General features: G+C 38.8%; 5 protein-coding genes and 1 long non-coding RNA gene across 24 annotated transcripts; 4 read left to right on the top strand and 2 right to left on the bottom strand.

Annotated features, from left to right (window-relative positions):
- Positions 1 to 36,063: 36,063 nt before the first annotated feature.
- Positions 36,064 to 51,053, top strand: SCRN2 (secernin 2). Of its 3 annotated transcripts, none has more exons than XM_026669783.2 (9): positions 36,064 to 36,210; positions 37,653 to 37,831; positions 38,423 to 38,604; positions 42,222 to 42,421; positions 43,728 to 43,943; positions 44,584 to 44,749; positions 46,588 to 46,768; positions 47,790 to 47,968; positions 50,977 to 51,053. In XM_026669783.2, the coding sequence occupies exons 1-8, from the start codon at positions 36,156 to 36,158 to the stop codon at positions 47,946 to 47,948; spliced, it is 1,338 nt and encodes a 445-aa protein (XP_026525568.1). In that variant the 5' UTR covers positions 36,064 to 36,155; the 3' UTR covers positions 47,949 to 47,968; positions 50,977 to 51,053. The 3 variants fall into 3 exon arrangements, with proteins under 3 accessions (XP_026525568.1, XP_026525569.1, XP_087802304.1); XM_026669784.2 differs by having other exon boundaries at positions 36,159 to 36,739; XM_087946178.1 differs by having other exon boundaries at positions 36,204 to 36,318.
- LRRC46 (leucine rich repeat containing 46) lies at positions 49,558 to 58,764 on the bottom strand. 8 transcript variants are annotated; one of them, XM_087946182.1, is made up of 10 exons: positions 58,595 to 58,653; positions 58,009 to 58,117; positions 56,775 to 56,838; positions 55,552 to 55,651; positions 55,311 to 55,394; positions 54,333 to 54,379; positions 52,547 to 52,656; positions 51,651 to 51,720; positions 51,040 to 51,203; positions 49,558 to 49,988 (listed from the first exon to the last, which is right to left on the bottom strand). In XM_087946182.1, the coding sequence occupies exons 4-10, from the start codon at positions 55,621 to 55,623 to the stop codon at positions 49,618 to 49,620; spliced, it is 918 nt and encodes a 305-aa protein (XP_087802308.1). In that variant the 5' UTR covers positions 55,624 to 55,651; positions 56,775 to 56,838; positions 58,009 to 58,117; positions 58,595 to 58,653; the 3' UTR covers positions 49,558 to 49,617. The 8 variants fall into 8 exon arrangements, with proteins under 8 accessions (XP_087802308.1, XP_026525575.1, XP_026525576.1 ...); XM_026669790.2 differs by lacking the exon at positions 56,775 to 56,838 and having other exon boundaries at positions 55,311 to 55,419; positions 58,550 to 58,764; XM_026669791.2 differs by lacking the exon at positions 56,775 to 56,838 and having other exon boundaries at positions 55,311 to 55,419; positions 58,595 to 58,763.
- Positions 58,740 to 66,304, top strand: MRPL10 (mitochondrial ribosomal protein L10). Its single transcript, XM_026669793.2, has 5 exons — positions 58,740 to 58,869; positions 60,727 to 60,896; positions 62,283 to 62,447; positions 63,182 to 63,326; positions 65,557 to 66,304. Exons 1-5 carry the CDS (start codon positions 58,827 to 58,829, stop codon positions 65,784 to 65,786), a joined length of 753 nt encoding a protein of 250 aa, XP_026525578.2. The 5' UTR covers positions 58,740 to 58,826; the 3' UTR covers positions 65,787 to 66,304.
- Positions 66,305 to 73,077: 6,773 nt separating this feature from the next.
- On the top strand, positions 73,078 to 122,027 carry OSBPL7 (oxysterol binding protein like 7). 10 transcript variants are annotated; one of them, XM_087946872.1, is made up of 23 exons: positions 73,082 to 73,181; positions 88,992 to 89,196; positions 89,772 to 89,894; positions 94,197 to 94,250; positions 94,414 to 94,527; positions 95,716 to 95,835; positions 97,634 to 97,760; positions 98,237 to 98,340; positions 98,585 to 98,677; positions 99,027 to 99,156; positions 99,892 to 100,040; positions 101,039 to 101,146; positions 102,978 to 103,109; positions 105,606 to 105,699; positions 108,454 to 108,767; positions 109,041 to 109,178; positions 111,062 to 111,125; positions 111,575 to 111,653; positions 111,785 to 111,929; positions 112,572 to 112,716; positions 117,313 to 117,439; positions 117,721 to 117,843; positions 119,493 to 122,027. In XM_087946872.1, exons 2-23 carry the CDS (start codon positions 89,098 to 89,100, stop codon positions 119,599 to 119,601), a joined length of 2,691 nt encoding a protein of 896 aa, XP_087802998.1. In that variant the 5' UTR covers positions 73,082 to 73,181; positions 88,992 to 89,097; the 3' UTR covers positions 119,602 to 122,027. The 10 variants fall into 10 exon arrangements, with proteins under 10 accessions (XP_087803003.1, XP_087802998.1, XP_087802994.1 ...); XM_087946868.1 differs by having other exon boundaries at positions 99,024 to 99,156; XM_087946869.1 differs by lacking the exon at positions 73,082 to 73,181 and adding an exon at positions 73,281 to 73,389 and having other exon boundaries at positions 99,024 to 99,156.
- A 7,463-nt stretch (positions 122,028 to 129,490) lies between these two features.
- Positions 129,491 to 181,235, bottom strand: TBX21 (T-box transcription factor 21). Its single transcript, XM_026669804.2, has 6 exons — positions 180,482 to 181,235; positions 139,137 to 139,291; positions 135,436 to 135,557; positions 135,136 to 135,294; positions 130,794 to 130,855; positions 129,491 to 130,289 (listed from the first exon to the last, which is right to left on the bottom strand). The coding sequence occupies exons 1-6, from the start codon at positions 181,096 to 181,098 to the stop codon at positions 129,620 to 129,622; spliced, it is 1,785 nt and encodes a 594-aa protein (XP_026525589.1). The 5' UTR covers positions 181,099 to 181,235; the 3' UTR covers positions 129,491 to 129,619.
- LOC148129018 (uncharacterized) lies at positions 161,786 to 166,538 on the top strand. The gene is made up of 3 exons (XR_015745662.1): positions 161,786 to 162,166; positions 162,831 to 162,879; positions 165,713 to 166,538. It is a non-coding gene; the product is annotated as an uncharacterized LOC148129018 (long non-coding RNA).
- Positions 181,236 to 269,603: the final 88,368 nt, after the last annotated feature.

Below are 269,603 nucleotides of genomic sequence, written 5' to 3'. Positions count from 1 at the left end.
GGCAATTGCTTTTACCTAGACTCAGTAACACTGTATATTCTTGTCCACTCAAAATATTAAAATGATGGAAGAGTTTTGGAATTTCCACATTGCAATTTGTGGGTGCAAACTGGATGAAGACTACTACCCCCCTCTCCCAAATACCATATGTCAGAGTCCTAATTCAGATATCTCCACATCTACTCTGGGATGGTTTTGTTAGATAGTTTTTTCCTCCAATATTTCCCACCCAGCTTTGGGAGACTGCCCAAAGCAGAGATCATTCTCTTGATTGAGCTGGTTGATGGTGACTTCATCTCATGCAGTAAAAGGTATATTATCCAGGCTTAATGGAAAAAAACCTATTGAGAGTGACTGGAAATATGCATCATGCAGTTCTGCTTTAAACCTTTCTAGTTGGGTGGTAATGTATAATGTATCAATAAGCATTTAAAAAGTGGCAAAGGAACCCATAAGTAGGAACCAAAACCAAACAAGAGTATTCCAAGATTAAACTAAAAAAATTAAACCTGGAAAGGATGGAGGAGAACATTCTATGAGTTAAAATAATTTTCTAATATAAGCAGTGAGGGGGCTCTCCAAGGTAATGTCATCTTTTCACACTGTGACTTCACCACCTTCAGGCTCCAAAGCAATCTGAAATCCACCTCAATCTTTTCTTCTTCTACTGATCTCAGAATCTGAAGATCATGCAGGGACTACCATGTCATTTGATATTCCCTCCAGCAGACCAGTAGGAAAACTTCAGCATTCAGTCAAACCCCCCTATCTGGAGCCGCTGTAACTTCTCAGTTATAAAAATTCTGTCATTTGTAGCCCATTAACAAATGAATGCATGCTACCTTCTCTCTGTATACATTAGGAATGTATCAACTGTGAGTCTTCCCAAACGTGCTTTTTCAAAAAGCAACTGGCCTTTCTTTGTTTTTCCTTGAAGACATTTTGCCTCTCATCCAAGAAGCTTCTTCAGTTTTGACTGAATGGATGAGTGAGAATCTTCATAGACACTTACCTATTATGAGCATTTCTCTCAGAAAATCTGGGTGATTGCTGCTAAAAGAGTCGCCAAGCCATCTTTTCCTTTTAATTTTCAACACTCTGTGTTGTGATATTAAAAGAGCAACTTGTATTGCATCTTTGCAGCCAGGCCCTTTTGTCAGCAGGTATAACAATAGTTACATATGGTGGCGGGGGAGTATATTTTTAAAATGTCAATATGCAATTATTAGGAAACGTAAATTCTCTGCAGAGAGATGAGTAGAGTAGAGATGGGTGAGACAAGTGGAACAATTCACTGAGAACAAATTCTGAAGAGTTGCAACATTGCAAAGACAAGAATAGCTTCCTGAGAGCAACACTGTGCTTAGTGACATATACCATGGTGCTGCAATGCCAATTCCATCCTTAAGTTAGTCTAATAGGTTGTAAGAATCTTGAGGAACAAGAGGAACATAAGCAAGACAGTGATCAGATAAATGACACGTGTGTCAAAGCAGAAATGTAATCTGAAAATAACATCTCAGATATGATCCTAGTTTGCTTGTAGATAAAGATAGGGAGAGGGGAGTTTTCAGACTGTAACCCTGTAATAAAATAGTTTTAATATTCATAATTTTGGTTTCCTAAATTTGGTCTACCTCAAAGGGCCAAGTCTTAAATATGTATAAGCAACATTGTGATTGAAAGTATGAAAATGTAAAGCTTGTTTTCCAACTTTACATTATATGTTTCACCATCTGGGCATCTTTGTGGTTAAGAAAGGATGCCAATGCTTCAGTGACAAAGGAAAAGTCACTTTGCATGTCCTTAAAAAACACATTTTTCTTTTAACAATACTTCTGATATTTTAAACACAGAGTAAATATTGTATATAAACTGGCTAATATGACATTTAAAAGTCACCAAATAATTACATAAATATATATGCGAGGGTGGGTGGGTATATGTGTACAATCCTCAAAATATATTTAAAAACAAATACACATTCATCCATGAAGCCCCATAGACATAATATCAATTCTAAGCCAAACAATACTTCTTTAGCCACAATTATATTTTTTTATGCAAGTTCACATTGCTAAAAGATATTCATTTGTCATGATGTGTCCATAACTACAAAGATCAGAACAGTGCAAGCAAAGGTTTCCCCGTGGCAGTCTGTGGAAGCAAAAGTTGGACTCTGAAGACACAGGGTAGAAAGAGTACAGGTAGTCCTTGACTTATGACAACAATTGAACCCCAACTTTCTGTTGTTAACTGAGACATTAGTTAAGTGTGTTTTGCCCCCATTTTATGACCTTTTTGCCACAGTTGTTAGGTGAATCACTGCAGTTGATAAGTTAGTAGCATAGTTAAGTAAATCTGGCTCCCCCATTAACTTTGTTTGTCAAAAGGTCATCATATGACCTTGGTACACCATAACCATTATAAATAGGAATTAGTTGCCAAGCATCTGAATTTTGATCACATGACCATGGATATGCCACAAAGGTGGTCATGCCCCTGGTGGAGACTGACTCTGAGGGAGAGGAGGAACAGCCGACAGGGAGTGGAAGTGTGGCTCCGGAGGTTGTGGAGGAGGCTGGGGAAGGGCAGAGGCCGGCTGAGCAGTCAGAGGAGGACCCAGGCCCATCTCCTCTCCAACCTAGGGCACGCAGGGAGGAGAGGATCAGGGAGAGATGTGGTCTAATTGGGAGGAGAGGGCCTTGATCCTCTTCATGGGCTGCAGGTGTGAGAACTGCATAAGCAAACACTGGAAACAAAGCATGTTTTATTTTGGTCTGAAGTTATCTTGGTTGGCGTCCTTCCAACAAACTGTGCCGTGTTATCTCCTTGAATTTGGTAAATACTTTTCCTGTTCCATTGTGGAAATTTCATCATTGTAGTTTGTTTGGTTTTTTTATTTTACCTCTATTTGCTCATTAAATTTGGGCTGTATTACTTTCTTTTGAAGACTATTTTTGAGTACGTTTTATCTCCAACTGAGTATTATTGAACAGTGGGGCAAGTTGGAGGCATTAAAGGACATTTATTTACATTTTGGATTTTGTTACGTTTGTGGTACACTCTGGGTCATCACAAAAGGTGATAACTGTTAAAAATGGCAGTATCTTTTTTCAGTGCTGCTGTAACTTTGAACACTCACTAAATGAACTTCATAAGTCAAGGAACACCTGTATTCATTCAGTTAAATTTTGGAGGACATTCCTGAGGATACCATAGACAGCCAAGCAATCAAAGAAATTAATCTCAACCCGAGTTCTCACATGTGCCACAAATGATAGATCCAAATTAACATAATTCATATACATTGTATGAAGAACTGACTCCAGGAGAAGATTTTAATGCAGGGAAAGGTGGAAAGAAAAAGAAGAGGATGACCAAACAAGATGGATGAATGGTTACATGGCTGTGAGTGAACTGGAAAGAAAAAAGTCAGGGCTAGATAGCCAGGAAGAAAACCTGTTGATGTCGAATCAGGGGTGTCAAACTGGTGTCTTGTGAGCAGGATGCATTACAGGCAGGACACGCCCACCCCAACTTCACAAAGGGGGAAAATGTTACGTCATGTGATGGCAATTTGACGCCATGTGTTTGACATGTGATCTAAATGTGATCTAAATGTTGAAAGTTGATACTGCCATTATCAATTTATTGATATAAAATTGAGTTAATAGTAGAAGCTTTGCTTGGAATTCCATTTCTGTAAAATTTATTATATTGGCTACATTCATTCATAAACTAAGCCATTATATTTGTTTTCCCATATGCCAAACCAACAAATCCTATATAACTTGATTATTAATATTTGTTAAGAAATTACAGTGAATGGCCTTGTAATACAGGTAATCTTCACTTTACAACCATTTGTTTTGTGATTGTTCAAAGTTATAATGGCACTGAAAAAAGTGGCTTATGACTGTTTTTCACACTTATGGCCATAGCACATCTCCATAGTCATGTGATCCATATTCAGATGCTTGGCAAATTGGTTCATATTCATGATGGTGGCAGTATCCAGGGGTCATGTGGTCACCTCTTGCAAACACCTGACAAGGAAAGTCAATGAGGAAGCCGGATTCATTTAACAACCATGCAACTGCCCTCGGAAGTTGTGGGAGTGCCATCACTTGAGACTTTAAAGAAGAGATTGGACTGCCATTTGTCAGAAATGATGTAGGTTCTCCCATTTGTGTGTTGGACTAGATGACCTATAAGGTCCCTTCCAACTATGATTATCTGTTATCTGTTAATCAACTAACAACTGCAGTGATTCACTTAACAAGTGTGAAAAGGAAGGCTGTAAAGTGAGGCAAAATTCACTTAACAACTGTCTCACAAAAGAAATTTTGAGCTCAATTGTGGTTGTAACTTGGAGATTACCTGTAATCCACACAACACACTGAGCCAGGAACCAAAATTTATGCACTGTAGTTTTGGAACCCAATTACACTAAGCCAAAATCAAATAAACCTCATGATGGCTCACTGCAAAATATAAACTCAAGCCATTCATTTTCATGGGTTTCCTAGAATATTTGGGAACAAGGGAACAGTGTTTTGAATTAGCTTCTGTGGCACTAGAATGGCAGGGATTTGTCAACATTCTTGATGCTTTAGGAACCCTCAGATGCAAGCTTTGTTTCATGCCCACCATGCAAATCTCAGTATAGATATTTGTCATCCAACTTAAACCAACGGAGAGTGGTCAAACTGGTCTGGTGTCATACCATTATAGCAGAGCATTAAAAGACAGAAGTTCTGATGTATGGGATATGAAGATCAGGATCTTAATGACTTTAACATGCTAACTCATCCACACACACACAAAAAAGTCTTCATATTCAGGAGAAATGAATATTATTATTACCTTTATTGTCAGAGTACAACACGTGTATAATGAGATTGGCTGTGCCTCCCTTGATGCACCTCCACCAACACAACTCACAGTGAGGACAGAAGTCCCTAACCCAGTCCCAAGCTTATTACACTATGTGACCTTGTTGCACAACGCGCCAGCCCCGCAAGTCTGCTATTTTCCGTTCAGAAGTCTGACAGCCCATGGGTAGAAACTGTTCTTCAGCCTGTTGGTGTGGCTGGCTATGCTTCTATATCTCCTACCCAATGGTAGGAGAGTGAAGAAGTGCTGACTGGGATGTGAGTCCTCCCAGATAATTTCCCTCACTCTTCTAAGGCAGTGAGCTCTAGCGATGTCATTTAGTGGTATCAGGGAACAGCCCACAATGTTTTGTGCTGTGCTCACCACCCTCTGTAATGTCTTTCTGTCCGCGACTGTCAAGCCAACATACCACACCGTAATGCAATATGTGAGGAGCTTTCTATTGTGGATGGATAAAAGGAGGTCAACAGTCATTGTTCCACTTTATTCTTTTGCAAGACCCTAAGGAAATGGAGTCTCTGTTGGGCCTTTCTGGCCACCTGGGTTGTGATTTTCCAGGTAAGATCTTCACTGAGGTAGACTCCCAGGAATTTAAAGGAGGAAACTCTCTCCACACAGCCCCCCTCGATGTAAAGTGGGATGGGTTCCCCTCTCTTCTTCCGGAAGTCTAACACCATCTCCTTTGTCTTGCTGATATTTAGGTGCAGGTTGTTTTGTAGGCACCATGAGGATAATTTTTGAACCTCCCCCCTGTACGCTGTTTCACCTCTACTTGTAATGAGATCCAACATGATAGTATCATCTGCGAACTTAATGATCACAGTGGATGGTCAGATGATACACAGCCATGTGTGTACAGTGAGTACAGGTAGGGACTGAGCACACAGCCCTGCAGGGAGCCAGTGCTAAGCTTCAGGGAGATGGATGTGACAGACCCAGTCGTCACTGTGGTTGGTCCCTCAGAAAGTCTTTGATCCAGTCGCAGATGGAAGAGGGAAAATCCAAGTCAGTCAGCTTTTTGATAAGGATGCTCGGCAGGATACAATTAAAGGCCGAGCTGTAGTCAATGAAAAGCATCTTGACATAGTTTCTGGGTTTCTCCAGATGGCTCACTACAGAATGTAAGGCAGTAGCTATGGCGTCGTCTGTTGACCTGTTCCCCCTATAGGCAAACTGATGTTTGTCAAAGTCTGATGGGAGGCATGTCCTAAGGTGTTGGAGAACCAGTCTTTTGAAGCATTTCATTACTACTGACTTAACGCAATAAGTCTGTAGTCATTTAGAGAGTTAATTGCTGTTTTCTTGGGGACTGGGATAATGGTGGCTGTTTTCAAGCATGATGGAACACAGGCCGTTTGCAGGGAGATGCTTTAAACCAATTTTAATGCAGCAATCTAAAGCTATAAATGGTGCTAAAATGGGAGGTTGTGGGATATGCAATGGAAGAGCACTTTCTTTTAATTATAGAAGTGGGGTGGCCAGTTTTTTTGGTGAAGATGGCACCAAAATGCACTGTATATACACAAAATTACATTCCGTAATATATTTCTCCAAAGGAGGAAGGGATTTTTTTTTTTAGTTGAAAAATGCTAAAAAACATTTGCAAATCTTTTTGAAAATCCCTTCTATTATAAGACATTCTTGACTTTAGGACTTTTTGGAACACCCCATTATCCCATATGAACCTATGAAGTATGAGTTCACAAAATATGCTAGATCAAAATGTGATTACTTGTTTGAGATTTAGGATATCATGTAAACCGAGTCACTATTGATTATACATTATGGTTATAATATAGCCTGAAAGATCCTAGATGATTGTGGTTTAATCAGACCAATAATAGTTAGGCATTCAATAACTTGATATGATATATAAATACAACCAATGGATGTTTTTGCACAACCTAGCCCAGTGGTGGCTAACCTTTTTGGGCTCCCGTGCCGAAAATTGCATGCGCACTCACGCATGCTCATGTGCCAGCACCCAGAAGGCAATGTGACCCCTGCGCATGCATGCCCTGTGGATCTCTGTGCATGCATCTCCTGCGCCATCACCCCCGCACATGCATGCCAGATACCCGACAATCAGCAGGAGGGTGGGCGGGCGTCGCACGTGCAGTGGGGCTCTTCCGGACGACCTCTCGCATGCCGGCAGAAGTGGCTCTGTGTGCCACTTCTGGCATGTGTGCCATATGTTTGCCATCACGGACCTAGCCCATTGTTAACTGGTATCTATTAAACTAATTTGCTTGAATTCCCATGGAATATTACTAAAAACATGGGCACATTGGTTAGACTTGCTAATTATATTGATCAATGAACTAGTGAATGACATTTTAGCTGAGCATCTTGGGTGAATCCTGCCAATAAAATGCGCGTTGGTAGAAGTTACCATGAACGCCCTTTCTATCTATGCTGCGAGAGAGCCCAGGATAGGATGGGTTGACTCCTTCCTATGACGTCATAGCTGAGTCTGTACTAAGATATAAAAGCCAGCCCCCAGGAGAGACCCCAGCTTTGGTGAAGATACTTGACAGACTGAAAGGTGTCTCTGAAAGCCCAAAATAAATACAGAAATATGTCTTACCCTCTCCGGACGAATCAAGGGAGGGGCTGGGCTCTCTCACAGCATAGATAGAAAGGGCATTCACAATAACTTCTACCAACGCTCATTCTCCTCCATGCTGCATTGAGAGCCCAGGATGGGACATACCAAAGCTTGCATGTCCACGGGCGGGTCCTCGTCTGGCTCATCACACCGACTGTGGAACCACTCGTTGAAGCACCCGTCTGCCGAAGGCTGCAGTCGCGAGGCAAAAGCATCCAGACGGTAGTGTCTGATGAAAGGAGATGGGGATGTCCACGTGGCCGCACGACAAATCTCCTCCAAGGATGCTTGGTCGCCCAGGCAGCAGAAGTGGCCGCGTTTCTGGTAGAGTGTGCTGTCAGACCTCGGGGGAACCCCGGAAGGGCCACAGCTTTGTAGACCTGCTCAATGCAAGACATGACCCACCTGCTAATAGTAGGAGAAGAGGCCTTGTGCCCCAAGTGAGAAGGGAAAAGGAAACAAACATGACTTCCTGAAGGAGGAAGTGCACTTACTGTATATTCTAAGAGCAGGATGTGCCACTGCTGCTCTAAGTCATGGTGTGGAGAGGACAGAAGTCAGGCAAAACAATGTCCTGGGACCTGTGAAACCAGGTGTTAATCGCTCCTTAGGCTATACAGAGCCCACGAGCGAAGTCAGCAAGGGAAAAACACAGCAACCAGCTACACAAACAGCTGGCTGGAGCTCTTATCAGTTTGCTGATCGTGTTTCCGATCTCTCCAAACTGCAGGTGTGGAGGAGGTCTGCAGATTCTGCCCAGCTTGCCTGCACAGAGCTCTGTGACGCTGCTCTGCAACGTTGCAGGGCTCTCCTGAAAGAGAAGCTGCCCAGATCCCTGGGAGCTGCTTGAAGAGAGGAAAAAAGTACTGAAGATCGCTGGTGATTGCTGTCTAACAGAACGCTTTTTATTTATTTATTTATTTATTTTGATTTGTCAATTGTTTACAAGATAATAAGTACAAGTGTATACATAGTTGTGAATATATGAAATGGGTACATATAAGAAAAATAAAAGAATAAGAGAAACAATAGGACAGGGACGGTAGGCACGTTGGTGCGCTTATGCACGCCCCCTACAGACCTCTTAGGAAAGGGTGAGGTCAATAGTAGACAGTCTAAGGTTAAAGTTTTTGGGGTTTGGGGAAGAGACTACAGAGTCGGGTAGAGTATTCCAGACATTGACCACTCTATTGCTGAAGTCGTATTTCCTGCAATCAAGTTTGGTGCGGTTTACTTTGAGTTTGTATCTGTTGTGTGCTCTTGTGTTGTTATGGTTAAAGCTGAAGTATTCATTGACAGGTAGGACATTGCAATGTATGATTTTATATACCATGCTTAAGTCGGACCGAAGACGGCGTAATTCGAGGTTTTCTAGTTTTAGAATTTCGAGTCTGGTGGCGTAAGGTATTCTATAACGGGTAGAAGAGTGGAGAACTCTTCTTGTGAAATACTTCTGGACTTTCTCAATTGTGTTAATATCACATACGTGATAAGGATTCCAGACTGATGAACTGTATTCGAGTATTGGTCTAGCAAATGTTTTGTATGCTCTGGTTAGTAGTGAGATATTACCAGAGAAAAAGCAACGTAGGATTAGGTTAACAACTCTTAATGCCTTTTTGGCTATGTAGTTGCAGTGAGCTCTAGCACTTAGATCATTAGAGGTGAGTATTCCCAGGTCCTTTACAGAGCTTGGGTCATCAACAAGATCTTGACTATTCAGCTTGTATTTTATTTTCTGATTTTTTTACCAATATGTAAGACAGAGCATTTATTTGTTGAGATTTGGAGTTGCCATATGTTAGACCATTCAGATACATAGTCTAGATCTTTTTGAAGGGTAGTAGTATTGTCTGTGGTATTGAACAGCTTTACATCATCAGCGAAGAGAACGCAATTGCTCTTGATATGATCACAAAGGTCGTTTATGTAGATTATGAAGAGAGTTGGTCCTAGAACACTGCCTTGGGGAACACCACTATTGACAGGTACTGGATTTGATAGGGCGTTCCCAATTTTGACCATTTGTTGTCTGTTTGACAGGAATGCTTCTATCCAGTTATTCAGTTGTCCAGAGATACCATAAGATTTTATTTTTAGGAGTAGTTTGTCGTGTACCACTGAATCAAAGGCTTTGCAGAAGTCTATGTAGATTGCGTCTATTGCTTTGCCCTGGTCGAGTTGAGTAGTCCATATGTTTTTGCAGTGTAAGAGTTGCAGATTACAGGATAGTTTTTTTCTGAAACCAAATTGTTTATTGGAGAGTAGGTTGTTTGTCTCTAAATGGAGGATGATGGATTGGTTAATAATTGATTCCATGACTTTACAGGTGACGCAGCATAAGGAGATTGGTCTGTAATTTTCAACTAGGCTTGGGTCTCCCTTTTTGAAGATGGGAATGACTGTGGCTTGTAACCATAGGTTGGGCAAGGAGCTGGTTCTGAAAGATCTTTCAAAGATTATGCTTAGAGGTTTGGCTATGGCAGCGGATAGTTTTCTTAAGAAGTAGGCACATATTCCATCCGGTCCAATAGATAGAGATGGTTTTAGGTTGCGTAGTGCTTTTTCAACGTTGTCTACTGTAAAATCGATATGTATTAGATCATTATTGTTGTCTGTGGTACGGCTAGGAAACATTGGGCATGATCCATTACTGTTTACAAACACTGAGCCGAAGAATGTGTTAAAGATGTTGGCTTTAATGGTGTCGTCGCTGCAGTCTTTACCATCAGGTCCTATCAAGGGAGGGATGGACCTTGAGTCTTTTAGTTTGTTGTTTACAAAATTGTAAAAAGCACGGGTGGAATTGGTGCTTAGAAGGTTTTCCTCTTGTTTAATGTGGTAATTGGTGCATTCGGTCTTTATCTGGTGGCATAAATTTTTATATCGGTTTTTGAAATTAGCAACGTGACCAGATTTGTTTTTCATGAGTGATCTCTTTTTGGATTGAAGTTTCCTTATTGATATGGGTAATCTGCTTTTTGTTTTGTTTTTGGAGTTGTTGTTGGAACATATAGTTTGATGACTCTTTTGACTTCAAGTAAAAATATGTTGTAATGATCTTCAACAGTATTGCATCCAGTGAATAGAGATTGCCAATCGAGGGATGAGAGATCGTTATCTATAAGATCATAATTGCCTTTTTGAAGTTACAACTAGGGATGACATCGTTGTGGTGATTTTTGCGTGGGCGTATGTTGAGGCAAAAGTCAATCATATTGTGATCACTACTGGAAAAGGGTTCTTTGGTTTGTATTCGGTAAATTAAATTCAAACTATTGCAGAAGATGAGATCGAGGCAGTTGTTCAGTCTAGTGTTGTTGGTTACTAGTTGTTCAAGACCTAGATTTGTAATAGCATTGAAGAAGGTTGTGTGTATGATTTCAGTTGTACAATTATTTAGGGTCCAGTCAATATGAGGTAGATTGAAATCTCCAAGCAAGATAAAAGGGTATGGGCAGGATGTAGCCCATGTTAGTAGTGTATTTAGCTTGTTTATATGTTCGATGTCATAATCAGGTGCTCTGTAACATAGTAAGAATCGAATTGTGATATTTAAGGATAGTTCACAGATGATGGTTTCAGGAAGGGCAAGCTCCTGGGTAACTTGGATATTTTTTAGATGTAAGGATTTTTTTGTAGAATATAGCAACACCACCTCCTCGACGATTTTCACGATCTGATCGGTAAACATGATAGTCTCTTACTGTGGTAATGGAGTCAGGGAGAGATGCATTGAGCCATGTTTCACAGACAAATATAATGTCAAAGTTAGCCATATTTAAGAGGATGAGAAATTCAGGTATTTTATTCACGAGGCTTCTTGCATTGAGTAGTTTGCATTTAAGTCCGGCAGCAGTTGGGATTGAGGTAGTTGGGGGCGTGCGTGCCTAGTCTTGGGTGATGGTGGGTGGTGGGTAGTTTTGGGTGATGGTGGGTGGTGGTAGGTGGTTGAGGTAGGGTAGTGGTTGAGGGTAAAAGTTGGGTATTGGGTTGCGTGTCTTACTTTTGATGCAGTCAGCATGGTAGTCAATGTACAGGTCCTTCTCTCCATTGTCTAGACGGGTTTTGAGTTCGATGCGGAGTGCACGGGAGCGGGCACGTTGCTGTATGGTTAAGTCAGGGCGGCAACGGAGGTTTTTGTGGTTGGTGTTGGTTTTGGCGAGTGAGTTTATAGTGTAAATGAGTTTACGTTTGCTTGATTCATTTTTGCAAATGATCCTGCACAAGCGTGGGGCCACAGAGCCGTCTCTATTTTTAAGCTCTCGGTCAATGCGGAAATGTCAAGTATTTCATCGCCGGAGATGGTTGATGCTTGGTAATCTCTGATGATGTTTCGGACAGTTGTGATGTCATCATTGACAATGCTGTCTTCTAGTCCAAATAAGATGGCGTTTGGACGTTTCCGTTCACGCTCAACAGCTTCTCTGATGAGGATTGGGATATCAATATTTGTCTGGGTTGCGTTTATTTGTGGATTGGGTTTTGGATTGGATTGTGGTTGTTGGGTGGAGATGTGGTTTGTGGCTATTTGATGTTCAGGTTTTTGTGTTGTGTCTTTTTTTTCAAGGTTAGTTATTCTTTCTTTTACGGCGTCCAGGGATGCTAATATGGTGTTGAGGGATGTTTTAATGGTTTCATGGTTGAGGATGTTTCAATGGTTTCAATGTTTGGGGATGTTTTGATGGTTTCGGTATCATCTCTTTTAGACAGATCTAGTTTGGATAAGCATAATTTGCAGAAATATGGAAACTCATTGGATGATTCTAGGTATCGAATCATTTGCTCAGGTAATCCCAAGCAGTCATGGTGGGTGTATTTTTACACAGAGAACATTTGATGGAGTATTTATTATCTATTAGATTTTTGCAGCATTTAAGGCATGTGCAGGAGTCTTGAGGTTCATTGGTGCAGGAGTCTTGTAGTTCATTGGTGGGGATTGTCTTCTCATTGAGTTGTGGTTTGAGGTAGGATTTTCTTTTTGGCATGGTAATATTGGTAAAATAGTACGTTGATTGAATTAATTAAATGAACAATTTAGGGTAATCTATATAGTCAATATTACATCAAACAATATCAAACAATCTATTGTAGTAATCTCTCAAATCAGATAGTATTTCTAAGCAACAATCAGCCTGGTCAATTAATTACTCTAATCACTAGTCAATTATTTACATTAATCATTACTCACACTGTTCATTTAAATCCACTAAATCAAAGATTTTGCTATTCAATTAAATTGCATGGATTTTGGTCAGAGACACAGCTCCTGACTGAAAGGAGCTGAGTCAAAAGCTGGGGTCTCTCCCGGGGGCTGGCTTTTATATCTTAGTACAGACTCAGCTATGATGTCATAGGAAGGAGTCAACCCATCCTATCCTGGGCTCTCGATGTAGCATGGAGGAGAATGTCATCCAGACTTAATCAACCCACCAAAGGCATAAGTCACAAGTCACTTTGAACCCCTTGCTTTAATTAAGTCTACTCCAAAGATGACTAAGTCAAGATCAAATCAGAAAAGGATACTAGAAACCTATGGGATCCACTGGGACTACTTGGTGTAAAAGGAAATTGACTATGATGGGCAAATCATCTTTATCAACTTCCTTCCCCACTCCTCCGAAAAATCTATTAATTAATGGTTTTCTCATGCTTCTGAGGGAAAATACCTAAAAATACTTTGAAAATTTGCATAGGATGAATAGGACTATTATATTTGGACAACAAACATTTAGATGATGACTTAGGTGTAGCAAACAGCATTCTAGTGGGTTATGAGAGCTTTAATACCCAGATTTTATAGCCTTAGAGGGTCTTTGGATATAAGTTGTCCTTGTCTTATAATCACTTGTTCAGCAACAGTTTGAAGTTACATGGCACTGAAAAAGTGACTTATGACTGGTTCTCACACTTATTACTGTCACAGCATCCTTAGTTTCATTATCAAAGTTCAGATACTTGGCAATTAGCATGTATTTAGGAAAGTTACAATATCTCAGGGTTGTGAGATTACCAGTTTTGACTTTCCCAGCCAGTTTCCAATAAGCAAAGCCAACGAAGGAAGCCAGATCCACTTAACAACTGCAGCTAATTGCTAAACAACTGTGACAAAAAGTCATAAATTTGGGTATGACTCATTTAACAAGTTCCTTGCTTAAAAATGAATATTCAATCTTTACATCCATTTACTGTGGCTATTTCATACCTTTTCCCTCATCAAATGAACTTATATATCTATACAATAATCATAAGGATACCACACCAATCAATTATGTTCATAGCAGGCAAAATCTTTGGGGTCATGAGATTTTAACACTAGTAGACTGCAAAAAAAAAAAAAAAGGCAAAAGCGGAGTAGTGTCTCTGTGATCTTGAATCATCATCAGAGGGAATTTCAGCAGGTAAAGCTTGTCATTCAACTAAATGTGATTTTAATTTCTTGTCTGCAACTCTTAAATTTGGTAGAGCTTGTCCTTTCTTGAATCTGGCTATCCCAGTTAATCATCATATTTTCATTAAAAATCATGTAAATTTCTCACAAAAAGAAAAATGACATTGACAAAGATCTTAATAATCAATTATTGTGAACTTGTGGATGAGGTGATTGGTTCAGGGTGCTGAATTAAACTACTTTAGCATTTAGTGCCCATTTGCAGGCAGCCAGAAGCTTCTGGAGGCTAATATGTATATTCGAAACTCTGCAAACGGTACTTCAACCAAACCATAAATGTTAATATATTGGCTGTATTTCATACCTTTTAATCATCTCATTATCATATATTGTGCTACTGAACTCAAATTATATAAGGGAATGAGTTCCTTCAAGTTACCATAAAATTTATTACAAGCCAGCATGCAATATTGCACTGGTTCGCTGTATGCTAGGAAGTAAACCTACTGAATGCAATAGGACCTAGCAGACATAGTACTGTGCAGTCTCATAGGGAGCCTGAATTCTAATATGATGGAGAGAGATGGGTAACAGATAAGACAGCTGTATATACTTTGAGATATAAATAATTTTGAAGGGAACATCCCTATTTGAGCAAGACATTTGTTTGTTATTTTAAAAAGGGTATAGTGAAACAAAGATAGTGAAAGTGATGACCTGCCTCTCATTAGAGATTTCCTGGGAATTAGTCAATAGGTGCCTGCAACTTGTAGCTACATTCCATCTCATGATCACTGTCAAGTGAGGATAGGGTATGTGCAAATCACGTTTGTTCAAGAACGCAAAGAGAAAAATAATAATTTTTTCCAAAAGAAAATCCATTCACGGGATTTACCATACAAATCATGTTTAAAATTATCATTTGGAAAGTTTGTTCTGACCTTGGGAATCATCTGTTATCACACCCTTTTCCAAGATCTGTATAATTCCGTTGAAGAATAACTGGAGATACAATCTCCATTGCTCAATGTATGTGTGGAAGATCTTTTTTTCCCCCTCTAGCTTGTTATTTCAAAACAAATAGAGGGAGGAATCAGAGTAACTCCCTTGATCAGCCGGTTGGGCAGGACCAAATACTTCCGACCTAGAGCCTATGCTCACTGTTGGCCTGCATTCTTCTCCTAGGCTTTTTCGTAGCCTTAATGGAGGGGAAAAAACATTAATGTAGTGACTTGAAATCTTTTCTCTCCTCCCAAACATCTTAAGCTCACCCATTTCAAAATCAAACAAATCAGACTAACTGATACTACCTTGAACTTTAACTTGAATTAATAAGTCTGACTGATTGAGAACAATGTCTGTGTGCTTATTTTAATTCATTTAACAATATATTGGCATGTCCCAATGCTTGAATTACCTGAAGAAGGACTGGGTAACACGGAAATGTACTTCTCCCACCTTTACTTTAACTAAATCACCTTTCCCTGAAAAAAATGGCAAAAGCTATGATTAAAAAGCCCTTCAACCAAAAAGCTCTCCTTCCCATATGCCTTTAATCTGAGCACTGGCATATTCACAACCAACAACTAGTTTTAAATAGAAGGGGTTAAGAAATTTCCACAGTATAGATTTATGAGATAATAAAATCCTTCCTAGTGGTCACCTGATTACATTTCAAGCACTCAGTCTGACCTGCCTCTACAGCCACTTGCAGCATCCCGTGATCATTTGGCTACAATGTACACTTTTCCCAAAAAACAGTATTTATTCCAAGTTTGGGCAAAAACACCCCATATTAAATAATGGGTTTGCACAATGATTGAAGCGTTCACTTAACAACTGTTGCAGTTGCTTTATGCCCATGCTTAACAACTGCTGCAAATAAAAATTGTAAATTATGTCAGTCACATGACCCACTTTACGACAAAACGTACATCCCTAATGGGCAGGCTCCATTTTCTCTTACACATTCATTATACATTCTCTTATACCCCCAAATGCAGAATTTTATTTCTTCGGAAAAAATTAAATATTATACGTGGGACACAGGCAGGTATACGTAGGCCATTAAATCCATCAATCAATCAATCTTAACATGGATGCCATGTCATAAAAAGTTAAGCTGGCAGCTGCCATCATGTGACTGTTTTTGCTTGTATCATGCATGTGAACAACATAGAAAGAGGGCAAAACTTTTACCATCGTGGCTCTTTGACCCACCTTTGCAGGCACCCCTGACCCTCCAATTCAAAATATTGCAAAGAATCCAAGTGCCTTCTTTTCACTGTCCTCTTGTTCTTTTCTTTCCTATCTTAATAAGGAAAGCCTCTGTGCAGTTGGCTCATATTCTCTAATGTCACACAGCACCTAGAGAGCCAACTGGGGATTTAAATGGAAAAATCAATGTTTTATATTTAACGCCTTCATTTCTGTTAGTCTGTAAACTCTTTCTTTGAAAATATAAAAACAATATAAAAAGGCATAAATGTAAGTAAAAATAAACTCCAAAAAAAGAAGTCCAGAGTTGGTCTGGTATTATATCAAATACATAAATAAAACTAAAAATCCAGATAAAAGAACAGCTATGAAATAAAAAATAAAATATATTTAAGAGTAAAACAAGTTATCAAGATCAGGCAGAAGAAAATAATCTTATATAGAGTTTTAGCAGGTATACTGGAAGAATCTGAAGAGACTCTTCCATCAGATTGGTACCATATCTAAAAAGCTGTCCACTCTATTCCCTGCTGACGTTGGCTTGCTGCAAGGTCTGAAATGAAATACCCTACTTATTCAACTTTGGCTGTCCTGAAACTCATTCCTGAGTCACCTCCATCTCAGCCTTTAAACTTATTTTTATTCCAATTGCTTGAGGACTAGGAAGATTTGCCCATGTCCCAAATCTTCAAGGTTTGAAAGTTGCACAGTTAATGAATGTCCAAGATCTACCAAAAAAAATCCCCCTGGAATAAAAAAAAATGGGCAGAATTTTTTCAAAAGGTGAGGCTTCATCACTGAAGGTGGAGATTTCAAAGCATGGCCCAGAAAGCTAATGCTGGAGTGAGCTCCGTCCTGAACCAACCGGTTGCAAAGGAGGGAAACCTGTAGATGAAGCAACAGGGTGTAACACCATCCATATGCCTTGGGTACAATCAGAGGGAGGAGGCTACTGGAACGGGGGCGTGTTGCTTACTGTATCTTGCATCCTCCACCCTCTTCCATGGTGTATTTTTTAAAAAAATCAAGTGGACACTTTCTCTGCTGCCAAACAACTTGTTCAAACTTGATTCAAATGGGTGCAGTCCTCTGTCCAGTCTCCAAAGCAAAATCACAGCAACATCTGAAAGAGAATGTCAATTACAGGCCAGTTGAGAAATGGGTGTGTGTCAACCAGGAAAATCACTCGCACCCACCTGGCAGCACTCAGAGTGCATGAGCCAGGAGCTTGGAATTCAGACGCCCAGGAGCAAGGCAGAAGCCAAAGGCCTGTTACTCCATGGATCGCTCCACATGTTGCTTCTGGGATGAACCAACTTTGGCTCACTGATTCTCTATATGACATGATTTTGTTAACAAATATTGTTCTTACAAGGTTCCCCCCACCCATTTGTCCATCTGTTTTCAGCTGCAGGAAACTTGACTTTAGAGGAAAGAACAGCACAATTACTGGTTGCCTTAACACAAAGAGGAACAATTCATCCAGAGCTTCTTGAAACTCAATTTTTGCAGCACCTTCCTCATTTATTGTCAAAATACTGCCAAATTTTAGCAACAAACTGCAAATAAGTTGTTGGAAAGTGTTAACAACAGACCATATATATATATATATAAAAGACCTTGTATGGTTGCCATGCTGCCTTAAAATGTTTTTAATACATCCCCACTTCTTGCATACCTATGAAAATTACCCAAGGTTGTTTATGTATAAGCATTAGGAAGAACTTCATGTATAATTTGAAATTATTTAGGAATTGAATACTTCTTGCTAGCCTGCCTGCCTTCCTTCCTTCCTTCCTTCCTTCCTTCCTTTCCTTCCAGCCAGCCTGCCAGCCACATTTTCTGTTAGTTTGTCTAGTTACTTCAGTTTCAATTTCTCAAAGCAGTGTTCAATATTTTTTTAAAAAACACATAAAATAATACTATTAAAATCATGATTAAAATAATTAAAACAATTAATTAAAAATAAAAACACTTAGCAACAGAGATAGTGTTACTATCTTCTTATATCAGAGGTCTCAAAATTCGGCAACTTTAAGATTTGTGGACTTCAACTCCCAGAATTCTGGGAATTAAAGTCCACAGGTCTTAAAGTTGCCAAGTTTGGGGACCCCTGTCTTGTATCTTGGAGAGCAGAGGTTCTGGTGGTGCAGACACCTTTAGAATGGCATTTCCCACTGATGCAAGGAGGTGGGCAGATTCAGGGGTGGGATGCTACTGGTTCGGCCCGGTTCTTTAGAACCTGCAACTGCGAACAGCAGCTGACACCGAACCAGTTCTGTGTTTGGCCCACCCGCATGCCCGGGCTCTAGGCTGTCCTTTATTCCCTGCTATTCCCTACTCAGCTGCTTTGCGCTGCACAGCTGAGGCTGAAAAAGAAGGAAACAAAGATTTTCAAATGCTGCACACAGGAGCGAAGTGCTTGTCAGCTGTTCAGGCAACACAGCTGATGATTACTTGCAAATGCTGCACACACGATTTTCCCCAGTTCAGAGAACCGGCAAATCACTCCACTGGCTGGCCCCACTCACCCCGCCCACTCACTCCTTACTTGGCATGCGAGCTACCCAACTTGCCTGGTTTGGTAAGTTGCTATTTTCCTCCCCCCCCCACCATTAGCTGTTTTGCTCTGCCAGGAGATTTAGATTAGCTAGAAAGCAGGAAATGCTTGGCTTTCTTGCTTTCTAGCTAATCTAAAAGCAGAGCCAAACCTTCCTTAGGCCTGAAGCTTTTCAGTCCAGACTCAAGTAGCTGTTTGCAGATAGATAGATCTCTAACTTAATCTGTGATTCTGTGAGCAACTCAATCTGCCTGCCTGCTTTGGGGTAAAAGTTGCTCTTTTTTATAAAAAATTCAATATTTATATACATGGTGTGTTCTGAGTTAATTGTATGAGTTCGCTTGCTAGCAAATTTTATGAATTTGCTTGCAATCAAATTTTATGTGACAGACTTAGATAGCCGATTGCAGATAGATAGATCTCTAAGTGAATCTGTGATTCTGTGAGCAACTCAATCTGCCTGCCTGCTTTGCCTGCTTTTGGGTAAAAGTTGCTCTTTTTTATTAAAAAAATCAATACATAAATATTTATAATATTTACATACAAGCCACGCTTACCCAGTCACATGACCACCAAGCCACACCCACAAATTAGGCCACACCCACAGAACCAGTTGTTAAGAAATTTTAATCCCACCCCTGGGCAGATTTATGGGGGAATATAGGCAGCCGAACCTATGATCAATAAGGAAAGTGTGTTTTGGAATATTAGCATGATTAATGAATCCATTTTATAATATATTAAAATATGCCATGATTTAAATATTTTTCTGTCTATGTAGAAAATTTGAATTTTATTTATCAAAATTCCATCATTCTCTAATAAAACATTTTGTTTCCAGGAGAGAAGGGAAATTGGAAAAGATAAATGGCTATAAATGGGATATGATGATTTCTAGACACTGCATCAGTCTATGGTGAAGAAGAGAATTGCCCAATAAAATATTTGTTTGGGAGCTTCTGTATAATACAGAGTGTCCTTTATATTGAGATACTTCCAAATAAGGTTTATTATTGAGTAATCATTCTTTCCTTCCTTTCCATTCACATATCCTGTCTATGGAGTTATACAGTTTGATTAATGGCTTAGCCTGTTGTATGAATCAGGTCATTGTAGTTTATTAAACCATGATTTTTTTATGTTTTCACAGCTGTTTTCATTTCATTTCATCAATTTCATTAATTTTGTAATTACTGTTTACACTCAGTAAAACAGATACACAGTGTTAGTTAAATAGTTTATTCCAGTAAGATTTATATGCATAGTCAAACAGTCCATATATCATACACTAGTTCAGTCCATCCAGGGATTAATCAGTTGCAAAGTCCAGTGTCGAAAAAGAGGTCAGTAAACTTACTAATATCAGTCCAGTAATTTATCTCTTCGCAGTATGAGATAAGAAGAAGTAATACCTCTTTTCTTCCTTCAGCAACAGTAAATAACACGCAGTTAACAATCCATCATCGTCAGCAAGGAATTCAGTGAACCAGCAAACAATTCAGGTTCTCTTGCTCCCTCTTATGGCGATTTACAGCCGCACCCAAAATTACATGCTTTGCATTTAAAGTGACACACACTATCATAGTCTATATATATTATTTTACCCAAACTAAGTTAGGTAACCTATGTTATTCCAAACATACTCCCCTTTGGGGTAAGATAATAATATATATATCTATTTACATTCTCAAACCATAGTTGTCACAACTTTCTTTATGTTTGACTGGACCTAGGGCTTTTGTAAACTGATCGGCAATATTTTCTTCAGTCATGCAATATTCCAATCTTATCAAACCATTTTTTACAGATTGTCTTACATTCAGATATCTAAGATCTGTATGCTTAGATCTTGTTTTTACAGCAATATTTGTAGCCAACCGTATGGCTGCTTGATTGTCCTCATAAACTACAATAGAATCATTAACAGTTATTCCCATATCTAATAACAACTGTTTATACAGAATTAAATCAGTACATAATAAAGATAGACATGAAAATTCTGCTTCCATTGTGGACATACTTATATGTTGCTGTCTAATTGACCTCCAACCAATCAGTGCTTTTCCTAAAAGAATAGCCGTACCTGAAGTTGATTTCCTAGTGTTTATGTCTGTTGCAAAACTTGCATCAGCATATGCACTTAAAATCAGATCATCTTTTGGCTCCAAATACAATGCATAGTGCATTGTCCTTTTAAGATACCTTAATATACGTTTTGTGGCTTGCCAGTGTTGTTCAGTGGGTTCAGCGTTGAATCTTGCCAATTGATTAACGCCATAGGCAATGTCTGGCCTTGACCAATTACTAATATACGATAAACTACCAATTAGTGATTGATAAATAGTCTTATCGAATTTTGGACTTTGAGCATCAGTGTGGCCAAATTCCTGACTCATTGGAGTTTTAGCCGGTTTACAAAGTTCCATCTTGTATGTTTTTAGTAATTGATAAATCTTATCCTCTTGAGATATCTTATAGCCACCTTTGGTTTTATTTATTGTCAATCCTAGATACTGTTTTATTTCTCCTAATTGCTTTAATTTTATCCTCTTACCTAATAATGATATTATTTCAGTAGCTTCATTATTAGTTTTTGTAATTAAAGCAATATCATCTGTAAACAACAATAATAATGACACTATTCCATTTGTCTCTTTCTTAAATACACATGGATCAGCTAAACCTGCTTTAAACCCTATATTGTTTAACTCCTTAACAATATATTGGTTCCATTCGTAACCAGATTGTTTTAATCCATAGAGACTCTTTTTAAGTTTCCAACAGTCATTATTAGTTTTATCATCCTTAATTCCTACAGGTTTCTTTAAATATATAGTGTGCTGCAATGGTGCATGCAGATAGGCAGTTTCAACATCTAAGTGATTTATAATATAATTCTTCTTAGCTGCCCACATTAAAGCTGCTCTCAAGCTTGTTGCCTTTAGACTCGGTGCAAATACTTCATCATAATCACATGTAGTTTGATTAAATCCTTGAGCTACCAACCTAGCCTTATGGGTAACAGTCCCATTTTTACCTGTTTTTAATTTAAATATCCATTTACAGCCAATGGACTTTTCACCTGGAGGTAATTTAACATTTTCATAAACATCCATTTGTTTTAATGAATTTAATTCTTTCTCCATTGCTCTTTGCCAATTTTCCTGTTCCTTTACTGGATACATTTTAAGTTCTTCAACAGTAGTTGGAACTTTACTAACTTGGCAAACTACACTTGCTTGGTACCTGTCAGGTGGTCTGGTTTCACGTGTTGATCGTCTAGGTATTACAGGGCTTACAGGTGGACTTTCATGTACTACCTGTTCCTGATTATCTATTTCTTCCTGTTCATCTATTTCTTCCTCTTCTGGTCCTATTTGCTCTTCCTGTACTTCCTCTTTAATTGTACTCTTCTTATTACTGATATGTGGTTTTGGTCTTTTGTAGGTTTCTATAATTACTTCCTTACTTGAATCTTGTTCCAGTTTTTCCCATCCTACATGTTCCAGGAATTGTGCACTAGCACTACAGTAAACTCTAGGTGTACCTTTTTCCCAGAATCTGTATGATTTGTGATTAGATTCATAACCTACAAAGAATAACTTTTTAGCCCTATGCTGCCCCTTGTGTCTCAGTTGTGTAGGAATATGCACCCATGCTGGTGCTCCAAATGTGTGCATGTAGCTTAGGTCAGGTTTTCTACCATGCCACCATGTGAATGGTAATTCACCTGTTGTTGAGTTAACAACATTATTCAATATATGATTACCACACATTATTGCTTCTCCCCACAAAGTTTCAGGTAATCCTGAATCTGACAACATAGTACGAGCCATTGCTTGTATTGTTTGGCCTCGTCTTTCTATAAAGGAATTATGTTGTGGCCTATATGGTGCAGACTTTTTATGTTCAACACCTGCCATCTTCAGTCTATTTTGGAATTTATTATTTATAAATTCCGTACCATTATCAGTTACAAGAGTTACTAGTTTCCTTTTAGTTTTTCTTTCTGCAAACTTCAACCAATTAAAGAAATTCTGATATGTTTCCATTTTACTCTTCATTAAATAACAGAAACCATATCTAGAATAATGATCCATTATACTTAGTATATAACGAGCACCTCCCACACTTGGTTTTTTAGGACCTATAATATCAGCAAATACGACCTCTAGAGGTTCCTTTGTTTTAAATCCATTTAATCTATTTGCTGGTATTACCTTGCTTTTTTCTTGACTGCAAGCATTGCAGTGCAAATACTTACTGCAAGGCTTCAGTTTTATACCTTCAGACAGTTCAACCGTTTGCTTGAGCATTTTAAAATTTATATGCCCTAAACGTCTGTGTAACAAATGTATGCATTCATCATGAGGTTTAACGTTATTATAAACTGTGTTAGCTACCTCTAATGAATTATCATTTAACACATACAATTCACCTTTTAAAGTTGCAGTCACTTTTTTACCTTCCTTTTCTATTATGCAGTTTTCTCCCCTAAAGGTAACTACATAACCTAGTTTAACCAAAACTCTAACCGAAAGCAAATTAAACTTAAGTTGTGGTACATATAACATTTTTACATTTTCTTTTATGCAACAACAATGTGCAATACCTTCACCTTTTGCTTTAATTTTCCAGCCATTAGCTAACGATATCTGCTGTGAACTCGTGGACATCTTAACAAATCTTTTCTTATCTTTCGTTATGCAGTGCGATGCTCCACTATCTACAACCCATAAATTATTATTCACAGTTTCGTTGCTATACATGGCTAACTCAAAGCATTTTTCATCCTTTTGATGCCTTTTATCATTCTGGCTGGCATTGTGGCGCTTTCCTTTCTTGCAGAATCTAGCAAAATGTCCTTTTCCTCCACAATTAAAACATTTTCTAATTGTATAGGCTGTCGTAGATTCTTTATCTTCTTGTGGTTGTTGTTCCCTTCTGAGTTGATCCCTTTCAAGCCTTCTTCTGGCTTCTTCAATTAATCTGCCAGTAATGTCAGTTAATGTGAGGTTATCTTTTGGCAATACTTCAAGTGAAGTTACATCGTCATCATAACTCTCATCTAATGAAGACAAAATTATATAAACCTGATGTAGTTCTGTGAAGATAAGTTCTTTTTCATGCAGTTCCTGAAAAATTCTCTTCATTGTGTTTATATGAGTCAGCATGTCTCCATTCTTTTGAAGATGTGTTCTGAACAGTTTCCGTGTAAGATTTATATGTGCTCCTACACTGTCTCGAACATAAATCTTCTTTAAATTCTCCCAACATTTCGCAGCTGTTTCTTCTCCACGAATATGGACAAGCTGCTGGTCACAGAGTGTCAGTCCTATTATACAGAGAGCTTGCTCATTCTTCAGTTTATATTCTTGTATTTTCTGGGCATCATCCTCATCTTCCGGATCCCATGCATCTACCTCTGGTGGGGTTTGAATTATACTCCACAAACCTTCTCTGCATAGAAGTAGGCTGCATTTCATAGACCATGAAACATAGTTTGTTCCATCCAGTTTGGATATTAGAGACAAACTTTGTAAATTGACTTGTGCCATCTTTTTCTGGATATTAAACTATAATTAATAAAACACAGCTGTCTGTTTACAGTATTGTGTAACTACACAAACTCTCACTTTATATAAGCCTGTTATATCCTGGTTAGTCTGACTGTGCAGCCTGGGCCCATAACCAGTGTTAGGGATATACACCCTAGCAGAACCTGCAGGGCAGTCAGGCAGGCAGGCAAATATGTGAGATAAACGTTGTTGTAGTTTACACTCAGTAAAACAGATACACAGTGTTAGTTAAATAATTTATTCCAGTAAGATTTATATGCATAGTCAAACAGTCCATATATCATACACTAGTTCAGTCCGTCCAGGGATTAATCAGTTGCAAAGTCCAGTGTCGAAAAAGAGGTCAGTAAACTTACTAATATCAGTCCAGTAATTTATCTCTTCGCAGTATGAGATAAGAAGAAGTAAAACCTCTTTTCTTCCTTCAGCAACAGTAAATAACACGCAGTTAACAATCCATCATCGTCAGCAAGGAATTCAGTAAACCAGCAAACAATTCAGGTTCTCTTGCTCCCTCTTATGGCGATTTACAGCCGCACCCAAAATTACATGCTTTGCATTTAAAGTGACACACACTATCATAGTCTATATATATTATTTTACCCAAACTAAGTTAGGTAACCTATGTTATTCCTAACAATATAGTTGGAATAATGGAAACTTGGTGGGATGAAACCCATGATTGGAACATATTGATAGAAGGATACAAACTGTTCAAAAAAACCCAGACCCCATAAAAGAGGAAGTGGAGTTGCACCAGGGGTGGGTTTCTACCGGTTCTGTCCACCTCTGTAGAACCGGTAGCTCTGAAGAGCAGCAGACATAGAACCGGTTCTATGTCTGCTGATGTTTTTGCCCACCTGGGCTCTTACCTGATCTTTATTTCCTGATTTTTCAACTTCAGCTGCTGAACAAGGCACAGCTGCAGTTTAAAAAGCAGGAAAAGAGGGCTGTTTCAAAGGCTGCGTCTCTACACACAGCATGCTGATGACGATTTACAGGTGCGTGGCTCACAGTGTGCAGGGAAGCTCGTAAATCCCAAACCGGTAGTTAACCTGTCGTATCCCACCCCTGAGTTGCACGGTATGTAAAGGACCATTATATTGTTACAGAAATGCATGAAACTAAAGATGAAAACCTCCTAGAATGCATATGGGTCAATATAAAAGAAAAAAAGAATGACATGGCCATAAGTGTATATTATAGGCCATCCAATCAAGCAGAAAAAATAGATGTCCTTTTTGCCAACCAACTAACAAACATATGTAGGAAACACACAATAGTAATGGGAGACTTCAATTAACCCTAATTCTGCACCAAGTAAGAAATCAAATAAGTTCCTAACCAACCTAGCTGACAACTTTGTTGTCCAAAAGGTAGAGGATGGAACCAGAGGGTAAAGATAGAATAAAGGAATAATGGATGGAAACTGAACAAGGAGAGATTTAACCTGGAAATAAGGAGAAACTTTCTGACAGTGAGAACAATCAACCAATGGAACAGAAGTTGCCCTCAGAAATTGTGGGAGCTTGAGACCTTCAAGAAGAGATTGGACTGCCATCTGTCAGAAATGGTGTAGGGTCTCCTGCTTGGGTGGGGGGTTGGACTAGATGACCTACAAGGTCCCTTCCAACTCTGATTATCTATCATAATATGATGGCCATCATCCTAGGAGATGGGTCTATAGCTGAGAAGCTAAATCAATCAGAATAGAGCTGGAAGGGACCTTGGAGGTCTTCTAGTCCAGCTCCCTGCTCAAGTAGGAGACCTTATGTCGTTTCAGGCAAGTGACTGTCCAGTCTCTTCTTAAAAACCTCCACCTACAACTTCTGATGGAAAACTTCCACTGGTTACTGTTAGGAAGTTTCTCCTAAGACCCTTGGTGGAGATCTAAGCAATCAGAAGTAACATCAAATGTTCAACTTCATCCCACCAAATGATGACACATTCTCTTTATCATTGGACATTTGTATAATGGCTTCTTCAATTCCAGCCTTACAGGAATGATAAAAACATTTTAATGCCATATTCCATTGTGCAGTTTTGCTCTTTGATATTTGGCAAGCTACATTTTAAATTTTATTTGGGCCCACATTCTTGTAAATGACAAATGCATTTTAAGAATGATTAAATAATTTTGGAAATGTTCTTGGTGCTTTCTGAGCCTGGTTGTTTTCTTGCAGATATTTCATGACCTAAACTAGGTAACACTGATAGTGATCTCACTCCCTTCTAGCACTGATGATGCTACCTAGTTGGGTCATGAAATGTCTGCAAGAAAACAACCACCCCTGAAGGACCCCTCATTTCACCCCTGAGCTATAATATTCTCCTTTGTTGGTAAATACTTTCTATCATAACATTGCACACCTCCACTGACTTTCTCTAGCTGATGGTCAAAGAGAGCAGAATGAAGAAGTAGATCTGACCAAGAGGGACCATGTAAGAACATTTCTCTTGCCCTGGTTTTTCACTTCATTGACCAGAGAGGAATCATTTAGCCTTGGATGTTGAAAAGTCTGATGAATTTTAGATCAGGAACTCATGTTAGGACCAGGTTGAGTTCTTCTTCTGCATATGCTGAAGTTGACAGAGGCTTAACATAACAAACAAAGCAGTACAAGAAATGGCTTAATAAAAAAATGGGGTGGAGTCACAAAAAAATCTAAGCTACCATAATCTAAACCAACATTAAAATGAATTGAGTGTCCAAAAAAGAATGGACTGTGCTGAACTAGATAAATTCACTATGGAACTGAAAGGCAAAGAGGATCGGGAATACTATGTGACATGGGAGAGGTGGTACGAATGGGTGAAGGATAAGGATAAAAATAATGTATAGTCACAAAATAAGAAACATGTATATACAATGACACAATAACTGTTAATGGAAATGAGATTTTTGTATTTTTTGTTTTTAAAGAATAAAAAAAAAAATTGAGTGTCTTTTTACAGATTGGATTCAAACTACCGACTGAGAGAAACTGAGGTGCTTCTGCAAATGTGTCTGCTAAGACTTGAACTGTTGAAATATCTTGCACAATAGCACCCAGGTTGTTCTTGTGCTCTGGGGTGACCACTCCTCCTTGGAGTGGTCACACCTGACTCTCAGGCGGCCATTGATGTCCTTTCCAGGAACTTCTAGGAAGCTCTTTGCTCTTATGAACAATTGATTTGGTTTAATTCTTTTTTTCCTCCATCTATCCCTTTTCAATAAAAGGTAAAGGTAACAGTAAAGGTTCCTCTCATACATCTGTGCTAGTTGTTTCCGGCTCTAGGGGCTGGTGCTCATCTCCGTTACAAAGCTGAAGCACCAGCACTGTCCGAAGACATCTCCATGGTCATGTGGCCAGCAGGACTAAACACCGAAGGCACACAGAATGCTGTTACCTTCCCATCAAAGGTGGTCCCTATTTTTCTACATGTTTTTTACATGCTTTCAAACTGCTATGTTGGCAGAAGTTGGGACATGTAACGGGAGCTCACTCCATTATGTGGTGCTAGGGATTCGAACCACTGAACTGCTGACCTTTCTGATTGACAAGCTCAGCGTCTTAGCCACTGAACCACCACGTCCCATTTTCATTTCAACAAAAACCTTTTATTTAATTCAAATTACATTTTTTAAAATAATCACTATCTTAATCTCTTCTTAGATACATTGGTCGCATTTAGATATTTAATCAGTTGTTCTGACCCAGCATTAGCAGAACCAAGAAACAGACTCCTTCTCCTGAAAATCCCCTCTTTATTTAGTTACTGTAAATTCATGGCATTCACACACAGAAAAGTCCAGGCAATAATCTTTCCAAGGGTTAATTGCAATAACAGACCTTATCAGTTCCTTAGATAATTGCCAGGCCAAGAGCTTCCAATTGCAAAGCTGTAAATTAATTCCTGGCACGGAGTCTCTGTGACACATGACCCACCATGATAAGCAATTATTTCGGAAGAAATACAAACTATTGTCTCCTGCAACCACCACTCCCCTTTTGCTTCTATTCATTCCTCAGCCAGAGAGGGGCCATTCAGTGTCCATGTGTGCCTTTCTTCCTGAATCAGCCCCTGTTCCTCAGTTGTTCTCCTCTCCTGACACTTCTGCGCATACACACATCTGGAACAGACCCCAGCTGTTCTTCTTCCCCACTTATCTCCAACTCCGAAGGCAGCTGGCAAATGTCGGACAGCCCTGGCCCTATTTCTGCTTCCAATGCAGAGCATCCATCAGAGACTTCCCCAGACTTCAGGACTGGCCCAAGTTACTCCCCAACCTCCTCATCATCTGAGTCTTCTGCCAGCTCTGCTGGCGGCTGGCAGGCCACAACATCAGTAATGCAAGAAATGCACATAGGTAGTTTCCTACCTAGGCATCTGTGGACCAGATAAAAGTCACCAAGATTACCTGCCATGACTGAATACTTGAGATCCACTTTCTAAGCCTTATCATGGCTTGTTGTGTTCTTGATCCATGCATTGCATGCAATGAGTGTGCCACAGCATAAACAGCATTGTAGATATTGTAACTTTCACCTTCCATGCTTGTTTCAAAAATGTAAGAAGGTAGATTCTGTAAATTCTCCCTTCCTGTACATAGTTTCACCCCCTTTGGAAGGATCCTGCCTGGTTTGTCCATCATGCAGCCAAACAACCTTTCCCAACACAGCTGAAGAAAGATGTCCCCTTGTGGCTTCAGGGGGTCTAAAGACAGGAGGAAATGACTGAATTCTGAGACATCCCCAGTGTGGTGCCCAAAATGCAAAGCCCCATGGAAGGGCTTTACTAGTTTCATTATGTCTTGATTCCTCACCACTCTAAGTTTCCAATGGGAAGTTAAGATCCAAACTTTCCAAAATGATGTCTTCCTCAAATGTTCATGGACACTCATTGCCACCTGTACATTTGTAATACTATTGGGGTCTCCAAACAGAACAATCACTTCAGCTTTAGACCAAGTCTCGGAAATATGCAGTATTTTCAACATTGGAGTAGTAAGAAAATTTGATTTCAACTTTTCAGAGAAGGCCAGGCAGATCTCCTTCTCCTTCAGCATTGGCATCAGAGATGAGATGAAACGTTCTCCATTGTCCCCTTCAGGGGCCACCAGCCCAACCCAGTTCCACTGGAAATGCAGGAGCAGCTGGACTAAACCCTCATACTGAAGAAATTCCTTGGGATTAATCCAGATGAAGGAAGGATAAATGCTTCTGTCTCCCCGACAGAAGTCAAAGCCAATGCCTAGCTGGAGAAAGTGAGATTCCTGGTAAATTTTAGGGATCACCATTATGTGAATTATTGTCCCACCAGTTAGGCTGGCTCACTTTGAGTGCCAAGCTTAATTTTTACATATTAAGGATTACATATTAAGAAGAAGAGGTAACATAATTTAATTGAATAGTAAAATCAATGATTTAGTGAATTTAAATGAACAGTGTGATTAATGATTAGTGTAATTAATTGATTAGTGATTAGAGTAATTAATTGATTAGGCTGATTGTTGCTCAGGAATATTATCTGACTAGAGAGATTACTGCAATTGATTGTTTGATGTGATATTGGCTATATAGATTACCCAAAATTGTTCCTTTAATTAATTCAATCAACGTACTATCTTAACAAACCTACCATGCCAAAAAGAAAATCCAATGCCAAACCACAACCTAAAGAGAAGATAATCCCCACCAATGAACCACAAGACTCCTGCACATGCCTTAAATGCTACAAAAATCTAAAGGATAATGAAAACTCCATCAAATGTTCTCTGTGTAAAAAGTACGCTCATCATGACTGCTTGGGATTACCTGAGCAAATGATTCAATACCTAGAATCATCCAATGAGTTTCCATATCTCTGCAAATCATGCAGAACCCAAACTGGATCTGTCTAAAAGAGTTGATACCATTGAAACCATTGAAACATCCCTTAACACCATAGTAGCATCCCTGGACGCCGTAAAAAAAAGAATATCCAACCTTGAAAAAAAAGACACAACGCAAAAACCTGAACATCTAATAGCTACAAACCACATCTCTACCCAACAACCACAACCCAATCCAAAACCCAATCCACAAATAAACACAACCCAGACAAATATTGATATCCCAATCCTCATCAGAGAAGCTGTTGAGCGTGAACGGAAACGTCCAAACGCCATCTTATTTGGTCTAGAGGACATCAATGACAATGATGACATCACAACTGTCCGAAACATCATCAGTGATTATCAAGCATCAACCATCTCCGCTGATGAAATACTTGACATTTCCCGCATTGGCCGAGAGCTCAAAAACAGAGACGGCTCTGTGGCCCCACGCTTGTGCAGGGTCATTTGCAAAAATGAATCAAGCAAACGTAAATTCATTTACACTATAAATTCACTCGCCAAAACCAACACCAACCATAAGAACCTCCGTTGTCGCCCTGACCTAACCATACAGCAACGTGCCCGCTCCCGTGTACTCCGCACTGAACTCAAAAATCATCTAGACAATGGAGAGAAGGACCTGTACATTGACTACCATGCTGACTGTATCAAAAGTAAGCCACACAACCCGCAACTCAGCTTTAACCCTCAACCACAACCCTACCTCAACCCATCCACCATCACCCAAGACTAGGCATGCACGCCCCTAACTACCTCAATTTCAACTACTACTGGCCTTAAATGCAAACTACTCAAAGCAAGAAGCCTCGTGAATAAAATACCAGAATTTTTCCTCCTACTAAATATGGCTAAATTCAACATTATATTTGTCTGTGAAACATGGCTCAATGCATCTCTCCCTGACTCCATTACCACAGTAAGGGACTATCATGTTTACCGATCAGATCGTGAAATTCGTAGAGGAGGTGGTGTTGCTATCTTCTATAAAATGTCCTTACATCTAAAAAATATCCAAGTTACCCAGGAGCTTGCTCTTCCTGAGACCATCATCTGTGAACTATCCTTAAATATCACAATTCGATTCTTACTATGTTACAGAGCACCTGATTATGACATCGAACATGTAAACAAGCTAAATACATTACTAACATGGGCTGCATCCTGCCCATACCCTTTTATCTTTCTTGGTGATTTCAATCTACCTCATATTGACTGGACCCTAAATGAATGTACAACTGAAATCATACACACAACCTTCTACAATGCTATTACAAATCTGGGACTGGAACAACTAGTAACCAACAACACTAGACTAAACAACTGCCTCGATCTCATCTTCTGCAATAGTTTGAATTTAATTTATGGAATACAAACTAAAGAACCCTTTTCCAGCAGTGACCACAATATGATTGACTTTTGTCTCAACATACGCCCACACAAAAATCACCACAATGATGCAATCCCCAATTGTAACTTCAAAAAGGCAACTATGATCTTATAGACAACGATCTCTCATCCCTTGATTGGCAATCTCTATTCACTGGATGCAATACTGTTGAAGACCATTACAACATATTTTTACTTGAAGTCAAAAGAGTCATCAAACTATATGTACCAACAACAACTCCCAAAACAAAACAAAAAAGCAGATTACCCATAACAATAAGGAAACTTCAATCCAAAAAGAGATCACTCTGGCGGAAAAACAAATCTGGTCACGTTGCCAATTTCAAAAGCCGATACAAAAATTTATGCCACCAGATAAAGACCGAATGCATCAATTATCACATTAAACAAGAGGAAAACCTTCTAAGCACCAATTCCACCCGTGCTTTTTACAATTTTGTAAACAACAAACTAAAAGACTCAAGGTCTATCCCACCCTTGATAGGACCTGATGGTAAAGACTGCAACGAAGACACCACTAAAGCCAACATCTTTAACACATTCTTCAGCTCAGTATTTGTAAACAGCAATGGATCATGCCCAGTATTTCCTAGCCGTACCACAGATAACAACAATGATCTAATACATATCGATTTTACAGAAGACAATGTTGAAAAAGCACTGCGCAATCTAAAACCATCTCTATCTATTGGACCTGATGGAATAAGTGCCTACTTCTTAAAAAAGCTATCCACTGCCATAGCCAAACCTCTAAGCATAATCTTTGAAAAATCTTTCAGGACCAGCTCCTTGCCTAACCTATGGTCACAAGCCACAGTCATCCCCATCTTCAAAAAGGGAGACCCAAGCCTAGTTGAAAATTACAGACCAATCTCCTTATGCTGCGTCACCTGTAAAGTCATGGAATCAATTATTAACCAATCCATCATCCTCCACTTAGAGACAAACAACCTACTCTCCAATAAACAATTTGGTTTCAGAAAAAAACTATCCTGTAATCTGCAACTCTTACACTGCAAAAACATATGGACGACACAACTCGACCAGGGCAAAGCAATAGACGCAATCTACATAGACTTCTGTAAAGCCTTTGATTCAGTGGTACACGACAAACTACTCCTAAAAATAAAATCCTATGGTATCTCTGGACAACTGAATAACTGGATAGAAGCATTCCTGGCAAACAGACAACAAATGGTCAAAATTGGGAGCGTCCTATCAAATTCTGTACCTGTCAATAGTGGTGTCCCCCAAGGCAGTGTTCTAGGACCAACTCTCTTCATACTCTACATAAATGATCTCTGTGATCATATTAAGAGCAATTGGGTTCTTTTCGCTGATGATGTAAAGCTGTTCAATACCACAGACAATACTGCTACCCTACAAAAGATCTCGACTATGTATCAGAATGGTAAAACAAATGGCAACTTCAAATCTCAACAAATAAATGCTGTCTTACATATTGGCAAAAAAATCAGAAAATAAAATACAAGCTGAATAGTCAAGATCTTGTTGATGACCCAAGCTCTGTAAAGGACCTTGGAATACTCACCTCTAATGATCTAAGTGCTAGAGCCCACTGCAACTACATAGCCAAAAAGGCATTAAGAGTTGTTAACCTAATCCTACGTAGCTTTTTCTCTGGTAATATCACACTACTAACCAGAGCATACAAAACATTTGCTAGACCAATACTCGAATACAGTTCATCAGTCTGGAACCCACATTACGTATCTGATATTAGCACAATTGAGAAAGTCCAGAAATATTTCACAAGAAGAGTTCTCCACTCCTCTACTCGTTGTAGAATACCTTATGCCACCAGACTTGAAATTCTAGAACTAGAAAACCTTGAATTACGCCGTCTTCGGTCTGATTTAAGCATGGTATATAAAATCATACATTGCAATGTCCTACCTGTCAATGAATACTTCAGCTTCAACCATAACAACACAAGAGCACACAATAGATACAAACTCAAAGTTAACCGCACCAAACTTGATTGCAGGAAATACGACTTCAGCAATAGAGTGGTCAATGTCTGGAATACTCTACCCGACTCTGTAGTTTCTTCCCCAAACCCCAAAAACTTTAACCTTAGACTGTCTACTATTGACCTCACCCCTTTCCTAAGAGGTCTGTAGGGGCGTGCATAAGCGCACCAACGTGCCTACCGTCCCTGTCCTATTGTTTCTCTTATTCTTCTTTTATTTTTCTTATATGTACCCATTTCATGTATTCACAACTATGTATACACTTATACTTATTATCTTGTAAACAATTGGCAAATCAAATAAATAAATAAATAAATAAATAAAAATAAATAAGATCTAATTCACAGACAGAAGGGCTAAAGAGCCATTTTCTCCACTTTTCATTCTGTATGCACTGAACAATACCCCCACAGTTTAGGCACTGCAGTGTCTATCCCACAGGGTGTGATTTCAACATAGGCCCAGTGTTCATTTGAAGACCCCTGGACCAGTGGTGGGATTCAATTTTTTTTACTACCGGTTCTGTGGGCGTGGCTTGGTGGGTGTGGCGTGACTTGGTGGGCATGACAGGGGAAGTTTACTGCAAAATCTCCATTCCCTCCACACCCCACTAACCTGCTATCCAGCTCTGTTCTCCTGTGCGGGGCAACAAAAGAAGACCCAGCTGATCAGCTGGGACTTAAGAGGCAGAGAATAGATGGGCGTGGGGGCAGTCAGACGTGGTATTTGCCGGTTCTCCAAACTACTAAAAATTTCCGCTACCGGATCTCCAGAACTGGTCAGAACCTGCTAAATACCACTTCTACCCTGGACATATGTCACTTTAACACCTGTCAGGTTCTCTTCTTGGAAACTTTCTAATCATGTGTCACAACAACTCCTTGCAGCTTTGACACTGGAGTGCCAAAGCCAAAGGGTTGTTTTAAACATGACTTCAGAAATCTATCAAAAGATTGTTGGATCAATTTAACCTGACACCAAAAGAGCAGAGGGCAGCTCTGTTATACAGAAAAATAGCATTCTTGCTGTACAACAGCCCCTCATACCTTTGATACTTTTGAGAGCCTTCCAAAAGAATTGCAGACATGGTTACAAGATCCAAGGCACTTGTGATTGAGGCACTGCTGCATTTAAGCTCGGTGATGAAGCGATGGCAGTTTTACTATAGAGGAGCTGGTTTGAAAGCAGCTTTTCAGCTGCCACCATAGAGAGTTGGGAGTTAAGCTTTGTAGAGTAGACTTAAACCACAACTGAGCCCAAACTTTCCATTCCTAAGCAAGACATTTATTAACTGAGTTTTGCCCCATTTTATAGCTTTTGTTTTGTAAGTTGTTAAGTGAACCACTTCAGTTGTTAAGTGAATCATATGGCTGCTGAGCAAATCTAGCTTCTCCCATTGTCTTTGCTTGTTAGATGCTGGCTGGGAAGGTTACAGGTGGTGATCCTATGATCCCAGGACAATGCAAACCCTCATAAATATAAGCCAACTACTAAGTGCCCAAATTTTGATCACATGACCATGGGGATGCTGCAACAGTCCTAACTGTGAAAATTGGTCATGTCATTTTTTTTCAGTGCTATTGTAACTTCGGTCACTAAACAAATGGTTTTTATATCTGTATATGGCAGCTTTATGAAAACATTAGCTTAGCCCAGAAAAACAGAGGTGGGGGGGAGAAACTGTATTCCTCAATCTGGTTTGCTTGAATATGTGGACTTCCACTCCCAGAATTCCCCAGCCCAAATCTTCAAAGGGCCACGGCTAAGAAACACTGTCCTACAACTATAGAGTTTCAAGAGTTCATGTATCTTCAGTTTTTCGAATAGGCCAACCTTGAAAGGCTCGACATTCACACTGTGGAGGGAAGTAATCTTTCTCCTCCTACTATTTCCAAGATATATCCAAGAAACTATTTCCAAGACCCTTACTCGTTTCATTCCCAAGATAAAACGGGCGTGCAATGCAGCCAGCTGTTTTCCACCGCTAAACTATCTCCTTGAAGCAATAGGGAAGTGAAGGATGTGAGGGGCAACACGTTAGCCCATTTTGCTACACAGAGCGCAAGTTCTCTTGCCCATAGACCGGAACGGGAGTCAAGTCCAAGGAGAACTTCGTTTGCCGCGGAGGTGCTTAAGAGTTTTGCCTTCCCAAACATCAAGAACAATTTAAGCTGCAGCGCCAGACTCTGAGCCTGATGGGTGCCTGTAGTTTAGGATATCTGCAAGCATAATTTTCTTTTAATATGTCTTCTTTTAATCCAAAAACCAGACCACATAGCAGCACGTATCCACATTATGCACGTACAGGGCGTGCATAAGCGCACCAATGTGCCTACCGTCCCTGTCCTATTGTTTCTTTTATTTTTCTTATATGTACCCATTTCATGTATTCATAACTATGTATATATTTATACCTATTATCTTGTAAGCGATTGACAAATCAAAATAAATAAATAAAAAACGTATCGCAGGACAAGTTTGGGAATTTGGTACTGAACATAGTCTGCCGGCGCCACCTGGCGTCGCTTTCATTATCTCATTAAAACAACATCTTTTTGCAACTTCCGGCTAAATTCAAGGGCAATTCAACGTGGCCAAGTATTTCCCTCACCTCCTGCCATGGCAGATCCAGAAAGCCCGAAGAAACAGAGTCCAGAGTTGGAGGGATCTCTGAGTGAGTTGAAAGCGCTAAAGAGAAGTTGGGGCTGGGAGAAAACGTAACCGAGAAGCCGTGGGTGTTTGTGGAAGAGGCGTGAGGACACGCGGACGTGAAACGACTTTTGTAATCCTTGGTTGCTTTTTGTCAGCAGTTTGCATTGGTATGGGGGTGGAATGGAGAGGGGGCGGGGGTCTCCTAATAAACAAGAACCGTTATTTCAAAAATAGATGAATGGAGCAGATTTTTCATTAGTTGTAAAAAAGGAAAGGAACTTGAAAGTCCAAAAAGTAAGCTTGCACAACAGGCACACCTGAGATTAATTAAACCACTTATATTTCAATTCACTCTGTTCTCGCGGGACCCCGGACCGTAAAACAACCATGTGACCTGAGTTCGCGCAAGACAGTAGGCTAAATTTTGGTTGGCTTGCTGGTTTATGGTGCGAAGGCAGCTTGACAGCTGCAAAATATCAAAGGAGAGCTGGATTATCGTTGCAGGTTAACTTTAAGAAGAGACCTTAAATGGGATCTGCTCAACAAAGCAGGTGCGGTCGAATTGCAAACGAAGATTCGCTACAATATCTAGGAAAGGGATAAACAACAGAAAGAGGGAAAACAGTGGAAACAGTGGGTGAAAGATTTAGGCACCTCAAAGCGATTGTTGCTGTTTGATGCAGTGCACAAAGTCTAAGATGCCCAAGGAGCAGGAGGTCTTAGCAGAAGGATGAAGAAGAAAAGATTAAGAAGAAAGATTGACGCTAGAGACAAATATATAATTTATTCCTGGTACAAAAGGAAGAAATTTTGCCAAACCCTATTTAGAAAGATGGTTTTGAAGTGTTCAAAAGAAAATATTGCCATATGTATTTATATAATTTCTTTGTTTATATCTTTCAGTTTAAAGCTCTGTAGGAATGTAATGAAAATCATGTGGTACAGATAACACAACCCAGTAATGCCCATTTTTAAAATCCTTTCATAGAGAAAACTTTCCCCACAATGCAGTATGGAACATGTTAGGTTAAAGACAATTGTGGCCAATTAATTCATGATTTCAGGAGGTTCAAGAAGAATTAAGTCACTACCTTTTCAGTAAGCTGACTGCTTTTTTGGATGCATATGTAGCGTTCTAAAGTAAGTGTAGAATGAGTTGCAATAAGCTAGCTAGAGACTCATCCTCATGTGATATAAAAAATATTTTACTATTTTTGAGTAACATGTTGCCGTAATCCCTAGTCTAGAGGCTATTGTCATTTGTTCTGTTTTGATAGTGATGGTTTCTTTCTTCCAAACAAAAGAAGGTATTTAAAAATTTGAGCAATCAATTCGTTTTGAGTAAATTTTTATGGGTTGTGGAAGAAGAGATGGACCACGTAGGAAAAAAAGAGATTTTTGTTAAAAAAATAAACAGAAAATGTAGATTACAATGTTCAGCTTTCTGTCTGTAAACTTATGCAGATACAATGGCCAGCTTTTACCCTCCTGTACCATCCTCCTGCGACTGTTTCGTCTCACTTCCCCCAGCCTCTTTTGCCAAAGAGGTCATTTTTGGAAAGAATTCAGATCGGCCTAAAGATGAAGTTCAGGAGGTTGTCTATTTTCCAGCTGGATGTCATGCCAAAGGGACAAAGGTTCAGGTGAGTTGAAATCAGTCAGTGGGGAGAAGGTTGGTTGGAAGGATTGTTTAGGCCTCATTGACTCTTAAGTATAGGAATCCAAATAAAAGCATGGGTTACCACCATCTGGATAATTAGTTCATTCACCACAGATTGACATGCTTGTCACGTTTAATGCATGACATCTCCACGATGAGGTAAGAATACAGCACATTCCAAGTATGATCAAGAAAAAGAAATGAGATCCATCCAGAGCAGTCTTGTAAAAAACACATCCTATCCTGAGGGGAAAGTTGCATATAAATACATAAAAGTATGAAGATAAGTATTTTTGTCTCCAAAGATAGTACCCTGTCTTTCCTTGTATTTGTAAATCACAGTAAGTAGCTGTTTGCCTAATCATGTAAAAAGAGTAAAGGCATCCTCAAATTAGCACAGGTCTTCATGACATATTTTATGACATTTATGAGGTTTTCTTGACCTTAGAGAAATTTGTAATTTCATTCTTCCAAGTGGGACTTTGACTTACATGTTGTGGTAAATCAGGCTTGGAGGTAGACTAAGAATTAAACCTCCAGAATTCTGATATGTATGGCCTGTCTTTCTCCACAGTGCACATATATTGAAGTCGACCAGGTAGAAAAGACACATGCAGTGATCCTGAGTCGCCCTGCCTGGCTGTGGGGAGCTGAAATGGGTGCCAATGAACATGGTGTCTGCATTGGCAATGAAGGTGTGTGGAGTCAAGAGCCAGTTGGGGAGGAGGAAGCCTTGCTGGGCATGGATCTTGTCAGGTAGGAAGCAACTTGGTATAACTTGTAGAACCCACACCCAACACCTGCATATTCTCTGCCTCTCTATAGTTGACATTTAGGCATTTCACCACTATGCTGCATCGTCACTGAACATTATGTCATAATGTTGCCTTTGCTTCTGGCCTGCTATCAAGTCAGCATCAGAACTCGAACTGCTCTATTACAGATCTGATAGGAAGACAGGCTCAGGCAAAGGCCCCATTCACACATTAACTATGGTATCTGAATAAAGAGTTTGACCTGTAAGTTCAGAAGAGTAAGTTTGTATTTGGGGGTCAATTTCCCATCTTTGCTTCTCTTTCAGGCAAATTATTTATTTTCTAATCTTGTTGGCCTTTTAGTAGAATAAGTATTTTTAACTAGCTGCATCCTCTTAATAGCCATATTGTGACATTTTCTCAAAATTTGAAATGAGTGTACTAACCCTAAAAGATTAGGGCATAGGGTAGTGGCAGGCTAGCAGTATATTTATGATTGCCAAGTATATTCCTGCATACCTCAAGGTATGCCTCTTGCTTCCTTAAGAATTGAGATTTTTCAAAACATATGGAATGGGCTATAACATTTGGCTGGTCCTTCTCTTCCCTAAATTTGACTTAAAATATATGAATTTTCTTTAAGTTTACACCCAGCTCAAGCATCTCTATGTGTTCCTGGGTTGAGAGGCTTTGCTTGACATCTCTCATGCTTTAGTTACCTTCTAGTTCAGGGGTGTCAAACTGGTAGCCCACAGGCCGGATGCATCACGTGCAAGCCACGCCCACCCCACGAAGGCAAAGTGATAGGTCACATGACTTCAATGTGACGTAGCGAGTTTGATACCCGTTGGACTGTTGCGATATCTTCTATATGGGCTGTCCTTGAAGATCATCTGGAAGCTGCACTTGGCCCAGAATGCAAGGTGTAGATAGTTATGGATGCAGTTGAGTATATCCAGGTAATTGCACTATTTGTTAGCTGCTCCTGTAGGTTTCCAGGTGCAATTCAAGGTGTGGAGTTTAATCTATAAAACTTACGTGGCACAAAACCAGGGTATTCTCAGGGCTATCTGTCTTCAATTATTTTTGCTTGTCTGTGGGCTGACACCATCCCACATACTTAATAGGATAGGCATATTTCAAGTCCTTTCCTTGAAGCAATGTCACCTGATGAGGAGGTGTGCTTTTTTTTGTTGAGACACCCTCTGAAAAATAAAACAAAACTCAGGGCAGTGACATGACTAATCAGGTAATCTTCAATTTACAACGATTTGTTCTATGACCATTCAAAGGTACAGTAGTGCTGAAAAAAGTGAGTTATGACCATTTTTCATACGTTAACCCATTGTAGCCTTCCCATGGTCACATAATCCAAATTTGGATGCTTGGCAACTGGCATATATTTATGACTGTTGTGGTGTCCCAGAATCATGTGATTACCTTTTGCAAACTTTTGACAAAGTCAGTGAGAAAGCCAGATTCTTTTAACAACCACGCTGTTAACTGCAGTGATTTATTTAACAATTAGGCAAGATAGATCATAAAATGGGGCAAACTCACTTAAACTGTCTTGATTAGCAACAGAAATGTTGAGCTCAGTTGTGGTCATAAGTCGAGGACAACCTGTACTCCCGCCTCCCAACAACTTTGGGCTGAGAAAAAGTGACCTGCCCAAAGTCATCTAGCCAGCTTTCATACCTAAGGAAGTTTAGAACTCAGAGTCTTCTGGTTTCTATACTTTAATATTTTTATTAAAAAAAATTAATTACAAAAATGAAAAATAATGCAAACTAAAAAGAAATAGGAAAAAAATAAAAAGTGCAAGAAAGAAAAAGAGGAAAGGGAAACTTCAAGAAAGCAACTTATAATTTTCATCAGGTCAAGTGTAAGCAATTTTACTATCTCTCCACAGATATAAAAGATATAAAACAGGTATAAAAGATTAACATATAAAAGTCTTCATTCCATAACTCTACTCTTACAGGTCAAATAAAAAACATCTTTTCCAAAATAGATATCAGCAAAACTTGAAAGAGAATCCTGAACTAATCACATTATGTTTATTTAACAAATATAAAACTCATCATTCCATAGCTCTTAGCTGTAAGCAAATCCAATACCCAACATCTTTACCTATTTAGATTTCAGAAATCCAGAAAGAACCCCCCAAATTACCATGTCCCGTTTTAACTCTGATCAAATAAAACAACTTTATGTTCCTTCCTTTTTATAAAACTTATCTTGTTCCTTAATCTATTCAAATGAGTATTGATCTTTGTCTTGAATTCCTTCAAAACTTTAACAAACCTCTTTAATCAAGACATTTAAATTATTATTGAATTAGTATTTTTATTTCTTACTTTTTAGAGCTTTTCAATTTTTTTTATATGTGAAAGATTCTTGTTTACTTTGTTCTCCATAATTATTCAGATAAGTTGTCTCCCAAATATTTTATGTAATAGCATCTACTAGTATTACAGTTTCTTCTGGGAATATGATATTCATAAAACACATGACATACTGTGATGTAGAAATCAGACTGAAGTCCTTCAACAATTCCTTCACAAAGCCTCAAGTGCCATTATAGGTTGTTTATGTTGTTATGTCTCCGATATTGAAAATATTGCATTTATTCTTTAAAATTGATTTCAAAGGATTATTAAGGATTGAAGGTACTCACTCAGTATTTCCAGCCTTGTCATTTTAATGGTATTTTACTTCTTTAAAGCAGGTAATTGGCACTTTCCAAGGATGGTTAGCAAAAGAAGTGCAAATTTAGTGTCCTTTGCAGCATCCTCATAAGAAGCAACTATATGGACGGCAATTCCCTTTCCTTTTCCTTCCCCTCTCCTCCAGAGAGGGTTGAAAATGTCGATCTACATATTGGCTTCTTGTTCTTAGCTACCATTGTCAGCTCCGTCAACTTTTTTGCAGACTTTTTCTTCTGTCTGTGCCATTTCTTCCTATAGTCTCCAGGTTTCTAGATCAGCACCTTAACCACTACCCTAAGTTGGCTCTTCCATTAATTATTATGATTTTAATTGTAACTATAACTGTTCAGAACCCATACAAATTTCCTTAATTAATTTTAATTGAATTGATTGTAGACTAGCCACTAACCAAACTTAGCTTTTTCTGAACCAAAGTAGAAACAGCTCTGATTTGTACTCAGATGAAAGGCCACTAAGTCATTCCAAGGCTGTAGGCTGAGGGAATTTTTTAAAGAAATCAAGAAACAAGGCACAGCAAACTTGATAAAAAGATCTATGGGTGTATCTATGATGTCACCAACAGCTAATTCCAAATTGAAGAAGTTTGACTAAAACTCCATGGGTTTTGGAAGGTATTTTAAGATGTAGTGGGTTGCTACAAAATGCAAGGAATGGTCTCTATTCCGCAACAATGGTAACCAAGAAAAGATTAAAATACTGTTGGTGTCTTAATTTATTGATCAAATTTATATTTCATTGACGTTCTATCCTGATGCTATCTTCCTCCATCCTCCCCCCTAAAAGACCATTTATCATATATTTCTTTTTAGAAAAATCAATTAATACATTAATTAAGCAGCTGCTAAACACATTTGGGATGTTAATAGCAATGAGCACTATATTTCAGACTGGGTCTGGAGAGGGGCAGTAGTGCCAGTGAAGCAGTCCAAGTCATAACAGCTCTTCTGGAAAGCTATGGTCAAGGGGGCAACTGCAAGGAAGCGCCAACTCCTTTTGTCTACCATAATACCTTCCTCCTGGCGGACCGCGCTGAAGCCTGGGTGTTGGAAACAGCGGGACGGTTTTGGGTGGCTCAGAGGATCCAAGGTGGGCATTTGGTTTATTTGTTTTTTTAGATAAAGAATGTACTGTGACATATTAGAAGGGTACAAAGCATTTTGAGTTTAAAATATATTTCAATCTCATCAGAAGTATCCTAATTTTATTCTAACGTTGCTAGTAGTGATCTGAATGCCAAACAGCTCCACTTGGAGTTGGTTTAACCTTGAATTATAGCTATTTTAAGTGTAGAACATTTCCAGTAAGGTTAGAAAGCAAAGATATGCAAATCCTATCCACCATCTTATTTGACCTGAAACAAATATAAATTTAATAACGACATCAAAGAAAAACTATTTTGACTCTAAACTTCTTGCTTATGTGACAGTAAGTTCTACTTCATTCAGTGGCCTTATTTCTGAGTAACCATGCATAAATTTAGATTTTTGCCTGCTCTTTGCCAAAACAGGCTTTTTCAGCTGTAATTTGGCATTCATTTCCTAGTTCTTCCTGGGCCAGGGGTCTTTATAAGCAAACTGGTTGAAAATTGAGAATTATGCAGGGCTCAATCTCACAGAATTATAAACATTCCTCAGTTGCCGAATTTGTACTGTGACTTTCTGCATTTCAAGAAGGAAAATTATTTAAGATTTTAAATTTGAGAGAAAATCCAAATACCCCTTCACACAGAGACAAAAACAGAAAATTCTTCTTTGCCCATATATGAGATGACATCTATCTATTTCTTATCCTCATTCTACTTTGATCCCCTCCAAGGTTTATTTCTGTATCTCACCAGCAAAAAGTTAACCTCCTCAGTTGAAAACATGTTTGTATGAGCTTTCTGGCAAGCTACTATAAAGATAAATTAAGATCCCTGTCTCTCTTGTCAGTTATCTCCTCCTTTGATTATAAAGGATGCTGTATGTTGGATCTTCCCTGGGAGATTCCAATATTTTGTAAGAATGCTCTTTCAAGAATTAGCATTGATTGATTTATATCCTTCATAAATATTTTTCTGCTCTCTTTTGGGCCTTTCTGCTGCTTGAACCTGAGATTTCAAAGTGGATTTCTGGTAGAATATAAAAGAAAACAACTCTTCTTACCCATATAAGGTGCTCAGACATTTATTTCTTCACGCTTAAGCCAAAATGTTACTGGAATTCAGCTTAAAGCAGTATGGGGGTATATAAGTGATATTTCTATTTCTTCTGTATGAGATGACTGGAAAAGAGAATGCCTTTTTAAAAAAAAGACTACCAGAACATTATATATATATAAAAAAGACTCTGCCAGCAGTAGAGCAAATACTAACATTTTAATAAACAGTATTATCTTTCCTCCAACCACACAGAAGGTGGCCGGAACATTTCAAACCAGTTAACGATTGGTACCAACATTACCAGTGAACATATGGGTCTAAGACAACATGCTCAAGAGCAAGGATGGTGGAATGGTCAAGGAGAGTTCAATTTCACAGAAGTGTTTTCACTCATCCATCAACCTGTCCGCATGGAGGCAGCCAAAGCTCGGTATCGTGCTGGCCAGAAGCTGCTACATCAACACTCAGGTGGGCTTTCAAAATAAATGAAGAGAAGGACGTTGGAGGTCAAATTCATGTGGAAATGGGGATCTGAAGGAATGGTGTCCTCCTGCTTAGGGATACCTTCACCCAACCTTTCTTAAGCTTGTCCTTCAATGCTTCAACTCCTAGAATGCTGATTGAATCAGTCTAGGTGATTTGAAGCCACTTCTGGTACTCTCCACATGTGTGAAATTTCAAGTCAAAGAATTCCCAGCATAATCAATTCTGGGCGTTGAAGTCCAACACATCTGATGGATACCACATTAATGGAAAGGTGCTTCAGCAACACCTAATTCACTCAATCTCAGTTCAGCAAAATACTGGGATGGTGTAGAGGAGCTTTTTCCAATTTTTACCTTCCAGCTTCTATTTTCAATAGGGTTACTGTGAATGGTAATCCTGGGAGTTTAAAGACTTATTTATGTTTGGACATAATTTGAAGTCCATTGCAGTTGGAGGGTTCTTTTGTCTGTGTGTGCAAATATTGTCCTACCCATCTCATCTGTCTGAGGGCACCTGTGAATTCTGCAGTAACAAATGTAAAAAATATTTTGAAAATTAAAATGATGGAACAATAGATGTTCTTCCTCCTTCGGTTTTCATGTATCATTCTTTATCATTGTAGGACAAATTACTGCTGAGACAATTATGTCCATTTTAAGTGACAAAGCCAGTGGGATCTGTGTTGACTCAGAAGGTTTTTGTACCACAGGAAGTATGGTATCCATCCTCCCTCAAAATCCCCTTCTACCTTGTGTCCATTTTTTCACTGCCACCCCGGATCCTTCTAGGTGAGCAGCAGTTATGTATAATGAATCTTCAACTGCACACATAGAGCAAATCTAGACTTTCCTCCCATTCACAAGATCTAAAACAGTAGGCCACCATACATTCTGTTGCCATTACTGCGGATTAATCTTCTGTCTTGGTAGGAAAACTAACAAGTGAGGCTTTTCCTTCTGTTTTAATTTGGTGCAAATTAAGGAAAGTGATTGGTGGATTCTGCAGCTTTTATTCTCTTCCACCTCATGTCACCAGCTAGTGGAAACAACAGTCTTTCTGTTTAACATGGGGTAAGCTGGAGATGGGTGAGCATAGCCATGTACTTAGAATAGCTAGTGTGGCCACAGTCGATTTGTCCAACTTACAGATTGTAGGCATGGAGATGTTCTATGTCTGTTATTTATCTGGCTATTTGTAGTGTTAGGCTTATACTCTTCTGAATGAGCATTAAGCATACGTCCAAAAATAGCTGGCTGACAGGTTTCACCCATGAACACCAGATGAGGCAGGAATAAGTAGCATTTTATTGATACAGGCAGCCAAAAACCTATAATGGACTCATTGGTAACAAAACCAGCATTGCACAGCTGGCAGACCCCAGGTTTTGTTTTTGTATTGAATTTTTTGTATCCCCCCTCCCCCGACCCCAAGTTTATATTGTTCTCTTCAGCACAGCATTCTGGCATTCTGTCTTAAGAGATGTATGCATACTGGGATTCTCACTTAAGAGAACTAGCCCTCCTTGTTTAAATCCGTATTATAAAAACAGTTTTTAACAGTGCTAAACCTGTGTATATTAGGAGGTTGCATAAAGCCCAGCAAGTGCTTTGGAAAAGCACTGGTCAGAAAATAGAGAGGCAAATCCTGATATCCATAGATGGCAGTGCCACAAAACTGGAGAGGGCAAGACTTATTTCCCCAATAACCTGGGCAGATCCCAGTCTCCCATCAGGAATCACATTGTCAATGAAATGTGCAAAATTGTGCCAGGAGAAGAGGAGAATGCCACTTTATAATTGGGACAACATTTATCATGGTGGACTGAAGATGACACAATGTCAGCATGTTATATAAAACTAGTTCCTGGGACACCTTTGTAACTTTGTCTGATATCTCACAGCAATTAGGACTGGAAGCAATGCATCTAAGAAATGAATATCTCTGAGCTCAGATTTGTAAGGTTTCTTAGGAAAAAAATGAGACACCACACGAATTTGAGCAAGTATTTTTACTTTCAAATGAGACATAATTTCCAAAGGCAATTTAAGTCTGCTAGTGTCCAATTTTCTTTCTTCTGCTGTTTTGATGTGATGAAGCAGATGCTGGCCTCTTTTGATGCACCGTTGATTGTTTTGAAAATTTTATTAACCTTCTTATCACTGTGTAAAACAGTTTTCCCAGTCACATGAGAATGAACCTAAGCCTCTTCTTGCCAACCTCAGCTTTTCATAACGCTCCCCTTGAAGTTTCAATAGATGCAAAATATATCTGAACACGTTTGAGCAGCATGTTCTTCGTTACTTCTGGCTGCAGTTGAAAGGAATCGGGCAAATGTAGGAGCAGATGCTGTTCACCTTTTCTAGCCTTAAGCCATTTTTTCTGTACCTCAGATTGCATGCTACATGTGTGAAAAAGAGCAATCTTTCATGTGAAGTTTGGGTTACATAGCTCTAGTCATGCACTGTAATCAAGGACCGCCTGGATTGTATTGTTGTGTTAGTCTCCCACCCCCACCCTGTTCTTGCTCCTGTTCATGCTTTAGAGATTTTAAATTTTTAAATTAAATTAATAGAGAGCCTGCTTTTTGAATATCACACTAATGGCTTCCCTTTCCTCTTCTTGGCAGGTCTATCTTCAAACCATTTGTCTTTGTTCCCAATGTTACTCCCTTCCCTCAGGTGAAGTCTCCAAGTTTTGGTGAAAAAGACCCCATTAGGGAGACTCCAAGATTTCAAAGTCGAGTGGACCGTCGACACAATCTCTACAAGCAACATCAGTTAGCCTTGGAAGTTACAGATTGTAATCAGGTGAACTTCCAGTTATGTTGTGCAGCCCTCATAATTTTAAACTGTCAGGCTTTATTTCTCCTAGAAGCCACTAATGGATGGAATTGGCAGGAATTCAAATGTTAGCTAGAAAGAAAAGGTAGGAGCTGATGGGTTATGAAACAGAGGGCCCCGAAATGCTCTCCTGTTGAGTACATTTAAGCAGAAATCGGGTTGGCATTCTGTTAATTGCATCATGCTTTGTAGAACTAGCTTTGACCAAATAATCTTTTCACAATCCCATCTATGTTTTTGATAATTTGCTTCAAATAGCTTAAGGAACTGAGATGGAAGTCCTTGTGGAACTTTATAGTTGTCTTCAAGACTAACAAATTTAGTGTGACATAAGCAGTCAGATTTTTTAGTTGCAACAACCAATCCATAGACACAAAGCCTTCTGGCTCAGGTTAGGATAACTTGCTAGCTGTTCTCAGAGAACTGTCCACATGCTACTGCCTCTATCTCATTGTCCATTTGCAGCTGAAGTTGCCCTTAAATAGCTTTAGGCACTACTGAGAAACTTAAAAGGAATCATCTTTGAAATTGCTCTATTTTATCTTAAATACCTAAAAAAAACCTATGTTTCTATTAGGAAATACTATCAGTTAAAATAGAGCAGAAAGAGCTAACTAATTTTCCCCCTCTTGATAAAGTTCTGAACATTAGACCAGCAGGAGGGAATACACTTGCAACTTAGAAGTAGAGATGAATTTAAGTAAGTCTTTTAATTTGCTTTGTATTGCTTTTCCATATAATGTCTATTGTTTTTAGTTTGTTCACCTTCTATTCTGTTGTTTTACTTGAGATTTTAAATTAGTATGGATGAGGATTTGGACCTACTCCCTGTAGCGCATTGCATTCTCCTGGCATTTTTTGCCAGCTTTTGAATTTGCTTTTGGAGTTCATCTCCTCCAATTTTCATCAGGCAAAGCAATGCTATAATTAAAAACAGCATCTTATGAATTTCTGTTCATATACCATCATTTCTCTCCTTCATTCCCAGCTTGAACAGCAGAAACTGCAGGAGGCTATGAAAACATTTCAGCAGCAAGTTCTGGAAAGTGTGAAAAGTATGTCAACAGGCTCTGTCCCTGTGAAACCCCAGGAGTTGGCTGGGCTCTTTTGCAATTCTGTGGATGCAGAACTCAAACTGTATAAGTGATATAGTGATATAATGGCCAGGTGGGTTGAGTCTTATTCCTTGTGCTACTGACAAATAGTCTGAATTTTTCTTCTTCTTAGGGTATACCTATAAAGGATTCTGAGCCAGTCTAAAAGCATATCATGTTCTCTGGGTGTCATGTCAGTAATAGTGAATAGCTGAATTTATTTCTTCTCTTCATTGTTGTATAGATGTAGCTGGAGCCAAAGCTAAGGTTTCTTTATTTTATGAATTTCTATTTCCTCTGTGAAAGGAATATTTGTTTTCAGATGGCTCTCAGCTCTTGAGCTTTAGGGTAAGCTAACTTCTGTTCCTGTTCTCAGCATTTCAAATAAGCTTACTTTTATTTAAACATACTGTTTATGTTTGCCCCTAACTCAAAGGTATTTCATTTATAAACAAGTCCCAACACAGATCCTTGAAGAACTTCACCTCCCATTTATTCCTAGTCATTTCTTTCTGCCTTTAGTTTGCAGTCCATAAAAGGGCAGATTATTTTACTCCACGTCTGCTAAATTTACTCAGCTTTTCATAAGTGTTGTTGAAACTGTCAACTCTAGAAGGTTTGTGAAAGAGGTTTTATCTGTGGAATCTGTGCAGATTTTCCTTCTGTAAGATTTTTTTCTATGTGTCAAATTATTTATTGCTTAATTGTTTTTCTTTAATTACATGCCTACCAATTTGCCTGAAACAGATGTTAAGTGACAGACATATAATTTATGGGATATCCCTGGGTTCCTTTTAAAGATTGGTATCACATTTGATTACTTTCAGTCCTCTGACCGTGTAATTGATTTAAAGAAAAACTTACTTATTGCCTTTATGTTGCTGGGGGATGGAGGAATGAAAACTATAATGGTAGTGCCCTTAGATTATAATTATGTACTAAGTTCTGGAAATTACAGCCATTGGCATGAGTACAAGATTCTGTCCAGTGTGATGGGTTTTAACTTTTTAGGAATTGTAAGGATACCTTTATTGCAACCTATGTTTTATTAATTTTTTACAAGGTAGTGATCGTTTTTTGTATCCTCACTTTGGGCTGATGTTATAATTAGAAAGTGGGTTAGGTAGGAAAAATTAAAAGAGCTATGATAACTAAAAATAGAACATCTCTGCAGATAATCTAATAGACACATTTTGTTTTGTTATGTGAGACTTCCTTGAGATTTGTCCACTCAAGTAGCCTTTTGAATTCCTATGAATCTGTGTGACATCTGGGGACTCATAAATATCAAGGATGGAAACAACATTTACAGTATCAGTTTTGGGAGGCTAAGGCCATTTAACTTTAGGAGACAAACAAGGAATGACATTGTATGTATTATACAACATAATTGTGTACATTGAATGAATTATTTATGTCTTGTGTATAATGACATCAGGATGCATGTGATGTCACTGTGGCCCTTATGCTGCAGATGGGATCATGTTGCAAATGAATAGGACTAAGGCGAAAAATCTAACAAGCCCCTCCCCTTTTTCTCAGTAGTTTCTTGCAAGTTATGGTACAAGACTACTCATTTTTCTACTTTTCTGACTGGCAATCATATTTCCCCCACCTCCTCCAGCATTTATTTATCTTGCTTATTTAAAAAATGGACAGTGCTTCACAAATGAAGTATATTTTTTTGATAAAAGTATTATGTAAGTAATGTTTCAACAAAAATCATTTTCTTATATTCTTGTTTGCAGTTTTAGCTGCACTAGATATTTTTCCTTTTGATATTTTTTGCTGAGTTGTGCCTTCATTTTTTTCCTTTGGAATATTCAGTCCTGCATCAACTGCTGGATTCACTGTTCTTTGTGGTGGATTCAAAACTGTATGGTTCTCAGTTTGAGGTAAATTGTTTAGAACTGGAGATCTTGATTCTGGTAAACTTAGGAGTTCAGTTCTACCTTCACTGGTATTGAACACAAGCTGCGTCAGATTCTGTCGTTGTCTCAGCTCTTCTAGACGGGCTTCGTGTTCCCTCATTGCTGTCTCTCTCCGCCAGGCTGAGCGGCTACTGAATTCATTATGGACATCAACAAAGAAGTCTAGCAAAAAAAACCAGAATTAGGATAAAGTTGCAGTCCCCATAATCCATTCATTAAAAAAAATACGTAGCTGTTTTCAGCAAATTTGCATAGAATTGTAGAATGCAAATTATTTTTGTTAACATGGATACACATAAGCCAGAGGGTCAGGCTCAAGGTATAGATTGAGCTAAAAGCACAGAATGTTTCTTCACTGAGTGCTGACTTGTTGAGTTTTGGGTTATATAACTGGGACATCTACTAGAGAAATCATGGCAGTCTTGAGTAAATATCAGCTCAGCCAGGAAGCTGCTCAAAGTCTATTGTTATCTCTTATTTTAAGAATAACAGGTTTAATCAAAATATTAAACATAATATAAATATAATTAAATACAATTATCAGTTTTTAAACAAAGATTAATATTTAGCAATTCCTTTTTATCTCTATTTTGGAAATAAAAGAGGTTCCTTGGTGAACATAAATGTCACTATAATTCAGGGATCCCCAACCTTTTTGATGCCGCGGCCCGGTACCAGCATCAGCTGGGCGCCGCGGCCCGGTACCGGCATCAACTGGGCGCCGCCATCTTTTTGATGAAAAAGTGCTTCCGGTGAGCTTTCTACCCGGAAAAGCTCACCGGAAGCACTTTTTTTACCAAAAAAAGATGGCGGCGCCCAGCAACCAGCGGCCCGGTAAGAGTTGTTCCACGGCCCGGTATCGGTCCGCGGCCCGGCGGTTGGGGACCCCTGCTATAATTGATAATAATGACTATATTTGTAATGTGCTTTTTTACTGTGCATAATATTTATTTCCTGTGTACTATTGCTTTTAACCAGTGTTTCCATGGTTTCCCCCTTTGTTTGATATTTCCATTGTTCTTATGAGGTAAGTTAGGTTGAGAATGAATGACCTTAAGATTAGGAAACATGAAGGGAATCTGTATTTCTTGATGCTTCAATATTAACCATTTCAAGATAACTTATCTTCAGAAGTATTTTTTCATTGCAGAACTGAAAATCTTTGCTTCCACGTTGATCTAATACCCCAAATCTGGCCCTGCAATTGGAATACCTTTTTCTGTGCTCAGTGGCTCAAAGAGCTCTGGACAGTCCTCATAATCACTCTCTTCTGAGCTATTTTCCTCCTCTTCATTGTTTTGGAGTATGACTTTCTGCTTTGAGATGCCTTTGTTGTCCAGTTCTATCAGATGAGGCAGAGCTGCTAACACACACTCTCTAGAAATGGAAATACACGGCTGATGAAGTTGAAAATAAAAGTTTATCTCTGTGCTCTCCTCTTTGGTGATTAATGAAAGTAGGAGGCAAGATCTTTTACAATTGTGTTTTTGTTCTATTTTAAATGAAACTGATGATATAAGTTACACCATGTTTCTGGACATTGGCAAAGTGTGGCCTTCAACTTCCAGAATTACCCAGCCAACCATTGTGCCTCATTTCCCATGTTCCTAATGGATTTAGAACAGCCTGTTTGCTTTATTCTATGATGTTGCAGTGGCCTTAGTGATGGGGTGCTACCTTCCCGAACTTAATACCTTCCAGATAGTAGTTCTGACGCTGGCTGGGATAAAGGAAGTTCCAGATTCAGCTTGAAGGACAATGTTAGAAAAGGTAATTACAGGATGAGTTATTATGAATCAGTATGATTTGCTTTCCTGGTTTTACCTGTAGCCTTTTCGAGTCATGCATTTATTTCCAGTCAGGTCAAGGATGGCAAGGTTCAGGGGCAACTCATCTATATAAACCAGAAGGTGTAAATAAGGAAACTGGTAGGAATGCAAATGGATAGAGATTGATACATAATTTTTTGGACATGCATGGGGCTGGTTCATGTTTTTATGAACTATTATCAAACAACTATTTGCAAATATTTATTATTTTATTAAATTGCTAAATAAATACTTCACATATCTGATTTAATACTACAAAGTGAAAGGCTGAATTTCAACAATATAGTGTTTTACAATATAATATTAGTATAGTATTAGTATTAGTATTAGTATTAGTATTAGTATTAGTATTAGTATTAGTATAGTATAGTATAGTATAGTATAGTATAGTATAGTATAGTATAGTATAGTATAGTATAGTATAGTATAGTATAGTATAGTATAGTATAGTATAGTAGTGGTTCATATAATATTTTCACAACCAATGGAGGAATATAAGAATTGATCAACATTGTTTGATCCAATTCTGTTAGTTGTAGAACAGACCTGGGCATTTTATGGCCCCTGAACAACATTCAGCCCTTTGACTGTCCAGCCTGTGTGAGATTAGTTGAAAATTAGAAATCAAATGTCAATAAGTGTGCAATATGCACACAAATCAGCAGAATTAAATTCAGCCTATTAGTTCAGCTCTCCACAGTAGCCTCAGTTTCTCATGTAACCCCCTTGGGAATATTAATTGCCCACCCCTTTAGTAAAGGCTATAGCTCATAATTCAGATGGTTGATAATTAATGGTTATTGAGTTATATTTCCAACATACCAGGAAAACACAAGTTTGAGAATGGCTGGTATAGATGGCAAAGATGAACAGAGGAATAGACAGACTAACCTATGTCTAAAGTATCAATACAATTCTGTGAAAGATCCAGAAATTTCAACTTGAGGAGAGGTTGGAGGTTCTCTATTTTGTTGATGCAATTCCCAGATAATGATAGAAACCTGGAATCATATAAGAAGGCAAGATATTGAAATTGCAAAATCCTTAAGATAATAGTAACACACTACCTTTCAGAAGAAGGGAAATATACTGAAGCCATGATACATTAATGGGTGATGACATCATAAAACATGCAATCTATTTCTTACCACCAGATAGAGTTACAATCCAACATTCAAATGAGTGTTTCATTACCTGTCAGGGCTGGAAATCAACTACAAGTTTTTTATTCTCATTTATGAATCCCTCTTTTAAAATTGGTCTCGTTCTCACTGAAGTGATAAGTATATTTCATTCATGTAAAAAATTACCAAGTGAAAAATAATGTAAAACTATGTTAGTTTTTTATACTGAATACTTTTTAATTTAGGGATGATCCCATCTGCAGTTGTAATATTACATACTAGACATAGGCCTTTTATTCTTAAGATAAACAAGCCTAGAGAAGAGTGGGTGGCTTTTGGGTACTGAAGCTAATTCTACTTCAATTGTTACATACTCACAACACACACAACCCTCTCAGTGGTTTAGCTGCAGGTTAGTTCTCTAAAACTGTTATACAAAAAACTAATTATCTGATTTAGCAGACAGGAAAAGCAGGTGGAACTATATGATATGTAGACATAGCTATTCTTATATTTATATATGATAATTTATTTTTATGCCACTCATTTCCCCTGTAAGGTGACTCTGGGTGGCTTATAGGTTATAAAACAAGTAGAAAAATAATTAAAACTATACAAATTAAAATTTAAAAAACTATACTGAAACCAGAACTAAGAAGCAGACAGGATGGGTTGAAGTCTTAGCCTGTCAACCATTTCCCTCAGGGTCTCAGGTCAACCAGCAACGTCAATTTAATACCTTTCAGAAGGCCAAAAGGGTGAGAGTGTTCTCACCTCTGATGGTAGAATCTTCCACAAAAATTAGGCCATGATAGAAAAGACTATTCTCCTTGGACCTGCCTGCTGGAATTTCTTAGCAGATGGGATCCATAGCAGGCTTCTTCCTTTGGCGCAAGTGGGGCAGGCTAGTCTCATTGGGAGAGATGGCTCCTTAAATACTCTGGACCCATGTCATATAGGGCTTTAAAAGTAACAACCAACATCTTGAACTGGTTCCAGAAACAAATTGGTAACCAATGCAGCTCACACAATAATGATGTTATGTGTGGGGCCTAGAAGCTTTCAGGACCGCGTGCCACTACTTTCTGCATCTGCAGTTTCCAAATACTACTTAAGGATAGCCCCATTAGAGCATGTTGCAGTAATCCAGCTGACAAATGACTAGGGCATGAGTGACTATGCACAGGGCCGCATAATCCAGGTAAAGGAAATGGTACAATGCAAAATTGTGCAAAGGCCTACCAAATTATGATTGGTGCCTGCTCTTTGATCAGGAGACATGGAACTAGGAAGACCCCCAAGTTCTGTCCCAGATCTGCCTGGGGTAGTATAACCCCATCCAGAGTTAATGATAAGCAACAGGTGTGATTTGTTTGAAGCATTTAATCTATTGCTATCATTTGATGTATATATTTTATCATAATTTATTTTATCACAGCTACTTGGACACAGTTTAATGCACACTGAATTGTTTTACTTTCATACAAACTAAGGACAATTTTCCAGCTTCCCTTTTTAATGATTTAAATCATGTAAATTAAATATATACTTACTTTAAGTTTGGAAAGCAGTTTAAGTTTTCAATTTTCTTTATTTGATTCTAAAAATGAAAATAGTGCAAGTCTCAGCACGTTAATAAATGCAGGAAAGGCATTTGGAAAGATTAATTTACTGTATATGAATATGTGTGTGGATTTTGAAAAGGAGTCTTTCTCCTAACTATTAGGTCTCTGTGGAGTCCTTAAGATCCCTGGGTAGTACTGTTTTATCTATAAAATCACCAGGGCTGTCATCCCAAACACCTGAAAAACAAGAAAGTTGGACACGTAGATCTATTTGTGGACATCTCTGAAGCCTATTTTCCTGATGCATTTTACTGCTGTAACCTTGTAAAACATTATAAGAAATACTATTAAGAATGGCAGATTATCTTTATTTTGGAAAGACCAAATCCAATATGCATCCAAGAAAAATATTTTGTCCTTCATATTGGATTTAGTATTTGCTTTAAAAGTAATAAAATTAGCACCAAACCAAATTCTAATTCATCCTATCAAGATATCTAGATTCCTTATTTATGAATTCTGCTAAATATTATTTTTTGTGTACATCTTCAGTAGTCTAACAACAACGAAAATAGGCAAGATACCAAGCACATAAATCATGTTAAAACAGTGATCTGTCACTACTTCCAGGACTTGTGTGTGTGTGTGTGTGTGTGTGTATACACTTTCAGACCCTGAAATCTTGAAATCTGAAATATTTTTTAAAACAGGCTTCTCTAATCCAGTGCTCCAATTATGATGGACAGTTGCTATCATTCCCAACCAATGTAAGCTATGTCACTTTTTTCAAAGGGAGTTGGGATGCAGCTAGTGGTACATACCAACAGCGAAGATTCATGCTTCAGATGCCAAGAAAGAAAGAAAGAAAGAAAGAAAGAAAGAAAGAAAGAAAGAAAGAAAGAAAGAAGATTGCCTTTCAAAGATAGCGCTGCATTCAGTAGCAAAGAATGTGGCAGAGTGTGTTACCTGTTGTAAATAGAGGCTGTGGACATGTTTTAATTCTGGCAGGTTGTCAATGCAGCTAATTCTCTCCCTATCTAGCCGTAGGACCTGTAGAGAAGTCAAGGCTTCAGATCTGGAATTGGAGAGATGTTTTCCAGTCACAAACATTATACCTCTTCTCCTTTCCACCTTTCTCATGCCTGCCAAAAGTATTACCAGAACCTGAAAGTTTCGTATTAATTTAAATAGTAGCTGGAATACTCACATTGTCTCTGGATCCTCTTTCTCCACTGGTACTGGTATGTTCCTCTGGACAATAAGAGATTTTGTCAAGCATACCCCTTCAGTGGGGGGTTGTAAATTAGCTGAAAACAAATAAACAAAGGATTCTAGTTTATCTAGATTTAAATCAGTATATCAGCTAAAACAACTGAAATGATAAAAGCAAACCTTGTTATTGTAAAGGTTCATCAGGAAGAAAAAAAACCTCTCAAAGAAAATAAAAGATAATATATTTCCAGAATATATCAAGAAGGAAGAAGAAGATTCTTAATTTTATATAGAATATTGTTTCCTGGCTACAGTTCTACTTATAGATTGTATTATATAGTTTATTTGCCAAAATGTTGTTATTCTTACTGCTGGAAAAAACTACCTGAGACATGATTACTTTTAATAAGAGTTAATCATAGTTAAAGTAAACCCATTGAAATGAATGGGATAAATTAACTGTGATTAGTGTAAGTCCCACTGATTTCAATCAGCCCATGTTAAGAGAATAAATCTTATAGGAAGTATATAATGCAGGGGTCTCAAACTCACAGGTTGCGGGCTGGATGCATCTCATGCTGGCCCTACCCGGTTTAGCGAAGGGGGGGGAAGTCCTAATACGTCATATGATACTGCCGCAATGATGCGAGTTTAACACCCCTGATATAATGGATGAGTAATTTTATCTACCAAACAACAACAAAATGATTTTCAAAAGTCAATATGTAGTCCTCAACTTACAGCAGCTCATTTTGTGACTGTTTGAAGTTGCACTAAAAAAATGGTCATGTGATAAAAATTCAGATGCATGGTGAGTCTTATTTATGACCGTTGCAGTATCGTGTTATCCCCCTTTGCGACTGACAAGCAAAAGCAAGGGGGGAGCCAGATACACTTTGAATTGTATTGCTAACTTAACAACTGCAGGGATTCACTTAACAACTGTGGCAAGAAAGGTCATAAAATGGGAAAGCGGTCAATTAACAATTGTCTCACTTAGCAATAGAAAGTTTGATTTAATGAATGTGGATTTAATGAATGTGGATATTTAATTTGTGTGTAGCCTTGATTTTGTTTCTTAGTGGCAAACAGAAAGGGGCCTAGAACTCATATGACTGCATATGACTTGCATAATGAAGTTTGCATAATTTCCTAATCAAAACCCGGTGTCTACTCATTAAAAATGTTGAAAGATTTGAAGCTTTTTTTTTTTCTTACTTTGAATCAAATGTGAACTATTCAGATTTCTGACTGGTGAATGAAGTTTTCAGCCATACATATACTGTTCAATGAAAATATGGAAATATGGTTATTATTGTTATTTTTGTTGCACCCACCCAAAGCTTGAGCTAAACAGTCTTATAAATCCAAACAGACAGAATCTAAATTAAACAATCCCTTTTATTCTTGAATCTTAGCAAGACCCCTCTCAGTAAAATCTCAGGCTATTAGCTACATATGATTTTTGTGCCCTTTCATGAAGTCTGTTGTGTAGTAAGATCACAATGTGATTATAAAGCATTATTGTTCAGAGATTTAGTATTTTAGGGACATTAACTATTCCTTAGCTCTCCACTTTCCTGCCATACTGGACAGATCAACAATTGTTATTTCTATTACAATACAATATGCTAGCAACTACTCAAGATTTTGGATCTTTCACACATCATACCACATATTACAGAGAAGACAGACTTCTGTGTGTCTTCTTGGTTTTTTTCTCTTGCATTCAGGCATTAGCAAAGGACTTCCCTTCTTGTAAGAATTTCTTCTCTATGATTTGTTCCTTATTCAGAACAAAGCACCAGACTTCGTAATTCAATGTTAAAATGTTTATTTAATGCACAAGTTAGGAACCTTCAGTACCATGCTGGGAGTGCAACACACTTTTTACAGTCAGGTATAAATACAGTTATTATAAAGGGCAGTACTTCATTTCAGAAAACTGACCTTTAGATTTATTTAATTATTTTCTTGGTTTGGTCTTGAATTTTCCTTTGAAAAACAAAGTTATACACAATTTTTTTTTGTCCTTGAGATTTAGAAAATAATTTGTTCCTTTTTAAGTTTATTTTCCCCAAGAAACTATAGTCACTATAAATATAAACAATTAGTTTGCACATGCCTAATTCTAAAATTCTCAATTTTTATTTTCTTAATAAGACATAGCCTGATTTTTCACTTTCTAATTGGCACACCTTATCTCCTTTGCTTCTCATTCCATTCTTCCCTAACAGTGACCCTACAATGATGAAACATTAACTTTTATTTATTTTACTATTTTATTGAATTGTTGCAGCTCAGAGTCATTTTCTGTGAGATGGGCGGCCAAGTGAACTGGATTACTAAATAAACAAACTTTCTAAAATGGTGATACAGTAGTTCAGTTCTCTTAAGAATTACTTTTCATTACCTTGAACTTTTTAAGATACTTTCGAAGTGGAGGCCTTACCTCCTGCCATGACTGATGAATCTTCCTGATGCCCCAAAATGAATATCTGTCTCTTAGAAAAGAGACCGGGAAGCTACAGTTTCAGAATCTTCATGGAAACGGCCCACAGCTAGTAAAGGGAGGGGGCAAGAATTACCATAACAATCCCTTGCATTTACTTAGCAGCCGAAGAATGCAGCCATAGCAGCATTCAAAAGTCTTTGTGGGGTCCCCCCCCCCCCCCAAAAAAAAAAAAAACACTAGTCAGGGAGATTCAATTGCTTATAGCAGCAACTTGGAAGGAGAATTTGTAAGGATTCCTTATGGGTGTTCACTCTAGTGCTGTGACCTTGGCAACATCTATGGCAGTATTTCTCAACGGCAGTCACTTTAAGAAGTATGGACTTCAGCTCCCAGAATTCCTCAACCACTCATGCTGTGGCTGAGGTACTCTGGGAGTTGAAGTTCACACATCTTAAAGTGGCTGAGGTTAAAAAATACCGATCTAGGATGAAATGGGCTTATCTCATCTTTTTTTTTTTTAATACAAACGTTGTGGTACCTCTGCCTCTTTCTACGGGTGCCACTAGCAACCCCTAGGGGTTACCATATCTGCGGAAAGCAAAGAAGTCTTTCTGTATCTCTTTCCAGTCATCAAGTCCTCGGAGAGAGAAAGAGGGGGAAACTTGAGGAAGGGTTGATCACGAGACGACTTCTCGAGCCTTCGTTGCCAGGAGATGACAAGTTTTTTTTTCTTTTATGGCTGAGAGAAAAGGGATCCTTCCCCTTTAAATCCCCACTCCCGTGATGCTCTATTCTGGCATCCACGTTTTTTGGAAATGGCTGCTGTTGGCGGTTGGGGTATAAGGATATGTAAAACCGGTAAGGGAAAATGAAAAATAGAAGGGCTTTTCTGCCTCCGGAAATTATTATCCATATTATGGCTTGTAAATCACTTTATCTGCTATGCTCGTCTTCTGTGTCAACAAGAGAGCACTACAGCTCTCCCGGTTGAAATTCAGCCTGAATCATTCTTTCTTTGCCGATCTTTCGCCCACGTCGCAAAAATCCTAACTTTTCGTAAATTTTGGGCTGACACAGTTTCAGATTATTCAGCTATTCATACCTCGGTAAAGCAGGGGAAATGGGGTAACGAGGAGCTTTTGACACTGGCTCGTCTCCTGTAATTGATGGGAGTATTGGTGTTGAGTCTTTTGGGGGACAAAATCGCTTCCCCCCCGCCAGCAGATTTTAATATTGTGAAATACTTAAATAATTATGTAGATAATATTGTGTATAATGCTGTATGGTGCACTAGTTATGGGTAAAGTATCCAAAATAAAGTTTTTTAATTGTAAAAAGTACGTTGAGCTTCCTTTTATGATAGTTAATACCTAAGGTAAACAATTGTTAAAGAGTTTTGCTCCTTTCAATAAATTATCCATTGATTTATAGATTCCACACTTTTAATATTTTATCTATATACAAACAATGATTAGTATGCTCTCCCACCCAAACATAAAACAACTACTTCTCCAATAATTTCTTAATAATTATAAAAAGCATGCAAGTAGTTTTTATTTAATTGTCCTACTGAAAATGAAATTTGTGGGAGTTTCAATGGATGGATGGAGGCATTCAAAGCAATTTCTTTGGTATTAGTTGGTTTTTAAAAAGTTTTGTTTTATTGCCACATAGAACTTTATAAATATTTCTTATATTCTCTTTTCCTATTTACCTTCTAAGCTAAACAGTTTAAATTGTATAAATACATTGTATGAATATTTGTTTTAGATTTAAGAGACTTTCTCTCATTTTTATGCCTTTTATGTACAGTAGTACTCAATGTACAACACTTTGTTTAGTAAACTGTTCAAAGTTACAACGGCACTAAAAAAGTGACTTATGAATACTTTTGACGCTTATGACCTTTGCAGCATCCCCATAGTCACGTGATCTAAATTCAAACACTTGTCAACTGACTCATATTTATGACTGTTGCAGTGTCCCAGGGCCACCTGACCACCTTTTGTGACCTGACAAACGAAGTCAAAGGGGAAACCAGATTCACTTAACAATTGTATTATTAATTTAACAATTACGTGTTTCATTTAAAAACTGGCAAGAAAGGTTGTAAATTGGATAAAATTCACTTAACATATGTTTTGTTTAACAGCAGAAATTTTGGGCACAATTGTGCTCCTAAGTTGAGAATACCTGTATTTGTTTTCCAAGACAATTATATACTTTAAAAAGGAAGTACAAGTGATATATCTAAAATCATGATGGATTTATTTAATAATGGTATGATGCTTGTTATTCTTTGTATAAATAATTCCTGAAAGTTTTCTTTATTGAGGATACTTCAGGATGACAGAAACCAAATTTGGATTTATCTTTTAGATGGATTTCATAGGCAAATTCTAACCAGTACTATTAATCAGTCTAAAATTTAGTACCCTTGATACTCATTACTAAGCCTAAATATCTTAAGAAGGCTTCAGTGTGAGGAGTTATGATTATCAAGAATATTCTTGATGGCTTTATGATTAAAAAATATTCATCATTTATATAAATTGATCTGTACATTTCTGGACTCTTCATTTTCTGTAATACTAGGATCCTTTGATTCTTCCTTATGAAGTTGTTGCCTTGGAAATGGTGGTCATATAAGAGCCCACTTGTCTACATTTGCAATTTGTACTGTAATCTAATTCTCCTGTTGCTCTATTGGTCTAGACTGGCTGCCCACCTTGCAGCTTATCCGTCATGGCTCCAAATCTGTCACACGTCACTGGAAACCGATGCATATTATGAGACAAAAGCTGATGGCAGTGACTGAGTACATCCCACCAAAACCTCTGACTTCAGAGACCTGTATGAAACCCCATGTCATTCTTCCTAAAGAAGTAATAACATTCTACTATTTTGGGATGGTTGGAATGATATAAATACTCATTTTGATTAAAATTCTTGAAAAGCTTTTTATATTTTGCCCTTCATAGTTCTGCCAATTGTGAAAGGGTTCATATAATTTCTGTTCTGTAATAGATAGCCACATTATTCTAATAATGACTTAAGTATTTGATGCTATGCTCCCTCCTGACCTTTGGGAGGTAGTTAATTTGTGCTGCTCTTCAACTGTAAAGCCAAAAATAACTTCCCTTCACATCCTTGGTTATGCTCCACTAAAATCAGAATCTAGCTGTGGCTATTCTACTCAGTTGTCTGAATTTAAATACTTTCCTCATAACTGTTGGCTTTCTTGGTGTTTATTCAATTTGTTTTATGGAATTTTTCATTTATATAAAATTGGATACATGGCTTTATCGTTTAAGATATAAGCAGAATTGTGGATCAGAGATGAATAATAGAAATAACCCTATAATGCTGATAGTTGGCATTCAGATAATTTATTGAAACTAACTTGCACTGATGACTCATCAAAAATAACCAATTTTTGAACAATTATAAAGTTATACAATTGCCTTGACAAACAGCTAAATTATACTAGTATTGTAAAGCAGAATTCAGTAAACTGAATATCTCAATTTTACTTCTATTTTGATTATGGAAGAAAGACTGAATTTGTTTTGCTCAAAAACAAAAGCATTTATATATCATATTACCATCCAGATAGAAATTCTTCTTTCCTTTGTGATGGAATGACAGATGAATCCTTGCTGATTTGAGCCGCTTGATTTGTATTTGTTTGGTTTAATCTTACGTGATTACACAAAGTGTGTATTTTCCCACCTCCATAATAGTGGGAGAATGTTCTTGGATATGTTATTTAATTTTCAGATAGCAATAATTCTAATGGAACTTGTTTAAATCAAGCTTCGAGGCCTTGCTAAGTTTGGACAGAGTTTGAAATAGCATACACTTAAGTAGATTGATAAGTTCATTTAATTAATATCACAGAAAGAAAAAGCTAATTAAGTAAAACATAAATATTATAATTTGCTTCTGAAGAAGTATGAATGGTTGTTATAATTAGAAAAACATTTTATTTTATTTTTATTGGTATCCTGCTTTTATTTTTATTGGTATCCTGCTTTTATTATTTTTACAAAGAACTGAAGGCAGCCATTCAACACAAATTCCTCCTCTAATTTTCTCCACAACAACAACTCTGTGAGATGAATTGGGCTGAGAGAGAATAACCATTTTACCTTGGTGAATAAATCAGAATTTGTTTCTGAAATCCACTGATATTTTGTAGTTATGAATATAATCTAGAGTTTTTATTGTCTGTATTTTCAAGATTGCAAATCCATTTTTCTCTCATGCAGGAGACTGGCTATGAAAGACTATTATTGCGTCAAGTGAAACAAATATTTCTTGAGAATAAAATGATTGTTGTGTGCCAATACAATTATATTCCTGGAAATGATATGGTATTATTCAGGCATCGGCTGCGAAAATACGATGTCCATGTTAAATTTTTTCCCAATAAGGTACAGTTTTCTGTATTAATAGACTTCCAGAAATACAGTGTTGTAATCATGCTGTATGTTAAAAGTTTTTTTTCTTCTGCTCTCTTTAATATTTTGCTTTCCCAAAAGGATCAGCCAATGAATTCTAATTTTTAAAGAAGTTTTATAGAAAAAAATGTCCCAAGGGAACTTATCCTGTTCTTTGCCAAATACATTGTCAATGACTTATCAGATGATAATTTAACTGATAAATAGCACAGATTATATGGTTGTATAATTTTATCTCTTAACTCTTGTTGCTTTGTTATTCTTGGTGCCTCCTTCATCTTGACTAAGTTTTTCTTTCTCTTGAAGTTAGTATGAGTTTATTGGTAGCATTGTAAGAGGTCCTATTTGCCATTTAAAAGTTCACATGAAAGGCAGAAGGATTATAGTTTCAGCATATTTTACTTTGTGAATGAAAAGTAGAGTTTTGTTATAGCTTCGTGATACCATTATAAAATTCTATGTGGTGGTGTTTGATCCAGCACAGATTTGCTAGAGTGGAATAGAGAGAGGCTTTGCTTGTTTCTTCTTTGTTCCTTCAAGCATCTCCCAATCTCCCCCACAAACTAGGATACTTTAATATAACAGGAAAACCTATTTGGGGATCTCTAGGAGAAATATGATCCCTTCCTTGTTCTGCTGTAACCTCTGTAATTATGATACTTTTCAATGTAAGGCCAACTCTAATATCCTTTTCTCCACTTTTCCAGATCATGATTCCCTTTCTTTTGGAATCGAAATACAAGAATCTCCTCCCTCTTTTTGTGGAACGCAACCTTCTACTTGTCAGTATGGAAACAAAGGCTCGAGAAACACTTCAAATCCTGAAGCGTGTGCCACAGATTAATATGTTAGGTAAGGGATGAGTTCTGCAGAGATAATGGATGCTTCATTTTTTTTACTGAGAGGTCTTAAAACTTCTTTTTGATTAACAAAAAGATTAGCAATCAATAGTGGGGTAGGTAGGATAAGCACCATTCTAGACATTTCTCATATTTGTGGAATTTAACTCTCAGAGTTTTCACCAATGTTTGCAATGTAGGTGTCTGGAAGTATCCAAGGTGGAGAAAGTTCCTATGATCGAGTTAGATAATTAACTGGAAAAGAAGCTGTGAAAGAGGCAGATTAGTTAAGTCGAAGTACCTGGAAGAGGCATGATTTACAACTTATTTTATAGCTGTAGGACAGGGTTTTTTAAAAAAAAAATTAGGTGGTGAAAGCTGCTTATTAAAAAAAATCATTAGAACTCCTGATTTGGAAGGATGGGGGTTGTTGAGAAACCCTACCTTTTCTTGTGCATCTTAATGACTAAGGGGAAAATAAGTTGTCCACAAGGGACTAAGCCTCTTCCCCTCTCCCCTTAGTTTCAAAGAGAAAGTTGAATGCAAGAGACCAAGGCAGAGGTGGTATTCAGCAGGTTCTGACAAGTAGCAGAAATTTTGAGTAATTTGGAGAACTGGCAAATACCAGCCCTGACTGGAGATTTTGCAGTATCCTTCCCCTGCCATGCCCACCAAGCCACGCCCACAGAACCAGTAGTAAAAAAATTTGAATCCCACCACTGGACCAAGGCTGAAATTTTTTTCTTTGTTCTCTGTAATTTCCACAAGGAATTAGGGGGAAAATATTCATTCCTTACTTACAGAGTTCCCCCCTGTAGAACTAAGGTTCCAATGGAACTTTTCAAGTATTTCTATTTGAAAACTAATAGAATGCCTTTTTACTACTGAGTACGTGGATTTATATAGTGCTATGCAGTGGAAAAATAATTGCATATTTTAGGCAAATGTGATTGTGTGACCATTATTTATTTAATATGTTACTAGACTATTTTTTAGGTAAAACTTTTGGTGTGTTCTGTTGTCTTCTGGTCACATTCAGTCACCACCTTAGTCTGTCTGTCTATAATTCTGCATCTCCATTTGGAAATAAAATGTTAAATTTAAATTCTACAATTTGTAAAGCAAACAGACTTCTGTGATCTCTTGTGTCATCCTTTCAGAGATACTTCCTTACCAGATTTTTCAATTTCTTCAACCCTGACAGTTTGCCATGAGAAGTTGTGGGTGCTTCATCACTTAAGGTTTTTAAGAAGAGACTGGACACTTGTCTGACATAGTACAGGGTCTCCTGTTTGAGCAGGGAGTTGGACTAGAAGACCTGTAAGGTCCTTTCCAGCTCTATTTTGATTGATTGATTGATTGATTGATTGATTGATTGATTGATTGATTGATTGATTGATTGACAGAGCTGCTAATGTACTGCCTTCACTGGAAAAGTTGAGACACATTCTGCATCTGCCTTGAAGATAGCCCATGTTGAATTTTATGGTACAGTGAAACCAGGGATGGGATTCAAATTTTTTAACAACCGGTTCTGTGGATGTGGCTTGGTAGTCATGTGACTGGCTGGGTGTGGCCAACTCAACATCACTCACATCGAGGCCCGCCTGGCCTCTCATGACTGTGGAGATGCTGCAACAGTTGTAAGTGTGAAAAACAGTCATAAGTCACTTTTTTCAGTGCCCTTGTAACTTTGAATGGTCACTCCACACGAGCAAAGTACCAGCAAAGGAGGAAAAAAAACTCCAGAGAAGTTCCTGAGATAGGAAGTCCAGTCCTGCCAAGAATGTAATAAGGGTTAATGGAGAGGCAGTTTCTGTAAGCAATACCAGAATGTTTCCTTCCTGCCTTCCTTACAGGATTAGGCCAGTAATTTCTTCTAACAACCGGTTCTCCAACCTGCTTGGAATGTTAACCGGTTCTAGCGAATAGGTGCGAACCTGTAGAATCCCACCCCTGACTGAAACATCAGCAGAGGAAATGTTTTACGATATTTTATATTTTGTCATAAATAGTTTTATAACGCTTACCTGAAAAATGTCTTATAAAATTTGAATTCCACGGGAGTCATGGATCCTGGATTTTGGACATTTTTGTAAGTTAGACCATTTAAAGTACCTTGGTTCAAAACATTTTGCCCTGTAGTGTTCTGTTTTGCCCAGTTAACGGTTACATGAAAGAGAATTTTAGTAATATATAGATATCTATCCTAACTAGAATGTTTTTGTTTCATTTTTTTTCAGGAGCTTGCATCGATAATGTCATCCTAAGCAAACAAGGCTTTGTAAATTATGCTAAGCTGCCATCTATAGTAACTGCCCAGGGAGAAACTGCAGGTGTATTCTCACTCATGACATCTCACACTAGCAGACTTCTGCAGCGTGGTTCTGTTCATCTCAGTTCGTTGCTGGACCAATATGTTCAACAGGAAAATGAAAAAGTTGAAGGAAAAGCAGATAGGAACATCAGCTAAACTGCGAGCAATTTAATTCTTCAGTGTAAAATTGTCATTTTTTTTGTTGCATGCCATGGGTTAGTGGGAGGGGTTAATTAGTATGATTGACCACGTGGAGAAAAATGCTGCAGAACAAGACTATAAACAAGGAATCTTATTAACTATTTGCTTATTTAATACTACATGTTTATAAAATTTTATTGTATGTGGAGGACCATAGGTGTTATTTAAATCACATATGTTCAGGTGCGGTACATAGTTTAAATATGAATACAATTTTATTAATTTGCATAATTTCTGGTTTAGGTTGGGCAAGAAACAATCTTTAATAGGAACTTATGTATTTATTTTAGACTGTTTATATATCATAACTTATCAAAATAGATTGGTTGATAAAGTTAAGTTTTAAGAACTTGGATTAACAACAAAATAAAAATGAACTTCCAAGAGATCCAAAATGAAACCATATTGAAACCATGTAAAAAACAACAAACTATTTACTCTGGCACCAAACAGCATATACCATATTTGCCAGCGTATAAGACGACTTTTTTGCCCTGAAAAACATGCCTCCAAGTGGGGGGGTCGTCTTATACGCCGGGAGGACTCCGACTCCCACTTCGAGCTTGAGTTGCAGCCGGGAGGGAGGCTGGGGGAGCGGTGTGTGTGTGTGTGTGTGTGTGTGTGTGTGTGTGGCGGGTGTCACTCGCCACGCGCTGCGCAACCTTTCCCCCTCTTCCTTCCTTAGCGGTGTGGGGAGGAGAGGATTCAAGATCCTCACGTGCGGCATACTTTTCTTTTTTTCTTTTTGCACGCAGGTTTTGCATGCGGGCGGCTGTAGGTTAAGGATGGGGAGCCCCGGGTGGGTTATCAGGTTTTACGGTGCTTCCAACATGTGCGAACGGTGGGAGAGCGGAGAAGAGAGCGAGCGAGCGCCCGCTGTGTGAAATCCTGCCGTCAAAGCAACACTGGGGGAGGCAGGGTATAAATTTACCAGGTTAATGTAGCAATGGTGATTAATGCCCAGAACATTGTTTGCGGGTATTGGGGTGTGTGTGTGTGTGTGGTGGTGGTGAGGAGAGGTTGTCCTTTGAATGCGGAAAAGTAGGTGTGACCTTGTGTAGGAAAATAAAGAGATCCTTTTAGCGTGTTTGGCTTCTTTGCCTCCCCTCGCTTGCTTTGACGTGGAGATAATGGCCTTCGGGCGGGAGGGGAAGAAAACGGTAGCTGGATCATTTCAAATTTCACTTACTCTCCTGCCTCACTTCAATATGTCTGAGCGACTCCAGATACTGGAAGACTTTTTGAATGAAAGTGTTACCTCCATATTTTTTTTTTAAAGAGGGCCACTTGGGGAAAAAAAAAGATTCTAAGGAATTCCTTGTTTCTTGATTAAAGAGAAGGCATTGAATATACTGTTCCTTGGCAGCCTTTTCAGTGTCCGGTTTTTGGTGTGTGTGTGTGTGTGTGAGAGAGAGAGAGAGAGAGAGAGAGAGAGAGAGAGAGAGAGAGTCAGCTGTATTGAGAAGAGAACGTTTCCTGTGTTCTCATTTTATTTACAACATATTTTACGCTTAATGGTAAGCAATGAAAAATATTTTTAAAACTCATTTCTAAACTCCATAGCTATTTGCATATTCTTGGTTCAAAATTGGATTAGCTCATTTCAAAATTGTCCAAAGCAGAAAAGTGCGTCAAAAAAAAAAAAAAAAAGTGCAAAAGTGGAAGGTGTATGGAAGAGGGGGTAGTCTTATACGGCGAGTATATAACAAACTCTATATTTTGAGTGGAAATGTTGGGGGGTCGTCTTATACGCCCAGTCGTCTTATACGCCGGCAAATACGGTAATTTTTATCAGTGTTTAAGAAACTAGGATGAATAATTGATTGATTTATTCTGTTAGGCCAACCAGCTGTTCTTGAAAGAACGGGTGTCTTTTCCACTTGGTCCACTATTAATATGATAAATGAATAGAAATTGCAACAGTTTTAATGAGAACTAGGTTGTTTTGTATCACTTTCAGAGTTCAGTTATCTGGATGGGGATTCTAATCATTAGGTTCAATTAAATTGTACAATGTAATTAGCATTAGAAAATAGACTTAGAAAAAAATAATTTTAAAAGTTGAAATAGATTGCTGAATGAAAACCTTTTTGACATGAACATCTTGAATATATAAGAAAGAACATAGAAAAAAGATACATAGTACAAAATGTGTTTGGAAATTATTCAGGATTTCATTGCTTTTCACCTTTTAAATGTGCTTATGTATGATAAATGTTCTTATCTGATTAAATAACTATTAAAATGCTATAGAAATGTAGATTCGTAGTAGTTGTATTTAGTGGGTTTTACCTTAAATTAAGCATGTATAATTATTCGAGTCTTAACTAGGAAAATATGCTTCTTTGCAAAATACTAACCATCTCATTCTTTGCCATCCCTTTCTTTTGCCTTCAAATCTTTCCCAACATTAGGGTAATTTCCAATTAATTCTATTTTCTCATTTGACAGCCCAAGTATTTCAGCTTCAGTATCTCTTCTTCCAAAGAATAATCAGGGTTGATTTCTTTTATGTTGACTGATTTGATCTTGCAGTCAAAGGGATTCTCAAAAGTGTTCTCCAATGCCACAATTTGAAAACATCCATTCTTCAGCTCTCAGCTTTCCTTATGGTCCAAACCTCTCACAGCTATACATTTCTCCTAGGAAAACCATGGTTTGGAAAATTAAAAACTATACAGACCTTTGTCAGCAAGTTTATAATCTCTGCATTTGACATGGTGTTTGCAATAGCTTTCCTCCCAAGGAGCATATCTTAATTTCGTGGCTGCAGTCACCATCTGCAGTGATCTTAGAGCCCAAGAATAATGAAATCTGTTACTGCTTCCATTTCTTCCCCCTTCAATTTGCCAGGTAATGGTGGATGCCATAATCTTAGTTTTTTTTAATTTTGAGTTTCAAGCCAACTTTCACCCTCATCAAGAGGCTCTTTATTTCCTCTTCACTTTCTGCCATTAGAATGATATTGTCTGCATATCTGAGGTTGTTGATATTTCTTCCAGCAATCTTAATTCCAGCTTGTGATTCATCCAACCCAACATTTTGCATGATATACTCTGCATATAAATTAAATAAGCAGGGTGACAATATAGCCTTGTCATACTACTTTCCCTATTTTGAACCAATCAGTTATTCCATGTCTGGTTCTAACTTGCTTCTTGACTCACATACACAATTCTCAGGAGATAGGTAAGATGGCCTGGTACTCTGATCTCTAAGAACCTGCCACAATTCGTTGTGATCTACACAATAAATGCTTGAGCATAGTCATGAAGACAGAAGTAGATGTTTTTCTGGAACTTCTTTGCTTTCTCCATAATCCAGTGAATGTTGGCAATTTGATCTCTAGTTCGTCTCCCTCTGAAATTCAGATAGTACTTCTAATAGTTTTTGGTTCACATATTGCTATAGCTTACCCTGTAGGATTTTGACCTTGCTAGCATGTGAAATGAGTGTAACTTCGATAATTTTGAACATTGTCTTTGTCCTTCTAACCCTGTAGCCATTCTTGAGTTTTCTAAATTTGCTGGCATAGCACTTTAACAGCATCAACCGTTAAGATTTTATATAGTTGAGCTGAAATATCGTCACCTCTGCTAGCTTTGTTGTTGGTAATGCTTCCTAAGGTCCACTAGAATTCACACTCCAGGATGTCTTACTCGAGGTCAAGAATCATATTATGGTAATCAGGGATATTAAGATCATCATTATCACGTATCTATATTGTGTTCCTTAGTTATTGTTTATTATTTTACTTCTGTTTACACTTTCATTTTTGTAAAGCAGCCTAGAATAAGTCCATGATGAGATAGGTGGCAAATCAATTTAACAAGAAAGAAGTAGTTACAAACCTGATGCAATCACTTCTGCAGGTTAAACTGTCAATTAAAAAAAAAAAAAACCTTGTCTCTCAGTTACATAATAAGATGAGGGAAAGGAAGTATGACATTTGGAATATTTTCCCCCTTAAAATAATTCTGCTTTGGGTTACATGACCAGTAGGGAACTGGGAGGATGAGTCATATTGTAGCCCCCCTTTCTGAACCAATATTTTTTGGCTTAGATTAAAGCAGTTGCAAGGTTTTTTCTTCTTCTAGCCTGTAGCTGGATTCAGTCTTTTTTGAACCTGAACTTTATTTTGACAATTTCTGTTGCAATGGAAAATTTGGTTCCATTTTTTCTCTTTTTTAATAAAAATAAAGTTATTTTATTTATAATTAATTAATTATATAAAATAATGACATTAAAACTCTTATCTCCGCTGTAAAAATCTGGCTTAATTTTTATTTATTGTTCAATTTATATGCTGACTATCTTGCCAAGGAGCTACTCTACATAGCTTTCAATAATAAAAAGGAAGAAATGAAAAGAGTGTAAAGAAAACAAGTAAAACAACAGAACTGTAAAATAAACAATGAAAAAGAACAACAGGAATACATCATTTTTTTCTTTTTATGACTTTAATCTCTTGTTTCTGGGTGGAGTCAAGGCAACTGAGAGGAGCTGAGCATTTGTTGGCCAGATGCCCTTCCTGATCCTACCCAGAGTTCGCAGCAGATATTTTCTCTTTATACCCTGATGGAGAAACAACAAAAAGATGGGTAGATGGAGAGCACAGGGCAAGGGAGAGGTGGAGTATGACATAAATCCAGCAGCCACTTCCAACATGAACTCCTCCATTTGTCCCAGAGATAGCTGGCAGAGGGTGGGAACAGATCTTGCCTTAGAGCACAGGTGTCATACTTGCAGTGTCACATTGCCGTCATTTGATTTATTGCAACGTTTTTCCCCTTCCGCAGAGCTGGGTGGGCATAGTGTGTACGTGACTCATCCGGCCCATGGGCCGCCAGTTTGACACCCCTGCCTTAGAGGGTAAGATGTTCCAAAAGGCAGACATAACAGCAAAGATGGCTCTTCTGGATCCCAATAGTTGGAGTTCTTTGACCAACGGGGTCTGCAATAGGCCCTCTCTGCCAGCACAAATAGGACAGACTTGTCCTAGCAGGGACAAGCCAGTTCATCAAGTGCCTGGATCTATGCCATTGAGGGTTTTAAAGGTCATAACTCACACCTTGAACTGTATTTGGAAGCAGACTGGTAGCCAGAGAATAATAATAATATTCATATATATTTGCTCCTTTGCCCTCTGCTCTCCAACTATCCATCTTAGGGTCCTCACTGCTCTCACTGCCACATTTGTACCAGCTGAAGCTTCCAGATAGAATTCAAGGATAGTCCCATGTAGAGCTGTTGAATTATTCCAGATGAGAGATGACTAAGGCTTGAGTAATGATCAATGAAAGTTCACAGATGGTACACAAATGAGAGATGTGCAAAAGTTCTACTCAAACTTGCCACCTGCTCTTCAAACAGGGGACATAGTTCATGAAAACTCCTAAGTTGCAAACTGGGTCTGAATGAGGTAGTATAGAAATACCCAGAACTAAGGATGACAAAAAGGATGATCCTGAAGCTCTATGTAGCCAAAGTCACTCAATCTTTCCAGAGTTCAGTCAAAGTCTGTTCTCTAGCTCTCTACAGCTTCCAGGTATCATGAGAGGGCAGAAACATCATCACATGGATCACTATGTGTAAAGATGTAGAACTGAGCATCATCAGCACATTGATGATATCTCAACCAATGGCGACAGATGATCTCACCTAATAGCTTCATGTAGATATTTTAAAAAGGACAGAGTATGATGTCCTGTGGAATGCTACAAATGATAACGGGGGCTGGATCCTATTAACATTTATTGAGTCTGACCTTGGAGGAAGGAGCTGAACCAGTGCAAAACATAGTTTCCTAGCCTCAGCTTGTATAGCTGGCCTAAAAGGATACCAGGATCGATAGTATCAAAGACTTCTGAGAGGTCAAGGAGAGCAGGAATTGTTGCACTATTACCATTCCACTCCTACCAGAGATCACCTTTGAGTACAACCAGGGCTGTCCTATAGCCAGGTCCGAATCCTGACTGAAAAGAGTCCAGGAAATCCATTTCATTCAGGACTTCCTGAAGCTGATCAGCAGCCACCTTCCCTCCCAAAAAGGGAAGATGGGAGATTGCATGAAAGTTGTCCAGGCAGGAGAGGTTGAGTGACATTTTTAAAGAGAGGACAAACTGGTCCTTCTTAAAAGGTCCCAGGAATGTACCCTTTTGCAGTGAAGAATGCATGAATCCACCTGGTGGTCACCCTTCTAGAGGCTTTCACCAGCCAGGAGGGACAAGGGTCTAATTGACTGGTAGTCACCATACGTTGAGAGAAGAGGACCCTGTCCACTTCCTTTGGTCCAACAGGGACAAACTGTTCCCAAATTACTGGGCATCTCACAAAAACCATCTCACAACTGCACACCAGAACAACTAGACACAAGAACAGTTTATTCCTGAAAGCCATCACTCTGCTAAACAAATAATTCCCTCAACACTGTTCAACTATTTACAAAGTGTACACTATTACTGTTAATCTTCTCACCACTCCTTCTCACCCCTCCCCTCCCACTTGACTGTTTCCTAGTATGATTTGATTGTTGATTGTAGCCTATGATTATCATTAAGTGTTGTATGTTATGATTCTTGATTCTTAATGAAAGCATCTTTTCTTTATGTATACTGAGAGTATTTACACCAAGACAAATGCCTTGTGTGTCCAATCACACTTGGCCAATAAAGTATTCTCTTCTATTCTAACCAGCCAAGGGTTCTAAGCAGGAATTAATCCAAGCAATTTTATTCAATGGGTTCAACAAATTATTTTACATGACCCTGAAGATGATCGCCTGATTGTTAAATTTGTTGAATGAGTTTGGTTTTATTTTGTGCTTTAGAAAATTTAGAAAATATGATAAATGAAAATATCCGGTAATGAAAGAAAACCTTACGGTTTAAAAGGATACCAAAATATTGTACATCTTCTAATATCAATATGTCACTGTTACTTGCAAACTTTCCAGCACTGCTTTGCTTGATGATGAGGTCTGGGCTTCTGTACTCAAATTACGAAATTCTGACCAAAAATATCCTTAAACATCCCACTTTGGACCATGTATATTTCCATGAAACCACAAGGCTGTCTTGGATATTTTTTTCTCTCTCCTAGCAAGAATTTTGCCCAGGATTTTTAATGAGTCAGTCCTCCAAGAGGCACGGTGGCAGAGGCGAGCGAAGAGCAAAACAAATAAATTAACAAGAGTTGGCCAGCGAGAGGAAGCGACAGAAGTGGATTTATTTCGGCTTTGCTCGGCAGCTGCTTCCTGGTTCCGGTTTGCGGCGGCAATAACTATCCGTTGCTGTAAGAAGCTCAAAAGGAGGAGCGTATGAGGCAAGTAAGCCTCGTAGACGCGGGCAGGTAGGAGAAGAAAAAAACAAACCCAACGCTGCCTGCTTTCAGCTGGGGTTGGGACTTATTTGCCTGTACCTTGTTTCGGAAAGGGTGGAGCAAGAATAGTGACTTTGTGGCGGGCTTGCTCGGTCGCTGGGCTTGCCCCGTCTCTGCCTTCTGTTTTTTTTATTTGAGTGGTTGTGTTAAGTTGGAAGAAACAAATGGGAACTTTCGGGTGAGATTGTGGAAATCGAATTGTTAGTCGACTTTATCAACTCTGTCCTGGAATCGTAGGTCACTACATCAAAGAAGATTTGGTGAATGTTGTCCCCAGGGCAAAAAGTTGATGGAGGTTCCAAAGAAAACTCGATAGTATTTATTTATTTATTTTATTTATTTGATTTGCCAATTGTTTACAAGATAATAAGTATAAGTGTATACATAGTTGTGAATACATGAAATGGGTACATATAAGAAAAATAAAAGAAGAATAAGAGAAACAATAGGACAGGGACGGTAGGCACGTTGGTTACAGTAGTTCTTTTTTCTTTGGCGAAGAGATATTAATTTTAGAAAATAGCGTGTAGATCTGATGATTGTGACATGGCATTGTGAGCATAAGTTTCAGTTACTCACGTGGTGTCTGTTTTCTAGCAAAAAAAGGGGCTGTTGATATATAACTCTATGGAAGGATTTTGCCCCTATTAAAAAGTATACCCGTGGAAGAAAAATTTAATAGTGAGACCTGTGCAAGAAAAGGATACCTGTGGAAGAAAAATTTAATAGAAAAATTTAAAATGAGATGATTTATTGGAAATGGTGGATTTTGACCCTTAATTGGCCCTTAAGAAAGGCTGGTTGATTCTTTTAAGATAAGTGAAATGTTAAAGGAGATGATTTATCGGGAATGGTGGATTTTGACCCTTAATTTGACCCTTAAGAAAGGCTGGCTGATTTTTTTAAGATAAGTGAAATGTTATCTGAAGGATTTTGCCCTATTAAGAAGATGAGAATATACTCAGACTTCTGAGTCAGAGGTATGTGAGTGGTGGACTTTTACTCTTTTGCATAAAAGAGGATGTGGGTTTGGGGTGAAAGATATTGAAGAAGAAAGGTGGGATGGGCACTTGAGTTCCGCTATGTGACATACAGTATAAGGGTATGTGACAATACAGTAGTTGGGGGAAAAAAATTGTAAGACAACTAACTATGCTTTCATGTGAATTCCCTGATTAAAGTCCCTAGTTTATCAAGGGCTGCCATATCTGGGCTGAGGGGAAAAACAGGATAACCACTAGATGGCAGCAAAGGGTTTCTGATAGCAATTGCTGATTCTCTGGAGTTTGCAGCTTGGATAGGTAGCCCTAATTTCTCTAGGAAGTTTCAATATAGTAGTTCCTATGACTAGGATAAGAGAAAGATGGAGCTTTTATCTGGACATCTTTTCCTAAAGAAGTAATATTTGAAATTTACATGCATGACATATATTTGGAATTGTTCACCCATATGTTTAAAAATTGCATCCTGCAGGAGTAATTTGGGTGCATATATATGGGCTGTGGAAATCAGGTTCCTCAGATAGAACTTCCATGGTGGTCAAAGGTAAAAAGTTCACTTTTTTTCTGTATGGAAGTCATTCACACCCATAAAAACTGAATATTTCTTTAAAGTATTTGTCAGTCACTCATCTACTTCCAAGCTTTGAGCAGATCCTATCTAAATGTTGCCACTGAATTTTAGTTTTTAATATGACAGAAGGCTTAAGCACAATCGTATTTAATTAATTTAATTTAAATTTAATTAAAATTGAATTTAATGTAATCAGCCTGATATTGCATGATTCACCCACATTTTGGTCCGACTCTTTTTGGAAGGCAGGACCTGACTTCAAAGTTTATTGTTGTATTTGGACTGAAGTGTTTTATATCTATGTAACTAATTAAGTAGATAGAAGGAAAGAACTGGTACATTATCACGGATGTATTCACTTACAAGCATAAATCATATTTCATACTGAATTTTATATAATTTAATTAGCTCGTGTTTCAGATTTTCCTGTATTGTTTGCTATTTCAATCCCTTTTATTGCTTGTACCTTCTTTCTGAATTCTGTCCAATATTTTCTCGTCTTTCCAGAACAGTGACACTTAGAACGGACTGTACTATTATTCTCAGTGGAAAGTTGCCAGTTACTAAATACAGTAATTGCATTTCAGACCCAGAGCCTGGATGTTATACTTTAGGTTGGTAGAACCTAAAATAAGCTGTCCAATTTCAGCTCAGAACCAGAATCTAGAACTGAAATCTTGTTTGAGCTTCATATCTCAATATCCTTCATAGGATATTGTGTCTCTCCGTGTTAGTAATTGAAAGAAATAAAAACATTTTTTTTAAAAAAAATTTATTGAACAAAACAATTAAAAACATTGAACATGGTGAAGTCAGTTTGACATAATTTTGGATCAATATCGCATATATATATTTTCCTGTAAACAATTATTCAAATATATACATATATACATTACATTTCCAACATCATTCATGTTCTTTTCATCTTGACCTTCCTCTCTGCTCCCACCATCTTTGTTTTTCATTTCTAGAGTTAACTTGTCCATTTCAGTGCATATCAAGATTTTGTTTATTACTTCTTTTTCATTTGGTATAACTGTCTTTTCCCAGTTCTGGGCAAATGCTATCCTTGATGCAGTAATAATGTGTATAAGCAAATAAAGCGCATCTTTCTTGTATTTTTTTTACATAATTCCTAATAGAAAACATTTTGGTGATCTACTTTAAAACCCAACATTTCCTCCAGCCACTTCCCCGTCCTAAGCCAATACTCCTGCACTTTTTTGCAGCAGCACCATGCATAGTAAAACATTCCCCGTTCTATTGAACATTTCCAGCAATTTGGGGGCTGGCTTTTATACATCTTGGCCAATCTGGCTGGTGGAAGATGCCATCGATAGAACATTTTGAGCAGATTTTCCTTATATGCAGTGGCCATGGTGATCTTTAGAAATAAAAACATTTTTATTTTCACAGGTTATTGAAAGTATATCTGATTTTATTGTTATGATCACTGTCACTGTTTTGTTTTGGAAATTGGTGATGGTATTTTTTTAGAATTCCAATCAAATGGGATGTTGGAAAGAAAGTATCTACTGAATAGGGGCCTGGGAACTCTGTCTATCAGAAGAATAACTCTTTGTAAACTGAATGGAATCAGGTCAGATTTTGTGTACTTGGAATAGTGGGTAAAAGCTTGAAAGTTTGAAAAATGGGGTGGATCAGATATGGGGATGTAGAGAAAAAACCCAAAATATATTCTTATGGGAGAGATAATTGGACAGCATATTGGAATGTTGATAACGACTGCTTTCCAAACTCCCATTCATTTATTCTTTCAGGCTCTCTATCAAGACAAAGCACATGTATAGATAACTATACTGTATAATCACTGCTGACAAGGAGGTTGGAAAGGATTCCAGAAGCCATGTACTATATATTTTATGTCTTGACAATTATGGCAATAGTATATCTGGATTTCAATTAAATGATCTTATAGAACTGCAGCAGAGAAATGCCAACAGTTATTCAAATTTCTAAATAACAACTGTCCTTAATTTAAGGGCCAACGATGTTGCTAAAAAACAGTCACAACATATCCCCCTTTATTTTGTCTCACCTACTTGTTAAAACATCTGAACACTGCCTTCTTTTCAGGGATCAGCAGCCTTTTTGGGTTAGGAGCACATAAAAAGTAAAAAGTTGAGGTTTTTATTTTATTTATTTATTTGATTTGTCAATCGCTTACTAGATAATAGGTATAAGTATAATCATGAGTAAGAATACAGGAAATAGGTACAAATAAATGGGGACAATAGGACAGGGATGGTAGGCACGATTGTGCACTTATGCACACTCCTTATGTTACTTTTTTAATGTTACTTATTTTTTATTTTTTCTTATGTTTTACTTTTTATGTTACTTCATATTCTGCGATGAAGGGAGTTGGAAGTCAATGGTTTTTCTTTCTTTTTTTCTTCTTCCCTTTTTCCTCCACTACTTTTCCTATTATTTGCTTTTATATTTTTGTATTTTATATTGTAAACTAATAAAAAGGTAAAGATGAAAAAAGATCACATTTGGAATTTTGAGAGCATATGCAGAACATATTTTCAGTATGACTATAGATAGTTTTCAACTTAAAACCACAAAGTGAGACCAGAGTTTCTGTGGATAAGCAAGGCGGTTGTTGAGTGAATCATATCCAATTTTTCAGCCCTTTTTGCAACAATTAAGAAAATTACAACAGTTGTTAAGTAAACCATGTGATTGTTAAATGAAGCCACTTTTCCCCCATTAACTTTGTCAGAAGCCAGCTGGGAAGATCACAAATGGTGATAAATGACCCTAGGATTGTAAATACTTGCTAGTTTCCAAGTGCCCACGTTTTGATAAGTTGACTGTGGGGATGCTATGACAGTCATAAATATGACAATTATAAGTCACTTTTTCTGTGCCATTGTAACTTCATAGTTGCTAAATGTATGGTTGTAAGTTAAGGACTACCTCTACTTTAACGGAGTATAATATTTCTCAACCATTCAAGTTACTTATGCATGAATGGTAGGGCCTTTATAATGTCCAAGAGAATTGCTGGAAATGAATATAATGCCAGAGACAGGTGTTTTATTTTGTAACATAATTAAATTTTAAAATGTTGATGGGGATCATGAAGGAAGCCAAGTAGGCTGATTGATCTCATTGCATTCCAGGTTATCATCTGCTGGCTAAGTGTGTCCCAACTAATTCAGCAAGCTATCATTTGTAACAGCTGACCCAGTACACATTGGAAGTCAATTTGATTGGAGAGTATTTGATATGCTATTTCTTGTGAACAGTAGAATACATCTGTTTATATTAACAGAGGGGACCGAATGGCTGATTCTGTTATTCTGTTTACAAAGATCACCTTTCCCAAATGTGATGTCTTTCAGATATAATGTGACTATGATATCTGGAATACCCAGTCCAGATAAGCATCCTGAGAATATGTGGTTTTTAACTCCTAGATTCTCTATGTAGCTAGGATATTGCTGAGAATTTTAAGAAATAAAAGCAAGGAAGTGCTCACGTTTGGAAAGAAAGATGGCAACCAGAAGACAGTTGTATTTCAAGCAGGGGAAAGTGCATAGTTTGGGTGCATTAATGTCTTCAACCTGATAATGTACTTGGATAGCTAAAATTTGCTTGTTTTATGACACTTGATAGTACTTCACTTAGCTGGAATGTACCTGAGCAGTTGCCTTTCTCTTGAACACCTGCCAGTTCCAACAATCTTATCTTTCAGCCATTAACAATGTACATCCTGCACACTCTGAGCAAAGGCCATTTCTGCCAGGCAGATGGTTGCCATAAGCAACTTCCTTTTACCTTGTATAACTAAATCCATAGAACAATATTGTTAAGCTTCACTAAAGGTAGAACATAGCCAAATAATGCTTGGAGCCACCCAGCCTGAAAACTGGTAGAGGATGGAGACTATATTGTATTCGGCAACAGCAAGCATAGCAAAGTTAGCAAGGGATCTAAAAGATTTTTTGTTTCATCCTTCATAAGCAAACTGACTCTTTTTCTATATAAATCTTGTTTTATCTGCACATTGGGTTCCAAATCTAAACTATGACTTTCGAGGCTTTTTGCCTGTCAAACCTTGTGTTACAAAATACAATGTTGTGTTTTCAGTTCCAAGCTAGTATTGAAAAGATCTAGCTTTAATATCCTACTTAGTAACAAAGTCAAAAGTTACCTTTTAGTCTAACCTACATTACAAAGTTGTTGTAGACCGGCGGTGTCAAACTCACATGGTCACGGCAGAGTCACAAAATGTATCAGAACTTTTTCCCCCTTCGCTAAACCTGACATGGGTGTGACCAGCGTGTGAAGCATCCGGCCCATGGGCCAGGAGTTTGACAGCCCTGTTGTAGGCTAAACTACAGAGAAGGAAGCCAGGAAGTTACACTTTGTCCTAAGCTCATTGAAAGAAATATGAAATGCATTAAAATAGTAAAGAATGAGATTGATTTATATACTTTCCATTGGAGAAATATGTTGCTTTGTATAAAAAATATACATTTTTTAAAATAATACAAGTCTAGCCAAACCTATTGTTAACTCCCAAGGCAGGTGATTCAGTGTGTTTTGAATAAACAGATTATCAGCAGCTTAGAAGTGTTTAAAGTGTCAGTTTTCTGCATAGGGTTGTTCTTGCACAGATGCTTGATTCTTTGACATTTATAAATTATAAATAAGCTCCAGATCAGTTTTAGGTAGATATTCACATTCAGTGACTCGCTAATTAAGTGATCAGAATCATAAGTAGTCACCATACCAAGCCCTTAAAATCTGCGTGATGATTTGGTCTTTTGAAGTGTGTCTGTGTGTAGGGGAGAGTATTGCAATTCTTTATAATCATTGGATTTTTTTTTATTATTGTATTCCATAAGGTGCTCAAAGTCATGGCATTGAGATGTCCTTAAACTCCATAAATACATGAACATAGACTTAGTGAAGCATAAGGAGGCAGTATCAGGAAGATTGGGGAAATTGTGGAGTTGGCAAAAATGCATAGAACAATGTTTCTCAACTCTAGCGACTTTAAGGTATGTGAACTTCAGTTCCCATAATTCCAGAGCCAGCATGACTAATTGGAGAATTTTGGGAGTTGATCTGTATACCTTAAAGTTGCCAAGATTGAAAAACAGCATAAAATTTTATTACAGGAAAAAAATCATCAGAAGAAAGAATGGAACGGAATGGAATGGAATAAAACATCCTGATTTATAGTTCTTAAAGTATATCAGAGTTTTGATCCATGGCTCATTAATTATATCTTTACACAGTAGAACATTATTGTGTAATCCCCATTAACATTTATGGCAATTGCACACAAGTCACTACAGCGCAAAAGCTTTTGTTCTATAGATTTCAGGACGAAAGGTGGAAAATGTAAAATAACTATTGCTATGTCATCACTATGGCAAATCATACTGCATTTGGTACCAAATGATGTTGTACAGAATTGTAAAAAAAAAAGGCACACAGAAAGTCATAAATAAGATGTTACGGATGCATTAAGTATTTTTTTGTGATTCATGTCATGAGTACTTAAATCTTAAAAGAACTCATGCATAAAATAGACAGCCTTAACACACAAGAAAATGGAAGGACAGATAGTTTTGTCTTTTTAGTAAAATCTCTAGGATTAAATCTGCTCTAACAGGTTGTATATTAAATCTTTCTAGAAGAAGATATTAAAAATAATTACCATCTTTTCAAGTTATGATTTCTTTCTGAATTCATGGATATTCAAGAATCTTCAGGTTGTTTTTTTTTTATACAAAACGTTTGGGTTCACTTCTTATTTCTTTTATTGTTATTCACATTAAAGTTGTTGTTGTATGTACTCCGGGCTAAAAACATCCAATCTTTAGTTCTGATAGATGTTGTACTTTCAGAACTAGTGCACAATTTTAAGTGCCTTTTTGGATCCACATCTCCTGTTTGAGAAGTACCGTATTTGCCGGCGTATAAGACGACCCCCCACCACCATCGGAAACGCCCTCCAGAAATCCCCGGGGCTGCAGCGGCAGGGCAGAGTGCCAGGGGCCGTGGGAAGAGCAGGAAGGCTGCAGCCTCGGGCGGAGCGAGGCGAGCGGGATGAAGCGGAAGCGACGCAGGGGATCCAGGAAGCCAGAGGCGCCTTCGCTGCGTCCAACAAGCATCCGAAAGCCGGCAGTGGATATACCGCGGTATAAGACGACCCCCCCACTTGGAGGCATGTTTTTCGGGGCAAAAAAGTCATCTTATACGCCGGCAAATACGGTAACTGGGGCTAAAAAGGACTTAACACAAATCTATCATGTGTACCAATTTTGCTCTTGCTGCATTATGAGAAGAATATAGACAATTTAGATAATTACTCATGCTTTGGTGACACCACACATGGATTACTGCAATATAATCTACAGGTGAAACTCAAAAAATTAGAATATTGTGCAAAAGTTCATTTATTTCAGTAATGCAACTTAAAAGGTAAAACTAATATATGAGGTAGACTCATTACATGCAAAGCAAGATAGTTCAAGCCGTGATTTGTCATAATTGTGATGATGATGGCTTATAGCTCATAAAAACCCCAAATCCACAATCTCAGAAAATTAGAATATTACATGCAATCAATAAAACAAGGATTGTACATAGAACAATATCAGACCTCTGAAAAGTATAAGCATGCATATGTACTCAGTACTTGGTTTGGGCCCCTTTTGCAGCAATTACTGCCTCAATGCGGCGTGGCATGGTAGCTTATCAGCCTGTAGCACTGCTGAGGTGTTATGGAAGACCAGGATGCTTCAATAGCAGCCTTCAGCTCTTCTGCATTGTTCGGTCTCATGTCTCTCATCTTTCTCTTGGCAATGCCCCATAGATTCTCTATGGGGTTCAGGTCAGGCAAGTTTGCTGGCCAATCAAGCACAATAATCCCACAGTCATTGAACCAGGTTTTGGTGCTTTTGGCAGTGTGGACAGGTGCCAACTCAGCATTCCCATCAAGCTCGTCTGCAGAAGGAAGCATGAAGTGCTCCAAAATCTCCTGGTAGACGGCTGCGTTGACCCTGGACTTAATGAAGCACAGTGGACCAACACCAGCAGATGACATGGCTCCCCAAATCAACACAGACTGTGGAAACTTCACATTGGACTTCAAGCATCTTGCAGTGTGTGCCTCTCCATTCTTCCTCCAGTCTCGGGGTCCTTGGTTTCCAAATGAGATGCAAAAGTTGCTCTCATCAGAAAAGAGGACTTTGGACCACTGAGCAACAGACCAGTTCTGTTTTTCTTCAGCCCAGGTAAGACGCTTCTGATGTTGTTGTTCAGGAGTGGCTTGACAAGAGGAATACGACGTTTGAAGCCCATGTCCAGGATCCGTCTGTGTGTGGTGGCTCTTGATGCACTGACTCCAGCCTCAGTCCACTCCATGTGAAAGTCCCCAACACTTTTGAATGGCCTTTTCCTGACAATCCTCTCCAGGCTGGGGTCATCCCTGCTGCTTGTGTACCTTTTTCTTCCACACTTTTCCCTTCCACATAACTCTCTATTAATGTACTTTGATACAGCACTTTGGGAACATCCAACTTCATTTGCAATTACCTTTTGAGGCTTTCCCTCCTTATGGAGGGTGTCATGATGGTTTTCTGCACAACTGTCAGGCCAGCAGTCTTTCCCATGATTGTGATTCCTACTGAACCAGACTGAGAGACCATTTAAAGGCTCAGGAACCCTTTGCAGGTGTTATGGCTTAATTATCTGATTAGAGTGGGACACTTTGAGCCTAGAATATTGAACCTTTTTACAATATTCTAATTTTGTAAGATTGTAGATTTGGGGTTTTCATGAGCTGTAAGCCGTAATCACCTCAATTATGACACATCACAGCTTGAACTATGTTGCTTTGCATGTAATGAGTCTATCTCATATATTAGTTTCACCTTTTAAGTTGCATTACTGAAATAAATGAACTTTTCCACGATATTCTAATTTTTCGAGTTTCACCTGTATATAGGGCTGCCCTTGGAAACTACTTGGAAGTTGCAACTTGACCAAATGTAGTAGCATATGCATCATGGGTTTATTTCATCGGGTCTGCGTAACACCTTTGTTCCCTGAGCTGCACTAGTTACCAGTAACTTCTGAGTGTAATTGAAATTGCTAATTATTACTATAAAGACCTTTATAGCATAGGGCCTAGTATTTAAAAGGCTATCTGTACTCTATAGCTTCTGTCCAGACTGTATGATTAAGCAGAGATTCCATCCATTAAGAACCTGCTGGGACCTAAGAAACATACCTTTCCAGTCATAGCAACTTCCCCTTGGAACCTCATAACTTTTATATACAATACGTCTGATTCTAATTCCAGCTCTGCTCAAAAGAGCTCTGAAAACCGGGCTTTTTCTTAGGCCCTGGATTAGAGTGTGCAACAAATCCTGAATGTTTGCTTGTCTTTCAATGGTGGCTTCTCTTCCAGCATGTCTGTTTTTTTAAAAAGTATTATTTATATATTATATGTTTCCATTACACAGGCGATCTTCAACTTACAGCTATAATTGAGTCCAACATTTCTGTTGGGTAAGCAAGACAGTTGTTAAATGAGTTTTGTCCCATTTTATTACCTTTCTTGCCACAATTGTTAAGTGAACTGCTGCAGTTGTTAAGTTAATAGCATGCTTGTTAAATGAATCTTGGCTTTCCCATTGACTTTGCTTATCAGAAGTTCGCAAAATGTAATAACATGATCCTGGGACCTTGCAACCATCTTAAATACATGCCACCTTTCAGGTATCCGAATTTTGATCATGTGGTCATAGGGATGCTGCAAAAGTTGTAAGTATGAAAATTGGTCATAAATAACTTTTTCAGTGCCGTTGTAACTTCGAATGATCACTAAATGTATTGTAAGTCAGGGATTACCTGTGTGCCATTCAGAGTTGCTGTAGAGTATAGAGTGGTTTGTCAGATTTCTAAAATAAATAAGTTCAGATCCTCTGGAATCAGTGATTAAAAAACCACTTTTCATGTAGTTGTTTATTTTCAATTAGAGTACAACTGGAATGTTTGTTTCAAATTAATATAGATCAGAAATAGCTGCTGCTTTTGAATTCACAATTCAAGTGCCATATTCCAGGCAAACCACCAATGAATGATACTATAGTTGGGAACTAATAGGTGATGGTACTTACATATCCTTAATTATTGATCACAGTTTATTTGATGGCAGTGTCTAGGTCTGAAATGCATCTGTCATTCCAAAATTCCCTCAGAGTAAAGCTATTCCAAATATTCTAGAAACTGGGAGGAGTTTTAAATAACATTTTAGACCTATCCACTCCTTCGGGGTAAATTTTCCAACAGTTGAGTTGACCAAAGCAATCAGGATTAATTCTGGTTAGCATTGTACAAACACAAGTGTTGTTGTAAATGAAAGTATTCAGGTGAACTGTAGGAACATAAGAACAGTCCAGCTAAATCATGCATCTAATCTAATCTGCTCATCTAATCCAGGATTCTCCGTTTTCATGATCAACCAGACATCTTTGGGAAATTCCAAAGTATGGAAAGCAGCATGAAAGTCCTCTTCCATTGTCTCTTCTCAGCAACTGGTTTAGTGAGTTAGAGATTGGCAAAATATGTTAAGGACATCATGTTAAATCCTACTCCGGAGCCCATGTGGCACAGTGGTTAGAATGCAGTATTGCAGATGAATTCTGCCCACAGCCAGTAATTTGATCCTAACCGGCTCAAGATTGACTTAGCCTTCTATCCTTCCAAAGTTGGTAAAATGAGGACCTAGATTTGGGACAATATACTAACATTTGTAAACCACTCAGAGAATGCTGTAAAGCACTACGGAATGGTATATTAATCTAAATGTTATTGCTTTTGCTACTCGCACAAATACAACTTCTCCGCAAAACACTCACTCCAAGTCTGGAATTATTCTTTTGCATGGGAAAAATCTGCAAATTTTGTGCAAACAAGACACTCTTATTTTTTCTTCATGTAAATACAATTATGCAAATCATTGCATGTAGTTACAGATTAGGTTCATTTACATCAATTCATCTTGACTTGTTTGTTCAAATTCATATTGCTTGCTTCCTATTATGTGTTTTTGTTTATTATTTTGTGGAAATTGAAGGCTTGGATGAAGTATGTTATTCTAACAGGAAGAAAAAGAGAAACTGAGTAAGTGACAAAAGTGAATAATTATAGTTAGCTTCATTAGTCAATAAAGGCAGAAAAACATACATTTCCTAATATTCTATCCATCTGAACTTATTCAGTTCAGGAAACATAATTTGTGTGTCAAAATGGTTTTGATATGAACCTGCTGTGCAAATAACAGTGTAGTGATTAAGTTCACACACTGAGCTAAAGTATGTCTTACTTTGCTGTGGTTCACTGAACAAGGTAAAGACAACAGCTAAGTTCATATGCCATGTAAAGCATAAACCATGGTTTACAATCGAGAGAGATTGAACTCCCATATGCAAAACTTTTGATTAAATGCTCTTTCGTACCATTGGTTGATCATGTACAAAATCAATCATTAGAAAAGGGATTAAAATGTTCAAACTCTGCAACACTGCAGTGGTTGTAAGTGTGAAGTGTGGAAACCATTCACAAGTTACTTTTTTCAGTGCCTTTGTAACTTCAAATGTCATTAAATGGTTGGAGACCACCTGCAGTTAATCACTCAGAAATACACATAGCAATCCTTGACCTACTAGGATAACTGAGCCTGGAATTACTGTTATAAATTGCAGTGGTTGTTAAGCAGTCACCAGGCAATCATGCCATATTTTACCTTTTGGGGGGGCAGTCATTAAGCAAATGCAGTGGTTGCTAAAAGAAGCTGTTTTCCCCAATGGCCATTTTTTGCTGGAAATCAGAAATAAAACAGCAAAAACCCACAAAAACCGTAGTCATGTGATCACAGGATACTGCAAACAGCCACAGATGCAAGCCAGTTACCAAAATGCAATCACAATGAAAGGGTGCGGCCATCTCTTCTTCAAAATCAGATCATCAGTAGCTTTGGGGAAGTTCATCATAACCTCAAATGATCACTAGCAAACGTTGATAAACAGAGACTATTTGTACTTAATCTCATAAATTATTCCATAGAAATCTTCACTAGTGCAGGGGTCTCCAACCTTGACAACTTTAAGACTTGTGGACTTCAACTCCCAGAATTCCTTAGCCAGCAAAGCAAAGCTGGCTGAGGAATTCTGGGAGTTGAAGTCCACAATTCTTAAAGTTACCAAGGTTGGAGGCCCCTGCACTAGTCAAACCAGGCTCAAAGATTGCACCTAGGCCACAACTGGGGATGGACTTCTTTCATGCTTCTTGTTCAAAATAATTTGAAAAATATTGTCCCGAGCAAGAGCGTTTTAAAAGCACCAGAGGAATCCATTGACAGATAGTTTGCTTCTAATCTTTGAAGTGTCTTAGGAACCTAGGATTTTAACTTTTGACAGAAAGCAATCTTGTGCCATAATTTTTTTTGGACATGACAGAAATGTTATGCATAAGTGTTTCAGAGCTATGATACAGCAATTGAAGCATGAGTTAATTCTTGTGAATTTGTTTATTTTATGAGTAGGGCCTTTGTTCAACTATCAAAAGGATTTCTAAGAAATAGTACTTACACTTGAGTCTATTTATTCAAACCAGAGAAAAATATTTTTTAAAAAACATGATTAAGCAGAGAAATCTGGCTGGCCATAAAGAAAAGCAGATCTCTTTATTTAAAATTAACTCTATGCTGCCACAAAAAAAAAAAAAAAAAAAAACACAAAAACCCTTTGGCAGCTTCCATAGAAATCATTTGAAGGAATGTACTCAAGCAAACTTTAGGATTCAATATTCTCCATCCTTTGTATACCCGTAGAAAGATTAAAAGTTTTCAGGGTTTTTTTTCATTCAACCATGGGCCAGCATTATTTCATCTGAGCCCGAAGTGGTTCATTAAGGCAAACTAGCTGTATAAACCAATGCTGGCAGTGGTTTTACTCAAAACCTGGACAGGCTAATTTGTCAGGCCTGACCCAACTTGGGCATTTAGGAAAGAAAAACCTTTGACTCCATTTGTAGAGAAAAGGTATGCTTTTATTAAAGCCAAGTGGTTACAGCATAAGCAAACCCAGATCTGAATATTCCTGCATAAACCCTCTGATTTTCCACTTTCCCAGATCCTCTCAGGTTCCACACACACCCCCGCCTTCATCATTTGATCAGTGTCTAATACTATTCAAATTAGCAGTTTGGGTAACAGTTCTAATGATTGGCGCCTCTTCGATGGATGTTTGCATTCCATTCTCACACTTATATCCTTGGATCTCTTTATCTGTTGTTTTGGATTGGCACCTCTGGTCCTATCATCATCTTCTCGGTGTTTCCTCCCCATTTCCCCCCCTTTTTATGGCAGGATGCTATCAATGCAAAGTGAAGATGAAGGGGGTGGATGGCAGATCTTCTATCAATGATATATCAATGCATATAAATATATTGCTGAACTCTGGTTAAACCATGGAACGTCTCCTATCTTGTGTCATGCTTCAGGATTTATGACAGGGTCATACATGAGATTCACGTAAGGCTCATTTCCGTAATGGGAACCATAGTTTACAGATGTGAAATTACATCCAGTGCCCCCCTTTCTAAGATTCCCTTTTCTACCCGAAGTTAAGGTTAAGGTCCAATTGACCAGTTAAGGTCTCAACTAATCTTAAAAAACAACAAGAACCTAGGCAAGATGTATTCCCTTTCTCCCCTTTGTTTCTCTCTTCAGCAGGAAACAGAGAGGGACTGAGACATTAAAGCTGTAGTGTTCTGCATGACTGTTCCAATTGAATTCAGGGCACCTTACATCTGGGTAAATACACATACGATCAAGTGACAAATTAAGAACCTGTTTGCTAAGGGAGGATTAATGCATAAAGAGTGTAATTGAATAGCTGCTGCAACAGAACCAGAAAAGTGTTGACAATTGTATAGGTGAGACTGGTCAGAGGGCAAGGTGTAGAAATGGGGTTCAGGTTTGTTTAAGAGGAGCTACCTGAGTCTCTATTGGCAGGAGGATTAGGTGAATCAGTCATAGTAATAGCAGGGCGGTTTCTTCCTCTTGTTAAATGCTAATTGTTCTCTCTTCGCAAGGAGGAAAAAACACCTTATGCTTATATGCTAAATTTTGCAGCAGGAAGAGAAAAACAGGAATCTACATTTTGCAGTCACAACAAGGTCTGCAAGAGGAAAAAACCAAGCTTAGTGCATGTGGTGCTGTGTGTTCACCATTTGTGCTTTGGATAGGGATGGAGGAAAAGTAGAACAAGGGGGGAAATCTATCAATTTTTGTGTATGAGAGAGCAAGGTTCATTCAGTTTCTACATATTGCTGTGCAGAAGTTGAAAGCCAAGATTATCCAATCTCTAAGGATTTAGATCATGACATCACAGCCTTGTTTCTAGGATATCAGGGATTAGGGGGCTGAGATCTTTAAGAGGGGACTGCAATGTAAGGCAAAGCTAAGACTTAACTCAGCAAAATAGGGGATAAGGCTTAGTTGGTATTCTTTTCAGACATGGGTTGTTGGCCAAAGAGGAGAGCTTGATTGGAGTTAATACTAGTCTAGATAAATCCTCACAGACATGACTATACAGCAAAATAAAGGTCAAAATCTGGAAAACATTTTCCTTGGTTCCCTGGATCCTTTTGTTAATCATTTGTTCCCTTCATAACAGATCCTGGAAAGGAAGACAACTCTGTATCCTGTTGTGTGAGACAGTCCAAATGGACATAAGATTGATTTCTTAGTAAGCCTCTATCAGGTTGTGCTTTGAAACAGGAGGAAATCTGTCATCTTCAAATTTTGCACCATGATTTGCAGAAGAGAATTTAAAAAAAACTATATTTCAATTTTTGTCTGGGGTTTTAGAATCACATCTATATAAATTATTGGGTATTTAAAAAACCTGAGTTATGGTTAAGGAATTATTCATGAAAAAAGGCTATAATCTGTGGAAAAGCAAAGCAAAAAGAAAGTAGTTGTGATTAAGAAATACAGATACCATCTGATAAGGAAATAGAATTCTGCCCCTCCATATAACTGAAATGCTTTGATCACAAACCATATGGGTGATTTAATTTCCTTGGGAGTTATTTTAATCAGGGTGCCTGAGTACTGATTTGACTATTTTTCTTTTCTCATAGCTACAGCCCTATGAAGGGGATGATCTGGAGATGAAAACACAGTCCCAAAAAGTGCATTGCTGATGTTTCCTTGGTTCATGCCAAGAGAAGGACAGTCTTCCCAGGGATGGGTAACCATGAAAAAGAACCATCATCTCCTAAAAGGGCACTACCCCCTTCCCGGTCCAATAGCACTGTATCTTCCAAACACAGCATTGCTTGGCAGGTGTGGATCCTTTTGACAGAGTGTCTACAAAACTGATCCCTACATGTCCCTGGGATTGGGAGAGGAACTCGAGATCAAATGTGTGACCAGATACACCTGTCTACTTTGCTTGGGTTAATGGATGTGTTGGGGTGGGAAGCTGGGCTGAGTATTTTATGGCCCACAGGCCACACCTGGCCCTTCAGTTATCCCTGGCAGGGCCTTGGCAGGGGTGCAGCATTGGGATGCAGGGCAGCATCGTTGGCCATGACAGTCCATGTTTCTCATGTGGTTCCTGGGGAAAATTAATTATCCATTTTTGTTCTAAATTTTATTAAATAGTAATTCCTAATGTTGCCTGTATTGTTTGTATTTTGCGAGACTGTTGAAAGTGGTAATTCAACTCTGTTCAAGGGTCTGTACACTCCAGACTGCAATATTGGCAAAGTACATGGTCTTGAACTCTATCTGGCAGTGATAAGGGGCTGCAGGATAGTGAGGATAGTGCCTGGATAGTTACAACCCAAGTCACCAAAGATTTCATTTTGGATGAAAGCTCCCTTGTTTCTGATCTTTTTTCTTTTTCTTTTATATAGAGTTCTGAGAGCTGGGAAGTGATAGATGATTTGCACATCCATAGTGGGGTCAGCCAGCAGCCAGAAAGGCAGGAGGGTTATCTGCTAAAGAAGCGAAAATGGCCTTTGAAAGGCTGGCACAAGGTATGGTGTCAGTAAAGTAGCAGGATTCGTATTTCCCTCCAAAGATTCAAGGGTGGGGATGAACTGCAGCTTTGCTCCTTGTTATCCTGAGTTGTCCCTACTTGTCTGCTATTCCCAGTGGTCTGAATTAAATAACTGTAGTACTAAATTAACAACTCCCATTTCCAAGCCACTCTGGCTCTCCTAAACCATGGAGATAAACAAAGTGTCGGTCTCCCAAATATTTGCTGGCTGCTGCTGTGAATTCTAGGAGCTGCACTTCAGTCTATCAGGAGACCGATAAATGACAGATGGTTCTTTCAAGAGTTTTTACAAGGATTGTTGCCATAATATATGTGAATTATTTTGCTTTGCTTTGGGGCTACAATTTTAGGCATACTTAGCTGTGAGTAAATTCTTAATGGAAGTTAAGGGGTCTTATTTCCAAGTATTAGAAATTCCAAGTATTTTCAAAGTGTCATACCAAGGATTAAACTCTGCTGCAATTAACTGAGATCATTCTGACAAAATACAGGGAGTTGTCGCTTAAGAACACCGGGACTTCCAATCCTTATATGACATAGTTGTAATTAAAAAAAAAATGACTACATCACTTAGCAGTGGTATCTCCAGCAAGCCAGATTGCTGTTATTAAACAAGGATTACACAGGTTGTTGAGGGCCTTATGTAACCTTACGTTGTGACTTCTTCTTTTTTTAAAAAAAAAATTTATTTGGGTTTTCACAAAAACAAAATACAAATAAAACATCTTTTTTTGGAAATAGCATGGTCCCAGGTTATCACTTCTTCATACAGACGCAAACTCAATTTCATGCTCATTTTTATGTTCTATTCCATATCTTATTACTGTTTTATATTTTCTACATAGTTTTTCCCCTCTTTTAATTTTCTCAACTTTATTTTAATTATCTCATCTCAATTCAAATCATTATATTTATCCTTTTGTCTATCCTGTTGCAATTTCATATTATCTTTTCTCATTAAACAAATTTTCCCCTGAAGTTACTAATTGGAGTATGACACCTTTATATCTTTTAATTTTATCCATTCAAACTCTTATTTAAGCTTCAATGTGTACCTTTAAGATTATAGCATTCAATATAATACATAACTTCCAATCGAATTCTGCTTGGTACATTCTTAAAATACACACTATATTCTTAAAAAGAAAAGATTATATATATATATATATGTAAATAAATCACACATTCCCTTCCAATTCAATTCTAATTTAATATTCATTAAAATCTTAACATCCTTAACATTTCTTTTCAATTAAATATCATACTTCCTTGGGAACACTTATAAACTTTCCATAATTCTTTTTTTCCCGTATTTCTCACTTATAGTTTTATAAATCATTAATAATAATTAAAATGTTCCCATCCTTTCCTAATTTAATTATCTCATTCACTTTAATTCATTTATTTATTAACAAACATTCTACTACATTACAGTGAATATTGTATCAATCATTTTAGTCATATTTTCTAAAATTATTTCTATTTGTAATATAACAATGCTATCTTATGTACCTTTGCAGAATCCCTTTTACATTTAAATTTTCACCCATTATCTCTAAACAGGCTTATGGTTTCAATCCTTATATCTTTTCCCTGTTTCTCTATATCTTGTTTCTGTCTTTTACAACTTCTTTTCCTTACCTTCTTCCCCCTCTTCTTCTTCCTCCCCCTTTTACCCCCTTGTCTCTCTACTTCTAATTCTCTCATCTGTAATCCCCTCTTCTGTTGCTTTCTAATATTATACTTATCTTTCAAACTCTTCTTCTTCTTTTTGGTTGTTTTTTCTAGTCTTAAACCTTTCACTCTCTTTCTCCCCTTTCCTTTTTTTCCCCCACTTAAAATTATTTGATCATTAAAGATGGCTTCTTCTTTGTCCCAATCTTCTTGTTCTGCAAGCATTTATTGTTGTTTCTCATAGTTCCAGATCTCCATATCTAAGAATTGAAATACGAAGCCAAAAGAAGCTCTCCCTTCTTGTGCATCTTCTTTCCATTTTTTAAGTTCCAGTTTCAGTTCTTCTAAGAGTGATGCCATTTTAAACACTTTTAAACAACCACCCAATTAGTTTTAGTCATTTAAATGCAAAAACCAAAAATCACCAAGTAATCCAAATAATCCAAGGCTGTTTCTCTTGCTTCTTTTTTCCACTTTCTCTTCCTGGGGTTCTATTATTTTGTTGCCAAGTTTCAGTTAGGATGTATCTTTGGGGAATCTTGTTAAAGTTTCATTGTAAGTACCTTTTAGTTACAGTTCCATTCCTTAGTTCCAGGCAGTCTCCTCCATTTTTCCAGATCCTACCCTTTTATTCTTTTTTTTCTCCTGTCCTGCTTTTAAAAACTTTTAAATATCCAGAAATCTTTATTATCCCTTTGACTTTTATTTTCAGCTTAAATGCCTATTAATGTCAAAGTGGATTTTTTTTCAATTTCTTGCTTAAGTCTCTTAGCTGTCAGTATATGAAAGGGAAGAAAAAAAAACCTAATCCTTTCCCTTTTTTCTCTTCGCTGCTTCAAAATCTTCTTTGAGAACAATGGTATTTAGTTTAAATTCCAGGGTACCTTATGTTATTGCTTTTTCAGTTTAACCCGGTCGACCAAAACTTTCTCTTCTTATCTTCCTCCTGCACGTTCTTTTCCGGTTCAGTTCTTCTTTGAGGTGGCATTTCTGACCACCGCTGCTACCGCCTTCAGGAAAGGGAGGTAATGGTCAGCTGGGGAAGAGAGATGCCGCTCTCCTCGACCCTGCTGGCAGTCTCCCCCCTCTTCACCACCTCTACGGGGTGGCTTAGCCCCGAAACCAGCTGGCTCGGGGCGCTCCGGCGGCGAGCACAGATCGAAACCACGCACGATCGCAGATTTTAGTCTGTTGCCGAAGAGACTCAAACTGGAAGCTCATGAATTCTTACCAGCTTCCCTATTGACATCAGAATCCAGCAGGAATGTTCATGAATCACAATGATAATAATAAATACTAGCCAGTGGTAAATATATGTAGTCCTCGACTTACAACCACAATTGAGCCCAATTTTTCTGTTATTAAGTGAGATATTTGTAAAGTGAGTTGTGCCCCATTTTATGATCTTTCTTGCCTCAGTTGTTAAGAATCTAGGTCTGTGAAAATAAAGTATAATAAATGTAGCCTGTTTTATGAAGTTTAACAAGTACAATGTTCAAAGTTCAAAGTATAGAGGTTTTTTTTATTGGAATATTTAAAGGATGTTGAGCAACAGGTCAATTTTACAATTGTCTCAGAACAATCATCTAAAAATGAACATCAATGTAAGCAGCAAGAATCTGTGAATGTTGTTGGCTAAGCTCAAGGGTGAAATTAATTTTCAGGGGAAAAATACCTAAGCAGGACAAAAGCTTGTGTTTAATAACCAATATTAATATTTATTTATTTACTTTATGTATATCCTGGGGTGGCGCAGTGGTTAGAATGCAGTTCTGCAAGTTACTTCTGCTGACTGCTGGCTGCCAGCAATTCAGCAGTTTGATCCTCACTGGCTCAAGGTTGACTCAGCCTTCCATCCTTCCGAGGTCGGTAAAATGAGGACCTAGATCATTGGGGGCAATATGTTGACTCTGTAAACCACTTAGAGAGCGTTGTAAAGCACTTTAAAGAGGTGTATAAATCTAAGAGCTATTGCTATTGCTATCTCACCTTTAATATTTTTATAAATAATTCAAGGAGTTCACACAATACTCCCTTCATTTTATTTTCCCCACAACAATCCTATGTCTTGGATTTTGCTGAGACAAAGTGACTGGCCCAAAGTTATCGAGCCAATTTTCATGCCTAAGGCAGTATTCACAAATCTCCTGGCTTCTAGCCTAGTGCCTTAACTACTAGACCAAATATTGACTGCTGGAAAGATGGAATATGCATTCTGAACAATGGCATGACTGGTGCTTAGAATTTTGATTGGAAATACTGAACAATAAATAAATAGTAAAAAAATTATTTATTCTATTTATGCTATGGGTCATATTAAACATCATCATGTTTATGATCTCCATTGATAATCAACAATCTAAACCAATTTTTTCAATTGGTGGACTACAACTTCTAAAATTCTCAGCCAGCATAGTCATTAATTGAGTGGGAAAAGACTAGTCTAAAACTAGTGAGTATGATAAAAGCAATTTTGAGACTGTATTGTTCAACTCTTTCAACTTTTTAAGGAATATCATATGATGTAGCATTGATTTTATTCTGTCAAGTCTAGTACTATTGACTTATTCCTTTCTCTCATTTTTTCTCTCTTTTTCACTCTAAGCGTTATTTTGTTTTGGAAGATGGCATTCTGAAATATGCCACAACACGCCAAGATGTGAGTACAGAATAATGGAATTGGGAATAACTGAGTGTCATGTACCAATATTTACAGGAATCCTGATGGGGACAAAGGGGGCCAGTTAATTACTGATAAACTTATTTAAGAAAAGGACTTATATAATTTTTCTGTATAACTACATTTCTGATATTTTCTCTAGGTCTTGAAGGGGAAGTTACATGGCTCCATAGATGTTTGTTTGTCAGTCATGTCAGTTAATAAGAAGGCCCAACGTGTGGACTTGGACACAGAAGAGAATATTTATCATCTTAAGGTACATGTAGAATGACTCAGGATGAAAGAACAGAAAAGATCACTATAATTCTGCAATCATTTCCAATTCATCCCTAAGCTCTGGCTTACAATTGCTAAGCTGTTGTTTCTCCATTGTTCAAATTCTGAGAACTGGAATGAGAATGTATGTGATGGAGAAAAGCTTGAACTGACAAGTTGTACCTGAAAACATGTTTTTGCAAAGTCATTGTGCTGGCTACACAAACCACATTTCTCCATGTGGTGAAGCAGGAAAATGCTTTGCAGAACAGTAATTCTCTAATATCTAATATATGCCTGTAGAGTACAGCAAACATAATAGTATCCACACTGAGCATTTTGTTTGTCACAGCTTATCATTCTCCTGATTTTTGGTAAAGGGTAATGAGTCCACTTCTGTTCTGTAAAGATACAATTCAAATACCAACTGAATCTTTAAGACCCATTCAAGGTAGGATTATTCATGTATATGCATGCAGGGCACAGCTGACTATATGACATCTTGAAATCTGATCGTATTCATCCGTTGCTAAAAGCAGGACTTAGCTTCTAAGTTACATTTTCTTGCACTTTTCAAATAATGTAGCAGGTTGGTCCTGTATTAATTGGTGGCTGCACATTTTTATTTACTACGATTAAGTATCTGAGGCTTCCCATGGCCTTTGTTTCTGAAATGAGGCAGTTTTTAAATCTTCTATGTCAAATGAATACTTAATAACAACGGTTATCTCCACCATAACCATAGCAAGTTACTATCTTTTGTCATTCATAAAAATTTTTAAAAAAACGCAAATTCTTGCCATGGAATCATGTTAAAATGAGGCTCATAATTTCATGCCAATTCTCAAATAAAGGTCTAGAAATCAGTTTTGTGCCTCAGATTTCAAACATTGTCTTCTATCCCCATCTGATTCGTGGTACAATTTCCACTGGCAGAGTTGACCCTGTCTTTATATGAATGAAGTTACTTGCAGTTACTAATTTGGGGTATCAGAAGAAGGAACAGATTGTTAAGAGTGTTGTTGTCAGAGAGGGGAAATGAAACATTTGTTATATTTTCCCCCATCTTATAAACATTGGTTTGAGCAGAAGACGCAGTTTGTGCTGCAACTCAGAATCACAATGTTTGGGACAAATGTTTTTATTTTCTTAACATTTTGCGGTCTTGTCTCGGTCTCACTTATTTCAGATAAAGTCCCAAGAGCTATTCAATAATTGGGTTGCAAAGCTGTGCTTGCACCGGCAAGCAGAGAAATCATATGTATCCCGAAGACAGACTGGTGGTGGCAGAGCCTCTCATCCCACACAAGTGAGTACAGTAAAATAGAGCCTTCTTTCTTGACGGCAAGCATCTCTTCTGAAATGTGATAATGGAGCATCTTAAGTATCCCTCACTGTTTTTTGTAGATTGTTGCAAAGAGAGGAAAATTGTATAGCATCTGTCCGAAGAATCGCTTTTTGTAACATGGGTCAAAGTTGTGTAGATTATTCCAAGTGAATAATTCTCCTCTCCTCCCCTCCCTCCCCTCTTCTCCCTAGAATGCCTTTGAGCTCGTCATGGACTTAGAGGCATGGAAAAGAAAAGAAAGAAGTAAATTGGGTGAAAGGTGCTGCTTCTGTTTTGCTGAGAAAGCCAGCAAATAAAACTATATTTGAAGGAGAAAAATTCTCTTGCTGTCTAATAAATTGGGTGGTTTTTAGAAGAGGTAATGTGAAACACCAGAAGTGTGTATGTATGTGTGTATTGATCTAAGAGTTTGTATGGATTTTTCTGCGCATTAGCAAGATGCATCTTGGAAATGAGTCATTTTTTTAATGTTTCTGTCAGCTGGGTGGCAGTACCTAGATGAACTTGAATGACAATGAAAACTAAGCAAGTTCGGATGTGGTATTTTAACATCCACCAGGAAATCCTAGGGCTGTTTACTAAAGTGGGACATCAAAACAACAAGTTAAAAAATCTCTGAAGAAGTCACAGCTAACTACTTCTAAACTATTATTAAGAAAATAACATGGAAAATTCTACATAGTCCTCAGAAGACAAGCTGGAGTTAAGAAGCATGTTTCTACTGTTGTATTTTATGGAAGCCGATATCAGCATTAGGGTACTATCCAAACTCTGCTTTGAACTCAATTTCTCAGGCAAATTTCTCATGTGGTTGGGAATGTCCTCTATGACAGCGGTCATCAACTGGTGGTCTGTAGACCACTAGTGGCCCACGAGAAAAGTTTGGTGGTCCACAGAAAAAATTATTTGCATTTTGTATATTGCACTAAATCAGGGGTCCTCAAACTATGGCCCCTGAGCCGGATATGTGCAATGAATGTTTGTGTTGCTGCAGAGAGTCTTCCCTTTCAGGGTCTTTTTGTGCTGGTCAGAGAGGGGCAAAAGGGTCTGCTTAAGCCTCCTGGTGCTGGGCTTTCGGCGAAGGCTGGAGGGAAGCGCCACTGGTGGCGAAGAGCCGGAGGGCCTTGTTCCAGTGGGACTTCATCATGGCCTGGAACTGGCGGACCATCTCAGCCCGCTGAGTCTCCAGGCACTGGGACCTGGCCTTGCACTCCCGCAGGTTTTCTCTCTGCTTGGAAAGCCTATGCTTGTAGTCCTTAATGAAGTGCTTCTGCTGAGCCTCCTTCTTGGTCAGATCCAATTTGAACTGAGACAGCTATTTTGCCAACTCTTTCTCATGGTAGCTAGTTAGCTCCAACAACTGCTTCCTGTTTGGGGCCCTAAGGAGCCCAGGTGGGCAGGCGAGGAGTGGCTGGGAGGGAAGGGGCAAGTAGAGGCGCCCCTCGATGTGAGTGACAGTGAGTTGGCCATGCCCACCCAGTCACATGACTACCTAGCCATGCCCACCCAGTCGGTCATTAGGCAGATCATATGAATGGTCTGCGGGATTTAAAATTATGAATTTAGTGGTCCCTGAGGTCTGAAAGGTTGATGGCCTCTGTGGAATCCATTTTATGATAACATCTTTCACAAATTTGCCAGTGTACCCAAGAATTTCACAGGCTGAAGATCCATCCTAGATTCTGAAGTGGAGTGAATTACCCATTTTCTTTGCTTCTAGTTTCCATTCTTCCTATATTGTCTTGCTTCATTCTTGCAGGCTTGCAACTCACGGCGCCACATACTGATTTCAGAAAGTGCCCCTGCCTTATCTTCGCTGGCCAGTCCCCAGGAAAAGGTGAATTCTTGGCTCAGTGACAGCAAAGGACTGGACAGGTGCTCAGCAGGTAAGAATGAAACCTTCTTAACCTCAGAAGGTCTCTCTTAGCTGGTAGTCACAATATTTGAGCCTTGGCTATTTCCAAGCCAGCTTTCATCTTCAGAGATAAGGATATTAGAATATAATTTATCAGAATAAGTAGATACCTGACAAAGGGATTGACCAATTACCCACATTAATATAGTATCTTTCGTTACGTGTGGACTTATGGAACAGAAGGGCAAGTTCTTCCCAAATCAATTTTCCTCAGGTTTTGGTCACTGAATACCGTAAATTATTGTGGAATTTATCCAGTGAAATACCTTTTCAACATAGATCATCCATCCATCTTTCCCTTTGCAAATTTCTCCCAGCAGATGTTCTTTTCTAATGGCTGATGTTTTTGTCTGATGTTTTGATATTCCGAGAGAAAAGGCAGTGCTACCATACAATTTCATAGTCTACTTTTTCTTTTTTCTATTTTTTTTTCCTATTTTTTTTCAGAACTCTCAGAATGTCAGGGGAAGCTTCAAGAGCTCAGCCGTATGCTACAAAGTCTGGAATCTCTTCACCGCATTCCCTCTGCCCCTCTAATCTCAAGCAGCCAGGTAAGGTACAGGTGTGTTAGTAGCATTCCTTTTTTCTAAAGTTTTACATTAAAAAAGTTATTTAAGCAACATATTTGGTCAAAGGCTCCAAGGTTACTTTCACACTACTTAGGGCCATTATGAGTCACGCTGTAGTGACAATTACAAAATCAGAGCATTCTTGAGATTAGATTATGATTAGCATTTTGATTTGGAATTTATATTTGATGGTTGTACAGTTTGAGATTGCATCTTGATTTTACAGACCTCAACAGGAACAGAAAGACCCAGAAAGGCAAAGAGATCGACGCGGATCTGGTGCACTCAGAGCTTTGCAAAGGATGACACCATAGGCAGGGTGAGATGGTTTGGGGATGGGGTAGACAGCATTTGGCACAAAGGTAGGAGATATAGAGTGAGAGGAGCAATCAATCAGCAATGGAGAGATTCTTTGCTCTGTAAAAAATCCCAATTTCAGATCTCCAGAGAGGGCTGGATGAAGGGCCCAAAGAGTTGCTGCCAATCAGTGTGATCAATAGTGGACCATTGACCACATTCCAAGGTTAGGAAGGGCCACAGTTGATTATGGAGATGAGGTATTTTTCTGGGATAGAGAAAGGAATCATCTTAAGGAACTGGAGAGGAAAGAATTTGTGATAGGGAAGTTTTTGTGGGTGCCTAAAACCAATTGGTTTTTCTTCTAGCAGGTGGGACGCCTGCATGGCTCCGTTCCCAATCTCTCAAGATATTTTGAGTCCTGTCAGAACCAGGCCATGTTTAGCGTACCTCCAGAGTATAGTCAACTCCAAAGAAGTTTCTGGATCTTAGCTCAGAAAGGTGAGCTCAGTGCAGATATTAATAGTTGTATCAAAAGCTCAGGGACGACTGTCTAATGTTTACTATGGTGTAGTGGGACACACTGATTTCCATGGTGGACTGTGGAGAGGAATGAAGCCATCATTTTATGGATTCTGACTATTTGTTTTCTTCTCTTCTTAAATTCTTCCCCTCTCCGGAGACATATGTTTTATCACAGTCAACCACAGCCACGATCTAGAGAATTCTGATTCCTTTTGTGACCTACCCATTACTTATCTCCAGACATATTGCATTATAACTTCCCTCATATTCTGCCAATAAAGCTATCTAGACTGCATCAGAAAGAGAAAGCAATGTTGTGACTTTAGAGATTTCTCCCCACTTCCTGAAAGTACACTGTCTTTCTTGCTTGCACACAAACATCAAATCAACTCTATCTTATGAGATTTCACTAGATCTTGATATATCAAGAATAGATACTCTTACATTCCAGAAGTTTTGTACTAGAGTTTCTACCATTCTTGCTATTGCCTATACTGGTTGGGATTAATGATGACTGAAGCTCATAATATCTGGAGGCACCATCTTGTCTATTTGAGCATGTATTAATCCCATTTTGATAATTGCAGTCTATAAAATTTGAGGTTCTTCAAGAAAGTTAAAATTCTGAGGATTCCAGAATCATTTCCTGATACAGAATCCTCTGCATTAATGGAAGATAATGCTGTCTGTAATTTTTGTTGTTGTTGCCAGTTCATGGTTCTCTCAGCAGTGTGCTGGCTGTGCTGACCTCTGAGCGTGACCGGCTCCAAGAATTGCAGCAGATGTTAGATCTGCAACGTGACACTCTGTCTGCTGCACAGGATGGCCCTGGAGATGGCATCAACTCTACTACAGCTGGTGTAAGGGGGTCATGATCCTTTGAAAGAATTGTCAAGTGTTGATTTAAGGCAGGGGTCCCCAACCGCCGGTCCGCGGACCGGTACCGGTCCGCGGAACAAGTCTTACCGGGCCGCTGGTTCGCTGGGCGCCGCCATCTTTTTGATAAAAAGTGCTTCCGGTGAGCTTTTCGGGAAAGCTCACGGAAGCACTTTTTCATCAAAAGATGATGGCGCCAGCGCTCGATGAGCTTTTCCGGGTGAAAGCCATTTCTACCGAAAAGCTCACCGAGCGCTGCGCCGCTCATCTTTTGATGAAAAAGTGCTTCGGTGAGGTCACCGGAAGCACTTTTTCGTCAAAAAGATGGCGGCGCCCAGTTGATGCCGGGTACCGGGCCGCGGCGCCCAGCTGATGCCGGTACCGGGCCGCGGCATAAAAAAGGTTGGGGATCACTGATTTAAGGCATAGCTAAGAAATTCCTACATTCCCCCAGCCCAAATCCAGCACAGGTCATTATACATGAACTGCAAGGATCTTCCCACTACCCCACTACCATCTTATTTCATGTATTTGAAAGAAGTAGTTCTTGGAAAGATGATGATGCCATTCCAACTTTATTTTGTAATACTTAGTGTGGCTTATATAATGTTCCTACCTTCTGTTTGTCCCATAAAAAAAACCCTCAAAACTGTGAGATGGGTTGGGCAGAGAGAAAGCACCTGCCCCACCATCATCACCTGGCCTTGCTTACAGAGGGACTAGAACTCAGTGCCTGGTTTTAATCCACCCCCTTAACTAGGGATAGATGAGGATAACTACCACCAAACTGGTAAAAAGTTCTACCATTCATAGCAAATGTATTTAATCCCCCTGCATGTGACTGTCTGAGTGCTTTAAGTCAGAGCTCAATTTCTTCACAGTTTAGGAAATGATCAGTACCCAGTTTTAATTTATAACCCTTAACACTAACTTCCTCATTTCCCCTGTGCCAAAATAACAATCTTTTTTTTATTCCTTCCAGGCTTCTCTTCAGACTTTTGACAATCCTGAATGTATACGCCGCTTTCATTCTCTCTCCATCTCCTCAGATACCACTCTGGATTCTTTTGCCTCATTCAGTGCTGATGAGGTAAATTTTTCCCTAAGTGAAAAGTAATTTGAATTGCTTTACAGCCAGAAATCACAGGACAGTTGATGTATCTCTAGCATAATCACTGTGTATTAACACATAAATGCTTCCTTAGGCTGCATGAGAAAAGTATGGTGAGCAGCTAAGAGAATTATCACAAGGGAAACAGCTTCTCTCCTATTTTGTGGCATCTGACAGTTATTGTACCTGTCCAGAGTCATAGTATTGAGATAAGTGGTTATATAGTTTTAATTAAATTAAAGTATAAAAATAAATAGACCCTGTTGCTGTTGGAATTGGGTATTTTCTTGTCTGAAAAGTAGTGAACCATGGAAGGAGTTTTGTTTTTTTAATGTTATGATCATCCTCTGTAAGTATTGATACAAATTGGGAGTCAAGTTCCAGTCTTTTCAGCCTGAAAAGGCTGAATAAATTCTTTGTTTTGTTTATTAGACTTTTGTGTTACTCCAGTCTTAAAATTGACTCTGAATGATATACATACCAAGTCTGGTAATCAGATTAAAAACACTATACATAAGAAATGTATATATTAGGTAGCAGGAGCAGATGGGATTTTTTTGTTAACAGTTCTTGAAATATCAGCTTGTCTTATGGCATGGCCTAAATTATGTGACAAATCTTTTAGAAGGTGAGAAATTTGCTAACAAGAAGCTGGTGAAAGTAATTCTGAAAGAGAAGAGCACATTTCTTTCAAAAGAGACTGCTGAACAGGAAAAGGCATATGTGAAGTCTTTATAGATAAAAATTCGGCAGCATAAAAAGTGCTGCATAGTGCTTTGCAGGAAGATGTTTCTTTGAAACAGTTTTTAACACCTTTATTTAAATTTTGAGAAATGTTGCAACACTTTTATTATAGTTTCCTCTTTGGGAATCATAATTGATTACAGGAAATACGACTTCAGCAACAGAGTGGTCAATGTCTGGAATACTCTACCTGACTCTGTTGTTTCTTCCCCAAACCCCAAAAATGTTAACCTTAGACTGTCTACTATTGACCTCACCCCTTTCCTAAGAGGTCTGTAAGGAGCTGGCATAAGCGCACAGCGTGCCTACCGTCCCTGTCCTATTGTTTCTTTTTTTTATTTTTCTTATATGTATCCATTTCATGTATCCATAACTATGTTTATACTTATACCTGTTATCTTATAATTGATTGACTAAATCAATCAATCAATCAATCAATCAATCAATCTGGCAACAGCTCTTCCCTCCCTCCCCCAAGTTCTGCCTTCTGAGGCTTGGCCACTTGGCAGAGATGCTGCCATCTGAAATGGCAAGAAGAAGAAAAAGAACGCCTGAGAAAGGGTTTAGGGTTTTGTTCCATTCCACTGCCTCCCTTCCCCCTCTTTTTTCCTGATGGGACAGTTTCTAATGGTTGAATTCCACCAAATCAAATGGCTCCTAATTGTTTTTGCAGCTTTACTTGGTTTTCCTAGAAATGGAGGAGAAAATGTATCCATTTTAAAAATAAGTGAAAAACGAAATGTATAGGAAAGCATGATGTTTCAGTTCCAATCCATCTGGAAAGGACTGGAGCAAAGAAGGATGAATTAGATCAGTGTTACTCAACATCAGCAACTTTTAAAATATGTGAATTTCAACTCCCATATTTCTCTAGCCAGCCAGGCTTATTGCAGAATTGTGGAAGTTGGTGTAAACACATTTTATATATGCTGGCTGGGGAATTCTGGGAGTTGAAGTCCATACATCTTAAAGTTGCTGAGGTTGACAAACACTGATTTAGATTGTACCTCAGTACAATAAAACATTTTTAAAAATGAAGATTATTTTTTTTTATTCCTTCTTTCAGCCAGACGCTCTGCTGGTTAAAGGACAGAAGCAACAGCTCTCAAATTGCAGCATTGTCTCTCTTTCGGATTCACATACTGAGTTCTTTGATGCCTGTGAGGTGTTTCTGTCAGCCAGCTCATCTGAGAATGAGGTTAGTGACAATACCTGTGAAAAGTTTGCATTTCAGGAAGTCTTTTTTTGGGAGACATCTGGCTGAGAATTTGCATGCTTTTCTCCCTTGTTGAGAGGGACACATCTTTTTGGGCTGCTCTGAACAGACCTATGAAAATTCAGCATATAAATCAACTTGACGAGGTTATTCATAGTGAGCAGATGATGCCCAATCTTTATGGGAAGTCTCAGCAACAGGTGGAAATCTGGCTAGTAGAAGGAACCCTGCAGCTGCACAGAATTAGCTGTGTTTTTAGAGGCCATGTAAGGGAGATGTCATCTCAAGGGAGTTGTCATCTTAAGCACACTTCTATTTCTGAAAGTTGAAAATTGAGGTGCAATTATTTGCACAATTCTTGCTGAATTTGTTATAATATACCGAGCTGCAAGAGCTTAGGGTCAGCTCAGGGCAATAGTGTGGACAGGTTTTTAGTGAATCATTTGCCCCATCTGCTGTCAGCTAAGAAATAGCTATTGGATATGCCTAAATGTGCAATTACATTTAGCAATTGAGTACCTACAGTTTATTGCATATGCAGTGCCTCTCAGCTATAGTTTACCTGGTTGTTTTATTATTTGTTAGAAATGATCAATTGGTCAGGTTAGCCTTAATCTAAGGCCAAAGGGATGATTTCATCAGTGGTGGAATTCAATTTTTTTTTACTACCGGTTCTGTGGGCGTGGCTTGGTGGGCGTGGCAGGGGAAGGGTACTGTAAAATCTCCAGTCAGAGGTGGTATTTGCCAGTTCTGTGAACTACTCAACATTTCCACTACTGGTTCTCCAGAACTGGTCAGAACCTGCTGAATACCACCTCTGGATTTCATGTTTCTTATAACATAACAATGTATTCTGTTTTTTTAGATTAATGTGATCATCACTTCTCTCTATTTTTTCCCCCCATTTCTCTTTCTTCCTTTTGTCAACTAGTCAAGAGCCAAGCCACTCCGCCCTTCCCCTAGCAGCTGACCTTCCCATTCTCCAATCAGTTAGCACCACATACCCAAAACCCTACCAGTTGTTTTCAGCACCTGCCTCTCCTGGTTCCCTTTTTTGATTGGAAAATGCCAGCTTAGCAGAATCCAGGCCTTTTTGCTTTTTTAGCTTAGATCTTTCCTGCCATTACCATCTTTTCTCACTTGGAAATAAATCTAGATTCTTGGGATAAAATTAGGACCTATTCCTATGTCTCTGGGACATGCTGCTCCTAAAGAAAACAGAAGGCACTTTTCTGCCTTTCAGAGGCCTCTAGACTGTATTGTCCCGCTTCTCAGGCAGCTCCACGTCCAATCTTTACTGTAGTGTTTCTCTTTAATCTCTTAAGTCCTCAAAACAGCCAGCATTTCACAAAAAAGAATATTGGAAGCATAAGGTTATGTAACTTTTAAATGTTTTAATATATGTTTATAGCTCCAAATTTGATACCAATTATCATAATTTAAATACAAATACTGTATATGCCCATTTTGGATTGAGCAGAGAAAGAACTGTCGATCATCCATTTGTCATCTAAATTTTATATTTTGGCAGTTTTAAGGCCTGTATTCTCCCTTACAGTTCCTTATCTTTAAACATTGACTTACCCTTCACACTTCTTCGGGTATAAGACTGCCCATTTATTATTTATTTATTTGTATGGTTTTTCTTATAGTCATCCATCTCTCACAAGTTAGTCTAGATGATTTTCAAGGATTAAAAGATATAAATATTGACAAAATATCCTCAGTTCTGTGGCTAAATAATAACTTATGAGGTATTTCTCTTATTAGTATCTCTTCGTCCATTATTTTTTCCTGTTTTAGCTTTGGTTTTATAATTTTTAATTCTTAATAATTATTATCAATTGTTTTAACTAATTATTGTCTTGTTTATTTATTGTTTTTACTGTATTGTTGTAGGCTGCCCGGAGTCACTTTTTGTGATATGGGAAGCCATATAAACTTGATTAATAAATAAGTAAAATCCAGTCATAGAAAAAACCAATAACAGTGCTCATCTAACTGCCCAACACAAATGCTTAAGGAAAATTAGATATATGCTCTATTTAAATTTGTATCAAGGAGAAGCAATCTTACTTAGCACAGTCTTCAGCTTTTATATTGAGCATTTTATGGTTATGAATTAAATGAAATAGTTCTCTTACTCTTTTACTTTTTATATAGAGACAAGAAAATATCTTGCTCTCTACAAATCATTCTTTAGAGCTTAAAACTTGTGTTAATGAGATTCCTGTGTGATTGGTGGCTATAGGCAGGATAGTATCTGCCTCACCTAGGCAATATTTTCCTCGTCATAAACTTATTAAAGAATGGATCCATAGGAGATCCATCCTTCAGTATCCTCTCAGCTTGTGGTCCTGCCTCAGTTTCCCAACATAGCAACCTTGTTCCCTCCTTCCTTTCTTCTTGCCCATTTTTGCTTTTTCCTGGTAGCTCCCTATTTGCTGTGGTCTCTGTAACCTCCTGTTGCTCCTCCAGGCCACGGATGATGAATCCTGTGTCAGTGAAGTCACCAACAGTATCTCAGAAGAGATGGTGGATATGCCAGGAAGTTCTGACCGTTATCACAAAGGTACTTGATCCAAGGAATGGGCAAGTGTGTGCCTATAGGGGAGAAACCTCCATAGGGAGCTGGGGTTGAAAGATAGGACAGGGGGAATTAACATGTTTTCCAGTAATAATGGGATTTCAGCTTTCAGAAATAACAGTCCACTAGCCATGCTGGCTGGAAATTTTTCAAATTGTCATTCCAACATGTCAGATGAGTGTCAGATTATGGAAAGTTAAGTAATGATGATCTTTCTGTAACCTGACTCCCTCATGAAGTGTTGAAATTGTGATTCCAAAAATAAGGTTGGTTAAAAACAAACATTGGAAGGTAAATTAGAAATGTAGATAGGAAAGGATCTTAATATATCTTCTACCTTCTGGTTTTCCTTCCATAACAAGTGATGTGTAGAAGTTATTATTGTTAGATAAAGCGATGAGCTATGTTATATGAGTTTGGCTTGACTGAGCAGGTTCTTAGGTGATTTCTTTCTTTAGGCTGGTAATTTGTGTGTCTGTGTGTGCACGTATACATACATATGTGCATGCACCTTTGAATAAGTCTTGACTTCTGGCCATTGCCTGGATGAATCTGTATAGTTTTCCTGACAACGTTTTCAGAAATAGTTGCCACTGTCTTCTTCCTAGCTCTAAGAGAGAGTGATTATCCATCCAGGTGAGTTCATGCCTAAGCAGGAGTAGAATTTATAGGCTACTAGTTTTAGTCTATGCATTTATCCACTATAACACAAGTTCACAGAATCAAAGGGCTGCAAGGGACCTTGAAGGTCTTCTAGTCCAATCCTCCTGCCCAAGATAGGAGACTTCGTTGCATCCTGGACAAATTGCTGTCCAATTTTTCTTGAAGATCTTCAACGATGGAGTACCCAGGAGGCAAGCTGTTCCATTGATTAATTGTTCTTACTGTCAGGAAATTTCTCCTTCATTCCAGAGTGGATCTCTTTTTAAAAGCTTCTACTGACTGCTTCTTGTCCCGTCCTCAGGTGCTTTGGAGAATAAGTGGAATCACTCCATCCTGTGGCAGCCCCTGAAGAAAGCTACCATGTCACCTCTAATCCTTCTCTTTGTTAGGCTAGACATAACTATTTCCCTTAACTGTACATCCTATGGTTTAGGTCCCTTATCATGTTTGTGGCTGTTCTCTGCATTTTTTCTAGAGTCTCAGTGTATATTTTTATATTGTGGTATCCAGAAGTGGTTAAAAATATGGGTCTCATGAGGGCAGTATAGATTGATGCTATCACTTCTTGCGATCTTTATGCTATCCCTCTATTGATGCAACCTGCGACTGCATTGGCTTTTTGGGCAGCTGCAGCACACTGCTGACTCATATTTAACTAATGGTCCACTAGGACATCAAGATCCTCTCACAGTTAATCACTGTTAAGCCAGGGCTGCCTATTCTGTCCTATATTTTTTGTCTTCCCTACCTAACTATAGTATCCTACCTAATTATAGTATCACTGAATTGTATCTTATTAGTTAGGGCCCAATGTCCAGGTTGGTCGAGATCCTTCTGAATCTTGAGCCTATCTTCCAAGGTGATGGCAATAACCCCCCTCCCCCCGCAAGTTTGGTGTTGCCTGGAACTTTGATGAGTTCCCTTTTTATCCCCTCAACTAGATAATTTATGAAGATATTGAAGAGCACTGTTCCCAAAACAAACCTTGAGGTACCCCATTGTTAATTAGTAATGGTCTTCTATAATGCTAGAATACCAGGTGCTCTGATAAACAACGGAGCAAAAGTGATTTCTTCTTTGCTTCCTTGAAATATGCATCATATCACCGTTGGGAATAAGGCCAGGAAGATGACCCTTTGATTTAATTCAGGAGCTTTTTGATAGGAATATTGGGAAACATATACTGGCAGAATATGCTTTTGTGGCCAAGATTTTTGACAATTGTTTCTGGGTCAAGAAAACAGAATTTTGGCCTCTAATCTTAAAGCCAGATTTATGGTTGGGGTCATCTATCACGTGACTTATTTGCTTTTAGGTTAGTATGATGTGGGGAAACAACCATTAGGTTAGTAAAAGAAGTTTATGCTTTATGATTATATGATAATCAAGTTATTATCATTGTATCAAGAATATGTAGTACATTAGCAGTATGTAAATGGAATAAATATCAAAGACATTTTTTAGACCAGCATCATATATTATATGGAATTTGGGGAACATTCCTGTCTGCCAAGGTAGGTAGACCAATTGAAAAAGAATGTTTTGTCATGATAGTCATGTCAGATATGAAATATCCATTTATAAGAAAGTGAATTGAGGATACACTAGGATACTCATTCCCCTACTAGAGTAGTCTTTTTTGGATCAACAAGCATTGCTATAAATACATGTTTCTCAAGACTGATGCTTTGCTTGCAAAATGAATATTACTTATTTCTTTTATTACTTATTTCTTTAGGCACAATAGCCCATCTCAATCCTAACAATACAACAGTCCCTCCCTCTTATAAAAAAATCTATGTAATAACAATCAAAGATAAAGGAAAATTAATTCATCAGAGATGCCATTCACGTGATCAAAAGATTCACTGGAATACTTGTAAATTTGAGGCAATTTGTACCATCAAAGGAGACTGGGGTCTAGTACTGAGAAAAATGCCTGTTTATTTAGTTACTGGTTTTTTTTAATTAAATAAACTTTTTTTTTTAAGTTAGGTGGGTTACGGCACCTAGTGGGTACCCAAGGTGATATCTAGGGATCCAGCATTCAGTTGACTGTTTTCTACTCTCCACTAGGCTCAGGCCCTATGCAATGTATTGGGAACTCTTCCGAGATGAGTGTAGGTATGGCAATGCCTCTTCCTTTGTATCTTCCTGGGCCGGGACCCGGGATAACCCGGAGGAACTGCCTACCAGCTTCCCACAACCATGCCAATGACATCAGCCTCTGGAACATTCTTCGTAACAACATCGGCAAAGATCTCTCCAAGGTCTCCATGCCGGTGCAGTTGAATGAGCCACTCAACATGCTGCAACGCCTTTGTGAAGAATTGGAGTACACCGCCCTGCTGGATGCAGCCAGCTGCAGTTTGGACCCCTGTGAAAGATTGGTAATATGCATTTCCCTATGTCAGGAGGGATGGACCATCTCTGGATGGCCAAGGGTTAGATCTAAGTTTGTCACATCGATGGGCAGGTCTGGGCTTTTGAAGGGCAGTTTGAGATAGATAAGTATCTATAAATAAAAATATATCTTATAAGAAATATTTATATTTCTTATTTCAGCAGTTGATAGAATAATGTGTCTTGAGAATGTTCTGCCTGTTTGGAACGGTGCCTCCTTTTTGCAGGCATCCCTAATATTTTCTGCTTCTTTCCAACAGCTCTGCATAGCTGCCTTTGCTGTATCTGCCTATGCCTCTACCTACTACCGTGCTGGCAGCAAGCCATTCAACCCTGTGTTGGGAGAAACATATGAGTGTGTCCGTCCCGACAAGGGGTTTCGTTTCCTAAGTGAACAGGTAATTGGGCATAAGCAGCTGTTTCAGACAGGATCTCAAGTTTTCCAATGACTTTTACACTGTATGTAGAAGATGGATCAGGGTTTTCTTCCAACAATCTGTGGAAAAGGATTACAGCAAACAGAGAAATTTACAGGAAGGCAGATTTGGCTCTCTAGAGTAGAGTAGGATGAGGAATAAAATGACAGTGGAGGAGGGAAATTACAGCTTTTAAAATCAAGACTAATAGGAAGAGAAATATGGTTGAGTGTGCGTAAAATTGAAGGGCATTTTACTTCCAATCTCTGAGTCAGAATAGCAGGGAGCTTGGCATTATCTGAGGAATGACTTGGCAGCTGATTCATGGGAGAAAGAAAGTCTCCTTTTCCAAAGAAGAACATTTGCCTAAGAGACACACATTTGCAAGTTGTGGTATCTTACTGGGAGTGAAGTGGCTATGGAGAACATTGTGCATCTGTTGAGTTCTTCTACCAGTGTCTTTGAGAACCTGAACTGAGCCAGAACAAAAATGAACAAGCCATTAATCATTTCTACCCTGCTTTCTGCCTCAGATAACAGATGTCATTAAATTGAAAATGACCCATAATGAATCAGTATCTGAATCCCCAGAACGGTACCAGTATATATCCACACCTCCATCTTCAATCCCTTGGATACCTGCGTTTTTCCAAATTCACATGTCCTCTGTATCACTTGTTCATCATGAGGAATCCTTTCATGAGAAATAATAATTTGGATCATGCCATCTTTCCTAACAGTGATTCTGAATGGTTAATCTCAGCTGTTACCTTTCTCTGATTACCTTTTTTAAAATTTCTAATTATGTAGAAGGTATTTAACATGCCATGCTTAATATTTTATCTTTGGAATAATGAAATGGAATAATATTTTTAGAATATTTCAGGGTCTCGCCTTTATGGGCTTTTCTTCCAGATTACATTTGCAGTGGTATTTTTTGAAGTCTTATCTACTATCTTTGAAAGAGCATTAACTTTCTTTTATTTTACTTCTAAAGATTTAGTAGTGTCTTAGATACCTTGTTTTAATTCTCTTCCTCCCTTTAACCTTTATACAGGAAGATTAATTCTAAACATAGAGTAAAATAAAACGTTGGGTTTTTTTCTAGGAAGTTTTCCTAAGCGTTGGTGCAGCCTTCATCTAAGTTTAACTGATCTTTAAATAGATCCATATACACAGATGTGGAACTTTGTATTTCCTAGTCATTTTTTATGAAGCTATTACAGAATGAATGAATGAATAATGAATAATGAATGAATGAATGAATGAAGCTATCTTGAATTGTCAAGTAAAAACGGAGAACATGCAATAAAAGAAAACAATTGTAACAAGTCTTTCCATTATCGGCAAATCCTAAGGTTATCTGGGAATGATGGCAGTTACATTCTATTTCTTCTGAAGACTGCTGCAGTGGAAAAAAATTGCAGGAAACCTACTTGCCCATATTTTTTTTGTCAACTTGGAATGCAGATTAGAATCAGAATATAAGTATGTATGCCAGTATGCCAACAAACTCACACCTCTGTCCCTTGAGACTTCTGTTTATTTTTAGAATCTTTGAAAGAAAAATATGTTAATTGGGAAGTAGGGGACAATTTCCTTTCTAACAAATTAGTCTTTTATGTCTATCCATGGGCATTGTGGAAGTGATTTTAAGAATAAGCAAGAATAGTCCTTCCATGCAATCTATTTTGTGAGAGTGTTTATGATGCTCTGTGAATTTTAATACTTTAGAATTAGTAAAATTAAATTAAAGTAAAAGCTATAATTTTGAAATATCTGTATGAACAACATCAATATTATTCAGATAGCCACAGTGATTTAGACTTTTTTGTCCTCTTTTGTCTGTCCCACTCCAACTGCAGGTGAGCCATCATCCTCCTATCTCTGCCTGCCATGCAGAGTCTGAAAATTTCATTTTCTGGCAAGGTGAGGAAAAAGCTTATTCACGGTTGGAAAATTGGGTAGAATTTGTTCTAATTAAAATAGTATTGACTGCTCTTTTGATTAAAACAAACAATAGTATTACTTGTCAGCTTCTTTCCTAGAACGAGATCTGTACAAAGTCCAAGAGATTAAATTTATCTGTTTTTAAGAAATAACATCCACCTAGAGTTATCTCCATGATTAATTAGATATGATGGGAGTTGTAGCCTAAAGCATCAGAATAGCGTCACATTGATCACACAGCTGTATAAAATTGATTTGTTGGAAACACAATTGATCGGGAATTTTTGGATTGTTAGTCCCAGTAAGTTTGGTGAACCTCAGTTGTAGGCTCAATTGCAATAAACTACATACCCCGATTTAATTTTATGCAAATCCTAAAGTAATAGTTATTGTGACTTCATACTTCATTTCTTTTTACTTTTGTTTAGACATGAAGTGGAAAAATAAGTTCTGGGGTAAATCCCTTGAGATAATTCCAGTTGGTACAGTGAATGTCCAGCTGCCCAGGTGAGTCACAAAGCCTGTTTGTTCCATCCTCCTTGATCCTTCTCTCACCCACATTACCCCCCCCCCCAAAAAAAAAAAAAAACCCTGTCACTTCTGGCACCCATTTATGGTTTTTGTTCTCCCTTTAAAAGGTTTGGGGATCACTATGAATGGAATAAGGTGACTTCTTGCATTCACAATATCCTGAGTGGACAGCGTTGGATTGAGCATTATGGTGAGGTGTTGATTCGAAACACGAGAGACAGCAGATACCACTGCAAGCTTACTTTCTGCAAAGTAAGTTCTAATATGGATCTGATCTGCCTCACTCCTGCTATGTCCTGTTTTTCTTTGGTCTCTGCTTAACTCCTCTTTCTGGTTCTTCACCCTGCTTTTAAATTCAGGAATGTCAACTCTGAGGCTATTGAATATCAAGCTATAGTAGATTGTTTTTTTTCCATCTGGCTGAATATTGTCTTCAGCCTCACTAGAAGTAGTTCTCTGGAATCTGAGATTGATCCATCTGGAAATACTGTGAATTAAACTTAAACTTTAGATACAAAGCTGGTGCACTGTCACTGAGCTATGGCCTGTTCTCTCTGATGTAGAATTTTAAATACCCCTTCTGCCTTGATATATCTTCCTGTGTTTTGTTGTCCTGGTTTGTGGTACTTGCTTTCTTCTCCTTTAATTTCTTGACTGATACTCTTAATCAATATGGTAATGCTTTCATTCCATACTCATCTCCTATGTTGTTTTTTTTGTAGTCATCAAGCTTCATCCTTTTCCTTTTTGTATTTGATTTCTCTCCTTTTGAGCCTCAGGTTTGTCCCTTTCTTTCCATCTTCATTGTATCTTCTCAGACATCTCCTTGGCTTCCCACTAGATGAACAGAAAGCTGGTAGGAAGCCTATCTACCTTAACTTCTCTTTTTGGCAGGCACGTTACTGGGGTTCCGGGGTCAATGAGGTGCAGGGTGCCATTCACAGCCATAATGGCAAGGTTATCCATCGACTTTTCGGGAAGTGGCACGAAGGGTTGTATCGTGGCGTGCCTCCTGTTGGAAAGTGCCTCTGGAAGTCCAGTAAGAAATCAATTCTACTAAGGTTTTCTGAGCAGTGGGGGAGTATCAGCTGCTTATATAGGATTGTTTGTTTATCCATAGACCAGATTTTACCTAACTTAGCAAGCTTCAGATCAGTTTCACTAACAGTTTCTAGAATCCCCAGACTTCATAGGTTTGTGAGATATGTGCAATTTCAGCCCATCTGTACAATGCAGGATCCAGGGAAGCCAATCTTTAATGTGTTAGCATCTTATAAACCAAATTAACAGAATGGCAAAAAAATTAAATATGAATTAAATCTAATATAATCAGATGCACAATATACATCTTTTAAGTAACTTCACAACCTAGTATACGCATTTGTATGTGCTTATCTTTGCAATTGTTTGGAAGTGTGTGGCATTCCTTTGTTGGGAAATGCTAAACAGGGTGAGGGGTATCTGTCAGATATGTTGTGATTTTCTTTTCTCTAATGTACTGCTTTGCATATGCTTTGGGTAAGACACCCCCCCCCCCGTTCCTAGTCCCTAGTCTGTGCACTAGCTCAAGGGAGCCTATTTTAAACATATCAGTTAGAGAAATAAAGTCCATTTAAAAATTGTATTTACGGTCCATCTTTCAACATAGGTCTCAAATAAGTACAGATGTTGTATCATTTGATGTTCTCATGTTATGAGTTTTTCATCCTTTCCCCCCTTTTACATAGCATACATATATCTTGTGCAAGGTATTTTCCTGCCCCCCACCAGTGGTCAATATAATAATAAAAAAGGTGGCATCAGCTGTATATAGGTGTCATTGAGATGTCAATGTCATCAGTGGGGGATAATTGAAAATTGGACGAACAAATCTCCAGCAAATCATTTAAATACAAATTGGAGCAAGAAAGTAGTCCTGCAAACCCTTCTATGACGAGCATGGGATTAGTCAAATTATATTCTTTTTGACATCACACTGTAAAGTAGACTCTAGATGAAGAGAGATTAAATCTCTTAATCTCTGTATCGGTGGAAACAGTACTAAATTTAGGCCATGAAATTCCCTTTGAGAAGGAATCAAAGACAGTCTTTAAATCCATAAGGACTGATGTTTTAAATTGCTTGGTAGCTTGAGACAAAAAAAATAATCAAGTGTTGATGTGCCTCTACTAAACTAGCTTGCTCTGGGCACAGCATATCTTCAACTTCCAGTTTTTCCAGGAAAATGGTTCTCCATTAAGATAACTAGTATATCATGTGCCAGAAACCAAGAATAGATTTCACGAGTACGTAATTGGAAGTAATTTATTCAAAATAATTGAAATTACTTTTTAGAAGTTGGTATGATAATTGCTAGAGACCATCATATTAGCATAAGTCTCATTGTTAATTTGACAGAATAAAACAGCTAAGGTGGGCAATCGAGTATTATTCAGAAGTTCTGGCATTACAGAATTAGAACCTGAGGCCTCCCCAGATTGCAGCTTTCAGATAATTGCTTTTAAACAGTGCAGTGGGAAAGCACAGAAAAGACATGTAGTTGTTTTTTCACTGTTTTTATTCTATTTTTCAGTAATTGTGCTGCCAAGAGACATATATATGAGATGGGCAGTCTACACATTTACTAAATAAATAAGGATAAGTTAATACATGCTGTACATACACAAACACTGCAGAGTGATCTTCCCACCTTGTACCTCATCAAAACAACAAAAGCATATTATGAAGCAATCTCTGCCTTCTCTGTACATTTGTGCAACATCACAATGCATGAACAAAAGGGACGGAGCTTGTAATGCAATACTGTCATTCCTTCTTCCCTCCCTGCGGATAGCTTGGTATTTTCCAAACTACTCAAAATATGGAGCCCCAGTTAGTCATGATTGAGATAAAATGTCTCACTACATTTAGTTTAGGATCTTCCAAGTTTCTAGAATGTTGGAGAAAGTAAACCTTTGGTTTCTTTAAATTGGGGAGAAAAAAGAGCCACTGTTGTTAGAACCAAGTCCTGCATTGAAATCTCCCATAAACAGATGGTAGCAAAGAGTCTGGTGTTCTGTTGTAGAATAAATGAGAGTATTCCACTCTCTAGTTAACTGGTCTCTAGTTCCCTCAAGAGAGGAGGAATATAAACATTTATTAAGAAATGAAATAAACCAAATTTAAGTGGGTAACTTAATTGTTAGTATTTGAATAACTAAATATTTATTTTAAAAATCAACAGCAAAATCTTTTTATTCCTATTGAATCCACACAATGTATAAGAGACATTATCTGAATAAATACATTATAGCTATTAAAATTAATTTCATATTTCTCAAGATTTTTACGTGACATAATCATTATGAAATGAGTACGTTCGGTTTGAAGGAGTCTGGCATAATCACGAAAAGTTTTTCAGGAAGCAAAGCATTGAAAAAAAATTGTTGTCCAGTGTTATATCAGCACTTTTTTTTATGACTGGTACTTCAATCACTTTGTACCACAAGCTAGACAATTTCCAATTGAAGGACTAGAAATATTGCCTGAAAACAAGATAGCAGTCGTGAAGACTAAGAGATAGCAAGAAGAGGAAGAAAGTGCCTAGAATAAGACAGGACTGATTTATAAATACTGTACAAACTTGAGTGCAATTATCTAGCCAGCATTAAAAAATGGCCTATAATATAAGCAACCAAAGAATGTTAAAAAAGATCCAGGATTTTAAACTTTGGAGCATATATTTGTAGAGATCTAGATTTTTAGCCTTTGTAGAAATATTTTGTTGTAATTAAATTTGCTTTTAGCAGTAAAATACCTTATTTCTTCAGATCACGTTCTTGGCTTCCTATAAAAATGGTATGATCCTGCAGAAAGGATTATTGGTGGACCTTGACATCAACAGGTTCTCCTTATTCTAGACCATCTTTCTGCTCATCCATCCATAGATAATTTATGCACAAAATATTGGAAACAACTTGACATATCTAATTCAGAGAGAGGGGAACATTTTGGCAAATAAGACTTCAAAGGAATTTTTATGAGATAAAGTAGTATTTGTATTGGAGGAGAAATTTGATGAAGAAGTAGATGCAAAAGGTTTATTCTTACAATGAAACACTCTGCTGCAGCTTTGAAACCAGTAAAAAATCAATCATTGGCAAATGGCGAGAAGAAATTGCTTTACAGCATAGATGTAGACTTATAATTTGAAGTCAATGGCTAGCATTGAAGAAAGCTGTGAAAATGAAGCATAACTGTATCTTGAGTCTAGAGGATGATGAAAATGATCCTAGGTACAAGTAATAGCAAAGCGTGAGATTTTGAACACCTTAGGGTAGGCAAGAAGCAAGACAGTGAAAGTAGAAAGAGAAGGAACAGCCAAATTAAGTTTTGGTTTTCAGATCCTGTCTTGATTATAAGACAACTTTTATTGACTCTTCAGCTCATTCGGAAGTCCAGCCTCATCACTCCCACTTATACACTTTTGAGGAAATAATTCGGAAGCAGCATATTTCTAGAACTCAGTTAAAATTGGATACTTTCTTCAACTGGTTATCTAAGACAGGGGTCTCCAACCTTGGCAACTTTAAGCCTTCAGCTCCCAGAATTCTCCAGGCAGCAAAGCTGGGAGTTGAACTCCTCCAGGCTTAAAATTGCCAAGGTTGGAGACCCCTGATCTAAAATAATCACTTGAACCCAGCACCCTTTTAATTATGAGTGCAGAGGAGCAAAACTGTCTTTTATCTCCAGCTTAGAATGTTGACCGTCATCACTATCAATTATGGCCATTTATAGATTCTTTTCTTTTCCCCATTATTACCCATATAGGATTAAGTGCTACTTTGCTAAGTCTTATTATGATTAAAATAAAATATTATTTTATACAGTAATCTCATCTGTGAGTATGAAATACCTCATTCCGATTTAGTGGGCGCTCAGCTTTAAGAGATACTATTCTTTTAAATCAAGAAGTTATATCGTATTAGTCTTCTAAATTTTTTGTGCCTTGTTGGTCATTGTGTATTATTTGGCTTTCCGATAATTTTCATTTTTGCTTTTCTATCTTTTGTGGGTTTTGTATCTTAGTCTCCTTTTCTTATAATTTCAGGAAGCCCTTATCCTAATTTTGGAGAAAAGCCTCAAATGAAGATTTTAATTCATCAATTATATCATATAATCAATACTGTTCAAATATTTATCCCCCTTTGAGGAAGATGGGCAGTTTAAAACTATAAACATAAATAAGTAAAATATTGAAATAAATAAGTGTGATAAAGGACTATTTAGAATTTAAATCAAAATCAGGCTGAGAAGCACAGGAAAAACTCAAACAAATGGAAATGATTGGAGAGCAAGAAATAAACTTTTCAAATTGGGGCAAGAACAAAATAAAATAATAAAATCTATTAAAGCAATGCTATGCCCAATTTTGACCAGGAAATAAGAATGTTTACTCCTATACTTTTTTCTTAACCAATTTTGGAAGAGCCAATTTCACTTTCATTTCAGACTTATTTCCAATACAGGTGTCAATTATTGTGGTGTCTCTAAGGAATATGAATAGACCTAACACATTCCTTCCCTACCCAGTGATAGTTTATTAACAGGAATGTCTGTCTGCCTATCTGTATATCTCTCTTTCTCTGTCTTCTAGATCTCATGCCTCGAGACCAAGAGAAGAATTATGGTTTCACTCAGTTTGCACTGGAACTGAACGAACTAACTCCAGAGCTGAAACGCCTCCTTCCATCTACAGACACAAGGTTGAGGCCTGACCAACGGTAAGGGCCAGGAAGAGATTGATAGAAATTGTCCTTTATTTTCCCTTTTTTTAAAAGATGCATTAATATTATCCTACCTTTCCACTGATAAGGTACTCAAGGTAATTTACGTTCTGGCGATTACAGAATTGCCAGCATCAATTATAAAATGGATACACAAACAAAGTAAGAATGAGCATTAAGACAACCCTTGAGTGACTTTAAAGGTGTGTGATAATCCCAACCTCCTGCATATTGTGTGAATTAAAAGCAGTGTCTCTGAATTTGATGGCTTCCTCCAGGTATCTGGAAGAGGGAAATGTGCAGGCTGCAGAGTCTCAAAAACGACGGATTGAGCAGCTGCAGCGAGATCGGCGTCGTGTGATGGATGATAACAATATTTTCCACCAGGCACGCTTTTTCAGGTGCTTCCTTCTTTGCTTTAATTTGGGTTTCTTGGCCACAAGTGCAGCATAGCACCTACTTTTTGTTATTTTTCTTCCAAAAAAACGAATATGATGAGAACCGGTCTTAAAGTTTGAACATAATAGAGCCTCTACATCAAGACCATAACTAATAATGGTTGTAAAGAAGGCCGGTCATGTGACCAACCCGATTTTATAACGTTTATTCCAGTGGTTGTTAAGCAAATCACCATGGTCATTAAGCTAATCTGTGGTCATTAAGCAAACCAGTGGCTTGCTGTGGGCTCAGTTTTGCTGAATGTAAATGTCGGTTTTATTGGCAACATTCAGAAAACACAGTCATTATGACCCTGAGATGTTGCCAATGGCCATAAATGCAGCCCAGTTGCCTAAAGTGCAGTTATGATAGCAAACGGAGAGGGGGCACTGTTGGAACTGAATCTTAAATAATCCCCAGATGGGTTCCATCAGAACTTCAAATGGTCATTAAGTGTCCAGTTGTAAGCTGAGGACTATATGTAGTAGCTTTAGTGCTGGAATAAGTTCAGTTCCTTATTCCATTGGCTCAAAGGCCATTTTATATATGTCACATCAAAAGTTGCACTCCAAAAAGGATTTGGCCAGGCTGATTTTCTGGAAAGATTTGAAATGGGGTGAATGGGGAGATAGAGTGGTGTCTATAGGTATCTGCAAACTTAAGGCATCTGTTTTGCCCTTTAAACGCCTCCCCCCCCCTTCCAAAGAGATAGGGGCGAGCCACATGTTTTTAATCTCTGAAAGGATATTTCTGACATAATGCTTTAAAAGGTTTTGTTTGCAAACTTATTCTGCAAACATAAGGGTATACAATGTCTAAAAAACTAATACATTTCAAATTGCATGAAAACGTGGTCATATGGATCACTTCATCAGATGCATGCAAAAACAATTTTATATTTGTAGGGGAGAGAAGTGTGGCTGGAATAATTGTCTAGAAATAAAGGCAACAAACACAATAGATTACACTAGAGATAGAATCAAATTGTATCTAAACAAAGCAAAAACAGCCTGTAATCAAGGCCTTGTATAGCGATACCTTAATATGATTAGAAATCTGAAGACCCCAAATATTAAATATGTATAGCAAATCTGTGCTACTTCTATTCCATAACTCTGTCTTACGCATATTCACTGTGTAATTACAGTCTAATATCAAAGAAAGTTCAATATCCAGAAAACTGTAATTTTCATTGTGAAAAAGAAGCAAATAAGCTCATCCTTAAAACTGCAAAGATTGATTTTAAAACATGCGATTGGTACTTAAAAACCATTAAGTTGTGGTTAAGCAGAATTTCCTGTTGTAATCTTGTTTCGATTTTTTTTTTCATCAGCTATATATACGGTGGGTTAAAGTTTGTTAACCTTCTAGTTCTCTAGTTCTGAGAGGATGTAAAAAATTTAGAAATAGGAATGAAGACTATGTGGCCTTTAGAAGTGGCTGGATTTGTAATTCACAGCATTCCTCACTCTGGACTTGTTGGCTAGAGATGAGTACATTATGTTTCAGCAGCAGATGCGGTGTTATAAAATTTCCCAATCCTGTTTTAAAGATTCTCCTTTTGCCAAGCCTAATTGCTGATGGGTTTCCTTCCTTTTTTTTTTCCTGACAGAAGACAAATGGATGCCAATGGCAAGGAATCTTGGGTAAGCAACAATACCTACTGGAAGCTGAGGACAGAGCCAGGATTCAGCAGTATGGACAGTGCAGTCTTGTGGTAGCTGCTAGCATTTGCAAGATCAGCGGTGCCTTCCCACCATCTCCCAAAGTGGAGGAATAGACAGCAAGGATCTCTTGCTAGATAAGCACAAAGTGATCAAGGCATGTAACCCTGGAATACCAGCAGCTTATGAAGGAAGGGGACACCGTCTCTTAGATGTTGTGCTATTCACTTCCAAAGCAGCACTCTTAAGAAAGACAACCCATGTCCACCTACCATGCTTGCACTGCTGCCTGCTGGTTAGGCAGACTAATGGACCCTTGGATTGTCACCAGTGAAGTTGGCAATATGAAGCACTTTAATCTCATTTGGATCTTGATGAGCAGAGCAGAAGTGATAAGGCTAGTCAATCAGATTGCTCCACCCAACAGCAATGTATGCTGGAGGATACTATCCTGGGATAGGAGGCATTGGAGCAATTACTTGTTAGCATGAAGAAGTTAAGGGCATGAAGATTTGGGTCTTCTGGCTACTAGATCTTCTGGGGTGATTGTTTTCACACGTTTGTTTGTTTTTTAAATTGTACACCACATTCCTTCGAAAGGAGTTGGATGCTGTCTCAAGCTGTGTACCTTTGATGAAGTATGGCCCAATTAGGTTAGAAGTTCTGCCTCTGGAAGCAAATAGGATTTACAACAACTGTCCGAAGAGAGCTCTTCTTAAGGCATTGGTGGAAATTTGACATCAGTCGGAGTGATGTTTCCTCCATCCTTAAATGCCAGATTTTTGTTGTCTATGTGTTACCTCTGCCTGGGCAAAACCAGGATCTCTTCAGGCAGAATGCCTTAAGAAAGAATCTCTTGGGCTTTACCTGTACCCCTTACTTATCCCACTGTTTTGTGTGATTTATCTTCCTTTCTTACTCTTTAGCACAAGGTATGTTTCCCTTCTGCTCTGCTAGTTTCCTTAGCATTTGAAGCAATAATTAAAACGGAGGCCTCTGGAGGAGACATTTTAATACTTTCAAGTGAAAGAGTGTGGATTCCTCTAATAGCTCTTTGTAGCTCAGGGCAGGGTCTATCAGAGGTTTGATTGTACTGAGTGAAGGAGAGACTGAGTATGACAGACAGGACATTATGAAAATTGAAAGCAAGTATAGGCTGCTTGATAGAGTAGCTAGAGAAGAAACAAGTGTGTTTTCTTTTTCTCCTGTGGAAACAAAATAAAGCAAAACATAACAAGGGTATAGGATGATGTGAATTCTGGGCACCTGACTTTTGTTTCTAATGGACAGATCAAAGGAAGAAGGAAAAGATCTCTGCCTGTACCTACCTAGTTTTCAAGTCATTATACAACAATAGCCCAGCAGCCATACACATGAAACCACTGGGTACTTCACAGTTCTACAGTTCATTGAGCACTGGATGGACCACTACTCAGATTAGGATATAGCTCAGTTTACTCACACTCTTATGATTATTTCTCTAGTTTATGCATTCTTTGTTTTATTCCCCATTCCTTATTCCAAAGCACTCCATAAATGGGGAAAGGTGACCGGAAATTATCACACGTTTATGATGCTGATATATTTGACCTGTGCCAGGCTGTGGGCCCAGGACCATCTCCTGTGACTTTATACTTTATATACATTGATCAGAGCTTTCTCAACATTAAAAAAATTGTACCTCCAACATTGTACTGCTCTCTACAGCATTAATGGAAAATTGCAGGACAAGGCAGGACAGCCAAAAGTTTACATAGCTTTATGGTTTTTTGTTTTTGTTTTTGCTGTTAAACTGAGTCTTTCTTCACAGATCATTAGGAAGGAAGGCTTTGTTTCTAGCACTGTGGGCTGTAGAATATCAAACACTGCTGATCTATGTCTCTTGGTACAATTTTTGACATCTCTCTTGGCTTGTTTATTAACCCAGCATAACATTTATGTGTTTTTGAAAGGGATGGCATGACTCACTGAATTCCTGGAAAGTACTTTGACTTCCAAATTTGCTGTGAGATATTGTGGATTGGTGTGTTTGGGTAAAATTGTGTTGAGTCTTACACTAAGCTTATAGGAAAAAGACCTGGAAGAATTTATTTCCATGAGATTCCCATATTACGTTGGGAGCCAAGGAGCTCTTTTAGCTTGTAGGGTTCAATTTGGATCCTTTTATTTTGCTGTTTGATACAGTGATGTGATGACTGCTGCATGCAGGGAAGAATGTTGTTTTCCCTGTGACCTGCACTTAAAAAATTCAATCATACACAGTCGAGTAAATGTCCTCTGAGTCTGTCCCTCTCTGTGTGCTTGAGTGTCTTTAATGTTTTGTCTTTCCCAAGTGCAGATCAACCTGCTTTCATTTGCCTCTTCCGGCAGGTCCGGTCCTGAGTTTCTACTCCATCTTTTATGTTCATATTAATTGGCCTATGTCCTTGTACTGTAGCTTGAACAATCAATGGCATGTCTAATTAAAAAGAGTTTGGAAAGTTCTAGTGTGGGAGAGTCGTTTTTAAAATCTGAGATGCTTATTTTCTAGTCTTTCAGACTAGATATTCTCTCATGAAAGTCAATTTAAAACAATAAGTATTTAGCAATCTTTCATTTTACAGGTAGAACTTTACTTAAAATCATAATTGAGCCTGGAATTATGGTCATAAATTGAAGCAGTACATGACTGGATTCAAAGTTACAGAGATTTGTATGATGATTGTTAAAGAAGCACCATGGTCATCAAGTGAATTCAATTTTCCCAGAGGTCATTTTTTGCCAGAAAACAAGTAAATGCTAGAGATGGGCAAAAAACATTGCATATCATGGTCCCATGATTACAGGATACTGCAAACAGCCATAAAGGCTGGTTGCCAAGTGCCCAAAATATAATCACATGACTGTGGTGTGTGTGTGTGTGTATATGCAGCCATCATAATTTAGATCTTGGGAGGGTCCATCATAACTTCAAAGACTCATTAAGTGATCAATTGTAAATAGAGGACTATCTATAAATCATTTGAAAAAAGGTGATTCAAATCACAGTGGAAACAATACTGTTTTTAGGATTGTTATCAAAGTGGCTGTGACTTTTACAAGACTTTCATGGCTGCTTTGAAATTTCCTGATTTTTGTGGGTGTGTACCAGGACAATCAGTGAATTGACTGAGCCCGCACATGTACAGTATAGTTACAAGTTATGAGAAGTTTCTACAAGGCAGTCTTGTAAAAGACATGATTATGTCTTTTAAATATTTTTCACAGTCCTGGTATTTATAACAACGGGGGCAGTGAAATTGTTCTCTCCAGAAATTGTTGGATTCCAATTTCCATTATTCACCTCCAGTCACTCTGCTTAATAACAAAAGATGGATAATGTTAGAATTCAGCAACTATTAGAAGGGTAATAGAAATGATCAAAGTGCTTAACATGTTATTTTAGCATTCCTTATAGGCTCAGTACCAATTTTTCTGAGCAGAGCTGCCATATCTAGGCGTGATGTTGATGCAGCTCCTGAAATTATTTAGTCTCTACCTTCTAATTATGAATCCTATTTTTGTTATAGATTTTGCTGGAATAGTCCTACAAAGACCATTAGAACTGGTATTCTTTAGATGTACACTGCTCAAAAAAAATAAAGGGAACACAAAAATAAGACATCCTAGATCTGACTGAATGAAATATTGTTATTAAATACTTTGTTCATTACATAGTTGAATGTGCTGACAACAAAATCACACAAAAATTATCAATGGAAATCAAATTTAGCAACCCATGGAGGTCTGGATTTGGAGTTACACTCAAAATTAAAGTGGAAAAAAACACTACAGGCTGATCCAACTTTGATGTAATGTCCTGAAAACAAGTCAAAATGAGGCTCAGTAGTGTGTGTGGCTTCCATGTGCCTGTATGTCTCCATGTCCCAACAACACCTGGGCATGCTCCTGATGAGGTGGCGGATGGTCTCCTGAGGGATCTCCCCCCACACCTGAACTAAAGCATCCCCCAACTCCTGGACAGTGTGATGCAATGTGGCATTGGTGGATGGAGCGAGACATGATGTCCCAGATGTGCTCAATTGGATTCAGGTCTGGGGAACAGGCGGGCCAGTCCATAGCATCAATGCCTTCATCTTGCAGGAACTGCTGACACACTCCAGCCACATGAGGTCTAGCATTGTCTTGCATTAGGAGGAACCCAGGGCCAACCGCACCAGCATATGGTCTCACAAGGGGTCTGAGGATCTCATCTTGGTACCTAATGGCAGTCAGGCTACCTCTGGCGAACACATGGAGGGCTGTGCAGCCCCCTAAAGAAATGCCACCCCACACCCTTACTGACCCATTGCCAAACTAGTCATGCTGGAGGATGTTGCAGGCAGCAGAATGTTCACGGCATCTCCAGCCCCTGTCACATCTATCACATGTGCTCAGTGTGAATCTGCTTTCATCTGTGAAGAGCGCAGGGTGCCAGTGGCGAATTAGCCAATCTTGGTGTTCTCTGGCAAATGCCAAACGTCCTGCACGGTGTTGGGTTGTAAGCACAACCCCCACCTGTGGGCATTGGGCCCTCATACCACCCTCATGGAGTCTGTTTCTGACCGTTTGAGCAGCCACATGCACATTTGTGGCCCGCTGGAGGTCATTTTGCAGCTCTCTGGCAGTGCTCCTCCTGTCCCTCCTTGCACAAAGGTGGAGGTAGCGGTCCTGATGCTGGGTTGTTGCCCTCCTACGGCCTCCACATCTCCTGATGTACTGGCCTATCTCCTGGTAGTGCCTCCATGCTCTGGACACTACACTGACAGACACAGCAAACCTTGCCACAGCCCACATTGATGTGCCATCCTGGGTGAGCTGCACTACCTGAGCCACTTGTGTGGGTTGTAGACTCAGTCTCATGCTACCACTATGCTGGCATCGCCAGCATTCAAAAGTGACCCAACCATCAGCCAGAAAGCATAGGAACTGAGAAGTGGTCTGTGGTCACCACCTGCAGAACCACTCCTTTATTGGGGATGTCTTGCTAACTGCCTATGCTTTCCACCTGTTGTCTATTCCATTTGCACAACAGCATGTGAAATTGATTGTCAATCAGAGTTGCTACCTAAGTGGACAGTTTGATTTCACAGAAGTGTGATCGATTTGGAGTTACATTGTGTTGTTTAAGTGTTCCCTTTAATTTTTTGAGTGGTGTATTTTGACAGTTTAGGAAATAATTGTATTTTGCCTCAGTACTGTAATCTAGGAAAATCTAATATTTTTATCTTTATGTTGCCTTATCTTTATCTTTCTTATGTTGGAAGTAAGAAATGTACTAGGCCTGGGGAAATAGCTTGCATGAGGAAATTGATGAATCCCTAATGTTATTATAGTGAAACCCAGCATTTGCTTATCAGTGGCCCAGTCCCTTAGTTAGTCTCTTAGTTGCTATGAGACTATTTTCATTTGCAAACATTCCCCAAGATTAGAAAAATCAAATGGTTGGGTGTGTGCGAAAATGCCTTATCTTCTGCTCAACAATATAATATGGCTTAATATGGTGTCCTAGTTCACATAATGTGGCAGTACTATGGTTGGATTCTTCAAACATATTAAGCCACTCAACAGGTTTTAGTCTAATGTAGTAATGTGCAAATCCATTTACTGTGTGCCCCACTGCAAAAACCAACACCAGAACCCACATTTGGACCTAAAATAAAAAATACTTTTGATGGAGTCTGCATACTTATCTTATCCTGTCCAGTATTATTAAATGTAATCCCAGCATTTTAACTCCAAAGCCAGCACCTTGATTGATTTCATGTACCGTTTAATGATTAGTTATGATTTTGGTCTAGACAGTTGGTGATAAGGGTGCCATGTTTGAATCACAGCCTATTGAGGGAGATTTTGAACTAGGATTTCCCCCTAATGGCCTAATTTGTTGAGGGCCATTTATATGTCATGCAGCACAGAATAAGCATCCACCTTTTAGTCTAGAGCAGGGGTAGTCAACCCTTTTTTACCTACCACCCACTTTTGTATCTGTTAGTAGTAAAATTTTCTCTAACCGCCCACCAGTTCCACAGTAATGGTGATTTATAAAGTAGGGGACAAAACCCCTACCGCCCACCATGAAAGCTGGAACACCCACTAGTGGGCAGTAGGGACCAGGTTGACTACCACTGGTCTAGTGTATGATTTATTTATGGATTCATTATGCTGTATGAACTCTCCCCCATTTACTGTAAACAAGTATGTTGTATAAAGTATGAATAAAAATCAGCTGGAGGTGAAATCATGGTCATGTAAGCCATATTTATAGTCTCACATGTTCAGGCTAAATATTTTATCTTCCCTCCTTTCCTAGACTGCTGAGAAAGAGTACACATAGTATAAAGGGATTCGTGGTGCCTCTTGGTACAACAATTATTTCCTGATCCAAATAGAAGAAATGTGAGATCATAAGTCACTTCAGTTCTGTTGCAAAGAATTGGGCTGAATCTGTGGGGTCACCAAGAACTGAATTCAGCTTGAAGGATGTTTTAGCTCTTAAAAGCTCCTTATAGCCTCTGAAAGACCAACAGGCTCATTTTTTAAATCATGTCTCTGAAAAATGCCCATACCATCCCAGTAGAAGACCATGTATGTGGTGATTTGAATGCCACCTCTGAAGTACAACTGCTTTCAGATATTTTGCTGCCTGAGGACAACATAGTCCATGTATATGCAGACACATGAGCACTTGTTCAGAAGCAGATCAGGTAGGTCGGTGAATTTTCCTCCCAATAGTGGTCCAAGACAACTCAGAGGAGCAACATTCATTGTGTAAATGTGGTTCAACCTCTTCCATTTAATAATTGCTGATCCCAACCTCCCTGCAAGGTGGGTTGTTGTGATCATTTCTGTCTCAGTGAGGATATGGCCAAACCGAATACATATAGAATTACTATCATGATGGCGTTCCCAAGAAATAAAAAACGTACATACATATTCACATGGTACACACTCCAATGTGCGACAGTTTATTTAAAGAAATTCTTAAGCCCAAAAACAAATCTCACAGAGCCTGTACACTACTTTCAATAAATATTTGCTACCATAAAGATTTTTGTTGTCCTGAAAAATAAAATTAGAAAAGAGAACTTCAAAACACCACAAAGATCATTTTCTCTTTTACACCTACATCTTTTTTGTTATCTTTAAGAGTGTAAACAGCTGAATCTGACCATCATCACCATTCCAAAGAGATTCAGTAGAAGTTAGTGGGCCAACAAGAGACTTTAAAAGGGGAGTGTCACTTTTGATTATCTAGCATAATTAAATTACCAAATGACCATCAAGTGTTTCCAGGATCAGGGCTTATAAATTACTAACAAGATTTGTTAGGGGAGGGGAAATCTTTCTAAAGGAACAGGTTGAAATATAAAAATACAACCTCTCTCTGCCTCTGCCCATTGTCCATAAAGCTAATTATTTTATGTGGGGCAACCCACTGGGATATTTTTCTATATTTAAAAGGATTCAGGGATACCATGCATAGGACAATGGCCTGAGTGTTGTTGACAACATTTTTTGCCTTTGGCTTTGGAAAATATTCTAAATTGGAGGATATGTGTGCTGCACATGCCTGAAAATTATGGCAAATGCTACAGAATCCATAAAAAAATTGATAGGTTAATCCTGATTTTGCATACAACAAGAGGTAATTTTTTCCTCCCTTTGCCTGCACCACTAATTTTCAGAGGAGAGGAGTAGGGAGGCTCCTTGGGAAGCCTATTCCTGAATGCTGATTACATCTGGCCTTTGCTCTTCTCTGTAGTTAAAATCTGTGGACTTGGACATAAGATAGCAAGCAAAAATGGCAGCAAAGATTTGCAATGTAGGAGACCTACGACAACCTTTACAATTCAGGTGTGTCACATCTGGCTATTAGAAAGGAAATCATGGTGCATGACTTTTTACCAGTAATCCTTTACTTCCTAGGACAGTGGTTCCCTAACTTTCTGGCTTGGTGGCCCGGTGCAGATGGAAGAGGGGAGTGCATGCCCCTGCTGGTCACACAAATGGAGCTTCGCACACAAGTACAAGCACCTGCTGCTTGTGTGAGTGGAGCTGCATGCATGCATGTTTGCCTGCCTCTTCAGCAGCTTAGTTCTGAATAGGCTGTGGTCCTGGCATTGGGGACCTTCTGCTAGGACATTTAGAATGGAGTCATAATACAGAATCTTTGTCTTTATGTTTTAAACAATCCCAGAGTCCCAAAGAACTTCAGCATTGTCTATACTGCCCAAGTATGCATAGCAGAAAATACGTATTTGCATACCTGTATAGGTTTTGTCCCACAGCTGAGTTATGAATAACCAGAACTGGCTAAATTTCTAATTTCTTTACATGACTAAAGAGTCAATACACTGGATTATTAAGTGGAATAAGCTTATGTACAGTGACCCATCTCTCAGGTTCAGCTACTCTTGATTCAAAGTTGGTTGGTTGGTTTTGCCACAAAACAAGTTTTGTTATTTCTAATTCATAGTTAGAGAGATTGTGTTTTATGACAACAATGAGGAAATTATTACTGTAACCTATGGTTTTTGCATATGTAGGCTGTAACTGCAATCTTATCCTCTTCTGTTTGAAAGGAAGTACAGCTAAAATCTAGTTAAAATATTTTTTAAAAAATTGTCAAAGGGATAACGAGAGCATTAAAATTGCCAAACAACAACAAAGTCTTTGTATATAACAGATTGACCCACAGCTGTACTGGTTGAAGCTTTTCCCACTATTTTATGATATATTGCATTCTATTTGTATCGGTTGCCAAATTTGTGTCTGTATGAGTTTGTGTATCTATACCATCCTCTGTTTGGGTGGGGGGGATACATTTCCTCTTTTCTTATACTGCATAAGTGGCTGACTTCTTTAATTCAAGCACCCATCCAAGTGAACGCAAAGCAATGAGAACACAGCACATCTGTATGTGATCAGATGTATATGCTGAGCTCTGTCAAAAAGACACTTGAGGTTACCAATCTCTGGGTGGGTTGGACCAAAAGAACCTTGATTTTGAAAGCAAGCATGCAGAATTGAAATAAAAGGCAGGAATAGCACATTTTTGTTTTGTACCAAAAACATTTTTCCAAATTGCTTGCCATAATTTTAAATCAGTTTTTCTATCCATCATAATCCCAATGATATGTTAATGGATTGTTGGGATTTTAAGAAGGATAGATAGGTAGAGACTGGATTGTAAAGTAATTACATTGTCCTAAATTTAGTTATGATAAAAACATTGATATGTTACTAGCTGTGCAAGAACAGAAGAGGTCTATTTGTACTCATTCAAAGGCACAAAATGTATATCCCCTTTAAAGCAAAGTGCTGCAGAGAGATTGCATCCTCAGACAGATGCATAGCTGAGTTATACTCATGGTTTCCAATTCAGCAGGTGATACTTACATCGAGACCTACTTTGTTGCACCAATCTCTAGTAGATCAGAACAAATCAGCAAGCTGATATGTAGCATTATGGCATGCACTTCAGAATTAAGAAGTATTTGTGCACATTGTGAGTTTATCAGATCTCTCCATGTTGAATTTCACATATTAATATTTGCTAAACATTTCAATGCATTTAAGAAGATAAAATCGTTTCTCATTGCTCAACAATATGCAGGAATGGCAGAGCTTGGAAGCAGAATTGAAAATAGCTACAGTATGTGAAGAGAACCTGCAGATGTGTTGCGTTGATGCATTTCTACTGGAGTATGTCTGTCCTTGTCATTTGCCACACACAAGCAAAAGCTCTTATACATGAATATAAGGGAATCCAAGAGCCAAGATCTGGGCTCACCATGAAAGCTTGCATCACTTAGATCCACAAATGTCGCAATGAATGCATGTTTAACACCAGAAGACTACCACCTGGAAACTGTAGAATAAAGAAGTGTGATTACAAAGAACCTCATTCTATGACTTAGCGATAGTTTTGGCAGTGCCCATGGAGGAGTGGGCTATTTCCCACAAAGAGATGCATCTTACAGGGAATTTCTAACATAGTTACCTCTGCAGGAAACCCCCCCCATCCTTTGCTATTACACCTCTCTGACTTCTCTTAATTGCCATAGAACCCATAATAACCACTGTCCCCACCACCTTCTTTGTCATAAAGCTCCCCATTGCGGAGAGGTGGGGAGCTTTCGGCACTTGAGACATATGGAGACACTCTGCGACGCTTACACTCAGCTTCGTATAAGCCAGAGTCTGAAGAATCTGCAGACTTCACCGAGCCTGGTTCAGCCCAGCCCTCATTGTCCTTCCCTTTCTCCTCTCCAGCAGGCAAGGCCTGCAAATCCCGCATGGGCCGGAACCAGCTCAGGGGCCCTGGATTGGGCTTGGGATGGTGGTACTGAGATGGTGAACTCCATGCAGGAGGCGGACCAAATGGGTGGTCCTGATAGTAGGGCAAGGAGGAATGGGAGGCCGGCTGGAGAGCAAATGGCTTTACCCCATAGGGCATAAATTTGTTCCCTCGGAAGTCTCCCTCATAGGCACCATATTCCAGGGGAGCAGGGGGAGGCTGTTGTGAAGCAAAATACCAGTGGGAAGGATCCTTGGGTGGCAGAGGGAGTGGGACACATTCCCGATTGAAGAAGCGGCTCTGGGGCAGTGGAAACTGGTCATGCAAGAAAGGCTGGAACCGGCTGCCTGACAGGAGCTGCTGGCAGCTGGCCACACTGGGTGGAGATGGGGTTGTGCGTTCTCCCTCAGTTGTGGTATACATCCTGGCAAAGGGTGGAGAATGAAGAGAGAGAAACAGCAAATGGGTGTGAGACAAGGAATCTGCAGCAGATAGTTAGGAAAGACAATCATTCTTGGCCACTAAATTGGATTGTAAGCATATTTTAAATCGTGGTACCTGTTTGTCCTGCTCTAGGATGGACAGTTGGCTGTACTCCACATACAGCTCACATATATTCCAGATACCATAACTAATAATCAAGGATTGTAGGTGCTGTATCTTCAGATCTCTGGAGAATACCAGGTTATCCACTGCTATTTTTGTTTGCTAACTCCCTTCTGCAATCCATCTAATATACTAATTACTGTGCAATTAAGAAACCATATCAAACTACAGCTTGGCATAGTTCTTCAACCATTTCTATGCAATGATTAAATTGGTAACACACCTAGAGTAGGCAGAAGGTGTTACGATCAAATAGAATACAAGGGGTTATGAAATGTTAATGAATACATTAAGAAATTGAAAGAAAATGCAATATACTTACGTATCAAAATTGTCGCGGAAGCCTTTAGCAAAAGGATTATGATCTATTTTCAGCTGAGTAATCTAAAAAAAAATCAAGGAAAAGGTGAGAAAATGGTAGCTATAAATTTTATTAACATTATAACAATGTAATGTAATATAGTAATGTAATTTAACATTAATTATATAATATCAAATGATAAGATATAAGATTTGTAACATATCAAAAAGGAATGAGTTTAGCTATCTCATCTCATCTTATCTTGCTCAATTCATTAATTATTATTATTATTAATATGGTTCATCATATAGTTAACCAGATGTTTGTGTCCACTAAACCAGATGTTTGTGTCCATGTACCACAAAGATCCTGGATTTACTATTACTATTATTGCTATTACTATTATCACAATTACTATTACTATTATTTGTCTGTCGTATGTGGGATGGCACAGTGGCTCAGTGGTTAAGGCGCTGGGCTTGTCAGCTGGAAAGCTGACAGTTTAGCTTTGAGACCTGAGAGCCATGCAACAGGGTGAACTCCCATCCCTGTCCCAGCTCCTGCCAACCAAGCAGTTCAAAAGCTTGGAAATGTGAGTAGATAAATAGGTACTACTGCACTGGGAATATAACAGCATTCTGTGACTTCATTCTCGCCACCTGACTATGAAAATGTCTTCGGACAGCGCTGACTCAATGATCTTGAAACAGAGATTAACACTGCCAGGGGTGGGATTCAAATTTTTTAATAACTGGTTCTGTGGGCGTGGCTTAATTTGTGGATGTGGCTTGGTGGTCATGTGACTGGATGGGTGTGGTTTGGTGGTCACATGATCGGATGGGCATCGTTTGGTGGCCATGTGACTGGCAAATCAAATATAAGTGGCCCTTGCTTAATGGCTGGTTGCTTAGCAAGTGTTCTAATTTATGACTGATCTCCCCAGAGCTACTTGACCTGTTTTTGGAGATTTGACAGCCATGCGCGCATGCACACCCACCCACTCCCTTCTAACCCTGCTATTCTATGATTCTATAAGGATCTCCTGCTGGAGCAGGGGGTTGGACTAGAAGATGATCTCCAAGATCCCTTCCAGGCAAGCCCTGGATTGCTGTGCTATTTCAAAGAGTCTTCTGAAGCTAAGGTTTGTGTCCGTCCTTCCTCTCCTTTTTTCTCTCTCTCTCTCCCTCCTTCCCTCCCATGTATCTATCTATTCATATATCTCATTCACTTTCTCCTCTCTCCCTCCCTCTTTCTTTCTGTCTTTCTGTCCCTTCCTTCCATCCCCTTTCTTTCTCTATCCCTTTTCTTCCTTTCTCTCCCTTTTTCTTTCCCTTTTCTTTTGTCTCTTCCTTCTCTTTCTCTCTCTCTCTCTCTTTCTCTTCCTCTCTCTATTTCTCTCTTCCCCTCTTTCCCTCACTCTTTCTTTCCCTCTCTTCCTCTTTCCCTCTTTCCCTCTTTTTCTTTCTCTCCCCTTCTCTCTCTTTCCCTCTCTCTTTCTCCCCTCTATCCCTTCCATTCCTCCTTCCCTCTCTCCTAAGGCTAGGAGACCCACCTGAAACACACACATACACACACACACACACACACACTTCCAATGTCACTCGTTAACTTACTTCCCAGTTGCGCACTTTCCCTGCCGTCATTCTGGCTGCTGGGCACTGCCCGTCAGCAGGAAGATCAGGCCGTGCAGAGGCCACCGCAGGTCGGGCAGGGCGTGGGGTGGTGGGTGAAGGTCCCATGGCCAGAGGTGCAGACTGAGCCCTAGTCATGGTCCTCAACTGCCGCGCTGCTCTGGCTGCTCGCCATTGCCCGCCAGCAGAAAGAGCAGGCTGCCGCAGGTTGGGCAGGGTGCAGGATGGTGGGTATGGGTCCCACTGCCAGAGGGGCAGACTGAGCCCGGACACGGCTCCCCAGTGTTGGGGTGTCCCGGAGGGGTTGTGGTGTCGCCCCATGGTCAGAGCGATGGCATTGGAGGTGGCCATGCCTGAGGTGAAGGCCTCCACAGATGCGCCCCCCACGCACAGCCCAGCACTGATGCCCTAGCAACCTCCATGTCCGCAAAAGCAGCTGCCTCTCCCTGGATGCCGCCAAGCCAAGCCGGCCAAGGGAGCGCCTGGAAGATGAACTCGAAAGGGATCCCAAAGACCCAGACTCCCCCCCCTTCTCCTCATTGGTTCCCGACCATCTTAGCTCCCTGGAACGGCCTGCTTGTCTGAGGCCACTGACTTGCCCCTGGCCAGCCCCCCATGTGAGGCACCCTCCTTGCCTGATCTGGACAATGCTGTGGGAGGACAGAGAGCCTCCCTGGCGCCTGGGAAAAGCCTGCCAATGGCCCACAGGCTGCTGGGGGGGGGGGTGCAGGAGGCAACCAGGAAGCACGAGGCTAAGCCACCTGCATCGCCCCTCCTTCGTCGAGCTGAGTGTTTTAGCTGAGTGCAGGCCGCTGCTGTGTGAGCTCCATGGGCTGGAAGATAAGGCTGATGACAGGGAAGGAAGATCCGCTCTCACGAGGCTTGACTCGCATCATTCTCACAGCAGCGGCCCACATTCAGCCAAAGCATGCAGGCCATCAGGTGGCAGAGGGAAGGGGCACCATAGCTTCGTGCTCCCTAGTCACTCCCACCCCACCCTGCCCCTAGCAGTCAAGGCCCACCAGTTGCGGAGAATCCAGGTGAGGGCGAGAATCCAGCCTGGCGGGGACCCAAGCGGTGATGAGTCAGCCCTGGCTTGCCTTCCTCTCGGCCACCAGTAAGCCAGGTAACTGGGATGGGGGGGAAGCTTGCTAGGCTGCGAGTTCTGCATGGAGCCACAGCGTTGGCGACTAAGCAATGCAGGCAAGTGGGGAGGGAAAGCTTGCTAGGCCACGAGTGCCGCATGAAGCTGCAGTGCAGTTGAGCAAGCCAGACAGGGATGGTTGGGGGAAGCTAGCTAAGCCATGAGCGCTGAGGCGGCAGCGGCAGCCTAGGCCAGCCTGGGAGTCAGGACTCAACTGGGGCTGGCAGCAGCAATGGCATGTAGGCGACCGGGGTTTGCAGAGCTTCACTCACCTAGGGAAATCAGGTGGTGGAAGACAGGCAGCGATGGCTGGCTGGCTGGCTGGTGGCTGCTTCTGCTGGAAGCGATGGCGGCCGGTGGGAAAATGTGGCAAGCAATGTAGCGCACATGCGCTATAAGGAGTGACTGGGGGCAGTTGGGGGGAGAATGCCTTCAGCTATTGTAGCGCATGCACGTGATGTCGCACATGCACAATACAGGCTGGCTGGGCAGGGAACAGAGGACCCGGCGGGGGGGGGCAGCTAGGGGCCCGTTTTACTAGTTCTCCAAACTACTGGGAATCGTAACAACGGTTCTACTGAATTGGTGCGAACCGGTAGTTTCCTATCCCTGCACACTGCCCTCTATAAGTAGCGATGTCTAATGGGGTAAAATCCACAGGGGCTCCTTTTTACCATGCTGTATGTGTTATATGTGTTATACCAAAATCCACTTATATAATGATGGGAACAATTGTATTAATAATAATAACTATTGTATGCTATGACATAATGGATTTTTGATCCTTGTGTCACTTCAGGGAACTTCAAGTGTGCTCATTAATTCTTTACCTGCAATCACAGTTGCCTTTTTCTTTTCTAAATTAGCTGATGTGCTCTTGCCAAGAGGATATTTATTAACAGGGTGATTGTTAAAAAATAACTTTCCCTATCTGAACTTTAATTAAGTTCCTTGTGCCAGTCTGTGATGTAGTTAGAAGATTAGACTAAGACTAGGGAAAGCCAGGTTCAAATCCTAGCTAAGTTATGGCACTCAATACAATAATCCCCATTTAATGACTTTCTCATTTAGCAACTTTGTTTGTAGTTATGATAGTGATGAAAAAATAAGTTTGAAACACATCCTCTTTTTTACTGCCTTTGAAGCAAAGGAAAGCTTTAATAAGATCATAAGCCCAATTACAATTTCACTTAGCAATTGCTTTGATTAATGACCAATATTCTGGTCCCAATTCTGGTTGCTAAATGAGAGCTGTCAAATTTTATCAGGTCACATGACATATCACGATGTGTTTTGTCTTTTCAGAGCTGGGTGGGTGTGGCCTGTGTATGATGCATCCGGCCCATGGGCCACTTGTTTGACAGGCCTGCTATAGATAATTTGAGCCCATTTCCACGTATAGGCCTAAAAATCCCTCACAGGAATACCATGGGGGTGAGAAGCCAGGAGTGTATGAAGTTTTATAGGAATGCTGGGATAGAATACTACAGACAGGCAAATACATATTTTCAAACTTTGCCACCACCTTCTCATCCTTCTGCCATATGAAGAGTAAATGGGGGCAATCCCACTTCTCGTGTAAACTTACATCAGCATTTTGGTATGCAGTAACCGCGATGAACTGAGTCTCTGAAAAAGTAAAGGTCTGAGTGCAGATTGAGGGGTGCACTTCATCCACTTCACCCTGCTTGGCCTCAGTAACATGCAGGCGAGGCTGATACTTGTGTAAGGACTGCAGTACAATCATCTGCCAAATACACAGGACACAATTCATTCATACATGATCTGCGAGTTGCAGCTGAACATATTCCACCCCAATAACAATTCTGGATTTTTTAACAGCAACACTGATGGGATGGATAAAAGCCAGATTCAGGAACCCCGTTACCTGGGTGATATTGTTTGATGCTCCTTTATTGTTGGTGAGCTTCAGTTTTCCAAAAGAAATTTCCTGTCGCATCCAATGAGTTCCAGTGTTGGGAGAATCTGGATGCATGTATGTCCGATTCCCTGAAGGATGGCATTTCCGGTAAGTATCTTGCAGTTTAAGTATGAAGAAAGCACATACTAAACTATTAAGTAAATAAACTCACTTGAAGCCACTTGAGACCAACTATTCTTGCTAAGTTTTGCTCAGCCTGTTCCTGAAATGACATTTCCCAAATTTTTCATCAGGAAGTATGACAATTATATATAGTGGATGCTTGTTTTGATAGCGAGGTGGGGTGGGGAGAACAGGCATATATAGATTACAGGATCCTATTTAGAACTATGACCCTGGCTATAAATAGGATAATCTGGAGTGTGAAATCCCATCAATATGCCATTTTCTTTACATTTTTAGTCAGCTTTTTGGGCCAAAGGGATTCTAATAAACAGCAGATTACCCTAAACCCATCTCAGCTTGCAACATAGCCACAGATTATAATTTGTAAGATAAAGCATTATGTTTTGAAATCAAGATATGTTAAAGCTCTATTACCTGCTGTACAAACGATTAGGATAAGAATGGTTCCTAAATGTGCAAATCTATGTCCAGGGTGCTCCAAAGGGATCAATATTGACCCCCCCACCAAGGTTGATTGGATGTTGGGATTGATAAATGGCTGGTGGTCAATAGGAACAGTCCAAACCCGGAAGAACATGATGATTTATAACTAAAATTCACCCATTTCTAACTATATATCAGTGCTCTTGTTGATGCTCGTCAGATGCAACTTTCCCATTAATATCAACATTAACATGTTTTTCATATTTTCACAATTACCTATTTTTAATGAAATTATTATTGCTATTATTATCCTTTATTTGTAATACAGGTAGTTCTTGACTTATGAGCACAACTGGGGCCAGAACTTGCTAAGCAAGGCAACTTTTAAGTGAGTTGTGCTTGATTTTTTTGCCATGGTTGTTAAGTGGATCACTGCTATAGTGAAGTGAATAACATCGTGGTTAAGTGAATCTGATTTTGCTTGTTGGAAGTCAGCAGAGAAAGTTGCAAATGGTGATCCTATAATTGCCAGGATGCTACAATGGTTGTAAATAACTACTAATTGGCAAGCATCCCAATTTTGATAACGGGGATGCTGCCATTGTAATTTGAACAATTACTAAATGAATGGTCATATGTCAAGGACTATCTGTATTATTAAAGTAATATTTAAAATATTATTTTTATATAATAAACATTTAGGAATCAATAGACAATCTGAAGGGGCTGATGAGCAGAAGAATTGGGGACTCCTAGTTTGTTCTAACATAAATTCTTAATCTCTAAATCTCAAAATTCACTGAACAATCAGGCCATGTAGTTTACTTTATAACAGTAGATTTTATAGCAGTAGTTTATAGTCATTTACTTTATAGCAGTGGAAATACACTTTGCATATAGTCGGATATCTTTAATTTATTATTTCATAGAATAACTTTTGTACTGTCCGTAGGAATAGGAATATTCTTCATGAAAAGGAAGAGGAAGGAATATTATGTATGTTTGCCACCTTGAATTGTTTATAAGAATAATAAAAGTGGGATATATATATTTTTTAATTTTTCTTGCACTAACATTTTGTTAACAGGTTTTTAATGATTACAGTGCCATTTCCCAACTCTGGCAGCAGATGGAGCAATGATTCTTGAAACTGGGGTAAATATTTGAAAATGCAACTGGGATGGTGGAATGACAACAATGAAAGGGATTTTTTTCCACTTTCCAATTTAAATCAGAAAAAAATTAAACACCCAACCTGTGTGACAATTTTATTTACAAATTACCAGTATCTGCTAATAATTTTATGATATTTGAACTAGTATTAATAATAGGAATTCCAGTTAGGACACAAAATCACTTTTTTCCATCTCCAGATAAGTTCTAAGCCAGCAAGAAAATGGAATGGTTTCATAGAGATCCCCTGAACAATTGTAGCTTCTGTCATTGAGCAGATAGAAAATGGGGTCCACTGATTGGGCAGATATGGGGTAAAAGAAACATTTTAAATATTTTAGTTGCAAGCTACCCAGAGTCACTGAGAGGGTGTTGGGCGGCCATATAAATTATCTTTAAAATCTTTTTCCAGATTCAACATTTTCAGCATTGCCTCCCCCTTCTCCAACACACTTTTTTAAAGAGAGTCCTAATATTTCACCCAAAATGATAGCGACAGATACTTAGCACCTGCCTTTGAGGCTTGTTTAGCCATTTCAAGATGTTGTTATTAGCCTAATTGGTTGGAGACAGGAAATAACTGCTTCTTGTAGGTTCCTCCAAAATCCTAACTTTCATCTAAAAATTAGTACAGTAGGCCCAAACTTATGACCCATTGCTTAGCACCTATTTAAAGTTACAGCACTTATGACCTGGATTCAAAATTCCAATGCCTCCCCCCCCCACACACACATACACACCATAGTCACATGATTGCATTTTGCATTCTCAGCAATTGGCCCACATTTATGGCTGTTTACAGCATCCTGCAGTCATGTGATTATGATTTACAGTATTTTTTGGCTGGAAGCAAGCATTTATTTCCAACATCTGACCATGACAACTTGCAGACAGTGGGTTTCATTTAACAACCACCATGTTAACGTAATGTTCACTTAATGATTGCCACAAAAATGTCATAAAATCAGGTCGGTAGTGCTTAGGTGCCTCAATTTATAATTGTCGTGACATATGACAGAAATTCCAGTTCCCATTATGGTTATATTGAGGTTATATATTATGGTTATATTGATTATATTGTTATATACTGTAAATGTTTTGGGAAGTCTTTGTAGAAAAGCAATAGATAAACATTTTAAATCTATGAATTCCTACATACAAAATAGAAGATTCATGACTGAATTAAACCAAAAATGAATCCTGAATACTGTATGTGAATAAATAATAAGTGTAAGAAATAGGGCTGTGTGATGTTGAAAGGAAAGGGGTGGAGCATGTGTGATCATCTCCATAATAACTGCCTATTCCTGAGAAAAGATATGACTCCATTAAGAGTAGCCATTGGGAAATTCAGTAGCATTAAAAAGCACCTTGTTCCCCTCAAATCTGAAATGCTGCACGTCCATAGTAAGAAAGCCTTCACATTCATGGAGAATGCATCTCTTTTATTATTTTATTATCTTGGATTGGACAGAATACGTTATCTAGAAGCTTTGTTGGGGGCAATATGCTGACTCTGTAAAAACTGCTTAGAGAGGGCTGTAAAGCACTATAAAGCAGTATATAAGTCTAAGTGCTATTGCCATTGCTATTAAACTGTCATAGACCTCCTCATTCATGCTGCTATAGATGCCTGAGGATAAGTCCAATGGCAGAAGCCTGAGGATGGGAAGCACGTATTTTTATTGCTGAGTTTTTATTATTCATTTTAGAGCATGAGGCCAAATTAGATCTGAAACCATTCATATTTAATTTAGGGTGGTAATTGCCTCTTTAAAAAAAAAAGAAAACAAAATAGTTCATGCACGTACACTTAAAGGAAGAGTTTTTAAATGTTTGCTGTACTAGAATTCTGATTGGAATTTTATTCCTCCAAAAAGAGAGAGAAGAGACAATGAAGAAAGAGAGGATTTCTCTATTTATACCTGGCATATTTCCCTCGGCCTTGCCGCACTGAACCCATTTCCCTCCTTGGTATCGCCAGTGGTGCTGATCCACTAACACAACATCCACATAGATGCTATAATGAGCCACAGGATCCAGCCCGGAGATGTTGAAACTCAGAAATGGAAACATCCTCCTAATTGGTGAGGTAGAAAGAAGGATTGGGGAAGAGAGAAAAGAAAGGTAGGCTATCACATTGCATATTTCCCACAAACTCAGTTTATTCACTGCTTGTATGCTGAGACATGCCTATAGTCAAGTAAGGCATAATTTTAAAGAAAATATTACAGCAACCATTCATACTTCAGTTTTCTTTCTGTATTACTTATTATTAGCAAATAATTACAAGGTGACACATCCTTGCTTGGCCCTATTGCCATTTGAAATCTTAATTGAGCAAAATAACTCATGTAATATGCATTCCCACCAAATTCTTACTTTCCAACTATGTAGTCCACAAGTAGCCTATATATTGATTACATATTACACACATACAATGTTGCATAACTTTGCATTTTAGAGTTTCTTATTGCATATTATCTGTGTTTTTTTCTGATTTATGTCTTTGTGTCTATGTTGACACAAAGTAAAAAATTGGCCTCATTGCAGTACACATATGACCAAAACATTATCCATCTGTTGCATGAAAAAGGCTACTGTAGAAAGATGGGATATAATTTGGATCAATCAATCAATTTATTAATACTCCAATAGACTGAAAAGACATAAGAAAATCAGTATGACACAGTGATTAAGGAGCTTGACCAGAAGCAGAGAGACCCAGCTTTTAGTTCTCCCTGGAGCATGGAAACTAGATGGTGATCTTGGACCAATCACATCCTTTCATCCTAATGAATATTAGATTCTGTCACAAGCCAGCTGATAAAACAAAATATCTTGTCTCACCATTCAACAGCAGAAATGTTTATGGCTCAATGCTTAAATATAAAAGTGATATAAATATAAAAGATTGGTTAGGACAGTAAGGGCAGATATTTTGTGCTTGGCATATCAAAAATTAAGAAAATGTCTAACTTTACTGGCAAGTTACCCACCCCCAAATACCGTCCCTCCCAAACTAAAGAGAAACAATTATCTATCTCCTTCCACACTTAAGCCACCTTTTACAGCAGTGGCAGCAATGTTGATACTAGGCCTGAAGTAGAAGTAGCCTGTGCCTCAAAACTTCAGCCCTAGCACTAATACTGACCCTCAAAATGCTACTTTGTGTTGCTGTCCAAGATGCAACAGGCCCCTATGGTCTATCAAAGGCTTCTCTGGGTCACACAAGGCCTTCATTCTTGAAAAAGCTTTGGAGAATGCTCTTCTTCAGCCTCTACATGCCCTGCAAAGCACCCCAAAATATGCGCTATTCTCATGTGATTTTTGAAGACTCTAGAGATCACACCAATGCTTGTATAGCCTCCAAAGTGTATTTTCAAGAGTAGTTGTCAGGTATTGTTGAACTCTGATGAGTCATCCAAAATATTGTGGCATGTCACTTTTGACACAAGTGTCATAAGTTCTCCATCACTGTGTTAGGAGTATTTCTTCCAAAGAAAGAAAGGAAGAGGAAAGAGATAATTTTTTATCCTGTATCAAAATAACCCTTTGCTTCCCATCTGTTCTTACTGGTGGTCGTGAATGTGCAATACATCCTCCAGCTTCTTCAGTGGCTGCATTTATCCCTAAGAAGGTTTATTTACTTCCCAACGGACAATTTCCAGCCATTCATAATTGGTTCATCTAATTCAAACAGGGCAGCTCAAACAGAATAGAAGTGCTATATTTTCTTTCCTGAAGAACTGTTGAATTGACTGTGACAGATGTAAGAACAGCTCTGTTTCTTTTTTCACCGCCTCTGACCTTAAGCAAATTCTCTACCTTACCAATTCCCTCTTGCTCCTCCCTGCCTCTTTCGTTCCCCTTCTGCCACATTTCCGGTTCAGAAATAGACACTGCTACTATTTTCAGAGAAAGTGAGAAGAGGAGAAAGAGAGAGAGAAAACCCCTCAAGACAGATGGACAAAACGTCAGATGGCATAAGAAGTTTATTCCCAGGGCAAATTGTTTGCTATTTGAGAATGGAGAATCCAAATCACGCATATACATACATTGAATAATCTGGTGTTTGCTTACAAAACAGTTTTTCTACCTAATTGAAACAACTCCTGTCTGAACAGTTCCCATCTATTTGAACAGGTCCTATGCAAAATAATTTATCATTATATTGTTGTTTAGCAAGTAGCAAGTAAAATGAATTATGATTGTGCCAAGCTGCGTACAATCTGTTAGCAATCTTTTCCCATACATCCACACATATACTGATATAACTGAGGAGGAGGAGAAAGTTAAAGAAATTCTGATTGTGCACAAAGGACTGTCAGCAACCAGGCAGGAGACACACTTGTTACAGTTCTCGAAGGAAGTTTGGTTAAGAGTTGGGATTGGACAAAATAGAATCAAATATTTATTCCAAATTTGCAGCACATGGTTTCTTTTGAAGTTATAGAAATTTAAATTGGGCTTAGCTTTGTTCCATTAGTTTCTCCACAATTCAAGTTTAATGTATTTTTAAAAAATAGGCTCAATAGATTAATATTCATCGTGATTCATTGTCCTTTTCCTTTTAATCTATTAAAATACAGGATCATCTTGAATAGGGCAGAGGGGGATGAGAAATAAAGAGAATATGTGTTATTTTCTGTTCATTATGTTTAAAGACTTGGCAATTGTCAGAGATAAGCTTCCTTTACTCTACATGGCAAATGATGTAAAACGTAAGTACATGCATTATATGAAAAATATAACATCTCCCCACATATGACTAACATACGTATTGTCAGAAAACTCTTATATTCCTGAGTTGTCAAATACTTGGAAACTCAGAGATGCAATTTAGGTGGTTCAGCAATTCAGGCTAATATGAAACACCTTTATCTTAAAGAAGCCTATAGATCACTCATTAGCACAAAGTATAATGTAAGGAAAAAGGCATGATTAGGAAATTAATAAACATCCTTTATGGATTCTGTGCTGTGCAGCCAGTCTATGGGAATTGGATAGTTAGTTAGCAATTGTGAGCTGTTCCCTTAAGAGAATGCATCATGGTAAATGTAGTTAAGGTATCCTGGGAAATGTAGTCCATATCACGTGACCACATCTGTAATCCTGATTGGTCACTAAATTGACCCTCGATGGGTTGGAGGAGGTTTCCTCACTCTTGGCTGAACTCATGGACTCGTGGTAACTGTTCTACTTCTATCGCTATTGACTAGATATTGACTGGAGATACAAGACGAGAGGATTGTGGGAATAAAGATTTAAAAAGAAACTTACAGGTTAAGGACTTTTATAAGTAAATTGACATTGATTTTGGAAAATCATTTAAAAGGACACTAAGGGACAAATTAATTTAGTGCATTAGCAGAGTTAAAGATTAACAAACAATATGAAGATAGAAGATCAAATAGAATTGAATGCACTGGGTTTTAAAATTCAGAAGAAGGTAAATTATCTGGTATTACTATGAGTCTATGTTATTTCTATATTTTATGAATTAACATGTTATTTCAAAATAACTATGTTAATACATGGAATGAAGTTAAAAAGACATGTTAAGATGGGTGAAACTACAACTTTGCTGGGGAGAATTTCGTTAATAAAAATCAACGTCTTGCCTGCAAGGATGTTTTTATTACAGACAATACCTGTTTTGGCAATTTACTAATTAAACAGTGACAGAAAAACTTGAGTGGCAAAAAGCCACTGGTTAAATACAGGTAGATCTCGAATTATGATCACAACCGAGCTCAAAATTTCCATTACTGAGCAAGAGAGTTGTTAAGTGAGTTTTTCCATTTTATGACCTTTCTTGCCAGTTGCTAAGTGAATCACTATAGTTCTTAAGTTTGCAACATGATTGTTAAGTGAATCTGGCTTCCCCATTGACTTTGCTTGTCAGAAGGTCACAAAAGGGGATCACATGACCCTGAGATGCTGCAATTGTCATAAATTAATGCCAGTTGCCAAAGGCCTATATTTTGGTCACATGACCATTGGATGCTGCAATGGTCGTAAGTGTAAAAAGCAATTATAAGTCACTTTTTTCAGTGTCGTCGTAACTTCGAAAATCACTAAATGGATGGTAGTAAGTTGAGGATTATCTGTATAAGGTATTAGAAGATGCAAAGAAAAGAGGAGTTTGCCTAATTGCAGTTTGCTGTTCGGTTTTCATGGAAGACTAGGTTCAACTGAGAAATAAAATGCTTTTCGGGTTGGGACATGACTTGAGAACTGGGTGGCATGGATATTTATGGTACATCAAAGTCAAGGTTAATGTGGATTTGAAAAAGTCATTATGTTAGATTTGTCTTCTTGAGAATATGGTATAGATATAAACCCAGGTTGTGTCCAAGACACCTTTTTAACTCTCAGCACAAGAACCATGTTATAAACAAGAAAAAATAGGCAAAAAAAAAAGGCTTACTTATTATGAAATGCCATAATTTTGCCAAGGAGAATATAAAATAAAATAAGGGAAGAACTTGTGACAGATGAATATATTTGTCAATGGTTTTCTTATCTATAGTTACTAGAAAGATTTAAACTAGACAAAAGAATGTATAGCTCTGAACATTGTTTGGATAAATATGAAATAGGAGCGTATACAAATTATAACTATGTAATTGCTAAAATATATAAACTTTTATCAAGCAAAAATGAATAAGTGAAAGAATATGATAAACATTTTGGTTTTAAAATAATAAGAAAGTATATGGTTGGAAAACTTGAAAATAACATTTTGTTATAATAAAGAGAATTTTTATAAAATGTTCTAACATTGGTTTATGTCACCAGGAACATTGTCTAGAATAGGGGTGTCAAACGTTATGTCACGGCAGTGTCACATGACGTATTTGAATTTCTCCCTCCCCTTTGCTAAACTGGGCATGGGCGTGGCCAGCAGATGACGCATCTGGCCCAGAGGCCGAGAGCTTGACTGTCCTGATATAGATTTCCATTTTACAAATGGAAACAGATAACAGATAACAGATAACAGATAATTAGAGTTGGAAGTGACCTTGTAGGTCATCTAATCCAATCCCCCGCCCAAGCGGGAGACCTTACACCATTTCTGACAAATGGTAGTCCAATCTCTTCTTGAAAGTCTCAACTGATGGTGCTCCCACAACTTCCGAGGGCAAGCTGTTCCATTGGTTGATTGTTCTCACTGTCAGAAAGTTTCTCCTTATTTCCAGGTTAAATCTCTCCTTGTTCAGTTTCCATCCATTATTCCTTGTCTGGCCTACAGGTGCTTTAGAAAATAGCTTGACCCCTTCCTCCCTGTGGCAGCCCCTCAGATATTGGAAGACTGCTATCATGTCTGCCCTGTTCCTTCTCTTTACTACACTAGCCATGCCCCTTCTTCATATGTTTTAGCCTCCAGTCCCCTAATCATCCTGGTTGCTCTTCTCTGTACTATTTCTAGAGTCTCAACATCTTTTTTATAATGTGGTGAACAAAACTGGATGCAGTACTCTAGGTGTGGTCTTACTAAGGCTTTATAGAGTGGTATTAGTACTTCCCTTGATCTTGATTGTATCCCTCTGATAATGCAACTTAAGATTGCATTAGCTGAAACAAACCATTTCAAACTGCAATAAGTTCTTTCACCCCACAATTCAATGAACTGGGCTGGAAAAACTCACCTAGTTCCTGGGAGTTCCACTAACCAATAGGAAGGATGATAGGAGTCCGCCTCCCCTGCCTCCCTTTTCTAGCGCTCAGGTTTGCTTTAAAGGCTTCTCTGACTGAGGCTGAGTCTATGGGTTGGAAGCCCATCAAATCCCTCAATTCAAAGTGGCATTTTCAGAAATGGCATTGGTGTAGTTTCAGTGATAAATATTTAACTTTTCTGGTTTGAGCCAGAATATTTAACTTTTCTGGTTTGAGCTTTCAACGTTAAAGAGAGACATCTTTACATCTTACCATTCCAGAGATGCCTACTAAGAGTGAGATGACAAACTCAAAGGTTCACTACTCCCATAATGTATGAATTTTAAAAATGTTGGAATCAGCTCTAGACACTATGTTCTACAACTATTGTTTAATTTCTTGTAAAACTGCAATACATACTTCCAGTGAGAAGGGCTAGAGGACCTAGGCATTCTAGATTTTGCTGGATTTTTGTAATCCAGCAGCATTGCCCATATTGAGAATTGCCATATGGCAATATTGGGATGGCGTAGATTCCCAATCTTTGAAGGTAAAGTTCATCTTTTCTTTCCCACCTCAAGACAATGAATTCCTTCTACAAACATTTTTTAACCTGATCTCCATGAGGTTAAGAATACCTATACTTTGGGGCTTCCGGTTTCGCACGGCTTCGGTGGCAGCAGGAATTCGCGACTGTCCGCGATTACTGCTGCGCTTGCCGCCAAGGTGCCCCCGATCCAAACGGGTCAGGGGGATATGGCTGCCCTGTAGAGGCAGCCGAAGAGAGAGGGGAGCCGGACAGGGGGTTGGGGGTGTCGCAGACCCCTCCTCGTCCGGAAAAACCCCGTTTTCCCGAGGTGGTGGAGCGGCGGTCAGTAATGGCCACCATGAAGAAGCCGGCAGCCGGGTAAGATTGTGCTGGAGGAAGCAGGAAAAGTGAAAGTGCTGTCTGAGCCGGGTCAATCAACAACTTTTAAACACCCTGGAAACTGAATTGTTAGAACTGCTAGAAGATACATTGTATCCCTAAGAAGATCGGAAAGCGGCGGAGAAAGCTGTCAAGGGGAAAAAAAACCTTTCTTTTCTTAACTCTCCCACCCCATAGAAACAGCAGATGAAGATTTGGAAAATTTATCTGAGCACTCAAGGTAAATTATTTTGAAAGTTAAAGCCAAGGGATAAAGGATTCCTGGACATTGGATTTAATAACTTAAGAAATCAGAAAACCCTTATTGGAGGTATGGATTTCTGAATACTTAAAAGAAAATTGTTGTTGTAAGTGGGAAGGGAGAGGGAAAAAAAATTGGAGCAGAAGTTGAAAAAGGAGGAGATTGCCTAGAACTTTAAAGAAAGATATATTGTAATTGGATCTCTTTGATTAAACAGTAACCCCAGAAAGAGAAATAGAAGAAAGAACTTTGGTAACTTTGGAATTCTTTGCAATTATTTTTGATTAAAAATACTTGGGTGGTTGTTTTGGAAAAAGTTTTTCTCTTCACGATGGCATCGCTTGTGGATGAACTAAAAATTGAATATAAAAAATATAAAAAAGAAAAACGAGATGGAAAAGATACTTTGGGCACTCTATTTCAATTTTTAGAAATGGTGGTATGCACTTATGAAAAGTTGACTACGCAGCAGGACGACTGGGACAAAGAAGAAGAAGAAGCCATCTTTGATGAACAATGGGTTCTTTTTGGGGAGGAGGAGAAAGAGGAAAAGAAAAAGGGGATTTTAAGGTTTGAAAAAACAACCAAAAAAGAGAAAAAGGAGATGAAAGGTGGATACAAGGTTAGAAAACAACAGAAAGGGAGTAAGAAAAGGGAGGAGAAGAGACAAAGGGGTAAAAAGGGCAAGGAGAAGAATAAGCAAGAGAGAAAGGAGGGGATGAGAAGTCTTAATGGTGGGAAGCAAGACTTAAAGAAACAAAGCTTATTTAGAGAAAATGGGTAATTCTAATTGAAAAAGGGATTCTGGAAGGTACATAAGATTGTGCTTTTATATGTGTATTTAGAGTAAAATGCTTAAGATATAAATGAGTATTAATATATATGATTAGCTTCTTAATGATATGGATAGTGGTTATATATGATTTTATTTAGTTATTGTTATGTTTTTACTCCTTTCATAAAATTTATTGTGTAACTTTAGAATGTACTAAACAGAATCCCAATATAAATTAAGTGTTATATTAAGTAACTTTAAGCTAGGGGAATGAGTCAAAGGCGTCACTCCAATCAGTGTACAGGAGAAGTATATTAAAAGAGAAAAAATGAATGGATAAATAAAAACAGAACAGACAAAGAATGATAAGTATTATGAACTGAATTGAGATAAGATAAATAAAACAAAATTAAGAAAGATAAAAGAGGGAAGAAGCTATATAGAAAGTTGAAAATGGTAATAAGATATGGAATGATATATAAAGTAAATATGATTTTTGAACTTGTGTCTGTGCGAAGAGTTTTTAGCCCGGGATCAAACAGCCTTCAGAAAAGATGTTTTAGGTTTGTTTTTTTGTTTTTTATGTTTTATGTTTTGTATGTTTGGGTATTGTTTATGAAAGGCAGTAAAACTTTAATTAGCAAGAAATATAATTTGAATAACAGAATGAAAAGGAGAAGTTGGGATAAGATACGAAGTTGAATAGATAACGTAAATATCAATATTACAATTTGGAACTATTTTGTACGTTCTATTGGTTTTCTTGGAAAGGATTTTTTATGTTATTATGCCTTGATTGTTTGTGTATTGTTTTTGTAAAACTAATAAAATTTGTTGGGAAAAAAAAAAAAGAATACCTATACTTCAAAATGTTATACTACTGGTTCTGTGGGCATGGCTTGGTGGGCCTGGTGTGGCTTGGTGGGCATGGCTTGGTGGGCGTGATAAGGGAAGGAAATTGTAAAATCCCCATTCCCTCCCCACCTCACTAACCTGCTTTCGAGCTCCATTCTCCTGTGCAGGGCAACAAAAGAAGACCCAGCTGATCAGTTGGAACTCGGGAGGCAGAGAATAAATGGGGGCGGGGCCAGTCAGGGGTGGTATTTGCCAGTTCTCCGAACCACTCAAAATTTCTGCTACTGGTTCTCCAGAACTGGTCAGAACCTGCTGAATACCACCTCTGCTATACTTACTTTTTATCTAAAGGCTGATGGTCCCAGTTTACTCTATAATTTTTAAAATTAGAATTTTAAAAATATATATGTATATGTTTGTGTGTGTACACACCCACAGACACAGACACACACATTTTGTAGTTTATTGATCAAGTCAATTCAATGTTTTCGTGATTTTCTGGGGGTATTACAGATAGTCCATGACTTACTACAGTTCATTTATTGACCATTCAAAGTTACAATGGCACTGAAAAAAGTGTTTCATAGTTATGAACACTGCAGTATCCCCATGGTCACGTGATCAAAATTCGGACACTCAATTCAATTGATTCATATTTATGATGGTTACAATGTCTCGGGATTACTTGATTACCTTTTGCGACCTTCTAACAAACAAGATCAATGGGGGAAGTTAGTGTGACTAATTTAACAAATGCAATGATTCATTTAACATCTGTGGCAAGAAAAGTTGTTAAATGGGGCAAAACTCACTTAACAACCATCTCACTTAGAAATTTGGGGCTGAACTGTGGTCATAAGTTAAGGACTACCCATAACACTCAATATGCAATTTTGGTTAGTCCTCAACTTACAGCAGTTTATTTAGTGACTATTCGAAGTTACAATAGCATTGAAAAAAGTTACTTACGATTGTTTTTCACACTTATGACTGTTGTAGCATCTCTGTGGTGCAAAATTGGAATGCTTGGGAATTGCTTTGTATTTATGGAAAATTGTACTGTCCATGAGATCACCTTTTGCAACCTCACAAGCGAAGTCATTAGAGAACCCAGATTCACTTAATAATTGTTACTAATTTAACAACTGCAGTGTTCACTTAATATCTGTGGTAAAGAATGTTGTAAAATGGGGCAATTCGCTTAATAACTGTCTTGCTCAGCAACAGAAATTTTGGGCTTGCTTATGGCTGCAAGTCGAGAATTACCTGTACTTGGGTAAAAAACAGGTTAGAGTTTCATTTGAAGTTAATTATCCTTCCAAATAATAATAAAGTAAGAAATGCATCCCCCAAATAAGAAATCACATGGTTGGGCAACATTGCATATATTGATATATATCTATACCTATATATTTAGACAGGGTTCATTAAATGAGAAATGCAATCCATTTATCCAGGGAGAAGAGATTCTAAACCTAGATATTTCATCTCGGCTGCCCAGACCCCTTGAAAGTTCATTTTTAAGATGGACAAATCCTCAAAATGACTGACCAATGTGAAGTTAGAATCCTTGAATTCAGCTATTACCAAATGTAATTTTGGCAATCTAAAACTATTCTGAGTTTTGAAAAAGAAGCTGGATACAATAAGCAGGGCTCTCTTCCGTATACTATATTCACTTTACATAGAAACTACATTTCTGCTGCACTGTAGCAAAAGATAGAAAACATTATAAAAACTATTATTTTAGGTTTTATCATAAATCTGAAAACTGGAAGATAATTTGCAAAAATCATATTTATCAGCTGGATCTATCTGACAGCATTAAATTCTGCCAAATTCAATCCTGCAAAATTAGTACATATTTACATTCTCTGCTTTTTTCATAGAAAGGTATAATGAGGAAACCTTCTCCTTCTCTTTGCATTCTGTGTGTAGTGAGCCATTACATTAAAAATGTGGTTTATTTATTTGCATATAGTGTGTTATGTGATGACAGAAATCATGGTGTGTTTTTTTTTGTTTAACTTTAGCATGTTGTAGAACACAGGCAGCATATTGGTTTTGTAAGTGGGACCTAAGAGTAGGATGATCTCTGTGTCAGCTGCTCCTCTGATGCACAAATGTTCTCTAATCAATGTTTGTAGTTTCTAAAAAAGTCCTTAGTGAGTTTGGAACAACGTTTGTGTGAGTAAAGAGTATAGCAACAACAATGACAACAACAACATTTTTGTCTTATGAATTGGTATCTTTCTGAAACTTAGATGTTCTCAATGATGTTGCATTGTGTCATTAATTTATGCTTTTATCCTTCTGACTTATCTTTCTGAGGCTTTTTAAAGAAAGATACAATATGAACAGGAAAAAAATCAGTTAATCAATGAAAGGATTTGATTGGCAGTCTGTCTTGCATTCCAGCAACTTAAGACTTAAAAATCAAGGTTTAAAACTTGGTTTAAAACTTAAAAAACAACCAATTGATAAGGGCATAGCTGAAATGAGTTATTTCCTTCCAGCTGCATCTACTTCAATTGCGATGATTATTGAAGGATTCTTGTATTTTTTAAGTTAGGCGGACTAAGATTTAACTCAGCCAGGTAGACACAATACAAAAACCACCCTAAATTCTTTGTTATCTGAAACACTGTAAAGCTTGGACCATTGTCATGCACAGATTTTCCTCTCCCCTACACTTCATTTTTGATTAATTTTCAGAGTTATATCTTGGTGGCCCTATTCATTTATGCACCAAGAAGCATTTCATTTTTCACTAGGTTAAGCTCTGACATAGAAATCAAGTTCTAGGATGGAAATCTGGCTTGAACAACAGTTTCATGGAAAACAGAGTGGGTGCAATCCTTGTTTTTCAGAGCCATGTTCACTAGCGGAGGCTTACATACTATTTCTATCATCTTTCCATATTACACTCTGAAGAAAAGCTGCAAGAAATCTGAATTAACCCTCAAAATGTGATCTACTGTCCACCACCTAACTTCCAGCTTTTTTCAACTCATAGGTTCAGCTTGATTAATGTGAAGATACTAGTACAGATTCTAGGTTTATTTAACCATCAGAATTTACGTATACTCCAACGTCTTTTATTACTTCTTTTTCACTGAGGTTCAATATTAAATAAATTCCAAAATCTGGCTCAACAAAAAATAACTTCAATTAAAGTTAATATTCAAGATCAAAATATTGCTAATTGAATTAGCTTCTCTTTCTTGTCCTATCTGATCTTTTCAACAAGAATTAAAGAGGCGAGAAAGATAAATATTTTGGAGCCTGTGAAATTATTCCTTTTGGACTAGGAACTGAAATCTCCATGAAGCTTTTGATAACCCCAACTGTTAAAAATGGGAACATAGAAAATTCAGACCAATTGCTGAGAAATGATATGTTCTATGTAACTAATATCTGAACTCTGGGATGTGACTGAAAATATGAACTTTACTCAGAATGCCTTTTTCCTAATAATAGTTCAAAAATTGTCTAGACTATTCAATATATAATGGAAATGTATGTTCTCTTATCAAATTTTCCATCCATCAGTAAGAGCTACCAATGATAATAACAAAAATAAACCAAGTAAAAATGTGCAAAAATTTAGTGCAAACATTGTATTTGCATTTGTACGAATAATAGATAGAACCCACAGCAAATGTATAATCACTTTAAAAAAAAAAAAGATTAATGGATTGCATCTGCCGATAATCAAAACATTGTAGATAACTTAAAATACCTATTTGTGCCCATTTAAAGCAAAGTTTCTTTATTCTACAGTTGTCAGAAATCAACCTGTTTTAACTGATTAAAGCAGCGGTTGCCAACCGGTGGGCCGCAAGAAAATTTTGCTGGGCCGCAGAGAAATCTCACCCCCAGAGCACCCCCACAAAGCAATTAATCCAGGCTGCACAGAAATGCAAGGCTGCACCGCCCACATGGCCTGCGGGAACCCTCCCTGCCCACTCACTCCTTACCCAACAAACTTGCCTGCTAAATTGCTATTTTTCCTTTTTCCGACCATCATCTCTTCTGGTCTGCCGGGAGATTTAGATTAGCTAGGAAGCAGGAAATGGTTGGATTTCTTGCTTTCTAGCCAATCTTTAGAACTACCGCTCTGCAGAACCGAACCTCCCTTAGGACGGAAAGTTTGCTTGCAAGCAAATTCAGTGCAGACTCACGGCAAGCAAATTTGAGAGACTGAGCTAGCCAATGGCAAATAGATAGATCATGGAATGACTCTGTGAGCAACTCAATCTGCCTGCTTTGCCTGATTTTGGATAAAAGTTGCTCTTTTTTATAAAAAAATCAATATTTACATGCATGGTGTATTGTGAGTTAATTTTGAGAGTTTGCTTGCTAGCAAATTTTATGTGACAGACTTAGCTAGCCAATGGCAGATAGATAGATCTCTGAATGAATCTGTGATTCTGTGAGCAACTCAATCTGCCTGCTTTGCCTGATTTTGGGTAAAAGTTGCTCTTTTTTATAAAAAAAAGACAATATTTATATAAATATTTATAATATTTACATACAAGCCATGCCCAGCCAGTCACATGACCACCAAGCCACACCCACAAATTAGATCATGCCCACAGAACCGGTTAGTGGTCCCTGGGATCTAAAATTATGAGTTTGGTGGTCCCTGAGGTCCAAAAGGTTGGCGACCCCTGGATTAAAGCAATTGGAACTCTAATATTTAGGACTGTTGTGCTAATAAAGAATTTCATAACATATACCTGCCTTAGTTTCTGGCGCTGCCCTTTATATTCTGTGCCTGAACCTACCCTGTTTGTTTTTTGTTGATTATTTGAAAAAAATTATATTCAGCTCATCTCATAGCAATGCATCTAAGTGACAAAGAATTAAACCCCAAAACAAGACAACACAGTAACATAAAGATCTCTAACCAATACAATACATAACTTCCATTCGGATTCTGCTTGGTAGACTCTTAAACTACACACTGTATTCTTGAAAAAAGATAAAATTATAAATGTATAATATAATTAAAACAACAATCCATTCCAATTCAATTCTATCATTAATATTAATATTCATTAAAATCTTAACATTTTGCACGTTACTTTTCAAATAGATCTCATACTTCTATGGGAACAATTATGAACTTTTCATAGTTAATTCCCCCCTCTCTTCACTTATATTTTATAAAACATTGACTGATTAAAATGTTCCCGTTCCTTCCTAATTCAATTTTCTCATTTATTTTATTTCATTTATTTTATTCACAAACATTTCACTAAATTACACTATTTTATCCCTCTTTTTAATCATATGTTGTTTCCAATTTTCTAAAGTTATTTCTATTACAAATATAACAATACAATCTTATGTACCTTTACAGAATCCTTTTCAGTTAAATTTTCACCCATTATCTCTAAATAGATCCTGTTTCTTTATATCTTGCTCCGGACCTTTATAACTTCTTTTCTTTTCCTTCTTCCCTCTCTTCTTCTCTCTCCCCTTTTTACCCCTTTGTCTCTCTACCTCTATTTCCCTCTTCTGCATTCCCCTTTTCTGTTGCTTTCCAACATTATATTTATTTTTCAAATTATTTTTCTTTTCTTTGGTTGTTTTTTTAAGTCTTAAGTTCTCCATTCTCTTCCCCCCCTTTCCTTTTTCTTCCTCACATAGAGTTGCTTGTTCATTAAAGATGGCTTCTTCTTTGTCCCAGTCTTCTTGTTTTGCAGTCTTTTCTTGTTGTTTCTCATAGTTACAGCTCTCCATTTCTAAGAATTGGAAAACGAAGCCAAAAGAGCCCTTCCCTTCTTGTGCGTCTTCTTTGTATTTTTTAAGTTCCATTTTCAATTCATCCAGAAGTGATGCCATTGTAAAAATTTTAAACAACTACCCAATTAGTTTTAGTCATTCAAATATAATAACCAAAAATCCAAAAGTCACCAGACAATCCAAATACACACAAGCTGTTTCTTTTTACACTTTTTTTTTTCATTTTCTCTTCCTGGGGTTAGTATTCAGTTGCAAAGTTTCAGATAAAATGTATCTTTTAGAAGTCTTATTGAAATTTTACTTTAGATTCTTTTGAAGTCCAGGCAGTCTCCTCCCTCTTCCAGATCCTGCCCTTATTCTTTTTCTCTCCCCTCCTGCTTATAGAAAAAAAAAAGTTTTTAATGTCCAGAAATTTTTATTGTCCCTTTGGCATTTAATTGTATTTTCAGCTTAATTGCCTATTGATGCCAAAGCGGATTTTTCTGATTTCTTATTTAAGTCTCTTAGCTGTCAGTGTAAGGAAGGAGAGAGAAGGGAAAAAAGCCAAACCTTTCCCTTTTCACTTTCTTTCGCTGCTTCCAACTCTTCTTTGGGAGTGATGTTATCTTTTGTAAAATTTAAGTTCCAGGGTACCTTAGTTATTGTTTTTTCAACTTAACCTGGTCAGCCAAAACTTCCACTTCTTATCTTCCTCCTGCACGTTCTTTTCCGGTTGAGTACTTCTTTGAGGTGGCCATTTCTGACCACCGCTCCTACCGCCTTCGGGAAAGGGAGTTTGGCCAACTGAGGAGAGATGCGGCTCTCCTCAACCCTGCTGGCAGTGTCCCCCCTCTTCGCCACCTCTATGGAGTGGCTTAGCCCCGAAACCAGCCGGCTCGAGGCGCTCCAGTGGCGAGCCCAGGCAGAAACCGCGCACGATCGCGGATTCCTGTCTGTCGCCGAAGCCCTTCAAACCGGAAGTCTAAGTTATAATTTTAGGGGAAATATATAAAGGCGTCATACTCCAATCAGTAACTACAGGAGAAATTTTGTTTAATGAGAAAAGATAATAGACAATTGAAACAGGACAGACAAAAAATATAAGTACAATGATTTGAACTGAGATGGAATAAATAAAATAAAATTAAGAAAATTAAAAGAGGGGAGAAGCTATGTAGAAAATGTAAAATAGTAATAAGATATGGAATAGAATATACCGTGTTTCTCACATAATAAGGCCGGGCCTTATTTTTTTTGACCCGAAAAACCGGCTAGGCCGTCTTTTCGGGGTGACTTAATCCCCCCGTTGCATCCTCGGGTGGGCGGGTGGCGACAGCTTGGATGTTCGGGAGACCTTCCATCACCGTTGCTTTCCCTTCTCCCTTGCTGCCCTAGCGTTACAGCAACGCCGCGCGTTTGGCACAGCCACGTGCAGCCAGTCAGGGCTCCTCCCTGCAACCGGAGCCCTGAGGAGACACTTGGCTTCAGGCGCTCCTGTGGCGCCTTCCCTTTGCCTTCGAAGGTAAAGTGAATTATTTTAAAAACCTCCGCTCATCCTATCAGGGCCGCGCCGAGCCGTGCGAGCTGAGCAGAGCCGGAAAGCGAGCCGCGGGTGTTTCCTGGTTCTGCCCAGCCCGCACGGCTCTGCCGCGGCCCTGGCGGGATGAGCAGAGGTTTTTAAAATAATTCACTTTACCTTCGAAGGCAAGGGAAGGCGGCGACAGGAGCGCCTGAGCCAAGTATACCAACAACAAAAGGCAAATCCTCAAGGTGGGCAGGAGGGAGGTGGCTACGTGCCCCCTGGGCTGCTTCAATGCAAGGTCCTGACTTGCAGCATCCTGCCGTTGCCGCCGCGTCCTTTCGCCGCCGCCTCCCTCTCCGACTGCGAAACTCGTGTGCTTCGCCAAATGCTCCGAGCGAGGTGAGCTCTTTCATACATAGAGAGAGAGGGAAAGATGCCGGCGTGCTCCGAGAGGCTGGCTCTTTTCTCTAGCTGAGGCTGACAGGAAGTGCCTCCAGGGCCGTGGCAGAGCCGTGCAGGCTGGGCAGAGCCGGGAAAGCAAGCCGCGGGTGTTTCCTGGTTCTGCCCAGCCCGCACGGCTCTGCCACGGCCCTGGCGGGATGAGCGGAGTGCCCGGCGGGGAGGCACTCGTTGCCTTGGTGACATTTCGGTGCCTCCGCCGCCTCCTCGCCCATCGCAGGTGGCGGTGGCGGCGGCAAGCGGCGGCGCTTCGCTGCGGGAAAAAGAAGACAGCGCAGCCACCTTGCTTGCTTTCCCACCTGCCCTCCCCAGACGGCCTCAGGAGCGGCGGCAGTGGCAGCAGGCGCGCACACTCCTGCCGGCGAAGGGAGGAGAGGCGAGGAAAGAGAAGGGAGTGTGGCAGCAGCAGCTGTCACAGTATCGTCTCATAGCGGGGCAAGGCTGGCAAGCTGAGGTGGCCGCACCAGAGAGCGTCACTGCCGACCCTGTCATGAGGATAAAGGAGCGGGATAGAGATTCAGTCAGATGTCAGCCTCGGCTAGAGAAAAGAGCCAGCCTCTCGAGAGCACGCCGGCGTCTTTCCCTCTCTCTCTATGTATGAAAGAGCTCGCCTCGAGCGTTTGGCGAAGCACACGAGTTTCGCAGTCGGAGAGGGAGGCGGCGGTGAAAAGGAAGCGGCGGCAACGGCAGGATGCTGCAAGTCAGGACCTTGCATTGAAGCAGCCCGGGAGCACGTAGCCACCTCCCTCCTGCCCACCTTGAGGATTTGCCTTTTGTTGTTGGTATACTTGGCTTCAGGCGCTCCTGTCGCCGCCTTCCATTTGCCTTAAGGTAAAGTGAATTATTTAAAAACCTCCGCTCATCCCGCCAGGGCCACGGCAGAGCCGTACGGGCTGGACAGAACCAGGAAACACCCCCGGCTCATTTTCCCGGCTCTGCCCAGCTCGCACGGCTCCGGCGCGGCCCTGATGGGATGAGCGGAGGTTTTTAAAATAATTCACTTTACCTTCGAAGGCAAAGGGAAGGCGGCCACAGGAGCGCCTGAAGCCAAGTGTCTCCCTCAGGGCTCCGGTTGCAGGGAGGAGCCCTGACTGGCTGCACGTGGCTGTGCCAAACGCCGCAGCGTTGCTGTAACGCTACGGCAGCAAGGGAGAAGGAAAAGCAACGGTGGCGGAAGGTCTCCCAATATGAAGTGCTCCACCAACGCAGGCAGCACCATATCCGGGCATGCAACAAAGTACTTCCTAACAGCAAGCCCCCCCGCCATTCCCCCTCCCCATTTTGCATGTTTAATATGGGCCTTAATTTGGGGGGAGGGGCTTAATTTGATTTTATGCCAATAAATCATGCTGGGGCTTCCTATTGGTGGAGGCCGTATTGTTGGAGAAACACGGTAAATATGAGCATGAACCTGAATTTGCGTCTGTACGAAGAAATGTAACCCGGAATTATGCTGCTTTCAAAAAAGATGTTTTACTTGTATTTCTTTTTTTGTGTGAAAACTCAAAGAAAACTTACAAAAAAAAAAGATCTCTAACCAATACACATAATACAAGCCCAAGCTGTAAAAAAAAATCAGCTTACAATCAATAAAAGAAAACAAACTAGCTATTATAGCTTTCTCAGTATGTTGATCTAAGTGCCAATTAAGCCCTACATTTGTTTTGGGTAACCTCACTTGAAGAGCGAATCAGACAAACTGGAACAGGTATAAAGAGAGGCAATGAGAATAATCAAGAGATTGTAAACTAAGACCTATGACTAGTGATTCAGGGAATCCAGTAAGTGAAGACTCAGGGGAAAAACAATTAACCCTGCTCAAGTCTCTTAAGGATACCAGAAGATCATGGAACAATGGCTTGAAATTACAGGAAAGCAGATTCTGATTGAATGTTAATGGGAAAGAGACCTAATGGTAAAAGCATTTTGACAGTGGAGCTGGGTTCTCCTTCACTAAATGTTTCCCAGAAACCAGACAGATGATTTTAAGAATATACAGGTACTCGACTTACAACAGTTTACTTAGTGACTGTTCAAAGTTACAACGGCACTGAAAAAAAGTGACTTATGATTGTTTTTTCACAGTTATGAACTTTCTAGCATCCCCATGATTATGTGAACAAAATTAAGATGCTTGGCAACTGGTTCATGTTTAGGACAGTTGCAATGTCCCAGAATCATGTGATTCCCTTTTTGCAATCTTCTGACAACCAAAAACAATGAGGAAGTCAGGTTCATTTAATAACCAAGTTACTAACTTATCAACTGCAGTGATTCACTTAACAACAAGAAAGGTTGTAAAATGGGACATAGTTCACTTATAAAAGGTCTTACTTAAAAACAGAAATTTTGGGCTCAACTGTGGTTGTAACTCAAGCACTACCTTATATATCATTTTTATTTAAAACTTTTCAATTAAAAGAAAATCTAATACTTACTAAACTAGTATTTAGTAAGAAAGAAAAAAGAAAAATAAATGGAATAAAAGTTAAAGAAAAGTAGAAAAGGATGAAAATATATAAAGAAATGGTTTCCTATATTTTCCATGGCAGTTATAAATATGAATATATTTTGACCTCTTTAAAGTTACAATCACATTATTGTTCTTTCTGTATCTTATCCTGTCTAATAATCAAAACCATAAATCACAAGTCTGCAAGAGACTTTGTCAGCAATAAATACAGATAACATCTTATCTCTAATCGAAGAAGTTAAGGTATCCATTTCAGCAAAATCTGTCAACTTCACAAGCATTCCTCGCTAGTGGGAGTGTTTTACTGACTTATCTCCTTTCCTCTTAAGTCATTACATGGGAAACAATACTTAAGAGGTGGAAGACTTGTCAACCTGCACAAATATTCCTGCAGAATCTTCAAAGAAGTGGAAGGGTATCAGAGAAATGTGGGAAGAGAATGCTCCTTACTAGCTCTGATGATGTTACCTAGTTAGGGTAATGAAACATCAAGAAAATAAGCAAGCTCAGCGAGCACTGACCCCGCATGGTATTAGATTCCCACTGATTCCAATTAAATGCTTAGCAACTGATTTTTAAAAAAGATGTTGGGATATGAACTCACAAATGTATGTCATCAAGTCATCCCCCACCAACACTCCAACCAAAGGAGTCACAGAGCTAGAATGATTGTGCAGAATTTTTGAAGTTATTACAAAGACTATATTACGAGTATTTAAATATCAAATTATAAATATATACATTCAAACACCTAAGAAAGATTAGTCAGTTGTAATAAACATATGCCCCGCTTATAACATTTCTAATACTATATATGAAAATTGCATCCTAATATTTAATTATAGTTGCAAGTCAAAATAATAGTTGCTATTATTGAATTTGAAGTTAATACAAATTTTGTTTGAATTCAAAAGTAAGAAAGTATAGCTTTTATATTTAGAAATCAATTTTCCCACCCCTTGTTAAATTTGGGGGCCACATGCAGGGCTGGGATTCTACCAGTTCGCACCTATTCACTACAACCGGGTGTTAACATTCTAAGCAGTTCGGAGAACCAGTTGTTAGAAGAAATTACTGGCCTAATCCTGTATGGAAAGCAGGAAGGAAACATTCTGGTGTTGCTTACAGAAACTGCCTCTCTGTTAACCCTTATTACATTCTTGGCAGGACTAGACTTCCTGTCTCAGGAACTTCTCTGGAGTTTTTTCCCCCTCCTTTGCTGGTACTTTGCTTGTGTGGAGTGACCATTCAAAGTTACAATGTCACTGAAAAAAATGACATGACCATGTTTCACACTTACGACTGTTGCAGCATCCCCACAGTCATGAGAAGCCAGGCGAGGAGATGCGTGCCTCAATGTGAGTTATGTTGAGTTGGCCACACCCAGCCAGTCACATGACCACCAAACCACGCCCACCAACTAAGCCACACTCACAGAACCGGTTGTTAAAAAATTTGAATCCCGGGTTCCGGTTTGAAGGGCTTCGGCGACAGACAGGAATCCACGATCGTGCACCGTTTCTGCCTGGGCTCGTCGCTGGAGCGCCCCGAGCCGGCTGGTTTCGGGGCTAAGCCATCCCGTAGAGGTGGTGAAGAGGGGGGAGATCACCAGCAGGGTCGAGGAGAGCTGCATCTCTCCTCTTCAGCTGGCCAAACTCCCTTTCCCGAAGGCGGTAGGAGCAGTGGTCAGAAATGGCTGCCTCAAAGAAGAACTCAACCGGAAAAGAAAGTGCAGGAGGAAGATAAGAAGTGAAAGTTTGGCTGACCGGGTTAAGCTGAAAAAACAGCTTAAGGTACTCTGGAACTTAAATTTTACAAGAAATAACATCGCTCCCAAAGAAGGTCAGAAGCAGCGAAAGAAAGTGAAAAGGGAAAGGTTTTTTTTTCTTCTTCTCTCTCCTTCCTTACATTGACAACTAAGAGATCGGAATAAGAAATCGGAAAAATCCGCTTTGGCATCAATAGGCAATTAAGCTGATAATACAACTAAATGCCAAAGGGACAATAAAGATTTCTGGATATTAAAAACTTTTTCTTTTATAAGCAGGAAGGGAGAGGAAAAGAATAAGGATAGGATCTGGAGGGAGGAGACTGCCTGGACTTTAAAAGAATCTAAAGTAAAACTTCAACAAGACTTCTAAAATATACATTTTAACTGAGCTTTTGCAACCAAATAGTAACCCCAGGAAGAGAAAGTGAAAAAAAAAAGTGTAAAAAGAAACAGCTTGTGTGTATTTGGATTGTCTGGTGACTTTTGGATTTTTGGTTATTATATTTGAATAACTAAAATTAACTGGGTGGTTGTTTAAATTTTTTTACAATGGCATCACTTCTGGATGAATTGAAAATGGAACTTAAAAAAATACAAAGAAGATGCACAAGAAGGGAAGGGCTCTTTTGGCTTCATTTTTCAATTCTTAGAAATAGAGATCTGCAACTACGAGAAACAACAAGAAAAGACTGCAAAACAAGAAGACTGGGACAAAGAAGAAGCCATCTTTAATGAACAAGTAACTCTATATGGGGAAGAAAGGGGAAAGGGGGGGGAAAGAGAATAGAGAATTTAAGACTTAAAAAAACAGCCAAAGAAGGGAAAATAATTTGAAAAGTGGATATAATGTTGGAAAGCAACAGAAAAGGGGAATGCAGAAGAGGGAAATAGAGGTAGAGAGACAAAGGGGTAAAAAGGAGAGAGAGAAGAAGAGAAGGAAGAAGGAAAGGAAGAGAAGTTACAAAGGCTTGGAGCAGGATGTAAAGAAACAGAACCTACTTAGAGATAATGGGTGAAAATTTAACTGAAAAAGGGATTCTGTGAAGGTACATAAGATTGTATTGTTATATTTGTAATAGAAATAATTTTAGAAAATTGGAAACAACATATGATTAAAAAGAGGGATAAAGTAGTTGGTGTAGTTTGGGGAAATGTTTGTGAATAAAATAAATGAAATAAAATGAGAAAATTGAATTAGGAAGGAACGGGAACATTTTAATTAGTCAATGTTTTATAAAATATAAGTGAAGGGGGGGGGGAATTAACTATGGAAAGTTTATAATTGTTCCCATAGAAGTATGATATTTATTTGAAGAGTAATGAGCAAAATGTTAAGATTTTAATGAATATTAATATTGATGATAGAATTGAATTGGAATGGATTGTTGTTTTAATTATATTATACATTTATAATTTTTCTTCTTTTTTCAAGAATACAGTGTGTAGTTTTAGAATGTGCCAAGCAGAATCCGAATGGAAGTTATGTATTATATTAAGTGTTATAATTTTAGGGGAAAGATATAAAAGCGTCATACTCCAATCAGTGATTACAGGAGAAATTTTGTTTAATGAGAAAAGATAGTAGACAGTTGAAAAAGGACAGACAAAGAATATAAGTACAATGATTTGAATTGAGATGAAATAAATAAAATAAAATTAAGAAAGTTAAAAGAGGGGAGAAGCTATGTAGAAAATGTAGAATAGTAATAAGATATGGAATGGAATATAAAAATGAGCATGAATTTGAATTTGTGTCTGTATGAAGAGATGTTACCCGGGATTATGCTGCTTTCAAAGAAGATGTTTTACTTGTCTTTTTGTGAAAACTCAAATAAAACTTACAAAAAAAAAATCTGAATCCCACCCCTGGCCACATCCAACTATCTTAAAATATGTTGCAATGAAAGAACACAAGAGATGTTGTCAAGTGTCATTGGAAGTCAATGGGCATACAAATTTGATAACTAACCACAAATCTACAAATCTTCCCATAAAGGGCCACCAACCTACTGTACGTTGGGGCTGCTGATAATATCACTATCAATAAATACAATAAATTATGTTCAAAGCTATAATAGTTGGAAGGTAGAACAGTCCCAAGGGAAATTCTGGCTGAATTCTGGTTAAATTGCTCCACCTGAGCAATTGAGCCAAATTTGATAAGATTTTTCTGTTTCTGATTCTTTTGATAAAGGAAAGGATCAAGCTACTTATTTATAGTTGTATTTTTGTCTCATTTTCTCTTTCATTTTCATGTGAAGCGTGAGGAGATGTAGGGTGGGGTAGCGTGGAAAGCTGCTGTGAAACTTATAGCAGCTCAGGATGGGGTCATGATTTTCATTCTTTTCTGTCAGCATTTCTGGTGGGCAAGAAGTGAAGAGACTGGATTGTGACATGGTAGATGACTTTTAAACAATTTGTGAGAGTTTGAGAAGTAAAACAATAATGATGTGGAAGCGTTCTCTCTCTCTTTGATCAAGGTCCATGTGAATTGTCTTTCAAGGATTCCAGCTCCCTTGTCACAAAGTATAGCAAGGTAAAAATATTTCATTACTTGGGATCCCTAGATGTGTCGGGTCTACAATTCTCATGGCCAAAAAGAGTTACAATTATAACACATTGGAGCAATCTGAGTCTAAGAAATTATTTGGGCAGACATACTCAATCTGAACTGTGAATGGGTTATTGCAGATCAACTGAAATAAAATATTTCACTCCAAGCACCCGCTTTTCCATTTGCATTTTGAACTGCCAACCTGTAAATGCCAGATTTGGCAGAATTTCTGCACTATTAGTGATCTCAAGAAAGTTATATTATTTTGGATTGACAGTAGGAAGACACAGATTCAAGTCATGAATCTTTGGGTTAGGCACAAGATGAATACATAACATGCTTCATAAGATAAGATAAAAAAATCGGAACTGCTTTCACATAATACACCCAGGTTTTTTTAATTTCGTTTCTGTGTTAGAATGGCTGTTGATTAATTTATTTATGGACCCCATTTGGGATATATCTATTATGCTATATAGAATCCAATTGAAATCAAGAAAATATGAAAAATATCTCTAACCAATTGATTTGTATTGACTGATCTCAACTATTTTTAGTATCTTCAAATCAGTGTTGATACCTGGATTAGTCTTTGTAATTTTCTTGGCAAGATTTCAAAAGTGACTTGTCATTGTCTCCTTCCTAGAGCTGAGAGACTCAGGAGTGTCAAATTCATGTCATCACGGTGGCATCACGTAATGTATCGGGACTTTGTCCCCCTTTGCTAAACTGGGTATGGACATGGTTGGCGCATGATGCATCTGGGTCACAGGCCGGGAGTTTGCCCTGATATAACTGGTCGAAAATCATCCAGCTGGCTTTACCTAATTTTTATCATAGGATAATTGTAAAGATGAAATAGGAAGGTGAAAAATCATACAAATCACCCTGAGCTCTTGCAATAATTTCAAGATGTATATGTAACTAAATAAACTAAATAAAAGATATTGGATTTTAGAAATCTTTGTTGGGGATACCACTTTGTTTAAAATAAATAGAATTATTTTCCTCTAGCAAACTATTATGAAGAAACAATTATGTTAATGGGAAGGAGGATCTTGAAAAGGCCTTTCCTAAGTAAATAGATCATAATTTTTGTCCTATTACTTATTTGCCTTTTCTGATTCTTGTCAAAATCTACAATCCTTTGATGGGTCCATGCCTGTGAGGGGGTTCAGTGTGTCTTAACTGACTTTCAGAAGGGGGGTTGAAATTCATTCTCTCCACCTTGACAAAACAACCAAAAAAACTGAGCAGATAGTGTGGTGGGCTGCTTACTTCCTGAGCTAACGTTGCTAGGAGAAGGTTACATGGCCCACATTAACCACTCAAGAGCATTGAGCACAACTCCTTTTACCTTCAATCTCATCTTCCTCCTAGTTACAAATACAAAACTCTGCAGGTGTTGTAACCACTACTCAGAATTATAACACATTCTCTGTATTTAAATTTTACACAATTGCATATAACTGATTTTACGTATGTCTAATTTACAAGTGAGAGAACTGAGATTGAGAGACATTCAATGTCTGTTCTAAACTTTGCTAAACTGAAACTTGTTTTCACAGACACCAAATCAGGATGGCATTTTTTTTCTGTTGTTAGGTTATCCCTCTATAATGGGCTTCCTCTTATTTTTTTTGTTTCAGAACCACGGATCTGATAAAATTTATATTGTCAAAGCAAACAATAGAAATGATTTTATATTTTCGTGGTTAATGACCAGAATGAATTATTTTGGTTTCAGTTTCTACCTTTAGGAAGTCTAGGTAACTTATGTTCTAAGGTTAATGACCTTATGCCTCCCATTCTGCAGTTGACCATGATGTATTATGAAGCACTCTCTTCTACATTTCATCACCATTCCAACTGTTTCTAAACAAACAAGCAATTATATTGAATAGAATATTTATAGTGATCGACTGAAATAACAGAAAAATATTTGCAAGTCTTTTTTAGGTTCTCCATAAATCTTCCTTGGGTACAAATACTACAGATAGCAGGTTTAGAAAGGAAGATTTAAAAAAAAGTTAACTCTTAAAGCGCTAGCTTGCAGTTCAAAGTTAGTTTAAGAATGTATAAACTAAGGACATTCCAGACATGGGCTTAGATTAATGTAGAAATGAATCTCTTCTGACCTCCACTGGAAACCAAGAGTAAAGGATGGTGAAGTGTCGATCCTAATAAGCATTACGATGATAATGATTGTCCAGGTTCTTACACTAAATCCATTGCTTACTTCCCCAGGACTCTTCTATCCAGTCCCAGCTGCTCCAGTGGGTTTGCTGCAATTTGTTGTTAAATGTATCCATATTGATAAGATGATGGAGGATGCTGATTAATTGTCCTACTTTTTTTTTTTTAGCAAATAAAAGACTCCAGGATAACATTTGGCATTGAAAATAGCTTGCAATTCATGCATGGCTGAAGTGCAAGAATGACTAGATCTTTTATCTGTTTTATAGATAGGCCTCATTTAGCATCCACAACTGAGACTGACAACTTGGTCATTAAGTAAAGCAGATGCTAAGTGAAACTATGTCTGTGCTTAGTTAGGATCTTTCTTTTTTTAAAAAAAATTTATTCTAGAAAAAAAAACATTTATTTGACATACATTTAAAACAGACAACACACACACACACACACACACACACACACACACACATATATACGTATATACATTTTACAGTGTATATTGAGCAATGGTTAATTTTTTTTCTTTATCTTTATCATTAACGTGATCTGCCTTGTTGCAATAACTCCTTCGTTCTTTTAATGTTTTAATTTCTCTATATAGTTTATAATTAAATGCACATCTTCTGTCATTTCCATAACTTATCCAAATATCAAATATTACCTTTTCTTTAACCAATCATACCAAATGTTCCATATTTCATAATAGTCACTATCTTGTTTATTTTTTAACAATTTGGTTAGGCTATCCATCTCAGCACATTCATGTATTTTTAAATTATTTTTTAATTATTTTCAAATTATTTTCAAATTATTTTAAAATTATTTTTAAATTATTTTTTTATTTTTTTATTTCTTAAGCTTTTTTTTTTTACCTGTGAAGCTTGTAAAAGCAAAGATTGATCATAAAGTTACTTTTTCATCACTGCCATAACTGTGAATTTTTCCTAAATTGAGGTAGTTGTTAAACAAGGGCTACTAGCATTTTATTATTTATGTACTATCTTGTAACTTTAATTTGCAGATTACATTTAATACATTTTATTTAGATTTGGTTGCTAATCTGTAATAAAGAATTTACATTTTTTTAGAATGGTTGTTTAGAGTACGGGTAGCAAAATTAATCTTCTGCTTGGTATTATGATATATACACATATTTCTCTAAGGGATCAGTTTTGGATCCTACTTTCAGTGAGAAAACTGGATGATGAAATGAAGGCTACATTATGTCTCTCTCACATGCACGCACACACCCATCTGCATCTCACTTGGACAGTCACATCTATCTATGATCTTATGGTCCTAACTTTGATTTGTTTCATTCTTGCCTACCAGCTAGCTTCCAATCAATGACCACAAAATGAATGCAGCCTTTGAGAGGAAAAAGATGCTTACCCATTCCTATTACAAAGATATGAGAATTCCATCTAATCTTTCCTGACAACCAGGCGCCTGAACAGCACCAAAGATTATATCCCCATTTACAATCTGAAAAAAAAAATCTTCAGTTTGAGATATGGTACTGTAAGAGTTTTAACTCTCAGTGTTGTCTTTTGTCGCTGTGTTTGTGCCACAAACCTCAAACAGTTGGCAGAACTGAAGTCAAAAACCTCATGGTAAAAATCAAACACTGTCTTACAACAAAAAAGAAAAATCATTTCTTTAAGAATTCTATTCTTCAACGTTAGGCAACATACAAATAGGCATATATACAGAAAGAGACAGATGACAAATTTTAGCTTTTCCATGGGTTTGTGTCTTTGTTTATACATAAGAAATTTACAGGGTAATGATTTATTTTTTTAATTTCTCCACCCAACTGTTTTCTCTTGTTGGTGGATTGTCCTATAAACCTTTAAGGCAGGGACATTCTCTTTTATTAATCTTCAAGAATACTAGAGCTTTATCCTCCCATCCCACTAACTCCAAAGGCACTTCAATGTTTTTAAGGTATATGTTTTCATGATGTATTCTATCTCACCTCCACCCTTCATTAGTCCTAAAGCCATCTTTAGTTGTTCCACTGTTAAAAGTAGTGTTTTCCTCTTTTCTCAGCACAAACTTTGCCATATGGACAGTCTACCACACCTTGGTGATAGAGTTGCCAATGAAGCAATGGCAGTGGACATTGCTCAGCACCTACTGACTTATTAAAGATCCTGCCGCCTCTGTTCTTACAGCATTGCTCTCTATGGCCATTTTGGCTTGAGTTGTGAGCATGATTAGACAACAAATCTATATTTCAGAAAATGCCTGCTATGTTTTATCCAGGTTTCTTATTTTCACATTCTTCTAGAAGAGCATTGGATCTTTTTGTTAAACAGGTGCGTAGCAGTTCTGTGAAATAAAGATCTATTTTTTAAAACAATTGCTGGCATTTCTGTTGATATTTTCTAGTAAAGAGAGACAGGTTCTGACAATAGCTTCTTCTGCTTTTATTCTCAAAGATGTTTCAGCTGCTTTTGTTGAAAAGGGAAAAGTCATATGAAAATATGACTGTACTTTCTACTGTTTCAAGGCTTTGGGGAGAGGCAACATTTTACTTGTTCCAGCATAATTTTAGTTCTGACTGCTACTAATTACAATCACTTGCTGCTAGCGTGGTGATTTTTGTTCAGTTTTTACTTGTTTGGGAAATACTAAGAAAGATGTGAAAATGTCAATAATTCTGCCTGTTTCTGTTTCCCTTTTAGGCTTTTCCTGAATATTTATTTATTATTAGATTGCTATAGTTTCCCATCTCAAATAAATTACTCTGGGTGGATTACAATATTTAGATAGTAAAAATAACTACAAAGTTTCATAAAACCATAATATAATCATAGCATAGCAGGAATCATAAACAACAAACAACATAAGCAGAAGATGAGCTCTCTCACGTATCTTGAGCCCTAAATTGGAGCAAAGAACCACACCTTCAAGGTCTTACAAAAGGCCAAAGGGATGGGCCAATCGGATCTCTGGAGGGATATTTCAGAAAGTGGATGTCATGATGGAAAAGAAACTCCTCCTGCTGGCTTTACCTGTGGCCCTGAGACAAGTCTATCTCTCTGTAGATCTATCTATCTATCTATCTGTCTATCTTTTCTTTCTTTCTCTATTAAATACAGAAAGAGGGAAAAATTTGGTGTCTATATAAACAGTATGTTGTCTGGGCATAGTTATTTTGAGTAATAGTCATCATCATAATAACAATCTGTCTATCTTTTCATGCAGGCTGGATGGTCAGAGGAGCATAGGCAGACTATAACCCCAATCCCATCCTACATCTCTTTGGCTCATCAACTTCTCAGCTAGGATATTTTTACACATAGGAATGTTGGTGTTCCTCTGGAAACATATGACTCTCTCTCTCTTTCTCTCTCTCTCCGCTTCCCCTCTTTCTCTTTCTCTGTGTGTAATCGCTACTACTGATTCAAGTTTGTCTTACATCAATATCATAACAACAAAGTCTTTCATTTTGCTCTCCACCACCATACATTAGAAAGAACAATCTTGACTTTATTTTCCCATTTGCAGGTAATACTGGGATGCCAAGGAAGGGAAAGGAATCCAGGATATCCCTCAGTCATTTCCCCTAAAACAATCCTTCATTAAATCTTTAAGTATAAGGCCCGGGAAGCCAAGAATGATGTGAAAACTCAAAGCAGTTTCTTTATTACATATTAGCTCATAGACAAAATCTTGTCAAACATATTCTGCATAACTATCTAGATCAGGGGTCTTCAAACTTGACAGCTTTAAGACTTGTGGACTTCGACTCCCAGAATTCCTCCTCCAGTCATGTTAGCTTAGGAATTCTGGGAGTTGAAGTTCACAAGTCTCAAACTTGCCAAATTTGAAGACCCTTGATCTAGATAAATGCTGATAAGCAATTAGGGAGTATCCCTCCTGCACTGGTTCTTGCATAGCAATGTTTCAAAGCTGATGTTTCTTTTTACTCCTTCCTCTAGTAATTCAGAGCCAGATTCCATCACAATAAGCACACTAACACCCACTAATCTTATTAAACTTTTGAGTTTAAAGGAGTAAAATTATATATCCTGGACAGGAGGTTCTGCAACATTGGTCATTCATTTCAAAATGGGTGAGGGGGTAAACCAGATTATCAAAGTCCAGTACCGGTTGCTATAGCTGCCCTGATCATCCTACCAGTAATATTTCAAAAAGCAATAACAAAAAACAAATGAGGATGCCTTAAATGTTTTCAACATTTCACTAGTTACAAATATTCCAGTTTCTCTTCTTTCATTGAGTTCTTAACTTTATACAATTTTAGTTTCTAATTTCTTGCGGCCTTGCTATGTAGAACAAGATATATCTAATAGCTAATGACTCACTGCAGTAAGCTGCACGGTTAGAAATAACGAGCACATCCACACAAGGGATACAAAAAGTCAAAGCAGCTGCTAAAAAACAATGGATGGGGCTTCCACTCTGATTCTTTGATTCTGCCTGGGGAATTGTTGGGGTTGATGTCCACACACCTTCAAGTTGCAAGGCTTAGATCTCTGCATCACTGCTTTGTAATGGTTGAAGCAAAAGGTAAGGAGCAGATTTCTGACCACTCCTCTTTCCATGTAAGCATTTCTTTTCTGAAGTATTACAAGTGGGCAGAACAAATTTATATCAACTACAAACTACAAAGGGATTTTGAAAATCTTGGAATTTTGGAGCCTTGCATGAACACCACACAGGCCTTAGGTGGACTTCTGGAGTTCTCCTTTATTGGTTGAGTCTTCCCTATCAGGCTGCCTGCAACAGTTCACATATCAGCTCATTGAAAAGAGCCATGAGTCCAAGAAAACCCCCAAATGCACCATTCTTAAATAGGGAACTGCTATCCCATCTAAGGTTCAAGTGGCTCTAACATTCACATCACTCAGTCTTGATAAGATTGAATCATATATAGTTCCTCCCCATCTATATTTTAAAAAGTGGTAAAATATCCCACTACAGCCTAGTATAGCAATTTAATGTCGAGATGCACAGTTCAAAAGTTACAGAGATAGGCTATAATAACAAAAACTTGCAAGAGCTTGACCTTCCCTCCTCCTTACATCCCAGTGAATCATTTTGTCTGAATGTTGATATTGCTTTCAAATGTTATCTTGCTCCTTTGGATTTGGAATGTCTCATTACTCTGCCTAGATACAAATACAGAAGGGTCTTGACAGACTTGAACATTGGGCGCTAGCTAACAAAATGAAAAAAGTAAGGTTCTACATTTAGGCAGGAAAAATCAAATGCACAGGTAAAGTATATGTGGTACCATGCTCAATAGTAGTAACTCCGAGAGGGATCTCGGAGTCCTAGTGGACAGCCATTTAAATATGAGCCAGCAGTATGCAGCAGCTGCCAAAAAAGTCAATACAGTTTTAGGCTGCATAAACAGAGGGATAGAATCAAGATCACGTGAAGTGTTAATATCACTTTATAATGCCTTGGTAAGGCCACATTTGGAATACTGCATTCAGTTTTGGTCGCCACGATGTAAAAAAGATGTTAAGACTCTAGAAAGAGTGCAGAGAAGAGCAACAAAGATGATTAGGGGACTGGAGGCTAAAACATATGAAGAACGGTTGCAGGAACTGGGTATGTCTAGTCTAATGAAAAGAACGACTAGGGGAGACATGATAGCAATGTTCCATCAGGGGCTGCCACAAAGAAGAGGGAGTCAAGCTATTCTCCAAAGCACCTGAAGGTAGGAAAAGGAGCAATGGGTGGAAACTAATCAAGGAGAGAAGCAACTTAGAACTAAGGAGAAATTTCCTGACAGTTAGAAGAATTAATCAGTGGAACAACTTGACTCCAGAAGTTGTGAATGCTCCAACATTGGAACTTTTTAAAAAGATGTTGGATAACCATTTGTCTGAAGTGGTATAGGGTTTCCTGCCTAGGTAGAGAGTTGGGCTAGAAGACCTTCAAGGTCCCTTACAACTCTGTTATTCTGTGCTGTGCTGTGCTGTGCTATTCTAGTCTACTCTAGTTAAGGCTTCTTATATTATTCTGTTAAGGTCATTTCCCTTATCTCTGCATCCAAGATCAACACACAGGGAGAGGCTTCCTGGAGGGGACTTTCAAGATCTTGTTAAGACTAAGAGCGGTTTTTAAGAGCAGTTAAGACCTTGGCTGAATCTACTGGAGATGGAATCCGAAAGCTATAATGCATGGAGCTTAGATAGATAGCCGGTATAACTACATCACATACATCACATACAGCCAGGGCACTCTGTTTTAGAATCTGTAGTAGAGGGAGTTTACTCTGTCATTGTAAAAAAAAAAAAAAAAAAGAGGGGAAGGGGGAAACAGGTCAATTTATTGTCTCAAAAGTACTTTTTTTCAAAAGGCAAAACTGGATTTTCCTTGCTTTCTCCCTTTAAGGTGTTTTGCTTCTCATCCAGAAAGTTCTTCTGAAAAACTGAAGAACTCAACTGAAAAAGCTTATTGGATGACAAGTGAAACATCTTCAAGGAAAAAACAAAGAAAATTCCAATAGCCTTTTGAAAAAGCACCTTAAGAGGCAGCCATGACCTGGATGACTGAGAATCAGTCTATGATCAGTTTATTGCATACACTGTAGTTTTTATGAATTTCCCATCCTAAAATGGTAAGAAACTCTTGTAATTTTTTAAAAGTGAGAGGAGCACTGGAAGAAGCAAAAAAAAAAAAAAAAAGTAGTTGGAGCTACAGAGTTTTGATTGTCCAATTCTTACTCAGAAATGCAATGGCACAGAATAATTCTGTTCTACCTATTCAGAACTGAAACAGGCCTTGGAATATAGGTAATCCGCCACTTACAACCACAACTGAGCCTAAAATTTATGTGGCTAAGTGAGACAATTATTAAATGAGTTTTGATTTTCTTGCCATGGTTGTTAAGTGAATTACTGTAGTTCTTAAGTTAGTAACATGGTTGTTAAGTGAATCTGGCTTCCCCATTGACTTTGCTTGTCAGAAGGGCGCAACAGGTGATCACATGACCCCAGGACACTGCAACTGTCATAAACATGGGTCAGTTGCCAAGCATCGGAGTTTTGATCACATGACCATGGGGGGATGCTACAACGGTCGTAAGTGTGAAAAATGGTCATAAGTCACTTTTTCAGTAACATTGTAACTTTGAACGGTCACTAAACAAACTGTTGTAAGTTGAGAACTACCCGTAGTCAATGCATTCATTGGGATACAGAAGCAACAGGATCCCTAGCTAGAGAAGGTTGTTCTGTTTTAACTCTAAATATGTGTTGTGGTTAGCCAGCAGCAGGTACAGATGGCTGAGGAGAGCGATGACTCTGATGAGGGGCCAGGACCATCAGAGAGCGGACTGCTGCTTTCAGAGATTGTGGGGGCTGGTAGCAGTGACGAGGAGGTTCCTGAGGAGCCTGTGCCAAGTGCACGTGCATGAAGGATTACTTGGAGGAAAGAACAATTACAGCAGCACAGACGACTCAGGAGTAAGGTTGCAAGGTAATGGCCCCTCCCTCAAGAGGATAAAAGCCAGGTTTGAAAAAGCGTTCTTTGCAGAAAGCAAAGAAGCTCTGAAACTCAGCTGGTGGACATATTAGTTCGTGTTTGGAGAATTCTGTTAAATTAGTTCTTATCTCTGGGTTTTTGGCAGCCTTGACAAACAACTTGGCAAGGCTCTTTCTTGTTCGAGCTAATTGTTGGAAAGCAGCCTTTTATCTGTAAAGGAACAGAATTGTGATTAAACCTTAAAAGGTGAGGGCTGCTGCCTTTGTCTGTGTTTGCTCTCTGGGAACCCAGTTGGTCAGAACAATATGGATCTTGTGTTAGGTTTTTGGATCCAGTTCTCTTTCTTCATCTGATGTCAATGAACCACCCAGAGCTTGAAGCAAAGGGTGGGGGGACGGACTTTTCTCTCACTGCAAAAGTCTTGAAGAGTGCACAGGAAATGCAGTGACTTTAATGCATGTAGACTTTCAACACATTTGGAGCAGGTTGGTTACAGTATCAAAGTGAACATTCTTTGTGGGGCTTAAGAAAGGAAGACAATGGGAGGATGAGAGAAAGAGAAAACTTATCAAGAGACCACCTTAGAGAAAGCAGGAGGAAAAAAAATAAGAATGAAAAAGATAAGGTTATCAAGTCTCATATATTTTGCAAACAGAACTTGTCAATAATATTCAGATCAAGTTTTGAACTGAGAACAGATTTTCATTCACAATATTAGAAGTGTTATATTCATACTTTGTGTTTCTGTGTTGACTTAGATGACATTGGGGTTCCTTCCGAGGTTGTGACTCTAAATGTGCTCAGCAAGGAAGGAAAGATGAGAGGATGGGTTGAAACTGAGAAAGAAAAAGAACATCATCAAGAACACAATTGATGTTAAAAACATCTTTCTGGATGATCCTTCTGGTCCAACATTTTGTTTCCTAGAACAGTTATTACGAAGTATGCCATGAAGGAACATCAGCCAAGATTCAACAGGATATTTTGTCTGATTATGGAGGTTCTAACTGGATAACATATACTGAAATTAGTACTTCTGGCATTAAATCTGGTTACCGGTTATCTGTGTCTTGCAAGAGTAAGGAAACAAAACAAAAACATCAAAGTGAACAAGCAGAAAAATAGTAAGTGATTTGGGGCAAGAAGAGGAAAAGGATAAAAAGAAGAGAGCAAAAATTACGCCAAGTGATCATTATATGTTGCTTCAAAACTCAAGTCATAGATTAAAAGGAGTTACTCCCAAATAAGCACACAGAGTAGCATTCAGAGATTGAGAATGCTTCTTTGTTGACAGTTGAAATATGTTTACATGGGGAAAAAAACTCTCAGACTCTCTGCAAGATGTTCCTTACAAATTCTGAAATGAGAAAGAGAGTGGAATAAAAGTGGAAAATTTATTCAGACGCAATTAAAGAATGAATTAATTCACTACAGTTGTGCAGAAGGAAAGTAGTCATGAGCCTGCCTTTTCCGTGAAAATCCTATATTTGAAATGTGGCCCTATCAATACTTGGTTTAAAGAGAACTAAAAGTCAGGGGGTGGGGAATAAATATTGTTTCTTTACTTATTAAATTATGCTCAGAAATGGCCCTTCATCTAGGTGAAGCCATAAAAAGACCAGAAAAACATTGTTCCAATCAATAATCAATCTCAAAACTTTCCAGTCAGATGCTATTCCAGACCAGTGTGCTTCTAGGAATTCTGAGAGTAATAACCCATCCAGATGGCCCCAGTTTGAGGGAACCTAAACAACCTGCATTCTGTTGGGCTGATCATTTCTAATAGCCCATTCTGGGCACATCTGGAGCAGAGAATTTGCTCAAAACAAAAGTAGAACCAAAAGTCAGGGGGAAAAATAAATATTGTTTCTTTACTTATTGATGCCATTCATGAAATGAAATAATAACACATTATTACATAATAATATAATAATTACACATAATAAAAATAAGGACAATGAATCATGCCTTCATTCCCACAGTGACAGATTCTACTTACCGAGGAGCCAAGGAAGGGAAGTACACCAGAGAGCTGAAGAAGAAAAAGGGCATTGGAAGAATATCTAACAGTGAAGAAGACGAAGTACTTTGTACTTCATAGTACAAAGAATACCTTAAGACCAATTGGCCTACAAGAAAAATCAAAATGAAGAACAGAAAACAGGGTGACAAAGCAAATTCTTACATGGCCAATACACCAAAAATCTTGCAAGCAAAGCAGACAAGAACACTTTCTGTGAGATGGGTGCAATGTAAATTTAATTAATAACAAATAGACAAATAAATAACAACAACAGCTAGTGATGGCTAATAGCAGGAAAGCTGTAGAAAGGAATATAGCAACTATTTTTGGTTGTACAAGACCAAGCTTTAATAGATTCATATAAAGCTAGAATTGAGAAGATGATCAAAGAAGCTGAAGAAACAGTGGACTATCTAGTTAGCTTCTACAAGAATATTATACAAGCTTATTACAAACAACAGCATGACAAAAAAGTAACAATAATGCATTAGATTTTCTTTGAGAGTACATTGACTTGCAAGAAAGAACTAGTGGGGCACAAAAGTACTAGAAAATAAAAAAGCCAAAATTCTAAAGTCCAGTGAATTCTGGACTTTAGAATTCAGACAAGCAACTGCTATACAACAGCCCAGACTTAACTGATGAAAAAGATAAAAAATGAATAGTGGACATTGCTATATTTGGGGATAGCAGAATGGAAGCAAAGGGATTGGAGAAAATCACAAAATACAAAGAGTTATAAGTAGAAATATAATAATTATGACAAATGCAACATATATCATACCAATAGCAATAGGTCCGTTGGGTGCAATTCCAAAACATCTAGAATTGAACATCATCTGCATTGATAAAATCACCACCAGTCAGTTGCAAAAGGAAGATTTACTTGGAATAGCTTACATCATGCTACACTACCTTGAACATCATCAAAGAACAACACCTACCTTTCCTAGGTCCTTGAGAACAACTGGAAGGGTGAATAAAAATGCCCAAACATCTGACTGAATATGCAACCATAATAATACAATTCTGGCATGTTCAGCACCATACTTCTCCTCCCCAACAACTTGTGAAGTCTGTGCTTCAAAAGCGACATTTTTTTTCTGGTTTATTCAGAATACAGAGCTTTTCTTCAGTGTAATCTTTGCAGGTGCAAACAGAATTTGTGCATAGAAATTCCTCCCCCTATTACCTACTACCACCCTCCAATTTATAAAAACTAAACGCAATGTCACGAAAGGGTAGCCAATAGGCATGAGGGTGATGGCAGTTATCAGGATGTTTTGGTCTATGAAGAGATGCTCCTGCCTCAGAAACCAGAATTACTAGATAAAGTCCTTAAGTACTGCATTTTGATTAATAGAAGTGCAGTAAAATGTTATAGCCTGACCTTTTTCCACCACTTCCTGTACGTTACTTATTTAACTTGGTCTGTTTAGGGTCCTTCAAAAGTTCTCTTCTTGGAGTCAGCAGAAGGGACTTCTGTTGGCTATAATTGTTTGCTATTGTAATGGTCGCCAACCAGTGGGGCGGGGACCACTGGTGGTCTGTGAGAAAATTTTGGTGATCCGCAAAGAAATGTCCCCCCCACAAAAGCACTCCCCCCAAAGCAATTAATCCAGGCTGCGTGGGAACACAAGGCTGCACTGCCCACATGGCCCGCCCACCTGCTGGCCCCCACCCTTCGGCTGAGCGCAAACCTTACCTTGAATAAAGCCACGCGAGCTGTAACTGGAAGATAAGACCAACAGGAGGGAAATCTGTCCCGGGGTGGCTTGTTGACATTGGTGGGAAAGTCAGTCCCATATTCCAGAGCTGCAGTAGTCACAAGACTGGCCCTTTGGTCATCTCAGAGCAGCTCCTCCAGTCCATGGCAGGCCAGTGCACCCAGTGGAGGTGGAGGAGGTGCTCCGGGATGACCAAAAGGCCAGTCCTGTGACTACTGCAGTTCTGGAATATGGGACCGACTTTCCCACCAATATCAGCAAGCTACTGTCAGTCAAAATTCATATTAGTGGTCTGAGGGGTTTAAAATTATGAGTTTGGTGGTCCCTGAGGTCCAAAAGATTGGCGACCCCTGTGCTATTGCACATATTTTTTTCACTGAAGCCCACTGCCCCAAGATCCCCTACATGCAATCTGATGTAAAAACTACTGACTCTTCATGATTGCACTCTGCCTTGGAATTTATTGTCCGATGGGAAATAGGGAGACTAGGCCAACAATGCAAGAAAAGCCATTCAGACATCCCTGTTGCCAACTTTTAACTAAATAAATGCAAGACATAAATAAATAAATGCAAGAATTTCACCTAAATTATCTTCTGGTTGGAATTCTGTTTTAAGGACAAATAATATTCATTAATGAAATGAGTAGGCCTCATCCAGGTGACCAGAGGGAAGCTCAGAAAATGGCAACTCTTTGCTGCTCTCTAATGGTCTGTCAGAGTTTTGCTGCTTTGATTGGGTAGCCTTATATAATTAAGAAAAAATTATATCTTGAAAATACTCTCCTTGAAGTACATCCATATTTTGTTCATAGTTTTGCTGGTTAGATAGACAACATCTAAATTTGACAAACTATCCACTTCACAATCAAAAGATTCTGGGCAGCATATAACAAAGTTAAAAACAATATCTAAAAATTGATATTTTAAAATTTAAAATTACATAAATAGATTAATATGAGTTTGCTGCTGCATCTCCAAAATAACTGCCTAAGGCAACCAGTTTAGTATATATTTTCCCCTGTTCCTAAGTTAGAATTTAGCCACATTTGAACTGGCAAGGAGCACAGAATTTCCTGTCTTCATTTCCAATCTATTGTGTCTCTGTTTCAAGTCAGTACAATCTCCTAACTTCTTCACAATGAAGCGGCTAACAAACCTTCAACAGGCTGGGAGAGATTAGTTTTAGGGGATTTAAGTCTGCCTCAGTCATGGTGTTTGATGAGATGGTCAAAGTCAGGACAGAGACAGTGACAACATTCAATCAATCAATGGGATGGCTTGCCTCCAATAGCTCCAACACTGGAGGCTGCACACTAGAGATTGGGCAGCCATTTGTCTGGGGTGGTATAGGGTCCCCTGTTCAAGCACAGGTTTGAACCAGAAGGGCTCCAAAGGTCTCTTCCAACTCTGTCATTCTGTAAATACTGATGCCAAGACATATTTGTATATAATTTGGGAGCAGGCAGGTAAAAGATTCTGGATCTAAGGCAGACTCATCTTTGCATGCAAACTCTTCAGCCTCGATAGTCACATTTCCTATGTACCATGTGAATTTGAGACGAGAATTTGTCTTCAGTTAGAAATACAATATAAACTTGTTAGTTCTTTACTTAAGAATTAATTACAGAAAAGCAATACTTTTAAAAGACCTGGTTCTCTTTCTCAAGGTTGGAGGAGACAACATCCTCTTTTATTGTAGCCTGGGTGGCTTTGTGGCATAAATTGGGACCTTGGCAACGGGGACCTTGTTGGTCTATGAATCTTGGCATCTTTCCGTGTCATTTCTTTCTCCTAATTTTCTCTCTCTCATTAGGATTGATCACTATGGAATTTAAGATAAACTCTGGAATAAGTTGGTATGTAGAGGAAGAAAACTATAGTAATAAGCTTGAACATCCATAACTGTACTCTTTATTTTCATACCTTCTTAGAAGAGAAGAGAAAGAAACTGAAGAGATCTGGCTGGCAGGTCTAAGCTGTGTATTGAGATATTTCTCCTACCCTTTCCTCTGTCTCTGCTACGGGTAGGTAGATCCTTGGGATTTACAGCTCAGTTGAGAGGAATTTGAGCAGAAATGAGTAGAGAGAAGAGGGCAAAAAAACAAAAACGGCAATGGTGATCTTTATAAACATTTCCTAATCTGACAGTTAATTGCCTGGAGAAAATATGAGGAATGGTGTGAGATAGGTAGGCTCATGTTCACAGTTTCATTTCTAGAAAAAGAGGTTTGTGGCAGTACATCCTTCATTCACTCTGTAGTTTCTCAGGATAAAAGAAACAGATTCTACATTTGGTCTATGATCTGAGTTAGAAAACAAATCAGAAGGCTGAACTAACTTGGCATCTTCATAATCAAGTTCAAATAAAGTAATCATAAATACTTGGCTTCTTTATTGTCTATATTGTCCTGTGGCCTTGCTCTCTGTAAAATCAAACTATATCTTAAGAATCAAATTTGATCTCTTTTCTGACCCAGCTGAAAAGCCAGCTGATATATTCACATGAGAAAAAAAAACACATGTATTTTCCTAGCTCTGTGCTGGGAGATCACTGGTTAATTGCATGTTTAACCACGATTTATAAAGGTGTTTTGACAAATATGTGCCCACAAACACCACAAGAAAGCAACTTTAACACTTTTTATGTCAAGTGGGAAATGTACAAATTAGAACTTTGTAAATTAGGATCTGATGATTTAAGAACTTTTGGTCAATTCATAGACTGCCTTTCTCCATCATTTTGAAGATTTTTTTTAATAGCCACAAAAGTTTTAAGTTGTATCACTTACTCTGAGCTTTTTGGAAATATAAGCTACTATCAAAATAGTTTAAAGCAGCTTATAAATAATTGCATCCAACTGTGGACAACTAAGTAATATTTCAAAAAAGGTGATCCATAAAGAAGTGACTGCACAAATTTAATTAAGATTCCACATGTAAAATAAAATGCTTCTCAACTATACGAAATGTATCGTGACATTGTTCTTTGCCTTTTTCATATTTTTTACTTTTCTATGTATTTGCAATGTTATGTCTGATATGAGTGGTTTCATAACTAAGTTTTCTTTCTGCTACATGTTTGAAACTTCTAAGACATCCTGATATTCCTCCCTTTTCTTTATATTTAATGTGGCGAATCCAATACTCAACATATCCCAATTCTCTGGTTTAATGAACTTTCAGTGTTGTTATCAAAAACATTTTTCTAGACTATTTGACCAATCGAGTTAACATTTGTTTTTATTATCATTGTTAGTTCATTTACAAAATGGTCCTATATATTTCTGTTCAAAAGTTATCTTATTTAATTAACTTGTGTTCCTTCCCAGATAGATATAATGATACAATTTCTAGTTATAATCAACGAATTACTAAAGTAATGTGATTTCTTTTTTTAATACACATTTTGGTTATTGAAGGAAGTATAAGACAATTCTCAAATTAAGAAATAAGAGCACCGTTTAAGATAAGTGGATCTGTAAGATAAGGGCATCTTTAATAATATCTCTATAAATCCACATTTCATTTTTAATCTCATTTTAATTCCCTCTTACAGTAGCATACCAGAACTAAAATAGCCTCATGAAAACAAACATAAACAGATGTGCCTCTAACTCTTGGTGACACTCATTAAAATTGGTCTCACTGATTAATCAGCTAAAGCTTTCTTTTTTTAACTAGCATAAAAATGCCCTGAAATTGAGAGAAAGAAATCTGTAACTAGGAATTAAACTATCAAGAGCATTTAATTAAACCTTCAATTGATTAAAGTACTAGTTGAAATTGATTTTAAAAATTATATCCCATAAAAAGCAAAAGATAACTGTTTAAACACGGGCGTGCACACACACACACACACACACACACAGAGGTATTTTGTTCAGGCATAGTCTACATGTTTTTTTAAATAGCATAGTTTTTTATATTTTGAAAAGTTCTGATTGGGAAAAATATGAAAATTCACCACATACTGCTTATAAAAATAAAAAAAATCTAAGCCATGAAACAAAAACCATATTCATTTAAGAACCAAAATGTCTTTTTTGTCTCCCGTTTCAGTTTCCAATCATTATTGCTTGTTAAAATAAAAATAAATAAATTAAAGATACAAGCTGTTTTTCCCTTAGTTACTCTATAAATAAACAGAAATAGTAAATCAGAGTAAGTTACTACTTGGGGATACAAAACTACTTGGGGTTCCAGCAAACCAGACACATATTTTAACCTTTCATCCTCTCATATGAACAGATAGGCAGGGTGGATTTACCTTTCTAAAACTTATCAATGCTTCCAATATAATATTGCAAATTAATCCTGGATACATATGTTTCATGGGAAGGGTGGTGGTGGAAGAGTATAAATAAAGTTTCTGATCATCTACCTAGCCACCAGGTTACTGGAAAACAACTTTCCCAAATAACCAAGGTCTAGGAAAAAATATTTAAATGTTTTTCTTAATGTTCTCTTCCCTTCTCCCTCTATGAAATAAGCCAGCTAGATAGTCTGATTGGTCGGTTACAAAAATATGGGCAGATTATCAGGACCGTCATCCTGGTCCTCAGGGTCCCTGCCCCGGTGAGCCTTAGAGAGAAACTGCCAAGCCAACCACCTGTTTTTGCAGCCAAACGCACGCACAGACAGCTGGTGCCTATAAGAGACTAGACTTTTCCCATCCCGGCTCCTCTTCCGTCCGGGATTGAAGTTCTCAGCAAACGGGGAAAGAGAAACACGGGTCTTCCCCCCACCCACCCCGCTTCTCCTCGGAGGGAGCCCCACTTTGCCCCCTTTTCGAAGTTCCAGGTCGGCCCCTGTCCGTTTGCCTTCCGCCCCCCGCGGGCCCAGCCAGGCCGTCGTGGCGCCTCCTCGCATGGCTCACCTGCCCTGCTTGGTAATGATCATTTCCGTCTGATGCTTGTGGAACTTCGCCCAGAGCGGGTAGTTGTTGAGGACCACCTGGGTCTTTCCGGAGACTTGATACCCCGGCACGGGATAGAGAGGAGCTCGCGAGAACACGTGCTGGACCGCTGTCGGGTAGCAGCCTTCTCCGGCGGGCGCGCCAGCATAAAGATCTCCAGCGGTGGGATACAACTCGCTAGCTGAGACCGAGAAACCAGGATTCCCGGCGGGTCCAGTTGACGCTGGGATAGGCGGGGGAGGCTGAGCTCGGTAGGAAGAGCAGTTGTTCGCTACCGGCCCCAAAAACCTGCCCGAAGAGGCCGGGTCGCTCCCCGCAAAGGCGCTTTGCACCATGGGGCCTCCGTAAGTCAGCCCTAAGTTGCAGCTGCCTTCCTGCAAGGGAGGATCGGGGTAGTAGAAGCGGTCCTGGGGGGCTCCCAGTTTCAGGTCGCCCCCACCGCCCGTGTCTTTGGTCGTGGTTCCCTGGAGGTCCGGAGGCTCCTTGGCAAAGTTTTGGCTTTCTGCCCCGTTCAGCATGGTGAGGGCAGCGGCGGTCGGATTGGCAGGTCCTCCGGTGATTGAATCCAAGGCGCCCATTGAAGAAAAAGACTCACGGGACAGATTCGCGGCTCGGAGAGGCGGCAGGTAGAGCGGTGACAAGCGTGGGACTGCGGGGGAGAGGAGAGCAAAACAAAAGTTTTGAGATGCAAACGACGGAAAGTACAAAACCCGGAGGAAGCGCTGGAGCGCTTAGAGTTTCATCGAGACTGGAAAAGGCGCATCAGCGCTCGCCTTCACACTTTCCTGGTCAATTGCAACAGTTAGTCAATTGCACGGCTGCGTCTTCTTAAAATCCTGACTTGCTCCGCTAACGTTAACGGAGTGGTTTGGAGAGAGCTAGGAAACTTTCGCGACTTTGCTGCGTGTATATCAAGATCCGGTTGACAGTGGCAACGGCGGAGTCAAGATCACAGTTAGTCGCGCTGGATTTCTTCTTTAGGACTTTCCCGAAGACTCGGCGGAGCTTTTCCTGCACTAATCACTTCTTCGCTACTCCGCCAATCCATCCTCCTTGCCTCAGAAAACTGCGCTCTCGATCTGCCCCCTATTAAAAGAAAGATAAACGGCTTCTCTTCCATTGGCTGGGGAGAGTTTTCAAGTCCCGCCCCTCTGGCTCTGTCTCCCCCTCCAACTGCGAGCGGCGCTATTACTTGAGTGGATGTGATCGGGTCCCCTCCGACCGCTTGTCCCCCGTTTCCATTGTGAGCGGCAGAAAATTGATCTGCATCTTCCGACTAACCGGGGGGATGGTGCGTTTTGCTTGTTTCCAGTCCAGCTGTGGACTGCCTCTGCAGTCAAAAATAGTATAATGCAAATTGAAGGTGTTTATAGTTCACCTTTTCTCTAATTCATTAGAAAAGAGCAGTAATGACAGAGTTTTCTTCATTTTGGCAACTTTAAAATTGTGGACTTCCAGAATTGCTCAGCCAGGATGGGACTTCCACCAACTTGATGATTTCTCCTCAGTTTTCATTTCAACATCAACATCAAACTTGACAGCCAATGACAGATTGGAAAGTACTTGTTCTTGATTAGTTTGCTTGCTGAATGAGGATTTGAATCTGAATTTTCCTTGTCCCTGATCTGTCTGATCCCTACACAATCCCTCCTTTCACAAGAGTTGCAACATCTCATCAAGACCCCCCAGAAAGGCCTTTACGCTACATTCCTATCCAAAAGTCAGAATCCACAAACTTTCCAAGCTGCTTTCTCATTCAGTCTTATATTGTTCTAAAATGAAAGCTCTCAAGTGGATAGAAAGAAAGGGACAAGGTGTGCACATTGATAAAGGAGTGATTTTAATATCAATGCAATTACTATAAAGGAGATTCTATGGGAAGCCCTCAGCTGTATGTTCCTCCCTTTCATCCAGCCTATCCAAACACTGATTCTGAACTGGGCTCTTACTGGGAAAAAGGATTAAATGTGGATATCAATCACTTTAATAAGTACATTTTAATTTCACCTACATTGACCTTTTATCCTCTCCAATTGTTAAAACACAGCCTTCAGAATAAGAATTTAAAGGCCAAAGGGGTCCTCATTCTCTGTTGCATACTTGTGGCATATAAGCATATATATGCTTACTAGTGATAGTATGGCCTGGGCACAAATGTGTACAGATACTATGGCCTGGGCACAAGGTTTGGGATGTGGCAACGACTCAACCTGTTCTGACATTTAGTGCCTATTGCCTGTCTGCAAGAAACCCAATGCAAGCACAAAAAATTGCAGACCAGTTTTCAGCTCATAGAATAGCCTGTTCAGATATTTTCCCTTGCCTAAAATCAAGTAATAAGTAGATTGCTACCAATTATCTTTCAATTTAAAAGGAGGGGGAGGGGTTAAGACTGACGGGGAAAATCCACTTGATATTTTCTATCACTTCTGAAGAAAGTCAGATCAAACACATACTGAAAAGACTAATTTGATAATTTTGATTGGCCTCATATATATATATATACTATCTCCTTTTGGAGATCTTGTTTTTGCACAGTTTTTAAAATAGTCAATCTAGAAGTAGTTGGAGCAATAAGTGGTGATAAGTACTTTTTAAAATAACATTGTCAGTATCCATGACATTTTTTTTTTTTTTTCAACATTCGCCATTACAAAAGGTGGATTCAGGTATTTGGGGGAAGGAGAGATGCAAAACAATTTACTATGGGTACATTGTATGTTGCCAAAGATTTGGTTAGACATGCCTCAGTGCCAAATTGCAAAACTTATTTCAGATCAAGTCAATTTATGTAGCTGTAAAGAATTTCAAAATACACTTTCTTTAAAATTTGGAATATACTTAAGGAGAAGCCTTACACTCAAAATCTCACAAAACAAGTCTAAATGAGATGACTTGAATTACTCGGTAATATCATAAAAGTACTCTGTACATTCTATATTGGTCTATAACATTGCAAAACTGATTGCCAAGCTAAATTCAGTAAAATATTTTTTCTTCCATTCAATAATTCTCAGTAATAATTTCAATTTTATTAAAAGCATGGGATTGAATCCTGCATTCAATTTCAGCAGAAATAAATGAGATTATCTAAGTAACTCTCTACTAACTTTTCTTACTGATCTCCAGGAAACCAAAGTATCTCTCTCTCTGTTTGTGTGTGTGTAAATACATGTGTGTACACACACACATATGCACACACACACAGGGAAGGAATGTTTACATCTGACTTCTGGCAACCTGAAAAAATATATAACTTTTCTCTTTCACTCCTGCATTCATTCTGTATTCTCATTTCCAAAGAATACAGAGCTGTGCTGTTATGTTTGTTTGTTTGTTCTAGAATGACATTGTCCTTTGAGGAGTATGCTCTCCAATGCTCAAAGGACACTGTCCTTTGAGGAGTATGATCTATACTCTGATACATTATAGATATAGTAGCCAGGATAAAAATTACATTTCGTTTCCTTTACAAATTTGAGGGGGAGGACATCCAAGGTTTGAGAGGGATTGACTAAAAGCAATGGGAAGAAAATGTCATTGCTGTTGGGTGTGCATGTGTGACTCTGATAATCAGGTAAGAATTTTGAAATATTTTTATAGTATAGTACCTTGTTCATTAAAAAGGCCTATTTTTATAGATCACATTGGTAAACCAGTGAAGAGATTATCCTTGTTTTTAAACATTTTGAATAATAATTTCTCAGTTAGATGTAACAATATGCCTTTCTACTCACTTATAATAAAGAATGCCCCAATCATTTTTTCTGTTTAAACAGTTATTAATGTTTCTTGGAATATCATGTGCCCAGTTTCTTTGAGATCAAAGCACATGGGGGGAGCTTCTACACACACACACACACAGAGAGAAGATGATACAGAGACCTACATATCAAGCAGAAATTGTTCAAGTGAAATATTCCCTTTTATTGCAGAAATGGATTATCTTAAGAGTTATTAAGTACCACAATTAAGAAAGCTGCTCCTACTGCCGGTCATATAAAGGAGAGCCCGTGAGACTTCCCCAGCAGTCAGCGATATTCTTGCAGTTTTGACTGCAGCAGATTTCACAATCACCTGTTTGTTTTCATCACCAATTTGTTTTGAAGGTTAGGTCAGGAAATCCTTGCAGACATCCCACAATCACCAGCAGGAAGGTCTGTCTGGACCTATGTAAACGGAGTGATGCCCCCCCTGTGAAACCGCAAACAGAGCAGACTTGATGAGCCAGGTTGTCCCCCCAGGGAAGCTGTGTATTGTCTCATCAGACAGAGTTTAGCAGCCATCTCAGACCATTCACAGCTTCAATTGTTTGGAGTTGTTTCTTCTCCCTTTAGCTCCTAAATGCAAAATCTTCCTTTCCGGTACCCTGCAACCTCTGCTGTGCTCCATAAGAATCTTGCATCTGGAAAAGTAAACCAAAATGATATAGGAAACAATAAAACAACTATTTTATTCCCCAACCTTAAGGAGAAGTCAAGAACAAAACACAAAACAAACCAACCCCCGCCCCTCCTTCCCTCCCCTCCAAACCAACTTCAAAGCAGAATGAAAATTTGAACCATTAAATGTGGAGATCGGTGATATTTCAGAGAGCCAGAAGTAAATACTGGTCCTCCTAACTTGATGCCTTCCAAATGCACTGAATTACAACTCCCATCACTCCATAGAAATCCATGGTGGCTAGAGATAAAAGGTACTATAATCCAATGCATCTCAAGGACACCATGTTTTATTTTATCCAGCTGGCATTTCCTATCAAACAAATGCTGCAGGATTTTAAAATGAAATCCAAACCTATTTAAATATAATAAGATGAATGCCTCTCTCTCTCTCTCTCTCTCTCTCTCTCTCTCTCTCTCTCTGTGTGTGTGTGTGTGTGTGTATGCATACATACGTACAAACACATGTGTGCACACCCACACATTACCAATATAAATGGTTGAAGAAAGAATATAGCAAATTACCTCCATGAAGAAATGGGTTTTATTCATAACATAGCAGAATGCCAGAGTTTAGAATGTAATAAAATTGTGCTTTATTGGATAGATAATGAATACATATTATTTTATTATTTTTGTCCATAAGCAATTATTTTGAAAATTGCATTTGGAATTACTGATCATGTACCTAAATAAAAGGACATTTTAAAAACCTACCATCTGAGCTCAATCAAAAATCATTGATTATTTCCTCCTCAAAAATAGGCATAAAAACAGAGAATAGTTGAATATAGTGTTGTGTCTAACTCTAGGCATCTACTTTGAAGCAGAAAAAATTCATTCATGCAAGGTAAAGGGCCTAAATTTTTTTTCACAAAAACATTTTTAAATAGTAAATTAAATGGTATAGTTACTTGCTTGATCTTACTTGAGCATTTTACTTTTTTTTACACTGAAAAATGTCGGTCATATTTATGATCAGCCAGAAGCAAATAATTGCCTTGCAAATCACAGAACCAAAAAAAAAAAAAAATTGCATGAATTGGGCTTAAAGATTATCTAGTCTACCACCTGTTCAGTAGAGGAATCTTCTAGGCCACCCCCAAAGGTGGTCTTTCAGATGGTTCCCAACAATGGTGAGCTCACGTCCTGATCTAGGCAAACTTTTCTATTGCGTACCAGTTCTTACCATCAGGAGGTTCCTCCCCAGAGCTGACTCTCCTTCTTGCCATCCTTTGCCTCCTATCCTTTTTTTCAGCTTTACCAGTGAGTAGGTCCATATGTTTTCTTCTTCTTTTATTAGATCAATCTTGCCTCAGTCTTCTCCTTTGCAGATTAAGTTTGCCTACCTTGTTTAACTGTTCCTCGCTAAGGACTTAATTTCCATACTCTTTATCACCCATGTAGTTCTGCTCCACACCAGCTCAGGCTTCTGCATGTCCCCTTTAAAGCACAGGGTTTCCTAATCCATGGTTTCGTACTCCCAAGTACAACGTTTTTAGTATTGGCATCAGTGGAATAATGCCTTTCCATTATTTTGGTGTAGTACTTCAAAACCCATGCAAAAAGGCACTCACAGTTGTCAACACAAGGCTATCATTTAAAATAGACGTAGCTTTTTCCCGCAGTCAGAGAGAAATTGTTACCTTTTATTTCTTCTGGGAAAAAGACTCAAAAAGACTTTTCCCACCTCACTGGATACTTACTCTATTCTCTTTTCAGAAGGGATGTTGTTTTAATCACAACAAGAAATACAAAATATTAAATGAATATCAATATTAATGATAGAATTGAATTGGTATGGATTGGGTGTTTTAATTATATTATACATTTATAAATTTTTTTTCAAAATACAGTGTGTAGTTTTAGAATGTACCAAGCAGAATCCGAACGGAAGTTATGTATTATATTAAGTGTTATAATTTTAGGGGAAAGATATAAAGGCGTCATACTCCAATTAGTGATTACAGGAGAAATTTTTTTTAATGAGAAAAGATAGTAGACAGCTGAAACAGGACAGACAAAGAATATAAGTACAATGATTTGAATTGAGATGAAATAAATAAAATAAAATTAAGAAAGTTAAAAGAGGGGAGAAGCTATATAGAAAATGTAGAATAGTAATAAGATATGGAATGGAATATAAAAATGAGCATGAACTTGAATTTGTGTCCGTACGAAGAGATGTAACCCGGGATTATGCTGCTTTCAAAAAAGATGTTTTATGTTTTTATGTTTTATGTTTTGTTTGTTTATGTTTGTTTTTAAAAATCAATAAAACTTTCAAAAAAGAAATACAAAATAAAGGACATTTATTACCCTTACTGCAGATTAAGGCTGCCAAAGTTCTATATCATGGTAGATCACCAAATTAGGCTAGAATTTCACGGGAAAAAAAACTATTAAGGGATAGATGTTTGTGGACCAAGTGAATTTTATATACTTATCTGGGAATAATAAGTGTTTCTCTAATCTTAATCTGACATAATCTCTAGTTTAGATGATGATGATGATTTTGAATCGACTTCTGATGAATACAGGGGCAAGTGCCTGAAGTTTGCTTTTAACCAAGTCTTTGTTATTGCCTCTGGAGAGAGAGAGAGAGAGAGGGAGGGAGGGAGGGAGGGAGGGAGGGAGAGAGAGAGAGAGAGAGAGAGAGAGAGAGAGAGAGAGAGAGAGAAGGAGGGGGGACTGACCCAAGGTCACCAGCAGGTTTCAAGCCTGAGGCTGGACTAGATTTCACAGCCTCCTGATTAGTAGCCAATTGTCTTTAATCATTACACCAAACTGACTTTCATATTATTATTATTACTATTATACAAACTCAGATGCCCAATCTTACAAACACGGATGTAATCTTCTTTCCACTCACTTCATTGAGGTCTGAGGATGAGAAGGCTGCATTTCACTTTCAGAAAACACAAATCTTTTCACAGTTATGATCAATCTCCTTTTTCTTCCTGCTTTAATCAAATTGTTGCAGACTCTATCTTTTGCCTTTCTTTGCTAGGTTATTCCATAGCTTGCATTTTCTCCCCACCTCTAATCCATGTGAATTTACTACCTAAACTTTATTGACCCAGAGAGTGGACTCTAAAAGTTTTTGATAACTAATGTCTTAATATTGGGTTTCTATTAGATCCTGCAGTCTTTTCATCACTATGAGTGTTGCTCTTTGTTTACAAATTTTGTGAACTCTTGTTGGTCAGTGACTGCTGGGACATCCTTAATGAGAAGGAACATGGCTCCTCCTACTTCCTCATGTCACTTCATTTCACACAAACAATCTAGAATGCTGTTGTGAATCAATAAAAAGTAACTAAGCCCAAATGCAAAGCGGGTTTTGAAAGCCTGCACACCTGATTGGTCCTTAAACAACGAACAAGGATTGGTCCATAACAAGTCCCTGATTGGCCAATATTAGGACACTTCTTATTGGGTATTAGTTGAACTTGTTGCACATATTATTGGTTAATAGGGTAGCAGCCAACCCTATAAAAGGGTTACTGCTGCCCATAGCCTTGCTCTGTTCTGTTCTATCTACTGTTATTAAAGAGTTGAAGTCACTGGTCAGATGTCTGGTCTCCATTATTCTCCAAACTTAACACTGGCGACGAAGGTGGGATGCGGAGACCGAAGAGCTGACTGATCTACAGAGCAACCAACAGAGCACGTGGTCGAACACGCACTATCAACGGCAACATGGCCAGCGGTGCCGTACCACCCGCTCCATTCGACCCAGAAACCAAAGACTGGGAGTCGTACATGGATAGGTTCCAGATGTTTCTGGAGACCAACAACTTGAAAGATGCAACAGCCAGCAAAAAAAAGAGCTGTATTTCTAACCCACTGCGGGCCTACCGTGTTTAAAATGGCAAAATCACTTGCCAAACCAGCCGAAGTAAAAGCGATGGACTGGGACGTCCTCGAGCCTTTGCTACGGGCCCACTACGCGCCCACCGTGCCAACCTTAGTCAGAAGGCACGAATATTACCAGAGGGTCCAGCGGAAAGGCGAAAGCCTTGCCAACTACGTCGCAGACCTCCGCAACCTTGGAGGCCTCTGCGGATTCTCTAACTTAGAAGAAGCCCTCCGAGACCGCCTAGCCCAGGCCTAGAAGACTGCACGATCCAGAGCAAAATCATGGCTAAGGGGGACATCAGCCTCACCGATGCCCTTAAAGAAGCCACTGCAGCAGAAGCAACCAAGAAGTCGGCAGCCCGAATACGCCGCACCAGCGCACCACTACGTCAACTCGCCAATGATACCTCGCCTCGCTCAGAGAGACACCCGGTATCGACTCACCACGAAGACCTAGAATCCCCATCAGAAAGTGATGAGGAAGAGGTCAACCGACTCCGAACGGAATGAGACCAGTTCACACAACGCTCACTTCGACCTTGTGCAGGATGTGGAGCGAATCACCCACGATCCAGCTGTAAATTCCTTGACGCACTCTGCCGCGTTTGCGGAAAAGAGGTCACATCACAAAGGTTTGCAGAAGCAAACAAAACTCCAACTCCAAACCCCGACAGGCCGAATGCCAGTCTTCAGGATTCATCGGCACACCCGAGACAAACTGAATCACCAATGGGGAAGCCACTCCTACAGAAACAAACCGTCCACCACTTCCACCAGGCGGGAAGAAACCAGGCGGGAAGAGACCCACCAGACAATTACCATAGGCCACGCTACATCCCTAGATGCCGGGAAAATCAGAGTGAAGGTCGCTATCGAAAACAAACCTTGTGTGATGGAGGTGGACTCAGGATCATCCCTCTCGATGGTGTCCTGGAAGACGCTCCAACAGCTCGTTCCGACGATTCGCCGCCAAGACCTCAACCCTCAAAGGGTTATACTCAAAGATTACCAGGGTAACCGATTCCCGTTGTCAGGTCCCGCCGATTCCAGGTCTCTTTCAAGGACCGCACCGTCGCACTGCCACTGACTGTCGTTGACCGTGACCGGCCTAGTCTTTTAGGCCTGCAATGGTTCAGACCGCTCAGAATCACTGTAGCCGGAGTCCACCGTGCCGAGAGCAATGATTGGGAGGAAGCCCTCATGCAAGAATTCCAAGACGTTTTCATGAACGGACTAGGCAAGTACAAGGGGACCCCGATCTCATTTAACTTGAACCCTGAGGTAGCACCCATCCGCCTTAAGCCGCGTTGGGTGCCGTTCGCCTGAAACCTAAAATCGACGAACAACTCGATAAGCTAATAGCGCAGGGCGTGCTGGAACCCACCGACCACGCCCGGTGGAAACCCCAATAGTGACGCCTATCAAGCCTGATGGGTCACTGAGAATTTGCGGAGACTACCGGGCCACCCTAAACCACGCACTTCAGCAAAGTGCATATCCAGTGCCGGTAGTGCAACACCTGCTCCATTCCTGGGCGGCGGGAAAGTTTTCGCTAAATTAGACCTAGCGCAGGCGTATCAACAATTGCCTGTAGATCCGGCCACCGCAGAGGCGCAAACTATCGCCACGCATAGGGGCGCATTTAAGTGCAACCGGCTCCAGTTTGGGGTGAGCGTCGCTCCAGGAATCTTTCAGAGCTTAATGGAAAGGCTGTTACAAGGAATAAGAGGGGTCGTACCGTATTTCGACGATGTACTCATCGCCGCCCCTAACAGAAACATTCTAGAAAAACGACTCCGAATGGTCTTACAAAGGTTCCAAGACGCTGACCTCAAAGTCAAAAAAATAAATGCCAGTTATGTACCGAAAGGGTGGAGTTCTTGGGATACCTCCTGGACAGTCAAGGAATCCATCCCACTGAGGACAAATTAAAGGCAATTAAGAAGGCCCCCACTCCAAGGAACAAGGCAGATCTACAGGCGTTCCTTGGACTTATCAATTTTTATAACGTCTTTTTACCCAATAAAGCAACGGTAGCTGAACCATTACATAGACTCTTAGACAAAAAGCAACGTGGGTTTGGGGACAACGTGAACAATACGCTTTCCAACAAGTAAAGAAATTGCTAACTTCTGATTCTGTACTTATGCAGTACAACGAGACTCTGCCGTTAACTATTACCTGTGACGCCTCACCTTTTGGGGTTGGAGCAATCCTGGCCCACGATACCGAACGGAGCAGAAGCTCCCATCGCGCTTTTTTTCGCGAACTTTAGCTAAAGCTGAAAGAAATTATAGTCAGCTTGATAAAGAAGCTTTAGCTATTGTGGCTGCAGTTAAACGATTTCATGAATATGTGTATGGGCGTGCGTTTACAATAATTACTGATCATAAACCACTACTGGGGATTATTGCGGGTAATAAACCAACCCGTGATATATTGTCCCCCAGAATGACCTGCTGGTCTGAATTCTTGGCGGCGCAACTACACCTTGCAACACCACCCGGGAAATCAATTCTCCACGCTGATGCATTGAGCAGAACACCACTCCCAGAATCGGTTGAAGATCCAGCCCCAACCATCACAACGCTGCAAATTGAGGTTTACACGCGCCGCCATTGACGGCGAGAGACATTGCCCTCGAAACAAAACGAGATCCGGTCCTGCAACACATCCTACGCTGGGTTGAACATGGTTGGCCAACAGAACAACTATCACCTGAATGGGCGCCTTTCAAAGCCCGCCAAACCGAACTGTTTTCCCAAAAGGGCTGCATCTTGTGGGGCGATAGAGTCGTAATCCCGGGCAAACTGCAACAAACTGTTTTAGCGGTATTGCACGACGGACATCCGGGCATCGTGCGAATGAAAGCACTCGCACGGAGCTACGCCTGGTGGCCGGGAATCGACAAAAGAATCGAGGCCTGGGTCACTACTTGTCAACGTTGCCAGGACGTCAGCAACGCCCCACCTAAAGCAAGCCCAACCGAATGGGAAACTCCGAGGGGACCATGGTCCCGTATTCATATTGACTTTGCGGGGCCTACAAAAGGGCACACTTTCCTTATTACAGTCGACGCCTATTCAAATTGGCTCAAGATCCATCGAATGAACACAACTACAATGGACTCAGTTATCAACAAATTAAACAGGCTATTTGCCACACATGGTTTTCCGGACGTTCTGGTCTCAGATAACGGCCCACAGTTCACAGCATTACCATTTGAACAATATCTTGCTGACCGGGCATCCGCCATGCGCTAACCTCGCCTGCGCACCCTGCGGCGAACGGACGTGCAGAACGCATGGTACAGTTTGTAAAAAGACCCTCCACAAAATGGAATTCGGCGACATCGATGAAAAATCAATCGAATTTTATTGTTGCAGCACATCACGCCCCACAGCGTTACCAACAAAACGCCCGCCGAACTTCTCATGGGGCGGAAACTACGATCGCACCTTGACCGGCTCCACCCCGCATACGCACCCGAAAAGCCTTTCGGCTCCAGCAGCAAATGCCGGGAATTTAAGGTAGGCGATTTAATCTTTGCCAAAAAACTTCTCCGGCGACCCTTTATGGATACCCGCAACCGTCACCCACCTCACAGGGCCTAGATCTTACCGCCTGCTAACAGACGATGGGAGGGTGTGGAAACGCCACATAGACCAACTCCGTTCGAGATTACCACCCAGCGCCCATGGCTCCCCGGGTTCACCAACTGAGGGGGGAGGAAATATCGAGGAAATTGACTTCGATATGACAGATAGCAGGCCAACGGAAACCCTACGGCCCAGCGAAGTACCGGAATCGAAGCAGGGAGGGAGTTGACTTTCCCATGGGACGTGAACACGGGGGAAACCGAACTGCGAAACCCCGAAGAAACACTGATTGGTGGGGACAACCACAATGGAAGCAGCACGGAATTTCCGTGCAGCGAAACGGAGCTTAACAGAGATCATCCAAACGCTCCACCGGAACCGGACTTTAGGCCAAACCCGTGGAACCACGGAATCATCCAGACAGACCAAACGGCCTGTCTATCTTGAGGATTTTGTTACAGCTCCCCTCAAACGGAGCCCAAGGGGGAGGGGTGTTGTGAATCAATAAAAAGTAACTAAGCCCAAATGCAAAGCGGGTTTTGAAAGCCTGCACACCTGATTGGTCCTTAAACAACGAACAAGGATTGGTCCATAACAAGTCCCTGATTGGCCAATATTAGGACACTTCTTATTGGGTATTAGTTGAACTTGTTGCACATATTATTGGTTAATAGGGTAGCAGCCAACCCTATAAAAGGGTTACTGCTGCCCATAGCCTTGCTCTGTTCTGTTCTATCTACTGTTATTAAAGAGTTGAAGTCACTGGTCAGATGTCTGGTCTCCATTATTCTCCAAACTTAACAAATGCTATTTTCTAACAAATTGTAGCTGGAAGTGTAGCAGTGCTTCTGTGCTATTCTCAGGACAGTAAGGGTGATCCAAGTAGCAATCTTGTTTTACTATGTTCTTCTTGACTGCACACATTCCCATACTGTCTCATCAATGTGCTTCTCTAGTGTAAGATGAAAAACAAATTTATCTCAATCTGCTATTTCTTCTAAGTTTCTTATCTCTGGCAGAAGAAAGACACAATTCTAAAAATCTTCAGTTTCTAATTTGCATTGAAAACCAGTCAGTATTTTTTTCTTTCTTGAAATGAAAGAAATGGCCCGCCAATGGCCTTCTCTTTATGAGAGCTAAAAGCAAAAGAAGGTGATGTTGCTCAGTTGAAATCAACATTAACTTTTTTTTTCTTTTAAATGATGTCTGGAAAATCTGATATATCTGGAATTAAATGCACACACACATATACACATTTTATGGTTGACTAGACCCGGAATCTATTCTGCAGGAGAAAATAACAAATTTCACAGAATGAGTCAACGTTGCATAGTAAATCTCAAGCTGCATATTGCAAGAACAAAGAAGACACCAAAGAATTTCCTGCAACAACCTAAGAGAGACTTGGGAGTTCATAAACTGAGGTTTTCTGATGCATTTTTCTACTAAACGATTCCATCCTACACACCAAAAAAAAACCAAACAAACCCAAAAAGGAAGGACCAGTCCCCTAAGCAGGAGATGCCTGTTGCATCTCAAAATGAGTTTTCATACATAAGTTTAATCTGTTAGCTTTAAGTAGAACTCTTGTTCCTTCTCAGTCTACAATAAAAGAGTCATTTAGCTTTTCCTGACTTTGAATTCATGATATTGTTGATATCATTTGTATCTATTCTGTCCACTTTCTGAGGAAGATGAGACTTGTAACCGATGGTACCAAGATATAGAAAAGATTATTTATTTTTATATTTTCTGTTTTGTTGACTTGCATCCTTGCTGGAAGAATGCAGAATGCTTCATGTCTCTTCTGCCTTTATAATCCGTCATAATATTCTTATCAAGTAGATTAAATAGTGGATACACGGTTACTGTTATCTGTAGGCTTTGTGGCTGAGAGCAGAATATTGAGTCAACTTGAACTCTGTTCTTGATACTACACTGGCTCTTCCTAAAATGTCTCAACCTCAAACTCTATAAAAAGACTCTGGTACAACTCAGAAGTTTGCTTGCAATATTCTAAAGACACAGGAGCCTAATAAAAACGGTCTCTCTTTCCCTCTCTCCCTCCCTCTCCCTCTCTCTCCCTCACCCTGTTTAGTGTTAGGAGGTAATGTACAATCCATAAATTTCCTGCCCTATTTGGGAAGAATTTGTTCGTGAGAACTCATTAAGAAGAGGGGGAAAGTGCGATAGCACAAAGTTCCTTCATGTAAGAATGTGTTAATTCATTCTAGTCTTACTTTCTCCTCTGCAAAGGAAAATAAAAATAAATGTAATTAATACCTTGTGTAATCAAGCCTTCCAGCCAGGAAGGGAGGAAAGTAAACCACAAGAATCACAGAGTTAAAATTCTCCTCTCTTTGCTTCAGCTGGTTTAAGGTAATCTGGTCTGGACATGTTCACGTAAGTAAAGCAAAACAGCACTCACAATTCTATAGGTACTTACAAAGAATAATGGCTTTACTACTCTCTGCACATCTTTTTAAACAGACATGGATTTATCTCCACCTCCATCCCAGAATCTCAGGGAAGGTTTGTGTGTATCTTCTGACATATTTCCTATAGATTCTTATAGTGCCAGGTCAATCCTCAAACTACATAATAAAACAAATTCCATTTAAAAGATGGATCCTCATACATAGACTAGGTAACCATGTTAGTTAGTCATTATTGTGGTATAAGAACAATACAAGAAATATGTTCATAAGTGGTTAATATTCACCTATAATGACCTAGCTTAAGAAACAAGTAGATAAAAATTCATTCCCAATGTTGAAAAATATTTATAAAGTAGCCCTAAGACTCATAAGTAAAGTCAAGCAAAGGTAATCTCAATCCAGCCTGTAAATGTCATAATATCTAAGATTGTATAAAATATGAAAATACAGGTAGCCATCACTCAGGGACCCCACTTATTCAGTGAATCTTCAAAGATTGGGCGTAACAAGGAGAGACTTACAACCAATTCTCATAGTTTTGGCTGTCATTGTATCCCTGTAGTCACATGATCATGATTCAGGCATTTGGCAATCAGTTTGCAATTATGTCACTGCAGCATCCTGTGGTCATGTGACTGCCATTTGCAACCTTCACTGCTGGATTCCAACAAGCAAACTGGGGAGGTTGCAAATGGCAATCACGTTAATCACACCTAATGATCTTGTGGTATTTGCCTAATAATAGCAACTAGAAGTGCAGAAACCATATTGTAAGTTGTGTGTTGCAGTCACATGACATCATCACATGACATCATCATTTATTAACTGCATTACCTAGCAGAAGGATTCCCAATCCATTGTTAACCATGGATTACCTGTATCTAAAATTTCATATATAGTGGGAGTTCCAGTTGTCAGAGCCCAGGATCTTAAATGCTGGATCTTAAATGCTGCAGGGTAAAATCTAGCAGTGTGCATGTAATAAATGGTAACTCATCTGTTAATAGCATCTGGGTATGAGAGCGCGAGTTGGTGTAACTGCATGTAGTGAATACCAGTACCCTTGCCTAACAATGGTCATTGGAACTAGAATTTCCATCCCTAAGTGATGTGTTTGTAAAGTGTGATGCCACTTAATGATGGCAACTTCAGTAATCCCTGTTGCTATCATTAAGCAAGGGTTATGGATTGTTAAGTAAGAACCTCATCACAACATCCCTGCTGCCTTCCAACAACTGAAATCAAGGAGGAAACTGACAAGACGTCGCAAGTCCCAGGCAACATGCAAGAAGGCCCACAGGCAGATGGGTGGCATGCACTAGATTTTTGGCCTGGGTTGGCTGCTACTGGGTGTACCTGGGTAGCAGCATGGGCAAGCAGTATTGGGCAGGATTGGTTTACTGAAGTGACATACGACCTTCTCTGCCTTCCTTAACTTTGTTTGTGGGAAGCTGGCAGGGAAGATTACAAATGGCATAAATGTGAGCAAGTTTGCCTAGTGCCTAGACTGCAGTCACGTGTTCACAAGGACAGTGCAGTGGCCAGACTTTGAGGACAGGTGTAAGTACTCCTTGTTCTGTTCTATTGTAACTTGGAATGGTCACTGAACAATTGGTCACTAAACAAGGGCTGTTTGTATTCACTTTGCCTTGATCCATCTAATGCTAAGTGTTCTTTATGCTCTGTTTCAAAATGTATATTTCTCCTAATAATATTCCATCTGAAGAACGGAGGAGGAGGAGGAGGAGGAGAAGCCCATATCGGTCATAAGAAAATGTTAAAATCTCCAATTTAAGACAATAATATACAGTACTGTGAATTAATTGAAAGAAAAAGTGTGCAAACTTTTCAATTCCCAGATCTATGAGCTAGGCAAGGTGGGCTGGGGAAAACATTTCACAGTTCAGAAAAAGACAGACTTTCTGTCACTTTCCATCACAACTTTTTTTCTTTTGTTACACCTTAGCAGATCAACAAGATGTTTCGTAACATCTTGGTATTCTATAACACCCCATGTACAGCACAGTTGTTGAAAACATGGGCACATATGTTTTACAAACATATGCATGACTTAGGTTAAACCACTGGAAATATAGACTTCAAAAGTGTTACAATTTTTGCCACTTTAAAATTATCTTGATTTTTCACTTCTGTCTTTCCTTGCATATCCAGCGTTGCGACAGATACTATCCAAATTGCAATTTGATTGATTATGCCACTATCACGTTCTTTTCAATTCCTAGCAATCGCATAGATTTTTCTCCATGAAATTATAATTTGCTGTTCTCAAAAATCCCATACCATATTAAGCTACGTTTGATATCCTCGTCAGATTTACTGTTAAAAGAGTTGGGTGTAACTTCATAGGTACAAAGTACTAGAAATATGATATTATGATGGAGGGGTGAATTTGACAATAATTGGACAATTTCAGAATTCTGATTTGGTTTTTTAAAAGGATCAGTGCTGGATACAGGAAAGGGCAGGGGGTGTTCTCAGTCATAGCCCTGTTCAGAGGAATGGAGAGCAGAGATGAAAAGGGAACAGAACCTGCAGCAAAGAGGAAATATTTGAAGAAAGTTCCAGTTATACAGTATGCTGCCCTGCGGTATTTGCAGTGGATTTTTTTTTTAATAATAACATGGATAAGATAACAAATTATATGGGGTGGGGAGAAGGGAGGAAAATTGACATTGCGATTTACCTTTAGCCATAGATTTCTTCTTGACATTGTTTGAGTTCCTGGAAAATCCTAAATCCAAAGTAGAACTATGCCAGAATTATGGATTTTCATAAGCTCATTGATTCCAGCTTTTCCGCTGAAATTAATCAAAACAAGGATAACTGTTTTCTTCTTTCCTTTCTGAAATAGAAAATTGTCAGCTAGGCACATTAGAATTTTTCTGAAATATGTAAATGTTGTCTCTCTGTGTGTGTATATGTGTGTGAGAGAGAGGGGAGGGAGAGGGAGGGAGAGGGAGGGAGGAAGAGGGAGGGGGAGGGAAAGGGACGCAGAGGGAGAGAGGGGAGTGAGAGAGAGGGAGAGGGAGAAAGGGAGGGGGAGTGAGAGGGAAAGGGAGGCAGGGAGAGAGAGAGGGGAGGGGAGAGGGAGAGAGTGGGGAGAGAGAGGGAGGGAGAGAGATATGATAAAGATAAAGATGAAAGATTACTAATCCTTGCTTCTCTGAAATGTCTAATTAGTCGGAGGAAAGCTTTGTCCACATCCTCTTCTTGGTTTAAGAATCAGTAGTCATCTCCAACCACAAAGTTTTTCTGTCTCTCCATTTATTTTGAAACCATGTTCACTGTCCCAGATTTCTATGTAGATGTTTTATTGCATCCTTTATTTTGAACTAGTCATCTTTTTCAACAGCTTTATTCCATTCACAAAATTCATGCCATCATGACTCCAGGTTCTCTATCAAGTTATATATATATATATATGTATGTATATGTGTGTGTGTGTATATATATATATATATATATATATATATATATATATATATATATATATATATATATATGTATATGTATATGTATATGTATATGTATATGTATATGTATATGTATATGTATATGTATATGTATATGTATATGTATATGTATATGTATATGTATATGTATATGTATATGTATATGTATATGTACTGTATATAGTCGAGTATAAGCCTAGTTTTTCAGCCCATTTTTTGTGCTGAAAAAATCCCCCTCGGCTTATACTCGAGTCAGATTCCCCTCTGAAAAAAAAATGGTGTGGAGTCGCGGCCTCCGGCGGCAGCGACTCCCAACAGCCCAGCCGGGAAGGGAAAGGCAAAAGGCGCTTTGCCTTTCCCTTCCCGAGGCGGCGGGATTGGGGCCGCGCCGGCGTAGTGACTCCTGACTCAGGGGCCTCCGAGGGAGGGGAAGAGAGTGACTCCTGCCTCCCACTGTCATCATCATCTTCTTCTTTTGGGTTAGTGAATCAATTAAACCTTTCATGATAGTGAGATCGTTTCCCAAATTAATTATTTTTATTTTTGAAATTTACCAGTAGCTGCTGCATTTCCCACCTCGGCTTATACTCGAGTCAATAAGTTTTCCCAGTTTTTGTGTAAAATTAGGTGCCTCGGCTTATATTCGGGTCGACTTATACTCGAGTATATACGGTATTTAAATACAGACATATGTATATGTATGTATGTATGTATGTATATGTATATATATTTAAATACAGACATATGTATATGTATATGTATATGTGTGTATATATATATATATATATATATATATATATATATATATATATATATATATATATATATATATATATATATATATATATATATATATATATATGTCTGTATTTAAAATTTGATGTCATTTTCTTTATTACTCATATCCTGCACATAGGTGCCCATGTGGGCATTGAAGTTTTTGGATATTTTACTCCAATGTCTTTTCTTCTCAATTGATTCCGAGGATTGCTAAGAACACAAATTCCATGTTAGCCTTTTTTGTAGCAAGGCTATCAAAGATTCAAGGCCCATAAAACCAAATTTATGGTTGTCTGAGTTCTTGTGGATTGCAGACGACTTCATCAGATAGTGGACTGGGATTCATGAAAGCAATTCATTACTGTATACCTTTAAATTATATTATTTCAATAATTCACAAGATTTTATTTCAACCATATTGTAAAGGCAAGATTCATCTTCTCCTGGCCTCCAGAAATACAATGTAACTCCTGCCTGAATAGCCCTTTGTTAAGGAAATTTTTATTGTGATTTTATTGTGATTCTGAGCAAATGATTTAAACAACTAGATTAATGAACCAGGGCTCAAATGGTCATGAAATATATTACTCCCTGTGACTTCAGGGAGGAAAGGGGTTACCTCATTGGCTGGTAAGTTGAGAGAAAGAGAAAGAGAAAGAGAAAAAGAGAGATATATGTGGTGTCTTTAAATCAGTGATGACCCTGAGGACTGTCTAGATTATTTTCTACAGTTTTCTTGCCAAGGTTTTTTTTAGAAGTGTTTTGATACAGCCTGATTCCTAGGGCTGAGCAAGAGTGAGTGGCCCAAGGTTCCCCCAGCTGGCTTTGTGTCGAGAGAGAGAGAGAGAGAGAGAGAGAGAGAGAGAGAGAGAGAGAGAGAGGGAGGGGGAGGGGAGGGGGGGGAGGGGAGAGAGAAACCTTTTCATACCACCACAAATGCTGATAAATTCAAAGTAGAATGCTCTTTCTTTACAGCGCTAATCTGAAATATATTTTTCTTTTCTTTACATTTTTACGTTTTTAGAACAAAGGCATGCAACCATATTCAGGCCAAAGTGTGCATTTAATTTTTGAATGAAATGCCAGAGGTCACTCTAAAAATGGGTGGGAACCGAAGAAAAAGGGGGTTAGCAGAAAACTAAATGTAGGTATATTTGGATTTAATTAAAATGGTGTTCAATACATATAGTAAGTACCCACCAACAACTATTGCATTGTTTTTGGTTCCTTCTGCATTAAGGTTTTCAATTTGACAGCTATTTTGGGAAGAGCTCTGAGAGTCCCAACCTAAGCTTTGGGGTATCACTGGACTAGTCCCCTGTTCTCAAAACCAATTTGAGAATATCAGCCACTACTTGTACTAATCTGCCTCATTCTGAGGTAACCAGAACCATACCAACTTTAGCCCCACAGAGCCTTTGGATATTAGGAATTGAACCATTACTGTTAGCAGTAGAACAACAAGCTAACTAAAGTCAATGTAGGCTAGAGCAGAAGAGTCCTGCAGCCAAACATACATGATCTGACACAGACAGTAGATTGACAAATAAATGTTATTCCCTCATTGTAGTCTGCTGGACCTGAGTTGCAAAAGGCCTGTGACCATTGTATTGTCTGCAAACTTCAGAACTTTAACAGAAGAATCTTTATAGATGCAGTCATTAGCATAGGGCTGGGCTGTCAAACTTGCAGCCTGCCCGCGGGCTGGATGTGTCATGTGCTGGCTATGCCCATACCCAGTTTAGTGAAGGGGGAGAAAGTTGCAATACGTCACGTGATACTGCAGTGACAACGCGAGTTTGATACCCCTGGTATAGAGCAAGAAAAGCAACGGAGAGAGAACACACAGCCCTGAGGGGCACCTGTGCTTATTGCCAGTACTAGATGTAATTTTCCCAAGTCTTATCTGTTGCTTCCTGTCTATCAAAAAAAACCTTGATTATCCACCTTACCTAGTATCACCTATATCAATATTACCACTACAGAAAAGTTACATTTGAAAGATGCTATGGGTGATTTTAAAGGAAATATTTTTGTCATTAAAAAAGTTTTTACTCAAAATATAGTAATTTATGTATATTTTAATAATTATTTTATTATATTGGATGAAAAATAGCTGTTCTATTTTTTTTTTCTTGTAGGAAATAATGAGGGGATACAGCTTGTGTTCTGGGATACCTTCAAGATGCAGAGTTACAATTATCTAACCAGCCTCAAGGAATTAGCTGAGATGAATAAGTAAAGAGACAGCCTTGAGAAGTTCTTTCAGTCATATTTAATAACAGCATAAAGATTGGAATGTAAGCTAAAGAGAAGGAAAAGTGAAGGAAATTGTGGGCTGTTTCTTTTTTCTTGTTAGAAGAAGTTCTTAATTTCTTTATTTCATTATTAAAAACACCAAACAAACTATGACTGAGCTGAGTCTTGAAGTCAAAAGGGGAAAGAATCAACCCACATGGGAACAGCTGCATTAACTTTTACCCAACTTTTCTCATTTCTAAGCATAGAGGGGAGTGAAAGTAGACACTGTTCACTTATAAAACCTTCCATTTGAAAAAGCTGGCAGCCCCCTTGGAAATAACCAACCAATTGGCCACCTCAAAGAGGTGCTGAATCCATTGCCCAGGTGTGCATCAGCATTCATATCCACTACCACTAGCTTGAGAATAGCCTGCTCTACAAGAGTCCAGCAGCTTATATATCTAGCTGCCATATATTTGGAAACAATATCTTTAACCTAATTGCCAACCTTGGTTGTTTTTTTTTCAGAAACAAAGTAACAGGGCTGAGAGGTTTCAAGTATCCTTGGTCCAATGTATATAAATTCGGACTAGTTATCTCATAAGGTAAGTAAGAGTGGAAAGTGCAAAATTTTCAACTATAAACACTGGCAAATGGAAGGCACCTGTGTGTAAATCTATCTATATAAAAGTAAAATACCACTCACACATCATCACAAAATCTCCAGAACCGTAAAGCCTACAAACTTGAAATTTGGCACGTATGTTCCTCTTGGCTTCTAGATGCTCACTAAGAAAGGATTTTTCAAAACGACAATCAGAGCATTAATATTTCATATACCGTATTTGCCGGCGTATAAGACGACCCGGCGTATAAGACGACCCCCCACCACCACCGGAAACGCCCTCCAGAAATCCCCGGGGCTGCAGCGGCAGGGCAGAGTGCCAGGGGCCATGGGAAGAGCAGGAAGGCTGCAGCCTCGGGCGGAGCGAGGCGAGCGGGATGAAGCGGAAGCGACGCAGGGGATCCGGAAAGCCAGAGGCGCCTTCGCTGCGTCCAACAAGCATCCGAAAGCCGGCAGTGGATATACCGGCGTATAAGACGACCCCCCCACTTGGAGGCATGTTTTTCGGGGCAAAAAAGTCGTCTTATATGCCGGCAAATACGGTATTCACATGCTCTGATGTTAAGGAGTTCTATTCCCCCTCCCCACCTGAAAAGAAATCTGTTCCAAATGCAAAACACAAGCAGAGGAGAGGAGTTTCAGTTTCAGTTTTAGCTTCACAGTTTTAGTACAGAACAGTTGAGCTAAGCCACGCCCAAGCTTCTTGCTGTCTCCTTCTTGCTCACACAGCAAATACTGTTTCAGTTTCCAAACAGCCCTCAACTTTCTCACACACTGACAGGACACTAGCCAGATGAATACTAATGGATGCTGATAGGCAGAGGCAGATTCCCCCGCCCCCCGCTTATTTTCCTTCCCAAAAACTAAGCCCAACCACATAGTTTTGTAGTAAAGCATGGGTATTGAGCTAGTAAAGATACAGATAACTGTTGGATTTCTGTCTATTTTATTATCTCTCAGCCAGCATCTTATAATCTTTAGAATGAAAAGTTATTGGATATATAAATAGGGAACAATGGAAAATGAAATCCAACACATCTGAAGGATATCAGATTGTGGAAGATTGTTTTGAAATACTGTTAAAGACCTTTATAGTTATTTGGTTATGTATCCATATTTTTATATAATTATTTTGATTTCCTCCATACTTCTTCATCTGATACTTGGAACATACAGCTAATTTATTATTGGGTACGATGTTAATTCAGACATTAACATTTTCTATATCAGCCTTCCTCAAATTGATGTTCTTGAAGGATACCAGGTTTAGTAATATTGTCCTAACTATTCCCAACCAGCTCCAAATTTGTATTATTGCATCATTCAAAGTGCTGATATTAATCCTTAAACATAGAAAGGTCTGGAGACCAAGGCATCCATGTGCCAAAGCCCTTATGAGAATTAAGTGCTTAATGGGCAGATTAGAAATAGGACTGCTAGGTAAACAAGTAAGTAAGTATTTACTTGGTAAGGTTTTCATACTAAAACCTTAGTAAGACCACACCTGGAATACTGCATCCAGTTTTAGTCACCGTATTACAAAAAAGATGTTGAGACTTTGGAAAAAGTGCAGAGAAGAACAATAGGATGATTAAGGGCCTGAAGACTAAAATACACAAAGAACGGTTGCAGGAACTGGATATGGCAACTCTAGAGAAAAGAAGGACTAGAGGTGACATGATAGCAGTATTCCAGTATTTGAGGAGGTCAACTTATTTTCCAGAAGGTAAGACAAGAAACGATGGATGGAAACTAATTAAGGAGAGAAACAACCTGGAATTAAGAGGAAACTTTCTAGCAGTGAGAACAATTAACCAGGGGACCAGCTTGCCTTCAGAAATCCTGGTTGCTCCATCACTAGGGGTTTTGAAGAAGAGACTGGACAGCCACTTGTCTGAAATGATACAGGATCTCCTCCTTGAGCAGGGGGTTGGACTACAAGATCTCCAAGGTCCCTTCCAGCTCTATTCTGATTGAAATTTGGTGAAACAGCCAAATTGCAAGATGCCTGCCTCAAAAAGCTTGCAAGAGGCAAAAAGAGGTCTACCTTCATAGATTTTCTCTGTCAGGAATTTCTTCCATGTTGTTGTTCAGAACAACCATCTGTAGGCTCAATTTCTCTGTTCTGTGGTGCAGGTTATAGCTTTGAGTCCTGATTGTAGTGGAATCATTTGTGGAACAGCGCTTTCCATGAACACTGTCACAAAAGGCAGAAAAATGAAGTATCCCTTGGTAAGACGTTAAATCTGGAATGAGAGAAAAAGTTGAGTTCTTTGATAATAAAGTTATCAAAAAATAAAGTTATCAGAGGCCTTTTCAGTATATATACAGATGACTCAAATATGGCATTTAAAATATATAGACATTAATTAGAGTTCAAATCACAAAACTATTAGACATGCTCATCCTTTTTGCGAGCAGATGCAGTTCCAAAGAGAACATTCTGGCTATAGCAACAAAGCTTATAGCTTGCTCAGTACAAAAAGATTGTTGTCCAGTGCTTTATGACCATCTCAGTGTCTGCACAATCCTACCACTAGATATGATGGATAAAAAATGTCTCTCTTGGATGAGCATATTATCAGCATGGAAGTTAATAATCTGAAATATTTTTAATTTCCATATCTCTACAGATAGCTTTTCAATTGGTTTGTGTGTTGCATGTTACACGTGAGGTAGCATGTGAATAGATCTACAGGAAGTGTTAATTTCTCCCCTCCACAATCCACTCCCATTCCCATCTGTTGTAGCATCATGTTCAAGTTACTTTCTTTCCTGCAGTTCCCCCCATGGACTTGCATTTCTGCCTGCGAAGAGTCATTGTACATGCAGTGCAATATATCCCTAAGCGAAGCAGCTGTTCTCCTGCAAGCAAACTCAACATAGCCTCCTTTCTCCACATGCCTCTCTCTGTCTTATTTGCATACATGCAACACACACATCTCCGTTTAGAAGACTCACCAATTAATTAAAAGGTTAAGAGAATGACAAACTGTTTCTTTCCAGGCCTGATGTCTTGATTCAGTCTTGGTAGAGTGCCTGTTTGTTTGCCTATGTATGAATATCATTTCCTGCAAGACACTTGCCCTAAGATATTGGCTATTTTCCTGTCTTTGATACAGTTGTCACATCTCATCAGAAAGGGCCACTTGGGGAGACACGGAGGTTGCTTGCCAATCAGGAACTCTTGCCAAGTAAAATTTCATCCAGATCATTAAAAGAGGAAGTGGGAATCGGCAAAGGGGCTATCAGTACTTGACTTGCATTCTTGCCAAGAATGATTACTCACTCTGATTACTCACTCTCAAACCACACAATCCAGATTACACGTGCACCAGAAGCAGGAAACAGACTACTAATCCATTACATCATGGGTGCACCCTGCAGAACAGGGGTTCGTGCATCAGTACTTCCAGTGTAGATTTTAATACCCACTCCCTCCATGTTGTAGGTACGTATGAGACAACAATTTTGGTTTGGTTCACATATCTCTCAGTATTCATTCAAAACCAGAGTGAGATGCAAAGGGCTATGGAAAACTATAAATGAATGTGAAGACACAGACCAAATGTTTATAGCATAACATACATGCACACACACACATGCACACACACACACACATAAAGTTATTTTCAATTTATCTTGACAAAGTTTAATACATTTGGGTGAGAAAGTTCAAAAACAGTTCCAATGGTCTACAACCGAATGATCTCACTTGGCTTTGACAGCTGAACCCATTAATTTCTGGCTAAGCAGTTCAAATGTTTAAAACCACGGTGTAAGTAGCATTTTTTTAAAAAAGTTGTGATTCTGTGGAATTTGTGGTCAGTCCATTTCCTCATTTGCAAGAATTCCTGTCTCACAGTATCTTGTGGCTGTGGAGATTCTGGGCTTTCAAAGTGAAAGGGGTGTGATGCCTCTTCAATAGTCCTCATAAGAAACCCTGAAATATTTTTTGTACATTCAAATACAGTGTAAAATAAGGGTGGGTGGGCGTGGCTGGAGAGGAATTGCAACAGTGCAAGCCATTTATTTTATTTCACTTTTGTGTGGATTGGAAGGGAGGAGGCCTGTGGCAGATAATTCTGATCCTTGTTCTCATTAAAAAAAAGAAGAGCATTTCCAAATTTTTGGAGTTGATTATGCATTTTCTCCTAACTGTATTTGAGGAACTGGGGTAGAAGAAGAGTACCTGCTTTTTTTCCTTCTGGGGATCTGCAGGAAATCACCAGCACCTGTTTGTAGCAACCTACCATAAAGTAGATACCACTTCTGTAGTGTATTCAAATAGAGACTTCTAAGTCGATGGTCCTATTGGTTAGTTAATGCAATGAAACGATTGGTTAATAATGGCAGTATCGGATTGGCCACCTAAAGCGGCGGGAAGTTTAAATAAATGTCATTGGTTGCGAGCCGCAAGCAGCCACTATAAAAAGGGCTGCCGCGGCTCGACTTTAGTTGAAGTTACTGGTTGCTAATAAAGAGCTGAATTCAACTCCAGTCTTCGAGTCTGCTTATTCCTGGTGATAGAACACTGGCGACGAAGGCAGGATCGGAGGAACAAAGACTGTAAGCATGTGGTGACGACAGCCGAAAGGCCACAAGATGGCTGACAACAATTCACCACCTGCACCGGTCAACCCAGCCGAAGAAGACTGAGAGTCATATATTGACAGGAAAGCAACGAACTGCAAGGAATCACCGACCAGAGGAAGAGAGCTGTATTCCTGACGCATTGCGGCCCGACTATTTTTAAAATGGCCAAGGCATTAGCAAGACCCAATGATGTTAAACAGATGGCATGGCCAGACCTGAATCGAATGCTGAGAAACCATTACGCACCAGTCACGTCCAATCTCATTAGAAGACACGAATTCTACAAGCGCGACCAACTAGAAGGCGAAAGTATTGGAGATTTCGTGGCAGCGTTAAGGGACATTGGGGGGGCATGCGAGTTCCTCAACATGGATGAAGCCATGAGGGATCGCATAGTCCTTGGATTGAGAGACGCTACCCTACAGAGCAAACTGCTAAACCGACCCAACATCACCGCAAATGAAGCCATTGCTGAAGCAACTGCTGCTGAAGCAGCAAAGAAGTCTGCAGCAAAAATGAAGCAGATGAATACAACAAACAGCCCAAGCCTGAATAAAGAAAAGAAAACAGAGGGAGCCCAAAAGCATGCTACCACAACCTCTCACCATGAAGATATCGAATCATCAACCAACTCCGAAGATGAAGACGAGGAGGTAAACAGACTCCATTCAGAAAGGAACCAGAGAGAGAGAGACGAGGGAGAAAACCTGAATTTCAGTGTGCGGGATGCGGCGGAAACCACCCGCGGTCTGAGTGTCGATTCTTGGACTCCATATGCCGACATTGTGAAAAATGGGGGCACATTGCAAGGGTCTGCCAAAACAAAAAGAGCTATAGTCCAAAAAGACAAGGCAGTACCCCCCCCCCCAGAAATAAGGAAAAGCCAACTGGAAGTCGCTGGAGCCGGGAACATAGGAATCAACGACTCAACGAGAAGGAAGAGACACATCAGACAATCACTATTGGGACAGCCAGAAGAACAAACACTAAGAAGGTTCGAATCAACGTCCTGATAGAAGGCGAGCCATGTGAAATGGAAGTAGACTCCGGTTCGTATTTATCAATGGTATCATGGAACACAATAAAAAATTTGATACCAGACATAAAATGTAAAGAACTCGAAGAGCAAAGCCTAATCACCAAAGACTACCAGGGTAACAAGATACCAGTAGTAGGATTGGGACATTTCAAAGTAAAGTTCAAAAAACACACTGAGATTCTTCCATTAACCATCGTTGACAGAGATCGCCCCAGCCTGCTCGGTTTAGAATGGTTCGAACCGCTAGGAATCGAAGTGACAGGAATCAACAGCGTCGCCATGACGGACTGGGAGAAAGACCTGATGGAGGAGTTCCATGACGTATTCGACGGGACTTTAGGCAAGTACTGTGGGACCCCTATATCGTTTAGCTTAAACCCGAACGTAGCCCCCATCAGGCTTAAAGCCAGACAGGTACCATTTGCGCTAAGGCCAAAAATTGATGAGCAACTGAACAAGCTCATCGCTCAGGGGGTATTAGAGCCAACCGACCATGCCAGATGGGAAACCCCGATTGTGACCCCTATAAAACCAGATGGGTCCGTGCACATCTGTGGTGACTATAAGGCCACCCTGAACCATGCATTGCAACAGAGCGCATATCCCGTTCCGGTAGTTCAACACCTGCTGCACTCATTGGGGAGAGGAAGGATCTTTGCGAAGCTCGATCTCGCATAGGCATATCAACAGTTACCAGTTGATCCCGAGACGGCAGAGGCACAAACAATCGTAACACATAGAGGAGACTATAAATGCAACAGATTACAATTCGGTGTCAGCGTGGCCCCTGGCGTTTTCCAGAGCCTGATGGAACACCTCCTCCAAGGATTAAAAGGGGTGGTTCCCTACTTCGATGATGTACTAATATCAGCCGAAAATTAAAAAACAACTAAAAGATCGATTAAGGGCAGTCTTGTCAAAATTTAGAGAAGCAGGACTAAAAGTTAAAAAAGAAAAATGCCAACTTGCCACAAATCAGGTCGAGTTCCTAGGATACCTTATTGATGAAGCAGGAATCCACCACCCCACACACACAAAAACGAGCAAAAAAAGAAGCTCCCAGACCCAAAAACAAAACGGATTTACAGGCATTTTTGGGACTCATTAATTTTTATCATGTCTTTCTGCCGCAGAAGGCAACAGTAGCGGAACCACTGCATAGACTCCTCGACAAAAAAGCCATTTGGAAATGGGGCCACCATGAAGAAGCAGCATTCCAAAAAATCAAAGACTTAATCACATCTAAATCTAACTGTCACCTGCGACGCTTCACCTTTCGGCATAGGCGCAATTCTTAGCCACACACTACCGGATGGCAGAGAAGCACCGATCACCTTTCATTCCAAAACGCTGTCCAAGACCAAAAGGAACTACAGCCAACTGGACAGGGAAGCCTTGGCAGCCATCTCAGGGGTGAAACGTTTCCACGAATACCTATACAGTAAGACATTTTCCTTAATCACCGACCACAAACTGCTGCTTGGAATCCTGGCCGGAGACAGGGCCACCTCCAACATCCTGTCTCCAAGAATGACAAGATGGTCAGAATTTCTCGCAGCCTACAATTACAAGCTCATTTATCGACCAGGAAAAGCCATACCCCACACAGACGCATTAAGCCGTTCACCACTACCAGGTCACGATCCAGCTCCCACCATACAGACCCTGCAAATTGAAACGATCCCAAATTGGCCCATCACCGCATCGGACATCGCAAGAGAGACAGCTAAAGATGCACTGATGGCCCGGATACTGAACTGGGTAGGACAGGGTTGGCCGGAAAATGAAAAGACCGAGACTTTTAAACCTTTTAAAAGCCGGCAAACTGAGTTGTCAATTGAAAAAGGTTGTATATTGTGGGGAGATCGGGTGGTTGTCCCAAAAAAATTACAAGAAGATGTGCTAAACATGTTACATGAAGGACACCCGGGCATGGTAAAGATGAAGTCCCTGGCCAGAAGCTACGTTTGGTGGCCAGGGATAGATAAAGACATTGAAACCTGGGTCAAAACATGTAACAAATGCCAGTCATCCAGACCCACTCCCCCCTTGGCACTGGTCCTTGACTGGGAGACACCCAAAGGCCCCTGGTCAAGGATCCATATGGACTTTGCTGGCCTCACAAAGGGATATACTTATCTAATCATTGTGGATGCCTACTCCAACTGGTTAGAAGTCATCATCATGAATTCAACAACAATGGAAGCCGTCACCAAACAACTAAAGAAACTCTTCGCCACCCACGGTCTACCAGATGTAGTAGTATCGGACAAAGGGCCACAGTTTACAGCTTTGGCTTTTGAACAATTCCTCGCAGAACAAGGAGTAAGACATGCTTTGACAGCGCCAGCTCATCTGGCGGCGAACGGAAGGGCGGAACGCATGGTTTGTTACACAAAAGAAGCATTAGAAAAGCTTGAAGGAAATGACATGCAAGAAAAAATCAATACCATGCTCACCATCCAACATATAACACCATGCACGGCAACAAACAAGAGCCCAGCTGAATTGTTAATGGGAAGGAAGTTGCGCTCCTACTTGGACAGACTACACCCTATGTACAACCCCGAAAAACCACCAGACTCTTCCAGTAAGTACCGCTCTTTTTTGCCAGGCGACCTAGTATATGCAAAAAATCTTACCGGAGAACCATTGTGGTTACCGGCAACAATCACACAAATCACAGGTCCCCGATCATACCGACTAGAAACAGCTGACGGCAGATCGTGGAAAAGACACATCGATCAACTACGGTCACGACACATCGAACGCAACACTGACATTTCCCAAAACATGGAACAAACACCACCAGAAAGTAATAAAAAAAAACCAGAGGGGGGTGGGGAACCTTTAAATAATAAAGGAAATGAAAACCCTCCAGTTACAAACCACCAACCAGAAGCCGAAAACCCAGAAAAAAATAAAAATCACTTACGATTAGATGATTCCAGGGAAAAAGAGCTGAAGGAACACCAGGAAAGAAGCAGCCAAGCCGACTCTACCTGCCCGCACACAATGCAGGGGAACCACGGAGACAATCCAATCAACCTAACAAGGCACGGCGAGAGCGGCATGGCTGAGGCGCCCTTCCAGGAGATTCCAAGGAGAAGAGCGGAAAGGACAGCAGGCCTGTCCAAACCGGTGGAGACCAACACAGAGACTGAACTGCGCAGGTCAACTAGAACTCACAAAAGCCCCGCCTACTTGCGCGACTACGTCACGTAATGTTGGAGCGAACCAAGAGGGGAGGGGTGTAGTGTATTCATGTATAGACTTCTAATACCACATTCCTATTGGTTGAAAACATAGCTTAATGATTGGTTAATAATGACAGTTTCCGATTGGCCGCCTAAAGCGGCGGGAAGTTTAAATGCATTGGTTGCGAGCTGCGAACAGCCGCTATAAAAAGGGCTGCCGCGGCTCGACTTTAGTTGAAGTTACTGGTTGTTAATAAAGAGCTGAATTCAACTCTGGTCTTCGAGTCTGCTTTGTCCTGGCGATAGAACAGATTCCCTTGCAGGAAAAAGACTGAAGAGAGAATAAAAGAAGTGGCCTGGAACCACATGTGGTTACAACAGAAAACAAGCAGCTGTAGCTGGTGGAAGAAACAAACTTGTGGTGAAACAAGCCAGTGGAAATTCATTTTTTCCTGCATCAAACCACGTTCCTTAGCAGAAATTTGTGAGAAGTCAAGGCCAACATGAGGCAGGGCAGAAGCAAAGAGTGAAAGTGATTCACCTCCTTCCTCTTTCTCCCTTTGCAACTGTTTTTTTCTCTCTCTCTCTTTCTGCAATTGTTTCTCTCTTTTGCTTGCTTTTATTTTCTGCTCTGCAGGATACTAGAGAGCTTAGCTGCTGGCTTGCAGAGAACTTTGAAGTTACCAATTTCTTAAGAAAGGGAGAGAAGTTGGCGACATAGCAGTTTAGGCATTTACAAAGGAGTGTAAGAGGACAATTGGAAAGAGGACAGAAGTTGAAGGCACTTTCAACTTCATTACTTAAGTCAGTGTTTCTCAACCTCAGCCATTTTAAGATGGTTGGTCCAACTTCCAGAACCCCATGCTGGCTTGAGAATTCTGGGAATTGGGAGTCCACAGCTGTCCAGAAGCTGCTGAGATTGAAAAACATTGACTTAAGGCAAAACGTTAGCCAGGTCCCATTGCCAAAGCAGAATCAAGGCCATCATAGAAGACCCCTCACACCCTGGCAATTATCTTTTTGACCTGCTGCCATCTGGATGGCACTTTAGGTCAATAAAATCCTACACCACTAGACTAATAAATAGTTTCTTTCCCTGGGCCATCCGAACCGCAAATAAATACAAAGTCACTACCTTATTAAGATGTGAAAAGATGTGAAATCGCAATACCTCATTCAGATGTATAATAACATATTACAGTACAATCCATCTCTTGTGTATTACACTCAGCAAAGCGTCACAGTCAGTGTTGGATGTATATTTTGTGTACATTCGTAGATATTGTACTCTTTAATTGCAAATGGAGACGCGGGTACTCTATTTTTCTTATCTTCATCTTTAAGTGCTCTAGTTTTATTGTATTGCGAACAGTTGCTGGGGTGCATCCAGAGTTTCGTTGTACTTATACAATGACAATAAAGTTCTTCTTATCTTCTTATCTTAGATTGGGAAAAGTAAGGAAGATCAGGGTGAAAAAAAACTCTTGCTTTCATACTAGGATAATTTCCTTCTTTGTTCAACCCTCCCATTCTCTCTCTTCTCATTTCTAAGAGAGAATCTAGAGCTGCAGTGGTGATGATGGTATCATTCACTTGTTTGAGATTCTCAGTCCCAAGCCTCGTACAGCTGGTCAAAAGCTTTAAGATAGCCAAGAACCTTCCAACATATGTTTCTAAAAAGTATTTTTTAACATTACAGGTGGGATGAAATGGCCAAGCATGTGCCTGATCATATTAATTATGTATCATTTTAATAGAATTTAAATGTGAAATGAAATCCACATTTTATTTTGCTCTGATTCCACGCGCTATTTTAGGAATGCAGTCCCAGACATGCCACTCAAAGGTCAAGGGCAGCTCTTGAATTGGAAAAATGTATGCACCCTTCATGTAAGACACAGGCTGAGGCAAGAAGGAAGAACTTAATTAGGTCAAGGAAGAGCCTGGATGATCTAATGATTGAAAGTGGATTGAAAGATAGGAGGTGTAACAAGACCTGAACAAGTTGGAAAACATCATGCTTTGTGACTTTGGTGTGTGTGTGCGTGTGTGTGTGTGTCTGAGGGAGAGAGAGAGACAAATTTGCTATTTGAGACTGTGTTGGAACTGCCTGGATTACAGCTTCCTTGGTAAAATTTTCAGAAGTGTTTACCATTCCTTGCTTCTTAGGGCTGAGATAAAATGGCCCAAGGTCTACCAACCGGCTTTGTTTCTAAGGATGGACTAGAATTAACAATCTCACAGTTTCTAGTCTAGTGCATTAAGCACTACATCAAATTAATTCTCATTAATATGCTTGTTTTTAGTTAAATAACTAAACTGACAGCCTTGTTCTGGCTGAAATATAACTTTGTCCCTTTATTTATTGCATTTGTTTATCAGTAAAGGATCCCTGGCAGTTTTTCTTCCTTTTTATAGTATTTCAATTCTTTTGAAACTTTGAGTGAAGTTATTCAAAAGTAGAATAGATATCTTAAGCCTATTAATTTAAGCTCAATTAAATAAAATGTAGAAAGTTATCTTTGTTGCCAGATAGACTTTTGAGAAGAATCCAGTGACAAACTATTTCTTTTCTTTTCTTTTTTTTTTTTGCCACCAAGAAAGTAACATGGTCATGAAATCACAAAAAGTAGAATATAGCTTGGGAGAGACTTTATTTTTGACCTCATTATTTATAGAAGCCTGAATGAGTTTTTGCCTTTAAATCAGAACTTTGGATGAAATCGCTAAGAAACTGGACCATACACGTCTTCAGACATTTCAAAATAAGAAACAAGTGTATGAAATTAAGGGATCCCAGACAGACAGGTCAAAAAAATTTATCAGCTCCTCACAGCTCCTCACACTCCATTTAGCCAAAAGGGGAAGGTTGCAGGACACCATTCCAGAGTAACAGAAGGATCACTTGCTTCTATTGAAAAAGGCAGCATTCTGAAAACCTGTTCTAGGATAATAAATCGTTAGTTTTAGCTCCTGTCAACAACCTAGGATAGAAGGCTACAAGTGAAGGTTCCTTAATCTTCTGGAAGGAAGTGAGCTCTGATTTCAACAGCACAATCTGATACTTGTCAGTGTAAACAGAGAGGAACAGGAAGGAAAGCTATTAGCATAGTTCAGCTAATGCCATCCCAAAACAGCTTGAAGCCTGGCTGGAAGAAGGAAAATACCAAAGGGTTAATCCCATTCCAGCCAGATCCTTCTCTAGTGTTAGACTTGAAACATGACAGACAGATCAGTTCCTACCTCAACTTTAAATGTACACAGGCTTTCTTCTTCCTTTTGTCTCCAATAGCTGTTACTTGCAGGTATGCTGCCTTTGAATGTAGAGGTTCTATTTAATTTTCCTGGCTGATTGGTGGAGGCCTCCCAGTGTCTTTGCTTGGAGAGGCATACAAATGATGGAAAATCTTTAACAATATTAAATGTTTTTGAATAGATGATAAATGATGGATGGATGGATGGATGGATGGATGGATGGATGGATAGATAGATAGATAAATAGATAGAGGGATAGATAGATTGATATTCATTCTTAAAGACAAGGCTTTCCTTGAATGGAATTTGGTGATTACAAGGATAAATTCATATTGTTTTCATGGCAATAATATGAAAATTGTTGTCTTTCGTTTGGGATGTTTTTTTACTCATGCTCTAAGCTAAGCTGTGGGTGGGATGTTCTTATGTTCTATCTATCTAAGTGTTAAAAATTAGAGCTGTTTTTGTAGCTACAAACATGTGCTTAAAAGTGCCATTTGGTTTCAGAGGTTATATAGAAATAGCATTTTCAGTCAAACCCAAAAGGTAGCAGAATCTGAGATAAAGTTTGGATCCACAAATAATGTAGTTTATTTGTTTTGATTAAATGATATATGAATCTTGCTATTATAGCTTGTAAATCAAGACCTTTGGTTTGACATCATCTGTGAATTTAGTTGCTATAGCTTAGTGAACAGATCATTATTATAATATGGCTTCAAAGGATTGTTATTATGTTGAATAGCAAAAAAATAAATATGAATCAATCATAGGTTTTTTCCCCCCGTTTAATTTCAGATAACCGGATGATTCTGGAGGAAGAAACTTAATAGATGTTCAGATGATCTCCTTTACTATTCCATTGAAAGCTCTCTAGTGTTTTAGCCTGCATTTAAATATTGGAATAAATGCCACTCTTGTTTCATTTTGTTATGAGACTGTATGAGGTACAAAGATAAGGAAACCGGCTGAGGAACAGACAAAAATGGCCCGTCACTCCCTCAATCCTAAGAAGGAAGGCTTCTGCCTTGCCAAGAAGGGTCTCATCTTTTACAGTCACCAGCAGTCAAGACAAACAAAATCAAAGCAAAACAAAATCCCCATAATAAAATGGAAGGACCTTGGTACATTCACTTTCCCTCCCTTAGCTGGGCTAGAAAAAAATACAGGGGGCTCTTTTTTTGCACGAACTGTTTGTAACCATGTAGCAATAATCAAGTAGAAACTTGGGGACATATCTTCTTCATCCATTATACTCTAGAGATATTTGCAATTTGCTTATTCTTTCATTGACTCCTAAGAATAGGAGTTTGTGCAAATCAGCTTTATTGTTATTTAATCATTTTGGACAATGACTTTCCTATTACTTGTAAGGTAGCCAGAATGTGTGCAGCAGCACATAAAATGCAATAGAAATCTAATCTAGGTTTTCACTGAACTGGAATATTATACATTTACTGTATATTTTGATCTTCGAATATAATACTATCACTATTTTTTAAAAGATAATAATTCATATTTTAATTTTATTCGATATCTCGGGGATTCGTTTTAGAACTAGGACCATGATATGTTTAGTTATTTAAGTTAAGTTAATTTTAATACATTTTAAATATTAAATTAGTACTAGATTAATTTTATTTTGTCTATTTTACATATTTGTTGGTTAGTCTGAAATAAACAGGACGAAATATACATAATTTCTTCCTTCTTGTTTTTCTTCTTTTCTACATACAGAAAGAAAACCATGATTTCGGGCTGGTAGCTAAAGAAACACCCTCCAGTTTCCAGAATAAAGCTATTTTGCTTTGTCTCACCAGAGGTAGGTTGTTTCATTCTCTGACAGCATGGTGGATAAATTTCAAGCTATGGATCACATGAGGTCCTCAGACCCCATTATGAAACCTGAAAGTGTGCCACCAAATTTTGTGGATGAAAGGCCACAAAATTTCAAAACTATTTCAAAGCCTTTTTAAAATTAAAAGGAGAAGGGAATTTAGGAGTGAGAATGGTGATGTAGATGGCACAAAGAATGGCCTTGATGGAGAAAGGAAAGATCCATTACCAAAGCAAACAATAGATTAATGTGACGTAAGCCCTTATGAAGAGATTTATGAAAAAAATATAAGACAGATGCCCCTCTAATTTATATGAAAGTAAAGGAGAGGAGAGGGGAAACACATTCAGACCTGCAAGATTATGTTACCAGAGACCCTCTAATAACTGTAATTTTAGACCTACACTGTGTCTGTTTCTTGTTCTGATCTATTTGTAGTGTACTTACCTCTCTGAATCTCTCATTTGCCTTATATAGTGACTTGCCTCCCTGAATCTCTCATTCACTTTCTGATTCTCCATTCCACAAATGCAAAATAGTAGTTTGGGAGTCTCTTTTTTTCATATGGCAACAGAAGACACACTGTCATCTGTAATTGTCAAGGATTTTTGTAGTTGTACCAAAAACAGGTCAAGATATATTGATCCATTCATTTCTGGTAATATCCACATAGCACTCAATTCACCCATGTAGTCCTCCAGAAGATTAAGAAGTTGAGTTGAAACATCTAACCTCTCAGAAGATGCCAACTACTATGCTACAGGTAGGACAGAGCAGATCCTGGTCCAAATGGTCTCATCATTTTATTTTTATTTTTTATTTATTTATTTTGATTTGTCAATTGTTTACAAGATAATAAGTACAAGTGTATACATAGTTGTGAATATATGAAATGGGTACATATAAGAAAAATAAAAGAATAAGAGAAACAATAGGACAGGGACGGTAGGCACGTTGGTGCGCTTTATGCACGCCCCTACAGACCTCTTAGGAAAGGGGTGAGGTCAATAGTAGACAGTCTAAGGTTAAAGTTTTTGGGGTTTGGGGAAGAGACTACAGAGTCGGGTAGAGTATTCCAGACATTGACCACTCTATTGCTGAAGTCGTATTTCCTGCAATCAAGTTTGGGTGCGGTTTACTTTGAGTTTGTATCTGTTGTGTGCTCTTGTGTTGTTATGGTTAAAGCTGAAGTATTCATTGACAGGTAGGACATTGCAATGTATGATTTTATATACCATGCTTAAGTCGGACCTCAAGACGGCGTAATTCGAGGTTTTCTAGTTTTAGAATTTCGAGTCTGGTGGCGTAAGGTATTCTATAACGGGTAGAAGAGTGGAGAACTCTTCTTGTGAAATACTTCTGGACTTTCTCAATTGTGTTAATATCACATACGTGATAAGGATTCCAGACTGATGAACTGTATTCGAGTATTGGTCTAGCAATGTTTTGTATGCTCTGGTTAGTAGTGAGATATTACCAGAGAAAAAGCAACGTAGGATTAGGTTAACAACTCTTAATGCCTTTTGGCTATGTAGTTGCAGTGAGCTCTAGCACTTAGATCATTAGAGGTGAGTATTCCCAGGTCCTTTACAGAGCTTGGGTCATCAACAAGATCTTGACTATTCAGCTTGTATTTTATTTTCTGATTTTTTTACCAATATGTAAGACAGAGCATTTATTTGTTGAGATTTGGAGTTGCCATATGTTAGACCATTCAGATACATAGTCTAGATCTTTTTGAAGGGTAGTAGTATTGTCTGTGGTATTGAACAGCTTTACATCATCAGCGAAGAGAACGCAATTGCTCTTGATATGATCACAAAGGTCGCTTTATGTAGATTATGAAGAGAGTTGGTCCTAGAACACTGCCTTGGGGAACACCACTATTGACAGGTACTGGATTTGATAGGGCGTTCCCAATTTTGACCATTTGTTGTCTGTTTGACAGGAATGCTTCTATCCAGTTATTCAGTTGTCCAGAGATACCATAAGATTTTATTTTTAGGAGTAGTTTGTCGTGTACCACTGAATCAAAGGCTTTGCAGAAGTCTATGTAGATTGCGCTCTATTGCTTTGCCCTGGTCGAGTTGAGTAGTCCATATGTTTTTGCAGTGTAAGAGTTGCAGATTACAGGATAGTTTTTTTCTGAAACCAAATTGTTTATTGGAGAGTAGGTTGTTTGTCTCTAAATGGAGGATGATGGATTGGTTAATAATTGATTCCATGACTTTACAGGTGACGCAGCATAAGGAGATTGGTCTGTAATTTTCAACTAGGCTTGGGTCTCCCTTTTGAAGATGGGAATGACTGTGGCTTGTAACCATAGGTTGGGCAAGGAGCTGGTTCTGGAAAGATCTTTCAAAGATTATGCTTAGAGGTTTGGCTATGGCAGCGGATAGTTTTCTTAAGAAGTAGGCACATATTCCATCTGGTCCAATAGATAGAGATGGTTTTAGGTTGCGTAGTGCTTTTTCAACGTTGTCTACTGTAAAATCGATATGTATTAGATCATTATTGTTGTCTGTGGTACGGCTAGGAAACATTGGGCATTTTATACCTCTGATTTTTCATGAAAAAGGTGCCACCCTTGCTATGATTCCTTATTATGCAGTTATTATGCAATTATTATTATGCTCTGGAACTACCACACAGTAATGTAAAAATAGATAAAGAGGTGAGAATCCATGGCTTTCTAGAACTAGCTAAATGGTATTCTCATGGTCAGGGCAGCCAGTGATGAGATTGCATTATTATAAGTTCACTCCTTTCTTAACAGATTTTCTCTGATCGCATGGTTGAAATATTGAGCTTTCCTTTGGATGCTATTATCATTAATCAGCTCTATCAAAATTTTATGATTAACGAAACTTGGTGTTTATATATAAAAACTTCATCTGGAAGCATATTTGAACTCAGTCTGTCTGGCCTACCTGAACTTACTGGCTGGTGAGAGCAAAGTAAGCCCCAGCAGACACAGGGGCGCTGTTGCTCTTTTAACGTCTACACACTTCAGAGCATCTTGGGCAATCAAAACAAGTTCCAAATAGGTTTCAATTAAACCATGCTAAATTGGAGATAATAATAAAAGCTCTGCATACTGCTTGCTTAAAAAAAAAAAAACTTTTGTATTGCACAGTGCTACCTTCTGCCACCAGGATTATACATCATTCAGATTGTCATCTATGATGTGCTTTTGCAGTTCTATCTTAGCTGTTCATAAACAGAAACATAGAATCACAGTGACTATTTCCCTGAAATGTGCTAGCATCATCTCTAGCTTCTAAGATTTCACCCTCCTCCTTAGTTTCACTCTTATTTTGAAACTGCACCATGAGGATTAGAAAACTACTTGCTTGTGACTAAGATTCTCTGAAGTTAGTATTTTGAATTCTGTTTGAACTTCAAACTCCATTTTTGCATGAATAATACTAAAACTTTATTTTCAAAGAATACCATGGACTTTTGGCCCATACTTAATACCAAGCCATAATATTTTTATTCCATTGAAATTTAGTGGTTGCATCCCTTGATGGTGATTTATAGAGAATGGTTGAGCAAACCCAGCAAAATATATATTCAATAAACCAAAGTTAAGCAGACCAAGATTTAGTAAAATGTTGGAACTTAGTGCATGATTACATACCATCAGATGTTCTTCAAATGAACATTTCCCATTTTACGGTCCATTTTTTTCTATTTTTTCCTTGCCCACTTTCACTCCATCTCTATCTCTTACTACTTGAATCTAACTCCCCCCCTGCCCAAGTTCCATAATGTCTAAGAAATAGACCAACAGAGCTATTGTGCTTTTTTATATTTGGTCAGAGGTTGTAACACATGTGGCAGTATTCAGTTGTTCTTAGCGGTCACCACCCATCACTTCCTGCCTTTTAATCCTTCTGATGAAAGCAACAGTCCCTCTAGCCATCTACAGATTTTGTTTTCCAGAGTAATGCTAAATGGGAGCGACAGGGCTTGGAGGAACCCTGGCAGCCATAAAAAGAGAGGAAGGTGGATTTCAGACACAATCTGATTTCCTCTGAAACTAATCCCGGCATACAGAATCCACACAAAAAGTCCTAGGGAGAGATGCAAGGGGAAATTGTGGGATAGAGCCATGCCAACCAATCCACACACCCTTCTTCCTTGCTTCAACTCTCACTGGGCATTTTTATAATTCCTTTTGAACGAAGAGGAATCCCTACAATAAAATAAAGCAAAGTCGTAATCTCATGTACAATATTTTAGTTAAATTTTGCAAAATTGACAGCTTTTCTTCACTTGCAGATTATTTTGGAAGTAAATAGTCTGGATTTCCAATGTTGTCCCACTGACACATGCAATTAGCCTTAACTCATCCCAGTGCATTATTGAAATAGTTTTATGCCAATCTTTGTATACCATTAAACAAGTTGTTCTAGCTGCCCCAGAACCATATTTTGTCAATTCTTTTTCTCCCCCTTCTCTCTCTCACCCCCCCTAGATTTAATCAGTCATTAGAAAATCCCCCCCCCACACACATACATACATACATACATACATACATACATACATACATACACACTGTTGCTGATGAACGTACTACATCCTGTTAGCCCTTAAGGACAGCAGTAAGAATCATGATAGCACACAACTTTTCCAGCTAGTACCGGTACTGATAAAGCAAGGGGTGAGTTACATTGAAATGGATAGAAAGGAGGGAGAAAGAAAGAGATGGGGATGCACAGGAGGAATTCCTACTGTGAAATCCATATTAGTTAACATGGGAGACACTGTCTACATTTTCCATCTCCAAGGATACTCTTATATTATTGACCATCCCTGATCATTCGCATAGTTTTATGCTGTGAATTAGATTTTCAGTTTGGGGCTATCATCTTATGCATACGTATTGGTTTCTAAGCATGACTGATTAAAAAATAACAATAAGGCTTATTTCTAACACATAATTTTAGGATCTTACATTGGTTGTGAAGTGATCCAGGATGCTTGTTTACACAATCCACATCTCTAGGACATTTGAGGCAGAAAGCCGAATTTCACCAAGAATGCTTGCCTATAATGTAGGCACAAGGTTAGAAAGCAGGAGACCGTGAATTACAGCTCTTGCCTTGAGCATGAAACAAGATGGTGACTTTGGGCCAGTCACTCTTTCTCAGTCCCAGGAAAAAGGCCAGGGCAAACCATTTCCAAAACCTTGTCAGAAAAACTGCAGAGACTTTTCAGGCAATCACCAGGAGGCAACACTGACTCAAAGACACTAAAAACAACAACAATTACTATTACTTGCTGGGAAACAGATTATTCCAAAGATGCATGCACATATAAACAGATATGCATACATATGGAAACATTGAAAAACTGAAAATCAGGTTTTATATATTGCAGAAAGATCATAAACAAACACTTATGTAATGAGCAGCAGTGACGCAGTGGTTAGAGTGCAATACTGCAGGCGACTTCTGCTGACTGCCAACTGCTTACAATTTATCAGTTCAAATCCCATCAGGCTCAAGGTTGACTCAGCCTTCCAATATGCTGACTTTGTAAACTGCTTAGAGAGGGCTGTAAAGCACTGTAAAGTGGTATATAAGTCTAAGTGCTATTACTAAGTGCCATTTAAACCTGAACTACATTAAATAGAAGAAAGAGAGAAAAGGATCCTATTTTATTCTATGCAAGCACAGAGACTTGATCCTCCTTCCTCCCATTTTGTGCTATTTAATCTTATAAGAATCAGTTAAAGGTCTATGGAGATTCTCAGTCATCCAGGTCATGGTTGTTTTTCTGGTTTTTTTCTGAAGACATTTCACTTCTTATCCACTAAGCTTCTTCAACTTTTGAAGCTATTCTTTTTCCCCCATAAGAGCTCTCCCCAGGGGCAAGATAACATTTAAGAAAGGAAGATCCATAGAAATCTATGGGTTGGAGATCAGTGATTTACATAGCCATCTAGCAACTAATGTAAGGTAGATATTGGATAGAATCCCTTTTCACTTATGGTCGGTATTCTGAGCTCTGTGTGCGCTTGAAGGAGATCATGGGCTGAGGTGATAGCTAACTGAAATCAAGCTCTTCAGAAATTATCATTTCTCCCACCCACCTACCCCCTTGTGCCTTTCAACTTCCTTCTAGGTCTTTGACCTTGCTATGCATAAGAAAGTGAATGCTTAATGCATTAGTGACACACATGCTGAGGACAGGAACCAGCCTTTGGCACAAATCCTTCAATCAGCTCAAACTCCTGAAAATCTCCACTTGCCTTTCCCCAAGAAAATCAGGGCAGAAGAGGGGTCCTTGCAGAAAAGTAGTAGTGACAGCATTACAAGTCAGCTTTTCCCTGGGATTGTGGATGGAGGTTCGCAGACCTTCCCCCCTCTCCTGGAATCAGTAGGGCCCAATCCACTTTATCCCATATGCGAGTTCATGCATGTAATCCATTATCCCCCTCACCAGTTAAACCTTCTTTAATGGAAGAACTCATGATTACTACAGCCTTGCCCATAGTAACCTAGCTCATCAATTACGAGAGTTAAATATTTTTATTTAAAAATTAAAAACAACAACATTTGCAACTTGAAGAACTACAGTTGGAATTAGTGCTGCCTGATCAACATTAACTTTCCAGAAGCGTTGACTACCCTCTGCCGAAAATGCAGGGTTAGAATAAGCAAGCCTCAGTACTGTACCTAAGATCTTAATCAGTGGCTGCTACTTCTCACATAAAACATTGCAACATCATGACCTTAATAGTAGCTGCAGACCCAATGTTCATATGTAGTAATTACTCTATATATGCAAACACATTCATATAAATAATAATTTTCCTTGGTAATCTATTTGGTTTTTGAGGACATTTGACTTTTTTTCAATATTGAGAGGCATCCCTGTGCTTATATTATCTATAATCGTTCACTTGGGAGGGAGAAGGGTGACTAAATATTCCAAATAACATTGACGTTTAAAAATAATAATGAAGTCCAGCTGAGCGGAAACCTACAATCCAAGGGTAGCAGCTGAAAGATTCAGGGATTGCTACTCAACTGACCTCATGTTGGCCTATACATAATCATAGGAAGGGGGGGGGAGGATGGGAGAGGTTATAAATAGGGAATTAACCCCTACTGAATAGTTTATCAAAATGAAACAAAATATGAACTGCTTCCTTTTCGGTTGAAGGTGAAGAAGAAATACTAAACAATTTTTCAGGTGATATGTCATTGGGTGAAGTAGCTAATAGACTGAAATACAGAAATACAATTTAAAACCGTGTGAAAATAGAAGAGTAATGCTTTTTTGTAGAAACAAATGTAAAGCAATAGTACAGTAGGACAACTCTAATGCAGAGGGATGCTGGTTTGCAATACTTGTGAAAGACATTTAAAAAAACTGAAAATAAAATCCAAATCAAGTTCAACCGGTAACTTCATGAACAAATTCACGTTGCTTAATAAGCAACAACAGAATATATTCCCGATTCTTCTAGGATAATTTTTTAACTTCTTCATTTAGCCCACAGATATGATATTTTCTGAAATTTCTTACCTAAATTATAACTTGGCCAGACTCTTAGTAAATTACAAGTTCATTTACAGATGTTACAAGAACATAGTTCTTTAATCATAGGCAGTTATTGTCTGCTTTTATTTTGCCGTCCTGAAATATTGTGTTTAGACTCCAGATTTTAAGGAGGATTCAGAGGAACTGGAACAAGTCAAAGACAATGATCAATGGATGTGAGACTAATGACTGTGAACAGAACTGGAAGGCTGGAGTTCATTAACCTTGATAAAGAAAAAAGTTGAGGGGAATCACAATAGCTTCTTTTCAAAGACCTGAAAATAAAATCACCTGAAAATATCCTTAAGGAAAGACAGAAAATAATTGTCTAAAATAATAGAAAGGAAATTCTGGTTGGTTGCTAGGAAAAAAAAAATCTAATAATAAGTTCAACAAAAACTCTAATTATCTAGATATGTGGGCTCCCTTCATTGCATAAACAGAGGTGGGTAGGTATCCATTAGGAGTGCTTTAAACTAGATTACTGAATTGAGCAGGATATTGGACAATTCCAGATCAATGAATCTGTTATTTTAAAACGAGAGAAGACAGGGAAATAATGCTGGCACTTTGGAATAAGAAGCATTGTTGGTTTGAGATACTGGCAATACAAACATTGATCTTGTTTATTTAAACTAACCCCCAACCCCCATATAGATATATAACCCCCTCTAGTGGCAATGGCTGGTTAGGTAACTGCAATTATTACCAAAGGACCTAAGCTTCAGAGGGTCCCAGAAACCTGCTCTGTTTTTTAGTCTAACAAACAATGAATGCCATTTTGATAATTTTCAGACTAGGCTCCAGTCCAGCCAATCTGTCAAGACTGCAGTTACTTTTTCATCCTGGAAGACTATTTCAGGCATTGGAGTTTACTCTCATGGGTTCCATTCTTATTTTCATCCATCCAGCCCTTTTCCTTTAGTCAGGCTTCAGCACTGAATCTACTAAAGACTAGGAAGTACTTATTCTTACCTGATCAATTGAGAGTGGGTCATAAAAGTCAAGGCAGCAACTGCTCTTTTGTAAGTGAAGTGCACAGATGAGCCATGTGGAAAGCCTTGATTGTGTATTTGCAGATATATCTTGACTTTAGACTAACACCCACCCATTCTAATTCCCCTGTTCTTAACCCAGCAACTATTATGACTTGTGAAGTTTCTTTGTTCAATCTGTTATCCTCCAAATGTGCAATGTGTTGTTAGATAATTATGGGAATTGGGGGAGTTGAATCATGTTGGGGAAAGCAGAATATTTGATCACTGAACAATGCGTTGCAATTTTGCCTGTTCAAGTTCTTGCGTTGCTTAAATTTTGAAAAAAAGGGAAAGGATTATTGATAGGATAATCTAGGTGGATTAGATCTGCCATCCTCACTCATCCATGAAGTCTTTCACAAATCTCTGTTTGTTGACCATTTACCTGATGAACCCTTTGAGGGGAATAGGATGATAGAATCAAATAAGTCATCTTGAGCTTTATAGAGGAAAGCCATTGCAGGATTTTTCTTGTAATATAAATATAGTCCTCAGTTAATGACCTACCTCATTCAACAAGAACACCACTGGAAAAGTAGATTTACAAATGGTCCTCAAATGTATGGCCATTGCAGTGTCCTGTGGTCACATGATCACCCTTTGCAAGCTTCACAGCTAGTTTCCAACAAGCAGAGTCTATAGGAGAATTTGATAAGTTGGAAGTCACAGTAATATAACGTCACACTAATGACCGCAGGTGATTCCCCGAATGACTGCAGAAGAACTGACATCATAAATTGAATTTGATCATATGGTGTTTCATTTAATGACTATGTCACTTAGTGAAAGAGTTGCCAATTCCAATTGTGGTTCAGCGAAAGTTATCTATGCTAATAAAATGTTTTCTCCTCAGGGCTGAATCAAACATGGCGTGAAGCTGCTATACCTATAAGAGGAATTTTAGTGCTGTATTAAGGAGAATGCAAAAAAAAAAAAAAAAAAAAAGCATTTTCAGGAGATACCAGGCTAAACTGGCAGAAATCAAAAGCCCTTCCTAGAATCCGGAAATTGCAGCCCTGTTTTCATCTTTTCCCTCAGAGCATGCTAGATATATCAACAGAAACATAGACAAGACCTCCCTCATTTTCTCTCACACCATGATATGCAGCCATAGCACCTCTGCGTCTGCCTTATACTGATTTAAAGTTCCTCCACTTTCCACAAGTGCAAGTAGTCCTGATATTACTTGCTTCAATGGTTCAAATGATTCAAAAAACCATTTGTTTCAATGGAAGTATTTTGCACAGCCTCATCACCCTGGAGGTGTAACAATCACAGTGTGCGGGGGGACAGGAGAGGGGGATTCTGGACTTTTCTGTCCCTCAATGCTTCCCTACAATTCCTTCCATACGAAAATTTATATTCAGGGGAAAGAAATCCACTAGCAGAAGGCTTGTTTTTCTACAGTTATAACTGTGGAGAAATGATGCAGACAGGGAGAGCCGAATTGCCAGAAGATAAAACTTTGCAACCCATGGCCTGCAAGAGAATCTGTGTTCATGACTTGGAATTGTTCACAGCCATCCCAGGAACTTCAATGAGTTTTCCAGGAAGGAATAACTGTCTTCTTCATTTCTTTCCAGATTTCATTAGACCTACTCTTTCCAGATGTGCTGTTTAAAGATGCATGCATGTCGCCTATAAACCTGTACAGATTCATCCAATCTTCTTCTGGTTGTATATTGCTTGTTGTGATTTTTGAAAATGTATGTAAGAGTCTGTCCTTCCTTTTCTTGTTATGGATATCCCCCAATTCCAGAATTGGCCCCTCTTTTCACATTGTGGGAATCAAGGGCTGGTTTGCTGGCATTAACTAGCTGAAGATGTGATAAAAAGACTGAAATCATCCTTCTGCTCTCCCCCTTAAGAAAGGAAGGAACTATAGGGAGATCTGTCTTTTGCTAGAGTCTTAGGCCTCCAGTTTTTCTTCTCTGGCAATCCAGAGCATGAATGGAGAGAGCCTTAACTCAAAGGGAAGAGGATTCATAGCTGCCTGAAGATCCTTACAGGCACAGCCCAAAGTATTTACACTTTGTATCATTTGTAGTCTCTAATTGTGTTTAGTCTTTCTCTTCCCAACTAAAAACACATCTTCAAGTGTAAGAGAAAGAAGTCCCAGAAATGAGACAGAGAGTTCAGAACCGCATTGAACCTGCAAAGCTGCGAGATATGAAGACCTGCAAAGATTGGTAGAAAAAAGAGCAGAGGGTTTTCTGAAGGCTTTGGACCATAAATGTTTTTGTGGGTTCAGATCCTTTGCAGATCCTTTGCATGATCCTGTGTGTAAATCAAATACCATGGAACTTGCTAAGCTATTTCCATATTCTTGTTTTTACAAGCTGTGGGGAAGGGAGGGAGAGAAAATTGCCTAAAAAGTAGTTCTAAAAATGTTGAAGGGATGCAGTTTTTCATTTTTCATTTAAAATATGCCATCATTGTTACAACTGAAATGTTTACTTAATTATTTGTCTGTATACTTGTTCATCTCACCTAATAATTCTGGATAATTCATAACATGTTTTGGATCAGAAAAATCCTGAGGTTCCTACATAATGGTTACAAAAGAGGAAGATTAAATCATGTGAGGTTTTAACCTTTGCTTTGCTTAACTTTTAAATGGGGGGGGGACGCTTTTGTTCAAATAAACAAAGCACCTTCCTACCTGATATCTTGTAAACAGACCCCATGCTGTCTAGAGATGAGAAAAATTGTAGTATCACATAACTGGAAAGTTACTTTAATGATCAGAGAGTCTTGGGAGGCAAACAAATTAAGTTTTTGCATTTGTTTTTTTCCCCAAGGAATCAGAACCATGGAGAGCTCCTCTCAAGCTGCAAAGTAGCCATGTAGAGCTTTGGGCAATTGTCAAGAAACACAAGTCCTTCAGCCTTCTGTATTGGGCTTGATGGCTTGTTGTCATCGATTCTGCTTATCGATTCTGTCATCGATTGCAGCAAGACACACCTGATGCAAGAGCAGAAAAGTGACACAGAAAGGATGGATGAGTAGTCTAAAATGGGCTCAAATAAGCCAAGCTGATTTGGGTACCAGGGGCTATACAAATCTCTTCTGAAAAATCAGATTCAGGGAATTATTTATATTTACAAATAGAAAAAAAATAATGAATGGAATAAGAGGAAAGAATTGAAGCTAGGAAAATAAGAGGAAGTTAGTGATTTTTAATTTTCATCTCTTTGCTTCCACCAGCATTATTGCATTGAACAGTGTGATGTGACACCTGATGTTCCATTAAGAAACATCCAACTGATGTGATGGACCATGGTCCTAAATCTAAATGGAATTTAGTTGAAATGAATTATTCTGTCAGTTCCAAAGGTGGTAGAGCCATCCTGTATAAGTTGCCGAGAGTCACTTTGGATAGTGAAAAGTTTGTCATATAAAAGTAATAAATAAATAATTGTGCAAATACATTTGAAAAAAAACCTGTATTTTCCACATGACTAGATGCAGTACTATCAGATCACCAAGAAAAGAAATGAACAGAAAGAAAATTGTGGAGTATGATAAGCATGTTTTGGCTTTGGTTCATCAGAATTGGTTGCTGCCTCATTTTCATTTCAGAAATTGTTCTCTGTGCACTTAGTACTTATTCCATTTCTAATTTCAATTAAATTTATCTATTTTATATTAGTTAAGCCAAGTAGTTGGAGCCAGGTGATTTGGTTTAAATGAACTGAATCTGACTAATGAAAATAAGTTAGATTCTCTTATCTCTAGTCTTGTTTGGATGTTATAATATTTCATAACCATGATCGATACCCATCCCTTCTTTATAATTGAATGAATTAATAGTCATCTGTTCAATTGCTGAACTTTCAATTTCATTTTGACCTGTTTAATTCTTTCTGTGCAGAACTTCTAGTGCAGAATGCCTGTTAGAAGCTGCTCCCTGGTTGGCATGTTTTAGATTTTCTACAAGTGTGTCCAGTCATTAAAGAGACCTCATTGTACCTGAGAAATGGGAAATGAGTAACTACACCTGTGATACTCAACCTCTGAGTAAATTGATGCATTTAAGTCAGAGGCATCTGGCATTACTAGCCATTTGCCTGGGGAAAACTATATTTGTTGTTCAGAAGGCAAATAAGAACAAAATTCCATAAAGGCAGGAAATTTCTTTTATTAATTATGAAACTGAAATTTCATAAACATATGTTTCCTGTTTATTTATTCATTTGACTTTTAATGACTGACTATTTAAATCTCTCAGCCATTTACAATAACTTTTCTAATCTTCTAGCCAGATGGTTCAAAACCTAGAAAAAAATGGGGACTGTACACGAGACTGATTCTCAGGCCGCATTTATACCAGTTCAAATTTGGCTTCCTTAAGTACTTCTGTTGTACCAAATCTTGCCAGGAAGAAAAACACAGCTCAGTGTGACTTAATAACGAAGATGCAGCTGTGCTGTTCTCTTGGGAGAAACTGTTGAGTTTGGGTTAGGGACTGATCTCGGTGGTGAAAGAAACAGATCAGTTCAAAGACTTGACTAAGAAATTTTGGAATAAAAAAGTCCAGTTGTTTTTTACCATCAAAATAGCCAGTGGTACTGGACAGGCGAGACAGGAATATTAGAGGATGACAATCTTAGGATTGGAGGTTTTCTAGTCTAATGCCCTATTCTTGCCATCCTGGACAAATGGTTGCCCAATTTTGCTTGAAAACCTCCAGTGATGAAGCACCCACAACTCTGAAAGGCAAGCTGTTCCATTCACTAATCATTCTCATGTCCTCACTCTGAAGAACATTCTCGGGTTCTCACTCATTCTTGCTGTCAGGAAATTCCTCCCAGTTCTAGATTGACTCTCCCTCTGATGAGTTTCCACCAGTTGCTTCTTGTCCTACTCTCAGCTGCTAGGGAGATGAGAGTGACCACCTCTTCCCCGTGACAGCCCTTCAAGTACCAGAAGACAGATATCCTGTCTCCTAAAATCTTCTCTTTGATAGGCTGAACATACTGTACCTAGTTCCTTAGTCTTTCATCATACAAATTAATTCCAGACCCCCTAATCACTTTAGAGATCTTCCCTGCACTCTTTCTAAGGCCTTGGGATCTTTTTTGTATTGTGGTGACCAGAACTAAATGCATTACTCCAAGTATGGCCTCACTAGGAAGGTATAAAGCGGTATTATCACTTCCTGTGATTGTGATGCTATTCCTCTGTTAATGCAGACTGTGTTGGCTTTTTTGGCAACTGCAGTACTGCTGACTCACATTTAAGCAATGGTCTACCAGGACACCTACATTCCTCTCACAGGAACTATTATTGAATCAGGTACTGCTTATCCTGTACCTGTGCATCTATTTTTTCCTGCCTAAGTGCTTCCCCCAGTTTTGTGTCATCTGCAAATTTGCTGAGCATCTTTCAATTCTCTCATCTAGGTCATTTATGAAGATGTTGACAACCACTGAGTGCAGAACAGAACCTTGATTATCAACTAGGAGCTTGACCTAGACATCTGATAAACAAGGTACAATTTTTGTTTTGTACTGGCACTTTGCACAGTCTAGCTAATTCTCTGCTACAAAGGAAAGGAAAATCTTGCCAATGTCAATTCAGCTCCTTTTGCTTATGTTAATGGAACAGTTGCATGGATAGAAAACAATTCAGTCTTTTTTGGCTAATGATGTTCCATCATTATGAAGAAAATGTGCTGTACAAAATCCAATCAAAGCATAAGTGGTAGAAAGTACAGATTGTCTTTTCCTTTTACTGCATCAAATACTGAAGAGTGTATATTCTATAAATGAACATTCCAATAATTTGCTATACCGGTAAACCCTGGTAAGATGAAGTTGCTGTGAGTTCATGGAGCCTCAAGATCTTGGATTTATTGTTCTTAGTTCCAAATGGGGTTGAATTATCCCATACTGACCCAGTGTGCAGTCTGGGGTTTCTCCTGGACTCATGACTCCTGCTCAAATAGGAGCCCTAAGATTAGGGATCTGGAGGTAATTTGTATGATGAAAGGCTAAGGGAACTATATATATTTAGCCTAACAAAGAGAAGCATTCATGGCTAGCAAACCCTTTGTGCAAGTTCATTTGTACACTAAGAGTACCCTTTTCTGGGTTATGAGGCCCTCCAAAAAGCTAATCATAGTCATACCCTCGTCATCTTCCAGTTGAGTTATTGCAATACACTCTACATAGGGCTACCCTTGAAGAGTACTTAGAAGCTACCACTGGTACAGAATGCACAGACAGTTCTGGAGGCCCCTTGGATGGCACACGTGACACCACTGTTACATGAGCTGCAATGATTTCAAGTTTGCTTCTGGATCCAATTCAAGGTGTTGGTCATTACTTTTAAAATCTTTATGGTATGGGTCCAGGGTTATCTGAGGAATTGTCTTACCTTTCTGGGACTAAACCACCTCATTTATTCCAACAGAGAAGTTTGGGTCCCATCAGCCAAAGGGGTCCAGAAGAAGAGACTTTTTTGCTGTGGCTCCCACCCTCTGAAATATTTTCCCATCAGAGGTGACACTTTCCCCCATATTCCTGGCCTTCTAGAAGAGACGAAAACCTTGGTCTGCCACTTGGTCTGGGTCCCCCAAAGGGACCTTTAACATTGGGGTTGACTGATGGGATAGAGAAGATTCTCACTCTCCAGTTACCTATCATCTTGGGTTTTTAATTCTAATTTTAATCTTATTTTTTTAACTTTTATTATATTGTAAACTGCCCAGGGTCACTGTATTTATGAGATACCCAGCAAACAAACAAACAAACAAATCAACAAATAAAATCCTAACAGATTCCTGTCTTCTGTGAACTCATCCTTTTTAAAGCCTTGCAAACCACTACCCATCACTCCATCAGAATGTAGCATTCAAGATATAGCGATTGCTTCTTGATCCTCCAATGTTAAGAAGACTCTGAGATGTGCCACATTTACTAGTGACCAATTCATTCAGATTTTAATCTTTATTTAAAATTGAAATGGAGAGGCATTTTATTTCATGTCAGGGAAAGGGCTTCTCAAAATTCAAAGTGACAAATGATGGGTTCTGTGCTTTAATTGATGTGACACTAGGCTGACATTGTAAGTTGGGGGAGATAAGAGGGGAAGGGGAGAAGAAAGGATGACTAATGTTCAAGTCAGGAAATAGGTCAGAAGGAAGGAAGTAAAAGCAGTTTAATTTCAGTTGTAGTTCAGTAAAATCTGAAACCTTTACATTTCTCATCTCTCTGCTTACAAAGCTCCATATATGAGCCTAGACAGCATCACCTGATTAAAAATATTGAATAAGTTTTCTGGCAAGAGATAAAGTAGGCTGATCTAAATATGCTATGAAATTCCGACACTTGGGGCATATTGTAAGACTTGTGAGATTCTCAGAGAAGAAAAGGTAGAGAGATGCCAGGTGAGCCAGACATAACCTTGGGATAAGCTGTGCTCCAATTTAAAGAATACTGCCTATATATCTAGAGGCCATTTAAAGGCTTAGGAAAATGCAATGCAGCCCCAAATTTTGGGGATGAGATATACTGTACATTGTATTTCATCAATCTGCTTTTGGTTTTCCTCACAGAACACATGATACATGCTCCAGCTATTATACTATGTACTGTTTTTTTTTAAATTTTAAAAAAGCATTGCTTTTAAGATGCAACTGTCATGTGATCACATCTTCTGTGCACTGCCAAGAACCATTTATTTCAAAATTGCAGGGCTATCAGTTTTATTTACAAGATATTACTAGGGAGGGTGCACTTTTGGTATAGAAACAGGGACTTTCTAGCCTGGAATAGGAAATTGGACTAAGGCGATTATGAAATTGACTAGAACGGGTTCTTTGATAAAATTGGATTGTGAAATTTAACAGAGAATGGCAAAGCATCAAGAAGAAAGTGGGAAGGAAGTGACACTGTCATAATCTATGCTCCCCCAGGGGAATCATGAACTTCTGCTGATTCTCCAGCTACTTCAAATGCTGAGGATCAATGAAAGATGATTTGAACCTATGCATATTTGTGGAAATAAATTTGAAGCAGAAAGAATAAACAAACAAAGGTGGCACAACCTCAGCAGCAGTTGTTTGCTTTCTAAACACAGAGAATATTACATTTTAGTGTAATTATGCATCTACTCAGAGCATTTGCAGAATCTTATGTGAAGAAGTATAGTTACGGCTAGATACCTGGTGCCGCTACATGTACTGGATGACCTCTCACAATCCCAACTCTTAAGAATTGCAATCAACTCATGCTTCTTAGTCATGTTGCTTTTGTATTCTGATTTCACTGGTTATTCTGTTTTTGCATTTTTTTTTCTATTACGCACAAGTACAGGGGAAACACACAAGTGCAGACCACACTATCTAAACTGGCAATAGCAGTAGCACCTAGATTTATATACCTCTTCACGGAGCTTTATAACACTCTCTAAGCGGTTTATAGAGTCAGCCTATTACCACCAACAATCTGGGTCCTCATTTTACCCACCTCGGAACGATGGAAGGCTGAATTAACCTTGATCCTAGTGAGATTTAAACTGCCAAATTGCAGGCAGCCGAAGTAGCCTGCAATACTGCATTCTAACCACTGCACCACTGTGTCTCAATGATGTCAAGCCTGAACTTAAATTTCCATAATGTTTTTCATTTTGCTAGCCTGCTTGGAAGATCACAAGGGTGGTGGTGATATTGGTAGTCCCCAGGGTTAAAAATGCGGTCAGTACAAAGGTTCATCTCCATTTCAATGGAATCCATGAGCAGAATGTCTCCCCTGCATGTTATGCTTATTAGTAAAAGAAAAGAATTATGTTTACATTCCAATATCACATGCCAACATACGCTACATTGCAATTCTACAGACACTCTTTCAAAAAGATATCTTACTTGCCATAAGAGTAACTTCCAGATAAATGCACAGAATATAGGTCTGCAGCGTTAGACTGGGAATAAATCTGATGATCAAATGTACTGCTGCATCTGGAAATAGAGCATATGTATTTAAATTCATTTATTAAGTTCAGAGTTCTAACCCTCTTGATTACGTGGCACTCATTCAATTGTCAATCACCCTGACAACCTCAGAAAGGCCATAAGTTCAGACCAATAGAAACAGCAGCATTTCATATTGAGGCATATGGCTCCTGCAACCTACCAGGCATGGGCTATATTTAGGGGACAGCAGGAGAAAAAGAGAAAGAGACAGATTGGCAGTGCTATTTATTTAAAACTGTGCATTCTGCTTCTTTTCCAAATCCCCAAAGAGCTGATAATTGTGTTAAGGGAACTTCAATATAATAAACATTAACAGATGATTATATTTAAACAGTGTAGACTGAAGCACTGTTCTCCATCTATTATATAATTAATTGATATTTATTTATATTTTACTTTACTTTCCTGAAGCTAAAGATGACTTGCATTGTGTGTCCCAATTTTATTTTCACAAAACCCTGTGAGTTTGGGTGAACTCAGAAAGAATGTTTGGCTTAAAATGTTTTGTGTTGAATAAAGATATAATATAGACTCTCTGCTCCTACTCCCAAACCACTCTCTAGAAATCATCTTTATTGTGGCGTTCCTCTATTTTAATACCCGTGGACTGCTTGGAATCATAACCTAGATTTCTAATCAACGGTCACATTGGCTTGGAGTTCTGGAAGATGAGGTCGTGGTGGTGAAGAATGTTCAGATTAGGAAGTACATTATGTCTATCTGTCAAAAGTACACCTAGGAAAAACAATTTAACTCTAGACTCTTAATTAATGCAGAATCAAAAAACATTTTGGAAAGAGTCCTGATCAACATCTCTGCCTCTCTGTTCGCGTGCTAGCACCCAGAAGGCAATGCGTGTGGACCCCCCCCATGCCCCTTGTGCATGCGATTCCCCCCCACTGCCTCCTTACTTGCACTGGGCATGTGTGCATCTCCCAGCTGATTTTTGGTCCATTTGAGGCCTTTTTTGGCCTCCCAAAGGCTCCAGGGAAGCCTCTGCAGCTTTGGAAGGTCGAAAAATGGGCCCATTTTGTCACTTCCTGTATTTTTGGAAATACCGGAAGTGATGAAACGGGCCTGTTTTTTGGCCTCCAAAGGCTGTAGAGGCTTCCCTTGAGCCTCTGGGAGGCTGAAAAAGGCCTCAAATGGACCAAAAATCAGCTAGGAGGCATGCATATGCGCAGTGAGGTAAGTTTGGCTGGGGCTCACATGCCGGCACAAATGGCTCTGTGTGCTACCTGTGGCATGTGTGGCATAGGTTCACCATCACGGCTCTAGGTAAAGCTTGTATAGAGAGGAAAGTGAACACTTGCACTCATGCACCCTTTTGGCACTTGAAACTATTCACTTCCACGATATTTAGCTGAGTCAATGCAGGCATTTCCTTACAGTATTTCAAAACTTTGGATATTTTGGAACTGGAATGAAAATTCTGCCAATTTCTCATTCAATCCTAAGTGATAGGAACAACAAACACAGTCTATTAGTTTTCTGTAAAACAGTTAAATGTTTGTCTAAAATGATAATATTCTATGGTGGACTGGACTGAATGTAAGTTCCTTTTGGATGGACCAGTGGATTGTTGAATTAGTTCAAACCAAGAAAACGGTTTCTTCTTTTTCTTCTATCGGTAAATCAGAAAAATTCTCATGTGAGCAGATAATATCCAAAATTTTGAATTTATTTGTTCCATAGAACAAATAAATTCAAAAAAATTCAAGTACTAGAAGAGTCAACAGAGATAACTAAAGGGAAAGATCTATAAATAGAAACCATGTATCTAGTTCCAGAAAGGAACACAATAGTGCATGAAGAAGACAGGAAAGAAAACTTCATCTATCCAGGCCAATGGTAATTACCATTTTGATAGAAGATCTAGCCAGCATTGCTGTTCAAGATGTAATGTGAATAGTGTTTTCTTACCAATTTCATATGCACCATTGAAGACAAAGCAGCTTAAGATTGCCATGTGGAAACACCCTTAGTCTCTTCATTCATTCATATACCCACCAATCTCTTTCTGCTGCTAGCTCACCTGAAGTAGTTGCGGTTCAGTATCATGTGATTATTATGACAATTTGTCAGATCAGAAACTCTGAAATCTTCTGGTTTGCAGAAGGTTTTGCTGCCCAAAGAGAAAAAAAGATGGCCTCATTTGCATTCCATGGGCAGAAATAGTTGTTCTTTGCTTCCATGTTTCTGATAGGATGGGGACCTTCAATGTACTTGAAAGTCATGGCAATCTTCTTTAAGGGCCACAATTAAGGCTCCCATATAGGTCACTCTTCCCACCTGAGTCCCATTCTGTCCCATTAAAAACTGTCACTACAACCAACCTTGACTCAAAATCATTATCAAAGATATTTGGGGTTCAGATCAGACCAAGATTATTGTCCTGGATATCTCTTCAGTGCTATTTAATGCGAGTTTTCCCAATTTGGGGCAGTTTCAGCATTCAGCATTAGAGCTTGTCATAACAGACAGTTTTAAAGACAGCTATAATGAGGGTGAAGCTCAGTAATGCAGGCTGGGCTCACAATATCAAAAACAGCTGCTATGTCAAAATATGATTCTGTAGACAGAAATAGACAAATCCAACAGCTATAATAACTCCAACCTATCTGAGAGGGTGCTCTTATTTAAGAGTTACAGTGTAATTTAGTTTTTCAGGTTGCATCTCTTAAATATTGCTGTTCTGCTCCAAACAGCCAATCCCAAAAGAAGTTTTTTAATTTTTTGCTGTTACAAATTCTCTCCATACGGGAGTCTCTTCCAGATCAGGAAAGACCAAATCTGAAACAGATGCAAATATATTTGACATAAAATCCCCACAAGTAAGTTGTTAAAATCTCTTGAAGAAAAGAGAAAGTATTCTAACTCATATAATTCTACACCAAAAGACATTTATATAAATACTGGGAAAGGCTAGGGTTTTAAAATATTCATTAATGCTCCTGTGTTAAATGAAAAACAAGACAAATCTGAAATGTTTGAACTACAAAAGATATTAATAAAATTCTAGAGAATTATCTTGCAAAATAATGGGCACAACATCACCAGTGACTATTGTTCAGATAGGGAGTTGTACTGCTTTAAGGTTATGATTTTATCCATAATATATTTCTAGTTTTTTATTTTGTTTGTGTTTGTTTTATGCTGTAAGTTGCTTCATGCATGTGAAATACATATGAATGATAGAATATTGTGGGTGTCACTACTATTGATCTCAATTTTAGATTTTCTATAAGCTGTGAGTCTGCTGGATTTGGCAGCATTCTAATAGTGTAAACAAACAAACTTGATAAAATAGCTGTAGTAAAATTAGAGTGTGAGATGGTATAGTTCTTGAAGTCTTGTAGTTTGGAGGATTGTGCCCTTTTAAATTAAAGTCATGATCTTGATTAATCCAGAAGTGGTTAATCCATCATTCATAGCCAAGGGTGGCATTCTACCAGTTCTCACTTATTCGCTAGAACCTGTTGTTAACTTTCTAAGCAGTTCAGAGAACCGGTTGTTGGAAGAAATCTCCTTTTCTTTTTTTCCACTTTGCAGGGCTAATCCTATAAGGATGGCAGGAAGGAAACATTTTGATGTTGTTGCTTACAGAAGCTGCCTCTCTGTTAACCTTTATTACATTCTTGGCAGTACTAGACTTCCTGTCTCCAGAGTTTCTCTGGAGTTTTTTTCTCCTTTGCTGGTACTTTGCTTGGCTTTCTTAAAGGAGAAGGGTTATTTTAAGCTTTTTATACTGCTGTTGGGAGGAAATACTTTCAGCTAGGATGCAATGATTAGCACTTTGAAGAAATAATTGAATAATGAAGCAGAGCTGTTGAAAAGAAGCTTTTAATGACAAGGAACCAAGATGAGTGACATTCAGCAAGGCTTCTTGGCTAGCTAGAAAGACTGACATTCAAACATGAGTTTACATACCCTTTCTGAGTTTTGGTCTAAAACTGGTTTTGGTGAAGTTTAATTCTGTGCTTGGTGATGTTTAATCCTGTGTTTATTGATGGGATAATTTTCCCTATTCAGATTTGTTTGGAAGGAAAAAGATTAATCTCTGTTCCTGAAAAGAAACTGGATTGAGAAATCTGCTAGTTCCAATATCTATTTGTTCTGGTAATTGGTTTAACAAGCAAAAGTTACTGTTGTGATTTAATTATTTGTATTGTGTTTGAATTTTTCCCTGCCTCATAGTTTCTTCATTTATCTGGGGAAGGGGTCTTCCTTCACTGCTTTAGTGGTATCTGGCACTATCCTTTTGGGTGGGATTCAATTTTTTTTTACTACCGGTTCTGTGGGTGTGATTTGATGGGCGTGGCAGGGGAAGGATACTGTAAAATCTCCAGTCAGAGGTGGTATTTGCCGGTTCTCTGAACTACTCAAAATTTCCACTACTGATTCTGCAGAACTGGTCAGAACCTGCTGAATACCACCTCTGCTTTTGGGGTGTACTTTCAAGAGGCAGGATGCAAGTTTGGCACTGATTTTTTACTGCATTTCTCGGGGGCATGTGATCTTTCCTTAAATCTGGATGATTTCCTTAGGATATCTTGTGAGGTGACTGACCAGCTGTTGTCTTTAAGTGGTACAAATGGATCTAAGGATTGCTTCTCCTGGGTGTGCTCTTTCTGGAGAACTTAAATGACTTCTCTGCTAAAGGGTTTCACTTTATGAGCAAGAGTTGGCTGCTGATAGTTATTATTGCATTTTAACTATTTTAGTTCCTCAAGGTGCTCTGACATCCTGCCTGATTTGTAACTCTGGCTTGCAGGTATTTTTAATCTAATGACTTGTATTTATAAGCTTTTTGTATTTTTGTACAGGTAATCCTTGACTTAAAACAGTTCATTTAGTGACTATTCAAAGTTACAATGGCACTGAAAAAAGTGACTTATGACCATTTTTCACACTTACGACCATTGCAGCATTCCGAGAGGCCAGTCGAGGAAAAGTGCCCCTTGATGTGAGTGATGTTGAGTTGGATATGTCCACCCAGTCACATGACCACCAAGCCATGCCCACAAACTAAGCCATGACCACAGAACCAGTTATTAATTTGAATCCCACCCCTGCCCTTAGCCACCTAGATTATGGTACTACTAAACCTCAATGGTAAACCACCAAATTCTCTCCCGAGCTCTATGTTTTCTTAAAGGAAATAACAGTCGAATTCTGACAAGTAAAAATGAAAGGGGTCTGAAAATTTCTTAATAAAAAAACTTGGCATGCAGAAGAAGAAAAAAGGTTATCCATGTTTTAACTAACATTTCACTTGTTAAAAAGGAACAAGTAAATGAAGTACTAATTTTTCAAGCTGACAGAAATTGTGAATTCCTTGCGTGGGCACTGAGATTTAGGCCTCAATATCTTTCTGGCAATCCCACACATTTCATCCACCATCTGGGCCATTCTTTGTCTATAGTGAGCTCTATAAACCAGAATTTGCTGTTCTTTTGGTAATTTGCTCTCTGTTTTATGACATTTAGGCTGACACATATACTGTAATTATGGTATAATGTATTTTTTTTAATGACATAAAATATTATTTTTTTCCTCACTGCCAATATTTTATTTATTTTTTAATATGTATCTTATTTATGAAATTATCTTAAAGGCTTCAATGGTGAGGAAATAGTGCATTTTAATATATGCGAAATTGGTTTCTAGCTATTGAATAATCAAAACCATTTCAAAGGGTTTCAATTTGGGAACAGGCTTCCTTGGGGAACATATTTCCTTCCTCACAACAAATTATTTGTGTTCTTATAGGTTTTTCATTAATAAAAATTTAAGATTGTAAAAACAACTAACAGAAACTGCCCTATCATCAGCACATAGGGAAGAATTTGGTTTATCTCGTCTGATTCACAAGATTATGAGCCAGGTGAATGCATCAATATGACTTTGGTCAGAGAAAAGTTACTCTAATCTAATAGAGCTGACGTAAAATTTAGAAGTTTCATGAACTGAAGTGTAAACTCAGTTGAAGATTCAATACTCTTCCAAAAGGAAAATAACCCTTTAGAATTTTCCAGTTCTTGGAGAGAAGTGAGAAGAACCACAACTATACTTAATTGAAATAGATTGTTTAATATACACAGTGTTGGCTCATATTCATTCTTATTACAAACTCTTAAAAAGAAATGTTATAGGGAGATTGTACATATCAGGGAGATTGTACATATCAGGGAGATTGTACAATCTTCTATTTCCATATTTAATAAAGCTGACCACCAGTGAAAGCTTTTTTGGGAAAAAGATGTCCAAGAACTGTCAGCTATATGCAACAGATACTTGTCATGTTTTTTAATCCAGTTAGATTGATCCATACTCAAAAGATCCATACAAGCACTGGACTCTGGACAAGTGGCAATTTTATATTGGGGGGGTGGGGGGGCTTTTAATTTTTTTAAAAAATCAAGATGCAAAAGTGAAATATGAAATTTACTAGTCTTTATGTAACTGTTTTCAATTGCCTCTATCTTATAGTATAGTTCTATTATTTCTATAATATTACAATAAATACTATTACTATAACAATTACAATATTATTATTCAATTATTATTTTCAATACTACATTATTTTGTAACAGTACAACATTAGTTTTCTTCTTACAAACATGGTTCTGCCTTAATTTCTTTCTGGATTTCCCCCCCTGTTTTTTTCTTCTCTGTTACTGGTGTAGAAAGTTAGCACCCACCCCTCCTAGAAGAATGAAATATTTTAGGAAATATTAAACAGGCAGAATATTATATTTCCCCTAAAAGAGAAATAGAAATCTTAAGGGAAACAAAAACTCAGAGCCACAATTCCCTGCCCCCAAGCAGATACTAAGATGAGGCCAGCTTTTAGAAATGCAGATTTGGTAATCCATTCAAGATAGGATATTTTGAACAAAGGCAGAATTAGGTAGAATGATAGGATCAGCCCTCACTCAAGATCCGAACCAGGAAAGCCATTAATGCACAATAGGAATGGTCCAACACCCTTTCAGGATACAAGCCTCCTCATTACATCATCTCAGAGAATCCAGGCTCAATCAAATTTAACTCAGACAACCTAAAAAGTCTACTATGACCCCTACAGCAACCAAGAGAATACACATTCTTGCCACAGGAACAGGAAGTTCAAAGCCCAGAGAGGGTATAAATAACCCTCACTCTCCACTCCATGTGGTTACCTACCCAGAATCACATGTGCTTGGTGCTTTTGCTTCACCATTAAACCATCTTTCCAATCAGCTTCCATGTTTCCAGTGTCTTTCTCCCCATTTGGAACTAGATCGATATTTCTCCCAACAATTTATAGAATACTTGCGACTTTGCACATTGTGTTTTTAATACTTGCACCTTTCCTTGATAAGCCCCTATTTTTGCTGTGCCTCTTTTCCTCAGGTCTGTTTAATCCCTTTGAATGAAAAGTACCTCTTTTTATTTGGCTCTCTTACTCAGTTTGCTGGAGTTTCCAAAACACATGTGTCCTCCCACAACTGTTTCAAGGTTGTGACTCTATTAGAAACTCTGCTGTGTTGAAGTTCTGTGAGAAGGCTCACATAGGAGGGGAAGAAGGCAGCACAGGGGTCTACAATTTTTGTAAGCAGCCTTCTCTACCATAGTACTGGATTAACCAAGCACAGTTTACTACCTGTTTTTGATACATAAGGAAATAATCCTATTTTAAATTGCAGCGGTTACGATACTCTTGACCCAGCAAAGCTTGAGAAAGGCAAGGTTGTAACCATAGACTTATGGTGATATTATGGTGATAGCAAAAACCAACTTTTCAAATAAGGTGAAAGGATAAACAAAATAATTTATTTGCAATTTGGTAGCACCACTGTTATCCTACACTTGGTTGTTGAAAGCAAAATATAACAATAAGATAAAACCCAGTTATATGATAGAAAGATACCAGATCTGCAAGTAATAAAATATGTAATACTTTCTCTTCAATGTTATCTTCACAGCCACCCTGTAAAATAGGTTAGGCTGACAGATCTCAGCTGGGTTAATATCAATCAGCAAATTGGTAACAAAATGTAAAAATACAAAATCAACAGAATAAAATGGAATTCCCCAGTGCTAATCTAAATTCTTTGCTCTAAAAACCAAATTGTTTATCAAACATAAGACTTTGGGGAGACAATCAGGTTGCGCTGAAGAAGTTGTAAATGCTCCAACACTGGAAGTTTTTAAGAAGAGATTAGATAATTATTTGTCTGAAGTGGTGTAGAGTTTCCTGCCTAAGCAGGGGGTTAGACTAGAAGGCTTCCAAGGTCCCTTCCAACTCTGTTATTCTATTCTAAGTAGATTAATATATCTTATTAAAAAATAAAGCTATTCCATTCCCATTTCATAACAAAGAAATGAGCTTAATTTCCTCTTTGGAAATGATCTTTCCTGCTCTTTCTAGTTTTCTGATAGCTTGTGATAAAAAGTAGCTGGACATCACCAATGATCTAATGATATTAAAATCAGCAGCCAGTTGCCAGAAAGGAAGCTGGTGGCAGTATGGCAATTTTATATCCCATTGGTGATTACCAAAGACTTTGCTGCTTTGCTCCCAGAGTGCCTGGCTCCGTTCCCAGAGTCACTGGCCTTCAACCAGAAAAGAAGACATGTGCAAACCAGTCTGAGTGAAGTTTGTGGGGCCAAAAGCCTCAGATCAATTCAAGGATGGAAAACTGTAAGGAAGAGAATGCCAGCAGCTGAAATGGAGACTAGAAATTTGCAGGATGAGTGGGGTTGAGGGAAAGAGGCTGGACTGAGAAGCAAACATCCTTTGATGTGTGATATTTATGACCCCAAATTTAACCCCACTTACCGCTTTGGAAAATATTACCCCCAACATTGATCAATTCTGGCAGCTGAGTTGTGCCCCTTTGGCTGGGTTTGCTAAGGCACGGTCTGCAGCAGAGAAGAAAAAGGAGGATGGGAGATCCAAGGGGGGAGAAGAGTCATATATAGTAATGTCATAGGAAGTTCACTTCTGTCAGCTCCTGACGGAGAGATCACTTGCCTTGCAGCCCTTCCACACGCTTCATGTCTTGAGTATTTAAACACAAACACACACTAGAACAGTTTATCTAAACTAAAGAAGGTCCAAATGTGCCATTGCCCCAAAGCTGTGTCATTGTCATGACTGTTGCCACTGATCTGGGAGAGACTGATATTGATGTCAGACTCAAGCCTGCCTGCCTACACATTTAATTTGGGGCCACTAGCCTTTGATCTTTGCCACAGGTTGAAGTTTTGTCAGGATATGCAATAAGGCATTAGTTACTGGAGTTGAGGATTACGGCTGAATTTTGGTGATCTGAAAGAAATTGATCTTAGTTCAGTTACTGGGAATAGGGAAGTCAGAAAGACCCCTGGCACAATTTGTCACAACTAAGGTGGTATCCTGCTTCCAAAATACTTCAATATCCCCTAGTCACAAGGTGCTTCTATAGTTAAAAGGCCAGCAAACATCTACCATAAACAGAAAAAGACAAAGAAATGCCTTAGATTAGAACAGTGGTTCCCAAAGTGAGTAGTACTGCCCCCTGGGGGTGGTGGGATGCCTTAGGGGGGTGCTAAGAGGCAGCAGGGGGATGCTGGAGATGGGCCCCTCACAGAGCGCAATTCAGGGGTGGGATTCTACCAGTTCTCTCTCTCTTTACCTCTCTCAGGCTCACTCCATTGACTTGGTGCACCGCTCTGCTCGGACTTGCTTGGGCAGGTCCCTCTGGTGCAGCGGGCTCAATGGAGTGGACCTACGGGGCTGGTGCCTCGAACGCAGCAGTGGTGGCACGTTTGAAAAGTAGAGCAAAGCCACACTGGCTTTGCTCTACTTTCCCAATGTGCCTGCAGGGCCAGCACCTCAAACGCGGCAGTAGAGCAAAGCCAGAGTACTTTCCCAACGTGCCGCCACTGCCACGTTTGAGGTGCCAGCCCCGCAGGCTCACCCCATTGACTGTTGCACCAGAGCGGTGCAAGGGGCTCAATGGGGTGAGCAGCCCTTCTAAGCCGGCCAACTTGTGCAGGCAGCTGGCCACCTCGTTGTACAGGACTTGCACCGCGTGATTCCCAAAGAGCTGCCAGTGGTGGGCCAGGCATTTGACTTTTAGCAGGTCCTCATCCAGGAAGCAGCAGAAGTCATGCAGCTCGCAGTTCTCCACCTGCAGCCGCCCATTAACAGCTTTCAGCTTGCAGATCTCACGCAGGTGCTCCTGCAGCTGCCAGTTCACACCCTGGATCAGCCGGCAGCATAGCACCAGCGCTGCCAGCTTCTTGGCCTCCTTCTAGTGCAAGCAGCACACCAGCTCCTCCTTGCTGCAGCCAGCCAGATCCGCCTTGCTGGCCGGGGCATTGGATGGCAGAGGAAGTAGCAAAGGAGGTGGCGGTGGAGAGGGGTGGCTGGTGCAAAGTGGTGGCTAGGAAAGCAACTGGTTAGCCTGCCCGTGCAGCAGCATCTTTGCAATTCTGGATGCTGGGAGGAGCAAGCCACACTTTTGCAGTGGGACCTCCCTCTTCCTCTACCACTGGCACCAGGATTAACAGGACGGATGCATGGCAGGGCCGGTGGTGCTGCGCCTCTGCCAGCCTGGAGCAGGTGCAGTGAAGGAAGAAGGGTGCCTGCACGGCGGAGGGCGAGAGTGAAAGGGGGAGACGGGGGAAGGATGCCCTGTCAGTGCAAAGTGGGTGGGTGGGTGGGTGAGCGGTAGAGCACAGGTGCATGCACAAGAATGGACCGATGGCAGGGGGGAAGCAGCGCTGGTTTTTCCCCCCCAAGCCAGGAAAATTGGGGAGAGGGTGGGTGGGTGGAGGGAAAATGGAACAGGCTTGTACCCTTTCCTTGGTTGCAATCTGGATTAAGGAGTCTTCTGCACCCACCCACCCACCCACTCACTGGGAACACCCCCGGCAGCCTTCTGTAGCTTGGCAAGGGGTGGACATGCATGGAGGCGGAATTGGGGTTAGGGGGCATGGGTGGGTGGGAAACAGCTTGCACCCTTTCCCTGCCACTCCACTTGGACTTGCTTGGGCAGGTCCCTCCGGTGCAGTGGGCTCAATGGGGTGGACCTGCGGGGCCGGCACCCAGAACATGGCAGTGGTGGCATGTTTGAAAAGTAGAGCAAAGCCAGAGGTCAGTAATTTTTGCTGCAAAGAATCACAAAAGCTTCTGGGCTGTGCACAAGAAGGGACACACATGTCAGTGCAATTCAGCAACATAAAATAAAGAAATACAAATAAAACAAACAGGAAGAATAGGCAAAACATCTCTGATTAGATTCTATTCATTACTAGAAGCTAATCAGAGATGCTTTTCCGATTCTAGTCCAATGACCTGCTCCAACAGGGTAAGAAGGGAGTGTGTGTGTGTGTGTGTGTGTGTGTGTGTGTGTGTGCATGGCTGTCAAAGCTCCAAAAACAGGTCAAGTAGCTCTGGAGAGGCTAGTCATAAATTAGAACACTTGCTAAACAACCGGCCATGAAGTGAGGACCACTTGTATTTGTTTTGCCAGTCACCTGGCCATGCCAACCCAGTCACATGACCACCAAACCACACCTACCCGGTCATATGACCACCAAGCCATGCCCAGCCAGCAAGACACGCCCACCCACTCACATTATCAGCAAGCCACACCCTCAAATTAGGCACACCCACAGAAATTTGAATCCCAGCACCGAGGATGAGTTTTTAGCACCAAGTGGGGGGAGTGGACTGAAAAATTTGGGAACCACTGGATTAGAATATAAAGATTGAAAATCATGTAGTTCAACCTATGTCCCTATGCATCAGTCCACTGCTAAAGAATCTCTGTCAGGTCATTTTCCAGGTTCTGGGCAAATATTTGCAGCAAAGGATGGGCCACCAACTTCTGAAGCCATCTGTTTCATTGTTGAACAACTCTTAGCATTAGGAAATGCTTCTTGATATCCTGCTGAAATCTGGTTCTTTATCATTTAAATTGTGTCTTGTCCTAACTTGTAGAATTCTGAAAAATTCTGTCTAGTGTTCTACATGCATTCCTTTTGATACTTGAAGACATTATCTCTGTTGTCTTTTCTGCATGTTAAACATATTTCAAATCTTCCATCATTCCCTGTAAAATCTGGATATTCCCTACAGATTCCTTACCACCTTGGTTAGTCTGAATTCAAAATGTTAGAGTCATGGCTGAACCAGATGCAGAAGCAGGCGGCATTAAAACAGAGAAAGGGGATCATTTTCCTTAGATAGCTTTTCCCAGCCAAAAAGTTTTCAAATGTATTGGGATTACCACACTCAGAATGTCCTACTAGAATGCTTTTGGTCAGAAGTTTGGGAACTACATCCTGCTCTCAAAGACTAAATTTATTTTATTTTATTTATTTATTTATTTGATTTGCCAATTGTTTACAAGATAATAAGTATAAGTGTATACATAGTTGTGAATACATGAAATGGGTACATATAAGAAAAATAAAAGAAGAATAAGAGAAACAATAGGACAGGGACGGTAGGCACGTTGGTGCGCTTATGCACGCCCCCTACAGACCTCTTAGGAAAGGGGTGAGGTCAATAGTAGACAGTCTAAGGTTAAAGTTTTTGGGGTTTGGGGAAGAAACTACAGAGTCGGGTAGAGTATTCCAGACATTGACCACTCTATTGCTGAAGTCGTATTTCCTGCAATCAAGTTTGGTGCGGTTAACTTTGAGTTTGTATCTATTGTGTGCTCTTGTGTTGTTATGGTTGAAGCTGAAGTATTCATTGACAGGTAGGACATTGCAATGTATGATTTTATATACCATGCTTAAATCAGACCGAAGACGGCGTAATTCAAGGTTTTCTAGTTCTAGAATTTCAAGTCTGGTATTGGTCAGTTGGGAATCCATTAACGGAACTACTTGAGTATTGTAGATCAGCAAACTTTTCTCAGTGAAATTAAGCATTCCTCAGTGGTAATTGTGAAATTTCAGCCTATACAACCCTAAGCTAGGGATAGTCAATCCAAATATACTAATATGTCCCCAGGGGAACATAATCTTGCATAACTCAGTGAGGATTGTACAAGAGATGCCTCAGAAATTTTCTTCATGAAAATCTTTAACACACTAATATTAAATACTTCCTGTTGTCTTTTTTCAGCATCCCGTGATTAGCTTGGTTGAGTTCCATTTCATCTCAGGGAAGGATTTTTCTTTTCATTTCATCTCATTAGCCTACATTGCTTTCTTCCCCCTCTCAGATGCAAACTGAACAATTTAATGTTTTCTTTTGCTAGATGAACCAAGACCCATCTTCTAATACCCCTCTGGCCTACTGGTGCTTAAAGGAGGCTTAGCACTCTAGTTGAGTATCAAGTCTATGATGCGTTGTGACAAGGAGGGTGTGCTGTCTCCTGCAGTGGATCTGGGCTGTGCCTCCTACTCTGTTCTCTTCTTCTACTTTCCTGCTGTCCCTTAGAGGCTCATCATCACCTAGAAGGTGATAATAGGAGAAACACGTTCTGTTTTCTCACATTAAGAATGGGAAGGGTGATGGATGGAAGCTGTGATTTTGAATAAGAGAAAGGAAGAAAAATGGAGATTCATATAGCTCCTTTTCCAATTTTTTGTGCTCCAGGGTTAATCATCCTAAGAGGCATCCAAATAAACTGTCATGATGGAGGCTTGCCTTTGAAGGCTCCGAACAATAATAAATGTTAAATAAAGAAATCCCACCCAAGGGAGAGAAATTTTCCCCCAAAGATCTTACAAAAGAGCAGAGCCAAGCAAATCAAGGGCCTGAGGAATGTATTGTTTTGCATGAATTCTTATCACTTGAAATTTGCTTGTGGATAGATAGATACATATAGATTAGATAGATAGATAGATAGATAGATAGATAGATAGATAGATAGATAGATAGATAGATAGATAGATAGATAGATACATAGATACATAGATGGATAGGTGGCAGATAGACAGATTGTAGATACATAGACACTTAACTGTTGTGACTCAGAACACTTAACAATATCTATTGTTGCGCGCAGATTTTTTGCTAGTGCCATTTTCATTTTTTAGATTGTTAACTTTTCTGAGACTGTGAGATAGTGATACTTTTTCAGAGAGATGGACCTTCAAAGGTGCCCGAAGCCCCAATTTTCTGAAGTTATAACCTATAACCTGTGAGGTTTTTGGAAACAGGGCAGTTGTGAGATTGGCATTAAAGAAGTGGATTAAAGAAATAGATGTAATTTATTTCTGAAATGCAGGAAGCATAGTTCTTACTCTCACTTCAGATTAGCTGTAAAGCTTTGCAAATATAAAGGACCATTTCTTAAGGTCAGGGACTTTCAAATTTAAACACTGAGTTCCATAACTGTGTTCCACTGTTTCCTTGCAGTTAATAGCAATAGCACTTAGACTTATATACCGCTTCACAGTGCTTTACAGACCTTTCTAAGCAGTTTACAAAGTCAGCATAATGCCCCAACAATCTGGGCCCTTGTTTTACAATGTCAGAAGGATAGAAGGATGGAACCTCAGAAAGAGTCCAGCATCTTGAATATCTTGTGAAAATCAGGACTACCATCACACAAGCAGCTGTCATGGACAGCTGATACCAAGTGTAATGGACAGAAAACTATTGTAAAAAGTTAGCATCCACTCCTCTCCTAGAAGAATGAAATATTTTGAGAAATATTAAAAAGGAAGAATATTATGTTTCCCTGGATGAGAAATGGAGAAACATGCTCTTGGAAAGCAGTCCCCACCTTTCTCAATAGCGCTTAGCAGATGTCAGCACTTAAGAGATAAAGAGATGGCTAACTCTATTCATAAGCAAATACCCTCAACAAAGATCCAACAAAGGTAGGATTAGCCCTCAGCCACAATAGGAATTGCCCAAAGCCCCTTCATTGCATCATCTCAGTTGCACCACTCCCAGCATTTCAAACTGCAACCAAACTTAGTTCAAACTCCTCATATTTCTACAGGGCCCATGGGAGTCTGGAACAGCCAATAGAATACATGTTCTCTTGAACAGGAAGTTCAAGTGCAAAACCCAAGAGAAGGTATAAATACCCCCCACTCTCAACTCCATGTGGTCAGCTGCACCAGAACTACAAACATGTGGTTCTGTTCATCAATAAATGGACCCTCTTTTCAATCAGCCTCCAGCCTCCATTTTGTCTCCAGTGCTTTTCTTCCGGCTTGGAACTGAACCAGATGGATACTTCTTCCAACACTATTATTTTTTTAAAATTTTATTTGATTTATTTATAGAGTCAGGAACGGACAGACAGAGGATCCCTACCTGAGTAATTTGGTTCCCTTGGATTCTGCCTGTCTTTATTTGGAATTCAGAATTAATGATAACTTGTACACTAATATCATAACACAAATGTGCCTTATCTATTTTTTCTGATACCCAATGTAAGAACTCATAAACTGTGGATCATGACACAGGTTTAGTCTCTTGCTAAATTTCACTATCTTACAATATAAAGCAGAAAAAGCAGGAGTAAAAATAAACAGCATTACCAGAATTTGCATATTTATTTTGTACTTTGTCATACTAGATCGCACCATCTCAATTTAAAAATTGGCTTCTTGGTTCATATATTTTCAAAAGGACTTCTTCTAAAACTTTTTGTACAGTCAACCTTTGGCTGTATTATGAAACATATTAATTTGGATATATTAATAATCTCCAGCTAATAATTCCTAATGGTAGAGTTAGAAGTAATATATTAATAATATGAGATGCCTGTTCCAATTAAGAGACTTCTAAAGAAAAAGGTTACACTGAATTCCACTACAAAAAAATAAAATGTACAAATGTAATTAGCCTAAACTTCATGGTTGTTTTGGCATTAGCTATCATATTTCTTAACAAATAAAGAAAATATTTATTTTGGCAATAATGAATTCATTGAATGTGAAAATTAATATTAGGTCTAAATCATTAAAATGTATTATTTTGAAATATATAACATTTTATTAAATATAGCTCTAAATAAAGATTATTCATTCTGCTGTATGGGCTGTAGGTTATACCAATTCTGTGGTTCAGAATTGCATGAACAAAATTATAGACTGTCAAATCATTTAAACCAATTTCAATGCAATGATAAGACGTCAACCTACAGCAATAGAGTGGTCAATGTCTGGAATACTCTACCCGACTCTGTAGTCTCTTCCCCAAACCCCAAAAACTTTAACCTTAGACTGTCTACTATTGACCTCCCCCCTTTCCTAAGAGGTCTGTAGGGGGCGTGCATAAGCGCACCAACGTGCCTACCGTCCCTGTCCTATTGTTTCTCTTATTCTTTTATTTTTCTTATATGTACCCATTTCATATATTCACAACTATGTATACACTTGTACTTATTATCTTGTAAACAATTGACAAATCAAATAAATAAATAAAATAAAAAATAGATACTAAAATTATCTATTTTTTAATTTTTAATTATTTATTTAACTTAACTTCAGATGTCCAAATCTTAGGATAACATTTTAGGGACCAGGCAGTTGAGGTATGATTATCAAGAAAAAAGAAAAAAGAAAAGTGAAAATCTACAAATAATATTTTATAAATTATTCCTTTTCTTCAATAGATCATTGAGTTATCACAACACATTTTCTGCAGCAAGAACAGTGATTGTCAGATCTTAAAAGACATTACAAGATCTTAAAAGACATTAGAGGACATTTCTATAGATACATGATACATCATTACGTACTTTGCAGATCTTCTTTTAAAATCTACACATGAAATAAGATTAAGTATTTATGATGGTAAAGTTAAGAACCATTTTAAGAGACTGTGGGATGTTATCTATGGAATAAATGGTTTATAGATAAGGTTATTATCAGAAGTAGATAAGAAATTTTGTAAAATAAAACTGAGCCTTTCAATCAGATTAATTGTTTACTATAAATATGAGTGGCAGGAGGCCAAAAGAACATAGAAGGGATAAATTAGGTGGGTGGGGGAGTTGAAGCATTCCTGTGATTGGAAGTTTGTTGAGCTGCTAGACACCCAACTTTCAATTACATGATAACAGGGACACTGCTGTAACTTTGGGAACTGGTCAAGTTCTTTTATTTAGTGCTACCATAACTTTGAATGGTGATTGAATGAATGGTTGTAATCAGGGACTGTCAAGCACCAGGGAAATCAGGAGATCCAGGCAGTTCAAATGAATATGTAAATAGGCAAATAGGCAATAGATAAGAATCAGGGTGGGCTGGACTTAGAACTTTTGTGGACGCAAAGGGACTGATGATGTATTTGACCCTTCCCCTGTGCTCAGCCTGGTCATTTCCATCCCTCCATCTTGCTCCCCCTTCTCTTTCATGAGTTTTTCTGTGCTGCTTTCTCCTTCCTGAATTGTGTCTCCAAAATCTGAGTTTTCCTAGAAACTTGACAAGGGCAGAAGGGAGGCGGTCTCAAAGGAATCCACCTCCCCTTCCTCTGAAGGAGCTGGTGAGTCAGATGGTGGTTCTTGTAATACATTAAATCCTTAGAGGTTCCTTCTCCTCCCCTTCCTGGCAATTGAAGACCAAATGTGGAAGGCCATGCATTTTCTCAGGAGCTATCTGCAATTGGGTAGCCTTTCCAATTAATCAAGTACTAGATACCTTTGCCTCTTTTCCTAGAGTCTAGGATCTCTTCAGTCTCATTTTCTGGTTCTCCCTCAACTATTACTGGTAGTGGAGGATAGCACTGGGATTATATTGTGCTTGGGGAAATATTTTTGGAAAATAATGTTAGGTGAAACACTGGATGCACCTTCATTGAAGGGGGTAATTGGAGGTGGAAGGCTATAAGGTTGATTTACGGGACAACTTTGAATGGTCCCACAAATTTAACATCTAGCTTCTTGGAAGAGCTTGAAGTGGCCAAGAACTTAGTAGAGAGCCAAACTTTGTCTCCTATTACTATGGGAGGCCGTTCCTGCCAATGGACACCTGTTGCCTTCTTGTAAAGCTATTTCACTTGGTTGAGTTGCTGTTTTAAAAGATCTTGGGCTGCAAGTTGCTCCTCTAAGAAGTAAGCCACCCCTGGGACAGCTGAATGTCAAAGGCAGTTAAATATTCATGGCCTTCTTTGAACCTAATGGGGTTGTAAGCATTGTGGAGGCACAGTTTCCTAAAAATGGTTGCTTTCTGCAGTCTATCTAATAGGTCTGGAATTAATGACAATGGATAATGGTCTTTTACTATGATTGAATTCAAAGCTTTGAAATTATGGACAGCTTTCATTGGGGGTGGTGGTCTGAGGTCTTGCTTCTTGAGTATGAAGAAGGTGGGAGATCTTATACAAATTAGAGTCCAAGTATTGTTTTAAAGTTTTTACTTCTGTTGTAGATATTTGGTATTGTCGCTTTGCAGTATTTTGGTGTTGAGGACCATGTTTATGATACAATCACAGTCTCCGTGCATGGGATGGCTAAGGTTTCTTCCTCCCCGAAAAGATCAGCAAAGACAGCATATTTCCTTGGCAGATTGGGAACCTTAACTTTTGGGAGGAGGGACTGGTGGGAGGTTTCAGAAGGCCGATTGCAGTGAGAAAGCCATATCAAAAGCAATAGCCCAATTTTTCACTTAGTAGTGGGGGTCATGGTGTTGTAACCAAGCAGTTCCCAAACTATGATTGATGTGGTCATCTACAAAAAGGGTTAACTCTTCAGGATGGTGATTTACTGTTAATTTCAAAGGCGCTACTGTGAGTAATGGGGGGCTGCTTTTAAAATTCAACTGTCAATAGTTATCACTGGCAATGAAGACTTCAGAGGAACTGTGGGCATCTTCTAGACTGGGGTTATGATCTTGGAAATTGCCCCAGAATCTATCAAAACAGGGATGGAGTTTCCTGAGCATTGGGGAGTGTCATTATAGAATCAAATTTTATTAATGTACCTGAGCATGAAGATAATTGAGTCCCACTCAGTACTTGGATGCCCTTCAGAGGTAGTATTCAGCAGGTTCTGACCAGTTCTGGAGCACCGGTAGTGGACATTTTGAGCTGTTCGGAGAACTGGCAAATACCACCTCTGACTGGAGATTTTACAGTATCCTTCCCCTGCCACGCACACCAAGCCACGCCCACAGAACCGGTAGTAAAAAAAATTGAACCCCAACACTGGACTGCCCTTCCCCCAGTGAACTCATGGGGGGATTTCTCATTCCCTTGACTTTGGGGCTTATTAAAGAAACTGTGAGTAATGGAGACATTGCCTCTTCTGGGAGGTTAGGAGGGCAATTCTAGCTGACCATGCAGCTAGGCTCTCCGCAATAGAAACAAATGGTGATCTTTCTGTGCTGTTGCCATTCTTATGCTCCTAGGGCTTGTCTCTTTGCAGTGGTCTTCAGCATCCAAATTCAAGGGGGCCTTTGAGGCTACGGGTAGTGACAGGAGGAGTCCACTTTGGAAGTGAATGGCTGAGGCTGCTGAAAAATGTTCTATGTTCTGCGAGATTCAACTGCTATAATGGCTGGGTAGAGGTCTTGTAGACAGTTGGGAGAAGCTGCATTGTTCGGCAGTTTCTATCTGAATAGGGTCTCCACTGTTCTCTAAACCTAGTGAGGAAGTTTAGGAAACTATCCAGAACAGGGTCACTGGTTTCAATGAATGGAAACCCCCATTTGGCAGTAGAGTTGATTAAAAGACTAAGGATGAAGGAGATTCTTGATCTGTCAGTTAGGAACTCCCTAGGTCGGGTACCAATGAACACATTGCACCGGGCTAGGAATGTTCTCACCTTATCAGACTCTCCAGTGAATCTCTGCCATATGCAACTGGGAGTCTTGGAGATGAGCATGGCAAGAACTGGCAGTTGTGCCTGGACAGTTGGAGCAGGCAAAGAAATCCATTGTTGGGTCAGGACTGCATTTGTTGAATATTGGCTGCAAGATTCTTGATTTCATCTTCAATGCTGTCTTGGCGTTTGCTGATAGAGCAGTGATGGTGAACCTTTTTGGCATCAAGTGTCGAAAGTGCGCACGTACATCCCGTGTATGTGCCCTGCCCCGTGCATGCACCCCACCCCTGCACATGCACAGCAGAAGCCCAAAGACCAGCTAGCCAGTGGGAGGTGTACACGCGTGCACGGTGGAGCTGAGCTGGGGCAATGGCGTGCTTGCCCACAGAGAGGGCTCTGTGTGCCACCACTAGCATGTGTGCCACAGGTTCACCAACACAGTGGTAGAGCAAAGGTCTGGCTCATCCACTATTGCTACAGCTCTGGAATATGAAGCCACAAATTGGGTATTCCAGAATCTGTGAAAAATTTTGATGAAGAGAGTAGTTCAGATTAATGTCAAGCATCAGAGAAATCAGGAGTGTACACTCAAATGAGTGTAAAGATTTTTATTGCAAGTTTAAGCTCTCTACAAGAATTTGAAACCACTAATGGTCAAAGCAAATGGCACTAGATAAAGAATTATAGGAATTCAGGGTAGGATGGATTTAGATCATTTGTGGATGCAAAGAGACTCATGACTGATGACATGTTGGACCTCTCCTTCAGATTCAATTTGGTCATTTCCTACAAGGACTTCTTGTATGTGTTTTAAGTCATTATACCATTAGTTGAACTGGGGTTTTTTAAAAATCTACATAATTGCGTTCTTAATACGATGTATTTTCTTTAATAAAACTAACTTAAAAATTATTTCCGCTGGTTCACATGACACAGCAGGTTAAAACTGTGGTTAAACATCGCACATTTCAGGTTTGACTCATGCCTTCCTTTATGCGGACAGGAAACTGTGGGAGTAGAGAAAGCATTTTTTTACTTAGTGTTTTGATAGGTGAACAGGCTAGAAAGAGACAGAAAGTGCCATTTCTCTGCAGAGCTTTGAATCTGGTTTCTTATAAGAAAGGATGCTTCTCTGAAACTGTGCAGTGTGTGAGCCTTGGAGTCCCATGACACAAGCCACACATTCTCCCAGAAGGCCAAGGAAATGATGTGTGGAGAGAAAATCAAGAATAACATAGTGGTTGCTCAGGTGTTCCCTCCTGCAGGATGTGGGGTGGGGGTGGACAGGGAGATTCTCCAGGATGTGTTGGCAGGGGTGGGATTCTACCAGTTCGCATCTATTCGCTAGAACCGGTTGTTAACATTCTAAGCAGTTCGGAGAACCGGTTGTCAGAAGAAATTACTGGCCTAATCCTGTAAGGAAGGCAGGAAGGAAACAGAAACTGCTTACAGAAACTGTCTCTCCATTAACTCTTGTTACATTCTTGGCAGGACTAGACTTCCTGTCTCAGGAACATCTCTGGAGTTTTTTTCTCTTCCTTTGCTTATATGGAGTGACCATTCAAAGTTACAATGGCACTGAAAAAAGTGACTTATGACTATTTTTCACACTTATGACTGTTGCAGCATCCCCACAGTCTTGAGAGGCCAGGCAAGGAGCTGCGTGCCTCTATGTGAGTGATATTGAGTTGGCCATACTCAATCAGTCACATGACCACCAAGCCACACCCACCAACTAACCACGCCCACAGAAGCGGTTGTTAAAAAATTTGAATCCCACCCCTGTGTGTTGGGCTTTAGTAACAAAGCAATCTCACTCCACTCTTCCTCAAGATAAAATGTACAATTCCCTTAATAATCTGCCCATTTATTTCTGGCTTTTCAAACTGGAGAAGGCACCTTGAGCAAGGCTGATCCAAGCCCTGGGTGTCTCTCTCTTCCATCATATTGCTTCCCTCCCTTATCAAGGGTGTTAAAATACAAAGCTGACCCATTTGTTTTATTTCTTGCTATCGTAATCCCATGAAAAAGTCTTTGGGAATAACCATAACCACCTCCTATAAGTTAAAACATTTTTAAGTGGTATCAAAGTCATAACAGAATAACAAGACTCATTCTAATTAATCTATGGGCTCCAATTATCATTTTCATTCATAATAGTACTCCCATAGTGCACTCATATATGAATTATTTTTTTCTACAGTTCAAACTATACAAACCCAGCCAATGTCATTTGTCAGTCTGATTTATGGCTTAGCATGATATGGTCATCACAGTTCATTCAATATTTGGCCTGCCAATTTTCCCTCTCTTATAAAGCTACTAAAAGAATACGAATTCTAGTTATTATATTCTAATGCTCACCTTTCAGATACAGGGAGGAAGACAGTAACATAGCTATGTTCACCATTGTACTAAGCTAACCAGGATTTACTCAACAGAAGGATATATCAGAATGACCTGTGGAGTCCTCGGTAATCTCTGAGCTTGGTGTTTGCTTACATTATTTTATTACTGAATTAAGTAATATAATGAGATAAACAACTCAGTTCAGAGAGCACCAAGGACTCCACAGATTTACTTAATGATGTTTTTTTTTCCTCATACAGTATGCATTTATGCTAAGCCATAATTTCATTGCAGCCATGAACCTATAAAGTCTTCTGAGGCAACCTGGATTTTTTTTCAGATTCTCTCTTACAACAATGCTACACCTGTGACTCAGATTGGTCTTTCTAATTTGTCCAAGGGATACTGGAAGTGAAGAATTCAAAAACTACATAAAATCCAGTCCCCTTGCAAGTATGGAGCAATAGTTCCTTCATCTAGAAGTTCCTAAACCAATTAGCAACTAAGATGAAGACAAACTCTTCACCTTGGCAATGAAAAAAGCCAGGGGAGATAAAAGGTATTAGAAGCTGTTGGCATGGATTGCCCTTGTCCCTGCAGTTCCCAAAGGCTTGAAAACACTCTCCCATGATCTCTTTGGAAATTGTAGTTAAAATATAATTGTAAGATATAATTGGAAAAGTTGCAAACATAGCTCGTGAGATCACAATATCACATTGGAAGAGATCTCAGGACTCGTTTATTCTACTCCGGAGAGATGGTTGTTTCAGCTTCTGCTTCTTCCATTCCCTCTCTTCAATATGGAGAATATTTCTAATTTATCTTTTATAACAACTGGAGCCTAGAAACAGTATAGTATATACAATTTTATCCCCAGGAAGCTGTGGCATATTCTCACATGGATTGGTGGATACAGGTAGTTCTCACTAAATGACTGCAATTAAGACTCACTTAATGACTGCAATTAAGTAATATGGTTGTTGAAAGCTGTCTGTGAGGTTTGCAAATGGTGATCATATGGCAAATGGTTTAGAGCCTGCAATGGCCTAAAGTTCAAGAACTGGTCATAAAGCTACTTCGTTAGCATAATCATAAATATAAACAATTGCTAAACAGGGAATTACTCAGGGACTACCTGGGGGGGAATCAAATTCAAATTGTCAAAGACCTTCTCTACATCTAAAAATATCAAATTCGATGCTCCTTGTTTTTCATTATGTTTCTACAGTTATTTCAAAATAATCAAATCATTTCTATTTACTTATAGTAGTCTTTTAAGTTTAAAAAAAGTATTGATATTCATGAATAAAATCCTGTAAACTTATCTTCAACCTATCATCCAAAGTCATAATAAACAGTTTACATAATAAACATTATTTTAATAAAAGATATTAGCCTTTCTTCTTATTCTATTCAATTGTGTCCAAATCTCAGAGACTGCCTTGTAAATAGTTTCTTATTAAATCAAATCTTGTCCCTCTTTAGGTATTAATATTATATTAGCTTCTTTCCAACTACCAGGAATCTTTCTATTCTATAGGATAATATTCATATTTGTTGTAAAAGCTGTAACAGCCTATCCTCACCCTAACTCTCAAAACATTTTTTATAAGAGGTTAGCAACCCATCTGGCAGTTTCACAATTTCTTTAGTGTTAAAGGTCATTTCAAAATTGATCTCTGATTCTTTGTGAACTACAGTAAATCCTTCCTGCAGATATCACCTACTTTTTCTGAGGAAATTTCTTGGCCTTTGTATACATAAGCAGTATAACAGAATGAAACAATTTTTGCATATTTACATTATCTATTATTGCAGTGTATATTTCTTTCTGGTAAGTTCAATAGCACTTTCTTTTTCTTTTTGCAATTTGTTTATTTGCAAATTCATTTATTTGTTTTATGTAGTTCATCTTTATTTTTACCTCGCTCACTGTTAATATAGATTGCAGTTGCCTCTGTAAAAACTTAATTTGGTGAGTCATCCCGGGGGATTTTTAAGATTCTTCTTCCTTTTTAAATCTCATCCAAAATCATTTGCATTTTCTTTCTCGTCTTAAATTCACTCTTGAGTACAAATTATTCCCTCAAAAAAAAAGCTTCAATTGCATCCCAAACCATCCTTATTTCTGTACTTTTATTAAGATTATTCTCAAAAAATTCCTTTAACTTTTTTTTACAATCCTTCATATCATTTCTTTTTGTGACAATATCCCATTCAATCTCCACCTAAATTATTATTTTTTATTTTAAAAGTTAAAGTCATTGGATTGAGATCTGAAAAAGTATTTGGTAAAATTTCCACTTTATAAATATTTTAGCCAAAGTCTTAAATATACAGATCATAATTATTCTTGAAAAAGATCTGTATGTCAGAAAAATAAGTATATTCTTTTGAATCATAATTTTATATATCTATGCAGCAACAAACTCCAAATTATCCATTAAATAATTTAAAAAACCTTGGTTAATTTATCCTAATATTTTTAATTATTATGATTCAAATAATGCAATATTTTTTCTTTTCTAAGGAGCATTTGCCCTATTTATTTTCCATTTATAATTAGCAGTTAAATCAAAATTTGGGAAAAGTTAGTATGTGTAGTGGCCAGTCTGAAATTCTCTTCGGTGTGTTGCCTTGGGTAAGACAAATCTCCCAAAGCACAAATAATTATTAATGGAGAATTAGCAAAAACTTGTGAGATTCAAAAAAAGGGACAAGACAAGGATGTCATTTTTCTTTTTTCTTTTTAGTGCAGAGAGAAGACATTACAGCAAATAGAAAAACTAATGGGAAATTAAAGGACTTTGGTATGTTGACACATTTTAGATTAATAATCAGAAGAAAAAGATATTAAGAAAATATGAAATTAGAAGATCAAGTAGAATTGATGGAAAAAACTGGTTTGAAGATTAAGAAAAAAGTTAAATACAAAGTATATGTCATTTAAAAATAATTAAGTTAAGGCATGGAATGGAATGAAATTAAGGAGAAAATATTGTCATTGTCATTGTTGTCATTATTGTCATTGTTAGGGAGATTCTTTATAATAATGAATGTAATGCCAATAATAAGGTTTTGTTTCAGACAATACCTGTTATGAAAACTGATGTACATTTTAAATAATGGCAAAAAGTTATATTTATGTTTATATGACAAGGGAAATAATCACAAGTTAAATATAAAGGTGTTAAAAGATGCAAAAGAAAAGAGAGGATGGAATATAGGGGATTTGAAATTGTATTTTGCTGCCTGTTGTTTGGTCTGAATAAAGAGTGGATGTTGCTGAGAAACTTTTAGAGAGAGAAGAACTAAAGATTTGGATGGCATGGATATTTATGTTACAGTAAAGTTAAATTAATGTGGATTGACCATTTTATTAGAAATCCTGAAAATCAACGGTACTCATAGACACCTTATGGATCTCAGCTCAAGAAACATATAATAGAAGAAAAGAGCAATCAAGAACAATATATGGAAGGTTGGAAAAACATCATGAGAATTTAAGAGTCCAGTTAATAGCAGAAATGTTTGTCCCATTTACAGATATCAGAAAGATTCAAAAAGTACAAAACAAAAATATGACACAAAGCAAAATAAGGCAGAATTTGAAATACACCTGTATAGTGATGCAGAATATATAATTATTAAATTGTATAATATTTTGTTAAAATTTGAAACAGAGGTAGAAGTAATTTAAAAAATGAAATATATGATCGTAAAGTGATTTCTTTAAAAATAAGATGATATGTATCGGTAGAGAAATGATGTAGAATGCATAAAGACTCTTCAAGTGTATGTTGGAAATTAGACCAAGATGAAGATATATTTTAATATGATTGGTGAACATATTAAAAAACTAAAAAAAATGGATTCAGGTACAATACAGAAGATTTTAATGTTTGTATTTAACTGAAGTCAGAATTCTTCCTTTTAGGACTAATGGATAAACTGAAATGAATTTGTGATTTATGGCTTTGATTATTAATCAGGAAAATTTACAGAAAGGAAAATCTGATATAACTTTAGACATAACTGCTATGAAGAATATCAGAAGCCACTTCTTTGTATTTTTCTTTCTTTGTATTTTTTCAACTTTTTTTCTTTTTTTGCACCTTTTGTTCTTTCTTTTATTTTTTTCATTTTTTCATCCTTACTTTATATTAATGTGTATTTGTTTTTATCTTTTTTGAAAGTTTCAGTAAAAAATTAGATACAAAAAATGGGGCTATATTCTCGGGAATGTGTTATGGACTCTAGTTAAACGTAGCCACAACTCATGAACAGTTTTTTTTCCTAAATCATTTTGGAATACAAAAATTTGATACAAAATGATCAATTGGAGAAGGTACATGGAGTGAAACCCATTGCTGTCAATGGACTGGAAATTAACAATTTATAGCAAAGTGTACAGATAGGCATTAAGAAGTGCCCACAAAAATCTTTGTTATGAAGACATACAAAGACACAGATCACAGGTAAAAGGGATACCTAGAATGCTGGATGTGAATGTTATGAGGAACATATCAAATTTTCTTCTTAGCTCTAAAGAGTGCCACAAATTAGAACCATAAGCAAAAGAACTGTCCAGGGAGAGGATCTGCATAGCAAAGTTCATAAAGCTAGAGCCAAAAGAAACATTTCACCATGATTCTAGCAACCAACAGGCCCTACATTGAAAGGACTGTCTCGTAAGTGCATTCGACCAAACCAAAATCCTTTTCGCAGTGTTAGAAATGCATATTGTTTTGCATGCTCTGTTGAACTAAATGAATAAATTGATTTCCTTTACAATGGTACAGATATACAAGACTGAAACAGACATTTTCTCCATTTGTGCTGTAGAATTGGCCAATAATATGCTGTCGCCTGGTAATATGCCAGTAAGAGCACAACAAAGCTGAAAGGAACAACACCCTGTTTCTCTTATCACACACATAAATAGGACAACACCAAACAGAAGTGGCTTGGAACAGAGACCAGCGAGGCAAAATAGAAGTTGGCAATGAGGGACAGCAAGTCTTAGCTGGGTATGGTCTGGGAAGAGAAAGATCTTCAACCAAGCACTGGAAAAAAGAGCAAAAGGAAGGTAATTTACGTATCGCATTCAGGTTTGCTTAAGAGTCTTTTTTTTAAAAAAGGTTTCCAATGTTCTGAGCTGAGATGGTAGGTTGCTTTTCCCCCCCATCTCTCTCTGTTCCTCCTCCTCCTCCTCTTTATGAACTTTCTTGACTCATGCAATTTGCCCTCACTGGAAAGCTTGCCCTGGAAAGTGAGGTGTGAGTAATTGTAAGTCATCTTGCAACAACTGTGGTGGGGTTTGATTTCTTGTCACATGATTTAGAAAAATGCATCCTCTTTGCTGAATTAGGTTATGTTCTTGAGGACCAAATTGGTCAAATGAAACTTTACTGGCTTCTGCATCTTGGTTCATTCCATGTTGGAAGGTTGGGTTTACTTTGAGATGGGGAGGACATAAAGGGAAGGTTTCTGGTACACTTCTGCCAAGCTTAATTCTCCCCAAGCCTCTGATCTTGCATCATTCCATGTTCTTTAGCATTTTTATGATGAACGTGCACAGATATATGTTGTCACTTTTTAACTGCTGGCACAATTATCACATGGAATGTGTTATGGAAATCATTGCCAACTGTGAAGACTTCTGAGGCAGCAGCATGTCAATTTATAACTGGCACTGAAAATTTGCAAAAATTTGTAAAATGTGCCTCCATTGGTGGAGAAGCATCTCACAATGTGTAGAGTGTCAAAATTGTCATGCAGATTCCAACGAAGAATTCTAGCCATCAGAAACACCAAAGAAAAGAACAATAACCATTACATAAATTGGAGAATCAGAACTGTAATTTATTCCAATCCCCCCCCCCCCACTTTATTCTTTTTCTTTCTTTCTGTATGTGAAATACAGAACATATTCAACCACAGTTAGTTGCTTTGGAACAGAATACAGATTTTCACATACCCGTTAATATGGATGTTGGTTTCCTAATAACCTGTTTCTAAATTGAGAGGAAGGGATGTATAGGTATTGATTAAGATGACTGTTTCTCCCAGAGGATCCACAGGTGGGGTGAAAAAAGTCTTCGTGGTGACCACATTTAGGCTAATGAAGCCCTGCCTCCTTTTTTACATGTATCACATCTGTGATAGACATACGGCAGCAGATATCATTGCATAGAAATAACCACCACCTTCATTACCTTAATTCTCCCATTGGAGGGCCTTTATCCTCATTATCCTCATCAGGGTCTCAGGATTTCCAAGGTATTATGGAGGAATATACGGCAACAACTGAAGCCATGCTCCTCTGCATTTTTCAGAGTCCACAGCATCATAGCTACTATCATGACTCATCCCTGTAACCAAATAAGCCAAACATTGCAGAAAGGCTGCTCAGATAAATAAAATAAAAGAATCATTGATTTGGGATGTTGAGTAAGGCAAACAACTCCATATACATTTCCAACAAACTCTACTTTCCCATGCACTGATAATGTTACCTAGCATGGTAATGAAACATACGTAGGATAACAATCAAACTCAAACAATTCAACAGTTCAATTCTGAGCTACATTATTTCCTACTGTTAGAATGGGAATAAGCTTTTAAGCCATGCCCCTTTCAATGAAGAGTAACCTACATCTCTTTGGTGTTGCTCTCTAACTGCTCTTCCTATTAGAGCTGTTTCGACGATCAGCTGTGCTAGGATCCCCCTCGTTGGCTTACTGCTTTGCCCAGGAGGCTTTCCTGAGGCCCAAGAGGCAAAAAAAATGGAGCACAGGGGGTGCTATGCAGCCCCCCCCCGCTCCGTTTTTGATCTCCTGGGCTTCAGGGAAGCCTCCTGGGAGCAAAAACGGTCTCCAAGGAGGCTTCCCTGAACCCTAGGAAGGAAAAAAATGGAACACGGTGGGGAGGTGCTGCACACACAAAAAACTACGCCCACCCAGTCACATGGCTACGCCCATCTAGCCACGCCCACAGAACTAGTAGTACAAATATTTGCATCCCACCCCTGCTGAAAATCATCACGGATCCACTGTTAGACCTCTTGCAATTTTCCTATTGAGAAAATAGATTGATAGATGATGTTGTTAATATGACTCTGCACTACATCCTACAACACCTTGAATCTCCAAAGACCTATGCAAAAGTCTTCTTTATAGACTCCAGCTCAGCATTCAATACCATCATTCCAGATATTCTTCTAACTAAACAAAACAGCTGGTTGTCGGGAGGAAAAAGAAAAAAGAAATACCGGTTCAGCTGAACCGGTAGCTGTTTTTCTTACTACCGGTTCAGCCAAACTGTAACATTTTTTACTACCGGTTTGCTCAAACCAGGCCCAACTGGTAGAATACCACCACTGGTTTTCAGGTGGGCCAGTACTAGCCTTTAAAAGGTCTTCATAGCTATAGATGTTAGAACAACCAGTCTGAAGTCATTCAGTTCCTTGATGAAAGGTTTCTTCGGCACTGGGAGAATAGTAGAGCATTTGAAGCAAGAAGGAACTAGCACATCTCTAGTGATTTATTGAAGATGCAGGTGAAGATGGAGGTCAGCTGGTCAGCACAAGCTTTTAAGCAAGAAAAAATTGTCTTTGAATAATAAACAAGAAGAAATGATCTTTTGGCCAGTTGGTCAGCACAAACTTTTAAGCAAGAAGGAGTTATTTAAACAGTTGCCTCAAATTTCTTTTCATAGGACTTGATTTCTAGTTGTTGGATCATATTTTTTGATCTTCCCTAAACCTATTCCAATTTGTCTGAAATCTTATTTAAGTATGGTTCTCAGAATTGGAGAAACAATTGAAGCATTGGGTTGTTTTTTTGACAGTATATTCCTGCCTTTTGATAGTCCTGCCTTTATCAAATAATTTTATTGGGTATTATTTTACTCGGCTTATATATTTTCTGAAAAAAAATATAACCAGAAATAGGTCTTGCTGAATTCAGTCCTGCTTATTTCCAGAATGGCAATGCAGTGGCTCAGTGGTTAAAACGTTGGGCTTGTCAGCTGGTGCGCTCCCATCCTAGCCCCAGGTCCGGCCAACCTAGCAGTTCAAAACATGCAAGTGTGAGTAGATAAATAGGTACCACTTTGGGGGGAAGGTAACAGAGCTCCATGACATTATGCTGGCCACATGACTGTGGAACTTTGAAACGGAAATATGCATCTCCCCCTGTCATTGGCAATGACTAGCGGAGTTCCGTAGGGATTCCTTTTATTTCCAGCATGTGTGAGATTGTAATCTTAGTTTTCTTTGCCACTTTAAATGTTTTGCTTTGAGAAAAGTGGAGTTTGAATAATGGAAAATAAATATATAAATAAAGGTAACATGCTAGTTAATCTGTGGTGGCACAGTGGTTAGAATGCTGTACTGCAGACTACTTCTGCTGACTGCCGGCGGCCTGCAATTTGGGAGTTCAAATCTCACCAGGCTCAAGGTTGACTCAGACTCCCATCCTCGCAAGGGAGATAAAATGAGGACCCAGATTGCTGGGGCAATATGCTGACTCTGTAAACTGCTTAGAGAGGGCTGTAAAGCACTGCAAAGCAGTATATAAGTCTAGGTGCTATTGCTATTGTTAAACTTTAAACTACATTAGATCTAATTGCGTTCATAGTGGACATATGAATCTACTAACATGTTCAGAGAAATAGAAAATACTGCTGAGTTAAACTGAGCTCTGAATACAGGTGAGTGTATGAGAAGACATGTATATGTGTAATTATACATATGGATTGTATATGCAACCTAACACATCACACTATTAAAGTGCAGAACTTTTCTTTCATGCTTATTGTAATTACCCATGCATTTCAATTTAGAAATTTTATTATAAATGTGACTGTTGTGAAATCTATTCTCTTTTCAAAATTTAGAATCAGTTTCTGTCAAGGCCTCTTTGCCACAACCTCTTCAAAAGCTGGGTTATCGCTTTCACACCATCTGGCCAAAGCTTTGTGGAGGGATTGTTTTGTTTTGTTTTTGCTCTACATACCACAAAAGCTTTTCAGAACAAGGTTTTGCAAAGGACAAAATAAGCTGTTAAATAAATAAATAAGCTGTTGGAAAGTTTTCAGACAGAAATGGCATATAAACCAGAATAAATTAAAAGTTGTTTAGTATTGTCTATGTTCCTTAGGAGTTTATGAGTCTTTACGAAATTCCCAACTGATTTGGGAAATGCTTCTATAGAAGGCGCACAGGGAGACAAACTACATATTACATTTAGATGCAGCTGATAAACTTTTAATGGACACCACCAGCAGCAGTGGGGAAGGGGATGCTTTTCCATGTGCAACCTAGCTCCCTATATGCGCAAATAAAGGTTTGCATTGCTCGCCTACCACTTGTGTGGTTCAGTTCCAATGGGCTGAGACTGGTGCCTGTCTGTGACCTGGGTGTTGGGAAGACATTGTTGTACCTTAGCAAATTATGCTTCATTACAAACTCAATTCCTCTGAGTTATAATACAACTCTTTATGAAAATACCCATGGTTTTTTTAGTCAAAGCCAGCTTCGTTTTGATAGTCAAAGAACACTTTAAGGACAGCTTTTACCACCGTGGCATTTAATGCCTGTAATTTTCCAACTCCAGTATTTGGATTGGGGATTTACAAGCATTAACTATCCTTTTTTCCTTCAGGGCTTAGGGGAGGAGAAGTCATCTCAGTGGCTACTTTCTTGTGAGGTTCCTAAGGGCTGCTGTCTCTTACTGTTTAATACTTACATGAAAGTCATTCTTCAGACTACAATGTGGTACCCAGCTCAGTTTTGATGCTCAGAACTTCACATTTCCACACCTAGCCTTCCTCAATATAGCCTTGATAATATGCCCTGATATGTGGAGGCTGCAAAGATCTGAATGGGAGCGAAGCAAGCTGAAATTATAACCAAACAAGGACTTCACATTCATAAAGCAAGAAGGCCTAAGATTTGGAGGTATTTCTTTGGAGGTATTTCTTTTTAAGAGCAACACCTGCTATATGGAACTACATTCTGGCTAAAGTTAGACTGCCCCTGTGATCTTTATTCAGACGATACTGAAGATAGATCTTTTGAACAACATTTGTTGATCAAGTAGATGCACTTAGAACTGGATGCTAGATATTAAACTTTGTTGTTTAAAATTGCTGGTGCCATTATTATTATTTCCTATATACCATATCATAGAATTTTTTTTATACTTTTTTCCTGTGGATGTTTTAATGATGTGTAATTTGCTGTGGACCAGTGTAGATCCTTGACAAATTCTTATTCTGCCTCAATAGTTACTCTGTCTGGGAATAAAACAGGATTCACGGATTCAATTCAGGTCAATAAATGGGTCTATATATTTTTTTTTCAGCAGGAGGAGACACAAATGTAAAATCAAACATTGCAAAATAAATGGAACTGTATGCAGGTTTCATTTTTGTGAAATAAATATATTAATAGATGTAGACTCCAATTCATTGATTACTAAGGAAAAATAGAAATGAAAAAGCTAAACATGCAACTTTGGAGAAGAAAGCAACATATAGGGATGCCTCATTTCTCTTAGCTTTTCTACATATCCTGTTTCCCCCAAAATAGGACTGGGTCTTATATTAATTTTTGCTACTAAAGGCACATTAAGGCTTATTTTCTGATTGGGTATTATTTTTGGGGAAATACGGTACTAAATGCGTCCGTCTGATGATCTTAAACGGGGCTTATTTTGGGGCAGGGCTTATATTATAAGCATCCCAAAAAGTCATGCTAGGTCTTATTTTCGGGGAAACAGTAGAAAGGTGTGATGTTGAGTGGCAAATCCCTCTTTTGGGGGATCCTTTCTTGGGAAGAAAAAGTCAGTGAGGCAATAATAGGGATTCTCAGCACCTCAATAAACTATATTTCTCATTGGAAGCCATGCAAGTAATCATAATATAAGCTTAAAGCCCAAAGAGACAACATAGGAATGCTGATCTATATATTCCTCAGCTTTAAAAATAACTTTAGGAGGCAAATTCCATCTCTAATGGCAATCCTACCCTGCTATTTTGTCAATCTATTGCATGTGTAAAATCAGTTCTTAAATAACAAATGAATACTTTGTTTAAATCACCTTGAGAAGCACTCTTGTTTAACTCAAATTGGGTCAGTTACACTTAGCAGTAATAAGCAAAGTTGAACAGCAGAGCTTTTGTGAAGGGAAAGCAAGGAAGAGGTGTTACCTTCTCTACCTCAAAGAAGGAAGAGCTTATTAACACCTTCCCCACATTCCTAATAATGAAACAGGCCTCTGTATTGTGTGGGTTAGAGTGGTATGTTTCTCTCCCACAATGCACACGAAGTATCAGCCTCCAATTAAGATCTAATTATCTGAGGCAAGTTGATTTCCATTAACACGTCTGATTCACAAGCAGGTGTATGATGCCTTAGCCTTAAAGCAGACTTCATTAGCACTACTCCACATCTGTTTTTGGAAGCTAGGGGAAGTTAGGGGAAGTCATCTTGCTAACCGTGACAGATGGAAGTCTAACCAGCCAAGTGCTTTTATACCTACCCCCCATCCTCCACTAAAAGGGTAATTTAATGAAGGGGTGGTTTATTGCGGATGTTTGTAAGAAAGGGAAGAAGTCTTTTAAATGGGTCTCGAGGTTGGGTGGGTTGAAAGCACTTACAGGTGGTCCTTGACTTCTGCCCATTCATTTGGTGATCATTTGAAGCTCCAGCAGCACTGAAATCAGTTCTTACCCTTATAACCATCACAGCATCCCCATGGTCACATAATCAAAATTTGAGCATTTGTCAGCCGGCATGTCTTTACTATGATTGCCATGTCCTGAGATCACATGAATGCTATTTATGACTTTTCCAGCCAGCTTCTGACAAGCAAAATCAACAGTGAAAGCCAAATTTACTTAACAACCACATGATTCTCTCAACAATTTCAGTGATTCACTTATCAACCGTGGCAGAAAAGATTATTAAATTGGGTGTAAATCTTTTTAACAAGTTAGCAACAGATAATCTGGTTCCAATTATGTTTGTAAGTCAAGGACTATCTGGAATCTGGAATGTTGTATCTTCAACATTCAACAATAGGGTATTGGCTAGCTAGAATATATATAAACAGCACAAGTGATTGCTACATCAAGTATCTAAGCGCCTAATGCAAAAAAGCAAAAATTCTCCCATGGTCTGAAGTGATAATAGAAAGAAATACTTGAGTCAGGCCTGAGAAAATAGATGAAATTCTGTACAAGACCCACTGTAGAAACCTACAAAGAAACTATTTAGAAATTTAGTAAAGATCTATCCAGAGTGAGTAAATCGATAATCTGGTGTTCCAAAATTACTTTTGTTCTTTTTATTGTCAGGTAGGAATACCTCCTATAAAGCACAGTTATTTACTGTTTTTATTTTCTAAGAAATGCATTGGAGCATATTAAAATAAACACATACCAGAGACTAGTGCTCTACCCTGAAGCACACTAACTTTTCAATTCTTTCAATTAAATATTTCTTAAGACATAAATTTAGATGCAAGTGGTTGTGTTTATGGGGTAGCCCCAGTGTGAATTGTTTGAATTTGAAATGTCTCTGCTGAATTTGAAATTATTATTTTACATTTGAAACCATTATTTTTCCTGCTTTAGAAGTGTTTTAGGCAGTACCAGTACAGTTTAAAACTTATCAAAAGAGCCTGTTTCAAATGCAAAACTGCTGTTTCAAAATAAAACAACTGTTTCATGTATAAAATGGAGCATTTCAAATTTGAAAATTGTCATATGAACGCTAATGCTCTTATGACCTATGATCATAAAATTAGTAATCTGTGTAAAGTATCACCGTTTATAAAACATTATACATATTTTTTTTAAAACTGTTATTTGTGTATTTATATGTCCTATAGGACTTCTTTTTAGCATTTCTAAACAAGAATAGTCATGCTGGTATGGTATTAAACTCAAAAAATTATGCTTCATATAATAAAATAATAAACTCTGCTTTCAAACCTTTACAAACCTAATGACATATTGAGTTGTAATTAGTATTTGAGGGGCTGGCACAAAGAAGAAGGGTCAACTTATTTTCCAAAACACCGGAAGGCTAGACAAGAAACAATGAATGGAAACTACTCAAGGGGAGAAGCAACCTAGAAAAAAGAAGAAACTTCCTAACAGTGAGGACAATTAACTAGTGGAAAAGCTTGCATTCATAAGTTGTAGGTGCTTCATCTCTGGAGATTAAAAAAGAAAAGAAAAGACTAGACAGCTGCCTGTCTGAAATTATATAGGGTTTCCTGCTCACTAGAGAAAATAACTTTTTTGAAAATGTATCTTTGTTTTAAGTACTCTTGATGTACTTCTTAAGAAGAATTGAATATATATTTCTGTCTAACCATACTTATATATCTGTTCACATTGTATTTCATGTATTTCATTTTATGGAGAAAATCTACATATGTAATCTCTAGTGGTCAAAAAGGAGTCAGTGGTACATGACTAACAATAATACACTGCATTATTATTAACTTTTACCAGGAAAAAAGTCATGGTGGAGTAAATATATATAGGCTTTGACGATTAGGCTGCAGTCCTATATTTTATCTGAGATGAAGCTATTTTAATTCCATTGGATTTAGTTTTAAATAATGTGTATGATTACAGCATTAGTTTATTACCTAGCATATTTCTGAATGAAATGTAAAAGAAAATGAAAGTTTATTGTATACATTATAAAAAGGATGCTATATTGGGCTAATTTGCATAAAGCATAAGTGTTTTCCCAAAAATAAGACCTATCCTGAAAATAAACCCTATCATGTTTTTTAAGCATGCGCTAATATAAGCCTCAAAATAAGCTTTATGTCAACTTTGGAAGCCATATTAGCACCAGAAACTTCCACGCTGCCACATTCCTGTGCCTGGGAAATTAGGAGGGGTGATTTTGTACAGTGTTGTAGTTAGACATAATAACGTTTTTTCTTTACAGTCAAGGTCATGCTATTCCTGCATCTGGAGGAGGAATGATTTAAGGGATGTCTCAAGTTGGGCCATG

The sequence above is a fragment of the Notechis scutatus genome, chromosome Z (genome assembly GCF_049901735.1).
Source record: "Notechis scutatus isolate UNSWTSFEM ecotype Mainland chromosome Z, rNotScu1.2, whole genome shotgun sequence".
Taxonomy (NCBI): Eukaryota; Metazoa; Chordata; class Lepidosauria; order Squamata; family Elapidae; genus Notechis; species Notechis scutatus.
Note: the sequence above shows the minus strand (reverse complement) of the source record. Positions and strands in the feature narration are given on the sequence as shown.

Bases quoted from the DNA above. Each gene is read 5' to 3' on its own strand.
- SCRN2 (XM_026669783.2), top strand. From the start codon at position 36,156: ATGGCAGATCCAGAAAGCCCGAAGAAACAGAGTCCAGAGTTGGAGGGA. The intron at 42,422-43,727 runs GTGGGCATTTGG...CCAACCACACAG, and splicing joins GGTGGCTCAGAGGATCCAAG to AAGGTGGCCGGAACATTTCA. The intron at 43,944-44,583 runs GTGGGCTTTCAA...TTATCATTGTAG, and splicing joins GCTGCTACATCAACACTCAG to GACAAATTACTGCTGAGACA.
- LRRC46 (XM_026669790.2), bottom strand. The intron at 55,420-55,551 runs GTGAGTATTCCA...CTCCAATTCCAG, and splicing joins AAAGAGGATCCAGAGACAAT to ATCTGAAGCCTTGACTTCTC. The intron at 51,721-52,546 runs GTTAGTCTGTCT...TGGTTTATATAG, and splicing joins TATTGATACTTTAGACATAG to ATGAGTTGCCCCTGAACCTT.
- MRPL10 (XM_026669793.2), top strand. From the start codon at position 58,827: ATGGCTGCTGTTGGCGGTTGGGGTATAAGGATATGTAAAACCG. The intron at 60,897-62,282 runs GTAATAACATTC...TCTCTCATGCAG, and splicing joins ATGTCATTCTTCCTAAAGAA to GAGACTGGCTATGAAAGACT. The intron at 63,327-65,556 runs GTAAGGGATGAG...ATTTTTTTTCAG, and splicing joins GCCACAGATTAATATGTTAG to GAGCTTGCATCGATAATGTC.
- OSBPL7 (XM_087946868.1), top strand. From the start codon at position 89,098: ATGGGTAACCATGAAAAAGAACCATCATCTCCTAAAAGGGCACTACCC. The intron at 94,528-95,715 runs GTACATGTAGAA...CACTTATTTCAG, and splicing joins AGAATATTTATCATCTTAAG to ATAAAGTCCCAAGAGCTATT. The intron at 97,761-98,236 runs GTAAGAATGAAA...ATTTTTTTTCAG, and splicing joins ACTGGACAGGTGCTCAGCAG to AACTCTCAGAATGTCAGGGG.
- TBX21 (XM_026669804.2), bottom strand. From the start codon at position 181,098: ATGGGCGCCTTGGATTCAATCACCGGAGGACCTGCCAATCCGACCGCC. The intron at 135,295-135,435 runs GTAACGGGGTTC...TGTATTTGGCAG, and splicing joins CATCAAACAATATCACCCAG to ATGATTGTACTGCAGTCCTT. The intron at 130,290-130,793 runs GTAAGTATATTG...ACCCTTTGCCAG, and splicing joins TTCCGCGACAATTTTGATAC to GATGTATACCACAACTGAGG.